Source organism: Periplaneta americana, chromosome 7 (genome assembly GCF_040183065.1).
Source record: "Periplaneta americana isolate PAMFEO1 chromosome 7, P.americana_PAMFEO1_priV1, whole genome shotgun sequence".
NCBI classification, from domain to species: Eukaryota; Metazoa; Arthropoda; class Insecta; order Blattodea; family Blattidae; genus Periplaneta; species Periplaneta americana.
Window position 1 is genome coordinate 67,412,201 of NC_091123.1, and position 288,358 is coordinate 67,700,558.

Below are 288,358 nucleotides of genomic sequence, written 5' to 3' on the forward strand. Positions count from 1 at the left end.
TTCTCTACAGGCCAGGGACTATGGCAGTTCACCGTTATGCCGTTCGGCCTCTGCAACGCCCCGGCTACATTCCAGAGACTAATGGAGTCCGTAATGAGAGGCCTGACATACGACACCTGTTTGCTGTACCTTGATGACGTCATCGTGGTGGGCAAGACTTTCGGCGAACAGCTGTTGAACCTGAGGAAAGTGTTCGAGAGACTGCGACAAGCCAGACTGAAGTTGAACCCGAAGAAATGTCATCTATTCCAGAAGAAGGTCAACTACTTGGGACACATAGTAGGGACCAACGGAGTGGCCACGGACCCGGAGAAGCTACAAGCCGTCAGAGGATGCCCGAGACCGAGGGACAAGCAGGAGCTGCGCCGCTTTCTCCGCCTCTGCACTTATTACAGAAAGTTCGTAGCTGGGTACGCCAACATCGCTAAGCCTCTAACCCAGCTGACCGAGGAGAAACGACATTTCCAGTGGACAGACGAGGCGGAGTCATCCTTCCAGTCGCTGAAAGAGGCGCTCTGCACTGCTCCTGTACTGGGATATCCCATCCCTGGAAGGAAGTTCACGCTCGACACGGACGCTAGCAACGTAGGAATCGGCGGAGTACTCTCTCAGGAACAGGACGGGCAAGAGAGGGTGATTGCCTACTTCAGCCGAACATTGTCCAAGGCTGAGAGAAACTACTGCGTGACCCGTAGAGAACTTCTTGCCATTGTGGAAGCCCTGAAGCACTTCCACAAATATTTGTATGGCCAGGAATTCCATCTGAGGACAGACCATTCTGCACTCACCTGGCTATTGGGCTTCAAGAATCTGGAGGGGCAGACCGCCCGTTGGGTTCAACGTCTGCAGGAGTACAACTTCACCTCTGAACACCGACAAGGGAAGAAACATTCCAACGCTGATGCCCTGTCACGACGTCCGTGCCCGGATGTCTGTAAACACTGCCTGAAAGTAGAAGAGCGGGATGGCGCCCACGCAGTCCGAGCAATTGCCACCCAGCCGAGCCCAGGATGGGATAACGCCGCCATAAGGAGGGAGCAGCTGGAGGACCCAAACATTGGACAGCTACTACGTGATGTGGAGTCCGGCCAGAGACCAGTATGGGCCGATATCGCCAACCGTAGCACCACTTACAAGAGCTACTGGGCCCAGTGGGAATCCTTCACTGTCAAGGACGGTATCCTGAAGAGGATTTGGGAGTCGGCCGATGGAAGGACCCGCATAGAACAACTTGTCCTGCCCAGGAGCAAGGTGAAGGAAGTGCTGGAGGAGACTCATGCTGGAGTGACTGGAGGCCACCTGGGAGCCAACAGGACGCTGGACAAGTTAAGGCAGAGGTTCTATTGGTTGCATCAGAGAACCGACACGGAACAATGGTGCCGAAGATGCGACAACTGTGCAGCCAGTCGCGGACCAAGGACCCGCAGCAGGGGAGCCATGCAGCAGTACAACGTGGGAGCTCCTTTTGAGAGGATCGCCATTGATGTTGCTGGACCGTTCCCGGTCACGGATCGCGGGAACCGCTACCTGCTAGTCGCCATGGATTACTTCACAAAATGGCCAGAGGTGTACGCGATTCCCAACCAAGAGGCTTCGACGGTGGCCGACGCGCTGCTTGACAACTTCATCTGCCGATTCGGGGTGCCCCGGGAATTGCATAGCGATCAGGGGCGCAACTTCGAATCCAACCTGATGGGAGAATTGCTCGAGCGTCTGGGGGTGCACAAAACCAGGACCACTCCCCTCCACCCACAGTCCGATGGTATGGTGGAACGCTACATCAAAACCTTGGAAGAGCATCTGCGGAAGGTGGTGTCCAACCATCAACGAGACTGGGATGCCAGAGTCCCACAGTTCCTCTTGGCCTACAGAGCTTCGGTCCACGATACAACAGGGATGACACCGGCAAACATGGTCTTCGGGAGAGAGCTGCGCCTGCCCTGTGATCTGCTGTTTGGCACGCCACCCAGCGCCGACCAGCCAGCAACTGACTATGTGGCAGAACTCACCGAGAAGTTGAATGGAGTTCACCAACTGGCCAGATAGCACCTCAAGATGGCCAGCGACAGGATGAAGGTGCGCTACGACAGATTAGCCAACTCTGCAGGATTCCAGGAGGGCGACCTGGTGTGGCTGTATCGACCTACCAGGACCAAAGGGAAATCACCAAAGCTGCAGCGTGCCTGGGATGGACCATACCGCGTGGTGACCCGGATCAACGACGTGGTGTACCGCATCCAGCGACAACCTCGAGGGAAGATGATGGTGGTGCATCTGGACCGATTAGCAGCCTACCAAGGGACTGCCCGGGACGAGCAGCCCTAAGGAGGGGGCAATGTGACAGCGACGTGAGAGTCCAGCTCACGACCGGCGTCCCGAATGAAAGCGGATCGCACAGGCTCCACGGAACATTGAGTGACGTCGCGCGGTGGAGAGAAGAGAGAGGGTGTATTACGTAACGCGACGAGTCTGCGCGCGCACCTGCTACTAACGCAGTGAATTTGGAACGACCTTCTCGACTATTCCAGAAGTCTGTCATTGTAGAGATATCGAGATAATTCTCTACACACCTGTAGAAGGTTCTCGCAACTATGATTTTGCTATAAAAGAGCAGGCGCCAGCGAACTAGAGTTTCAGAGTTTTCAGTTGATTAGTCAGCCAGTCAGTGAGAAAGCCAGAGCAAGCAAGCCAGTCTTGTGTACCGGAGTTCGACTCGAGTGTGCGTCCGCATCTGCGTCAGCATCCGAAGGCCTGAGTTCGAGTGCAGTGGACTGCAGTTGGAGGGACCTGTGTTCGAGTACAGTGAACTGTCTCTGAAGGTCTGTGGTTCGAGATACTGTGAACTCGAGTGACTGAGATAGAAGAACTGTGAACTGAGAACTGATAGTTCTGATTTGTAAATAGTACTGTGTAAATATTAGTTAAGATTAACAGTTCATTGTTGTGCGTAATAGTCCAAGTAAATTGTCATTGTCGTCGGTGGAGTGCTATAACGAATACTGTGTTGAGTGAAGATCCAATTGTTGACGAGAGCGTTAAGGTGAATTGTAGAAAGGAATTATTGTTGTGACGAATAAATTACATTGTTGTTACTAATAAAAAACTCACAATAGGTTGTCTTGATGGGCTTCAAATGTGCTTTCAAATAAAGCAGTTAAGGCGGATCACGTCATTGTGTCTTCCAGATATTTCAATGACCTATCTTCAAGAACAACATGCAGTGTGACACTACAGCGCCCAGAAACCTGAAAATAACTTACATTTTATTTTGCTAAAAATTATGGTATATTCTTTCTTAAAACTCACATTCTATTTTCTTAGAAATGACATCTCAGTGAAATAATAATAATAATGTATATGTACTTACAGTAGTTAAAAAGCATTATATATGAATAACAATTTATTTTTAGTTATACATTTTCATTTTACTAATAAACTATGTACAGTATGAAGGTTACACAGGACTTATACACCGTTGGAACGTAAAACGTAAATAATAAACAACGTATAAGCTATTCTATATATAAGAGGTGTACAATTACAGATGATAATCGTTACACAACCTATCCCCCTAGTGTAAGGCTCGTACGGAAGGACAAGATGGCCGACTCCGTAAAAATGTTATGTTTTATTTAACGACGCTCGCAACTGCAGAGTTTATATCAGCATCGCCGGATGTGCCGGAATTTTGTCCCGCAGGAGTTCTTTTACATGCCAGTAAATCTACTGACATGAGCCTGTCGCATTTAAGCATCGACCTGGCCCGGGATCGAACCCGCAACCTTGGGCCAGCGCTATACCAACTTGCCAACCAGGTCGACGCGACTCCGTAAACAGCTGATCGTTTGCTATATAGTAGATTTAAACGATTTTAATAAATCCAGGTATCATTGAAGGCTTTGATGGCATAAATAATTGTGACTATAGAAAAATACAGCAGTAGAAAAATCCTTTTTATCCATTTAAATTCAACGATGAGAATTTTAAAGCAAAATATAGACTCTCCAACAAATATATATGAATTGTTACTGAAATTGTAAAAGAATATTTTAATCGGGTGGTTCTAAAAGTTCTGAACTACAAATTTTAATATCACGTCGAAGTCTTCGCACATGGGGAAGAAATGAAGTATTGACTTAATTTTAATTAGACCTAGATCTATGAATACGGTGACCATATTAGGCATATATATTCTGTGTTCGAATTCGGGAAAATGAATGTATCATGCCTTTTTTTAAATATATCCTTCCCTGTCGTCTTGGGGTAGAGAATGGATTAAAGCACGCTTGACTTTCGTTACTAAATGCACTTGCCTCTAACTTGAATAATTAAAAATAATGGTGACAGATACTTTGAATCAAATTTTCTTATAATTCTCTGCAAAAACTACGCCAAAGAAGTTACAAAATGGTGTCAAGTATTCATGAACATAAGAAAGCAGGGCTCTGGTGCGAGTGGAAATCTAAGTGCTTGAATATTATAAGTGGTTAAATTATATTTTCTTCAGTATAAATAAAACATACTTTCTATTTCAAATAAATTGACAAAAAACTTGTCTCCTTCAATAACCATTATTTAGAAATTTTTGCTTCATAACTCAAGTTTGACTTGTGTAATATGTAGCTAGTCGGCAATGCATGCAATGGAGGGGGAGAAGAAACTGGCCACTCTACCCCATCATCACTTGACCTAGTTACTTTAAAAGTGGCGTCTTCTAGGTATCAGACCCGTCTTCGGACAGTTGACTATATAATCTACAATATCTTCTTTTTGCCCTTTTAGCCAGAATAAGTACCGCATATATCTCGTCCCACTTATGAACAAAACATACGTTTACGATATTGTAAAATATGAGCTGAGTATTCTTATGGCTGTCCCCGTGGAGTCGCGGTCTAAGGCATCCTGCTTAGGATTCGCGTTACGGAATGCGCGCTGGTTCGAATCCTCATGGGGGAATAAATTTTCTCATGAAATTTCGGCCAGTGTATGGGACCGGTGCCCACCCAGCATCGTGAGGCACTTGGGGAACTACGATAGGTAGCGAAAATCCGATTTCGCAAACCAGCTCTAACGGCTGGGGGGGATCATCGTGCTAACCACACGATACCTCCATTTTGGTTGGATGATCGTCCACATCTGCGTCGGCATGTGGGCGTGAGGCCAGCAGCCGGCTGGTCGGTCTTGACTCTTCAGGGCTGTATCGCTATGGATTTCTTTAAATTTTTATTCTTATAACATTAATATAATGCCTACCTATTATGCAAGACATTTATTAATATACACAATGACGTATTAAAGTACTGTAGACCTATATGGTACTTAATTTTTCTGTATTTTCGCAATTTGGAAATCGTATTTTTTTTTCCCCCACTTCTCATTTCTTTGTGTGTGAGATATGTGCTCTAATCCATCCGCGATATGTTGCGTGAACAGTAAGCACCTATGTAATATCGATTTTCGGGTAATACAAATCGAACGAGATTTAGTTGATATGAGACGAGAAAAAGTTACGACGTAATAAAATTATGGAGTTATGACATACTGTTTAACACTGGTATAATAAAACGCCAGCGTTTATTGGTAAGAAAAATGTGCATGGCTTATCCACGTCTTGTTCCATGTAAAACTATACTATTGTTTAACACATTTATAAGCAACTTCTAATCGTAAGACTCAAAGTTTAAAATACCTATAAACGATACTTATGAAGTTATTGCATGTTCATAATAATAAAAGGATATGTGTTATATGTCGAATCAACTGTAGGAGTACTTGCAAACACATTTCTTCAATAAGACAAAGTAAATTTCCTTCAGTTGTTACCCTGAAAAATGTCATTTTCTTATATGATTAAGTGACTTAGTGTTCTGTCTAGTCTACAATACAGTCAGGGGTAACAGCTTGAAAATCAAATATTCGGTCGGTCGAATCTAAACCGGTTCTAAACCCCAATCTGCAGCTCTCTATTATGGAATACATCAGGAAGCAGAAAGCTACGGAGCCCTCGCAACAAATCCTAGCCATCGTGAAGTGAAGTTGAAAGAATCTTGTGAAGAAAAGTTTCGAAGCCTACATTCCAAACCACAAGATAGTAATACAAACTGTACATATATTTAGTGGGAGTTAATTGTTTGAAGACACCAGGGGAAACGTTTGCATAATGAGGTATTCAATGTGAGCTGTGGCCTCCATGAACAGTGCGCAGAATAGCAATCATATCCATATATTTGTAATTTTGTAATAATATTTTTTACTTAATTCTTTGATAAATTCTTTTAACAATATAATCACCGATTAACGTTATAACTTCTTTACTCTGTTAATATTACAAAAAATACTTGCTTGACTAGTTTTGACATGATGTCCGTCATTGCCCGAAGCCTAGTGACGGACATCACTTCGAAACCAGTCGACCAGGTAATTTTTGTAATAATTAACACACTAAAGAAGTTGTAACGTTAATCAATGATATTATTTTTAATGATTTTGTCATGGGTATTGCATAGAGTATATATCTATTCCATAAACCCATCCTTTTTATATCTTTGGTCTTTCTAAAATTTTGTCTATTGCAGGCATCATGTTCTTTCTATGTTTATGTCTAATAAATGTAATAAGCATTATCATAAAAAGTGTCTTGTCATATAAATATTTTAGACGATAGGATTAGGAAACAAAATTGTATTCCATATCCCTCTCATTTGCTCCACTATTATTATTATTATTATTATTATTATTATTATTATTATTAAGTTAATAAAACTTTGACTCCTAACCTAACAATGTAGTTCCGAGTCGGTTTGTTTCGAAAAACTGTTTCCAGTTACTGCACCTTGCAAGCAAAAGGTGAACATTGATTCTAGTTAGCCTACAATGCATCAGTATCTTGAGTCAGGAACAATAGCCTAAGCTATAAGATTTACAAGAGGATGAACGTAAAGTAATATCATTAATTTCAGTGTATTATTCTTTGAGATATTTCAAAGAAAAAAGTTTAATACAATTTTGTTCTCTTTGCTTCCTTTCAGAGACAAAAACTGTTTTATATAACAACTTTCAATGGGAAAGTCATTGATTTGCAGCAATTTCCAATATTCTCAGTCAATTTAAGAGAGCAGTGAATTATGATAATAAATGAATGAAATAATTTTTCGATAAATTTTCTCACTTTCACTGGATACGCACTGCAATATAATTTTTAAAGTCCGTAATATATGCCGAGTTATATGCAAAGAGGACTTCAGTCCTGGGCTGAGGTCATTTCTGCACATGTCACTTAAACTAGGAACTCGTATGTTTGTATAGACATATGCGACTGACTACCTTCCACCACAGATCGATGTAACCACGAGTAACATACCAATTTTCAACAATAACTCTGTAGTGCTCGGGAAAATTCTCACAAGTCAAAAAAGTTAATTTTAAAGGAGAAGGAAAAAACTGTCTTCACACTGGTTTATGTCGATTTGATTTTCTTTTGTATGAATTATTATAGTGGGAGAAATACTTATATCTTTTTTCCCAAGCGAGCAGATGTTCAGTAAGTTATCAATAAACTAATAAAACATTTTTCTGGCAAATTGCTTATGCCACTTTTTCCAAGCATTGCAGAACTCATATTCGATAAAATGTGGATTGAAGCCCTTTTTTCATACAGCGATTCATTTACTATCAAGGTTTCCAGCGTAAATTCTATATAGAAATCAATGTGATACGGAGAAAAATGAGTATTTTGAAGTAGCTCCTCTATATATCGAACATCTGTCGTACTGTGTAATATTTGTGTTGTCGACGGAAGATTTTACAATTCTTAAAATAGAAGCCATATATGTTTTACAATAATTATAAACATTAAACTAACCTCTCAACTCGCGAAGGAATTCCTTGGAAGCTCTGTATTTTCCAATTTTTCACCACACACACATATTACGATATATTTGTATGATATGTATTAAGTTAACACTTCACCATTCACTGAAATATCACCCACCGCACGTCCGCGCTTTGAATCACACGAGGAGACGAGGACGCTCAACACACTACTTTACAGTAGTACCAACATATCATAATGCCCAGTAAAATTATTCCATTTCCTTAAGGTATATATACTGTATGTGAATGAAGTAAAAATAACTGATATCAACAGCACAGTACTTCTCATTTACCTATAGGTTACTTCTATTTATTTATTTATTTACTTTTAGTGCAAATGTCACCGGAAGACAGAATCACACCAGTTTACTTTTTCCGTCTTGTGAAGTTGGCTATCCATTACCACCTTCCTCAACGCATCATGCAGTCAGGAATAATTGATACTCATTGTTGCTATATCTTTTTAATTTATAACATACTGATCGCAGCCAATATTTTATGTGAAAATTTAGTACGTTATTAACTGTAAATATCCAAATTTTATATAAATATCTATTAGTTTGACATTACTTATTTATTAAATTCTATATCGCAAGGCTCAATGCTACATAATTGTATAGGGATATTAATATGTCCGCCACGAGTACTGAAGCAGAACTGTTCCGAACGGCATGAGGGAGAGATGATGACGAATCTACCATAACGGTTTATAATGCCTATTTCAATTGTTGAGAATAATATGAAACTGCAATGTCTGATGCAGACAGACCAATAAAGTACAATGCATAGCATATAGTACAGAGTGATTTATATAGAACTGACACATTTCTTTCATTAATTGTTTCAAAACGAATTGTGCTAGCGACAACTCATTATACCTAAAATGTAGAGGAATTTTGGGAGATTATTTACCTCTATAGCAAATGTTGAAAATGTCCTCCATCCTGCATAAGGCACAACTCAACACGTCATTCCATGTTACTGGCCACTCGTTGGAGGACTATGTTGTCAATAGCTTGAATCTCCTGTGTGATGTTGTGCTTCAGATCGTCCAATGTCTGGGGACGTGTGTCGTAAACCCTGTCTTTTAAGTAACCCCATAGAAAGAAGTCCGGCGTTGTCAAATCCGGAGATCTCGGTGGCCACAGGTTCCTGGAAATTATTCGGTCGTCAAAGAAACTTGCAATTAGTTCCATGGATTCATTTGATGTATGGCATGTAGCGACATCTTGCTGAAAATATCCTTGACTCAGCTCTACATCGTCCAGTTGCTCAACAAACTCCATGAAAATCAGTCGGTACTCTGCAGTGTTCACAGTCTGGTTAAAAAAAATTGGCCCCACTATTCTCTGTGCGGATATTGCGCACCAAACTCCGATTTTAACCGGGTGCATAGGTGCTTCATGGATGACATGTGGATTTTCGATGGCCCAATGGCGTGAGTTCTGTGAGTTCACATAACCGGATAAATGGAACCATGCTTCATCTGTGAACCATGTGATGGACAATATGGCAGGATTTTGCACAATGAACGTCTGAAACCAACGACAATAATTCAATCTTTTATCCTTATCTGGTTCTTGTAGCTGATGAACAACCGTAACCCTATATGGCTTTAGGCCTGCACTTTTCGCAGCTCTCTGACACATTGAGTAGGTGTACCCTGTCTCCTGCGACAAACGTCTTAATGATTTTTTGGGTGACTGCTTCAGTCGTGCTCTTACGTCAACAACAACCGTGGGAAGCCTAGATGAACGATGCTTGCCCTTTTCACTCACCAGAGATCCAGTTGTTTCCAATTTGTTTACCAGTCCCAGAATTGTGTTTCTTTTGGGAGGATTGCGAACACCAAATTCTCTCTGATATGCCCTTTGAGTAGCTGTAATTGAATTCGTAATCCAGTATTGCTTCACAAGGAAGAGTCGTTGATTTAATGTGTACTGCATTTTCACGTTGACACAAAATGTCGAAAACAGCTGCCAACAATAGGAATAAAACATAAACATCTGCGCATTTAGTGCTGCCAACAATAGGAATAAAACATAAACATCTGCGCATCTAGTGACAAGGAATCGAAACTCCAGAACATTCTGCTTAATTTGGTGCTAAAATTGGGTCATTGAATGAATTTCCAACGGAATAATTAAAGAAAGAAATGTGTCAGTTCTATATAAATCACTCTGTAATATCTTAGTCTAGTATATACAGTCACGAAACTTAGATGTTGAGGGTACTAGGAACAATAGACTGTGCCAGTACTATTACGCATTGTATGTGGTTATCAACTATCTATGGATGCATATTCCCTACGTATTGAGCTTCGTGACTGTATAGGTACTAGACTGTGGTAATACAATACGTTATATTTTCTAAGTTATTTTATTTTACAACAAGAAATATAAAAAAGGTGCAAATATGTTAATAATTAATCTATATGGGCAATATAACACTGTCTTTTTTGTAAACGTAAATATTAAGCAATTAATTATCACGTATTCCCACGCTTAATGAATTAGAATGACCCACATATCAAGTATGAAAAAAAGACGAAAGTGATTGTGGGGAAAACACAAAAACATCAATTTTTTATTTACATGTTAAAACATTAAGTCGTTTATTTATACTCATTTTTCAGTTAAAGCAGCTCATATTTTTTTATACGTTCCGCAAAAAATGATCCCTTAGATGCACAAGCGTAACATCCTTCGGATCGAACCGAAACGTACGAATAGTGCATAACTATGGGTTCTGAATCGAAGTGTAGTCGGCAACTTCCTATGCAGTAACAATATAATGTATTACAACATTTTATAAACTTAGTATCACATCAACTGAAATAATTCCCTAAGCTCACAACAACAAAATAAACATTTCTTCCTTCGAAGGCAGGTTTCAATTCTAACTCTGTTCAGCGCTTCATCAAATTCCAGAAATAATATAATATTTACGTCAGTAATGTGATTAAAAACATGAAGAATAATACTGTCAGTGAATAAAATATCTTCCCTCACTCGCATGTGTACAGAGAGTTCCTATGCAGATCGGTCCACATGCTCAATCTAGCAGGGAAAACCGCAATTTAGCGATCCTAACAAAATCGACCATTTCTATGTTTATAGTTTGGATAAACGTCTATACGTCAACATCCTTCAAGAAAAGGGGGAGAGGAACTGGCCACTCTATCCCACTATCTCTTGGCCTACTTGCCTCCTCAGTGGTGCCTTCTTGGTTTCACTTTTCAGGTTCGGAGAGTTGACTAAACTACAACTTCAAAGAAATTAAGATTGCAGTAGGATACGGCGGCTTGGAGAGCCTCGAAGTGGGCTTACAGATGAGGAGCATCAGCTGCGCACCAGACTTGGTTCTAGCGTGTGAAGTTGGATACATTGAGAAAGCTATTCAAGCGCTATATTGTATTATTTTGAAATGGATGTGTTACTAACAGGCATGTACTTTAGATTCATACAATTTTTGTTCAATTTAAGGGAATGTAAAATAGTTAAATCCGTCCATATATACAGACTTGTTTACAGTATAAACGAAATTGAATGTACCATATTCAAATATAATTTTAACTATCACAGGTCTCAGCAAGTGGTGCACTTTTCAGATGAAAATGTAGGTAAACTCTTGATGTTCACAATGCTTATTTTCAGATTTGTCGATCTTTGCGCCTTTGAAGAAAAAACTATTTTATTTCAGGGTAGAAACAACGGTTTCTGCCGACAATGACGAGAATGGTCCCATTAGACCTAATGTGCCAACGCTAAGATTTAGGTGATTATGTACAAAATAAATTTAGTATACAGAAATGCTTACAGGACGTATTAATTTGTTTCAAGAAAACAGTTTAGAGATTCAGGGATGAGTTAATTAAGGAATGAAAAAAAAATGTATTGTAACTGGTTGCAGGAAAGTCTGAAGTTTCCTGAAAAGTTTATAAATTAATTGCAAAAACAACTTTGAGTTTAAAAGTCTCATTTACTATCTTCTGGTATTGGAAGATCCAGAAAATCATGACAAAAAGTAAGAAATTTGTTCGTTCTCTATCAGATAAATTTTCTACATAAGAATAATTATCATTCGCAACACAGGACTCTCTTCGATTGTCAGAAAAAAAAGCTTGCAGCTATTGTTTTAGGCCAAGTGACCGAAACTAACCGTCCTAGGTCTTCCAAAATGTAAGAAATCACATGAATCACCATTTTCCCCCTACATCTTGTACACCGGAGGAAGCTTTCTCTTATTTTGTGGAAAATAAGTTGATTAAGCGTTAATATATGAATAAACGAATGGGTTCTAAAATCAGAAGCAATAAAATTTATCCTTCCTACGACAAGCTGTAGGGAGCAAAGAAGGTATGTGATCCACCCCAAGAAAAAGTTGAAATAACTGATATTCCAGCCGAAATAAAATTACAAGCCATTTTTGACCATACAATGAGTAGGGTGGTGTTGGTACAACAAGAAATACTTGAAACGGTTATTACATGTATGTAAGTGGGGTTGTGACAGCAATAGAGGGAAAGTCGTTATAAACAGAAATTCAACATACTAGACAAGTCAAGCCATTACGATAATCCAGATATGTTTCTGATGTGTTTAGTACCTTCAGAAACGTAAGCCTGCTGTAGTGATTTGGCACAAAAATTTTATAAGAATTCAAGGCCTCTTCCTACACGACTTTGTAAACCAGTAACACAGATGTGAAACAACGAGTGAAAATTAGGATAGGAGAAGAAATGTCAGAAGGAAGTGAAATTGGGAGAGAAGTACATCAACAATGGCCTTTATCACCTACACTGTTCAACATCTACTTGGATGATTTAGTAAAGAACTGTTTTAAGAACATGGGAGTGATAGTAGGAGGAAGAAGAATGAAGTGCATAAGATTTGCTGATGATATGGCATTGTTAGCAGAGGAGGAAATGATACTAAATGATATGCTACTGGAGCTAATTAATAGCTGTGAGTTGTATGGGATGAAGATAAATGCAAATGAGACGAAGAGCATGATCACAGGTAGAAAGATACAGAAGATAAACTTGCGAATTCTAAATGAGGCGTAGAGCAAGTGGACAGCTTCAAATATTTGAGGTGTACTGTAAGCAGTAACATGAGCTTCTGCCAGGAAGTCAAAAGGAGGATAACAATGGCCAAGGAAACTTTTAATAGAAAAAGGAGCATCTTCTGCGGACCTCTGGAAAAAGAACTAAGGAAGAGACTGGTGAAGTGCTTTGTATGGAGTGTGGCATTGTATGGAGCAGAAACATGAACATTACGATGAAGTGACGAGAAGCGAATAGTAGCATTTGAAATATGGATATGGAGAAGAATGGAACGTGTGAAATGGACAGACAGAATAAGAAAAGAAGCTGTGTTGGAAAGAGTGAGTGAAGAAAGAATGATGTTGAAACTGATTAGGAAGAGGAAAAGGAATTGGTTGGATCAATGGCTGACAAGAAGCTGCCTACTGAGGGATGCACTGGAAGGAATGATGAACGGGAGAAGAGTCCGGGGCAGAAGAAGATATCAGATGATAGACGACATTAAGATATTTGTATCAGATGAGGAAACAAAAATGAAAGCAGAAACTTGGAAAGACTGGAGAAAGCTGGGTTTGCAGTGAAAAACCTGCCCTTGGGCAGAACAGTAAATGAATGAATTCTTGTTGCACATTTCGTATCGACTGGAATTGAAAAAAATGGCAAGTTCGAAATCCGGAAGAAAAGACAATCTTAGCTGCCAAGAAAAAACAATGACAGGTTAATTTAGATTGGAAATGGGATTAATAGTTGGTAGTTCTGTACCGAGAGGTAGAGGTAATACAAATTAGAACAATACCGCACCCCAATTTTTCGAATATCCAAAATTATTTTGGTCAATCATAGATATAAAAATATAAAGAATTTATAAGACAATTTTATGTCATTCCGCGCGCAATATCATTATCTTTGTACATGTTACAAGCTAAGCCGTAAAGGAGGAGTGTGACGGTCTGCGTAGTGCAGCGTGTACGGACTTGACCGTATGCCGGCGTACGACCCGCTCGCCGTGCGCCAACAGATTCTGTTAGCAGCGGAACCGGCCTGCATAGCTGCGCAACGAGTTGACTATAGAGAGGCAACATACCATTGATAAGCTCTCCCTGCGGTACTATGGACCGCCATTTTTTGTTTGGTTATAGAAAAGCAGAATGTGCTGTGCTTAACGCGTGTTAACACTGTCAATCTGATGTAAAATAATTTTTAATGCTGGAACTATGCCGGCTGTGTGTTCAACATACAACTGCACACACAGAACCAACAAAATAGAAGATATATCTTATTTTTAAGTAAGCGCATCAGCTTCGCAATGTACATTTCTTTTGATGTATATTACTTAGTAAGCTTATACAATGTGGGATGGAAAGTCAGTATATTAATGAGAGTAAATATTATGAAAACAAATAGTCCTTTAACACCACTTTAAACTTCTTATTACAAATTTGAAATTATGCCAAGTGGTAATTTGGTTATAATGTTGCTAACGGAAACAACGGGAAACTTTCAATAATAAAAGTCTTGTAGTTTTTAATGAACAATTCATTTCATATTCTTGTATGGCACAGTTTCAATAATAGTATTTCACAACGCTTCTACTGCTGCTGCTGCTGCTACTACTTATGTAGGCCTATTTATATTAATTGTAGACTTGGGTTAGTAGAAGAGAAATTAAAAAAAATAAAATAAATTATTTATAGATTTTTTTATTAATTTTCCCTACAGAATAATATCTGTGATATTGACAATTAATACTTGAGGAGAAATTAATAAAAAAATCTATAATATTCTCATAGCTGCAGTGCATATATTTGTACAGATTCCTATGCACGTAACTGCGGAATCCCGGCCAAACAAGTCACTCAGCTGAGTGCACTCCTAGTATAATGGCAGTTGACATTGGACATATACGTCAACATACACGCCTAACTTGGAGTCAGGCCACAAAGGAAAACATTGAAAGGGGAGGGTTCGGTCCGGTGCTGTGGATTGAAGTCGGCGCAGCTCAGTGGTCAGAGCGCTTGGTACGTAGAACCAAGGACCCGGGTTCGATTCCCGGCGCCCCATAGTGTTTCTAAATACAAATCTAGCGGGACAAAATTAATAACTCTCCTCGTTTCTAAAAGATTTTCATAAAATTTTGTATACAGGTTACAAATGGCATTTTGCATTTGCGTGTAAACTCTGATTACGATTGGACAGAATAAACCACCCTTTTAAAGGGGTTGAATTTTAAAGAATTATAATAATTTTACAAAACTGATTTTCGCAGGGATTGGAACGAAATCACAAATGCATTATATACTTTCTATTTGATTTTAATCTGTGAAAGATGTTAAAAATACACAACAGTCGTACATATTGAGTCAAATATCATTTATTTTTTAAAATAAAATAGCCTACATATTAATACAATGTTAACAAAACCGCTAACTCTGGTTAAATAAACTCATTTGAAATATTTACAGATATTTGAGAGAGTTGCAACTCTATTAATTTTCAATCACCATCATGATCATCATCATTACCATCGTGATCCTGGAGCAATCTCAGTAGGTCTACATCAGAAGATACACTTTTTGTACTCTTTTGGCGTTAGATACGAAGACTGCTTACCATCGGGCCAGAGGAAATTCCATCAAATCCATCGTCGTATCGGCTCTACAAAATTTGCACGCGTGATAAGCTTGTTCCCTGAAATTGTTGTAATCTTTATTTCGGACTTCTTGGGGTTCCTCGGACATCATCCCAACAGAAGTACGGCTTACTTTATAAACTGCGCACCATGGGTAAGTATTTTATGCACACTTTGCGGTATGTAATACCAGTTATATTTCTGGATGTAGAATTCTACAGCGCCCAAACAGTATTTTTTCAAACTCTCCAATATTAATACTGTACCCACTGGCGATTGTTTTAAGCAGTGGTCGGCAAAGATTACGTCATATAAAATGCAGCCCGCAATACACAGCGAAGGGAATGTAGGAGAGAAGGATATCCAGATTCCTTAACGTCGAATGAACAAGTGTTGGCTAAGGGGATGGAAATCATGCCTTACCCCTCCCCCGCTTGTATATTAAGGGGTTGATTCGCGAGTTACGAAATGACGACCACTGGTTTTAAAGATGGTTCCAAATCACTAAATCAAGCCTTCATCTACGCCAGTAGTTTGATGCCAAACCTGGCTCTTCAAAGAACCATTTCTGCTGCATCAAATCAATTTCTGCGACAAGAGCAATCTCATCAACCCAGTGTGTTTCCAGCAAAGGCTTCAGTTCCCTCTTCTGACTTTTCTTAGCACATTCATGAAACGGCCTTTGTGGACGATCTTTCTTTTTTCGTTGCTAGACACATTCTATTTTTTAAAAAAAGTCATTTTAACACTTAACCAATCCTTGTATTTCCTTAAGAAAATTTTTTTAATACGTAGAAGCAATTAGTCCATTGCTCTTTAAGTTTCATTCAGAATTCAGCACGTTTTTCTGCACTAATTTACGATCATGTCCCTCAGAATCTCCTGAACCATTTTAATTAATACATACTCACACAAACAGGCTAATCTTCTTAAAATATTACTTTTTTTCACTAAATGCCAACTAGTTCTCTTCTTGGAATTCCGTCCACCATCACTAAAATATAAATAAAAGGAGAAGGTGGTTGAAGTTGGTTACAAAACCTTTATAATTAATACCTAAATGACTAATGTAAATGCTGAACCTGCTTTGACAGTGGCCTTTTGTGGCCTTTGCTTTTGCGGGCCTGCTACAGCAAATAAAATTTTAAAAATTTTCCTGGAACACTTCTCTATGTATTAATGAGCATTATAACTAAATAACACAATGGTAAAGTTCGAAAATGCACTAAAAATGTAGGGAAATGCCTGTAGTTTTATTCATCGAAACTCGAAGGGGATTGGCAATATGTTATATCTTCACACATCGATGTTCCGAAGGTAACTTGCCGGGCGATGCTAACGAGAATAGAATGTCTGTGCTGAACACTTGACTTCTACTGCTCCTGCGCAGACCACAATAATTTTTATGGAAAACTGAATACGAATCGTAGGTACACGACTATTTAGGATTATAGAACTGCAGTATTTATATTGTTTTGAAGCTCAAACTTTTATACCTTTCGTCCAGTCAGATTTGAGTTTGAAACCACTGTGCGCCGGAGCGAATTTTTCTCCTCAAATATTTATTATTATTATTATTATTATTATTATTATTATTATTATTATTATTATTATATTTTTCGGACACATTAATATTTAATTTAAACATTTCGCAATTGTTTTTGTAAAAAGCTGATTTACATATAAATAAATAACTAATGGTTAAGACTTTGGTTAAGACTTAACAATTCTAAAAATGTCTCATTCCCTTGGATTTAAATTAAAGTAGGCGTACCGTAAATCGTAATATTCGTTTATGGATGATTAAATCCTCTGAATAGAGGCTGCATTGCCCCAAAAAATTTTAAAATGAAACGGACTGAGCATAAGCGAAATATATATTTAATAAGTTTGTACGACCAAGAGTTTAGTATTTAATAACTTGAATTTTCTGTTTATCAATGCATAAGGCTGTTTTTGTTAACAAAGAGGAGACTCAGCACTTACATCACACACAATTTGTCATTATTGCGTGAAATGTAAGAACAGTTTTATCCTCGAAAAGCATCAGCCTAGTTGCGAGCCAATATACATATTTTGTTTCAAATTATATTAGACTACACAATGTGTCCATCTCGCGAAAAGAAGTGTAGTAAGCTGTGACTCCTGTAGTTTTTGATAACAATGTTAACAGTAAGTAGGCCTATCCTATCGTTTCAATAAATGTGGTGAGTTATTAGTAACCATTAGTGCCATTCTTTAATTGTTATTTTGCATGCTATGAGGTTATTTGTAGTTTTAATAATTGCAGTTTTGTAAAAGTCCCTGTGTTATATTCATTGTTGAAGTTAATTTTTCTAAATAATTATTGAATCTTTTAACATTTTCGCCATCAACTTTCCTACATTTTACTCTATTAGTTACATAACGTCGTCTCTTAAAATCACTTTGAGCATTGAATTACATGGTCTTTCACATGTTCCATTCTTCTCCATATCCACATTTCAAATGCTTCTATTCGCTTCTCTTCACTGACGTAATGTCCATGTTCCTGTCCCGTACAATGCCACACTCCACACAAAGCACTTAACCAGTCTCTTCTTTCGTCATTTTTCCATAGATCCGCAGAAGATGCTCCTTTTCCTATTAAAAGCTTCCTTTATCATTACAATCCTCGTTTGACTGCCTGCAGCAGCTCATATTTTTACCCAAGTATTCAAGGCTGGCCGCTTATTCCACTGCCTCATTCTTTATTTTTCTTCCGATAACCTTGGTCTTCGTCTTGTCCGCATTTATCTTCACCCCATACTGCTCACAGTTGTCATATAGTAACAATAGCATAATCCTCAGTACCACCTCCTCTATTTCTCCAAAGGAAATAGAAAATTGGATTTGGCTCCTTTCTGACTGAACCACTAAATTAGACCATCGCGATCTTGGCGATATATATATATATATATATATATATATATATATATATATATATATATATTATGATAAATGTTATTCCAGTTCACGGCTTCCAAAAAGTTTATTCTGAAGCGTTTCATAATTGTTTTACATGATTACGTGGACTTTCATTGTTACTTTTGTTTGGTTTGATTCTCTTTTACTTGTGTGTCCTGATTTTCATCGCTCTCTGTATCAACATATGAAATGTGTATTTAGATGAGGTAGTGTAACAACACAAAATTTGTATTCTGGACGAGAAACGACCAGTAGACAGATTTTACTCAGTGACCTCTCATTCATGGACTGGGTTATTGAATGTGCAGTAGGCCTACATTTAGAAGCACTTTCAACAACTGAAATGGAAATGCAGAGAACTTTAAATTTCACATATTCATTTCGAATCAAAGATTTTCGGCATGTGAAACAACCCCGTCCCTGATGGAGGGATCCATGCAAAATTTACCCCCCATGTTCGAATACGTGCAATTTCGACGTTGAATAGCATATGCATTTGAGAGCGTTGTTAAATAAACCATCTTCATCACTACACAGTTGAAATCTAATACTGAGTCATATTTCTCCGTATTTATTTATTCTTCTTCACAGGTGCTTCAAAACTCTCACATAATACTCCCCAGTAACAGCTCAGCAGGAAGAGGCCTACGTGATAAATGATGTCTGAACTATCGTAATAACAAATTTGACATTTTCATAATATTCCATCGCAGAAAACGCTCTCTTTTCATATTCAGTAAAGTTCCCCGATTTCCATTAGGTGCACCAAGAAGCACTGTTTCTGGTGAAATTAACTGGCACGTTTCGATCTGCGGTCTTCGTTTACACCCAGAGTTTTTTCCTTGACAAGCTTGAAATTGGGCAGACTTCTGTATGCGACCCTCACTACCGAACTGGTAGGGCACTTAATCCCCTTCGAAAAATACAAACCCCTGTAAAATCGAAAACAATGGTAATTTGATTCAAAATCAGTGGAAACGACCCAAAGAACGACCAAAATAGAAAATATAGTGCAAAAATGACACAAAATGTTACATGTTGCCCGCTGTAGCCTACTTTACTGACATTTTCAAACACTTTGAATAGTAAGAATTTGCAAGGCCAAGATGCTGGCATAATAAAGCCAAGGATAAAGTGAAAGGATTTGTTAAAAAAAACTTTTATAGTCTACATCACTTAAAGAAGGAACTTGATGCATTACTGTGAATTAATTGAAATGTTTAGCTACGTATGATACTGAAAGTACTGAGTTTGTTTTTGCGAACAATCAATTAAATTGGCAAAATTCTGAACAGCTTTGTAAGTACCTTCCGCAACACACTAAAAATACGGCAGTCACAGATGGATATTAAATCCATTATTATGCAGTTGCGTTCAACTGGATGAAATTAAAAAAAATTATCATTGAAATATGTACGTGTAACATAAATTACTTACTGAGGCTTTTATGGAACTTGTAGGCTCATTGTCGCTCTCACATAAAGCCGCCATCGGTTGCTATCTTGAGCAAGATTATCTAACATCATATCCCACATGTCTCAAATCCATTTTAATATTATTCTCCCACCTACGTCTCGGACTCCCTAAAGGTCTTATTCCCTCCGTCCTCCCAACTAACACACTATATGCACTTCTGGATTCGCCCATACGTGCTACATGCCCTGCCCATCTCAAATGTCTGGATTTAATGTTCCTAATTCTGTCAGGTGAAGAATAAAATGCATGCAGTTCTGCGTTGTGTAACTTTCTCCATTCTCCTGTAACTTCATCCCTCTTAGTCCCAAATATTCCCCTAAGCACCTTATTCTCAAGCACCCTTAACCTCGTTCCTCTGTCGAAGTAAGAGTCCACGTTTAACAACCATACACAACTAGTAATGTAATTGTTTTATAAATTCTAAATTTCAGCTTGTTTGAGAGTAGACTGGATGATAAAAGCTTCTCCACCGAATAATAACATGCATTTTCCGTATTTATTGAGCGTTTAATTTTCTCCCGAGTATCATTTATATTTGTTACTTTGCTCCAAGGAATTTGAATTTTTCCAGCTCTTCAAAGGATAAATTTCCAGTTTTTATATTTCCATTTCGTAAAATGTTCTGGTCACGAGACATAATCATATACTTTGTCTTTTCGGGATTTAGGCCAACTTCCAAACATACCTCCTTGCTTGCTTCAAGGAAAATTCCCATGTTTTCCATACTATTTTGTGGATTTTCTCGTAACATAATCAAGTCATCCGCATAAACAAGGAGCGGATGTAGCCATTCAATTACTAACCTCCTCTACAATTTTTTATTTAAGCAAAATAAACTTCTCGTCTATGATTTCCACCAAAACAAAAAAAGAGAACTCTCATGCAACTTGAAAGTGATATCACTGTATGTGTATCGAGAACGGAGTCCACATTTGAGAGCTACTTTCTGAAAAACAGGCATATTTGTTGCAATAGTAGTATTTTCTACTTAGTGTATAACTCTAAGTGAAACTTCCTTTTTATTTCGTTGTATATTGTTTATGTTTGTAAAAACACAGTACAGTAAGTATATGTTAGTAAGGCTCTTCTTCTTTAGTTTTATTTTGTAAATCATTTCGCGACCAACACCCCAAAATCTCTTTACACGACCTCCAGTTTAGCTTGATGCGTCAGTTCGTAGCGTTTTTGTTAATCACAACACTGCATTGTTAGGAGATTGTTTATCGTTTTTCCATTTGTTATTTGTAATGCTGAGTTTGTAGATATGCCTTGAATTTCGCAGATTTGAAGATAGTTTGTGCTACTTGCGTGTTAAAAAAGATAGACTGTCAAGTAAAAGGAAAAAAAGAACATTTCTGACATTTTCTTCAGTAGAGGAGCAAAGGCAGCGGAGACGGCTCGAAACATTTTGCCGTGTACGACAGAATACCATCGGAGTAAGCACTGCAAGGAAATAGTTATGTCATTTCACCGCAAAACACTCTCCACAAAAGTTAGTGTCCATCCACAGAAGATGATGTTATGCGTCCGGTGGGATAAACTACTCGTCGTGCACTACGAACTGCTTCCTAGCAATATAACATTTTATTGCCAACGACTCTGATGCCTTGCGGCCGCAGTTGACTACACAACAACTGGAAGACTGCATAGAGTTTTAAGGAAAAAGGAGTATGTAGGAGAAAACCTTACATAAATGAAATAAATAAAAGGAGGCGCTTCAGTTCGCGTGGGCTGACGGTGTCGGGTGGAGTTCCCGGGTAGCTCAGTTGGCAGAGCGCTGGTACGTTCAACCAGAGGTCCCGGGATCGATACCCCGCCCCGGAACAATTTTTCCCTTGAAATTATTCAAATCTGCTTTACAGGAAGCTTCACCTGAAAGACTAGATTTGCATAAAGTGCTGCCGCAACAAAATAATACACGCCCGCACTCCGCTAACATGACGAAAGCAGCTATCCAGGAGCTTGGTTGGGTGATGATTCCACATCCCCCATATTCTCCCGATCTTGCGCCCTCAGATATCCACCTTTTCCGTTCTCTACCCAACAATCTTCAAGGGAACTCCTTTGATAACTATGATACTTTTCACTAATTTGGCTGGACAACTTCTTTAACTCTAAATCATCAGATTTTCTCAGAGACGTAATGAAAAAACTATTCCAGTCTTGAGAGGAAGTCATAGGTAATATAGGAGAATCTATTACTGATTAATTTTTCTCCTCTATACATCTGAAATAAAAACTTTTGTCACAGTGAAAGAACACTACGAATTTTTGCATCAACCCTATATTATGTACATATAACTTCCTGGTAACTCATTCTCTCATTTTAATTTGGTGTCAAAAACAATACGGTTTGTTTAGAAAAAAGTATAAAACATTGCTTTTTACTAAGAGAAATCTTAGGCTTCATGGCAACACTTTAAAAATTCAAAACATTTCTCAGAAAATTACCTCCGACTGAGATTCTGGCTGATATGTGCAGATACGGAATTAAAATTTTGAGCGGTTCTTTATGTAAGTCCACCCACAGTGGCTCCCTTTAATATTCGGTTTGACTGGCATGTAAGATTAAAATAAATACACTAATTATTTTCAAAAAATTAATGAAAATAAAAATGTGCACTATAATAAACCTAAAACTATGCTCTCCGTTAAATTACATAGAATTACAACAAAATGAAAAAATCTTCTCTGTTGCATAAATAAAAAATTGTAAACATTAATACATTATAATTATGTGATAGAAGATAGTGCCTCATAAATACTCGGTTTGTTCAGTTCATATATTGTTGAATACTCCTTTTGCCTCAGAACAGTCCTCCAACGCCTTGGCATGCTCTCATGCTCTTGGATAACTTCGTAGTAAATTGGGGACTAATTTTCCTCCATTCTTCCGTTAATCTCCGTTTAAGTTCTGTCTTGGAAGTGATAGGAGTTTGTCTGATCTTGCGATTAAGTTCCTCTCACAAATTCTCAATCAGATTTAAATTCGGTGATTTGTGTTTGGGTTCGGACAATTGTATAGAAGCCATAAACGCACTTTCTCAGCTGTGTTTAGGATCATTGTCCTGATAGTAGGCCTACTTGAAACTGTCTTTAATCCTAGACTCTCTCTCTGCACTTCGTTTTAAATTATTTTTCATAATGTCCAAATACACATGCTGATCCATCCTTTTTCTATGAAAACAAGTTCACTGAATCCACCTGCATCCATACAATTCCATACCATGATGTTGTCCCCACCGTGTTTCACTGTTGGCAACAGATTCTTTTTTTTTCGAGATCTTCATTTTCCTTACGCCACACATGCTCTTGTCCATTCGACCCGAAGACGTTAAATTTGTTTTTATCACATCGTCCCCCAGTTTTCCTCTTGATGAATTGAAGCGCCTCCTTTTATTTATTTCATTTATATCAGGTTTTCTCCTACATACTCTCCCATTAAACCCCTTTTTCCTTAAAACTCTTCGAATTGTTTCTCCACCTATCTGCTTGCTAAACTCTTCACGAACACATGCTGCAAGTTTCGTTGCACTTAGTCGAGGATTTTCTTTTATTTTCTTCAGGATGCAGCGTTCTTCACGTTCAGTTAATTTTTTTGGTTACCTTTTTTTTTGGTATGGACTCGATTTCGCCTTCGTTTCTCTATCTTCTCACTATATCCCCAACTGTACTCTTACTCACATTAATATTTTGGCTATTTTTGAGTATTTTAGCCCCTCTTCGTCATGATAGATCACAAAAGTTGTGTTGTTTCCTTTGCGACCCATTTGACGACCTGAAGAGTAATCCAACCTCGCCTGGGCTGTACACAACGTGTAGACAGAATGGTTGCGCGTTCACTACTGAACCCTAGAATGATGTCAACAGAAAACGTGCATTAGATTGAAAGCAAATAAATCAAAACCGAATATTAAAGAGAGTGAACTTTGATGTTACTTACCGATTATTTGTTATTACATCGTAAATATTAAACTTTCGATGTAAATTCTTTAACGTTATGTACAAAGTGTTTAAATTATGTCTCTGCAACGAAATGCAGGTTCGCTTGCACACAGACTAAAACAACAATGGCAAAATACTGTAAAATCAGCCACGAACCGAATATTTATGGGAGTCACTGTATATATAGCCTATAGGCAACAATTTCACACGACTGTCCACAAGTAGCATATACAAGGGCTCTTGTTTACTGCACATGCGCAGTGTGTTGTAAGCGAATCATACGATATGAGAGCTCCAAATTTTATTTCCGTTTCTCTTACATCTATTATCAGGCAAAAAATTATAGCTACTGACTGACAATGTCGTAGAAAAGCTTCCTATAGCGACGCCACCACGTCTACACTACGCTGCTTATGCTGATGGTCCGATGACAGGGAATCACAAGAAGATGTATTTCCTCACTTCATAGGCATGAACGAGAGGCGAGAGATTTGTTTAAATTAAATAATGTTTATACCCGAGCTCTTATCCGTTGTGTTTCACAAACAAAGCGCGGAATGAAATCATCTTCAGCAACAATAAACACTCCTAATTATGTATTGCAAAATCAATCCTTCTTGTCCATGTTAATTTATTCTCAAATAATAACATTGATATGCTGCCTAGCAGTTCTCAGAACTTGAGGCGATACTATTACAAAAAGTGGATCACAGATACACCACACAGCACATAGAAACACGAAGCAACAAAGAATTCTTTAAAAGATAACGTATTTCTGAGTGATATAATTGATTTAGTTTTAAAATATTTAAAAGTTCTTGTAAAAAAATATTTAAGTAAAAAAAACTCCAAGATTTATGTGTTTATAATAGATTTCCTGAAAATATGTATTTACATAATTTTTTGTGAAAATATGCGTTTTTACGTGAAATAAAATTCGGGTTTTAAACTTGAAACTTGACATTCGGAATTTTTAACTTTTTTAATTGTGTTTTATCACACGCAAGAAAAATATTTAATTACATAGGAATCCGCTCCTTATTAATGATGCAGGAAACATTGTTACTAAACGTAGAGCGGCACTTAATTCGGAGCATGTGAATGCACTCACATGTTTAAAATCATGGATGAAGCAGTTTTAACTGGGTGAGTCTTCATACCTTTTGTTATTTAGGTTTGTCTAAAAAATCCCCTCATAATAAATATGTTAGTAAGTAATTAATATAATACAGTGAAACCTGTTCAAATCGGAACCTGAATAATCCGGAATCCTGTCTATTTCGGAACAATTTATTGGTCCCGGCGAAATGTGTATGTATTATGTGTAATTTTTCCTGAATAAAACGTAAACTGTCCAACGCGGAAACGGAAACTGTCTGCTACTGTTCAAAACGGAAACAATATTTTGGACACTATATTTTGTAACTATATTTTGAAACAGCGGGTAATTTCAAGGAATATACGAAATATGTAGGTCACTAAGATAAAAACAAGTTTTCTTTGCAAAATTCTAGAGGGTATGAGGGTGTGTTGGCCTGTCGGTCATAAATTTTATTACCCTGTTGACTAGGCAGACGAGTCCCTTCAAAGATTTTCAATGCTTCACACCCGTATACTGTCGTAGCTAAACAGAGCGCAAGCGTAGTGATTTCGAGGTAAAAAAAAAAGTTGCATAAAATGTGGCATTAACATTAAGTGATGAAGTAAAAGTTATCGAGAAAAAGGAAAATTAGAAACAAAGTCTATGTGAAATAATATAGAAGTACAGTTGTGGAAAACTCAGGTGTGACACTTTAAAAAATAAAGATCATAATGAGTGAGTGGCGTGCGGCCAATATTGGTGACACAGAAGGAACCAGAAAGCAACTGTTTATGTGAAAATAAATGAACTGTTGTGGGAGTGGGTTCTTCATGACCTTTCAAAGAACAAGCCAATTTCTGGATCTATTCTGCAAAGCAAGCTATTGAACTGGGAAAGAAATGAAATAAACCAGAATTCAAGGCTTCTAATAGATGGCTCCTAGTCCAGTTAATTAGTAATGTGCAGTGATATGCAGTACAGTATTAGAGTATAGTGTTAGATATTAAATAGAATGAGATTAATAAACTTTAGTAATGTTTAATGACTAATGAGTGAGTTATGATAATATTTATACAGAAAATGAGATTTTAATCAAGATGATTCACCAACGTAATGAGCGACAGAAAGCTGATTTAACGTGATGAGTGTTAAATGGAATATTTTGTACTTCTTGCATTTGCGGCATGCCATTTCGTTTTTCATGTATATGAATGACAAAATATTCCATTTTAATGTTACACCTGAATAATACGGAAACCTGTCCACAACGGAAAAAAAATTAGGACCATGTCACTTCCGTCTTGAACAGGTTTCACTGTATAACGATATAATATATACAGATATACAACATTTAACACTTATGATTATCACCGAACACAAGTTAAATTTAACAATAATTGTGTATTACAGTACATTAAAACATTTTTTCAACTGATTAAATTCAAAAAGTTAATCGATTAAATATTTTCATCGATCAACAGCACTACTTCAAATGCTGGCATTGCATGTGTGTCTGTGCCACCAGACGAGTAATATCTGCAACAATCGACATACTCCAATGCAGCCGAATCATAGGTGTCAAATGATTATCGTTTAGCTATGATCTGTGGCTGGTTTCACATATCTTTAGAACCGAGAAAGCCTGCTCACATAAGTACGTCATACTATTATGTTTGCTGCATGCCTGTGCAGACGTGAAAAACGATCAGATGAGGCATAATGATGGAATGTAGAGTACAGCATCGATTATCCGAATACCGATCAAGGGAAACATCGATTAAGCGAAGGCATTCCAGTCGGAAAATTTGAACTTGCGCACGCGTCATGTAGGAGTTTCGCTAGCGCTGTTTGCGAGATTTAGTGGCAAAAAAACGAGTCTCAGCTCGAAAGCAAAAAAAGGACTTCTTTTCCTAAACTGTAGGCCTACTTTAATGGCCGTTTTGAACGTGTCAAACCAGGCTACTCAGTTTTCTGTGTTATTTGTAAGACGTGTGTTACAAAATATATACTGTATTACAGTTTCTTTTTTAATATCAGTGTCTCTTTGTTTCATACTGCTCCTATCACAACGGTACAATTTGCTTTCGTAAAATATCGGTTATCCGAACAACCTCCGTCCCCAATTGTTTCGGATAACCGATGCTCTTACTTACTTACAAATGGCTTTTAAGGAACCCGAAGGTTCATTGCCGCCCTCACATAAGCCCGCCATCGGTCCTATCCTGTGCAAGATTAATCCAGTCTCTATCATCATACCCCACCTCCCTCAAATCCATTTTAATATTATCCTCCCATCTACGTCTCGGCCTCCCTAAAGGTCTTTTTCCCTCCGGTGTCCCAACTAACACTCTATATGCATTTCTGGATTCGCCCATACGTGCTACATGCCCTGCCCATCTCAAACGTCTGGATTTTAAGTTCCTAATTATGTTAGGTGAAGAATACAATGCGTGCAGTTCTGTGTTGTGTAACTTTCTCCATTCTCCTGCAACTTCATCCCGCTTAGCCCCAAATATTTTCCTAAGCACCTTATTCTCAAACACCCTTAACCTATGTTCCTCTCTCAGAGTGAGAGTCCAAGTTTCACAACCATACAGAAGAACCGGTAATATTACTGTTTTATAAATTCTAACTTTCAGATTTTTGGACAGCAGACTGGACGATAAGAGCTTCTCAAGCGAATAATAACAGGCATTTCCCATATAATCGATGCTCTGCTGTAGTTATATCTTCAGTTATTTTGAACTTCACCTCAAGAAAGCTGTCACATTTCAGATCTATTAATTTCATTTAAAGCGTGGAGGGAATTGTGGATATATCAACGGAAAATGGAAACATGAATATTTGAAAATCCAACTGGAGGGATTCTATTTCATCGAATAATTCCTCAAATGCCTTATCTAAGTTAGTCAAAGACTCCACAAATGCAACATATTGTGAATCTGTAACATTAGACACAAATTTGCTTAGGTTTGGAAAATGAGGCAAATTGCGTTCTTGCATTTGTTGTGTCCGCAAATTAAGTTTCATTCGAAGTGCTTTAATTTTATTGAACAAATCAATAATAATCAGGATATCTTTACCTTGCAAGGAAATATTTAGGTCATTTAAATGATTTGTCACATCTGTCAGAAAAGCCAAGTCTACTGCAAGCCAACAAGGGTCGATCATCTGAGAAAAAGCTCGAGCTAGCGCACTGTTACGTCTTCACAGCGTAATGCCCCTCTCCCTGCCCTGTTGCAGGAACAGAGAGGCAGCGCGCAACGGAGGTGGAGCCAACATAGAATAGTAGGCCTATGCGCATGCTCCGCATTACAATCTCTTGTCAAAAACATAGAACTACAGTATTTTCTTCAATGCGTACGCCAGCGTTAACGTTGAAAATGAAGTAGCAAGAGTGCAGAAATTATGGTAAAATCACACTAATGCGAAGAAAATATAACTTTGTTATCGACAACGGAGAAAGGGAAATTATTGAAATATATCAATAAGTGTTGTGAAAAGGAAACATTTAATTATTAAACGAGTGCTTCCTGGAATCTCTTGATAAGGCTTATGAAAAAGCGGCTAAGTAGGCGTATTCTGGCGAAAGTATTAGTTCTGTGAAGGTTCAATTACAGCCAAATGAATATCACATTAATTCACTTCGTGAAAGAATAGATATCCAATGTTTAGAAAGTAGGGTTGTAATGGTTAGTTTACGTGATTTGTATGCCGAGTTATTACATGTTATTAGGCCTACAATGCTGATATTAGCAGGACTCCCTTCGGGATTTATTATTAAAGACAATATATCCAACTCTCAGCCATCTGTTATTTGTTCTGGAGGCAAACTGAGTGTGATTTTGGAATGATAATGGTGCAGGGAAACGGAAGAACCCCGAGAAAATCCCTCGCTCCCATTTTGTTCACCACAAATTCCTCTATGACCCAGACTGGAATTGAATCCGGGTCGCCACGGTTGAAGGCAGAGAGGCTAATCACTTGACCACGGGCGAGGTAACCTCGATAAATCTAATACAGTGAAACCTCTCATTTACGGACATCGAAGGGACGTAACAATCTGTCCGCATCTGGGAGGTGTCCTTTATTGGGAGGGAGGCTCCCCAATCTAACAGTAAATTTATAATATGCATTATGTATCCCTTCACGCTTTAAATGAAATGTATTACTGTAGTTTAATTCTAAATACAGTCTACTGTACTACAGTAAATTCTTTGCAACTCTGAACTAGGCTACAGTAGATAAGACCGAAAGAAGAGAATACAGTACTGTGCCCTGCAGTTTTATTCTAGGTCTACAGTTATGCAGTACTGTAATTTACAGTTTTCAACTTAACCTTTACGTTCAGGTGCCATGTCTCTCGAAACAGAACAACTGATTGAAGTGAAGAAAATAATCCTACTAACCCTATCATGTGTCGAATACAATTTCATGATCGTGGAAACCTTGGACCCATCGAACAGGTTGAATTTTATGACTTTGTTTATCCACCCGCTTCCACCGGCTGGGCTAGTGGTAGCCTACGAGACACTTATTGTCTTCTTTCATGTTAAGGAATTTGTCAAAACTAAATTTACGACTTTTGTAACACATTAGGTGTTGAAATCCCAGTTCTGTCTGCAGTCAGGAGGTAAAGCAAGCTTTAGGACTGTGAAACAGCTATCCGTGTCAGTGTCTGAGAGTGTCCGTAAACGAGAGTTAAATGTATCATTATTTCTATATTATTTCAGTTGGGACATAAAAATCTGCCCGTATATGAGAAGTGTCCGTATCTTGGTATAAGTAAGAAGAGGTTTCCCTGTACAAGGAATGCCGTGTAGACGAGCTTTTCGAAGCACAGAGTCATAGATTCCTTCATTACCTTTTTACGTGGTACAGTCATTAAGTTCTAATACTGAGCGCATAGTGGCGTTGTGGTGCACTATAGCGCATAGGTGGCGCCATGGTATGATACCTTGTCAGTTAGTCTCTCGACCCAACAAGAGACAGTTGAGTGCATGCACTGTAAGCAGAACTACGGTCTTTGTTGTGACGGTGATTTGAATGCGCGCCTCGGAACTCCTGTATGTTGCAGTTTGAGCAACGGGCAAACGTCACGTTCTGTCAGAAACTAGGCGAAACTGCTATAACCGATCATAACTGGAGACGAAACATGGTGTTTCCTTTACGATCCGCAACTGAAGCGACAATCCGCCACCTGGAAAACGCCATTATTTCCACGACAGAAAAATCCGCAACAAGACAGGTCAAAAGGCAAGGTGATGCTTTCACAGTTTTTTTTTATTTAAATGGAATTGTTCAGATAGAATTCATCCCACAAGGTGCAACTGTAGACAAGATCCTCTACAAAGAGATTCTTGGCCGTTTAAGCAATTCAATTCGTCGTAAGCGTCCTGAGCTTTGGCATAGGAAGAATTGGCTGTTGCTACACGACAACGCCCCTGCACATCGCTCCATCCTTGTCCAAGAGGAACTTGCAAGGCAACAGGTCGCTGTTTTGCCACACCCTCCGTACTCACCTGATCTCGCACCATGCGATTTTTTTTCTCTTTCCCCTCATGAAATCAATCCTACGAGGGCGTAATTTTTATGCGGCCGAAAAGGTCATGACTGCCACAAGAGAAGCCGTACGGCATCTTCCTGCCAACATCTTTCAGCGGTGCTTCCAGCAGCTACACCAACGTTGGCAGACGTGCATAGCGGCCAACGGCGACTATATTGAGGGAGGATGTCGATCTATTTAAGTGTACGCCGTATCACGCGGCATCTTCTGAGACATCCAGATTCTTGTGGATGCCTACCCTTCAGGCGTCAGTGTCAGAACTTAATTACTGTACCACGTAGAACTGATACATCATTGCGGTGGAGTTGGCCTGGGATCAGGTGAAACACTACATTCGAGCACACAAGACGACGGGAGATATTATTTGGTCCGATTACAAACCTCGACAATGAAAGGGCTTTATGCTGTGACAGTAGAATTGGTTGACCTACTGCAGACACGTCAGTTCATTAGAGGAAAAATAATAATTAATTTTGGACCAAGCGATAACGATGACGATAATGGCGACGTCAGTAATGATATCGATATAGATTGTGCCTAACTGTAAATTAAAATAAGCCTGTAAATATTATTCTACTCATATGTCTGAGTTACGTACTCTATCTGTATAATGTATAGAAATGGGAGTAGTAATTCCGTCATTACCGATTCCAGCCTGGATGAAAGAGGAGGTGGTTGCACAAGACTACATTTAAAATGCTTACTCTTTACAAAGACCTACTTCGAAGTCATGTTTTCCTCTGAAAACCGGAGTGTCGTGAGAAGATATCTAATTTCATACTGCTAGTAGCTGAACCAAATTCCTTTACAGTAGAGAGCTCTGCAGTGAAAGGAGCAATCATCATCATCATCATCATCATCATCATCATCATCATCATCAGCCATTCAAGTAGTAGACCTAGTGGCCTGTTACAGTCTCCTTCCATCTTTTCAAGGGCCGATCCAAAGATCTTTTCCCTCAAGTCGATGAAACACAATGGGCTTGAAAGGAGCAATATTTTCTGAAGAAGCCGTGTTACCTGGGGCGGGGCATCCGTTACGTTGACGAGTACAGCCGCACCCAGCAGTTCGAAAGACAAACCGAGAGGACAACTTGTGACAGCAGTAGATTGCAGGACTGTACTTCTGACAGGGCACTAATGCCGAGTGTCCTTGTCTGATAGTGTCACATTCATCAAGTTTTCAAAAAATATGATCATTTTCTGAAAACCATGTGCATAATTTTCGAACTTACGAGGCCGAGCTGTGACAGGTTATGTAACGACGCTGTATCAACTACGACGTTATTTAGCGTCGATGAGATTGATAATAGCGAGATGGTATTTGGCGACGTGAGGCCGAGGATTCGTCATAGATTACCTGGCATTCACCTTACAGTTGGAGAAAACCTCGAAAAAAACCCAACCAGGTAATGAGCCCAAGCGGGGATCGAACTCACGCCTGAGCGGAACTTCGGACCGGCAGGCAAGCGCCTCAACCGACAGAGCCACGCCGGTGACTCAGATAGGTTATGTTTTTAAATTAATTTACGTATTTATTGGTGTAATTTTTGTTTATCTTAAATACACGTATAATAATTAATTTGTATATTTTGTGCGGTTTTTTTTACTTGTTTTCAAGTAGTCTGCCATTTCAAAATGCTTATCTGCTTGTGAATATATGATACTAGCACTTATTCCCGCGTCAATATGTATGGGCAGTATTTGTGTCGAGCTGTGTTTGTCTTTGTCAATCACGTGAGCAGAATGTTAGATTGCTTGCTAATATCTGATGTACTGTTTCATACACTGTCTATGAAGATCTAATACTGGCACTTAATCCCACGATACAGCGGCAATATTAATTGTGTCACATAAAAATGTGTCCAGCTGGTTTTTTATTTATCAAGAGAAGACAGTGTTTATTAAAATATACAGTTTTCCTACAATAGAATGGCAGTAGACCTACTTGATTCACCTGAAATCACGTGAGATCACGCTGCATATGAATTTGACGATGCAATGGGACTAAACACAAGAAAGTAGCCACTTTAATGAAGCAGACAAGTGCTAGCGATTTGTGCACAAAATTAGAGTCCAACTGTATTCTATCAACCAGTAATGATTTTTGTATAGGCCCGGTACATAAGACTATTAAAGAATTAGCAGTTTATATGCAATACATACAAACTATGTAAAAATTGCACAGTTAGGCCTTTATGCGGATAATGTACGTGTATATTTAGTGAATGTGTAAATAGTGTGTCATAATGTGATATATTCACACCTATATTCATTGTTTGCATATACACATGCGTATGTATGTATGTATGTATGTATGTATGTATGCATGCATGCATGCATGCATTGTGCAATGGCCAATTGTGTTGTTGCAAATATATGTGTGTGTGGTTGAACATTTTTTGCGTGTGTACGTTGGTTGAAAGCAGTGTTCGTGTGTGCGGTATTAAGTATGAGTTTGCAAGTGTGTGAGCGCATTCTATGGGTTCGTGCAGTTGCGTGTATTGGGAGTTGGTGCGTTCGTGCGAATACTTAATGCATAATTTGCAATTATTGGAACCTGTGTGCGAGGTTGCAAGGATTTGTGTGAGTGTGGTTGCGTTTGAATGTATATCCGTGTGTTTATGGTTGCAAATTATTTTCACATGTGTGCGTGTGCATGTCTGAGGTTCCAAGTATTTGCACACGTCGTGAGGTTTCAAAAACTTTCGCCCACTAGTGTCTATGTGTCAGACGTTGCAAATATTCGTGTGTGTTGTCTGTTGTTAAAAGCTTTTGCGTGCGCGTTTGTGCGGCTGCAAGAATATATGCTCACGTTTGTGTGTGTGTGATTAGTTGTCACAGTAATACCAAACCAATCGTCAAATCATTGTTTTTAGTTCGTCGGAGTATAATCATCCGCCAATAGACAATAATGGCGGCCTGGGTCTTTATCCTACTTCAGTCGATGTTTGAGTTCTAGGACGCTTGAATGAACTTCTATTATATTATTTCTCTTTTTGCTTAATTTGAGAAAGAAGTTACGGTCACCCTGGCCAACGTTCGTTTGTACTCGAGTACATTTGAATGACAACTACGGCGCCAGGTTACGATCTCATTACTTCGACACTAAGTAGTACTGTTTTTTTTTATTTTAGTTGGTTATTTAATGACGCTGCATCAACTACTAGGTTATTTAGCGTCGATGAAATTGGTGATAGCGAGATGATATTTGGTGAGATGAGGCCGAGGATTCGCCACAGATTACTTTGCATTCACATTACGGTTGGGGAAAACCTCAGAAAAAAACCCAACCAGGTAATCAGCCCAAGCGGGGATCGAACCCGCGCCCGAACGCAACTTCAGACCGGCAGGCAAGCGCCTTAACCGACTGCTACCGGTATTACTACTACTACTTACTTACTTACAAATGGCTTTTAAGGAACACGAAGGTTCATTGCCGCCCTCACATAAGCCCGCCATCGGTCCCTATCCTGTGCAAGATTAATCCATTCTCTATCATCATATCCCACCTCCCTCAAATCCATTTTAATATTATATTATACGTCTCGGCCTCCCCAAAGGTCTTTTTCCCTCCGGTCTCCCAACTAACACTCTATATGCATTTCTGGACTCGCCCATACGTGCTACATGCCCTGCCCATCTCAAACGTCTGGATTTAATGTTCCTAGTTATGTCAGGTGAAGAATACAATGCGTGCAGTTCTGCGTTGTGTAACTTTCTCCATTCTCCTGTAACTTCATCCCGCTTAGCCCCAAATATTTTCCTAAGCACCTTATTCTCAAACACCCTTAACCTATGTTCCTCTCTCAGAGTGAGAGTCCAAGTTTCACAACCATACAGAAGAACCGGTAATATAACTGTTTTATAAATTCTAACTTTCAGATTTTTTGACAGCAGACTAGATGATAAAAGTTTCTCAACTGAATAATAACACGCATTTCCCATATTTATTCTGCGTTTAATTTCCTCCCGAGTGTCATTTATATTTGTTACTGTTGCTCCAAGATATTTGAATTTTTCCACCCCTTCGAAGGATAAATCTCCAATTTTTATATTTCCATTTCGTACAATATTCTGGTCACGAGACATAATAATATACTTTGTCTTTTCGGGATTTACTTCCAAACCGATTGCTTTACATGCTTCCAGTAAAATTTCCGTGTTTTCCCTAATCGTTTGTGGATTTTCTCCTAACATATTCACGTCATCCGCATAGACAAGAAGCTGATGTAACCCGTTCAATTCCAAACCCTCCCTGTTATCCTGAACTTTCCTAATGGCATATTCTAGAGTGAAGTCAAAAAGTAAAGGTGATAGTGCATCTCCCTGCTTTAGCCCGCAGTGAATTGGAAAAGCATCAGATAGAAACTGGCCTATACGGACTCTGCTGTATGTTTCACTGAGACACTACTACTACTACTACTACTACTACTACTACTACTACTACTACTACTACTACTACTACTACTAATAATAATAATAATAATAATAATAATAATAATAATAGTAGTAGTAAGAACATATATGAAATTATGTTTAATCACATAATTAATGTACACTGCATGCTCGCTGCAAGGTGGTGTGTAGCTGGACAGGCTGTTCTTAATGCGTCATCCAGGTGTGGGTCGTCAGCACGATGGATATTTGCTTTTTTTAGATGTTCATAGACGAAAATGCAACTTCACAAAGATATGTTAAACGAAAACACGAGTACACTGTCAGAGCAACACTGCGGACATTAGGATACTTTTCTCTGTCCACCAGAGTCCAGAAATTGTAAATGTTGTGTAGGAGGATGTCAAAGAAAGCTCTAATTAATGATTTAAAATTTCAATTTATAATTCTTTCAGATTATTTTTGTTTCGAAGATATTACACACCCTACCTCCAAGCTCACAAACTTCAACAGAAGCGAATCCATTATTGGCAAACATAATCACTGATTCTAGCATGGAAAACTGGCTGTTCTATTCCATTTAAATGGGCAAACCATAACTTTAGTTTACTTTCAAATGCAGTAATAACACTTATCATACCTGAAATATTACAATCTTTTCCTTGCAAAAAGGAATGTTTAAGCTACCGCATACTTCACTGAAATACTGCGAAAACATTCTAAGCTTAAACCTTTATTCAAATACTGAAAAATATTTTGTTTTAAAATTGAATTAAAATTTAAAATCAGCAATTTGAAATTTTATAGCTAAGGGTGCCAATATATCACTGGCTCCGAGTTGGACAGGCCAGAGTTACGGTCTTCATATATTATTTAATAATTTTTGATATGTAAATATCACTTGTCTTTCCATTCTTCTTCATATTTTAGAATAGCGCCTCACGTTGTCATAGATGTCACAACACAACACGATAAAAAAACTTATTTTCATACCATGTAACTAGTTAGTCCATACAAGTGCAAAGAAGCTCGCAACCAGCTTTGTGGGAATTGCAAGTCTGGGAAGAACTGTAACGTGAACATAGAGGCGTATTCATAATTTGTCTAAACTAGTGAAAAAGGATAACAAGCTTGTCGCTACTAATAAATATAATAAGATTAGAAAAGCTACTTTTCTCAATAAACAGCATTTCATCGGTAAGGGAAGAAACTTTGGTAAGAAAAGAAACTGTGGAAAAAGCGAAATATTATGATAGAGCAATTCGAGTTTGATAATAAAAAATTGGAGATCGAGTCATTTAATCACTCAAGATTGACAAAATTAAACATATCTGTATCCAAATTTAAAAATCACAGAGCGAATTTAAAAAATAAGACTACATCTTCCAGCAGTTTGTTTCCAACTGCCATTCGTGTGGTCATCGAAGTTTAAGAAAGCTGTAACTATAGGTACGCAATTCTTATTAGTCCGCTTTCATTGTCTCTTAGCTGCACGAAATTACGATTTAAAAATTTAGTGTTTTGTGTATTAGTATTACTGTTTTAATTTTTCGCTTCCCCTTTTCCTCAATTCCAAAATAAGTCATAAATCAGCGATTAACTTCCCTTCTAAGGTCGGGCACACCGATGAAGATGTCAACGTTGTCGAACATGACACCACATTTTGATAAGGATAGACTATGATAAAATAATTGATATTACAATGCGTAAATAGTATGTTTGCCATTGCGTTATTTGATAACTTAAAACATCTTTAAGAACAATATAGAATTAGTAATAGCGAGAAAGATTACAATTTAGACAGGATGGGGAATGAGATGCAGATTTGAATTTTTTACACTAGATGGGACTACGTTTGGAAACAAAATTGTTTCCAGTGTGAAACGCTTCCTTAACGCGATACAAAATGTTACTTCATAAAGCAACTAAACAGTGACTTGGTTATTGACAATAACTGTTACTACGTACCTACTACATTGATATGGATTATTAACAGTTTCCGCTATTTTATAGGCTATCTCGGAACAAAATCGCATTCCTGTAATGTGCTTTTTCAAGTGGAATAATTGTCAGTTTCAGTGGCTGCTCGTGATAAAATATTATTTGTGTTCCAAAATCGAAGAGAATTTGAAATAGTACGTTTTTAGCCTAATATGAAATGTCATGATACCAATGTTTCACTGTCGAAAAAACCGTATATCAATTCAAAACATATAATAATAATAATAATAATAATAATAATAATAATAATAATAATAATAATAATAATAATGAAACCTAGCCTTTTTATTTCCAATTTTTCCTGGTAAGCCAGTTTACCCAGTTCTTTACTCTTCAAAATTACCTGAACAGAGTTCATTGTTTACGTTTGTTAAAAATTAATACATAAAACAATTTACAAAAGCGTGTGTTCAGTAATACACTGTAGTTTGATTCACAACACACTGATACACTATAGCCTATACCAGTACTGTAATCCCATTCGCATAGATTGATTACTATAAATACATGCCAGTAAATATTATTCTTAAATAATATACACCACCATACAGATATTTAAATTCATTCAGCCAGCACGTCTTTGAAAGCCAAACTATGCTATATACCGACACTGAAGTATAGTAATTCACAAACTACACTCTCGTAGCAGCACTGTACACACATCCACATAAAGTAAACGTTCCGACAGTGAGATGCTGACACCTGCAGGCTAAAATAAATTTCCTCTTCGAGATATAGCACGTAAACGATAGGCATCGATGCAGCTGACATCTGTAGGATAGATTCACTGTTCACTTAATCCTTTGTGCTCTTGACGAGTCATAAGCGGCCAGCAAAGACAATTTTCTCCCGCGCATGCGTGAAATTTCTGTAACCTTCTTGAAAAGAACACGGCTTGTACGTGAACGGATGTTGCCAAGTTTACATAAGAGGTTTATGCAAGATGCGGGAAGTTCAAAATACTCGATCCTGATATTATACATCCCCACTACGCCAATACGGTATTAAATAATAAAACTTGTCGTGCATTAATGGAAACAAGGTGTTCACGTGCTCTTGTGCTCTTATTGACGCACCGCCACTGGTCAGTTTCGTGTCTAGAGAATTAAAAGTACACGAAATAATTGAAGTTTCAATTGTCTCCACAGGTGCGAATAAAGATGTTGCTCCTGCTATGTGCGACTTTATTCGCTGGTGCGATTTTCACTTCCAGCAATGGGTGTGGTACGGGTCCAGGAACTTTCAAAATATTTGACTTTAACAAGGTATGAATTTGTTCATAATGAAATTAGAATTCACTCACATTGTATACACATTATATCTGCAGTGCTCGGGAAAAGTGACATAAGTCAGTTTGCACAAACTTTTTTGATAATTTATTGACAACTTACACTGGTTTATGTCGATTTGATTTTATTCTGTATGAATTATTGTAATGGGAGAAATACTTATGTATTTTTTTCCAAGCGAGCAGATGTTCAGTAAGTTGTCAAATTATCAAAAAAGGTTTGTGGAAACTGACTTATGTCACTTTTGCCAAGCACTAATAACTTAAGTACGTATTTAACTGACAATTTGTTACGACTATAGCCTAATAACTTTTCATTTTTGTCTTTAGTATAAATGTTTGTATACTACGATTTTGATTGGTATGGTGATTTACCGGGAAGTAATATTTAATTTTTCGAACACTTGTAATAAGAATAATTTTTAATCACACTCTAATAAAAACTGAAGTCTAACTGCTTCTCCTCATTATCACCAAATTGATGGATTCATTTTCCTCCCAGATTGATTATTCATTGTGTCAAGATGATTAGTGAAGAAGTATGTGTTCAGACCATTTAAACACTGAGTGTGTCCATCAGCTTGTGCAACGCTGAACAGACTGCAAATCGGTGTGATTTGGGCGCATAACACTACGGTGAACCGTGTCGGATTCACTCATGCGCTTTGCTATAATTATCAATACAGACTAGACTTGGAACCTTCAGATCAAAATTTTATTTGTTTGCTCCTTAGCAGATATCTGTCACTTCACTATAAATGAGGAAGTTCTTTAGATGGTGCAATGGTTATTAATGTATTTGGAGACGGAATTCTTCACTTTGTTATAATGTGTAATTATAATACTTATTATTGTTCAGTATAGAGGGGAAAATGTTACATTTTTACGAAAAACGTTAGTAATTTCAGAAAGTGTAATTTTGTTTCAGATTTTATGACTTCGGATTTAGTTAGAAGTGTTTCTATTTATTAATCGTGCACTCTTTGGTTAATCGTGCGCTGAGCAACATAATATTTGTAGAATTTTTGCATTGGTTAATAATCTACCACATATATCCATGCAATAACAACGTTAACCAACAATCGCTCTTTTTCCATCCAGTGTATGAATTGAAGGGTTCAGAACCATAGTGGGCCAAGTGCCATTTGCTATAACCGTAGAAAACAAGTGTTAAAATGAAGTTATCGCCATAATTCAATGGAAACATATAGCAAGTAATATAAAGTATACGCATTCAAACTAAATGATATGTCAATCTTCATTAAACTATGGTATTCACTTGACTTTAACCCTTGCTTTCTCCGTTTTTAATAAATGGCGCTTGGCCCACTATGGCTCTGAACCCTTCAATTGTAGTTGGTCAAATATATGAATCCACTTGAAAATGATGGAAGTTAGGCTGTAGGCTACACTGTTGTATTATTCATCATCATCATCAGCATTAAGAACAGTTTGACAAACATCAGATTGCGTTACAGTTCAATGGCCAGTGGCTCTGGCTATATCACACCCTGGATGATATGGACTCGTCTTTTGGGTGCATCCTGGATGTGTACATCCCTCGGGGTGACAAGGCCCTTACGATTGCAGTGTCGTACAACCGTGTGTAAGTGATATTAACATTTCAACATCTGATAATAAAATTACAAATTGACATTTTTTGTAATTTTTATGGGTTTTTACGATAAGAAATCATTTTGGTCTCAAATGTTTGTGTTTCTCTCATAATTTTGTGACATGTTTATAACAACCTTGAACTTTAATGGTTCGCTGTTTAAGACGGTGTGTTCAAGGAAAAGTATCATTTCGGAATGACGTTAATAAATTTACATCCACAGATCTGTGGTAAATTGATTAATAAGTTCACTATATTCATATAAGCTCACATCCGATAACGTAGTGTAGTCGGGCACAATTTCCTCAAAATGTGAAATAATATTTTTACATTTTTACTGACCAATATTATTTAATGAACTAAAACATGGCATTAAATTTTCTTTATACATGTACGCGGTGAGGCAAAATGAACTCATGATTTTGAAATCTTCACTACTCAGTAACCTGTCATTAACGTTTATTGCAAGACGTATGAATTAGGAGGCACAAGCTTGCTATTTTTACAGAGCACAAGTTCAAAGTTAATTCGTGAAAATAACTCCCGCCAGGTGTCGTTCGTTGACACTGATTCACTCTCTCACCCGAGTCATTATATTTTCCATGACGCACAGTAGGATGTGTGGAGGAATTTATCAATTTGTTTCTTAATTGTCTGAATTAGTTTATTTAAATCAGCCGGAAGTGTTTCGTTCACTTTTCTCTTCAAATAACTCCACAAAATAGTCACAAACAGTCAAGTCTGGTGAACGAGCTGGCCAAGAGGTATCACCAAAGCGGGAAATTATCTTGTGTCTAAACACGGACCGCAGAGTCTTCCGAGCCGTGTGTGATGTCGCCCCGTCGTGTTGATACCAAATTCTGACGATGCCAATATTACGACGACGTAACAATGGAAATAAGAATTTGGTGAAAGAAATAAGGATCTCTTACACCGAATGTTGGCATGACTCGCACCAAACTGCCACCTTCTGGCTATGAAGTGGTTTCATTTGCAGTTGTCGAGCGCTCCAGTATCGCACGTTGTGTTTATTCACACTACCAGACAATTCAAAGTGGGCTTCGTCTGACATTATTAATTGACGTGTAATCCCTGTATCTTCGTTATTAAATGAATAAATTCACTGCAAAATTCCATTCTTGAGATGAAGTAACTGTCCGACATCTCTGGTACTATTTGAATTTTGTACAGATGGTAATTTAAGTCTATGTGCAAAATCCGACGAAGAGACTTGTTGGACATGTTAAGGGCAACAGCAGTTCGTCGACATGTACTGCGAATGATAGCAGCACTCTTTCGATAGTCTTCAGTGTACGCACAGTTCGAGCTCTGCCTGCAGGTTTGCTATCTCTTGCAGAAGCTGTCCTTCATAATTTCTCAATCCAGCTATTGATTGTGTTGTGATCCGGAACTCTTTCATGTCTTTCAACGTTGAAATGCCGCCTGAATAATCGCTGTATTGTTATAATTGAGTCTCCTTTTTTTAATGATTCAATAGTGAATGCCCAATGTTCTACTGATCGACAAAGCATGTTTATTCAGTATATTTACTGAAATTTTAAATGTATTATTGGTCGACCAGCAAACTTGCTATACAGACCACTGTTAAATTACGGAATATCCCATCCAGAATATCATGATGAGGTTGGCTGTAAAGGCTCCTCTAATTAAATTTATTTTTTAATTAATTAATTAATAATTTTTGTGAACTATGAGAATAAAAATATGATGATGATTTTCTGTGTTAAATTTCTGAAGAGTCGTCAATATTGCTAAGAAAGATGTCCTGAGGTAGTTTCCTTTTAAGTCTAGATGGCTGACAAGATCTTGCTCCAATGTTATATGTCAGCTCCAGGAACACCAGGAAGTTTGCTGAAGAAAGATTTTGACATTGAATGGATGTACTGTTCTAGTGGAAGAATTCCCAATTCTTGATGCAGTTGTTGATTTCTTACAAACCAGGGGGCATTTGTTGCAGTACGCAGGAACTTGTTCTGGAGAACTTGTAGGCGATGCATGTGTGTCTTATTTGCAGTCCCCCACACTGGCGCTGCATAAGTTAAAAGAGGTCGTACAAGCGAGGTGTAGAGTAGCACTGAACAGTCCAATCCAATTTGTGAAAGCCTATTCTGGAAGAGGCTAGCGTAACAATGGTGACAGTATACATCCTTGTGGTACTCCGGCCAAAACTGGACGAAGCGTTGATTTAATGCATCTATACGTACTGAGAACTGGCGCTCAGATGAACTTCTCACGACGAGTGTGAGATAGTCAGGAAAACCAATTCTATATCATTTTAGACTGAAATAATTCAGATTTGTTGATTTCAATAATAGGTCTAAAACAGAAATCGTTGTCATGTAAACCTAAACTATTGATACTCTGACCACAGTCTAATATAATACGAAGGTTGAGGTGATTTTTTGGATTTCTCGCGATACAGCACTCCAGCGGTTAGCAACTGAGAATGCTAGGAACAACAGACTGTGCCGGTAATATTTCGCAGAGTCTGCGATGAGGTGATAGTAGCGATCCTAATGCCTAGCAACTAAATTTCTGACTGTACTGTGCATACCTGACCAATGTTATGCCATGCCTAGCTTCAATCCACCTCAACTATGGGATGAATATTACATAAGTCAAAACCATAAATTCACTCTGTTCCACCTTATATTGTGCATTGTTTCAACAGGCTGAAGCGTAATCAGATTTTCAAGGGATCTGTGAAGGAATGGACCTCAACAAGTTTTTTACACGAATTCGATGATAACGCACCAGGTGAGTTCAGATTTAAACATTATATAAATATGCCTCTAATTTAGTGATTATGAACATGTGAGCGTGAATTATATTATGGGAGTAGTGAAAAAATAATGGAAAAATACAATCTGTTTCTAAAGTAATTCTCACTTTCAGTAATTTATAGAAGAGAGCATGGAAGATAAACTATGATGAATCAAGTGGCGTATGTAAGGGCCCCATACATCCAAAGAGTTATCGGAGGCTTCTGTGTACAGACTTGCCTCAGGAAGTAGGCTATGTCTGAATTGGATGACTGTCCATATTCGCTAAGACTTAACTCCTAGGCAATAATTAACAAAGAAGTCGTAAGAGATCTTTGAAATAAATAATTCTCCGTGGAGAAATGCGACCACTCGAGGAATACTATTCCTCCATAGTTCCACATTTGTATAAAGGCATAAGAATAATTTCTCAAATCTGTATCTTCATAGTTTGCTGCCATTTCGCTACAGAGAACTATTTAAAACGAAACAATGATAAAATCACAGTCTAGTATATACAGTCACGAAGCTTGAGTTTTTGAGGGTGCTAGGAACAATACACTGTGCAGGTACTATTTCGCATTGTCTGTAATGAGGCGATAGTAGCGATCCTAGAGGTTAGCAACTATCTATGGATGAATATTTACTACGTATTGAGCTTCGTGACTGCATATACTAGATTGCGATAAAATCTTGGCCACATGCTCGCAGTATCGTTTGTTCCTATGTTTACTTTTTTTCACGTTTAATTTGGATAACATTACGTCGGAACTCTCGAGACTTTCTCAAGGTAAAAATCTAAATACTTTCGCCCATACACGAGGAGATTTTGCTGTGCATATTGGTTCGCACACACTTACCTGGAGGCAAGCCTCTGCTTGTATGAGGTCCTTTAGAAAACTCCTTCCACTTTTGTCTTGTTTTGTTTGCATTGTAGTTTCCCTGGTTAACCATAATAATATAACAGTGACGTGTAATAGTGTGGAAAAATAATGGATCTCATTATTCGAATCTATTTTGTGTTTGTGCTGTGTTGTTATATCTATTATAAAAGCCTTGTATTTACTTTATATTGACCGCCACGTGCGAGGTAGTCTGTTACTTCCATATGTCCGATATGGGTGCATAATTCTTAACAAACTAGGCCAAAAGATGCTATAATTGAATTGAATTTTATTATTATTATTATTATTATTATTATTATTATTATTATTATTATTATTTTGATGTGACTAAGAATAAAGCATGAGCATGACAAAGGAACTATTCTACCATTATGCTTCAGAAACTCAAGCTTGTGATTCATTGTATTGAATACAAATATTCTACTGTTGCAGTCCCATGGGAGTCCAATGTGTTTATCCTGGGAATCGATTACGAAAAATATGTGGTTGTTAAAAGTTACCTTGTAGGAAAGGATGATAGTGAGTATATCTTAAATTACAGACGGTTTTGGTATATCCCGAGCACAGGATGACACTCTTCACATGCCTGAGTGTCTTGGAAAGAATTTTAATTGTCAATAAATCAGAATTTCACGTGGATTTTAAAGGGCGATCACACACCTAGCATGGCTTTCTCTGAGAGGGGAGAAAAGTTGTGTCATCCGAGTCGCATAATGAATAATCCTGTCCCGTTAGAGACCCCAGGCTAGATTCATCAGCCATTTCTGGGACGCATTCAATTTCGGTGCTGCATAACACGAGCACTTGAGAGCGTCGTTAAATAAAATATTAACGTTACCATTAATACTCACCCAGAACTTTCTTCGCAACACCTAGCGGATCTTATTTTAATGAGTTTATGTTACGTCATCATTTGGACATATGATTTTGTATTGTTAACAAAGCTCATTGAGTTGTTCTACTTCCACCTGTTTGTGTTGTTGACCGTGCACTAAATACTAGTTAAGTCTGCGATTTTATGAATGGTTTGTCCTAGTGGTTGCCAATGAAAAACGTCGGATCTGAGGTTCGCGAGATAAAAATCGGGGTAGATCGATGTATAAAGAGTGATCGAAATATTTAGCACTGTTTCCTCTGGGAAGGAAGTGACGCTGACCTATATTGTGCATAGATTTAGAGAAAGCCTACTGAAGAAAACCAGATTTCTCATAGACGGTCCCATGAAAAATTTGTCGGCCATTTCCTGTCCACATTGAGAGACGAATCCGACCCTCTGAGTGTTCGCTATACACAACCTAGACCGCACTTCCCTTTTTATAGACGAATCAGACAAATTGGGTGGTCTTCGTATTTGATCTGGAGCTCACACTCCTCTTCATATGACGAATAAAACACCCTAAATGCTCCTTCTACTTGACTAGGAGACGAATCCCCTGAGATCTCGCTATAGGCCTACATGAATTACAGCGCACTTTCTTTTTAGGGACGAATAAAACCTAGGTTATCCTTATACTTGACCTGAACTGCACTTTCCTTTTTTTAGGGAGAAATCAATTCCCCCCCCCCCCCAAGCACTCCCTTTACTTGATCTGGATTGCACTTTCCATTTTAAGGACGAATAAAACACACAGGCGCTCGTTTTACATGACATCAACCGCAATTTTATTTCTTTCAGACATTAATCAAATCTTCTAGATATGCGGCTTTCTAAACATCAGCACATCGCACCAAAATATCTTCGTTGATTTTATGAAACCTCCTATGTGGCAATACGCAATATAATTTTTCAGAGGAAGAAAAAATGAATTAAAAATCAGTGGGCCTACGCAAGAATATGAAGTAATTCGGTAGAAAACGTTGGTGAATATGATGAACATGTATCATCGAGGATGAGAGTAGGCCTATTGAGATTTGGTTAATTCTTTCTTCGTTCTGAAAAATTATATTCTGTACTGTCACATGGGAGGTTTCATAAAATCAACGACGTTATAAGAAAGGTTTTTGCTTCTAGATGTTAGCTGACATTTTTCAAACTTGACTCCGAATTAAACTCCATTGTCTTATTAATACAAAAATCTTCCTTTTTTAAATGTATTGACATATTTAATATATGAAGAATTTTATATAAATGTAAATTTTATGTTGTATAAATATTTTTTTATTTTCTTAAAGATAATTCCGTTCAATAATGCAGAATAGTAACTCAAATATGCGTTTGTTTACAGCTCAGATATACGTTGGTTTTCGTGGGATGAATCCAAAAGAAGATGCGATAGAGGCTGCAAACAAGACGTTACAAGAAAACGGCATGAGTCTAAAGGATCTAGCAAGATTCCCTGACTGCGATGAGATGTTGAAATTGCTGGGCGTCGAACCATAAACACATGCTTATTGTAACTTAAAGTGTTTCTACACAATTATAATTATATTAATTCAAATTTATAAACAATGAGAAATGGTTAATAAAGTGGGTACATTGAAATTATGATAGACGAGTATAGGAATGTCCTACATAAAGTCACAATATATTTTCTTGCATCCTCTCCCCATTGTTTTCACCCACATCTGATATTGTACCTTAGAATTAATATTACTTTTTATGCTGTCACGAAAACCGTTTTCGTTAAGATACTTAGCACATTATTACTTTGGCGCGTCTGTGATGTATTTTCACGGCTGTGTTAAGAACTAGCACTAGAAAAGGAAATCGAATGAATGTTTAAAAGATGGATCATTTATACCGAATGTCGGTATGACTCGCACCAAACTGCCACCTAAGTTAACCTACTCACTACCTCAATCTACGCTGCCCTTAACAATGCTAATCTGAGACGATCTACCTCCTTTATCCTAGGTTAAAGTCACCTAAGATAACAAAACCATTTTAATATGTGTATGCAGAAATATCTTCACTGTATCTTTCACAAAAATGCTTTTTTCATCTTTTAACCTTTTCCCGTTATCTTGGGATAGTACAGCTTCCCGCTTTGTTCCGCGTCGTTAATCTTCTGATTTCTTACTGACGGTTTTTTTTTTTGTTTTGCATTTGCATGTCTCCCAACTTAGGCTTATCTAAAACAACCTTCTTTTGCCAATTCAATCGCTGATTACATAATTTGCACATTAAAATTTCACTATAACTGAAATAAAAGTATTCATCCTCATAATTTTCGGCCCGGTGCTTTATAGATACTTTCGATGTCACCATCTTAAAGCACTGTACTGTAAGCATTATCTTGACGCATTCAAAGCAAATGAAAGAAACGAAAGCAGGAAGGTCTGACAAAGCAAGGTCGGCGGAATTCCGCTCCATCTCTACGCGTAAGAGCGTAATCGAACTTGCGACGAAGTAACTCAGAACGGTTGGTGGGAGGGTTACTTATCTGTTCGCGTTCCAGAGTGCCAGAAATTCAAAGGGTGCAGAACTCGTCCATTTAGGTGTCCAGAATAAAAATAAGTAGTTAAATAAACAAACAAATAAATAGACAGACAGATAGATAGATTAGGGTTACCAGACGTCCTAGTTTTCTCGGACATGTCCTAGTTCTTAATGTGTCCGGGGGATTTTCTATTAAAATTGCATTTATAAAACGCATCACATCCGAGAATCGTTATGTCTTAACTAGGATAAAATTGTGATTTTTTTTAGGGATGGAGAAGTTGGTATCACTGAATGACCGAAATGTTTACAATGGTCTCTAGTATCTCGCGAGTTTAAAATATCGAAATGAGCGATTGATTGATTTCTGGAGTCTCGCTGCGTGACGTTCCTTTGTTTTGTAAGTGACGCGGCATGCGGAGGAGGAGGTTATTCGTCACAGCAGCCCACGTGACAGTCTACGTGTTTAAGGCAAGGAGGTAAATATTTATTTTTTTTTATAAATACAAATTTAATTTCGGGCCTACTAATTATAAATTTGATTTGTTTTTAGAATTAAAGATGTCGAAGCGGAAATGTTGCTTCACAAATGAACTAAAAAGTAAATATCCCAGCTTCATTTTGCGGCTTGGAGGACAGTTCGATTCTTAGTCTACACAACGATTTTTTTGTCTAAATAACGTTGAAATAGCTAAGTAACGTTGAAATAGAGTTTTACAAAGTCCTGAGATTAAGTGTTAATGATCGCAAACAATACAAAATTACAAGTTATAATATTATAAACGTTAATCTAATGAATGCATTTATACACACACATATACAATGTAAATGCATATATATTAAAAACTAACAATTAAAATGAAATTAAAAAAATATATATAATAATAGACAAACTTTTACAAAGTTTAGAGTCCTTAGGCTATGTCATTTGTTGAGTAATTATTACAATATTTTATTAATAGCTTTCCCATATGTGTAAGAAATGCACTCACACAAAACAATTTTTGTTAAAAGTTTGGCTTTGGATTATTTCATTCTCACACCTTCAGTTAATTTTAACTATTTTATCTACGTGTTTGCAATAGTGTTTAATTTAGTATGCATTCAATTTTATTTATGTTATGATTGAATGGAAAAGCACTGTTGCAGTTATTGACTAATTACATATATTAATACTAATTATTAAATGCATCTGTTAAGTAACCAACTGCAGTATCTTTTGCAAAATCTTGAATGTTTAAGTTGTCAATAATATTTCTGTACTATATACTATAATACGTTAAAAGAATTTGCAATAGATTTGGGATCCTCTACTTTATAATCATTGGTTTTAATGAAAAAATATTTTCTTTCTTAGGATATCTACAAGTTTAAATTTAATAATATTCCGAATAGGTTTAATTGCATTATCTGAATTTTGTACTTTTCTATTCAAATATATTCTATTTCCCGCTTTCATAATTTTTGATAAATTACACTATACTCCTTGCAGTATTTAAGAACATGAGGATCATTACATTGCAACTCATTACATATAGATTCTTCTTTTTAATACATGAGATTTTGAAGTCCTTGCGTTATCTACATGTTTTTACTTTTGAATTTTTTCACAACATTGAGTGGAGAACATACACTGAAGTAATTATGAAATTAAGTGAAAAATGCAATACATTAACTCTTAATATCAGTAGTACCAGTATCATATACGTTTTTCCAAGATTCATTTTGTAGACATAAATGTAAATAATCACTAGATACAGCATTTACGATCCTTTCATAGTTTTTAATTAATATTTTGAAATTGTTCAGTGACATTGGAAACATTTAGGATTTGTTTATCATGTTCAGACAAGCTATTGATTATAGGTTCTGTCGAATAGGAATTCAGTCTAATTCTGTGTACGAAACATTTATCAATGGCTGTGCTACTTCAGCTTAAATTTAATTTGATTAGTTTCGCAACAATTGGACTTCCTGTTATATCCTGTTATTTAGATATTTAATTTAGGGTTGATTTATTAACTCTTACTATGCAAGATGCCTCTTATTTCAATAATTCTATATCACGTTAAATAGTCATTGTCTACACTAAAGTATTATCGTCAGCCCTCATTTCTCATCATAATGGCGAACCGACGTGACATGAGACAGTGAGTTATAGCTCTAGTTGAGGCTGGATATGGGGCTAGATCTGCTGGCCATTTGATTGGTGTTCCTGGAAGTACAGCCGCGAGGTGGGTTATCGTTACCAAAATTTAGGGGAGGTCGAAAATCGCCCTATTCATGGGCGTCCGCGGATTTCTTCATTGGAAGAGGATGTTCTCTTATTTGAGACATTTCGACAGGACCCCTTTCTGATTGCTAACGAAATAAGAGCAGTATCTTACTTTCCCGGCTCTTCACAGACTATGATCAGCAGGTTGAGGAACCGCGGTATTAGGAGCTGGAGGGCTGCGCAAATGGAAATATTGGGGGAAGTACAAGCTGTCGACCGTCTTGCCTTTGCTACCAATTGAGTGGATTTCGATTGGAGAAATGTAATTTTCTCCGACGAAACAACCATCTCGAGTGATTACGAAGGTCCTGTCCATGTCTATCGTGAGGATGGTCTCCGACATGACCAGCGCTATGTGCACCGACGTGAAAGATCGGGGCGCTTTAGCATATCGTGTTGGGGGTGGATGTCTTACAATGGACCTGGCGTTATAGAACGCATCTATGGCCGGTTTAATGCGGGAACTTACAAGCACATTCTGGAAAATATATTCCTTCCCTCCGCCCAAGAACGTTTTCCTGAAGGAACATTGCTCTTCCAGCAGGATAACCATCCCGTGCCCTATGCTGCAAGCATTCAAAGATGGTTTCAAAGGGGACCCGAGATCGAAATCATTAATTGGCCTCCGAAGTCACCTGATTTGAATGTCATCGAAAATTTATGGGCGGAATTGAAAAAGAGAAGGATAGCTCCTATGCCCACCAAAGCCCTCGAAATCGAGACGAATTGTGGGATCAAGTTGTTGACACCTGGGAAGATCTCGCCGGGGATCAGAACTTATTCCACAATCTCGTGACATCCATGCCGGATCGACTTAGAGCTGTACTAGAAGCTGATGGCATGTGGACAAGATTTTAAGTTAACAGGTCTCTTTTTGTTTCTTATGATTTTTGTTTGAGGAAGAATACTTTTAACTTCCAGGTAAGTTTTATTTTTTTTGACGAGGTTCGGCCAACTTGTAAAACCCAGAAATTGGGCATAAATTATTCCATATTTTTCGACAAATTAGACAGTCGAGGAACTCTGAACATATTAATTACACCTCAATAAAAAAAAGTTTTACCCGGGATCGAACACGAGACGTTTTGGTTATACAGTGGAACCAACACGCTACTATATGAGCTACCAAGACAAGACAGTGACAGCAGCAGTCCAGAATGTAGATCCCTTAGCAGACATTTGCCATTCGGTACAGTGAAGCAATGATATTTTGTGACTCGAGCTATGTTGTGAAATCCTGGCCTTAAATGGCAGTCTTCTTCGTGATCCTTATTCTGCTCCTTGTCCTTGTTGTGGTCCTTGTAACAATTCTTGTACTATTTATCATGGTATGTATTGTTACGTCGATATCGAGTGAACTGCGCTGTAGAACTTTAACTTCCGACGAGCAAGAATCGTCTCATTCTTTTTAAGGATAACTGTACATGGTGTATCCCTCAAATTATTCAGAATTTCCGAATGGTGCTCTTCATTTATTTGTAAACAGGGTTTCAGGGAAGATGCACAGCTATGACCAGTGATCTTTATTAATTCTTGTTCTTGAATGCCAATGCGAGTCATATTTGAAAGTGCTGTGCATCGACTGGAGTGGTTTGTAATTTTCTGTTTTTTGACGTTCAGACCAGTCCAGTTTGAAATGTTGGCAAACAAAGAAACAAATGCTAGGGTAGTGATAAAAATAAACAAATGCTAGGGATGCGATAAAATTAAACAAATGCTAGGGACGCGATAAAATTGTGCGATAAGCAGCCATGATTGGTTGAAAGACGTCCTTTCGTACCGTTTTATTGGTCAAAAGTAGTGTGACGTAGTAATCTGCACATTATTATTCTGTCAAATGGTATGCACTGTCCTGAAAAACTTGACTTGAGCAGCTGTGATATGATTCATTCCACCAAAAACTTTCTTCTGTCATTGCATTTCTGATACCTGAATCCCATATCCATTATATTCATTATTCAGACCGAGTCCTTCCATCATCGTTTTCTCTGCAGCTGGATATTTACTGTCTCATACCTTTAAAATATCTTGCGCCCCAATACATTTTTGTCGAAATCATCTAAATTGGAGACATATTTTCTCTCATTTTGCTTAATTGCCGGGATAAGAATTTGACAATACCGGAATATTCATCACTCTTATCCACTTCACCTGCAATCTGCTACACAGTCCGAATACTGATACTACAGGCTGCTGTTCTTCTGGACACTTGGCAATGTTGATCACTGGTAGACCAGTTTCTGCCACATGGCACACAAGCCTCCTCGTTTGACTTTTCAGGACTTCTCTCTTGAAATTTCCTTCAGCCACCATTAAACTATTACTGCATAACACTAACAGTATGATACTGTCATAACTTAACACAAAACTAACTATAATATAATAGGAAAATAGAAAAACAATAGAATAAACCGCTGCACGAGTGAACTTTCCAGTGGAAGAATAGAAGTTGGACTGAATATGATTGGTTCTTATGGAGCACGTGACTACTTTGTTGCTATGGCATACTCACAGTCGCATGCATTCTTATGTGGCAAGGATAATAGTAGAGTTTAATAAATATAATAAAGGGAAAAACGGAAATAATTTAAGTGTATTTACTATCTTAAAAAATACATGGGTTTAATGAAAACTATATATATTTTACTATGTTTTTGTTTATTATAAAAATATAACACTACTGCTATCAATTTATTGAAGAATGAAGAACAAGATACTCAAATCAAATACAAACAGGGAGTATGAATTAAAAATCAACTCTTCTTACATACATATGAGATTATGTCAGTTCAATTTTAAATTATTCAAACGAATTCTGCACATTATTTCCTTAAACAATATTTCCTCTCAGTGCTAATTAATATTAACAACCCGAAACTCTAAACAGCATAACATTCTAAACATAATATGCAACTAAAAACTCACGCTTATATCATTCGCTTCACTTGCCACTATGTTCCTGTGGTATTAATTTTTCTCACACATATTCTCTCATTTGCTATCAAGTACAAAATTAGTCTTGCTTCCTGAGAAAAATTTTCAGTTTACCTGGAACAGAGAAAAACACAGACATTATTGGAGTAAAAATAATTGATTCAGGAAACACCAGTGGCGGCTTGTGATTTGAAAATATGGTGGTGCACAATGGGTATCCAAGAGAAGTTAAACATACTTCAAAGTTTAAAACCGTGTATACCTGAGGGCGTATACATATAAAGCTAATTTATATGCAATTAATAAGTAAAATTACTAAATACAAGCATACCTATTTATACAGAAAGTCCAAAAGTGGAAGGGTTGTGGGCGGAACTCTCTATATTGCAATTTACCCTCATGAAAAACATTTGAGTACAGAATCGTCATCAGAATGCTACCAAGTACCAAGTGCAACGTTTTCGTTCATAAAATTCAAATGCAGCTTTCGTAGACTGTCGGGAGTTAGCAGCACTTATTGTCAGAACGATAACTCTTAGAACTTTAAAGAAAAATACAAGCTCCTTTATGTATTGTGCCATTTGTGTGCATGTAGATTGAGAGAGTAATATGCGAAATATGCGACTGTTCGTTGCACAAGCCGAATGAATACATTTTTCATGCTCATTACTTCGGACAAATGTCTAGTTGAAACAGATACTTTCCCAGTGAATTTAGTTTCTTCTGCACTGACGTTGATGTCCATGCCAGGGAGTGCGACAAACCGTTCTCAATGAGGAAAGCAATAGACCACGCCTCTAACCCCCCTGTCCCCGCATTAGCCGAACATCTCTATAAACTACCTTTCCTAGGTTTTCAACATCTTTGCAAACCAAGAGGCTCGGAGGCTCCTGCAGACATACAAAACAAGATGCCAGCTGCAGACAGTCATGAATTAAAATTGTAAAATAAAATTACATTTTTAATAATAACAAAGCCGGAAGATTAGGAACATTACTGGGGAGTGTACAAACCTGCAACCCCTTTGAGAAGCCACCACTGGAAAACACTAAACACGAATATACTAGAAAATTACAAAACATCAATTAATCAGTTGTTGGTTGTCCAGCATTGTTCTTCGGAGTTCCTTTATCAGGAATCAGGAATGGAGAGCCATTTATGTTTGTCAAGTTCAGGTTATTTGATAATTCAAGGAAGTGTGAACAGTTCCACGTTTTCACTATAATCAATGTCTATGTTTTGGGGATCATTTTTCAAATAATTTTTCCATGTACAAGTTTCAGTTTTTGTTATAAGTGTAGGAATAGCTTTTACAAACAAGATTAAATAGGAATTGCTTCATAAAGAAAGGGCATCAGTCACATTTTTTTCGAAATTGAATTAACATTGAATTTCCCATCTTGAATGTTCAACGCATCGTTTTATCAAGAAAGGAAGTCAGTTCAACGTTTCCTTCATTGTTATATTGTGATTGGAATGTGAGCATTTTGTAAAGGAAGGGCATCGATTCGGACATCTCCCACAACTTAGCTAAAGTGGACTGATGCCCTTTCTTTATGAAGCAATTCATATATGGGGTGTGTACACATGTGAAATATTGATTGTAATTTTACAGTTTTAGTTTCACCTGCCACCTGCTCAAACGCACCCGATGGCTGCTTTTACTGCCTGCTCATAAGACCATTTTAACAATGCTTTCACTGAAATAGTGTATATCCAAATTCCAATGGTAGGTGCAGCACCAACCAGCTCATCTGTATGTGTGCTTCAAACTATAAAAAAAAACGTTGTTCTACCTACTTTGTGTCAGTGTGACATAATGAAGTGGGTTACAAATAATAATCATCAGAAACTTGTGTTAGAAATCTTGTGAATAAATTCGTGAAACCTCGACTTAGTAATGTAGAAAGTTCTACACAGAAAAAAGTTGTCCAGTTTTCTTGTTTGAAGAAACCCCTTTTTTGGAAAGTACTGAAGCTGTAATTTTCTGGGGCACTCATTCATTTTTTTTTATTGAACTGCTTAGTTGGAAGAGTCCCTAACTGAAAAGTTCATACATTTATTTGTAAATCACCAAAAACTGGCAGCACATGAACAGATCATGGTCTCCTGCAGTTTTTTTAAAAACAAAAATATTTAATTAACCTTACAAGTCCCATAAAATGTCCTCCTAGTAGTTAATTTGCAAGTTTAGTTTGAAAACTGTTCTTAATTCTGCCACATACGAGTTTTATAACTGACCAGCTCATTGACTTTCATATTTTAAATTTTGTTTATGCACGTCTAGTTGTATTTCCTTTTGTTTCAAGAGCAAGAAATATAATGGATTAACGATGCTATTAGAGTTGCAAAACAAAGTAATATTTTAATTACACAATACAAATTTAAAGCATAAGACCTATGTCCACAAGCGACTTCAAAGGCTGTTAGGAGCTTCCATCTAGTGCAGACCAGGACAGGATACAGCACTGTGACATCACCTCTCTCCGCTCTGCCGTCTCGCATTCGACATCTGTGCAGGGTCTGTGAAATGTGGTCAGCAGTTTGCAGGGAGGGTGGAGAGGGTATTTGGCGTGCAGGTAGCCGTGATATAGGCGATAAATAAAAGTGATCTGCGTTCATAACACAGTTTAATGCCTGGATATCCCAATGGTAATGTTAACTCAATTGCACATCTTGTGTACTGATTATAAATAATTCAATTTCTGCTCTATTATGCGAAAATCAATCTGTAGCAAAGACAGTCTCATATGCTGGACACTTTCCTGTATCTAATAGTCACGTAGTATTTCATTTCAGTTAATTTGGCGAAACAAATATATACTAAAATAATACAAGTTTTTATTATGCACGTTCATTTGTACGTCAAGATATTCTTTATTTACAATGACTGCAATCACACAACGTGTTTAAAAATAATTAGAAATAATGAAACCTTTGCTGTATTTTATGAAAAAATACATACAAACTACATTTTCTTTTCTCTGTAATTTGGAAGATGGCACAGAATGATTAATTATGTTGACATTTTTTCTGCATTTTTTGTTTCTTTTTTCTTTAACTAATTTATCAATATTGGAACACAATGTCTGGGCAATATATAATTAAGACTGTATGTTAGGTTGTGATCTGACAAGATACTTCTTGATTTAGATTTAGCAAGTTTCATAACAGAAAAAATTGTTCGCATACAACCATACGAACCAAACATACATAATACCTGTGCAGCAAATGCATACAATCACGGGAATTTGGCTTGGTAGAAATTCCTGTTAAAGTCAACCAAGTCCTTGTGTTTATATTTGTCCTTCAACAAATCGTCACATTGTAAATTTAACAGTTCCAATTGGTACCTGCTAGGAACATCTTTGACATCTGGGGAATAAGGGGTTGCAAAGAGCTGAAATATAGTAGAAACGGTTCTACATCTTGAAACTTCGACTCAACTGGCGAAGAAGATCTTGTAGAATTTGAGCATATTCTTATGAAAGACTAATGTCCGGATCATGCACTTGCGATAATTTTGAAAAATGCACAGTTTCCAGCCAGCAGTTGATTTATCCATAGAGCCAATGACAATTTCAACGCTTCAACTTTATAATATATATCTGTTATGATGAGATCCTTGCCCTGAAGTAAGGTATTTAAATCATTTAACTGATCTATTAAATCCGCATGGAAAGCCAAGTCACAAATTCAGGTTTTTTCTTGCAACTCGGGGACAGGCTGATTTAGACTAGTCATGAATAATGCTATTTCTTCTCTTAACTCAAAGAAACGCCGTTTATGTAGGCAACTTTGCATTACGATGCTCTCACCTGACATCACACGAAATGAGGGATGTGCTCTTCCTCCACGAACGTCACACAGTCTGAAACTGTCTTCCGCTGATCTAGTGGCAATTTTTTCCTATTCATGTTATGTTTGACCACTGAATAAGCAGGCAGTATAAGCAGCCATCGGATGCTGTGTGTTGTGATTCAGTCATTGAGCAGTACAGGATGAGACAGCAGTCCCCTGATATCTTCTGCTCGTCCTGTACTGCTCAATGACTGAATCACAATCATGTGAAAGCCGACTTCGTAGAACTGATTATAAACAGAAGACACACGATATCAGGGGACTGCAGAAGTCGCCCTCAGCCCATCTTGTTGCGTACCGTGAAGCGGGAGATTTTAAATCGAATCGATCTTCAAACTTATTTTGCATCGAAATTATACATTTCCGGACATGGGTTCCCAAACAAAACTTTATCTATTTAGTCCCCTCTACAACCCCTAGAAGTTTGTAATAGGAATTATGAAACACCCTATATATATAGTGTGTGTGTGTGTGTGTGTGTGTGCGTGTGTACAGTTTATCTTTCTACACTCAAGGAAGGTAGAAAGTTAAAATATATACATATATACATGCACAGGGGTAGGCAAATCCCGGGCACCAGGTCACCCTATGGCACCAAAAACCTTGTAGGTGGCACCTGAGTTTTCTGAGTTCAAATTCTTTCGAGACTTCAATTTCTTCTATCTCACTAATATATAATGTTAACAAAAGCAGTCTTAAGAAGTTCGATTGTGTAATGTGTTCTATTAATTAATTATAACATTGTTTAATATATTTTGGTAAATGTATCCTTATCTTAGCTCGAATGGTTTAAAATGTGATGATGGCTCCTGAAGAAAAAGGGGCTAGCACCTGAAAATTGTGTTTTGTCTATCCTCCTCTATGTGTGTGTGTGCGCGCGTGCGTATGTGGACGTGTATGTAGAGATAGAAAGGATGATTTTCAATTACCAACTTCAATATTGAATGATTATATAACTCTTGTCATACTTACTTGGCCGATGCTCCACACCTCACTAATTGCCTGTCCAATATTCATCTAATGGATTAAACTTCTCGATCTCCTCCTAAAAAAGTTACATATAATGATAAAGATCTTTATCAAAATACTACTAATTAGTAATTTATGACACAGAAAATATAATAAAACCCCTTTTCAACAAATCTCTATGGAACTAATTATTTTTCCTTAAATGTTATTTTTCTTAAAAGGGAGTTTTCACTTAATGTAAGCAAGGAAGCGCTAAAAGCAGAAATTGAAACATCCTTGGACCATTTAACTATTTTATATTTACAGTTTCTTCATACCCATTAAATGAATTAATTAATCAAATGCTCAGAACATTGGAGTTCTCCATTTGTTTTCTGATATGTCAGTAAATATGAGGGGGGGGATCAAAAAGTAATACACAACAACTTTGTGTGGCAATGTATTTAATAGGTAAGCAAAACGAAATAATCAGAAAAAAGCTACAGGTTTTACCTATTTTTCAACATAGGAACCAAGTCTCTGAACACATTTCCCCCATCGTGACACCAGATTCAGTACATCTTGTTCATAAAACTTCCTTTTCTGGGTGTATAACCACTTGTACATGACTGATTTCACTTCTTCATCCGAACCAAAGCATTAGCCACCTAGGACTTTTTTCATTGGGCCAAAGAGGCGAAACTCAGACAGTGTGAGGTCTGGACTGTAGGGTGGATGACTGCCACCTTAATGCCTCTGGCATTGGGTGGAGTTGCAGCGGTCATTGGTTGGCCGGAACGTGTTTTGTCAGTAAGATTTACTTGGACCTCTTCGAAGAATCTGCACCACCTGGAGATGTTGCTATGGTCCAGACAATCAGCATCATACACCTTCAACATTTCCCTGAGGATTTCACTTGAGCTTTTTTGTTTTGCTCAGAAAAAACGGACTACACTTCACTGTTCTTCACAAGTAGACGATGCTAGCATACATTCCATCTTCACTCAGTAGTTACCGCTCGTTCCGCCAGGGTGACACCTACTCAAGCCATTGCTGTCTGTAGTGCAAGATTCAAACTAAATAGGCTAACTGCCAACTTTGAACATCCTAACCAAAATAATATATTATAAAGAAATTGTTGTGCGTTACTTTCCAATCCTCCCTAGTATATGTGATGTTATTGACACTTTTATTTGAAATGTTGTAGTGTAGTATCTGCTGCAAGTTCATAGCTGAATCTTCTTCTCTGCAGAGAATACATTCTGGTGACATATAAATTCCAATTCTAAAGAGATGCGCTGCCAAACAATCATATCCAATTACTAGTCTGAAGACGGCCCCTACTGTTCTTCTTGGAGAATTAGGAATCAAATTTATAGTTTTAAAAATTTGCAAAGAGATTTATTGTCACTATCATTATCATTTAATCACTGATTAGCTATTAAGTTATTTAAATTAATAAATAACGACTTCACTGTGTTAACATTTTAAATAATGATGTCATTGTATCCGAATGACTAGTTTCGATGTTATTTTCAGCATCTGTTGAATCCTAGTCCGTGGTTTCTGAATAATGCAAAATTTCAGAATGAAATCTTTTTTGGATTATGGTTCCTTTCCTTGTAAAAAAAAGTCTGCATTTTCAATTCCTTTCAATACACAAGAAGGTGTCCACTGTGAAGCAACTATTTTGTCTGTTTTTGTAGAAACATAATTTTGGTATAGATTTCTCTCACTCTGTTAATGAAACATTAGCCTGAATTGCATATTTTGAATCACAAAACATGCTACTTTGAAAAATGAATTTGTTCTGTAAATTAATTAATGTACACTGGTATCAATAGCTTCTAATTCACAATCGTAGTGTATAGTGTGTTTTCCTGCTGTAAGGTGAAGAAAAAAATATCACAATAAGTATCCCCTCCAGCAATATTATTTTGCTGCAGAGATTCATGTGTGCAAATGTGTAACCACTATGATTTTGGATATCTATAGTTTCTAATGCTTGCAATTTCATTATTTCTGTATTCATATTCCTTTTTCTTTATATTTTACGACAGTTCAAGATTATATTCCAAATAAATGTATTCAAGTGAGGATCGTGGTGTTAACAATTTTTTTGGAATAGATGTAGTATTTTAATCCATTTGTTTTTTATTTTCATATAAAATAGGATCATTTTCTGTAATAATTTGCATGACTTACTGTCCAGTGATTATTCTTTGATCTTGGACAGTTTCTAATTCTTGCAACCATGTTGCAGATGTAGTAAGTGCTTTGCTTCTGTATAACAATGGAGGTTTAATAAATATATAATCTAATTCTGAATATATGAGGGGCAGTCAAATGAAAATGGGTAATCATCCGTATATCTCATGGCGGGTAAGTTGGTACCACTGGAATTTGATTGCTGAACTGACATCTGGTAGTGACTCGCGAAAGCACAGTTACAACCTCTGTTTACACACTAGTCGTTCGTTTATACTGCTGGAAGTGAGGTTAGAGATACGTGTGTTCGTCCAGCATCACTAATGGAGGCAGGTAAAGAAGAACAGCAAGATCTAGTGCGATTTTTTACTGCTAAAGGAGTAAGAGGACGAGAAATCCACCATCACATGTCTGCTGTTTATGGCCAACACAGCATGTCATGTTCGCGTGTACTGGAATGGCACAAGAGATTCCAAGAGGGATGCATGTCACTGCAAGACAATGGTCACCCAGGACAGGCTCATCGTGCCATTACTCCTGCTGTTATTGCTGAGGTGATGGTCTGATATTGGGAAATCGACAGATCACTGTGGAAGAACTTCGTTGTATGGTGGGAATAAGTCACGGTTCCATACATGTCATTGCTACGAAGCACCTGCATTATTGAAAATCTGCGTGCAATGGGTTCCACATCAGTTGACGGAGGAACAAAAAACAAACAGAATGGCTGCTTCACTGAGTTACTTGCAATGATACCACGAGGAACGAGGAAGAGTATGCATTTCTGTCCCGTATTGTCACTGGGGACAAATCATGCTACCGCTAATTTGAACCGGAGAGCAAACAGCAGAGTCAAGAATGAAAACACATGAATTCTCCTCCACAGAAAAAGTTCAAAGCAATACACACAAATCCCGGCAAAAATCATGTTGACATTCTTCTTCGATTCTAGGGGGTCTCTCTTGTTGAATTTCTCGAGCATGAGGTCAAAATCAATGTACAGTGTTATGAAGAAACTTTACAGAAACTAGCCATGCCATTAAGTCTAAATGCCCTGGAATGCTATTGAACAGCGTTATTCTTCATGATAATGCTCGCCCACATACTGCCAACTCCGTGAGAAATACAATTCAAACATTTGGTTGGGAAATGCTTCAACACCCCCCCCCCCCACTTCCCTACAGCCCAGATCACTTCCCATGCGATTTTCACATCTTTGGAGAGCTGAAGAAAGACATTCATGGATTTCTTTTTGCATTGGACGAAAACGTGTGTGACTGGGTAAAGAACTGGTTCAGTAGACAGCCCACAAGCTTTTTCAGTAATGGGATTGATCGTCTTGTCTCGCAGTGGGAAAAATGTATAAACAGTTTTGAAGATTACTTTTGAGGCAATAAAGGTTCTATTATACTTTTTGGCATCTGACTCATTTTCATTTGACTGCCCCTCATATACCCATTAAATTTGGTATTAGCAAACACATTAACAATAAACTTTCTCAAACACACAATATATTTTCACAACAATAATATTGTTTAAGTATTGTAATTAAATTTACAATTTGAACACACAACAACTTTCTACAAACTTACTTTCAATTCAGATATAAAATGTATACTACTGTATCTAATAAATATCGCATATACCAGTACTATTGCTAGTGCCACACTGGTATGATCATACCTTGTAAAAAAGATTGATTACAAACATTTAGAATAGGTGGGAATTTTTCTAAAACAAGTTATGTATTAGCAAATACATTCAAATGTATTCTTCTTAGAAGAATTTTCTTTAAAGGAGGAATCAATTATATTATCTTATGGTAGTTCTCCCAGGACTTTCGAAATCACTCCTTAAAAGGGGAATGTTAAAATGAGGTTTTACTGTATCAGTATAATGTTTACAGCTAAGGAAAATACCGAATACCTTTACACCAATATGATTACATTTTATGCAATATGATCTTGTATTTTTTTGAAGACATACAATTTTCATTATTTCATGACAGATTAATATTAAATTAGTGGAAGAGCCTATATTGTAAACAACTGAAACATTACAAAGGGCAATCTTCGGTCAAAGTAATTCTGTATTTTGTTCACGAAGAAAGAGTAAAATACAGACTTTTTTCTATTCCATTTCCGATTATTCTTCAATTACTGGAGTGGACATGATGTTTATAGTAAACTTCAAAGTAACAAATTTGTGTTACATATCAACAAGTGGTAGAAATATTACATGTGACTATGAAGACAATCCTTAGGTTTGCCAGAAAAAAAAGAAAGCCTATGCTGGTAACCAAGATTCTTGGTTTTCTTGAACAACGATTTTCCTGTATACAGACTATACAAAACTAGAAGGATATTGACAGTTCTCTCTCTCAGACATGGAAGAGGAACAACATTGTGAAGCTGTGCAGTGTGGCTGATTATGCAGCCTGCCTGTTGTGTTGAAACTGAGCAGCTGATATGAACTCGTAAATTCATAAATTTGTATCATGCAGTACTCTTTGACTGGACTAATATAAATAATAATAATAATAATAATAATAATAATAATAATAATAATAATCTTATAGTGTAGGCTTTCACGGCCGGAGTCTATAGATCTAGATTCATTTTCCGGGCTGAGAGGCCGTGGTCTGTTGGTTGGTTTTCTACCAGACGTTTCGTCTGCAACTGCGGCAGACATCTTCAGTGGAGTGGTATCCGAGGTCGCAAAACTCTTCTCGGCATACCTGAGGCAACTGATCCTGTGGCCCATCATGGCCAATGAAAACTCTGATCAACAGGGCCAGGCGGGTAGCCGAGCCACAACACATCCAACAGGAGCTGAGCCATGTATCGACAGCACTCATGGCAAATGGCTACTCAAGGCCGGAGATAAAGAGAGCCATACGACCCAGAGTAACACCATCTATGTGGTCACAAGAATGAGCGACTAAGAAGGGCACGGTCTTCCTACCGTATTTAAAGAATGTGACAGACTGTATCAGCAGGGTACTGAAACGACATGAAGTGGAAACGACCTTCCTGCCGAGTAAGCAAATCCAGAGCATGCTGAGGTCATCCAAGGACAAACGAGATAAGCTGCTGTCCGCCGGAGTTTACAGGATTCCATGTTCGTGTGGGAAGGTCTACATCGGTACTACACAGCAGAGCGTCAGGACGAGACTGACAGAACACAATAGAAATTGCCGCCTAGGACATGTCGACAAATCGGCAGTGGCAGCACATGCCTATCAAGAGGGCGATCACAATATACGATTTAAGGACATGGACATCTTGAGCACGACGACACACTTCTTCTCCCATCTACATAGAGAAGCGATCGAAATCTATAAACATGACAACAACTTTAATCGCAAGGAAGAAGGCGTAAAGGTAAACAAATGTTGGTACCCGGTCCTACATAGAACAGATAAGCCACTACAACAGAAGGACGGAACCCAGAACAGGAGCAGTGAACAAAGCGGCGCGGACTGCAGCAACAACAGGCCTCGGTCTGCTAGTTGCACTATAAATATGCCCGCACAACCAGCCACAGGATCAGTTGCCTCAGGTACGCCGAGAAGAGTTTTGCGACCTCAGATACCACTCCACTGAAGACGTCTGCCGCAGTTGCAGACAAAACATCTGGTAGAAAACCAACCATCAGACCACAGCCTCTCAGCCCGGAAAATGAATCTAGATCAATAATAATAATAATAATAATAATAATAATAATAATATAATAATAATAAATGAAGAATGAATGTGAATATGGTACATAATGTGCAAGTGATATATATATATATATATATATATATAATACAAACCGTAATCAGGATTTCATGCTAATAAATTTAAAACTCTTCGTGCACCACACATAATCAGCCAATAATGCTTCATGGAGAAGTGTTCCCTATTGTAATGAACATATGGCGCTGATGTCTGATATACTGCCACTGTCCACACAACTCTCACTATCACTAAGAGAAATGTTAATCTCTTTCACACAGTTTTCAATTAATCCCTCCATTTCCCATGCTTCTTTTATAACATGTTCCATGCGGTTCACTACTTTATTCAAGTCTTCTGAATTGACATTTTCCACATCATCTAGTAATAGTTTTTCCACTTCTTTCACTGTACAACGAACATTGCTCGTAGCAACATGTCTTTTAATTTGGCCCATATGATTTCAATACAATTGAAGTGACAATGGTATGGTGGCAACTGGCTAACATTATGACCGTATTTCTTCATCACTTCGTCCGCTACATACTTTGGACACTGTGGTTTGTGTTGTGCTGCTAAATGTAGGAGTTATGCTTTCTTCATGTGCTTGTTGACAGATATTTTGTGTGAGGCAAACCAATGGGTGATTCCTTTCTACTGGCCATAGTCATGGAATGATGTGGAACATTGTCCATTACTACTGCCAACGGTCTCTCTATGTTCTTCAATAAGCACCTTTCGAACCATTCTTCGAATTTTATATGTTCATCTCCTCATGGTAGTCGACAGTTTTTGTTATCTAAAAACATGAAGGCAGTTTTCAACTAACCCTTTTGATGTTTCTGAATGCAGTACAATAATTCTCCCCTCCTTTCCAATAGGTACTGTCATCGTACTTTCCAGTGTGTCATCTGTCCCACCTTTACTTAGAGTGTGGCTGTCATTCAACTGTGTTTCATCCAGCCATACAACAGTAGAAAAATCCTTCTGCATCATGCCTCTCAAAAATTCACATCACCAGGTAACAATGTAAGTTCTCTCCAATAACACATGACCACTGCTTTTTTTACATTTAAAACATAAATTCTATATGATAGTGAGCAGGGAAGAAACACTGCCATGGAAGAGATCCACATCTCGTAGCAAAGTTCGCAGCTAGCTTTTTAAAATAAGATGCTCCTTCCATCAGTAATAAAAATATGTTGTTCAAATGCCTAGACATTTGTCAACGAAGTCCTTAGTCCTCTTGCACTCCAGTATTTTTGAGGTATAGAATCTTCTTTTTGCAGGGTTCTATATCTTCCTAAACATTCTAAGTTCATGGGTTCATTAGAAATGTATAACAATATCTCTACTAATAATAAAATTATAACCAAAAATTTTCTGGTAATTATCGCTTTTGCAAAAATAATTTGTGTAAACGAGTATAATTAACTATTCTGAGACAGAAAATCGCATTTTTTTAATTTTCGTTTGTATATCTATGTATTTGTTACCTTTTCACTCAAAAAATGGCTGAACCGATTTCTATGAAAATTGGTATGTAAGGTAAGTTAGTTCCCACTTAGATTTTAGGCATAATGTTATTCAAAATACTCTCTTAAAATGGGGGTTATAAGGAGGCCTGAAGTAAATAAATTGATTATCTAGCTTATTATTGATTTTTAGGATGTTACATAACAAAAGTTGCTACAAAGATCTTACCGATAACTTTTGTTCTGTGCAAAATTTTGATACAATATATAACGAGATATATGAGTTTTAAAATAATAATGCTTTTTATGTCAGTACCACCTGTCAGACTAATATACGAGTAATAAAGATAAAACAAATGACTTTGTATTTATCTAAGGCGGCCTTGCACAACAATTGGAAAATATTAATTTAACAACCCTTTTTATACAGATCTCATTGTATTCTATGACATTCATGTGTTTATCCATGACCATAACGAAAAACATGCCTTTACTAAATACTTTTGCGTTTGTAAAGTAGGCTTTTATTCAACATTACTTTATTCCACTAGTGAGATAAAGACTTTACCTCACAGTTTGAACTTTATCCCACAGTTCATTAGTATTTTCCTAGTACCTGGGCAACTATTACCCAAGAAGTTAATATATTAGTTACTAGATGTCACTACCTCTACTTCTTTATTACCATTTCTTAAATATACTTACACTCAATCTCTATTACGTCGTAACTTGTGCATTGCATTCATATCTAATATGTTTTTTTTTTTTTTTTTGTAATAATTTACCTTTTGGGATGCGAGGAAACTCGAACCTGCGAAGTTGGGTTTACAGGATTTTAAAACAACACGCGTTAGCCAACTGAGCTAAACAGACATGATGATAAACCACGTTTTAATATGCCTCTTAAGTTTACAGAAGTAAAATAAGAAATTATTTTAACCACATTAGTCCCATGAACACTTCTAAATAATACCTGAAACTTCAAAAAGACAAAAATACACGTTTAAAATGAAAAAAAAAAAATATATATATATATATATATATATATATATATATATATATATATATTAAAATTATATAGTTAATTATAATTTGTTATTTATCCAACGCCTTAGATATCATTCTTCACTAATCATGGCCTCCTACATCATAACCTACCTAGTACACGTATCGATTTTAAAATCCATGCCATGATATGTGATTATATGAGAACTTATTTTCAACATATTTTCTTTCATAAAACATAATTTTTCGTTATGGTCATGAATAAAATTACGTATGGTACTTGTGAGCGTGATCTTTATTGCAGTCATGTAACTTAAGCACTTGGCTAATGCCTCGTGCTTAAATCTTTCCACTCGTGCAATAAAGATGCACTTACCTCACAAGTACCATAAATAACTATTATCCAACGCCTTAGATACCATTCTTCACTAATCATGGCCTCCTACATCATAACCTATCTAGTACACATATCGATTCTAAAATCCATGCAATGATACGTGATTATATGAGGACTTATTTTCAACATATTTTCTTTTACAAAACATAATTTTTCGTTATGGTCATGGACAAAATTACGTATGGTACTTGTGAGCGTGATCTTTATTGCGCTCGTGTAATTTAAGTGCTCGGCTGACGCCTTGTGCTTAAATCTTTCCATTCGCGCAATAAAGATGCACTTACCTCACAAGTACCATAAATAACTATTATCTATACTAAATTCAATTATAAAAAGAGGGCGTTTGTGTTTTTATATGAGGCAATCTTAGAAAACTATTTAACCGATCTGGAAAGTTTTTTTCATCATTGGAAAGTATAGTTCCTTTAGATGGACATAGGCTTTATTCATTAGAGAAGTGAATTGAGGACAGGGCACAAACGCATCATAAGGAAGGACTAAAAGAGATTTTTAAGCACAGAAAACTTTATATACTGTTGAAACTAAAGGTGAATGAGCGATATGTAGTTAAATCTAATGCTATTTGAAGGAAATAAAATTTGATGTCTGATTTGCATTGTGTTTATGAACAAATGAAAGTCAGAGATGAAATAATTTTACAAATACACACACGGCACATATTTAGTATTAATTATTCAGTAAGATACCGGTACATATTTTTATTGCTTAATTACACACTTGAGTGAACTACGATAATGTATATTTAAACTTTATTTGGTCCACATCAAAGATTAATTTTTACTGCATTTTATTTTTTTGTCCATGGAACATAATCGAAATTTTACAAATATTGTCGTAAAAGACGAGTATTTTCCCTGGATCAAAATTAAAATACAAAGGAGTAAAAAACAGTATTTTACCTTGGAGCTCACTGGAGCTGTTCATTTTCTAGATCATCAATGTCATTTTACAAACTATCAAGAAATGGTGTTCTTGTGATCATCATTTACCCACATTTGTTTCCTATGGTTCTTAAAAAATAATATTTGTGTATCATGTCAACTTTAATGTCTTTTTATTTATGTAAACAAAGATGTGCAATGGGACCAACAGAAAAAAATTTCCTTCACACACAATCCAAGCTATATTCATATTGGTTTGGAGTGAATTGTTAAGGAATGTATTCAAGACTAAATTAGAAACATGTTAAAAGAATTATTCGTGCATAAAAACGATACCATGGTACCATGTAACGCCAAGATGAGAAGGCCACAACCTCTGAAAACCTCTACTGCACACCTTTCGTATTAATGTCTCTCACTGCAGCAAATAGACCGAGAATAGTTTTCACATCTATTCCTACAGATTTCCAACATGTTGAACATCATAATGAACAAGCCTTAGCCTTCAGTTTAACATAATTTTTAAACTATTTTAATCTTACAACTTTGGCACATTGCTTGCCATTTTAATATATTGTTTACATTATAACTATATTTACTGGAATGTTTTTTATTTGAATGTTATTTTAATACTATGTACGCCATTTAACTCCTAAAAAAAGCAAGCAAGATTAAACTTTTACTTGTGTCTTATATGTGTTTTGTATCTTTATATCTTTTTCACCTACGTTCAATTGTACTTGTTTATTAGTAAACTATAAAAAAAGTCGAAAATATTCGTGATGCTTATTAATATATTGTAATTTGATGTAACAGAATCTACTTCTGCTGCCTTAACCTGATAAGTGATTGACTGAAAATAAAAACCAACTATTTGATATTATTATCAATTATTTCAGTATGTTTTTCCTTCCGTGTGTGGTGTGGGAAGATGTCGAAGTTTCACCTTATTTTGTAATGAATATTACAAAATTGGATTGAATTCGGCGTAGCTCAGTGGTCAGAGCGGTTGGTACGTAGAACCAAGGACCCGGGTTCGATCCCTAGCGCCGGAACGAATTTTTCTCCTCAAATATTAATTGTCAATATCGCAGATATTATTCTGTAGGACAAATTAATAAATCTATAATATGCAAGTGTAGATGGCAGAGCAATGTGCTTTCACAATAGAGACCTATTTCAAGAATGATTTTTAAACTGCTACGCAGCATATATTCAGACGACACTTCAACTTTGGTCACCATGGAAAAGTGCCAGATGCTTGCACCATTGCAATGTGAGTTAGTTCCTTTAGAAACACAGCATCTGCCTGTAATCATAAAACAGGGCGGAGGGAAAGGACAGTACAAAAGACCTTTTCCAGTAAGTAATTTCTCGATATGATGACATCTTTTGACCATTCCGGTCCCGGATCTGACATCTGTCAACTTCTTCTCATGGGGTTTGGGGGTGCCTCAAGCAAGAAGTCTTCCAAACAAGTCCTATCACCAGCTTGGAATTGAAGAACCTTATCAGAGCTGCAGTCAACACTATCCCTGGCTATATATACGAAGGGAGTAATTGACAACTTCCAACATTGCTTGGAAGAATGTATGGTGTGGTGAGTATTTGCCAGTGGTCATATTCAAGCACTGACACGTAAATGGCATTCTTTTCTCTTGTATTTGACACTAAGAGAACTAAATAAATGGCAGTCAAAAAACTTAAAATTGTTTAACGACACGTTAAAAGTATTAAAATTTTAAGTTTTTTAAACAAAGTGTTAACGTGAACCAGAATCAATAAATGGCAGTTGTTCACTTATGCTATGAGGTTAAAAATGGGCTATGAAGGATGCCGCACTCTTTACAAATTAAGTGCACGGACATCATAAATCAGGTTACAAATACACTCACAACTAAATTAAATTTAAAATTAAAATCAAAATACTCGTAATTCTACCTCCAACAAAATAACTACAAAAACAATAGTCACGACAGAACACCAATACTCGCTGTAACACAGCAATGAAGATCCAACACTTCCGAATAAACAAAACAACTGGCTACAATATGTTCACTGTGAAACAGTCGGCAATGCCAACCTGTCGCCATGGACTCTGATTGGTTGGTTCAAGCAGTGATACCTTGAAGCAGCTGAACTTCAATACTTTTCTAGTTTTGGATAGACTTTAATCTTGTGTATCATTATCCAAGAATGTCAGTTATGCATGTCAGAAACGTAAGTGGTGTACAAAAACAATGTTGGGGGCTGATTTACTTAGGGTATTCGCAACATTCCAGTATTTTTCTATCCTCCTGAGTCCTAAGAGTATAGTGTACTATTTACCATACTTCTTACATGATTATGATATAAGATGTATGTGCGGAGACCCGAAGTATGGTATGATATACCTGCATTTGTGTCCTAACTAACCTGCAGAATTATTTCAGCATTTTTCCTCATGTCAGTGACTTTTTTTGAAGTGCAGGATTATAATGAACCTTAAAATTAAACAACAAATGTCTCAGGACTCAGGAGGCTATATGGTAATTCACAATCACCAATGGTGCAACAGTTCTGGAAAACTACTCCACTGTATCATCTTCCTCTGGACATCATAACACACTAAACATTTAATACAGCAAGCAACCACGAGGATTCCTGAAGTAGAGACTGATACTCGAGTTTTTACCAGCATACAAGACAGCTATAATTTGGCGATCTACACAATGCATCAAAAACACAAGCAGGAAATTTATCTTTATGTAAGAAATTATAAATGACTTACTTGCAGGGCTTGAAATAAACTTTTATTCCATACACTGAGCAATGACCGCAACTGAGTCACCGACTGCAGTGGAATGAGACTGACGTTTCCTACTATATATCCATTAGCATTCCTTGGAAGCCCAATAATGTTGCACCTACAAGAAGGAAAACAAATTGTAAATATTTACACCTTACTTGATTATTTTGGAGCAATGAAATACTTAACAGACAGCCTTCATATCTCGATTCTTCCTGAGTAACACATCCTGTTACTTTTCGGAGTATTGGCAGCAAAATACAGAGTGAATCAAAAGTCTGGAACCATATAAATATCTTCCTTATGCTTGATTTTCGATTACTATTGGTGTTACCAGTATCTGTAAGACCAAATGCTCTACCAGTGACACATTCGATTCTATCCCTCAGCTATCTCAAAGGCCGCTATTTTGAATCCAACTTTGAAATTTTAAATGGAAAGGGGGTCAATGTAGGTACTGAAAATCATGTGAAATTTTCTGAGAAAAACAATGGTGCAATCCGTTTTGAGTATCTCTAATTGTTTTAAAGTTATTTAAAGATAACTGTAATAATGACACAAACATTAGTTACTGCATCTACAGATATTTTGTACAGTACTAAGAAGGCTTTGGAAAAGGTATTTTTATGCAATTCTGGTAATCAACTTTTCCTGCTTTACTGTATGGTTAACCTGTGACAGTTTCAATGCATTGTTGTGATTATTTGAAGCTTTCCTATAACAAATTTCTTGATTTTCGTGATGACATTATCGAAAGAGGTAAGAATTGATATCATTCTTCATTCTGGTAGGTTAAGCCACAGAAATATTGCAGCAGACTGGACGAACAGTTCCCTGAACATTGGGTTGGTTGACATGGACCGGTAGAATGACTGGCCAGGTCTCCAGATTTAACACCTCTTGATTTTCTCTTTTGGGGTTATATAAAGGGCTTGATAGGATGAAGAGAAAATTGAAAATGTGAAACATTTAAAGAACCGTATCATTGAAGCCTGTGCTAAAGTCACCCCGGAAATGCTACAAAATGTTCTATCCACATCGTCGCTGTCAAATTGCGTGGGTGAGGTTGATAATCAGAAACCTGATTTCTTCGAGGGTTGTGCAACATACGATCTGTACAGGTATCATTCCTTTCTAGTAGGTACGCGATTTTTGTGTGTTAATGTTGTGAGAACTTCAATACAGAAAATGACAACTAATAAGATAATACGGTCAAGCATTAAGTCCGTACAATCACCACTCAACTGACCCACAATGCTGACAACATGGTTGTTACTCAGAGAATTTTAACCCCGAAAATTCAATTTTACCATTGATGGAGATCTAAAGCCACTAGATATAATGGAAAACACTTTAGCATTAATAACCGGTAACAATGCTTTGTGAAACGTACAAAAACATGGCTGTCAAGTATGGACTTATCAACATATAGCTCGCAAGGCATGGACTTATAACATCTGACCCGCACATTGATATGCATGTCTCATCCAAGACAGTCTAGAAACTGGACTTATCAACGTTTAATTCACACAACTTTTTCCCCATACATAGTACATGGGTAAAACAACACATTGCACTGCCAATTTCAAAATCATCGAAAATGGACTTATCAACTTTCAGCACGCAGGAAACATAGGAAAGTTTTCTCTCTAAAGTTTGCGATACCGGTATAAAAAAACAGATAACTCTTCTTCCTAACAAAGAAAATCTACTCCTTAAAGCAGACCTGCAGAACTGTAGCTCCTGAGAGCGACTTCTTTCCTCCCCTTTCTTACCCTACCCCCCTTTTCTACCTGTGCGGTCATGGTGTTCTAGTTACGCTCGGCTGCATCAACATTCATTCTTGCGGCGGAAGTCGATCATCCCCAATAGAAGTGGAGTGAGGCTGACGTCATAGTTCCCCTACTTGCGAGTTCTGCAGGCCTGCCTTAAAGTAAACCTGTTACAAATGCTAGATATTGAACATTATACAGATCTACTGGAGGATATCAAAAAAGATGACACTCCAAAAGATGTCATTAGCCTTAGAAACAATCCATACAAGATTCCCAGAACAACAATGGCTCCATATTTTTACTGACGGCTCCTTGCTAACAAATCAAATGAGCAGGTGCTGGAGCTACATGCCGTCTTGTTCTCCTTTTACAAACCCCTTGGATTTGGTACTACAAATTTTGATGGAGAAGTCGAGGCCATATGTACGACACTTCAAAATCTTCTATACAGAATAGCTCAATTCCAGCAAGCAATAATTCTTTCTGACTCAAAAGCAGCCATTTTAGCTATAACATCCATTTTAACACCAAAAAGTCAACAAATTCTTGAGTACTGGAAATGCTATTTCACCTCAACAACCTAAAGAAAAAAAGTTTTTCAATGGATACCAGCACATTGCGTATTGACTCACAACGACGCTGCTGATTATCTTGCCAAAAAAGGGCTGTGGTACTATTCAAAAACCTGCTACACAATTATCCTATTATACAACAAAAAGAATATTTATTTCACAATGTCACAAAATTATAACAAATCATCATCTCCAAATTTCCAAAAATAAAAGATGGGAATCTGTCTCAACCCAAAATATCCCTGGATACCCAAGGAAGAATGCAGTTGCAATTTTTAGACTGTTCAAGGGCCACAACTACTTGGCCAAGCATCTCAACAGGATTGGAATATCTCCTTTACCACTCTGCCCCTTATATGATCTTCAAGAGGAAATGGATCAAAATAATCTTCAACACTGCCCAACTACTATCAATTTGGCGTCCTTGAGTGAAAAATACTGGAGAGCGAGAGAATTAATGATTTCATTGTCAGAAATTCAGCATTAGCAGACAACAACAACAACTTTTAGCACACAGTGCTTCAATTGTATCCACAGCAGGGAAAAGAGTTAACGTGTTTTACATTGACCAAGAAACTTCGGTATTCAATATCTACAAACTTGCAAACTCATTAAGTTCCTCTGTACGAACTGTGTAAATTGAAAAAAAAAAGTTGAATATCTTAATTATTATTGCTTCAGCATCAAAGGAAAAGATCAGACCCATGATGTAAACAATTATGAAATATGTGAACAGGACATCCATCTCCAACAATCTTTTATTCTGCAAGTCTCCCTGCAAATACTAAATACATTATTCCCCGGTTTTCTCTTCAACCACCAAAATTCACATTTTCATTGTCTCCTGAAAATGCACAAGTTTTTATTGTAAACCATACTGATTTAGTATATTTAATGACTAATATGCAATTGCTAATAGTTTCAGCTATTTTGTTTGATGTTGAGTTCTAAAATCTTTGTTTGAATCCTCCAGCATTATAATCAAAACACTGAACAAGAATAGGAAAGATCTTTTAAGTTTCTATGATTGCTACCATCTGTTGCAAGCTCAAAACACGAAATTCCACCTAACGCTTGAATTACAATATTTGTAGCATGTGGAGCCAGAACCTGATTCACTACCACTTACATTTTTGTCTTAGCACAAGGAAACTTTTTTGCAACTTCAGAATCATCAAACAATTTCTGGTTAAGATTAGAAGTGCAGTTACTTGATCAGTAGCCCGTAGCTATTATGATGTTTAACAGTATGAAATGCTAGGGCACCTTCTGCAGCACTCACTTTTTCATTTAGTTTTGTTTCCTTAACAGCAAAGAAAGATGTGACCAGGGGCGACTCTACAATAAGAACTGCAGAGCTGCAGAACCGCCATTTACATGGACAAGTAAAATAAAAATGTAGAACGTGCTTTTATGTAATCTAGTTCATTGTTTCATTTATTTTTCCAATTCATTCTCCTTCGATTCGAGAATTTACTATCTGTAGGAACCTTGAACTGCTCGAGAATTTTATCTGTAGTGTACTTTTCGGATCTGTGATTGGCAGTCCTCGAGCTCAATGTAGGATAGTCGGCTGCAGAAAATTGGTTTTCTTGACTGTCCCATAAGACTGCATTAGAGCTGTAACCGAAGCAGCTCTCTCCAAATATACAAAAGAACTGCCAACATCCTCATCTCTGCGTTAGGAGAACACATAGGCTTCTGGACTTGCTGTATATCATTACAGTTTCAGTGTGTTATACAGTACTGTGGGTGGTGTGATGTGATTAATCGGTGTGTCTAAGAAAATATTTTATATTAAAAATGAATGAAATGAAAACCTAATCGACCAACCCTTTTCGAAATTAAAAGAGAAATTACACGTTAACTTAAGAAATTAGGACGTCCTACACTAAATTTAAATATTGAAATTTCTGGAAAAAGTCGAGGAAATCGTGTAGCCTACTAGTCATTTTAATACCGAAATGTGTAATGGAAACGATTGGTTTTTTGCTGCGCTCATGAAAACGCTTTCTCCCCCACCCGTGTCTTCTGTTTAGAGGAGACAATACATGGACAAAGACCAGAGTGAAGAATTTAGTTAATATGACTTAAAAAAATAGAAAGCATAAAAATTCGAAAACTCATTTCAAGTCGAACAAAAATTGTCACTGCTACAGATATTAAAATATTCTAACACAGCTTGATTCTGCATATTGGATTAACATTCAGAAACAAGATGAAAATTTTCATAAAAATAGATATGGTCTATCTAAATTAATTAACTGTGTGAAATTCTGTGCTGCATTTGAATTAATGATGCAAGGACTTGCCGAATCAGATGATTCAACAAACCGCGGTATATTTCGGGGTTTGACTGATTTTACTCCACATTTAGATTAAACTTTCAAAGATCATTTATAAGGCTCGTCACAATTCAAAGGAACTACGGAAACAATTCAAAATGAATTGCTGGATAGCAATAAAATGATTGGAAATTTATCTTCATTGCCATCAAAACATGACACTGAAAGTTTGGTGCAAACTATCTTAATGGAATATAGGCTTAACGGAAATTCAGTCATAATTGAACCACATAAATTAATTGTGCTGGTTAATGGCGGGGCTAACGTAATGAGTGGGAAACACGGAGAATTTGTATTGTGTGTTCCACAGTTGATTTCTTGCACTGTTACGCCAAAGAATTAAATTTAATAATGCAGCAAACATGTTCACAAACTATTCAAGTTATGATACTTTATTGCAAATCTGTAGGAACTCCCAGCTCTCTGACGTGATAATGTGTGTGTGTGTGTGTGCGTGTGTGTGTGCGTGTGTGTGTGTGTGTGTGTATCTAATGCTCTGGATTTAACAATGAAGTCATCATCCTTCTTGCTTCCCAATATTTTGATGGAAGGTCCACAAATGTCCTAAGAGTTTCACAATTAGCCAGGTGCTCCATCTCCATGTCCTCTTCTCTGGTGCACAGTAAGCATTTAGGTGAATTCAATACTCCAATACGATGGAGGTGTTTACTGAGGCAATCATGACCAGTAAACAATCTAAACATGGCCACGGCAGATTTTCGAGGTAGATCAGGAATTAGTTTTGGATCTTTGAATGATTCTTTCCATTTAAGACGTGATAATGTCTTATAGGCCTAATTCCATCTGCCAGAACGGGTGTAGGCTATAAAAGTTGACGTGACGAAATTCGGTAGGAGTTAAAAGTGTTCGAATGATAGAAAGTTCTTGATAGTTGTTCATTCATGTTATCAACATGTGGGGCATATCTCCACTACATGACTATCGGGTGGGAGAGGTGTAGCCTATGGAATGGGTAAAGCACATGGATTGTTGGAGTTCAATTTCGAGTGCACACTCAACTTCGAGAAGGGGCTGTAAATACACGCATTATACGATTTAGATGCAATGAACAGCATGCGTTTGCTAATTACACTATTTTTTCATGCAGAACTGCCAACCTTTGTAACTGCAGGCTGCTACTGGATGTGACTCTTGAAGATTCCACTGCATTGTGAATGTTAGATTTGTGCTTACCTACTTCCCACATAGGAATCCAAATCACCAATACTATAGCAATAAAACATTCATACACTTCACACTTTGCTTCATGGATGATCCGTTCTTTAATAAAGCATGGATACTTCACTCTCAAATTATCAGTACATTTACATTTTCGTTTTTGCAACATGGTCGTAAACACAGATATCCTACAAATTGTAACCACATACTATTTTGGCTGTGATGCTATTAAAAATGGCTGACTTGACTGTGGCATTGGTTATATCCAGGGAACGGATTTATATGGACTAAAAATATATGAAATATGTAAATATATATGTAGTTATTTTTACCAAAATATGGAATTAAATATGGATTTTTACCAAAATATGGAATTAAATATGGACTTAAAATTATAAAAAAATGACTATGTACGTTAAATATTGGTACATTTTAATCAAACTAAACAAAAAATATAATGGACGTACCTTATCTTCCAATGTAGTTTCAACAAAACACAATTTTTATTGTCTGTTACCATAACAATAGGTTACAAACATTTCTTTCAAGTGCTGAAAAGTGAATCTTCTTCTATTGTCTCTGAGGATAGATTTATACTGACTAAAAGAGCGTTCGACGTCACAAGAAGTAACTGGTACATAATTCAATTTCACAATGTCTGCTGGGGATAAGTCCAAGTTAATCTTCACTGTTGATTCACCACTCATCACAGCAACAACCTTTTGTAGTTCTTCATATCCAGGGTTTTTTGAAAGTACAGTGTCCACCTTAGCTCTTACTGCATCTGCAACTTTACCTCTACCACGATTCAGTTGTTCCACAGTACTATTTATAATTTCAAAACTTTCAGATAGTGAAAGGTGCCTATTTTGGAGACTTTTGAGCGTTTTTATGATGCATGAAAATGTATGCTGAATGTGAGCTAAGTCATTCTTCACACTTATGTCACAGGTAACTGTTTTCGCAGTATCAATTGAGACTGCATCTTCAGAGTCCAATGCAAGGAGAACATTGTTAATAGAGTCTATATGTTCGGCATAATATTCAACTGCTTCTAGCCATGTACCCCATCTAGTTAAAATTGGCTTTGGTGGCAATGGAATTTCAGGGTACATTTCTTTCAACACGTTAACTCTACTGGGAGCTTTGAGAAATACTTTTTTCACTGATGAAATCAACAAATCTACTTTAGGGAAATTGTCTCTGACCACTTCTGCCACACGATGAAATGCATGCGCCACACAAGTAAAATGAGTCAATTTAGGATATACAACAGATAATGCTTGTCCAGCTTTGACCATATAAGGGGCAGCATCGCTAATAAAGAATAACACATTATCGTACATAATACCCTTTGGCCACAGGATACCCATAGCTTCGTTGAACAGTTTAACTATAGTTTTGTTATTGCACTTTTCTAGAACATCACAATGTAAAAGAATTCGTTCAGAATATTGTTCACTTAACAAACCGATAACTACATTACCAACAAGTCTACCTTCTTTGTCGGGAGTCTCATCAATGGAAACCCAAATTGAACTATCTTTAATTTCATCTCTTATCTTCTGTATTGTCTCATCGTAGATGGATGGAGCATACGTCTTCCTAAGTGTTGACTCATCCGGGATTGTATGTTGAGTATATTTTTCAAGGAATTCCCTGAAGACCTTATTCTTTAGTTTGTAGAGAGGAATATCAGCAGAGATGAGAGAACGGCACAGGTCGATGTTAAACTCAGATCTTACATTCGATGTTGTTGGTTGTGTTAAAAACAATTGTCTCTGCTTGGAATTTAGTTGTTTGTTGGCCTGATGTTTACTAGTTGTAATGTGTTGTTGCACCAGGAACTTTTGTGTAGATGATACTGCACACTGACACAAATTACAAAATAATATTTTATTGTCAGTTGATAAACCATCTTCTTTAAATTCTGAAATGTAACTTGTTAGTTTTGATTTTAAATTGACTGAATGACGTACTTTTGGCATATTTACCGTCTTTATAGTATGATTTACAAAACTGAACCTATGTGTACTCTGACTGGCATTTAACTGTTGAGCTGCACAACTGAAGTCTGTTAAAAATTTTAAATTAAATTAATACAGTTTTGTAACTTACTTTCCCATTGTTGATAGGACTGCTAATTTTCAAATAACTCTGATGTTAAAGGGATTACTGAACATGTGTTTAAATCTCTATTGTTGAAATGTATTTTTAAAAGTTAATGGAATTTTGTTTTGTTTTATTGTTAAACCTAATATAATATGGACTGTTTTATATGAAATATGGAAAATATATGGAAATTAACGAAAATATGTACTAAACTCTAAAATATGGAAAAATATGGAAAATAAAAGTAGGATTTTTCAACCCTACACATTGTGAAACATAAAGATAATGCAAAATATAAATTATATTAGCTTTATAAGTAAATATGTATTTACATATAAATCCTTTCCCTGGTTATATCCATTATCCATGCTGTAAAAACGAAAGTTCAGTGAAAACACAAACCAAACGAAGAACTAAAGAGTACTGATTGCAAACATTATATATTCTGTCTCTGAAACATGCGGAGTGTGTGCTTTTCTCTTTTATTTATTAATACTCTTGTCATTGGTTACAGGACATTGTAACAATCAATAACACGAATTATAAAGAACTAAATATTCAAGTCATGTTTTAAAAAATGCCAGACAAAAGTCAATTTTAAAATGCCTGGTAGACAGGAGGACAAGGTCAAAAAAGGTGGACATGTCCTTCAAAAACCAGACTCCTGGTCACCCTGCTTAAGATTTGTATGCATTTAAAATTCGGGGAAAAAGTATGGGATTGCTGCTTTTACTTTTTATCATCATCATCATGGATTGGACTCTCTTACCCATGCATCTTCAAGATTTATAGCTGTTCTGTTATTTTCGACATAAAAATTATTTATCCACTTTCAAGTGGATGAGAGATAATTCTGCATCATTGCTGAACAAAGTCACAATTCAATACTGCCTCCAACATATTCACCCAAAAGCTGGTAGATTTATTAAAAAGGAAAGTCATCAGTAAATATTACTTATGCCATCACTCAAGGTTATATACATAATTTCTCTGAAACAACTATTTAAAAGAAATAGGCTACAGTCTATACTGTTTCATTTGTCATTTTATCTTCTGTATAAATAAAATTGGAAAATCAAAGAGGTGATTTTCAGAAATGCACTTTTTTACATTATTTGTTAAAAACATTAATTTTTAAAACAAAAATTACCATAATTTATATGGGCTATTCCATATGAAATCGATCAGCAAAAAACCTCGCATTTTTTTAATACTCTAATTTTTTCCCTATTTATACAAGGTGCTGAGGCGAGTGCATTTTCAAAAATATACTATCGAAAGTCAAACGGTTTTCGTACTATTGAGCGACAAATTTAGCGTATTTTATAAAAACAAGCCTCTTTCAGCACTCAGAACTCTGGAACCATTTAATGCAGAACATTGAACGAGAGCTCATTTTGAAGCAGACATTTGGTAGGTTATGTTAAGAAGTAATCCTTATTTTTATTGTATACAGAGTGACAGATAATCTGATTTTACTTACTTTTAGGCTTTTTGCCCATTTGTAAAAATGTAAAAAATATTGAGAAAAAACCTTGCATTATTAAGAGGGATTCGGCATTGTTTGCTTAGTGGCTCGGCAATAAGTTTCGAGGGTATTAAATAAATTATTTTCACATGCTTAGACTTGAACGATGCAATACCGCATGAACTGGCCGAGAGCTGAGATAAGCGAGCGTTGGGCGCCATTTTACTCCTGTGTTTATGAAAACTTGTGATAAAGCTAGCCCAGCTATGCGCTACTAGACAAAACATCACGTGTTTGTCTCCTGGCCTTGCTTGCCTAGGGTAGCTCCCGCCTCACAGTCAGCTGTTAGTTCACGCGCATACTATTTATTTTCTTTATTTGATATTTTCAATACTTTCTTATCAACGGTGCACCAGTAAAAAATATGTGTTTATTTGTACCTTCAAAGCGGAATATAACCATATATTTTAAAAATATTTTTTCGTGGGCAAAGACGTCTTAATGAAGAAAAATCTAAATTTCTCCATTTCCATAAAAAGCAAGAAAAACTGTTTACATGTCAATATAAACTTTAATTTCTCAGCATCAAAATAAACCATGATTTTGATCATTGGGTGAAAGGGTTTCGGAGCCACAACAGTTTAAAGTTGCTAATTTTATGAAAATACAATAAATTTAAATATTTTTAATTTAAAAACTATGAAGTTCTGATGCCTCAAACTTTGCACAAAGCATTGTATCACAGTTGTCAACGGACAGAAAAAGTGTCATTGTATTTAAAAATTGCAAGGTCAATTTTCTCTATATTTCGGTCGATTTGAGATGGAATAGCCCATATGCATTATTCGTCGATGAACTAACAGCCTACATACTGAATATTAACAAAATCTGTCCAATAATTTATGAAAAATTTCTGTACACAAATGGATGGACAAATAAGCAAGCAGAATGCCAAAAAATCACCTTTTCAGTATCAGAGATGCTGAAAATATTTAAATCTCGAAACATACATTTTGCAGCATTACAATGATTTCTCTCGATCCTTTGTATAGTGAAAAAGTGAAAAGTCATAATGAACTGGACTTCTAAAGTGTATGCCTTCATTTCGATAATTTCTATACTTTACAGCATATGTGGATGTACTGGTAAATCTGAGAGACAATTGAAATAAAAATACTTACCCATCAAGAGGCTCGAAGATAGTGGATTCCTTTCTTCGTTCTATTTCAGAGAATGGTAGTCGAATACCCTTTGCATCCAATATTTTTATAATTACGTGACGTCCACTGAAGTCTGTGAAGGCTCGCACTATTTCGTCAACACTTAAGTACGCTCTATTGGAAAAGTTAATCAAGTGAACGATCTTGTTTGCCATTTCTGAAATATTAGGAATTAAGAACATCAGATGTAGTTATATAACTGAAGGCGTTAATAGAAAAACTATACAATTCCTGTGAAAATGCCTTTCCTGTTTTAAAACATATTGTTTGAAAAGATATAGCTGCTGATAGGATAAGCTGTCTACAATACTGTATTATGAAATACTTCTTAAAAATAAAGCTTGGTTTCCAAAGGTTCCACATACAGTAGATTAGATTTTACTCTACTCTGCTAGTCAACAGTGTGGAATCTCTTTTCTGTTGGATACAGCCTGTGATAAGGAATTCATTTTTCTCAGTGATAAGATGATTACTAACATCTGAATTTTAATGTACCATATTGGCCCAAAAATAGGCCACACCCTTAAAATTCGTCGAGGGAGAAAAATAAAAAAGACAATAATCAGAGAGACTGAGGGGAAGAAAAATTACTGATATGCAATTTTATTTCATCCAACCTATCTAGGGTAGTAAAAGGTGCGGCAATGAATCGAGCAATTTTGCAACAACACTTATTTTGATTTGGCTTGAGTGGGGAGAATGACGCTACTGCCATCTGGTAGAACACTTTAAAGCATTTCAGTTACAATGGTGACAGTTACGTAATCACTCAGCATGAATTTCAGAGTGTGTTTGGGGTTCATCGCAATGATGCTGTTTCATCAGCTAATGCCATCAAGATCTGGAAGATCTGGGTTCGTAACTTTGAGGCTACTGGTTCTATACAAAATAAAAAAAGGTGGTAGTGTGAAAACAGTATGTACACCTGACAACATAGTGGCAGTGAGTGAGGCCATTGAACAGAGTCCATGCCAGTCTGCGTGTCGTCCTTCTGTGTCACTTGGGCTTTCCATCGCAGCATTTGTCGGATTTTACATAATGATGCTAATGGCTTCATTGCCAGATGCAAGGCACTAAACAACAACAATGATCTTCAGTTCCACCCTCATAGGATTCAAATTATTCATGCACTACAGGAACAGGGCCATGGAAACAGACTTCAATTCTGTCAGACTCTTCTGCAGTTAATTAATGAAAATCAGAATGAGTTAATGAGTAACAACTTACTGATGAGCGATGAAGCCCATTTTCATTTATTAGGTTTATTAACAAACAAAATTTCCGTTATTGGTCTGCCACAAAGCCACAAGAAATTAATGAGAAACCACTTCACAGTATGAAAGTAACAGTATGGTGCGCAATATCTTCTTTTGCAATTGTAAGTCCGTACTTCTTTGACGATGAGAGGGAAAAGGCTGTAACTGTGACAGGGCTAAATGCTAACATGTATACTTTGTGCTTTTCTGTGGTAAAGGTAAATAAATCTAATCATTCACTCTTGATAACATTTTTAAAATATTTTGATTCATTGCTGCTCCTTCTGGTTGAAAAACAATACAACAGAATTTACCTTCAACAGATTTCTTTTCTTATTAGGCATGGTATCAATCACTATTAACTGTAATAGTAATAAGCAGACATCGGATTCTAGGGCAAATACCTATTTTGTTTCTTTAGGAGAAAAGTAAAAATAATTATTAATATTTGTGTTTCATGGAAATTGAAAGGTATTCAAAGAGTTTTATAGTGCCCTAAAATGCCCTAAAACGGTTATTAGAGCCTAATTTGTTAATATTCGCCTAAAAATGCCTAACTCACTGTAAAGTTTCGCATTTTACTCTTACTTTTTATAATTTATACATGCATTCACTGCGAAATTTAAGGCATTTAAAAAGTAGAAAGTTTGCTTCACACCGGCCATGAAACCATTGATAAAGGAAACAAAATGTTTTGAATCTCACGACACCCACAATAGATTTCACCGAATTTAACATGTTTGGAGGCATAAATGCCGACAAAGAACCAACCTTAGTTTTGAAGCAGGCAACAATCACAACATGTGCTGCTACCGATTCAGAGATATACTATACTGGTACTATAATAATGACTGTTTTCGGTCTGAAACCGATTAGCTGTACTGCCCTTCAGAGTGTCATAAAATCACAATTTTTGGAGAAAGAGTGTTTTTGAAATATTTATGAAAAGTCGTAAAACTGCGAATTAGTAGGGTAAACCGTTACAAAATATTTAAAAGAATGGCCCTCCTAGTGTTAACACTACCAGGAAATGCAACAATAAGTGGAACTTTGTATTTTTGTCCAATTGAATCTCAATAACAACGGTTCATTTGAATGCTCGTTAACAGTTGCTCTTTCCCTCACCTTATTTGTGTTGAGAAGTTTTGAGTGGTAGGATGTTTTCCTGTGAAGTTTAACGCGATAATGCCGAAAAATATAAGTGCAAAATCTACATTGATCCGGCAATGGCTAACTGAATATTCAGAATTCACTTATGATGGAAAAATAATATTCTGCAAGATTTGTAGCAAACAGGTATGTAACAATAGTTGAAATATATCAATTCTATTAATTTTAATGAGTAGGCCTATAATATTTATACATTGACTGAGCTATCCTGAGGTATAATTCTTTTTAAGACCACTACACTTTAACCTTTTAAATTCCGATAGTTAAAGTATTTGCAGGTCATTAAAATTTTGATTGTTCGAACCCACTAACTTTGTGATAGAAATACGGCAATACAACAATTAGGATTTTATTTTAATTCAGTTTACTTTACATTTTTAGATTTCGCAAGAAAAGAAGTGCCACCTAAAGCAGCATGTGCAAGGAGCGGCTCATAAGGCTAAAGCTCAGCAGAAAAATCAACTGCAACAAACTTTACTAACACAGCCTACTTCATCCAATCTCAGCAGCAATTTCTATGCTGATTTAACCAGAGCGTTTGTTGCTGCTAACATTCCCTGGAATGCAATTGAAAATCCGGTTTTAAGACAGTTTTTACAAAAATACTGCAAACAAAATATCCCATCTGAGTCGACCCTAAGAAAAAATTACTTAGACAGAATATACAATGAAACTTTAGCTTCCATTCGGGAGGATATAGGTGATTCTTACATATGGGTCTCTGTGGGTGAAACCTCAGATCCTATGAATAGGTATATAGCAAATATGGTAGTAGGAAAACTTAGTCCTGATGGACCTTCGATTCCACACCTCGTATGTGTTAAGGAACTTTCGAAAGTGACTAGCCAAGCCATTGCTTATTTTGTAAATAAAGGCCTACAGTCTTTATACTCAGGTAATATAGACGATTATAAAGTTCTGTTGTTTTGTACTGATGTTGCCTCATACATGGTTGCTGCAGCTCCACTTCTTAAAACATTTTATCCTAACCTCACGCATGTAACCTGTCTAGCACATGGCCTTCACAGGGTTTCTGAAACAATCTGGAATGAATTTCCTCTTGTCAATTCGTTTATTTCTAACACAAAAAAATGTTTTTGTAAAGCCCCATCCAGGATTTCAATATTCAGAGAGAACTTTCCAGATATCCCACTCCCACCTCAGCCGGTTGTTACACGATGGGGAACCTGGATTCAGTCAGTGGTGTATTATTCTAACTATTTTAAAGAAGTGGTCACAGTTATTGATAAATTACCTGAAACTGATAGTGCAGCGTGTGTGAAAGCAGTGAAAGATTGTCTGAATGACTCACGAGTGAAAAACGATATTGCCTACATAACATCAAACTTTTCTTTCATACCTGCAAGCATTGAACAATTAGAACGTGAAAAACAATCTCTTTGTAGCCAAATAGCAATAGTAAAGGAAGCTCAAGTGAACATACATTCTGCTTTGGGCGAAACTGGGAAAAAAGTTAAAAATAAGTGGGACAACGTATTAAATAAGAATGTTGGATTTTCATTGTTGGAAAAAGTATCAAGAGTGATATCGGGGGAAAGTGTAAATGTTCCAGTAAGTATTGATGTTTCTATTGTACCTAATTTAAAATTTGCGCCTCTCACATCAGTTTCGGTTGAAAGAAGTTTTTCTGCTTTCAAAATGATTCTCAGTGACAAAAGGCAAAGGTTAACTGTGGAGAATTTAGAAAAAATTCTGGTGGTGTACTGTGCAGATAATTATAATAAAGTCTGAGCATGTAACTGAATTTCAATAACTTAAAATGAGTAATCTTGATATCAATAATCATTATTTCATTAGTTTCAATATATTAAATTTGTGCAGCTCTGTTTATAAATATAATATAATATTCTTTTTTAATGTTTAAACATACTTTTTTGTGCGTATTTTACTGTATAACTAAAAATTTCAGTGAAAGAAATAAGTATGATACCTTGATGTGCCTAAAATGCCTATTTTCATTAAAATAGAGCCTAATTTGACAAATTTTGAGCTTATTTTAGGCGCCTAAAACTGCAATTTTTAGTGCCTAAAAATCCGATGTCTAGTAATAAGTAAACTTTTTTCTTAATACAGAGGAGGGAAATAGTAATGTCTGTGAGGTATGCACTAAATATTTTTGAGCTTTTCAATTTTAACATACAACTACAACAGCAACACTATATCTGTTTACAATCACAGAGGTTTGCACACAGCAGACATCAAGGTGACATTCCACTCATGTCATATGCACTCCAACATATTTACTAGAATGACTTAATGGCATCGGAGATATGATGTCACATCTCTTCCTACAATATAAAAATAACAAAAGGTTGGTAAACCCGAAAGAATGAAACACAAAACCAATATTAACATCATCTATTCGCTTCTATGGGCATTCTGTTTATTAAAATGCGGACCTCCTCCCATAGGTACATTGTGCTCACTACCAGAATCGCGAATATACGCAGCACCTCAGCTTTTCACAGTTAAAATTTGGATATAACGTGCGGCTTATTTTTGGGCCTATACAGTAGGTACGAAGTGACTATAATTTTCATCACGTGGAAATATTTAATTAGAGCTAATTACTATATTGTGGAAGACAAATGATTGAAGGTGACTTTCGTGTTTTAGTTAATGAAGATTAATATTATACAATGTTTATTCTGTCATTTTCAGCACGCACTTTGGAAGAAAAATCTGAGATTTCATGCAATAATGGTATAATTTCTGGCTAGATAGGATCTATAATACCAGAGCACCAATAAAATATGAACGATTTTAATAATGAACAATCTTGAACTTATTTTATATATTTCAATTATTACTGCACATGTTAAAAACAGGACATGGGAGATTCATGCACGATGAATAACATTTTCAAAATGACCACCATGAATGGCAATACAATGATTTAAACATTCTTTAAAATTGTCAATAACTCTCTGCCATATGTCGTCAGATATAGATTCAATGAAGTTCTTCACGTTTCTCTTCAGCTCACAGATGATTCTAAGCTTCTGCACATAAACATTGTCCTTTGTATATCCCCATAAAAAGAAATCAAGAGGGCTTAAGTCTGATGAGTGAGGAGCCCAAAAAAAGTCCCTTTCTTTTAAATCATCCAGTCTTGAAAATGTTCTTTCAAGACTACAATTATAGAGTCTGCAGTATGTGATGTTGCACCATCCTGTTGGATCCCGAAATCATCTAATGTTTCTATGAATCTTCTTATGATATGTTGATATTGTTCCTTGTTGACGGTCAGCATATTCCTGTTTTCATCTGAAAACCAGAAGGGACCAATAATGCTTTTCGTGCTTAGAGCGCACTAAGCAGTGCATTTCGGACTATGAAGTGGTTGTTCCACATTTCTTCTGGTGGGTGTGAACCCAAGAATCTCCAGTTTTGATGATTCACGACACCATTGAGATGAAAATACACTTCATCCATGAATCAAACATTCTGAATCCAGTCCTCATTTTCTTCCATCTTGAAAATGAAGTTACTGCACCTGTTGTTGCAGATATGTTTGTCATTTGCTGTTAACATGTGTTTCACTCAATTTTTTTAATTCTTCTCAGAGACATCGGTCTCATTTTCAACTTCTAGTGCACATCTGTGTCATCCTTTACGAGCACTCCGAGCCAGTAACTGCAGCACAGCTTCAATATTTTCTACTGTTGTAACAGTTCTTGGTGTACCTGAATTCGCTGTTTAAGTTAAGAACACTTCCATTTTCTTTGAATTTTCTCACTACTTGGAGAATTGATCCAGAAGTTGGTGCCTTTCTACAGTTAAAAAATCGACGGTACTGGCACTTCATCTGAATCAAAGACTTTGTTTCAACATAGAATAAAACAATCTTTATTCTCTGCAAAACTGTCAAAACCATTTTAACATAAACTCCCAAGCCTGCTTTGTGTTCTCCAACAGTATCATGAACAAATAACTAATAGCTTCTCAATATTAACAAAATAAATTCGTTCATATTTTGTTGGGGCTATCTGTATAATTACTGATTTTATAAAAGTAAACCTCCAAATTTTTAGCCACCCTTGCTTTTTTTAGAAGCAAGCTTATGTTGAAAGGCATAAAAACAACTTGGAAATGTTATACAAACTTAGGGACTTGATAGCAGGGCGGGGTTGTTATCCAAACACAAACAAAAGCAGTAGCAAAGTTTGGCTGTGTACAATATGGACGTAATTTTACAGGCTGTTCATTAGGACCTGAGCTCTGGCTTTTGGTTGCGCAGTGGCACACAATCACATTACACAGGGAAGGAGAAGAAATCTGTCAGTTGTGTGTCAAGTAACGAAGCAGTTAAAAGATAATACTGTAGTTGCAATTTAAAAACATTGGTCAAATATTATAATCACAGTTTCACCTCTTTTGGGCACATTATAGCTCAAGTATAATCAAATGGATATATAACCATGTGCTCAGGAAATATTGAAGAGATTTACTTTGCCTGTAACCACTATAAATTATTAAAAATAAGCAAATATATACTGACAATAATGTACCTATTTTCTTAACATAGTGTGGCTCTAGCTTTACTTTAGGTGGTGGAGTATCTGAAATCACTTCACTATCATCGCTCCTGAAAAAAAAAAAAAAAAAAAAAAAAAGGAGAGAGAGAGAGAGATTAAATGCATATGGATTTGCAACGAACTACTTAAACTGAATGCACAATAATTCGTCAAAAATATGAAGAGTAGTCCGAAAATAAGTTTCACAGGTTTGCCATCAATAGGAATTTTCATTTTGGAGACCAAATACATTATGGATTGGAGGTGAAATTCTTCATTTATTTTTCGACACAGTCACCACAAACTAGATTAATCTTGCCCAGGATAGGGACCGATGGCAGGCTTATGTGAGGGTGGTAATGAACCTCTGGGTTCTCTAAAAGCCATTTGTAAATAAGTCACCAGCTATTACACCACTTCACGAAGTATAAGAAGCTCTTGTCCTAAAAGTTTGTGCCCTGCACATGTACTAACTTTCGAACTAATTCTTTAACTTCTTAATTGCTGATGAAATGCTACCCTCTCATTAACTTTTGCATAACTGGGAAGATGGGGGAAGGTGCTGGGCATGATGTTGGGACTATAGTGGAGTGACCGAATTTGACAAGATGTTTGCTGTTGTGCAGAGTCTTACATTGACATCAAAGGGGATGATGTCTGAATTGAGAAGGCATGACCTCTTTCATTGAAATGGCGGCTTTCATCCATGTCAGTGCTGTAACATCTGTCAGCATTCACAATTCCTTTTTCTAGAAAACTTCACAAATAGAACCATTTTGGCAGGATAGAATTTTTCTCTTTCAATTATGTTGTTGTTGTTTTCTAATGCCAGGCATTTGACAGTAAAGTCATTTGACCTCATGCACTCCAATATTTTTCAAAGACATTGTCATGGTCAGCCGCTGAAGCACAGATTTTGAGGTGTTCCGAATCCATTTCTTGGTTTGAGTTGTACAATGACAATGGGCAGTTAGGGAACTGATATATTCCAATTCTATGCAGGTGTTTGGCCAAACAGTCATGGCCTGTTGCCAATCTAAATGCAGCTACAGATGATTTGCGTGGTAAATCAGGAATTAACTGTGAATTATGATGCAGAGAGTTCCATTTTTTTCCCTTGAGATTGTGTTATCAAATTTTGTTTGTTGAAGTCTAAGTATGTAGATTTAATAAATCTTTTCACAGAGTAATATGTAGATTTAGTAACAGGTCTGTAAGTAGCAGTGCTGTCCTTCTTTGCTAAAGCATCCGCATTCTCGTTTCCCAGGATTCCACAATGGGATGGTATCCATTGGAATACAATTCTTTTATTGAGTGATATTAATTGAGAGAGCATGTTAGATATTTCTGCTGTTTGAGATGAAGGTGTGTGTCTCGAGATTATTGATAGAATAGCTGCTTTGGAGTCTGACAATATAACTGCATTCTTAAAAATTTACTGATGTGGCAAAGAAGATTCCTGAGACTTTCATTTATTGCAATGATTTCTCCATCAAAACTTGTTGTTTCATATCCAAGAGATCTATAAAGTGAGAAGAGACAGCACGTAACACCTGCACAGCTACCTTGTTCCCTGGAAATCAAGGATCCGCTGGTGTATAAATGAAGCCAGTTTTGTGGAGGGTACCTAATATTAATTGTCTCTAAAGACAATTGTTTCATTATTTCAGTGTTTACTTCTGATTTCAGTATTTCTTCTGTTAAATTTAGATTATACTCTATATTTAATAGAATTAAAGGGTTTGGTTTAATTTGTAAGTTTTCTTTTAAATTCGGGATGTTGATTTTCTGTTTTAATTCTTGAACCATGGATATAAAACCTTTTGAGTTTTTAATCTACAGAGAGGACTGTATGAATGCCAATTGTTTCCTGGCAATCTGGTAAGTTTTTCATGTTGAATCAGTGCTTTTTCTTCTATTGTCATTTTGATGCTGTTAATGTTAGTGAGGAATCTCATAGAATCTATTGGAGTTGTTTTGATTCCACCAGTAATGAGCATGAGAGCTTGGTTTTGAACATGTTCTATTTCGTTTACGAAAGATGAAGTAATTAAAATTTCTCCGCAGTATGTCAGCACCGGCTGTATAAACATGTTTGAAACGTGGCTGATGCCACAGCTGATTGAAGACAGGGGTAATGATTAAATCTTTCAACAAGTCGGCTGTCTGGCTCATTACTACAGACACCTACAAGGGTATCTCAGAGGTTTGTGAAGGACACTGTCTTTGTGCCTCTGCTCCGTACTAATTTTCAACTGTATTACTACTGCTGTGGCTCTGGTCGACTCTGTAGTATAGTATTTATTAGCTGTCGTTATAGCAAAAGCTAATGACATTGTCAAATTACACGTGTGAAATTATAGTGCAAAAAAGAAAATTATTCTATTACAACACTAAACATAAAACAAAATGATCACAAATACTCCTTAGAGTTTACAATTGAGAGTCAAGATTATCAAAAATAGGCTAATATCTAGATGAAAATTGTAACACACTGATCACAAATATTATTTGATTTAATTAACAATTTATGAGAATTTCCTAATATATTACAAAATAATAATACAATTCAGAGAAAGAAACCTAAAAAATATCAACAGCTTGATTTTCTGATTCAAAATATTCTTGTACAGAATAGAATGGGTTTCTAAGAAGCCACGTTTTCACTTTGACTTTGAATATGTCAAGTGACACTTCCTGTGCTTCCTGTGGTAACATGTTGAACATTCTACAGCCCAACATGTTAGGACTACTTTTAACTTTGGATAGTCTGCAAAATGGTATGTCCAGTTTTTCTTTATTCCGAGTATTATACTCATGTTTATCCATCCTACTGGTGAAGCCATAAAGATTTTTCTTGATGTAAAGAAGGAGTTCCAGAATATATTCATTAACAACTGTTAAGATGAACTCCTGTATGAACAGTGGTTTACAATGTGCTTTGCTTGGTACTTCTGTGATAATTCTTATTGCTTTCTTCTGAATGAGTAGGACTTCAATAAGTTTATTGCTGTTTCCTCACACCAGGATTGCATACTTCAATATGCTATGAAAAAAAGCAAAATAAACACTTCTTAGGTACTGCCCGGGTATTTTATCTCTAATTACTCTTAAGAGGTACAGGACTCTGGACAGTCTCCGAGAGATGTATTCAATGTGGCAATCCCAGGTTAGTTTTGTATCAAGATGGATACCAAGTAACTTTACTGCCTTTTCTTCAGACCCTTCTTCTTTTTTCAATGACAAAATTAATTTTTGAGTCTTCTCCTCGTTTAAAATTAACTTATTTGCTCTGAACCATTCTGCTGCTTCCAAAACTGTATTTGAGGTTAGCTGACGCAGTTCTGCTGCACTAGTCGAACATGTTATAAAAGAAGTGTCATCTGCATATAATGTTGATTTGGCCATAATGTTGTAACTTAAATCATTTACAATAATTAGGAATAAGAAAGGTCCTAAGATGGAACCCTGTGGGACACCATGTTGCACTTCTCCTTCAAAAGACCTGATCCCTTGAATTTCTACTATTTGTTTTCTACCAGACAGATATGATGAGAGGAGATCCAACTCCCTTCCATTTATACCATAGTATTGTAGCTTAAGTCTTAAAATGTCATCTGAAACGCAATCAAAAGCTTTTGTTAGGTCGCATAACGTGACCTCAGAGTACATTTTATCTTCAAAACCATTGTATGCTGATTCCAGCAGTGATAAAATAGCATCAACTGTTGTTCTACCTTTACGAAAACCAAACAGCGTATGACACAATAAGTCATTTCCTTCAAAATAATTTGCCAATTGAGTCTTCATTACACATTCTAACACTTTTCCGAAAATAGGAATAATAGATACGGTACCGGCCTATAACTAGTTGGATTCTCTTTCTCACCTTTCTTGTATATTGGGCAAATCCTCGAGTATTTTTGACTATTTGGAAATATCCCCATTTCCAGGCAATCGTTGATGCACACTGTCAATGGATATATGATATAATTAATCACTTGCTTCAGGAAATTATTGAATATTCCATAAATATCTTTGCTGTTTGATGCTTTCATTTTGTTCACAATATTAACTATATCCTCACATGATGTATACTGCCATTTGAAACCCATCTCTGGCACTTGCACAGGTGTGCTTGTTAGAAGAACTTCTGCTGTTATATGTGAAGAACTGATCTCTGAAATGATATGCTCCACAGATTCAAGAAAATACCTGTTCATTTCATTGAGTTCAATTGGTATATTTTGATTTTTGACACCTTTGTTACATTCTGTCTTTATCAAGTTCCATGCAGCTCTACATTTGTTGTTGGATGATTCAATGAAAATAGCATTTCTCTGTTTTTTTGTTTCTATTAATGAATCTTTGTAAGTTTTCCTTGCTTTCTTATATTCAACTCTGTCTTCTTCCTTCCCAGAAAATTTATATATGGACGACAGTAGTATCATCCTATTTTTCATATATTCCAGTTCCTTTGTAAACCATTTGCTTTTGTCGTGTCGTACTTCTGTTCTTTTAATCTTCCTCACTTCTTCCGGAAAATAAAAGTTAAAAAGGTCAATAAAAATATGAAAAAAAAAAAAAAAAACATCAAATAAATCACCGCCTCTGCAATTTCTATAGTGAGATTCTAAACTGGCAATGCAATCTTTATGCTTCACTTCCCTAACGAAAAACTCAATACCTTTTTGAGAGAATACTCTTCTATAAATATAACTGTTTGAGATATTTTGATCTTGGTTGTCAGGCAGATTAAGTTTCCACAGGATTGCCACATGGTCAGATAACCCGGGTTCTACTATTTCTACTTCAAATTTAGAGTTTATATTAGTTATAATATTGTCTAAGCATGCAGCTTCTCTTGTTGAACTAAAAACTGTACAGTAGCATCCATAGGATCTCAGCACATTAAGCAAATCTCTAGAATTTTTAGTGTTCATTCTTATATCTATGTTAATATCACCACCTATTATTATATTATATCCTAACCACTGATAAGACAGAATTTGTAAGCAGTGCTCAATGCATTCAAGAAAGATTTTAAAATCACTGTCAGGTGTTCTATATATTGAAATAACTACTAATCTATATGTAGGTAACACTACTGCAGTTACCTCAAAATGTTTTTCATGACATATGTTTCCTAAATCTATGATATTAAAATCAATATCTGTTCTAAGAAACAAACAAACACCACCCTGTAATGAATTAACTCTACAATATTTGTTAGCAAGTTTGTAACTGTCCATATGCACAAGTTCAATTTCATCTCTTGACATCCAATGCTCACAAACACTTAACACATCAATGCATTTAGAAATTAAATATACCTCCATCTCTTCCGTCTTTTTCTTGAAACTTTGTACATTATATTGTAAGACATTTAAACTCTTACCAAGATGATCACTTTTCACTATTTCACCACTGAAATTTCCTCCAAGTCACTCAGAGGAAACTTCTGTTTGTAAGTCTGTTGAGTCTTCAATCCGATCAGGCTGACACACACATGGAATTATTATGGATTATCAGTTATCACATAGATGTCTGCCATATCAGCAGAGATGGAAAGATTGAGCATCCGTGAAGAAAAAAAAAACTCGATGAGTTTACCTCTATTTCAGTATAATAAAATTTGGTATCCGTTGCATGGTTTATTTGTTCTGAATTTCATGGAGTTCTGAAAGATGGTGCAGTATTATTGCATATGATTGAGACCCAATTCTGCAATAATTTCATTGACAAACACTCTTGTGTTAAGCCCGGTCCAGACGCAACAGTTTACTTGGCATTTTACTTGCACATGCAAAACGTTGTAAGTAAGAAGAACCGTGTGGACTGAGCAATTTTTAGAACTGAATGCCTCCAACTTAGTGTTCAGTCTTTGTTTAGTTCTAAAAATTGCTCAGTGTTACAGTCCACACATTCCTTACTTGCATCTTTTTGCATGTGCAAGTAAAACATCAAGTAAGCTGTTGCATCTGAACCAAGCTTTAGGGCAAATCAAGGCATCCACTTGTGCAGTGTTTTTCTCTCCAGTGCATGTTAATAGATGTCCAGAACACTGCTCGTCTTTCAAACTCTCATGTTCATCATAGAAAGCATGATATCATTCCTGCAATCTTTCCTCTGACATGTCCTGATCATACACTTCCATCAACCACTTGTGGATTACAGTGCAACACTGCCATTCATATTGGACAAGTGACATGTTTCATCTGTCGTCAGCATTTCAAACACGCATATGTCTGTTTACTATTATGTTTCACTATTATGCTCCTCACAGCACTTGATCACTTCAATATACACATTTAAGTCCAAACATCACATATGCTTGAAAGAGTGTGTCTGTACAAGCATATGATATTTTTATGTCATAAGTCTACTGGCTCAAAAAAAGAGTATTTCCTGGAATATAAGACACATTTTTTTTCTTAAAAAAATAGGTCTGAAAAATAGGGTGCCTCTTATACACTGATACTGAGTTTGTGAATGAGTCAAAGAATCATGTGAAAACTGAGACTGGTTAAATCATTGAAGAATTGTAGCATTAGTAATGCACTGACTAATGCACAAGACAATTTGTTGTATTAACTCAGATTCTGATTTAGAAGAGGTTTCAAGTGACTTTAGCTCTGGAGATAAATTTCCGGATTTTGATGAAGAAAATGAAAAGGTACACTTTCTAATTGGATTAGGTATTTGCTGACAGTATACCTACATATTATTTTATATTTGAAATACTGTAAATTCATTATAATATTCAGTGATAAAGTTCATTTCCTAAAAAAAAAAAAAAAAAAAAAAAAAAAAGTACGAAAAAGGGGTGTAGGCAAAGCTGGGGAAAATTATGAATTAAACTCATATATTAAACTAAGTCATCAATTACAATCAATAATATTTACATACTAGAGGACAGACAAAATATATCCTTGTGGGTCACAAATGGAATTTTTCCATCCATCTTCAAGTGAAAATAAGTCTTATTTTCACATTCAAGACTTACAAAATTAATTTGCATCCAATTACATTCCATTATGCATGTATTCACGCAGATGAAGTCAGCAATCTGCCAGATTCAATTTCTTTGAGATAATGGTCCCATTACAAGTAAGGAGCTAATTTTATGTTAAGGTCTTGTGCACACTTAGCCAAACAGTTGGAGCATCAATTTTCCACACTGGAGATTTGAGTCCACGATGTAATGGGACATGTTTCCTCAGGGTAATTTTGTAATCACTGCCGTATCCTATTTCTCAATAATCATCATCATCCAAAACATATATTAGACCAGGTGGTCTGTTACAGTTTCACATCAGTCCATCTTTTATCTAGGCGACCAACAGATCTTCCATAAGGAGCATACTGCAGGATTTGTTTTGGGATGCATGTTCTGTCCATCCTTCTGACATGATTTTCCAAATTTTTCCTTTGATTGTTTACAACTTTTAATATTGGTTTGGTTGTGAGTTCTTTCAGGATATCATCTTTTCTTTTGAGGTTCCATTTTGTGACTCCTGCAGAGCGTCTCACGAACTTCATCTGAGCAGCAGTTATTCTTGAGGAGTCACGTGTTTTATGGTCCAAGTTTTGCATCCATAAGATAAAACTGGTCGGGCAAGAGTTTTATAAATTTTGATTCATGTATTCCTCTGAACTAATGATAGTTTCAAAACTGAATTTATTATGCATAACGTTTTAATAAATTCGATAATTATATTTTGTATGTCAAGGTCATATGTAAATGATGATAAAAATCCAAGGTAGTTGACAATGTTCACTCTTCCTAATAATTTATTATTGAGACAAAAACATAGCCTCTCCGATTCCCTGTTCTTACAAACGAGGCCCTGATGAACCAAGCATCAGCAGTATAACTGTGACATCCAGAACATAGGAAATACTGTTCAATTCAGTCTAGAGACTTAGAGATAGCAGCCCTACCACTAGACTTGCTCCCTATATCCCTCACAATCGAAATCGCCAGACTGATGTAACCCTCACATGTTATGGGATATGAAGAAGATATGGAAACCCGAAAATATACTAAAATACGCAACATGAAATGTCCAAGATATTTCTCCATAATTCATAATCGTATTTATCACTGGTGCAGCAGTAATGAAAAACTGCTATCCAGGAGGTCATCTGGAATGTTTTCAGTGAATGTTCTAGAAAGCAGATTGACTGTAAATTCCATAGGGATTGTATTGGCATGCTTTCCTACACAGGTATGGCATACAAGGAACCAAGACAAAGGTTTATGTTTTCAGAGTCTCAGAAATTTCTTTAATAGTTATGTTATATGGAGCTACTGTTATTGAAATTTTTTATTTAATTCCCTGGTCTTCCACGTTAAGGGTAGTGTAAGAGGTTGGTACTCTCTTCACAGAAAACAAAAATACGTCCCAGCAGCTCAGTTGGTAGAGTAACTGCCAAACTTACACTCAGTCAGGATCCACTCTGTCTTCTGTAAAATTGGGCACTGGATGTTTCCGAAAGGTAAAAAAGTGGTTAAAATACAGCGCTGACTATATTACCTCATTCTAATGCAAAGGTCTTGAAATTATGGAGCTCTACTCCCATGTCTCCCATGCACCTTCATGGCATCTAAAGAGAAAACCTTTACTCTTATAGCTATCTTGTTTGCAATTTGTTATATTTTACATTACAACAACACTAGATTATTAAAAATATCTCTTGTTCTTTATACACTGTGTTAGATAGATGATCCCTCTCTTAGAGATCTCTTGTCCAAACTGACACATGTTATAAGAGCTACTGAACTAAAAACTGGACATGGCCAGTCTAGGATATGTATGAAACATTTTTCTTATTTTCAAGCAGGAAGAAAGTAATACAAGACTGGAGAGTGAAGCACTCAAGAATGAAGATGGATACTCTTTGGAAGTCATTCTCCCAACAAGTAAAAGACTTCACGTATTACTATGAAAGTCCTGAAACTGTATAAGAAACATTACTGAGATAACAACATTAGCTATTCAGAAGTGTATGAATAACCAAGAGATGTATATTGTTAAAAAAGTTAACATTCCCAGTGATAATCTAAATCTAACATGCTACGTGATGAATAGAAACCGGATTCTTAGATATTAAAAGTTAAAAATTACACCAAGTATACTTGAATGTTGAAGAGGACATGGAGATGGAGCACCTGGCTAATTGTGAAACTCTTAGGACATTTGTGGACCTTCCATCAAAATACTGGGAAGCAAGAAGGATGATGACTTCATTGTTAAATCCAGAGCATTAGATACACACACACATACACATACTTGAATGTATGTGACATAGAACAGAACAATTCTGAGGCCCTATTCACATCATTCAGAACTTTAACACAAAGACTGGAGAATGAATCTAGTGGAAGCATGCTTTCTAATTTGTAAATAATGGTTGAGAGTGTTCATTTGAATTTGCATTTGAAAAGCAAACACTACCTACAGTCCGTCCAAATGGTTATGTTGCATCCCGGTTTCCCCCACCCATTTATGTTGGTCCCTCTATAAAGGCTTGTGATTGGACCATCTTAGCTATTTCCTGAAAACATTTACTGTTCGCAATTGGACTTCTAGGGAACATTATACAACTGTTTAAAATAACTTAAAGAAATGGACCCAGTTAAGTAACTGCCATAGTGATGTCCCTGTTTTGATGACCCTGCAACATAACCACTCAGATGGACAATAGTGAAGCCACCCACAAACTTCTGTGAGAGGAAACTGTTGACCAAGAGTAGACAAAAAGCATGAACTACGTTGATGAAATAACGAACATGGAGTTGCGTCATTTGGTATAATTGAATACCTCTTTCAAACACAGCAGTATTATTTATATAAGAGCAGGAATATTGCTTTCTCGTTTATAAACATAGCTATTTGGAATATTAGCTTTTAGTGCATAAAAATCCAATACGTAGCAATAAGTATAAGAACTGTATTAACAGAATAATTTGTTGTTTGTAGTGTAACAAGGTTTTCTAGTGTTGAATTTGAAGCTCTACAAATAATGCAAATGATTATAACGAAAAGAAAACTTTTGAGACAAAAGATTTATCTGACATACACTGACTCTTCAAAACATAATAAAAAAAAACAATGGCCTACCTGTAAATATCATCTGAACCAGATGTATAACCGAGGTTGAGATCATCGCATGGTCCATCTTGAACAATGGATTCTGCACCTTTCTGTGCATCTTCAAAGACATTTGAATAATTTCGAGGGAAAAATTGTTCCGGAGCCGGGTATCGAACCCGGGACCTTTGGTTTAACGTACCAATGCTCTACCACTGAGCTACTCGGGAACTCTAACCGACACCGATCCAATTTTTCCCTCTATATCCACAGACCTCAAAGTGGGCTGACAACTGTCAAGCAACCAACTTCGAGTGCACACTAACTCCGTGTGACTTAAATGGTGGTTTTCTGTTAACGAACAGTGACGTGTATTATGCAAATCAAGATTTTCAGGTATAACTCCCTGTAAAGTTGATTTGAATAATTTCGAGGGAAAAATTGTTCCGGAGCTGGGTATCGAACCCGGGACCTTTGGTTTAACGTACATTGTTTATGATTTCTGAACAGCTTGAAGCACTTTCCATTGAGTCATTACTGGGAACTGGATTTACTGTTTTCAAGTCCTTTGTTAAAGAAAGGTTAAAAGATGCTTCAAAACTAGACGAGAACTGTGACATGTGTTGAGTTTTTTGGTCACTTTTATCACAATCAGGTTTGACAGAAATCGAAGGTGGAATCAAAGGACTATTTTCGACTGTCTTTATTGTTTCCACTTCTTTTCTCAATAAGGTAGGTGGAATCAAAGGACTATTTTCGACCATCTTTATTGTTTCCACTTCTTTTCTCAATAAGGTAGAGTCTTTAGTTGTTTGGACACCAGCCGACAACTGTGACATGTGTTGAGTTACTTGATCAACTTTATCACTTTTAGGTTTGGTAAAAAAAGTTGGAGATTCCCTTGTGTTAGTGGTTGCTGTTCTATTCTGGATGCTGGAATGTGTCATTGTCTCTTCTGGAGAAGCAGGATAATTTACTATTGGTTCTGGGGTACATGGTTCTGAAACCACTGGTTGATTTGGCTGATATTGACTTGTAGAATCTTTACATAAGGCAGTGGAAATCTCTGAAATATCTACCTCTGATTGTCCTAAATTTGCTGCCCTTTCAGTAACAGTGGTTCTAGGGTTAACTGGGGCTGGGTTGAACATCACTGGAGGATTAAGTACTGGAAATGCAAGAGCAGTATTCATAGCTGCTACAGCTTTGATATGATTAGCAGCCATCTGGGAAGAGACTAACATCGCCAATGCAGGGTTACTAAACATGATTATTTGTAATATTTGTTGCTGTAGAAGTTGTTCAGAGAAAGACATAGGCTGCTGAACAGGTACTGTCTGCGGAAAATAAGAGCCTGGGAACATCTGTACTGGGTTCACACATGGTGTTTGGGGCACTAAGTAATTTGGCTGATTGATGTTGGAATGTGGAGTTTGTAATTGGGGAAATGTCGGGTTTTGTACATCTCGAAAATCTGCAGCCTTCTGGATTGAAGCTGATGGTCCTTCGGCTGGTAAAGGCTGCTTGTTCGTAACACTAGTGTCTGAAGTGAAACCTGGTGGTGGTCTGGTAACTGTGACAGTAGGTAGTGTAAGATCTACGCCAGTCTGAAAATACAAAACATACAGATTTATAAATTTGTTATTGACAATGCTTTTTCCACTTCTTAATTAATCTCTCTGACACTTTTTACAATGTATACATCCATAGCAAGAAAAGAGTGGGTGAAAAAAGAATAATGCTGAAACTGATCAGGAAGAGGAAAAGGAATTGATTGGGTTACTGATTGAGACTGCCTACTGAAGGATGCACTGGAAGGAATAATGTACGGGAGAAGAGTTCAGGGTAGAAGAAGATATCAGGTGATAGATGACATTGAGATATATGGATCATATGAGGAAACGAAGAGGAAGGCAGAAAATAGGAAAGATTGGAAAAAGCTGGGTTTGCAATGAAAGACCTGCCCTTAGTCAGGACACTAAATGAAATGAAACCCATAGTAATTACAGTAGAATTCCTCGTATCTGGCACCCAAATAATCAGCAATTTCAAAACAATGGCACTTTTAAATAAAAAGTAGAAAACTGAAAATACGAGGGACAGTCAGTAAATAAGTTACAAAATAAAAGTGTCCTACATTTTTAATGAGGTACCTGAAGCTATCACTACTAGATGGCAATATTATCGAAGTGCACACAAGTGAAACTAAGAAACAGCCATCTAGATCACTAACTACACATGAGGAAGTGATGTCGAAAACCGCCATCTTTAAAACAGGCAAGAACCTGTGTTGGGTTCTCAGATTTCTGTTATATGATGTGCAGTATATATACTGAGTGTGATGTTATCACAAAATGTCAATGTTATGTGATGATTTTGGTTGCACGAACAGCTATTACGTGAGTAATACGTACTTTCTTGCCTGTTCATAAGTGGCAGAACAGCTAATTCAAAGGCCTCAGTCCTAAAGCTTTTGAGGTAGCCAATTAGTGAACTGGGTAGCAACATCAGTTGCAAAATGGCAGCACCTCAACAGGACTGTACCAGTATGTCTTTAAATAACCTATAAAACTGTTTTCCAATTAACTGGCAAAATCGGTTATACAGGCTGGCATTGATTCATATTTGCCAGATAGAGGGAGTCTACTATATAACGAAAATAATCTCAACAAATAACTACATTAGTCTGAGATAGCTTACAGAGATGGCAAAGATGGTTACCAATATGTTAAAATAAATAGATTCAGGCAAAATGGTGGGGCACTAAAACATACAAAAATAAATTAAACTGGAAATAACTCTTACACTTTTTAAAATTATAGTAATTACAAAGTTTCTCTAATGGTTGTGAAAGACGCAAAATAAATAAATAAATTAATTAATAAAAACATGGAAGTAGCAGAAATATGATTCATAATTGAGAGACCAGTAGCACAACTAAAACTATTGTATAAAAAACGAAATTAACATGTAAGACAAAAATCAGATACTGACAACTGAGCTATCATCATTCAGAAAAACAAGAATAATTCTGTGGTGTTTGGTCAAAACTTAACTCCAAAAATGGCCATTTTCTGCTATTCACACCTACTTAGAAGCTATAGAAAAGCATGAGCATGTGCATATAACAATTAAATAGTGCCCTAATCTATGTTATTTTCATTCGCATTTGTAAGTAAACTAGAATTCTGACTTTTAAAGGAAAGGTGAAAATAAAAGTGCTTTTATCTGAAAACAGCTTTTTAGGAGTTAACATGTTCTGATCAAACATCACAGAATTGCAAAGATCATATTTTACGAATGGTAAACATTTGACTACAGAAAATAGCCCAAGAACATTGACCAAAAGAATAAAGAATATCAGTATGCCCAGTAAGATACTGGAATGACTTATTTTATCTAAAAGTAAAATGGATCAATTTGATGTAATCACCGATACTGCTGCTGATGAGTTTCAATTAACTGATTTTCAAATATAAGTGAAGGAAGTAACATAAAACTAATCTGAATGTTATCTGTGATATACTTAAAGACATTTAGTACGAAGTGTAGAAGATCTTTCTAGAGATTAATAATCATACTTTTGAATAAGACGTTACAACAGTGACCACATCAAAACTAGGTTTATCTGTAACAAATAATATATCCATATTTGCTCTATAATAACACCTTGTAAACAATGTTGAAGGCTCTAATCTTGGAACCTGACAGGAATGCGACGCGACCCTACAGTTCGCGATAGTGACCCCTATTAGTAATGCTAGCCTGCAACCAGATGTCTAAAAATTGTGTTCTGTTCCTACCTCAAGCGGAAGCTGTTGAGCAAGTCATGTCTGCATCACATTCAGATGCAGTGTCACTTTTCTCACTACCCCTATTGCCATCACCGTCATCAGTATTACTAATGTTATCACTATCACTACCACTGTCGTAAGCCCCCTTAAATTTATAATAATTAGGCTTGTAATGTTGGGGACCAATAGGATGTGTTACGTGGTTTCAAGTTGACTATCCATTCATCAGTCAGTACTCTAGTGCATAAACAATGTACCTGCTGAATACTCCATTTGCCAGTCACTACAGTAGCATGCATAAACAGTGTACCTGCTGAATAATAATGCAAAAGGTTGAAGGTTCTCAGGCGCATATTTTGCAGTGGAATTTGGTGAGAGTTTTGAAGTGAATGACGGGAATATTATACGTAAATTATGCAATACAAATTTACGAGGTTACAAGCGATATTATACTGTATACAAGACATTGTAGCACAAGAAAATAAAGGAGAAAACTCAAACCCACGAATAATTCTATGATAGTTCTTCTGCACATAACGAAAGGTACGTAAAAATATATCTTTGTAATGCTATGTAGTGTATATTTACTTTCAGACCTGTCCAGATTTGTTTATGTGCACCTTGTTATTCGTGTAATCGATTGCAGAACCAAGTCAATGTCCTTGTACTAGCTCACGTCCTCGGTCTATGTACAATACTGCAGTCAACTTGTATAATCAGTCCCCAACATTACAAGCCTAATAATTTTATTAATCATATGTGATTGGAGTCCATGATCTTCACGGTACCCCATTGTTTTCCTACATTTTCAATGTGTCTACAGAATTCTTCTCAGTTCATGTGGACACTTACACTCCCATTTTACCAAATTTTCGAAATATCATATTGATATTCACCCAGATCTCGTCTATATAAAAAACTGATTGTCCCTTGCTCCGGAATTCATTTGCATCAGATAGTACCTCGATCTCCAGTCTACGATGGGTGAAATTATTTTCAGAACGTCTTGTAATATTGAACACATGCAATGATGATACAAAAGTCTCAGTACGTTATCTGTTGTTTTTGATTCCCCGCTACCTCACCTCGCAAGTTCCAAGATTGGAGTCTTCAATAGTAGTTGTTATTGCATATTCTTCAGGGAATTTTGTTTAATTGTAGTTGAGTTCCACATCTACATGAATAGTCCCCTAACTGCCCATTGTGCAACTCAAATGACTTTATTGTCAAACCCCTGGCATTAGAAAACAACAACGACAATAACATCTACATGAATTGTAATTTTATATTTCCACTGTAGAATTCACTGCAAATAAGGTAAATATTTTCAGAAGCAAGAACATGAAATGAATTACTCTTGGAATTTTTTTTTTTTTTTTTTTTTTTTTTTTTGCATGTAGAGTAAGAACTTTTTACAGCTCTCATAACGTAATTTTAATTCAATTCATATAGGTGTGCAACTCAACTGGAAATAAAATTGCCTCAAGAATTTGAAATATAACCACTATTGTTTATATAATGCCACAAAAGTTTATTGATCAAATAAGTTGGTACTTTCATGATACAATCTAAATTATATTCATATAACCAAACAGGTATTTAATACTGTTATTACGAAACACAAAACACAAGTGACAAGTTATTTGCAAATAAAATTACGACATTTGTAATGTTTTAAAAGAAGATGCTTTGATTTCTTAAAATGAAAACAAAAATGTGAACTGTGATACTTTCTCCAGTTCTTGTTTACAAATGGGATGTTCGAATCTGTATAACTTTCGAAGTTTATTTTGAATAACAGATACACACAAGTTCCAGGGACTGCAAGGTCTTGGTTCCAATCCTAGGTGGCAGATTTTCTCACTAACAAACTTCCAACATGGATTCAGGCTTTACTCAGCCTCCTGTCAAATTGAGTATTGGGTCTTTCTCGGGGATAAAAAGCAGTCAGAGCATGGTGTTGATGACCACACCACCTCAAGTTTAGTACCGAGGTCATGAAAACCTGGAACTCCACGTTAATGTCACCATTATGCTCTCATGGTGTCTCAAGGTTAACACCTTTACCTTATCTACTTAAGAATCGTGAAGATGTATCACATATAAATGTTACAGAAACACTGAAAGTGGGAACAAAACAATTTCTCTTTTAATAGGCATCCAATTAACACCACAGGAAATAGGACTACAGAATTCATTAGAATACAACCTTTACATCTTAACAATGGCACAGAATGTTGAAAGCATGTTATTTAATTCGTTTTGAATTTAAAAAGTTCTATGTTATGTTTCAGTTATCTTTTATTACGAATACGAACACACACTGGAATATGACCAACCTGCATAGTTTCTGCATCCAGAGAATCATACCCATTTTCTCTTGAATTAAACTGATGTAGATGACACTCTAAGTGTACTGTGTATTACTTCTAAACCAGAGAATTTACTAAAATATGAGGATGGATCATTAAGTAATGCACAATTAAAAAAAAAAAAGTTTAAAAGACTGATTCATCTCTTCATTCCACCTTTAACATTTTTCTATGTTATGTAACAATGTGCAACAAATGTTTTCACAATCGAGCAGAAATTTCTCTAATAATGACTTCCAATTTTCATAACTGTTCACTGTTGGATTTAAAAACAATTCGCAACGAAAATACACATAGGCCTAATTCTTTACATAATAATTAATTTCTCTGAAACATAGTGGTCTGGGGCTGATCATTTAATTTATTTCATCTTATGCAAGAAACAGGACTTAAAAGACAACTGTTTCAGCTGATTTCGAGTTCATCACCATTTCGTGTTTTTTTTTTTTTAATTTAAAATGAAGACCCATGCCATTCAGCTTGTGTGTAACTGCAACTCGAAATAAACTTCGAAAGCACACGCACATTTGTACATATCCAAAGAAATTAATGACACACCGAAATCCTTGCACCATATGCAATAAAAGGCCATCTAACTACAGAAGAATAATATCACAATCATTTTAATCTTAAAACACATCCCTTTTAGGAAGCATGGTCATGCTATGGAAAAACTACATCACTTTAACACAAAAAAAGTCTCAACAATTCAGTATTCAGGGCAGGCCATTAAAATGTACAATCAGCACACAATGAATTCTGTGTAGTCTAATGGAGAAAAAAATCCAACACATTTAGCTGATATGGCATTCGAAGTTTATCTTAGATTAATCTATGATTTTCTTACCCTGCATTTAAAAAAGGTGACTGCTTCTGAATATTCCTAAGTATTATCTACCTTTGGTTTACTGGAAACATGTAACAAGAAGAAATTATGAATCTGACTTCTGGGTCACAGCTTGAGTGAAATGTTTTTAAGTTTCGGCATAAACAAGAAATAGAAGCTAAACATCTTATGAGTCTGATCAAAAGGTACAGTAGAGGAGGCAAGACCTGTTCTGCAACCTTAGGTGCTGTGGCTGTATGACCAATGGGTATGGAGGAAGATAGGATTTTGGTCTGAGATGAACTTTCTCGTGTTAGTAGATTCGTATAATATTAAACATCATGAAACAAACTCTCTTTTTGATAGCTCATTCTTTCCCCTATCACACAGCTTACATGCCAGAACTTTCCTTCTGACTTGGAACAGACTTATCAGACTTCATTTACTCCTAAACTACTTTCAATATGACAGTGAAAGTTTGTGGCATGTCACCTTGAACATTTCTCTGCATAACAGAATTTTAGCACGCCTGACATCCAACCTAGTCACTGGTAGACAGTCAGCATTTATTTTATATGGTCGTATTCTTGTTTCGTACAACCATGACTGTGTGCAGTAATCAGAAAATAAGCATACATTTTGTTACAAACACGTTAATCAGAGAATCTGCAACAAATTTTGCCATTAACTCAGTGATGTACAGTACAAGTAGAGACCATTGAAAAATATTAAGAAGGCTTTTTGTTATATTGCTATGGGAAAAACACAAATTAAGTAGTATCACTGCTCCAAGGAAAGTCAGTTAAGAGTGACGAATGTCTAGCATTGCTTTACGACCATCACAGTTTGATTCATCATGAGTAGCTTATGGTCAAATATTAAAAAAAATGTGTACTACTTATAAGTTCTCTTTCACGTATGAGATGATGTTCACTGTAAGAGACCAGAACTATTGTTGAAGGCTGGCTGGCAGCTTCATTATAACTCACTCTCGTCCATTCTGGACATCTTATTGCGAACTTTCTTGCCAAACACCCAACCCTACAGGCCTCATACTGTCCAGACATGACTTCTTGCGAATTTACCTGTTCCTCAGACTATTGAGGTCACTGAAAGGTTCGAGATTTGAACGCTTTGACGTAATCAAGATCTATGTGACGAAGGTCTTGCTAGAAATCTTTGAAAAGTGTTTCTGGACAGTAAGGAACTTCTAAGACAAATGTGTGAAGTGAAAAGGGACCTACTTTACAAGGAATTGGAATATGAACTCCAAAAGCAAGTTATTCTTTTTTTTTTTCATGACTATAGGTCAGATATGTTTTAGCATGAAAATGTTTATGTCAGAATTTAACAATAACAATAAAAATAACAATAATAATAATAATAATAATAATAATAATAATAATAATAATAATAATAATGGTAATAATAATAATAATAACAGTAATAATAATAAAAATAACAATAATAATAATAATGATAATAATAATAATAATAATAATAATTATTATTATTATTATTATTATTTATTTATTTATTTAATGTGCTGTACAACAGCCAGTGGCCAATTACAGTTCAGCACAAATATAACAAAAAACATAAAACAAAAATAATTATTACACATAAATATAATTACAATTAATTACAATAATGACGATGAATGGATAACTAAGAATACTATGAGACAATGTTAATTGAGTATAATGCCTAAAATAATACATAAATGATAAATCGTTGCCAAGAGCAAACAAAGTCTATACATTGAAGGGATCGAATTCGCAGCCATGCATGTTGGCATTTTTAATGCATCTGGAGACTGGTGAAAGAAATTTCGAATTTCTAATATAGAAAAGTTTGTGGGCTCTCATATCTTTTGTTGGAATACATAAGGTAATATTGTTTAAGAAAGAGTCACAGGATATATCACCTTTGAGGACTTTACAAAAGAACAGATAATCTAGCTCATGGCGTCTAGCATATAGATTTTGACAATTAAAATATTCACATTTTCTCTCATAACTATACCCGGAATTAATGGGTAAAAATCTGAATGAACATAAGGATATAAATTTTCTTTGTATATTTTCTAATTTAGCCGAGTCCGTAGTTGTAATCGAGTTCCAAACTACAGATGCATATTCGAGTTTCGATCGCACCAATGTATAGTATAGCATTAAGAGAGAATCGGGCGTGGAAAAAGAATAAGTTATTGACCGTATTATTCCTAGCATTCTGATTGCGTGATTGTAAATGTAATCAACGTGACTATGAAAATACAATTTACTGTCAAAGAATATTCCCAAATCTTTTACGCAATCCGTTCTGTTAATTAGTACATTATTTAGATAATAATTAAATTTCAGTGAAGAAGTTTTTCTAGAAAAGGTTATTACATTAGTTTTGGATACGTTAATTTTCATACCATTGTCTTCCGACCATTTAGCGACTGAATTAATGTCACACTGAAGTGATTGACAGTCAGTACTACTTTTGATTGTACGAAAAATTTTTAAATCGTCTGCAAATAATAAACAGTCAGAACTTATTCTTTTACATATATCATCTATGAATATAATAAATAGGAGAGGTCCTAAAGTAGATCCCTGCGGGACTCCGCAATTTATATTATAAGAATAAGAGTGTATATTAAACAGTCTTACACATGAAACTCTATTACTTAAATAATTTTCGAACCACTTTACGTAGCTTACAGAAAGGCCAATATTTCCTAACTTATGAAGAAGGATATAGTGCGGAACTACATCAAAAGCTTTACTGAAATCAAAATATATTGAATCAGTTTGTCCCTGCGTTTCAATTATTGGTACAATTTGATTTAGATATGTGACCAGGTTAGTGACAGTGGATTTAGTTTTAGTAAATCCATGTTGTGAAGAATTGAGCTTGTTTTTCACATAAAACGATATATGTCTGTGAATAATGGTTTCAAAAATTTTTGAAAAGTTATTTAGGATCGAGATAGGTCTGTAGTTTCTGACATCATTTCTTTTTCCGTTTTTAAATATAGGAATAATTGCAGCTTGTTTCCATAGTGAGGGAAATTCACCATTTTTCAAACTAATATTAAATATGTGGGCTAAAACAGGAATAAATATATTAGAGCATCCTTTAATTATAAAATTTGGAATACCGTCAGTGCCAGTTGTTTTTGTTGGTTTAAGTTTTTTAATTGCTTCACGAACGTCATCATGTGTTACTTTAGGTATAGGTAATGAGTCTGTTATATTCGTAATAATGTTTTCATATGTATGGCTGTGTTTAGTCTGAACAGATTTGAAGTGATCAGCAAAAGCATTGACAATGTCTAACTGATCTGTGATGTGTTTATCGTTAAGAATTAATTCAGAGGGATAATTATCAGTCTTCCGAAATGATTCAACATATTTCCAAAACTTTTTTGGTTCCGTTTTAAGATTTTCATTAATATTTTGAAGCCATGATAATTTATCTGATTTAATTTTAGATTTCACAAGTTTTCTATAGTAGGAAAATGTTTGATAATAAAATTCAGTTTTGAATTTTTTATATTTTTTATGTGCATGGTCTTTCTTTCTAATAAGTTTACGTAAGGTGTTAGAAAACCATTGTGGATAACTAGACCTTTTGACTCGAGTGACAGGAACTGCCTGGGATATGACACTATTAACTACTGAACATAGTGAGCTAGCTGCATCGTTAACATCGACAGCTTGGTAAACACAGGACCAATCGTAATTATATAGACTCCAATATAAATTCAAGTAATCACCTTGAGAATAATTTGGGAAAGAATTTTGTTGATTCTGGGGAGAAAAATTTAGTGTGACTTCAAGAGTTATTGTTAAGGGAGGATGATAGTCATCCTGTAAGACTAGCGAGTGAGTGGCCAGATTGACCTCAGTCTCGGTTAAATTTGTAAATATAAGATCAAGTAAGTTTTTGTTATTAACTGTTGAATTTACTTGTTTCAATCCAAGAAAGCAAGAAGATGAAAATAACTCTTGAGCCTTAATTTTGGAGTAGTAATGGATGTTATTAGCACAACAACCAGATAACCAATTCATACCAGGGGTATTAAAATCGCCGAGAAAAACTACTCTATTATTGTGTGTATCGAGATGATTTTCAAGAAAATTTAGATAAGATTTTAGAAACTTTGGATCAGTATCAGGTGGAAAGTAATGATTACCAATTAACAAATTGAGTCTTCCATAGGAATCTGAACCCATACACACTCGCTAATGAATTCTAAGTCATGTCTCCGGTATACTACAGGTATTTGATTGTTGACAGCTATTAAGACACCACCACCACGGGTTTTATTGGTATCCTCAAATTTTCTATCACCACGAAAAATGGTATAATAATTAGGGAATAAATTATTATACTCAACAAGCTCTTGAAGCCATGTTTCTGTCAAACAGATAATAGTGTCAGCATTACTAACAACATTACCGAAAAATTCATCAATTTTAGTGTTTAAACCTCTGACGTTTTGATAATATATTTCAAGATGGTTGCTTGAACTATACATTGTATATCAATGGTAAAACTAAGAGGCATTCCCATTGGATCCCTCAGGTTCTCTAGCAGTAGACGCATAGTGTTGCTCCGGTTTCAATTTACCATAGAAAGGTGTGATAAGATACCCGACTGGCCAGACACCAGTGTTGTTAATTAAGTGGAAATCTTTTTCCTCAACCGAGATATGGAAAGAGGAATAAGTTTCATATTTTGTCTTTAATTTGGTTACTACCAGAGAACTTAGCGTAAGTTGGTTCTTTAGAGAATCCTCAATACTTTTACCATTAACTTTCGGACTGAATCTAGAAACAAAAAGAGATTTCATTTTAGCTCTAACTGGAACTGTTTCCAGCGCACTAGATGTTAACACACCCTGAGTGACTTTACGAACTTTGCGCTTTTTTGCTACAACTTGAAATCCCTCACCGTCAATAGGAGGTGAAGGGGATCCGACCTCATTAGCCGTAAGTTGCGTAGTCACAACATTTGAAGCAGACGCTGACTTAGCAGTACCTGGATTACTTTGTTTTGATGACGCAGGTGCTGATTGAGACAACACCTGACTGTATGATTTTCTGATGCAACTAGCATTAACCTGCTGAACTACTTTCGGATTTGATTGATCCGAATTTGTAGAGCAAATTCTTTTGTCCAAAATTTCGGCCATCTGAATTTTCAGTGCCGCATTCTCATTCTTAATTTGTAACATTTCACTATGAAGACTTTTAACATAGTGCAATATGTCACTAAGAGCATCCAATATGGTCACACTATTCAACCTTACAGTCTCTACCTGGACAGATAGAGAATCCACAGAAGGCAGAGAAGGCAGCTTGAGTTCTCTTGTAGGCGAGATAACCTTCTTCACAGGAGAAACTAGTTTTTTAGAACCCACAGGAGTTTCATCACCACGCGACGTCTTCGAAGCACTAATACAACGCTCACAATTATAGGATGAGTTGCCTCTCTCCATGTATAAGTCATACTCTGCATCTCCCAAATTGTGCAGTCAAGATGATATCTAAAGCCACAAGGCCCCGCACACTTCAAGAATTTCTGCCTTCCGAAGAATGCAGCACTACAAGCCGGGCAGGTATCCTTGCTTGCCGGCATACTGATTTTCACCGTATAACAATATGTAGGCCGATTGACGCAACTATAAACACTGTTACCAGCGCAGCTACGAGCAAACACGTCTACTCCGCATGACAGTTCGTAGCAGAATAATAATAATAATAATAATAATAATAATAATAATAATAATAATATTTTCCGGCATTTTCCACATTAAAGTGGTTTACTGTCGTACCTACTAGGTGCAGGTTTGCTGAGTGCACTACTCTATCAGACAGGTGGCAATCTATTGCAGGGAGATTATAGGTTTATAGATGAGAAGTGATGATGAACAGCTAATGGGCAGACATCGGATTTATAGTATATGCAAATGCATGTTTTGAAGGATGGGTGGAATGGAGAAAAATTCTCTCCAGCACCGGAATTTGAAGTTTTACACAAAAACAAAATTTATCCGTATACTTTTATCACATCCATCAATCTCTACGTAGTGTATAACTAAGTTACTGGACCTAAAATCTCCAGAATCATTCTACTGTAAAACGAAAAGCCTGAGAATTACAATTTCTGTATCAAATTCAGGACAAAGAGGTTATAAGGATGTCAGCTATCAAAATAAATTGCACCACTTTCAAAATTACAGATAAGATATGAGTAGAAAAAAATATTTTCTTATGTAGTTTCAAGGTGTTTGAAAAAGTGTTTTTCTCTTTTCCCAACGATAAGACGTCAAAACAAGTTTACATTAAAGCAATTATGTACTATATAAATACAGCTAAAAATTTGAGTATAAATCTGCAGTGTGACTGTAAAACTTTTAATAAGTAATTTGCAACAAATTAGGACATATTGCAAGATTGTCCTACTGAAGTTGTTGGAATATTTATCTAAATGACTAAAGGGGAACGACAAAAAAGTAGAAAAGCTATTTTTTTTGCCTTTAAATTATTAAGAATAGCACAAATAAATGTCATCCTCAATAGTATATTTTTGTACTGAATATGATTTCCATAATTTAAGAGACAATGGGTGATTACGAACACACTTAAAACATACATGAGAATTTTACTGCAACTGTTGTTGGGAAAAAATGTTTATTTAAGAATATAGAAGGAAAAAAGATGATATGTAAATAAAAAACAAAAATTCCAAAAACATATTTTTATTTCATTCTAATTATTGTACAAAGCACAACTTTTATAATTTACAATCTAAATTTATATCACTATACTATGATTAAACACTTTTTCCCAACACAAAACTGAGTCTGGTTTGAAATTACGAGTGTGAACATTTACAATGGTAGAAAATAATGTACTGGCCCTAACCACTTAAATAAATCGTTGCAGAGCATTTCTACCATACTGAAAATTCAACACTCATTCTTTCTTTTTGGCAAAGATGGCCAACACAGTTTTGTTGGTTGCTTCATGTTTTAAAATTACAAAAATGCTCTATCTTCCAACATAAAAATTATGCATCATACAATTCATATACTGTACCTACTTTGAATTATTTTAAATTTCTCAATCAAGAAGTTATTGTATGGCAACAATATTGTTGAGCCATAATACTATCTTAATTTCTCATATGTCAATAGATCATACTTAGAATTTGGGTTATTCAACTATATGTTGGAATTTAGTACTTTTAATATTTCAGAACTACTTTAGTGTTCATAATTAGGGGTTTATTGCTGAAAACCTGTTGGGTCTATTATGTTTGAACCCAATAAAGTATTACAGACAATCCTTCTGAGTCATGAACAACACAATCCTAAAGATGGAAGCCTCATAATGTCAGAAATATCAAACAATGAAGTGATCTGATGGAATGAAAAATTTATCTAATTGTAAGACTATTCAAGAAATGTACCTCAGATTTAACAAGACAACATATTAATAATTAAGATATAACATTTATAATCAAATCTTAAACCTTTAAAACAGTTTGTCCCATTACCTTTATTTGAAATTATCTTCCTTCTATACAGTGTTTTTCAAAAAGATTGTAAAAATCTTCATCGGGTTATAGGGCAGGACATTTGGAGCCATTTGAGATAGGGAATTTATGTATATCAGAGCTACGGCAACAAAGTACTAACCCCTGCAGATAGGCAACTTGCTTGAAATTAAAGGTCCTTTTGGTGCTTGATAACTGTGTTCGTACAGAAACAACAAACAATACTGTAGGCGAGAATTAGGTACATTACATTTAAGTTAATGTAGTAGGCAATAGTGCTTCTGGTAGGGGTAGTACATCCACATTATCTCTTATCCTGAGTTGTAGTCTGTGTTGACAGTGCATCATTGCTAGTTTCTTCTTTAGACCAATAAGTATGAATAGCAACAAGAGAAGAGCACAACACAGTGAGCTGTTTACATTTCGTTTATTACGAACTGAAACACTTTAAATGTGCTTCAAATCGGAAATATTGGTTTTACAACACAACACAATGTACAGTATTTTGTACAAACCAAATGTTCAGAGCAATTCTTGTATTTGCTTTGAGGCCCATATTTTACGGTCGTGCATTTGTAACACACTTAAAATACAGAGTGATTTATATAGAACTGACACATTTCTTTCTTTAATTATTCCGTTGGAAATTCATTCAATGACCCAATTTTAGCACCAAATTAAGCAGAATGTTCCGAGTTTCGATTCCTTGTCACTAGATGCGCAGATGTTTATGTTTTATTCCTATTGTTGGCAGCTGTTTTCGACATTTTGTGTCAACGTGAAAATGCAGTACACATTAAATCAACAATTCTTCCTTGTGAAGCAATACTGGATTACGAATTCAATTACAGCTACTCAAAGGGCATACCAGAGAGAATTTGGTGTTCGCAATCCTCCCAAAAGAAACATAATACTGGGACTGGTAAACAAATTGGAAACAACTGGATCTCTGGTGAGTGAAAAGGGCAAGCATCGTTCATCTAGGCTTCCCACGGTTGTTGTTGACGTAAGAGCACGACTGGAGCAGTCACCCAAAAAATCATTAAGACGTTTGTCACAGGAGACAGGATACACCTACTCAATGTGTCAGAGAGCCTAAAGCCATATAGGGTTACGGTTGTTCATCAGCTACAGGAACCAGATAAGGATAAAAGATTGAATTATTGTCGTTGGTTTCAGTCGTTCATTGTGCAAAATCCTGCCATATTGTCCATCACATGGTTCACAGATGAAGCATGGTTCCATTTATCCGGTTATGTGACGACCGAATAATTTCCAGGAACCTGTGGCCACCGAGATCTCCGGATTTGACAACGCCGGACTTCTTTCTATGGGGTTACTTAAAAGACAGGGTTTACGCCACACGTCCCCAGACATTGGATGATCTGAAGCACAACATCACACAGGAGATTCAAGTTAACAACAGAGTCCTCCAACGAGTGGCCAGTAACATGGAACGACGTGTTGAGTTGTGCCTTATGCAGGATGGAGGACATTTTCAACATTTGCTATAGAGGTAAATAATCTCCCAAAATTCCTCTACATTTTAGGTATAATAAGTTGTCGCTAGCACAATTCGTTTTGAAACAATTAATGAAAGAAATGTGTCAGTTCTATATAAATCACTCTCTATAATGTTATTGTTTTTGTCTAATGCTTGGTCCCTGGCAGTGAAGCCATTAGCACTCTTGCTGTCCAGTATTTCTCTATTATGGTAGAGCATCACAGACACTTAAAATATCTCAGTTCATAATAAATGAAATGTAAACAACTCACATGTTGTGCTCTTCTCTTGTCACTGCTCCACATACTTATTGACCTGAAGGAACAAATGTTCAGAGCCATGGTTTAGAGGCCCATGTTTCAGAATATGCATCTGTTGTGCATAAAATACTGTACATTGTTTGTTTTGTGTTATAAACTAACATTTCTGATTTGAAATACATTTAAACTGTCTCAGTTCGTAACAAATGAAATGTAACAGTTTTCTCCTGTCCCTACTCCGTTTTTTTTTTTTTTACAGTCAGAGCACACAACATAGTGCAATTGACAAAGTCAGTAATAAAAAGTAAACAACAAAACGATAAAATTAATTCAAAAACTCTCAACAGCATTGACATTAAAAAACTCATTAATTTCATAAAATGGTTTGTTGATTAACCAACCAGAGACAAGTCAGTTAAAAGACTTCCTTTCCCGATTAAAAAGATGTCGGAAATTTATTTGCTATTTTTAAAGACTAAAGACATAATAAGATAATTATTCATTGTTTTAGTTAGCCTACACTTAGGTATGTCAAAAAGGTCACAGTTTCTGGTGTTGTATATATGAACATCACAGAAAACCTTATTGGAGCTGGAGTTACATGTACACATTTTTCCTTTTATCATTCTGTTGGCAGAGACACAACAAATTATGATGGTGAAATAGAGGCTATACACATTGCTCTCCGACAATTATTAAATCTTCCCTTAAATAAATATAACAAGGCAGTAATTCTTTCAGATTCTAAAGCTGCAATTCAGGGAATATGCTCAAATGCAACAAAGAAGTCAACAAAAATAAGAGAATGCTACAAAATGCTAACACAACTCCAAAAAGTTAATAACATTGTCCATCTCCAATGGATTCCAGCACACTGTGGAGTCATGGGGAATGAAACCGCAGACACACTTGCAAAGAAAGGCACAACAATAAAACTAAAGTCTAAATTTAATTTCTCATATTCCTCAATAAAACACTTGATCACTACAAAATTTTCTCATTCATACCTACAAGAAATAGAATCAAATGCTAAAGACAAAAAATGGATTACACTACTTTCCAACCCAGATATAATCCCCCAGAGACCAAGGAAAACAGCAGTTGCAGCCTTCAGACTATTGACAAATCATGACTGTCTAGCAAGTCATCTCTACAGAATAGGTATCTCAGCTTCACCAATATGTGTCCTGTGTAACGATCCAGCAGAAATGAATGAAGATCACTTGAAGACCTGTGAAGCATTAAGATCAGAAGAAACTACAGTTCAAAAGTATTGGAAAGCACGACTGCTAATGGCTTCATTGCCAGATGCAAGGCACTAAACAACATATATGAACATCATTCCTATGTGTCAACATATGTGAATTTTCTTTGAAGAAATTTAGGGCTTGATAAATGCCTTCATTGATGAATTAGTTATAATTCTAATAGCTTTTTTTTTGTAACATAGGTACCTTATTAGTGTGAGAACTATTACCCCATAAAAGTAGTCCATAAGAAAGTATACTATGAAAATAAGAAAAATAGACAACTCTAATGTAATTCTTCGGAACATACATTTTCAAATTTCGCAGAAGAAATATTACTCTTGACAATTTTTTACAAACAGAATCAACATGGTCTGCCAGAACCTTCTTTAGTTACAAGCCGGGGCATGGGTAGGTTTGGCAACGCAGAGTGGAGGCGGGAGATTTTAGAGTGATATTGAGTTTGCTCATTGCTTTCGGTATACGTAACACGTATTTTTTTCAATATTACTTCATGCACAAAAGTAAGATCAAGATTCAGAGTAGTGATGTAAATTATTATGTGTTCGAAAATAGTGTTTTATTGCAATCAATTAGCTATACTTCAGAATACGGCGTAAGTAGGCTACTTACATACAAAGGCTGCCACTTAAAATAATTACAAAAAAAACATGTTTTTATTGATAGTACGAAGATAAATAGATAAATAAATAAAAAAGATATTCCTTGCACCGAAAATAATAGAATCAATAATGCAATAAAGACGTAGTATTCTTAAGTTCCATTCAGTTAACAAATTTGTGGCTAGCAAATTGACAATGTTTTGCGACTTAATGGTGTTTCATCTGTGAAAGGTTTAGGATATATTTTAATATTATCTTCTGCGATTATCTATCGTGTTTTTCTACAAATATTTCAGATGCCTAGAAAGTGCTGTGTGCCCATGTGTCGTAGCAACTACACTTATAATTAAAAAAATAATAAAAACATACTTGTTTTTTTATTGATGGTACAAGGGAAAATAAATAAATACTTAAAGAAATGTTACTTGTACCAAAAATAAATAAAATAATGACGTACTTTCGCAATACCCTATTCCAATCAATTAACCATTATATGGCTAGTAAATTGACAATGTTTTGCCGCTTAATGTTGTTTCACCTCTCACATGAAAGGTGTAGGATATCATATGCATTTTAATTTCATGTGATTATGTCGTGCTTTTCTATAAATATTTCAGATGTCCAGGAAGCCAGTTTTAGTTTGAACCTGGCCAGTCACCATAACAATACTGTTATCCTAAATTATTTGTTATAAACTTTTTAAAATATAATTTTAAATAAATATAACTACAGAAAACAAGCTAAGAATGTGAATTATGCAAATAGGCCTAAAATAAAATGTAAACAGAAGAAACTATTGACATTCCTATTATAATAAAAGTATGAGGATGTAAATACAGTTAAGCCAAGTAAAACAATCTATGAAAAAATGAAAACACATCCCTTCAACATAATACGTAACAAAACGCAACATTATCTATTAAGTACATGTACGTATCAATTAGCGTAAACTCAGTGGACTTTAAATCCTGTAAATATCAAGTGGGTGAATGTAGAGTATCCAACGCCCACTGAACGAATATTTCACTTTTATCACTGCCAATGTTGCGCTATAATCGTATATGCAAGGTAGGCTATAACAAAAACCTAAACTAACCAAACCTAACCTGTCAAAGAAGCAACAAGTTATACTAAATATGTGTAAAATTGGCCTATGTCTCTATAGTGGGCGGGACATAAGTAACATTGACCAAACCAACAAAGCGATTATATGCATGTACAAATTATAGATAGTTCTGACATATAGCAGGCATTCCGAATCTTCAACAAAACTGCAATATTTATGGGATCACAAAACAGCTGTTTACAATGACTTTGAAAACCAACGGCGTAACTTTATTGATATAGCAGGCGAGACCCAACAATTTGACTAGAATTCTGATACACACAAATCACAAATAAGAATATAAAAATGTGGTTATACAATATTTAATAGAATAGTCAATTACTTTGTCATCCATAACCGTAAAAATTCCCAAAGACTGCAACCATTTTATTTTCATTTATTGTCTTGTTTTTTTTATCACCAACATGCATTTAGTTTATAATACATCAACAATTAACGTTTGGTACGACAGCAAACATAATTCCATCGACACACACTTATATTGTAACATTAATTTGCATTGGAAATCGGCATTAGCACAAACACGTGTACTGTACGGTCAGCCTCCGGGTGACAGTTAATTACAGTGTTGCCGACGTATGGCCCCGGCTTGTAACTAAAGAAGGCTCTGGGTCTGCCCAAGTAAGTGTGCTGTCCACAGTAATACCAAAAAGATTAAAATTATTATTTTCCATGACTGTACTACTAAACAACAAAGATGCAGTACTTATTGGCCTGAAGTAGGAATGAGCAATGATGACATATTCAATGTGCACTGTCAACACAGTCTAAACTCAGTGTAAGAGACAATGCGGATGTATTACCACCACTTTCGAGCACTATTGCAAACAACAACACTCCAAATGTATCTAATTCTAGCTTACACATTCTTCCTTTGCATAGGCATCACACCTGGGGGGGGGGGAGCAAAGGAACCCCCCACCCAATAATCTTCCGAAAAATACCGTAGTTCTGAGAGAAACCTATTTACTCAGTAAAGAAGACGAAAAATATGTTTTGAATTGGAGGCATGCATAGTGCATCCCAACTTTGTTTTGTGGAATTTTACAAACTGTTTTAACCACTGGTGAAGCAATAGCATCACTCATTTGTGATGCTGTCGTTAGATACAACTACCATTGGCAAATCTTGGGATTACAGCCTTATGATGGAGTTGAAAACATGAGTGGGATCAATAAAGGTGTTCAGACTAACTCTGCCAGGTTAAATAAATCATTATTATTATTATTATTATTATTATTATTATTATTATTATTATCATCATAATATTGACAAACAGCCTTTGATTATTAATTTTATACGTTAATAGTCCTAGTTGGGAGACCGGAGGGAAAAAGACCTTTAGGGAGGCCGAGACGTAGATGGGAAGATAATATTAAAATGGATTTGAGGGAGGTGGGATATGATGATAGAGAATGGATTAATCTTGCTCAGGATCGGAACCAATGGCGGGCTTATGTGAGGGTGGCAATGAACCTCCGGGTTCCTTAAAAGCCAGTAAGTACATTAATAGTCCTTAGTTAGTTATGTGCATTGTGCTGCTCATTGTTGTAACTTCGTTATGAAAGAGAGCTGTAATTCATTTAGAACAGTAAAATGTGCTATGAAATGGGCATCGGTTGAGAATTCTATTTTCTAACAAAAAAATTAAATCTGTAATCACCCACATCCATGAGAAGCAGTCCAAGGACCAGTTGAAAATACTGCCAGGATCACACCGCTGTCACACATGATAGATCTACCAAAGATCACATAGAGGACATTCTGACAAAGTATGAATTTTGGTCTTTAAAACAATGAGTGTCAGAAGAAAGTTACGAGGGAGCCAGAGATCTACTCAGTGTGTTTGAAAATGGAGTAACATATCTTGGTTTGTTGATGGGGAAGCAGGTAATTGATATACTTGAACTTCTGAACAAGTCTTTCCAGGGGAAGAAAAATACTATGGCAGGTCTTACTGCATCTGTTGATGGTTTAAACGAACTCAGGTCTAATGCAAAGTTGCAGTCTATTTTAAAAAGTTGCAATGAGAAGATTAAGTATTTTGGTTGGAAACCGTTAACATTTCCAAGGCATAAGAAGCCAACAAAAATTTTATGGAACAGTCTGAGTCACATGCATATCAATCGTATGAAGAATACTATCAACAACAATACTTTGAAGTAATAGACACTGCTGTGGTGGGACTTCAAAACCGATTTTTCAATCAAAATGGTATAACGAAAGTTCTTCCACAAAATGTTCTGATAAAAGGGAAAAATTTCGATATGTTTATTTCAGGATAAGGTGCTAACGCATCATAATTAAAAGTGGAAATACAGATGTTCCAACGAAAGAACAACAATTTTTGCTTAAATGATGCTAGAGAAACTTTGAGGTCAATGATGAAAGAGTCAGGTGTCATTCAGAAATATGGAAAAATCTTGTCCGGCTTTTACTGATATATCTATCTGTAAGACAGAAAGAAGCATCAGTACACTACGCAGACTCAGGACTTACCTGCAGTCAATTATGACTGAAAAAAAATTCTTAACCATGCAACAGCGTGTCACATCACAAACACGCATTGGAAGATTGCAACATTTTAGTTTCCAAGAATGATGCAAGGAAATATGTGTTTGGAAATATTCGGGACTGAAAACAGTATTTTTCCTTTTACTATTAAACAGGGCAATGTTACTACGAGGTGTGATCATTAAATTCCCATAAATGGAAATAAAATTACCTGATTTAAATTTTGCTGCCATCTTCTTCAATGTAGTCCCCTTGGCAGCTATACACTGATCCCAATGTTTCTACGATTTTTGGAATGCCTCCTGGAAGTCGCGTTCTTGAAGCCTGTCAAGCACCTTCTGCGATTCGAGTTGGCTCTCCTCCACCACGTCAAAATGGTGACCCTTTAGCTTCAATTTCATCTTCAGAAACAAAAAAAATCGCAGGGGGCCAAATCTGGTGAATACGGGGATGAGGAATGACGACAATCTTGTTATGGGTGCAAAACTGAAGTGTTGCGAGAGCTCTGTGAGCTGGCACATTGTCGTCATGAAGCATCCATTTGTTCTCTGTCCACAGTTGTGGTCGTTCATGTTCAAAATGGACGTGAGGATCATTATGCATAATTTGTCGAATTTTTTCGACATTTTCGGCACTGTTGCACATGTGTGGTTGACCTGGCCTCTGTCGTCCTCCAGCGATGTTCTGCCATTTCTGGAATGCGATGTCACTCAAAACACCTTGCCTGACTCATGCTTCATTCCCGTAGGCTTTCTTCAATATTCCTTGGGTTTCAATTACCGATTTCCCGAATAATTTGATGTTGACTCTCTGCTCTAGTTTCGAGTCCATCATGATTTCGCAAATGCGCAGATGCATGTGCTAACAAAACCTTGTGTAACACTGGTCTCAATAAAGATAGGGCTTTGAAACTTTGTGTCGCGTCTCTTCAAGACTGTCTAGTGTCACTGCTGTGCGCGTGTGCCAATCACATGATCCCCTCGCCCTCAGCAGACACAGTCTCGAAATTTAATGATCACACCTCGTATTGTATTTACAAGTTAACAACGAAGTTTTTGATCAGTGTAATAGCATGTCTACTCATTGCAAATAAATAGCAGTTATTAATGTAGTAATTAGTACTTGTGAATTATCTTTATTTTCATACAAAATCCGAATTCTAATTTAGGTGAACCAATGGAGATCCTAAAATAATGACAAAATAAAAATAAATAAGGACAGAAAAATACTTATTGGTATATATTTGATTTCAATTAAGTGTAATGCAGAACAAGTCTGATGAGGATGACTGTCTGGTCTCTCAGATAAGGTTTGGAGTAAATCTGAGTGTCCCTCCCAATAATATAATCAGAAGCTAGAGACACTAATGTTTGCTTGTTATTTTCTGCACAGACACAATTACCAGGCACCAAAAGAGTATTTAATTTCAAGCAACTTGCCTATCTGCAGGGGTTAGAACTTTTACAATGAAGTAGCTCTGAAAAGAGATTCAGCAGATATGCATTCCCTATTTAAGTAGCTCCAAATGTCCTGCTCTGCAATCCCATGAAAGTTCTTACAATCTATTTTAAACACTCTGTATAGTAGTATCCAAAGCTACAAATTCGGCAACTCAGGTTTGATTTCCAAGACAGTTTCATTCCAATAATAATGCGTGTATGTACCTTGTCTTGTGTTATGTGGTGGCCTTGCGCAATTCTGACCAAATGACCAGGAAATCCTTCTCCTTGTGAATATCTAATGTTGGTTCACAGTTCTTACACGATTGAGAAGGAAACATTTGAAAGGCTCAATCTTCCCTTGAAAGTAGATCATGGGAGAATGATCGTCTCAAATATAATCTTTTTGCTGTTAGGATAATCCTAGAGTAAACAATAGCATGTGACTGAAATGAGGCTTGCTTGGTGCCGATTCTCAGTGTGTGATCCCGCCCACTGCTGTATATTCTGTTTCACATTAAACATTTCCTGTTACTCGCCAAAGTAGGCCTGATGTCACTACTATGCATCTGTTTGCTTAGGAAACTTTCTAGTTAATTAAATTATTTTAAACTTTCATTTAAGATCAATAGCTGTTGGACTAATGTATTATTCTTTTCTTGTATTTAACTATACTTCACTGAGGATGTAGAAGCCATAATACCACATGCTGACGCAGACAGCAGGCTCAAGGTCAAGTGACACCAGCTTGTTACAAGAACAGATTATCTTGGTATTAATCTTTGTATTCAGCTGCTTCATTGGGAAATTCTTAGTAAATAACAAATATAAAAGTACCTATTCTTTTACATAACATTGTACATATGAATCCAGTTATATGTTTTACCATATTTACCTGCTGAAATTCAAATTTTCTTTTAAAATAAATGCAAGGTTATGGCCCTCAAATACTGAACTATATTTTCCTGCATTGTGTGAGTGTTTCGACTAGTAGCCAATCACGGGTATGACAGCCACTTGCTTGCGTTTACATTAGAACTATTCTAACAGCAGAAAGATAGTTAGATGACAAGACTAAGGTTTTGACTAAGATTCTAGGAATTTAACAATCTCCAATATATGTGGTTCATGTTTCTTGCTTACTTGTAACATAACCACAAAGAACGGATATACAATACAATGTCCTATATGTATAAAGTTACATTGTTGTATGTTACCATCCGTCACTATTTATTACACACAAGGCTGGGCAAAATACTGACATCCAAGTATTTCAAATACAAATACAAAATACTTCAAAAAATTGTATTTGAAATACAAATACAAAATACTTTAAAAAATTAACCAAAATACATTTGTATTTCAAATACTCGATACAATATATAGGCCTAAAGAAATAAGAATATTACTGAAAATCTAAAATATTATATTAACATTAAAAGTATTTTACTTCGAAGTTTTATATAAACACTATAACTGAACATTCTTCCTTTACCCAGTCAGCAATGAAATTATGCCACATATGAATAATTACTGTTCCCTTTAAAAAAAAACAGTTTTTCAATAAGTTTATCAGATAAGAATCCCCTTGCTTGTGAATGAATAAATAATAAATCCTGCAAAACAGAACAGTCTTTCTGCAGGAGCAGAGGAACACAAACTTGTATTATACTTTATAAAAGCTTGTTTCACAGTTGGGTAATTCTCTAGAGTGCACAGGATTGTCCCTTTGCCATTGAAGAATTGTATGAGCTCATACTCCGCAATAGACAAGTTCTTTTCAAAGTCTGTTGTACTTGAGTTGAAAACATAAGAATTGTTTTTATCATATTCATTGTCTGAACTGACGAAAGGTGTAGCAGAGAACTGCTCAGCTGGTTTCACATACATATTCTGTATCCTCTTATCATTTGGTGAGGCAGTGTCAGGTAGCCATCCATCTTAAATGATGGGTGGAAGCAAGCTGCCAAAATAGCTCAATTTACTTCTGGGGTCAGATCAAATATCACTTTAAATCTTGATGAAAGCGAACTTATTAGGATTGGAGTTACTTGAAATGATGGTGTAGATTGCTAGATAACAGAATATGTAATCTGTTTTTGAGGGAAATTAATGTGGACAAAAGTTGGCCGTAATAGCATGTCTTCTCATTTTGCATTAAATCAAGGGCTACGGCAATGGGTTTCAGAACTGCACAATATTCTTCAAGGTACTCAAACTCAACATCTTTGAAGGTTGGCAATCCCAGTTTTTCACATATACTGTTTATATTATGTTTGAATTGCAATATTTGCGAGATTCAGTCATAAAGAGAATTCCATCGAGTTGGGCAAGGAAACTTTAATGAATATTTCAAGACATCTGATCTAATTTCTGAGGATTTGGGTCTCCTAGACACATTCCATAATGCTGAACATTTAGCAAGTGGTGGGTGATGGATCCTTGATGCTGTTGGAGATTTCTTTGTGGCATTAAGGAAATCAGTTGTGGCAAGAAAACTAAATGTATGGCTAGCACATCTGAAATGGGTAGGCAAATAAGACAAAAGTTCATTCTTCGAATCCAAATCCAAAACTTGAAGGACAAGAAGAAGAAGAAAAAAATATATTGAGTATTTGAAATACAAAATACATCAATGTTATGTATTTAAATATAAAATACAAAATACTTTCGAAAATCCTTACAAATTACAAAATACAAATGTATTTCAAATACTGCCCTGTCCTCACATTTAAATATAGTCTAGTGGTCACAATGCTTGCAAATGAATCTGAGATTCGTGTGTTTAAACCTGTCTAGGGCTAGCTTAGGAGAGACGTAAAGCATACGAAAGGACCCTACTTCTGACAGAGAACTTCAGACAAAATTTTTGGCCATTTCTTGCCCATGTCAAAATTTGGAGGTGGCACAATGGAATCATATCAGTGGTCTAAGAGTGCATAGGCTTGACCCATCCTTCACCTGCAATCTATACCATATATCATATCACATACCATATACAGTCAACTCTTGATTATCTGTAGTAATGGGTGGGAGTCATTTCATGGAAAATCAAAAACACGGTTAATATGAAATGTCATAAAATTGAGACTTATTTAAAATTGCAGCACTAGAATCATTCACAATCAGAGGTTATAAATTGTTTTACCACAATAACAAAACTACCAACAATTTAATTTAATTTTGTCACTTTCAAGGAGAGTTATACCCTACAAATAGTCCACTGACACTTTATCTTTCCTTTTTGACCGATTTCACTTCCTTACGGATACTGGAGCAAACAGAGCAAAGCATGTGTAACATTAACTTATCTCCTACCAAACTGTCTCCTTTCTCACCTAAATATCTCCAGAAGGAGGGGCAAGGGAACCTTCATGGTTAGTCCACAAATTTGTTATTCCATACCTGGATAACAGAAAGTTGACTGCACACACCGAATGCTTGACATATCAGAACAATACCATGGAACTGGTTTCTTATTCCAAATTTTAGTTTACTTATTTGGTCGTGAAATTATTTCATTTGGTTTTATTTTGTTTGCTTCTAAATTTGACTCGTACAACATAATTTAATTTTAGCTATACAATAGCAAACAGACACCATTTTACCTCCTGCTTAGGAAATAGAAGCTGAATAGATTAACATTACACATGCATAAATTGTGAAATACAGAAAATCATTAAGGAGTAACTTGATTGTGGAGTGAATATTATCCTTACTTCATTTTGCCCTATTTGCGTGATAAACTACCTTAAGTTGATGTCCGTAGTTTTTCTACATTATGTGTCCATATATATATATATATATATATATATATATATATATATATATATATATATATATTGTGACAGCGACGTGAGATTCGAACTCACGACCAGCGTCCCGCAAGAGAGAAAATCGCGTGGAGCACTTTGGAATGGCGCGCGGCTGAGAGGGGAAAGGGCCAACGCGGTGAGAGAGTGGAGAGAGTTTGCGCGCGCATCTTCTGCTTGCCTAGAGAGGCCGAGAAATCCGTCGAAATGGAAGACTCGCGAATTCGAACTTTCGAGGCTACGTCGCTGTGGTTATAAATTACGTTCGCGAAGGAACGACAGCAGTTTTCAGTTGATTAGTCAGCCAGTCAATGAGAAAGCCAGAGCAAGCAAGCCAGTCTTGTGTACCGGAGTTCGACTCGAGTGTGCGTCCGCAACTGTATCAGCATCCGAAGGCCTGAGTTCGAGTGCAGTGGACCGCAGTTGGAGGGACCTGAGTTCGAGTGCAGTGGACCGCAGTTGGAGGGACCCGAGTTCGAGTACAGTGAACTGTCTCTGAAGGTCTGTGGTTCAAGATACTGTGAACTCGAGTGACTGAGATAGAAAAACTGTGAACTGAGAACTGGTAGTTCTGATTTGTAAATAGTGCTTTGTAAATATTAGTTAAGATTAACAGTTCATTGTTGTGCGTAATAGTCCAAGTAAATTGTCATTGTCGTCGGTGGAGTGCTATAACAAATACTGTGTTGAGTGAAGATCCAATTGTTGACGAGAGCGTTTAAGGTGAATTGTAGAAAGGAATTATTGTTGTGACGAATAAATTACATTGTTGTTACTAATAAAATTCACATTGGTGTCAGAACCGGGACATTATCGACAATGGAGAACCTACAGCTGATCCTGCAAGCCATCGCGGAACTGAAAAACGACTTAAGTGCAGTAAAAGCAGAAATGAAGAACGATATCAGTGAGGTCAAGAACGACATAAGTGAAGTGAAAACGGAGATGAAAAGTGACATAAGTGAAGTGAAAGGCGACATAAGTGAAGTGAAAACGGTGATGAAAAGTGACATAAGCGGAGTGAAAGATGACGTCACTTCGCAAATTGAAAGCGTTTCGGCCCACGTAGATGGAATTGTCGCCATCGTGAAAGAAGAACTCAAAGCCGATCTTGACAACCTAAACAAGAATTTTACAACCAAAACGAGACAGTAGCCGAATTGAGACAGGAGGTAGACCATTTCGACGGCAAAATCCGCGATCTCGAGCGTCGTCAAGAGCAGACGAGCGAGTTGCTGGACAAGACGAGTGAGGTGATGGACAAACACGCCGAAGAAAACAAGCACATACTCACGTTGATGGACCGACATGCTGAAGAAAACAAGCACATCCTCGCGTTGGTGGATCGCCAGGCTAGAGAACAGAAACAGATAATTGCCGAGGAAGTTCAACGGGCCGTGGAAAGATCGACGTCAGAATTGAGGACCTCATGTAGTGGCCATGTGGAACCATCGCCCTCAGCCAGGCATTACAACGTCAAGACGCCGGAGTTCGACGGTACGACGTCTTGGGCGATATTCCGTCGCCAGTTCGAGGCCATCGCAGAGCACAATGGGTGGACGCCAGCAGAGAAAACTACTCAGCTGCTGGCCGCGCTTCAGGGACAGGCGTCGGAGATTCTTCACAGCGTTCCAGAAGATGGGACAGCCGCTGAGATAATGGCGGCCTTGGAGGGACGTTATGGTGACCATCAACTTGCTGCAGCATTCAGGACCCAACTGAAAACGAGGGTCCAACAGTCAGGCGAGTCCCTGCAAGAATTCGCGATGGCGGTGGAACAACTGGCCCATAAGGCGCTCAGGGGCCTACCTAATGACTTCATCGCTGGAGAGGCGGCCTACACCTTCGGCAGCGGAGTTCGAGACCCGGAAATAAAGCAACAGCTACTCTTGGCAGAGCATCGCACCATCAATGCAGCTCTGGCGGCGGCCCTCAGGATGGAGGCAGCCAAGTTGACTGCGAACGTCTCGGCATCGCACCGGATTAGGAGCGTCGCGGCGGCCGACGTTGAGGAACGTCAACCGAAATCACCCGAGCGACGAAGACGAGGAGTGCCCACCTGCTGGTCCTGCGGCGAGCCTGGACACCTGAGGAGGGACTGTGACCGATCTGGTCACAAATAGGAAAACTAAAAGGGGCCGATGCGCCGTCATCACCATCCCCTCGGCTGATCTTGAAGACGGTTAACAGAAGATGCGACGATGGGCTGATTGCTGACGGATGGATAAGAGGCCGCCCATGCAGAGTACTGGTAGACACCGGGGCGTCGCTCACTATCGCCAGACCGGAAGTCGTGCGTGGACTACCTGGGAGGACGCCGCTGCGCCGGTATGAGCTACGTACTGCCTCAGGCGAGAACCTGCCCATCCAAAAGGAGGTTTTCCTGGATGTGATATTGGGAAAGAGGAGACTGGAGATGTGGGTGTTCGTCGCTAACATCACTGAAGACGTCATCCTGGGACTCGACGCCATGCGGATCTTCGATGCAACGGTGGACGTCCGGCGCCGTATCCTCCGTTTTGGTCAGGATGAAGTGTTCCTGAGGGACGTCGAAGACCAACCCATGACCAGTAGACTCACCTTGGAGGATCATGTGACAATCCCGGCAGGCTGCGAGATGGTGGTGACGGCAAGACTGGACGGACAACCTAAGAGAAACCTGCTCCTTGATTCGCAAACAACTCCGATAGATGGGGTTTATGTGGCCAGATCCCTACTCCCGAATCAGAAGGTGGTACCGGTGAGGGTCCTGAATGTCACCAATCGGGACAAGGAGGTGCCTAGTGGAACTGTACTAGGTAACGTCGAGCCGGTTGTGTCTGTGACGTCGCTGACAGATAACGAGGAGTGTCACCGACCACGTCCAGATCTAGACCCATCACTGAAAGAGCTGGCTCGAGAATTGGCGGAGAATTTAAGCAAAAGAGAAAGAAGACAAGTCCACGATCTACTGACAGAATTTCAAGACGTGTTCAGTCTGTCTGAAAATGACTACGGGAGAACGGAGAAAGTTCAGCACCGCATCGACACCGGAAACGCTCGCCCAATCAGACAACCTCCTCGACGCGTCCCTCTAGCTAAACAGAGGGAGACTGACAGCCAACTGGAGGGCATGAAAGCAAGAGGGGTCATCGAGGAATCCGACAGCCCTTGGTCATCACCTGTAGTGCTGGTGAAGAAGAAGAATGGGGACCTGCGTTTCTGCGTGGACTACAGAAGACTGAATGACGTCACCAGGAAAGACTGCTTTCCCCTTCCACGAATTGACGACACCTTAGACACTCTGGCCGGAGCAGAGTGGTTCTCGACGTTGGATCTCAAGTCAGGATACTGGCAGGTGGCGCTACATCCTGAGGACAAGGAGAAAACGGCATTCTCTACAGGCCAGGGACTATGGCAGTTCACCGCTATGCCGTTCGGCCTCTGCAACGCCCCGGCTACATTCCAGAGACTAATGGAGTCCGTAATGAGAGGCCTGACATACGACACTTGTTTGCTGTACCTTGATGACGTCATCGTGGTGGGCAAGACTTTCGGCGAACAGCTGTTGAACCTGAGGAAAGTGTTCGAGAGACTGCGACAAGCCAGACTGAAGTTGAACCCGAAGAAATGTCATCTATTCCAGAAGAAGGTCAACTACTTGGGACACGTAGTAGGGACCAACGGAGTGGCCACGGACCCGGAGAAGCTACAAGCCGTCAGAGGATGGCCGAGACCGAGGGACAAGCAGGAGCTGCGCCGCTTTCTCGGCCTCTGCACTTATTACAGAAGGTTCGTAGCTGGGTACGCCAACATCGCTAAGCCTCTATCCCAGCTGACCGAGGAGAAACGACAATTCCAGTGGACAGACGAGGCGGAGTCATCCTTCCAGTCGCTGAAAGAGGCGCTCTGCACTGCTCCTGTACTGGGATATCCCATCCCTGGAAGGAAGTTCACGCTCGACACGGACGCTAGCAATGTAGGCATCGGTGGAGTACTCTCTCAGGAACAGGACGGGCAAGAGAGGGTGATTGCCTACTTCAGCCGAACACTATCCAAGGCTGAGAGAAACTACTGTGTGACGCGTAGAGAACTTCTTGCCATTGTGGAAGCCCTGAAGCATTTCCACAAGTATTTGTATGGCCAGGAATTCCATCTGAGGACAGACCATTCTGCACTAACCTGGCTATTGGGCTTCAAGAATCTGGAGGGGCAGACCGCCCGTTGGGTTCAACGTCTGCAGGAGTACAACTTCACCTCTGAACACCGACAAGGGAAGAAACATTACAACGCTGATGCCCTATCACGACGTCCGTGCCCGGATGGCTGCAAACACTGCCTGAAAGTAGAAGAGTGGGATAGCGCCCACGCAGTCCGAGCAATTGCCGCCCAGCCGAGCCCAGGATGGGATAACGCAGCCATAAGGAGGGAGCAGCTGGAGGACCCAAACATTGGACAGCTACTACGTGATGTGGAGTCCGGCCAGAGACCAGTGTGGGCCGATATCGCAAACCGTAGCACCACTTACAAGAGCTACTGGGCCCAGTGGGAATCCTTCACTGTCAAGGACGATATCCTGAAGAGGATTTGGGAGTCGGCCGATGGAAGGACCCGCATAGAACAACTTGTTCTGCCTAGGAGCAAGGTGAAGAAAGTGCTGGAGGAGACTCATGCTGGAGTGACTGGAGGACACCTGGGAGCCAACAAGACGCTAGACAAGTTAAGACAGAGGTTCTACTGGTTGCATCAGAGAACCGACACGGAACAATGGTGCCGAAGATGCGACACCTGTGCTGCCAGTCACGGACCAAGGACACGCAGCAGGGGAGCCATGCAGCAGTACAACGTGGGAGCTCCTTTTGAGAGGATCGCCATCGACGTTGCTGGACCGTTCCTGGTCACGGATCGCGGGAACAGCTACCTGCTAGTCGCCATGGATTACTTCACAAAATGGCCAGAGGTGTACGCGATTCCCAACCAAGAGGCTTCGACGGTGGCCGACACGCTGCTTGACAACTTCATCTGCCGATTCAGGGTGCCCCGAGAATTGCATAGCGATCAGGGGCGCAACTTCGAATCCAACCTGATGGGATAATTGCTCGAGCGTCTGGGGGTGCATAAAACCAGGACCACTCCCCTCCACCCACAGTCCGACGGCATGGTGGAACGATACATCAAAACCGTGGAGGAGCACCTGCGGAAGGTGGTGTCCAACCATCAGCGAGACTGGGATGCCAGAGTCCCACTGTTCCTCTTGGCCTACAGAGCTTCGGTCCACGATACAACAGGGATGACACCGGCAAACATGGTCTTCGGGAGAGAGCTGCGCCTGCCCTGTGATCTGCTGTTTGGCACGCCACCCAGCGCCGACCAGCCAGCGACTGACTATGTGGCAGAACTCACCGAGAAGTTGGAGTTCACCAACTGGCCAGAGAACACCTCAAGATGGCCAGCGACAGGATGAAAGTGCGCTACGACAGATTAGCCAACTCTGCAGGATTCCATGAGGGCAACCTGGTGTGGCTGTATCGACCTACCAGGACCAAAGGGAAATCACCAAAGCTGCAGCGTGCCTGGGATGGACCATACCGCGTGGTGACCCGGATCAACGACGTGGTGTACCGCATCCAGCGACAATCTCGAGGGAAGATGATGGTGGTGCATCTGGACCGATTAGCAGCCTACCAAGGGACTGCCCAGGACGAGCAGCCCTAAGGAGGGAGCAATGTGACAGCGACGTGAGATTCGAACTCACGACCAGCGTCCCGCAAGAGAGAAAATCGCGCGGAGCACTTTGGAATGGCGCGCGGCTGAGAGGGGAAAGGGCCAACGCGGCGAGAAAGTGGAGAGAGTTTGCGCGCGCATCTTCTGCTTGCCTAGAGAGGCCGAGAAATCCGTCGAAATGGAAGACTCGCGAATTCGAACTTTCGAGGCTACGTCGCTGTGGTTATAAATTACGGTCGCGAAGGAACGACAGCAGTTTTCAGTTGATTAGTCAGCCAGTCAGTGAGAAAGCCAGAGCAAGCAAGCCAGTCTTGTGTACCGGAGTTCGACTCGAGTGTGCGTCCGCAACTGTATCAGCATCCGAAGGCCTGAGTTCGAGTGCAGTGGACCGCAGTTGGAGGGACCTGAGTTCGAGTGCAGTGGACCGCAGTTGGAGGGACCCGAGTTCGAGTACAGTGAACTGTCTCTGAAGGTCTGTGGTTCGAGATACTGTGAACTCGAGTGACTGAGATAGAAGAACTGTGAACTGAGAACTGGTAGTTCTGATTTGTAAATAGTGCTTTGTAAATATTAGTTAAGATTAACAGTTCATTGTTGTGCGTAATAGTCCAAGTAAATTGTCATTGTCGTCGGTGGAGTGCTATAACAAATACTGTGTTGAGTGAAGATCCAATTGTTGACGAGAGCTTTAAGGTGAATTGTAGAAAGGAATTATTGTTGTGACGAATAAATTACATTGTTGTTACTAATAAAATTCACAATATATATATAGTACTCCCTCAATGTTTCTCTCTACATCTTTTCAGAAATAATTAGAATTCAAGTATGAGAGTAGATTTATGTAAAATTTACCTCCAAGGTAATGACCAAAAGAGTCAATAATACAAAATGAAGAGCTTGCGGGAAAAACGATGAATGTCACATTTCTATTAAGGATTAGATAATGATCTAATTGAGTCTATAACTGCAAGATGTAGTGCTGTTTTTATAGGAAATAAAGGAAAGGATTGCTGTATTCGTGGTGATAATTCTCCTTTTTACTATTTTTCATAAGAACAACATTAAATTTCGCAGTGATCCATTGAATTAGATAATGACGACAACCTTAAGAAAACTGTGACATTCATCGTTTTTCCTGCAAACTCTTCAAATACAATATTATTTTCCAGTTTTGTATTGAAAAATCTCATACAACCTTCAAACTTAGGTGTTTTCTAAATTATTTGCTTTACAAGTGAAAGAACAAAATTAAATAACAGAATAAATTTATTATACTATTTTTGCCTAAAAATGTAGCATTTCTATAATACTAAACAATAAAGAACTCGCTGGTTAAATCAATGCATTAACAACCATCTCTAAATATAATTGTTTTTAAATGTAGGGAAACTTGCAACAAGGAGTTACAATCCTTTTTCAACATATCATTTATATGCCAACTGGTAGAAAAGCGAAAAAGAAATGAAGACTTCTTAATACTGATTTTGATTTTCAGCTGTTATTCAAGACACTGCAATCGAAGCAAGTGTGTGTAAACAAATGCAGAATTTTTAAGGAAAAGAATGATATAAACTAATGTATTATCGAGTACAATATCAATACGAGATTAGTCATGTACATAACCAGGCATAACATTTAATAAATTCTAACAACATTTTTGATTACTAATACAGTAGAATCCTAATTATCCGTCACCCTATTAACCGATCAGTGGATTATCCAACTGTCTATCTCTCGCTTTTTTTCATACAAAAATATAAGGAGTATGTACTGTACATTATATCAGCACGTTATTTTTTCTAGAGAGGGTTATTACAAGACTTTATCCTTACACAGTATAGTCTACTGTTCGAGTTGTCATATTGTATAACTTCTATATAAAATGTCTTCCACGAGTATCAAAGAAATTGTGTTGTGCTAAGTATAAAATAGTGCACATAAATGGGTGGTTTCGGGAAACGAGAAACTGTGGCTCATCTCAGAATACAAGACTGGAGTCACAACTGTGTGCAATTTAATAAAAATCAAGGATGAAGTATATAAATTATGTAAATCTACAATATGAGACCTCCACTATTCCTATCTTTCCACAGATGGCCATTACAAGAAATTTCCTTATTCCCTAACATCTAATTGTTAGCAATCAGACTTATATCAGTGAACTTCTGATCCACTACTTAGCGTGTTCAATACAAGACCATAGAGAAAATTACCAAAGTGAAAGCATTATTCACTAAATTTACGAAAATCTTTTGTGGTACAGATTAACCGTTCAGCTCATCTCCTTCATTACCACGGATAATAGAGGTTTTACTGTACTATTCCTGAGTTTTCTTCCATTTGTCCTGTGAAAAGTTGTCAAGTAAAATAAAGACTACTGAAAATATGTGCCTACTGAAATGTCAAATCTATATGTCAATATTACTGTCCACTAAACGTAATAGAAAAATAATGCTAGAGACTAGCACAATATGAAGAAAATGTTTCCAAAATATGAAATAAATATTTCACTGTTAAAATATCTTTGTTCCTAAACCATTTGGAACAGGTTTACACAATTATTTACAAAATAAATCTTTAGATATTAAGTGATAGTTTTATCTATATTTAATATGCTACCAAAAAAAAAAATACAAAAAATCTGCATAATTACCGAGTTTTTCAGCATCATCAAATCCTTACCCGAATACAAGGACTGGGTAACTCAATTTTTTACACTGAAGAGAGTGAGAAAAAAAGTCTTTACACTGGCTCTACTCAACACTTGTTACATACAACACAAATAACTTTTCTACATTTTCTGGCAAAAGATTACATCTCCTGTCAGTTAATATTTGTTTTGTACAATAGAAAGACCATGTAGTTGGAAAAAGAGGAGAAATTAAATAGATAGCAAAGCTGATGGTTGAAACCTGTTTAAAACATTAATTTACACGTATAAAAGTAGGTGGCAACACTAAAAACACTCTCACTGGATTTTAAAGAATGAGCAGAGGTGTAAATGCAATCACTCATTTTATTTTGGCTTCTCGAATTCACTGAAGCTAGAAGTTAAACGACTCTAAAAGAGAATTTGGAGATTTTTCTTGCCCTTGGGGATTCCGGAATGTTGGTGGAATGTCTGGCTTGGGTTTTTCAAGTGTTCTCTGGATAACATCTCTATTATCTCATAATATCTAGAAAGCCATTTAAGTAAGTACTACTTACTTAGATGGCTTTTATAGAACCCGAAGGTTCATTTTCACACTCACACAAGGGCGTCATCAGTCCCTATCCTGAGCATGATTAATCCAATCCCTAGCATCATATCTCATCTCCCTCAAATCCATTTTAATATTATTCTCCCATATACGTCTCAGCCTCCCCAAAGGTTAACAAAAAATCAGTTCCATTAAGTGACTTATGTTGGAGTTTCGTAACAAGCTCTTTTTACAGTGATGGGTTGCTAGCCCTTCGCCCAACCCCCAAGCTGGAGGACCACCCCTTATTGGCTGTCTGCGATTGCTTATTCAATATAGTCGCAGCTACTCTTCATATCTGGAGGCTGTTTCCTCTATCAGCAACCTGTTAGGGGAACGAACATGCAAAATACGAATATATATATATATATATATATATATATATATATATATATATATATATATATATATTAAGAATTTTGTTAAATATGAACATTTTGTGAGAATATTAAAAAAAATATGACAATTACTTTGGCGTTAATTACGTTATACACATCGTGAATCTTGAAAAATAACTGGTTTTCAACCTGCTAGGAGGAATAGTTTAGAATATGAAAATTCATATTTTGCCTGTCTCTAATCATTATTACATTCATCCATGCAATTAAGTTTTAGCAAAATCAAATATTTATTACAAGTCCTTAAATTTTATAATGTGGAGAAAAAACAATGGATTAGACATGTGAATTCCGATTTTAGGTCACAAAAGTCACAAAAACATTCACAATAGAAATTCTACCTACCTATATGTATATTTAAAACAACTGTAGTGGAGGATTTAGTATATTATATTTCCAAATTCGGTACACAGAAAAAAAATTACTGAAGGTTGTGGTTAGAAGTGGTAGCTTTGGTGGCGGTGGCAGTGATGGCGGCAGCAGCATCAGCAGCAGTAGCAGTAGTAATAGTAGTAGTAGCAGCATAGTAGTAACAGTAGTAGTAATCATTATCCTTCACTATTCTAGACAAACTGGTCAATATCGGCATACAAAATGAAATCATCAAATGTTTTAAATGTCTTTTTAATTTTTTTTTACACTGAGTCAGTAATTAAAAATGTGTAGAGAGATTCTTTTCCCATCCATTCTTAGTATAGCCTATATTATGCTGTATCCAGATTTGTTTGTAATTTCTTACCTTCCTAAAATAGACTTAATTTCTAATTCTTAGTAATAATAATAATGATGATGATGATACTAATAATAATAATAATAATAATAATAATAATAATAATAATAATAATAATAATAACTAGTGGCTTGTGCAGCAAATGCTGCAAACTAAGTTCATTATAAGTTCAAATAAAAATTTTTCAGATTTATTTTCAATGAAAAATACCAGACATTTTGAAAGTTATTTGTTTCTATAATAATGAAACATACTCCCTCTCAATGGTTTTTATGCCAAATACTTTTTCTTGAACCAAATGTATCCTATGTATCTTGAGTTTCAACGCGAAAACGCAAGTAACAATGTCAGAGCGATCAATGGGTTTTTCATGTGGGAGTAAAGCAATGCTATTTCAGGTCATTGTGGATTGTAAAAGTCAAGTTTGCTATGCTTTCGAACAATAGACATAGCATTTTGGTATAGCTGCTGCATGTAGAGCTTGAAATGTAGAGGGTAAAATCATTTTATCCTGCTAAGATATCTTGCTGAAATGATCGCGAGACTACAAAATTTTGTAGGCCTCTTGTTTTATCAGTAATACCTTCTTTCCTTGGGAACTGTAATTTTTGCGCTCTCTCGAGCCAATATTGAAGAGAATGATGGATAGAAGTATCTACACCAGCCCCACTTGATTAATAACTATAAAAATATTTGATTTTTAATAACAATATTATTATCTTACGTAAGTTTTGTAGTTTTATATATATATAATAGCTGCCACTCAGTAAATTACAGAAATGAAGATCTAATTTAACACATTCTCTATATCGTACTTATATATTCCCAAAATGTTTCACGTTTATATCATCAGTATAGCATTAGTATGTATAATTAATGAAAAATAGTCACATCATGGCATTAACTGTAATGCAATTTCATTTCTAATGGTAATAATGTCATCAAACCATCTCAAGTTTTGTAGATTTCAATATCCAATACACAGCTATACTCAGAAAATTACACACCACAGAATCAGACATGTAAATTACTTTTATCAAGTCTTGAAGTTTTTAATAACCAATTGAATTTGAACTCTAAATATGTCAGCAATCCTGCAGGTCATGGCATTCGTGTAATAGCTATTGTTTATTGTAGTGTGTGTTTTGTTTTATTCTGAAATCACGGCCGTGCTGAAATGCAATTAGTTCTCAAAACTGAAGAAAGATGGATTTTGGAAAACAGGAAAATAATGTAGGAAAATTGATATTTCACTGAAAACTACTATTTTTCTGAAAAACTTTGGGTTCCAAGCTTCAAAATGATGGGTCATTTATTAAAATCCATTCAGCCGTTTTCCCGCAATTTCCATTACCAGTTCAAATTATATATATAGATACTACTACTACTACTACTACTACTACTACCACTACCACTACCACTACCACTTCTGCTTACAGTAATAAACCTTCTATCGTTATATTTATTTACTACAATATTGTCAAAGACTCACTATTAAAGGAATTGAGAATTTGTATGATTTCTTAAATAATCCGTCAAGTAACACAGAATTTTATCACCCATTTCACCAAACAGAACATAAGAACTTGAATCATGGCAACACATCCCATCTTACCATAATGTTACTTATCTGCACTAGCGTCTTCAATTTTTAACTGAACTAGTGCTTAGTTACCATGCTTGCCACAAGAGCTCAAACCTGACTGAAAACTGCACAAATCCTTACCATAACTTCATTTGGAAGAGTTTGTAAGTCTATAGCACACAAAATAATCTTACCCCTAAATGAGATGGTTTCAGTAAAAATTTACCAACTGTTTCACACACAAATCAAAATTAGATTCTGCTTTTCATCAATCTTTACTTATCCTATCTTTGGGGTAAAGAATACTGCACTTACAGTTCAGAAATGAAATTCAGTAATGGAAATAAAAAAAAGTCATAAATGACAGCAAAAGTCTAAGACATCGAGAATCAACCACTTAATCATCTTAGCACCATCTATTTCTAAAAATATTGAAATTATATCAATAAAAAGTGAACATGAACTATGTTTCCTCATAATTAAATATTTTTGTGCACTTTTTTCAACAGTCGGTCAGTTTGTTAACAGCAGTATTGAAAAAGTCTGTATCCAAATCTACTAACCAACACTACATCCTCTAATGCAGTGTTTCTCAAACTATGGTCCGCGGACCACCTGTGGTCCTCGAAGTCTGCCCTTGTGGTCCTTAAAAAAAACGTTAGAAAAAATAAAATTCAAACGAATTGCGTATCATGCTATAGCTGAAAATCTCAGAGTTTAGAAATGACACATGGCAATCGCCTTTCACTTTTTCCTCGCAGTACTGACATTTTATGAATTTTATTACCCCACTCTACTCTCAGTAACAAAAGAGAGATTTAAAGCACTATGAACATAGTGTTTCTCGCCATCTTTTCCCTGCACATCTAAGTGCCATGCTTGTTACCCAGCCAGGGACCATCCGAATTCATAACAGAGGATCAAAGTACCAAACCTTTTCATGTAGTTATAACTTTCTTAATAATTTTGCCAATACCCAGTCTGCACATTGAAATGGTCACGGACTGTGCGTCACACACCAATAATACAACTCATGTCACAATATAACATTTCTTTTCCAAGTAAATATGACGAATTTTTATGGGTTCGTGATCCATTTCATTGCGATATTAAAATAACAAACTTTCATTTAGTGAAACAGAGAACAGTTAACTTAATTGAAGTCTCGAGTGACACCGGACTTAAAATGAAATTCCAAGCGGAAGGTATGGTTAATTTCTAGACCTCATTATAAGTGAAAAGAGAATATAGTGAACTGTACAATGGTGCTTTAGAGATTATAATTCAGTTCGCTTCTACGTATCTGTGTGAGAAAGGGTTTTCATCACTAACTCTAATAAAAACAAAGTACCGAAATCGACTCGATGTATGTGACAATCTCCGACTTAAGCTTACCAGCATACATTCAAATACAGAACTGTGCAAGAATCAGCAGGCTCATCCATCTCATTAATCTAAGTTAAAGATTATCCAAACTCTAATAGCCTTCAATTATTAAAAAAACGAAAATGAATTTTCTTCTATTAACATTAACTTAATTAGTTAACACTAATATAAAATCAATTGAATTAAATCAATTTTAATTAATTATATTTCAAAACATAAGTATACTGGTATTAAAATATGCTACAAAAATGATAAATTTGCTTTTGAAGGGAACTAGAGCAAGGTGGTCAGCGGAACTGTTCTGACTTAAAAAAAGTTTGAGAAACGCTGCTCTAATGAACTTAACAGTGCATAATATTACTGTGAGGCACTGAATAAATGAAAGCCAACATCTGATGCAAACATGCAGGGCTCCTAACAAAAAGCATTACACTATTCCACAGACTGTGCGATCCATTCATAAGTGACTGCATTGTAATAATTGGAAGATTCTGCCACAACCTTTAGTCAAACTTGGCACTTTCAACTAATCATTTGTGAGTTCCACTCATAATAAAATGTCACATTAATTGACACATATATGCACATTACTTCCTCAAATCACGAAAGAAAATTAATACATTAAAAATGTCAATAGTCCAGTATTACCGTACTTGAAGTTCACAGTTTTATATAAAAAAAAAACAACGAAAATTTTAAGGTATGAATTTTACAGATACAAATATCCTCTAACATAAAGTTGAAATATACAGTATAAATCAATATATCGTGATCTTTTAACTTATACATAACGTCAAATTCTATACAATTTTCCAGTTACTGAAATATAATAGATACTTTTAATACATAATAGAAATAAAATTATACATGTATCATGATGTTCTATTAGGAATAACCATAATCACAATAGTCATATCTAATATAACTTAAGTGATCTGTTTAGTGTCGAATGTTAGAATTAAAATAAATATAATTAACGAATTATAATTACACTCGTCGGCAAAAAAAGTGGATCACCTAATATTTTAAAGAATTATAATAATTTTATAGCTTCTACTTTATTTTTCTACATTCTGACAAAGGCATATTATAAAATGAAGTAAACATATACCCTGTGCACTTCATTCCCATCATGAAAATGCTTTTTGTTTGCAATTTATTTTGAAGTTCTAAAGTATTGTAATTTATGCAAAATTTCAAGTAATGCATTTCATGAAGTTATTGAGGCAATGACTTGCATTAGCACTTGAGTATGCCACTGAAACTGCCACTGTGCGCGTATCTTGCCCTAATATTGTGAGTTATCATTCCTAGTGTCTTCTGATTAAGGTTCTGGCTGATATGTACATCTGTTATCAGCCAGTACACCTCATTTGACAATATGTATCAGAGGAAGAACAATAATATTGTTTGTATGCATCTGAAATCTGACTAATGTAATTTGTAGCTAGTCAGAGATGTATGCAATGGAAGGGGAAAGGAACTCCTGGCCTAGTTACCTCATAAGTGGTGCCTTCTTGATATCACATGTGAGGTCCAAACCTGTCTTCGGACAGTTGACTAAACAACCACCTCTAGTGGCGATGATGTTTTCCATCATGCCATGCTGACCACCAGGTCTTGCAATGTTTCCTGATGGATGAGATTCCACTTCTACAATGCTACCTGCATTTCGTTCAGGACATCGAAGTTGCAATGTCGGACACTTTGGATGAGCATATCTCACAGGTTTTCAACAGAATTTAAATCTGGGCTGCGTGCTGGTCAGTCCTGATGTTGCGAAGGTAGTCAGTCATGCAGCGAGCAGCATAGGGTTGGGCAGTGTCGTGCATAAGGATGAAATTTTCACTGAGGAAGGGTATTACATTGTCTGCATGTATCAGTGTGCATTCAGAGTGTCATCATCGACGAAAACAAGCTCTGTTTGGGCTCCAAAACTGATATCTCCCCATATCATGACACAGCCATCTCCAAACAGCATTCGTCTGGAGAAGTTGCAAGCTGAATATCGCTCCCCATACTTTCTCCATACTCTATCTCTGTCATCAGGTGAGGGGAAGCAAAACAGCGACTCATTCGTGAACAGCACTGTTGACACTAGTCCACAGTCCAATTCTGGTGTTGATGCCCAAACTATAATCTTGCTGCCTAGTGCTGGGGGTGAGCTATGGAGAAACTGCAGGTCTTCTTGAGGTCGAACTGGCTTCCCAGAGTCTTGGTCTAACATTCCTCTTCCTCACTGTTTCGAGACGATTTCTGGCTTGGACTGTGGTCGTGTGGAAATATCGTAAGATATGAAGAACCTGAAACCTGTTATCTCTGGTGAATGTGGACCTATCATGGCATGATTCCAATGTCTGTAGTAGGTACCCAGCTCACAGAATCACCATAGAGCATGTTGGATGCTTCCAAAAGACACAGTGATGGCATTAGTCACAAAACAAATGATTCATACACCCTCAACTAATGCAAGAGCTTTTGCCATGTCTTCTTGAATAAGAGAATAAGAGATATGACAGAAAATGTGCTACACATTGATAAATAATTCATCAATAGCAGCCACTGCACAATTGTAAAACTTGAAAGGTTTCATCATTGGTCTGTCTTGTAAAAGCATAATGCACATAGTCTGATGCGTAAGGGTAGCAAGGCATTTTATGACATCTTAACATCGTATTCAACTCCAAAAATGTTGAATACTTCTTTCTCTAGCCATAAAACTTATTAAATTTAATAATATTCTGTCTAAATTGGTGGTTTATTGACAATGATTCAGTTTTTATGATATGACCCACTTTTTTGCCAGTCAGTGTATTTTCCTTGATTCTTCATTTCAGACTACATTCTTTTAAAGCACTTATTTATCGCTAATGATCCATAAAGTTATTTCAATAAATGACTTATAAATTTCACTCTGTTCATATTAAACTATAAAGGTATTTTACCTTAATTGAATAGTTTCGAAGTGATGTTCATCATCTTCTGAATTCTAATGGATGTCCCCACATTATCTTCCGGTTTCTTAGTGGGATATGTTTATGATTGATAATAGTGTGTCGAAAAGGGTGTGTTCTGAAATTCAGTTGAGTATTGAGGACGTGTTGTGTGTGTTTTTGTATATCTATAAATTTCATTTTGTTCTAGTGCAACGGTCATCAGCACACTGCACTTTCGGGCTAGTGTCTCTTACCTGCAAGTCTCTTACAGCACCAGCGTGCAACCGTGGCTGCTGGCGGTATGCTGTCTCCCTATCCCTTCTACACTATGGAGCATAATTCCTTGCACCGCATACACTCTACCCATTTCAGTGAGTGTGACGACCACTGTTCTAGTGTGTTGAGTTCCTGGCTTTTCTTGGTTCAGTGTGTAGGATTTGTATGTCTGTTTCTACACTGCCATAGTTGTGATGGAGTTTGTGATGTGTTCTGTGTAGGTTGAATTATTTTTGTGTGATTTAGTATGGTTGTGATGTGTTGTAGACATACAAAAACACATACAACACCCTCAATACTCAATTGAATTTCAGAACAAACATCTTTTTCAACACAACATTACTAATCATAAACATACCACACAAGAGACCGGAAGATAGTGTGGAACCCTACTAGAATTCAGAAGATGATGAACACCACGTCGAAAGTAGTTAGTTAAGGTAAAGTATCAGCATTGAAACAGTCACTATATAAAATTTACTTTGTCATACGTTAAAAGAGTTAAAATTGTTAAAAAAGTGTTTACCTTCGACAGACAGCCTGTTTCGACGCTATGTGTCATCTTCTTCAGTGTCTCTTGAACCACTGGTGATTTTGACTCTGCAATGTGCAGTTGTCGATGGTGGGGGTGGGGGTGTGTTGCTCCTATGGTGGGGGTTGGCTGTTTGTATGTTATGATGTATTATGACGTCAAATAATGTGTGCGTATCGAACTGTAGTTGTGTGTTAAGTATATATTGTGGGTGTGCTATTGTATTTTTATATATTTCGTACTGTTCTAGGATGTTTAACTGTGAACTTTTTGGTGTGATGTGTAAAATTTCCATATCTGTTTCTATATTATTGTAGTCATGATTATTGTTGATAATGTGATCTGCATAATTTGATGTGATGTAAGGTTTGGTTATAGCTTTAATATGTTCATTATATCTTGTGTGAAAGGATCTTCCTGTCTGTCCTATGTAAAAATGTGGGCAACTATTGCATTTTAATTTGTAAACTCCAGTTGAATTATATATATTTGAATGTTTAGTGTGGTTATTTAAGTATTTCTGTGTTGTATTATTTGTTTTGTATGCAATTTTGTACTTTAGTTTTCTGAATGAAGTTGCAATTTTGTGGGTATTGGTATTGTGATATGTTAATGTTACATATTTATTCTCGCGTGTTGTTTGTGTTGGTTTGTTAACTACAAAAATGCACCAGCATACAAATTAGCGAAATATATAGACAACATTATAAGAAATAGTATACAATTTGAAAACACAACAACAATAATCAACACCATAGACCTAGTTAACAAAATAAAACACAAACACATTCCACACAATACAACATTAGCATCATTTGACATCGTAAATCTATATACAAACATACCAGTAACAGAAACACTAGAAATACTTCGGAAAATGCTTATCAAAAATAACATACCACAGACTCACATTAACGAAATTATACACATCACAGAAATTATTACTAAACAAAATTATTTCACACATAACAATAAATATTATACACAAACTGAAGGATTACCAATGGGTTCACCTATATCAAGTATATTAGCTGAAATCTTTATTTACAACATAGAACAAACACACATACTAAACACCGACAACAACAAACACGCAGAGAAAATAATGTACTGGCATGGATAAGTAGATGACATAATAGTCCTATATAATGGAAACAAAAGACAAATAGAAAACCTACATCAACAACTCAACAAAATACATCCTAAATTAAAGTATACAATAGAAATGGAACATAACCAAGCTATAAACTTCTTAGACATCACCATAACCAAAACAAATAACAGACACGAATTCAAAATATACAGGAAACCCATCACAACCACAACACATATACACAATTCATCAAATCATCCCATACAATAAAAACATGCAGCTTTCCGTACAATGACACACAGATTAATTAATATACCAATGGACAATGACAACTACACTGAAGAATTAAACACAATAAAATATATAGCACAAGACAATGGATACAACCCTAACATAATAGACACACTAATAAAAAAGGCAAAACAAAAACAGAACAAACCAACACAAACAGCACGCGAGAATAAATACGTAACATTAACATATCACAATACCAATACCCACAAAATTGCAACTTCATTCAGAAAACTAAAGTACAAAATTGCATACAAAACAAATAATACAACACAGAAATACTTAAATAACCACACTAAACATTCAAATAAATATAATTCAACTGGAGTTTACAAATTAAAATGCAATAGTTGCCCACATTTTTACATAGGACAGACAGGAAGATCCTTTCACACAAGATATAATGAACATATTAAAGCTATAACCAAACCTTACATCACATCAAATTATGCAGATCACATTATCAACAATAATCATGACTACAATAATATAGAAACAGATATGGAAATTTTACACATCACACCAAAAAGTTCACAGTTAAACATCCTAGAACAGTACGAAATATATAAAAATACAATAGCACACCCACAATATATACTTAACACACAACTACAGTTCGATACGCACACATTATTTGACGTCATAATACATCATAACATACAAACAGCCAACCCCCACCATAGGAGCAACACACCCCCACCCCCACCATCGACAACTGCACATCGCAGAGTCAAAATCACCAGTGGTTCAAGAGACACTGAAGACGACGACACATAGCGTCGAAACGGGCCGTCTGTCAAAGGTATATACCTTTTTTAACAATTTTAACACTTTTCGTCGAAACGGGCCGTCTGTCGAAGGTATATACCTTTTTTAACAATTTTAACACTTTTAACGTATGACAAAGTAAATTTTATGTTTTTAACAAAGTGTTAACGAGAACTTTAATCAATGAGTTACTATATCGAATCTAGTATTTGAAGAAAGCCGTAGATCTGTATTAACTCATTGTCAGCCATTCAAACTATCAAACAGCAGTCAGCCAGCTCTTTAAAACTATGTGAAATTCATCAGTCATTAAAACTATTACCACAACTACAAAAACAAATTGCTTTGCAGTGGACACTTCCACATTGTAGATTGGAAGGAAATGAGAGGACAGATATCCTAGAAAAAAAAAAGACCCAAGAATAAAACATACAACTAGTCGTAAAATTTCCTTCTATTCAGCTAAGAGATTGATTAAAAACAGCAAAAAAAATTCATTTACAAGAATCCCTATAACTTGCCAGTGCAGGTAAATCATAGCAGAATATAGTCAATGACAGTGTCATAATTCCTGAATTCCCACACAGTGAAGCAGTAGCCCTCTCCTGTTGCATATAGGACATGATTGTTTGGCAGCCCATCTGCATAAAGTATTCATATTTATATCTCCACATTGCATACTATAAAGCAGGCGTCTCAAGGCCAACACATAAAAGTTGTTACAGAGAGCAAATGTAGATAGCGTAGTAAGTTTATACTATATCTAATAAAATAAAATTCAATTAAAGAATAATAATTAAATTACAATTAAACTTGTTGGTTAAGGTACGTATTCTTACGATACGTCAATATTAATATATTAATTACAGTAATAGTTAAATAATATGTTTCGTAATGTTTTCAATAATTAACAATAACCAAAACATCTTAGAAATTCACAATTATTTTAAATTAGAACTATCCAAATCTTAAATCTGGTCTCAAATTATTTTCTCAAGTCCTTCTGTACTTCATTATATTTGCTACACTGGTCTTGATTCAAAATAGGTAACAATTTTAGATTAATAAAGCGGTAACAGTTTACCCACTGAAACTTGGGACTCCCGCAATTTCACTTTGTCTAATAAAGCTTTTAATTCTTCATAAATTTGCGGTAATAAAGACATTCTTTCCTCGGAGATGGAGACAACATCGTAGTGGTAGATGTCTATTCAAACGTCGCAGTCAATGATGTCATCCGGAGATACATGAACTGCTCCCGCATCTTGTTCCATTCTTACATTAAAAAAGAGAGAGAGAGAGGAGGAGGAAGTGCTCCGAGGAGGCCCTATTGAGACGTCAGCTATAAAGCAACACGACAAGGTCCACCTTTCTTTCTACCCTAATATAAGAAAGATAGAAGGATCAACAATTTGAAAATGACAAAATATTACTAGGATGCTCAACAACAAATGGAGATCATCCAACTGCCGAAGATATAAAATATATTACTACTGCTACTATGTGAAATATGATCTCAGTTTAATATTAACATAATCAAGTTTAAAAGTTGTTTATTTAAATAACTTAACAGATCATTAGGTATAATTATTTCAATAAATGTGTTACGAAGTTGTTCAACTTGCGAATACACTGTTAATGCTTCACCAGAAGTAGAACACTACAATACAATATTCAATAAGAATGCCAAAATTTAAATTTCAGAACTTAACAAATAATTCATTTTATTAGTATGAAGCAAAGCTACTGCTAATATGTAAAAATATGCAATTTAATGGAAATTTTCTATGAATAATATGTAGAATAACCCAGCAAGTATTGTCTATGTTAGTATCTAAGGCAATCCTTTCCTTTAAGAAAATATTCCAACTTTCTGCACAGCATTTTATTAATAATTGAATGGCTAAACAGAAAGATGTTGCAAGAGACAATTTATTTCCTACTGCAATATTTTAATATAAACATGTTGCATGTACTCTGTATTATACTGTGTGAACTCTGTTGATTGAAAATTGAAATGCAACCTTAAATATAGTCTGTAAAATCTAGGAGGTTGTAAGAAAACGTTACAATGCTAAGCATAAATATTTCTTTTTCCGTTACTGTAAAATTTTAATTTGGTGCTTCCGACATTTTTCCATTTAGCTATTCAATTATAAATGCAAACTCTGCAATGATAATGAGGAAGAACGTTTAGTGGACATAATACTATAAGTACAGACCAGATATGAAAGGAAGTGAGTTCTTATTTTTAAGGACTGTTGTACCAATTCTATTTGTATGCCACTTGATATCATTATGGATTGGTACAGAGTTATTCTGATCGTCAATATTCCAATAGTCTGTGTGTTTTGAATAATACGTAGTAGTTCACTTTTACGTAATTTCCCTTCTTTCTTGGTATGAACTTGCCTAGCTCAAATTTTTTTTTCTTTAAATCGATATATTTAATAATAAGTTTTGAGCATTCATAAGAGTTATAGGAGCGAAGAATTCTGATATAGTATATGTGATGCGCTAGATAATCATATGCTGCATAAATTCTGATTTTGTAGTTTCTTCTTTCTGCTGTAGTGTGAAAGGTTCTAGAAAACTAAAGTAGACACTGGAGCTGTTTTAATAATAGATTATATAACATGATTGAAAATAAACATACAGAATGTCAATTCAACATTATATTCACAACAACTGTATAATTCTGCATGTGAAGAGCAGTCAATCATTCTGAAAATCACTATTCCAGAAAACTGAATAAAATGTAAGAGAAAGAATGTGTTAATTGTTTAGTGATGGAGTTACATAATTCTAAATTCTTTCTCTGTTAGAAAGTCAGCAACTTCAAAAAAATTAAACGGCAATAATTGTTAAAAATCATTAAATTTCTACTTATTACGAAACTTCAGAATTTGTTGCAAGAGAGTTACCCTTTGGACTGGGGGTGGTGGTGGCTGTGGCTGTCTGCTTGTCATAAACTGTGCCAGTCCTTCACGTTCTAACACATCATTGATGTGGATATCTTCTGGACCACTAGTATCTACCAGAGCTACTTCCACCTTATGTGCCTGAAAATAAACATGCACATTTACAGTTAATCTATTTACAGTGGAGAAAATCTAATGGTTTAATACTTTCTGCTTTAAGACTTCACCAAGGAAAATATATAACAAACTAAGGAAAGTCAAGTGCATCCACAATAATGCATTAACTTAAACAGGCAAAAGATATCAAGAAAGTATATAAAAGCATGGAGACAGATAAAAGGTTTTCCAGCTGTGAATAGCTCATACTTGCACCACCAATTTAGTACTGTTAATAACTTGCTGAAGCATATACAACAGTTACGATATGCAGTTTCAGTGTTTCACGACAACCTTCCTAGAGGAAGTGCAAAGAAAGCTTGCCCATTTGACTGATGCACAGAGAACGATATTCGGTCCTCGTGCCGTCATGCTTGTCACAGGGCTGCTATGAATGACGTAATACTGATTACAGGGCACATTTGAAAGCGCGGTCTTGAGCTGTTTGTATCGTGAAATGTATTGTGCAGAGCGGGTAGAAGCCAGCGTATGCGTTACATATTCTGCGTTTTATCCCTCATATCAGGATTTTTATATAGTTTAAAGTGTGTTTGTAAAATAAAAGAGTTCTGTATAACATTCTATGTACTTAACAATGCCCCCCGTTGGCTCTAAATTAGGAAGTGCTAATAAAACGTTACACAAACTAGGGAATTATTTATAACGTTTATAAATGTATGAAAAACGAAACAGGCACCGCTCATAACGTAAGGAGTATATACAGATTAAAATAAATCGACCATAGTACCACGCTAGTTATCGGAACATTTTAATAAAATCACATAGTATTAGTTATTAGTATTTTATTACAATGTCAAATATCAATTATTACACGATCACATATTTCTTATAACACCTTTGTAATTTCATTCAGTGATTTTATATGTAAAAGAATTCGTGCTTCTGTATTTTCAACAATGTTATGTTATTAGCTACTCTGCAACAAGGTTTAGGTTCCATTACATGCGCTGTGATAAATCTCACTCGAAACATCAAGCCAGCAGACGACTGAGAACTGTCGACAGTTTGCCAATCAAATCGAAGCGAGGTCGAGTGTACCCGAACATTTCCAGAAGTTCGTGCAGCTTTCCGTGGCAAGCTCTTCTTGCGTTTACTCTACCTAGGATAAAAATGTTTTCTTCTATTGTCAATATACATAGTACCTTCTTAATGGGAGGCTGTGCATCATGCGGGCCACAGGTCACAGAGTCCCACAAAGTGTCCATTTAATGTCAGCTCGAAAAAGCACCCAAATGAGTTACAGTAAATTTAAAAAAAACCTTAAGGATATAAAAAATTCGCGACATACACATTGTTTGTTACTAGATAAGAGGTCCGTAATTCGTGCAAGAGAGCAGCACAATGTTATTCCTTGACTAAAATCAATTCGAAAATACCGTAATCAATATTTTGGTTCTGGTTACCCAGTGACATCCCAACAAATCTCCATCATCATCTCATCTCATCACGGTGGAGCACAGATCAATGTCCTATGGTGCACCCTGGGCAATAATTCTGCTGGTAAATTGGTCTATACAACTGCCTTCACATGGGTGTATGATGATCAGTCAAATACCTGCCATTAGTTAAAAAAAAAAAAAAAAGCCAGAGACTTACTTTTCTTAAAAAGAGACTTTAACTTTGAGTGACATGACATCACTGTCTAATGAAACAGTTAACAAACTTGAGACTAATAACACTAGTGCAGAAGATAGGTAAGCTTGGCCAAGTGGAAGTATGTGTGCTTGAAGAATTGAAAGCGTAAGTTCGAAACTACGATATCCTCTTTTATACTATTCACTGTGTCCATGTAATATTTCCTATTAAAATTCAAAGTAAATATTGTACTGTATTTTGTCATCTACAGTTCCTGTATGTATTTGTTATTTAATAAAAAGTTATAAATTTTCTTATGTTCTGAATAAGATTGTAGTTTAATTGAATTGTTATGTGAAATTGAAAGGAAAAAGAAAATTGATGCACCATAAGGGCCTGAATATAATACAAGGTTTTTTACCTTAAAATATACCGGTACTTATAAAAATTATACTCGTCTTAAAATGCAGCCTAACATTTAAAATACTGTTAAGATACCCTTAAAAAAATTCAGGGTTGTCTTGTATGTGAGATCATCTTATATTCAGGTCAATAGAGTAACTGGGATTAAATATGTACAGTAATTGTAGCCTACAAAATATAGTACAATAAATCTATTTGAAATTTCAATAAAATACACTATAAGAATGCAGTAAATAGTATTAAAAAAGAGCATCCTGGCTTCAAACTCTCGAATTTCTACTTTCAATTTTTCAAGTGCACACAATTCTTCTAAATTAAGATTATTTACTTCTGCATTAGAAATTTCAAGTCACATTCCCTAGTGGTTAGATTGAGACACATTAACACATTGATTAAAAAGGAAATGTTAATATTCAGGAAAATTACATTAGATCAAAATGTTGACAAGAGTATTTTCGGCTTTTTTGAACAAGGAACAATGCCATGCTATTAGCTTCAGCAAATTACAAACGAAGTTGTAAAATTACCATAAAGAGCGTTTAAATATGTAAATTTGATGCAGCAGCATGTGATCTATATTTACATTATTCAACCGATGTTGTTCTTCCAATTTTCAACTACTTTATTTTTATACTATCACCAAAAAAATACTTAAACACTTTTTTGTGAACTTGTTTGATTATTAACATTAGAGGAGAAAAATTCGCTCCGGCGCCAGGGATCGAACCCGGTGCTGTGGATTGAATTCGGCGTAGCTCAGTGGTCAGAGCGCTTGGTATGTAGAACCAAGGACCCGGGTTCGATCCCCGGTGCCGGAGCGAATTTTTCTCCTCTAATATTAATTGTCAATATTACAGATATTATTCTGTAGGACAAATTAATAAATCCATAATATTGTTTTATTATGCTTACAATATGAACAAACAAATTTCATGATTTTTTCCTTACTGATTGTTTTCACTTCTGAGAGTTCTTTGTAAGTTGTTGTTACTGAAAACATAGTTCATTTTCAATGTATTTCACAAATTAGACAACCTCTTCCATAATTGTTCAAATGTGCAGTGATTTTTTGGATGACATACTCAGTCAATTATGAGTGTTCACCCCTCTTGCTCTAATTACAGCCTCCATTCTGCTTGATCAAATTCATTAAAGCATTTCATGCTGTCCACTATGAGATATCCTGTCATTGTTGCAGTAGTACGACTCTAAGATAAGCCAGTTTTCAAGGACACAATTTCGATGACGGATTCTCTTTCCAACATGTACTGTATGTGCTCAGTGACATTGAAATAGGGATTATGTGCAAGACAATTCATACAGCGAATACCAACTTCATCCAAAAACAAATACACACAACTTGCTCACTCAGGATCTACAGTAGATGCTCAGAAAAGGAGCCATTTTTAATGATGGCAAGCTCTTATTTGCCTCTGAATTTGACTCATCCCACACCATAACTAAACCTGCATTGTGGGCTATCTTGTCCAACATTGTGCATGGTGAAAATCATTTGCATGTCCTCCTTCAAACTCTCGCCCTCGTATCTGGCAATCTTAAGCAGAATCTTGATTCAAGAGTGAATAATAGATCATTCCAGTGCACCAATGTCCGTCCTGCTGTTGATCTGTAAATCCAAGTCATGCAACGTGATGTCTTGTCAATTGCGAACCTGTATTAGGTCTTCAGGCCTTCAAACGCCATTCATATAATCTTCGTCTTATTGTTCATTCACTTACACTGACTTCTGACACTTGGAGACAATTTTGCAATTCAACTACTGAGTTGTATTTCGATCCTCCAAAGCCTGCAGTTGAATAACCTATCATCTGTCACTGTAGTGCTCTACTACCATCTCAACATGCCTTCTGCAATTGACCTGAAGTTCCCAATACTGTTTTAGAGTCCACTGGATGGAATCTAATGATGCACCAAGTGTATGAGCGACATATCTGAAGCTCCTTCCATCCTCAATTAATGCAACTGTTTTTGCAGCATCTTCAGGACGTAGAATTATTTCAAGGAAGCGATCACTTTAAATTGGCTGAATCTGTGACAAAATGACAAGACAGTATTAACAATAACCTACGACTTCCTTACATTCTGTGTGATGCAATTCATACAACAATTAAGGTTCTCCATCACAAATGTTTATTGTTACTGCTTTATGTGCAGTATCCATAAAAACCATGGGAAAACAAATGAAACCATTACAACAATTAAATGGATATATCTGTTTATAAAAGGACTTCCCCCCTCCATTTAAATATTGCTGGTAAACACAAAAATAATATGAAACCCACAATTCACTTATCATTATGATACGAACTGATACTTTTTTTCTTTTAGTATGGTATTTCACCTTATGCCAATGAGTGTACTTGATTTTCTTATAGTTCTGACATATGCATATTTTTCCAGAAGATTTCACAACTGTAAAGGTCCCATTATATTGAACATAACTTACTTACAAATGGCTTTTAAGGAACCTGCCCGCAGGTTCATTGCCACATTCACATAAGCCTGCTATCTGTCTCTATCCTGAGCAAGATTAATTCCTATCATCATATCCCATCTCCCTCAAATCCATTTTAATATTATCCACTCGTCTACGTCTCAGCCACCCCAAAGAACTTTTTCCCTCTGGCCTCTCAACTAACACTATATACATTTCTGGATTCGCCCATATGTGCTACATACCCTGCCCATTTCAAACGTCTGGATTTAATGTTCCTAATTATGTCAGGCGAAGAATACAATGAGTGCAGTTCTGCATTGTGTAACTTTCTCCATTCTCCTGTAACTTCATCCCTCTTAGCCCCAAATATTTTCCTAAGCACCTTATTCTCAAACACCCTTAACCTCTGTTCCTCTTTCAAAGTGAGAGTCCAAGTTTCATAACCATACAGAACAACCGGTAATATAATTGTTTTATAAATTCTAACTTTCAGCTTTTTTAAGAGCAGACTGGATGATAAAAGCTTCTCAGTCGATTAATAACAGGCATTTCCCATACTTATTCTGCATTTAACTTCCTCCCGATATTTGAATTTTTCCACCTCTTCAAAGGATAAATCTCCAATTTTTATATTTCCATTTCGTACAATATTCTTGTCACGAGACAATCATATACTTTGAGTCCACACCTCTGGAGTAATGATTAACGTGTCTGGTCGCAAAACCAGATGGCCCGGGTTTGATTCCTGGTCGGGGTAAGTTACTTGGTTGAGGTTTTTTTCGGGGGTTTTCCCTCAATTCAATATGAGCAAATGCTGGGTAACTTTCGGTGCTGGACCCCAGACTCATTTCACCACCATTTTCACCTTAATCTCACTCAGACACTAAATAACCTAAGATGTTGATAAAGTGTCGTAAAATAATCTAATAAAAAAATATACTTTGACTTTTCAGGATTTACTTCCAAACCTATCTCTTTACTTGCTTCAAGTAAAATTTCCGTGTTTTCACTAATCATTTGATATTGAAAGCAGTAGCAGTAGCAGTAGCAGTAGTAGTAGTAGTAGTAGTAGTAGTAGTAGTAGTAGTAGTAGTAGTAGTAGTAGTAGTAGTAGTAGTAGTAGGAGTAGTAGTATACTCATCATCGTCGTCAGTTATTCCTGACAGAATTTCTTTGGTCTTTCTACTCTTGTAGTTCCAATGAGTTGATAATGAAGCAGCTTTAAAGACATAGAGCTTTGACCCATTCTCTGTAAGTGCGTATACCATTCTGAAATATTAATTATTATCAATGGTTTTCCATTATGCTATTAGTTTCTAATTCCATTCGAATATTTTCAATTATAAAATAATAATAATAATTTTTGTTCTACCAGTATCTTTGGTGGGTTCCTTATATCAAGCAAAAGCAGAAGCAACAGCAGCAGCAGCAAAAATTAATAACAGTCAATATTGCTATTTTTATAATTCAAAGCATGGCTAAATACAGTGGTCAATTTAAAAGATGATCTGCAATAGACAGCTGCAGCATATGTTGAAAACAGGCTTGCCACTCATACCGATTTTGACTTCATTGTCTGGAGCCCACCAGAACGTCATTCAGGACACTAAATGCCCCTATTTCTGGGACTTTTATAATTTAATTCACTAAAATAATTTCCCCCATTTTATTACATGTGATTTATTTTAATACATGAATACTGTTCTTTATAGGGCATATATAGACCTACTCATAAGAAGTAAAGCTGACTCCAATGTTATAAAATCACCAGAAAGTGATTTTGTAAGTTTAGGCCTAATGAAAATGCTATCTTCTATCTTCAGAAGAACTTCGATTTTTCTGAAAACAACTCCCTACACAAACTTGAACCATTATCATTAAAAGGAAACTATCGAATTTCTTTAAAAACGTTCAAGCAGCAGCTACTGAACTGCGAATTAGTGTCAATATGAAAGCCCTGTTTGTGTAAACTATAGTGTCTTAAAAACGTACTGTCAAACGTTTTAGAAGGCAAAGGGGGCAACAATGTGGGCTTGAAGTGGATGGAGAATTTTAAGCAGTGCCACCTGCCTGCTTTGGTAGAGGTGGTGTCATGTGTCTTGCCTTACCACCCTCCAATGCCTATGTAGAGAGGGTTTTCTTTCATAAGACTTTAAAGTGAACAAATGTTAGGAACAAGTGTTCTGTTGATTCGATCAAAGCAGAACTTCTCATCAATACAAACATTAATATGACTTGGTCTCTGGATAAACTTCGGGGCTTATACCGCATTGTCTTGGTGTTTGTGACTGACGTTTCGACTGCTGTGTTGTGTCATCTTTCAGAGCTGAGCAAGTTGGATAAAGAAATAGTGTGCGAGCTTGTGTATATATATATATATATATATATACAAGCTCGCACAGCTCTGAAGATGACCACAACACAATGGTCAAAACATCAGCCACCAACACCAAGACAACGTGGTATAAGCCCCGAAGTTTATCCAGAGACCTGTACACCAGCTCCGGAAGCCTACGCGAACACTAATATGACTTGTTCAGACTTCATACACAAGTTAAAAACTGAGAAAAAACTGTTGGAATCTGCTAGAAGCAAAAAAATAAATAAATAAATAAAAAAATAAGTGGAAGCACTGTTAAATGAAAGTACAGATGTTGCATTATATCTCTGCCAGCAACTGGCTGTTGAGTTTCAAGTAGCTTATTTTGGTCGTAGATGTCAGAGTACTAAAAGCAAAACAAAAAATACCTGGTTCCTTCATTCCAATGCTCTGGTCACTGATTGCCTGAGTGTAAGGTGAGAGTTTAGACATACTTTTTCTCGCAGATTAGTACAACCTTTTGCTATCTCTCATCCCCTCACCACAAACTGTGACACTGCACAGAGGCAGAGATTAATGTGTCTCATAAAGTTCTTTGCATTACCTATTAAGACAAGAAGTAATTTGATGTTTTGTGTAAAGCAGTACGCAGCTATTAAGTTAAAAAAACTTGGGAGGGAGAATCCATAAATTTTGTTTCTATTTCTGAAAAGTAAAAAGTGGTAACCCGTGTTGGAAATGATGGCCATCTGTTTCAATGCACTTTTCCACTAATTGATTGGTTACTATTTATAACATACACATATAAAGTATAAATATGCAGGGTGATTCAGACCACATGTAATAGTAATTTATTTCAGAAACTAATGCATTAAAATTTTCGAGATAAAAATATTTATTACTAAAGCACATGTGAACTTTCACTTGAGCTTGATTTCATCAATCAGCCTTAACAGGCAGTAGAGTCAGTGGCGTATTACTTTAAAATTTCAAATGAGAGTCGTGGTCAAATATGGTATCATTTGATAGAGCTCTTCAAAACAAACAACTTTCATAAGATACGTTTTTATTAATTACTACTCTTTCAATGAGAAAACGTACGAAAAGACAATGGGTGATTCAGATCACCTGTAAGTCATTTATTTCGGAAACTAGTGCATTAAAATTTCCGTTGTTAACAATTTTATTAATGACCACACCCCCTTCACAATATTCTGCATATGCCACTGCTTACGGCATTCTGGTAGGCGTTGATCATGAAATGATGCTGAGCGAACTTAAGCAGGTTTACAGTTGACAGCACACATAGAGGTAAGTGGTTTTAAATTGTGTCCATTTTGTGCGTGCAACCACCCTCATGGCAGCTTGACACTCTCGTAGTGAGTTTGCTTTTGCAGGAATCTGAAATGATGAGCCTCTCTCCATACGAACTACAAAATATCTTTAAAAATCGCCAAATCAGTCAAGCCATTTTTGGAGTTTGTGGTTGTCCCCACTACTACTCTGATAGTCGCGTGGTGGAGCCTCGGCATGCTGCAGTGCTTGTCGGCGCACTGGCACAGCTAAATAGCGCACCTGGGGCTCAAAGACTGGACAGGCCTGATTTAAACCCTATGTAATGAAGAAAGATTTTTATTTAATATTTTTTATATTCTGAAGAAGGGGTGAAGAATCATGGCGTAAAAAATACTTCGAAATTTTCATGGGAACACGTGTCTTCAGTATTCCTGATATCTAGAATGAGACTTTAGCATGCAATGTGCAATCATTAATCCTAAATTACTGGGCAGGTTCTGTTCACAGTACGTACCAGTATTCAAGAGTCAGGGACTAATATTATAGAAGATAAACAATCTATTTTACTACAAAATTATAGTTTTTTTCAAAGATAATACAGAATGACAATTTACTCCAAACTGACTATAACATAATTTATAGTTAGATTTCTTTGATAAGGCAAAGTGACAAATGAAATAGAATATTTAATGGGTTTACATTTTTTTTCTTCAGTAAAGTAAAATATTACTTAGAATGTAGATCACGAATGTAATTTCAAGTTAATTATGGCACTTCTTATACACCAATGACTATTCCTGTAATGAGATACTTCCTTCAGGGTGAACTGAATTATAAACTGGATAAACAATAAACAAAGGAGACATTGACAGCTGATAACGCTACAGACATTTTGTCGATCTGTATACAGAATTTCCTTCTACATCACTGAGCAAATGTTACATTTGCACAAAATGTTATTCTACTCAAAATTGGCTTGGACAATTTTCTTTTCAAGCTGTTTTCGTACATAAGATATGTTAAATGATGCAATATAAATAAAAAATTCTGAACATCTGACCTGTTATGGCACTAAAATCGTCCTCCAGTGGCTTAAGGAGGGAAAGCTGGTGATCAACAAGATCTCCCAACTAGGTCTAGTAGACCCGTCGACCAAAAGCAGATGTGGTCCTCCAGACATACTGGGGGTTGTGTGTGAATGAAGTAGCCACCAAAACGTTAAAATATGGTGTTCACTTAAATCGGCTACAACATGCTATTTAACCTCTCCAACAACATTCTGAACATATTTCGTCACAGAAATAAGTTACCATCTACAAAATGAGGAGTCCAATAAAACATTCCTCACACACAATTAATATATTTACAACTATCTACATGAATTATTTTTCAGAAAATTAGTATTATACGACAGAGCAAAAAGCAGCATATGTCCAATGTTAGCAATCTAGAAGATAAGGCAAAAAGTGGTGCATTTTTCAAAATCATACTGAAATAGTGGCAATCAACTTTGCACCAATGTTGTGTGTTAATCATTATAGCATTAACAAATTAAATGATATAATGTTCAGTGTTTTGTTTCTGAAGTACGCTTTCTGTCAGTTTGGTGCACACTAATTCACTGTTTCTGTAATTGATGTCTAACATGAAAAAAATACATTTCTTCCCAGATACATCAGATGTCCCATAATTTTTCATAAAATTTCCTTCAATACTAGTAGGTTTATACTTAGTAGCATTTATGATGATAAAATATGTGCAATTTATATCACACTGTTACTTATGCTTTTAACACAATCACCAAAACAGCATTTTCATTAAATGAAGTACAAAAAAATCGTAGTAAATTTGTCAGAATGCATGTGAACGACATTTTTGACAGTCACGAAATATCTTGTTCAAAGATACAGACCCAGAAACAAAATTTGAGCCACCTGAATTTTCCAAGTTCCAGTTACAGAGCACTGCTTACTGAGCTGAGCATGCGCAGTATGTTATAACTGGAACTTGGAAAATTCAGGTGGACAAATTTTGTTTCTGGGTCTGTACAATCAAATATTCATATCTTGTTAGAATAAGAAAATGTTATTCTCCACTTCATCTTTTCAGAAGCAGCGCATAACTTTAGACAATTAATAACAAACAAAAAATGAAACATGAAATACATACATATAGAGCACATCTTGTACTAACTCTCGAATTACCTTAAAATCCACTGCAAGTACAATAGCAACCAAAGGCTTCATGCTGCACAATCGGCTTTGCTTTGTCTACGAAAGAGGGTTAGGAGTTTAGTACATTAAAAAACATTCAGAAGAAGTTATTTCGTTATCAAAGCAATAGATTCATACTGAAACTAAAGAAACTTTTTACAAGATTTAATTTAAAATGTACATTCCATTAAAATATACAAACAAATATAAAATAAGCTACATTATGCAGTCAGTCACTTGACATTTGCCAGAACCTAGCTTTGGTTTACATCAGTCACCATCATCACAGTGTGACGTGCCGCCTGCTACACTGATGCTTCGCTGCAGCGGGCACTGTGCTGATAAGCTGGACATGGGTGGTTTGCAGTGGCAGCTCCTTTTTTGTGATAATTGTTTCTCAAATTTATCACTTTAAACTAAAAGTAATGTAAACGCCTAAAACAAGTATTTACATGTATGAAATCAATAGACTGTTACTTTAGGAACGTAATGAAAGTCGAATAAAACTAAATACTGCATTTTAGATTTCCACTTTTTCTTTTATACTGTTACATCATAAAATACAAAAAACATATATTAGTTTATGTATTTTACATATGTGTGCTTCATTGCAAAATATGTGATAGAAAAAGTTACAAAACATGGCAAATGAAAGTCTATCCCAACTTCACGATATCAGTGTTACGGAATTGATGTTTGGAGCAAGAGGAATGATACCTAACTTCTCTTCCCAATTCTGTAAGACCATAGGACTGCACAAATCGTTTCTGAATGAACTGGCCCTCCTCATAATTAAAGAGTCAGTCAAACTTTTACGGAACCATCCATATGGACTCTAATTCAGTGTACTGAAAAAACTAGCGCAACATTATCTTTTTTCTTTCTCTTATTAGCTTTCATCGCTTCTTTACATGTAACTTTTTTTTTTTATTCTGTATACTGCCATTGTTTGTTTGTTTGTGTACTTGTTTATTTTTTTCTTACTCTGTTATCTTTCATCATCTATTTGTTCTTGTATTGTTTTGTATGCTTTGTCTAATGGCAGCCTCTAATTTGAGGAAGCTCTAGTAAATAAATAAACATATTCTTGAACTCTGTTACGGTGAACTGCACTCCATCTTTCATTAAATGATATTTATATAATACTTAAAATAAAACAAACACAAATGCATTAATGGACCATTTAGTGAAAATATTTACTGATCATTTGTAATGCTAGTTTTGCGGGATTGTTGGGCCCTTTCTTGCATATTAATTGCTCAATATTAGGCATTATGATCAGGGTAGTGCATGAACTGAGGAAACCTTGTATACTGTAGTCAGATGAATTACTTCTGTGTTAAGATTTCCTTATTTTCATTAACAAAAACAACTGTTCGCATATGTAGGTGGATCCAAACATGTACAGTATGCAGGTACCACGTAACTTTAACTCTGTAATTTTTAGCTGATGCTCAGCAGGAGCACAGTCTTCATTCACAATGAATCAGTATATGATAGAGATAGGGTAAAATAATATAACAGTAATTTCGGAACAGTTCCGAGAAAAAAACAGTTCCAAAAAAGGAAGAGCAGGTCGACATGTCCTGGGAGCCTGCCCTTATGGCGAAACATTGCGTATACATAGGCACCATGCAATTAGAACTAAATTGGCCGATGCCCTCAGAAAACTAAAATACACCGTCTATGAAGAAGTCCACGGAACCGCCGACAATGGCAGTAACAGACGAATTGACATAATCGCCATTAGCGAATCCCTGTCTCAGGGTATGATAATCGACCCCACCATCAGGTTTGAAACGTACAAAGGACAGCCCGAAGACGTACATGAGGAGAAACGAGCAATCTACGTTCCAACCATCCCGTATTATAAAGATAAATACCAACTTCACAATATCAGTGTTACGGGATTGATGTTTGGAGCAAGAGGAACGATACCCAACTTCTCTTCTAAATTCTGTAAGACCCTGGGACTGCACAAATCTTTTCTGAATGAACTGGCCCTCCTCATAATTAAAGAGTCAGTCAAACTTTTACGGAACCGCCTATATGGACTCTAATTCAGTGTATGGAAAAAATTGACGCACCATTATCATTTTTCTTTTTCCTTCTTAGCTTTCATTGATTCTTTACTTGAAATTTTTTTTCTTCTGTAAACTGCCATTGTTTGTTTGTGTATTTGTTTGCCTTTTTTCTTACTCTTTTAGCTCTCATCATCTATTTGTTCTGTATTGTTTTGTATCCTTTGTCTAATGGCAGCCTCTAAATTGAGGAAGCTCCAATAAATAAATAAAATAAAAAATAACAATAGGAGTTTCTGACGGACTGTTCCTCATGCAAACTGAGCACTATTTAACATACCTTCCAACCACTTTATCTGGAATGCTCCAAATACTTTCTCAGAGACCATAATTTTACTGTTCCAGCCAAAGTGTTTTCCTTGGATGTACAGTAGTTGCTTCACAGGTGAGTATGATGGGGAGAGCACGGAAATCTTTAATTCCAATGAACTGGCAGGGTGCGTTTCAATATTAAACAATCACTCCGATTGGCCAGTCAGCTTCCTTTACATGGTCTGCTATTAATATACGTAGCAACAAGAATAAATAAAATTTTAAACTGTATTTATTTTAGTAGGTTATTTTACGACGCTTTATCAACATCTTAGGTTATTTAGCATCTGAATGAGATGAAGGTGATGCCGGTGAAATAAGTCCGGGGTCTAGCACCGAAAGTTACCCAGCATTTGCTCATATTGAGTTGAGGGAAAATCCCTTTAAACTGTAAGATTCTGTCTGTTATTATTCCAAAGTCATTGTTTTACTATATCTAATGAAGAAAAAATTATAAAAATGTATATGGCAATAACATAAGAGTACAAATGTAGCTCAACTAGCCTCAATGTTTATTATAAATAAAATTAAAAGACTAATATCACAGAATATTAACATTCTTTATTTAACAGAAGGAATGATAAAAAAATTAGAAAGTTTTCTAGCTTCTATAATTTACTGCACACAAATCTGACTGTAACAGTGTCGTGGTTCGAATTGTATTACGATCTGGGATTTTGGAAACTGAACTACTTCCAAAACAACATAACATTTTGGTAATTATTACATTCTGTCAGAAACTTGCTGTTATTTCGGAACTGTTCTTTGGAAATAGTACTGTCTTTGAACCTGGATACTCGAAACAACTCTGGAAAAAGAGCTACTTTTCCCACCACTAGGCTATGAAATTCTTAAAACCTAATTCCATATGTTCTATATCATGAAATCATGAATGAAATTCCTCCTTCAGGAGGAGATGACGCAACAGTTGTATGGTGGTCTGAGAACTTGTTGAATCCCATACAATGGCTTGTGTGTTAGGCATCACAGGAACCATTGGGACTACACGACCAGGGCCCTCAAATCCCTGTTGTGTTTGCCTCCTCTGAATCTGGTAATTCAAAACGAAGCCATATTAGCTGCCTCTGGACTCCAAGGCCTAGACCAATGGGTAGGGCAGGATGGAGAACTAGGCCATAAACATATTTGGAAAATGGCAACAAGTATCAATCCCGTTGAAGGCATGAGACAGGATAGTATTACCCCTGCTCAATATGTAAATCCTCCTGTTTGTATTATTCCTGATATAGAAGAATTAAAAGGAGATTATCTTAATCAATTCCCATCTATTTGTATGGTATGGTTATGATTACCCTATTCTGAAATCCCGAAATGAGGACCACCTTCTCCAACGGCACCAACCAACTTATTTTTCTGAATACTGAATGAAAGAAACTGTAATATATTATACATTATCCAATTGACAGTATATTTTATTTCTGATACATTTTAGTTCAATGAACTGAAAGCTTCTTACAATAATTTAAAAAATCCTGGACAAACATTTTAGTATGGAATGAATGTGACCTAAAACATATGAAGACACATATGACTCAAACATTAGAAAGATAATTTTTACAATATTGCATTATTTTAGAGCCAAGTATATTTCTCACTGGATTGAATTTTTTTTAACAATTCCTTGTATTGGCACAAATAGTCAAAAAATGTTCTGCACATCAAATGCCTGAAGTTAAATTTTACTTTCACAAAATCAACAGTCAGTCTATTCCTCTCCTTTGTCCATTGTGCCTGTATTACAGAGAATAATCAAATAATCTTTCAACAGAAGAAGCATTATGAGCTGACACTGAAAAAAGAACTGCACTATCTTAACAATCTCATTGAACTGTTCTTCACTCCTACATGAGTCAATGTACTGGCACCATTTCTTCTGGTTCAATATAGATTTCCCACCGTATGTGACTATGAATTTCTTCAAATTTCAAGAACACCTTTACCCAACAACTTCATAGATCATCCCACATTTTCCCAAGGTATATCTTCTAGTCAGTTAAAACAAGAAAATTCATTTAAAGGTTGCATCCACATATTCTCGACATCCTTCATAGAGGATTTCAACATTACACTTAAAAAATTCCATTTGGTTCAACCTCTCTTTTATTCTCAAAGACTTGAGATTACCAGCTTTTCTTTCTTGAAGATCATTAATATCTGACTGATACACAAATGAAATATACTAAGGACTGAACATAACATAAATGTATCTCACTAAAATGGTCCACAAAAAATTGTTAAGACTGCTGGAGGTTTGTTCTGAGATAGGAAGGACTCAAGAGCAGGAAACATTTCTGTTAAGTCTCTGAACAACTGAAAATACGAACAACCATCCTGTCGATGCGACAGAGAAGTTGCTAATACTCTATTCCACCAAATTCACAAAATTCTTTAGGAACTCAATATGGACAGCATAAATTGAAAAGCAATTCACTATTCTTTGTAAGTCAATACGAAGTACGTCATTTCCATGCTGGATGCAGTTTTTCGGTATATCACCAGGCCATACCATACCAATTAATGATCTGTTAATCAACATCTTCAGGTACTGTAGCAAAAACATCATTGCCAACACCTCTTGTAAGACCACCAAACATTGTGGTACAGTTATCACCCCCAAAAGCCACGCACTTGTTCTGTATTTCCAAATTGTTAAGAGTCTCATTGATGTAAGTTGCAATTCTGTGGCTGGGAGGAAAAAAGTGTTCAGTCAATTTTTTGTGAAAATTAGATTTTTATATATTCTGAAAACGGAAACAATTCTCTACAATCTGATAAAATGGCTAAAGTCAAATAAGACTCCTGACTGGATTTATAGAGTGTTACCAAATGTCCTAAGTACTTTTTGAATCGAGCACACACAGATTAATGACTTAAGTATATTTAATACTTTATTCCTTACAAACCATCACATGTTTACTTTCCATGCTTCCCTATTACAAAGGTCTAACTTGTATTTTAGCCATTTTATCACATACTGATGCCCTTTCCTTTTAAAACTTTAAGCACCAGGGTAAACAGTCCTATAATTGTTTAAGACCCATTTTGCATTCCTAATAATTTACATTTCTCATTTATTTTGACATGAAAAAGGTCTTATGTTTAATAGTCCCTTCTGCTCAGTTTGGCTTCTAGTCTTCAAAGGGCTTAAGTGTGGCTATTTTTGGAAATAATCAAGAAAATTATTAAATGAGCAACATTATCTATTTTAGAAGAAATATAAACAAATAATATCGAGGAAACACCTCTTAATTAAAAAAACTCTATAATTGACACAAATTTCAATCTTTCTACTGCTTTCCTGAAAAGTATAAAATTTTTACATAAGACCTTTTTCCTCCTGGCCACAGAATTGTTTCTGCCGTTTGATTCGACCTACTTTCAAATACTGACTACTTTAATTTCAAATTCAATTCTTGTGATAAAAATAGTGAACAATAGTGGGTTAAATTGTTCTCCCCCCCCCCCCCGATGCCTTATTAACTGTGATGATTATCTAGCATCTGAGTGAAATGAAGGTGATAATGCCAGCGAAATGAGTCCCAAGTTCAACACCGAAAGTTACCCAGAATTCGTTCTAAATGAATTGAAGGGAAAACCCTGGAAATAACCTCGACCAGTATTTGAACCCATTCCCATTTCTTTCACGGTCCGACATGCTAACCGTTACTTCACAGCGGCGGACTCATAATGGGGAAGATCTTCAAATTGTCATGGTTGATTGCATCTGTCAATCTACACGAACAAAGGGAATGTCTTTGAGATCTTTAACTACACATTCTACTGCATGAGGAGCAAAAACTGAGTTTACTATAGCTTCAGTTTTGATTCGCCCATAAAATATTTTTGTAGATATTTTGAAGTCAGGGAAAATTCGTCTTAGGAGTACAATCCATAGTATGCCACGATATGGAAATTTCTTGGCTTAAAAATCGATAATGTGTTAAATTGGAAAAATCATATTAAATAAATTACCCACAAACTAAATTCAGCTTGTTTTGCTATTAGATCTATGCAAAAGATAGTAAATATCAATACTATAAAAGAATATACTTTGCATACTTCCACTCGGTAATGAGTTTTGGAATAATATTCTGGGGAAATTCCACAGATAGTAACAATATATTTCTGAATTTAACATCAACGGACGTGTATACGTCACCAAACATCGTAAGATGAAGAATATATTTCTATTACAAAAAAGAGTAATTAGAATAATAGTAGGTGCCAAATCTAGGGAATCGTGTAGGACTATTTAAAAAAAACTACAAATAATGTCCATGGCTTGTCAATATATTCTTTCATTAATAATCTTCCTCATATGTAATCGTGAAAACTTTGTAACTAATTCAACAGTTCATAGCATAAATACACGTCAAAAAAATGACTTTCATACTCCATCGGCAAGTCTATCATGCTATCAAAAAGGAGTGCGTTATATGGCAGTAAAAATTTTTAATAGCCTCCCTATCAATATAAAAAATGAAACTCAAAACATAAAATTATTTAGGGCCAAATTAAAGAAGTACCTAATTTCTCACGCCTTCTATTCTGTAGGGGAATTCATGACATTCAATAACGCTTCATGAAATTGATACTAAAACTTTGTGTTGTATTAGTAGACTATATTGTAAATCTCGTCTGTATATATTTCATTTAGACTGTGACTATAAATTAAGACTTTATAATAGTATTAAGTTTTTTGACTTGTTCCATATTCTAGCTGTAAGCATGTATGAATACCATGGAATGTTAATAAATATAATACAATACAATACAATAAGTGTGCTTTCAGCAGCACTTATATTATCTTCCAGTTCGCAATTGGGCTTCACAAATAAAAAATTTATTGTCACTTTAACCGATGAATTTGCACTCCTAACACACTTCATAATATATTTCTCTGTTTTAATGTTGAGTTCAAATCACTGGTGGCATGATTTGCAATTAAAGCATACGTGTCTGGGCAGCAAGTCATACATTCTGCTTCCCATTATAATCTTCTGGGATGAAAACATGGATATTTTTCTCGGAGTTTATCTGTAAATGTCATGTCTCTTCGTCATGATGAGAAATCACCTTAAAAACACAAGATAAAACATGTTTTATTCATCTATATAAAAAACATAAACCTATTAAAAAAAAAGTCCGTAATTCATATTTTAATGATTATTAAAATGTTATTTCAACTTACCTAATAAGACGAGAAGAGAGCACGTAATTTAATAAGATGCAGCTGGATGAATAACAGCACTTGGAAACCAGTTCCGAACATGCTAGTAACACACACAAACAGCAAATGAAAAGCTCCGTCGCTAGTCTCATAAATTGATTTTAAGTAATATATCTTTGTACTCTCGCTAGTCTCATTGATATACTGTATGTGATACATCTATAATAAACGAGAACTGCGCACAAACTGTGCAAAGAGTGTGTGTGTGTCTAATGCTCTCACAAATGTCCTAAGAGTTTCACAATTAGCCAGGTGCTCCATCTCCATGTCCTCTTCTCTGGTGCACAGTAAGCATTTAGGTGAATTCAGTACTCCAATACGATGGAGGTGTTTACTGAGGCAATCATGACCCGTAATCAATCTAAACATGGCCACGGCAGATTTTCGAGGTAGATCGGGAATTAGTTTTGGATCTTTGAATGATTCTTTCCATTTTGAATTTTGATGTTTTGCCTGTTCGCTGTAACTTATTCTTTTTATGACTCGCTTTATTGATTTATATGGGAACTTGAAATTTTTTTTTAAGTTGATATAAGTTCCTTTCTTTGCTAACATGTCTGCTTACTCGTTACCGTTCAGTCTGCAGTGGGCCAGGATCCTTTGGAAGACCACTTTTTTATTTAGCATTTGAATTTGTTTTACCATGCAATGAATTTCTTTTACTTTTTCCATTTTAGGGGATGTAGTTGAGCTGATGGACTGGATTGCAGTTTTGGAGTCAGACAGGATGACTGTTTTTGCACTGGTTTAGCCATACAAATACATTTTGAAGTGATGTATAAATGGCTTCAACTTCGCCATCAAAATTTGTTGTGTACTTGCCAACATTTTTATAAAGAGAAAAATATTGGCAAGTAGCTTCTGCTCCAGCTCCTTCATTTTGATCCATGAGAGATCCATCAGTGTAAATGTACAACCAGTCCTTTTGTGGATATTTTCTATTAATTGTTTGTAGGGCAATGGCTTTTCCTATTTCTGGATTTATATCTTTTTTGTTGAAGACTTCATCAAGATCAAGGCAGCAATCTACTTTGAAGTTATTAAGTGGATTATATCGAGACATCAAGTTTTCCTTTTCACTTGGTATTTCTAGAATTTGCTCAAGCTTTTCTACCTCTTGCATGTATCCATTTTGGGTCCTCAATGTAAATTTAAAATCTTTGTATTTACTCCATTTATCCCAATTTGGAAGCCTTCTTAATTTTTCATAGGTTAAAAGGGCTTGTGTTACTGTGCAAAGAGTAGATGTAAATATAATCTTAGTTGTCCTTGCTATAAGGAGCGATAGATCTGCAGCATTTCTTGCACTTTAATATATGGTACTTTTCACATTTTTCTGAGCACAAAACACATATGCATATATCATCCAGATCGTTGAATGTCTTATTGGAGCACAGCTTGTGGTGGAAACCATAGATTGCCAATCTTGTAGTCACATGTCGCATTTCGTAGTTCGTCTGAGTCCAGCTTCTGTCTTGCATCGCACAGGTTGCATAGAATTCCGGTGGTATGTCCCTTTTCTTTTCACGTAGGTTCTGTAAGCTTCACTACATGGCAGCAGTAGTGTAGTTCGCAGATCTTCTATGAGGAAGGTCTCCCTGGTGAGCTCGTACACCAGTCTCGATCTTGTACTTTGCGATACTCCTACCGCCCTCTTGAGGTATCTGGCTTTTACTCTTTCTATCTCTTCCAGCTGCTTATATGTGAGATGTTCCCATACCAGATCGATTTCATACGTAAGAACAGGTACTATCTTCAGCCTGAATAGGTCCATAGCGGTGTCCATTGATAGCAGTCTGATGTTCCTGATCTCGTTCATGGCCCTGATTGCAGCCACCGTTCTCGTTCTAATGTGGATTCTGAAACTCTTCCTGTTGTGTGTATTGTAAGACCTAAGTATTTGAAGTTGTTTACTCTCTTTAGGAATTTATCGTTGCATTTTACTTGTTCTCCTTCGGTGAGCCTGCCTCCTTTCCTAAATACTACCATTTCCGTGATACATCTCAATACTGAATTCACATTCCCAGAAAGCCAATGCCTGCCTTCCAAATTTAACACTAGATGTCAGCAATAGAGAAAAATAGAAAACTTGAAAATGTGGACTAAAAACAGGAATTGTAAAATTGTATTTGAACCTAAAATGTAGACATATGATAATCCTAGATATAGTTCACAGAACTAACAGTAGTGCTGGAGCAGATCTCTATGATGTATGTATCTTTGGCATCATCAAAGACTCCTTAAGCATTTTGAATCACCACCTTTATTTCAATTCTTGATTTGTTACCTCTTGTTTTATATACGTGAACATTATTAAATAAACTACTTTCTAGGTTTATACATATTTACTAAATATTTTATTATGTTGATTCAAAATGCTGAGTTTCTATTTTATTCTTTCAATTATAATTTCGTATTATATTTCTTATTCAGAATATTCTGTTTTTCAAAATTCAAGACCTTGTGGTCTACAAAATTCGTTGGTCTGATGTTTTCAATAAAAATCTATCAAGGGCTAGAATATTTATCCCACTTGATCAATATACTACTGTTTTCCAAGCTGAAGTGTTTGCGATATTAGCTTGTGTTCAGGGAAACCTATTTAAATAGATCTTGTAAAGACATGAATATCTACATCTGCTCTGATAGTCAGGCTGCATTGGGTGCACACCAGAGTGCTGCATTGGAGTTAAATCGCTCGCTTGAACTCGGTCGAATGTCGCACTCTAGAGTGAGGTAAGATCGATCGTGATACGCTCGTAATAAATAGAAGCACAGTACAAGGTCATCTCACCGACATGTCTTATCTTAAATTACATAAGTTAGGTCAGATGCAACAGTGTTCATGAGTAAGATAGTTATATATAATAAAAGTAATATAATACAGTTATATGAACACTTTTTTTTTCATATAACTGTATTATATTACTTTTATTATATATAACTAATGTCTTATCTTGTATGGAAGGCGACAGATAAGATGCACATATGTTTTGCTCATATGGTAAAAATAAGGCTTTATTTCCTGCATTTATGACAAACGTCTAATGGAACAGTCTAATGGAATGTACCAAAACAGTAACATGAAGTTATAAATAACATAGTGTGAAAAACTTGGATATACAGTTATTATTTCTAATTAATAATTATTCAATATTTGATTTACCACATATATAATATGACAGGTCCACACACAGTGTTCCGCCTATATACTGCGACAATGTAGAAACGTTTCACAAAATATTACTGATATAGCAGTAGATTAATAGCAATATTAGTACAGAGACGTCACAGGAAATATAATAAAACGAATAATCATGCTGCACAACTGTTACAGACGCAAAGATTGATACATTAATTATTAGAGATTATTATTATTACTAGAAAACTTGATACGGTTCTTGCATTATTGTGAGTGTCTTCTCCGTTTATAATAATTACATTTACATCCAATAACATCTAACAGATGTGGCAAAAACAAAATCACTCCTGTGTGTGTGGGGGGGGGGGGGACATTTACCTACAACATTTATATTACATTTTAAAGCAAGTTTTGTAGCTGTACTATTGAGAGGTTAGTTAAACACTGCAAAGTTTTGAAATGATAAACATCTATGATGTTACTACACAGTTCATCACTGTAACAAGAACGAATGTCTAACACTCGGCTTACACCGTTCGAGGATTTATCACTCGTGACAATTTTACCCATCATGCATGTACGCTACCTACAGATTATGCTATGAACTACTTGGCGCTCAAGCGAAAACATTTGATACAGACCTCTGGTGCACACAGAGTTGATTGAAGGCTGGTTGAAGAACGTAGAATTACCCTGGAAAGCTTATTCAGAAGAAATAAAGTATAACTTGAGTCCCAGGACACAGTGGAGTGCAAGACAATGAATAAGACGACCTACTGGCCAAGCATGGAACTACTATCCAATGCTATGGCATCTCAAAGTATAAACGGGCTCTAAAGAACAACCTAACGAAGGATTTATTAGGAGCATGGAGATCTAAACCAGCCATGAGACAGACCAAACTTCTCATTGGAGAACCAAAACTTAATGTAACTGAATAGCTCCATTTTAAAAAAAATCATTTATTCCCAATTCTACCACCTGCAACTTTCCACATTTCGAACTTTTGACAATTACCTCTGCCCACTGTTCTAGACAATATACATTTTGATAGTAACGCTGAACATTATTTTCAATTAATCCAAAATTCGTATCAGATAGTAACATGGTGTGACCAATCTGTAGAATATGTGCTGAACTGAATCGAAGTGGCCCTTTCTTAGATACAGCCAGAAAGAAACTACTGTCCAATTTTTGTTTTGGCAGCAGCAATTGCCACTAAAAACAATAATTTTTAACCTGAAGAGAGATTTCTTTGAAGTACTTCTTTTAACAGCTTCCAATCTCTTCTGAGCCCCTACTAGCTGTTGTTTCGTCCCGAAGAAAACATGTCCCAGTATCACCACAATCATGTGTATTAAGATTGTATGTAAAATATTTACTACAATAAAATTCTGAACCTGCTAAAAGTTTAGGAGTATGTAACACTGCTGTGTAGATCCGGATCTTGCATGGCTTCCTCTTTATAGTCAGAAATGGCTTCCTGACCAGATTCTGCCCTTCTTTGACGCAACTTCCATTGCTTCTTAAGCATACTTACTTACTTACAAATGGCTTTTAAGGAACCTGAAGGTTCATTGCCGCCCTCACATAAGCCCGCCATCGGTCCCTATCCTGTGCAAGATTAATCCAGTCTCTATCATCATATCCCACCTCCCTCAAATCCATTTTAATATTATCCTCCCATCTACGTCTCGGCCTCCCTAAAGCTCTTTTTCCCTCCGGTCTCCCAACTAACACTCTATATGCATTTCTGGATTCGCCCATGCGTGCTACATGCCCTGCCCATCTCAAACGCCTGGATTTAATGTTCCTAATTATGTCAGGTGAAGAATACAATGCGTGCAGTTCTGTGTTGTGTAACTTTCTCCATTCTCCTGTAACTTCATCCCTCTTAGCTCCAAATATTTTCCTAAGCACCTTATTTTCAAACACCCTTAACCTATGTTCCTCTCTCAGAGTGAGAGTCTAAGTTTCACAACCATACAGAACAACCGGTAATATAACTGTTTTATAAATTCTAACTTTCAGATTTTTGGACAGCAGACTGGATGATAAGAGCTCCTCAACCGAATAATAACACGCATTTCCCATATTTATTCTGCGTTTAATTTCCTCCCGAGTGTCATTTATATTTGTTATTGTTGCTCCAAGATATTTGAATTTTTCCACCTTTTCGAAGGATAAATCTCCAATTTTTATATTTCCATTTCGTACAATATTCTGGTCACGAGACATAATCATATACTTTGTCTTTTCGGGATTTACTTCCAAATCGATCGCTTTACTTGCTTCAAGTAAAATTTCCGTGTTTTCCCTAATCGTTTGTGTATTTTCTCCTAACATATTCACGTCATCCGCATAGACAAGAAGCTGATGTAACCCGTTCAATTCCAAACCCTGCCTGTTATCCTGAACTTTCCTAATGGCATATTCTAAAGCGAAGTTAAAAAGGATAGGTGATAGTGCATCTCCCTGCTTTAGCCCGCAGTGAATTGGAAAAGGATCAGATAGAAACTGGCCCATACGGACTCTGCTGTATGTTTCACTGAGACACATTTTAATTAATCGAACTAGTTTCTTGGGAATACCAAATTCAATAAGAATAACATATAATATTTCCCTCTTAACCAAGTCATACGCCTTTTTGAAGTCTATGAATAACTGATGTACTGTACCCTTATACTCCCATTTTTTCTCCATTATCTGTCGAATACAAAAAATCTGATCAATAGTCGATCTATTACGCTGAAAACCGCACTGATGATCCCCAATAACTTCATCTACATACGGAGTTAATCTTCTCAAAAGGATATTGGACAAAATTTTGTACGACGTCAACAAAAGTGACATTCCTCGAAAGTTACCACAGTTGGTTTTGTCCCCCTTTTTAAAAATAGGTACAATTATGGACTCCTTCCATTGTTCTGGTACAATTTTCTTTTCCCAAATAGCAAGTACAAGTTTATAAATTTCGCTATATAATGCACTTCCACCCTCTTGTATTAATTCTGCTGGAATTTGATCGATACCTGGAGACTTGTACTTTTTCTGATTTTCTATCGCAATTTCGACTTCTGAAAGCGTGGGTTCGGGTATAAATGGCTCAGCAGTTTGTATTTCAATTTCGTCCCGATCATTTCTATTTGGCCTATGTACATTTAGTAGTTGCGCAAAATAGTTTTTCCATCTGTTTAGGATTGATGGAGAGTCTGCAAGCAAGTCGCCATTCTCATCCTTGATCACGTTTACTCTTGGCTGATATCCGTTCTTAAATTCCTTTATACCCTTATATAAATCTCGAATGTTTTTATTCTTACTATTTGTTTCTACCTCATTCAGTTTTTCCTTCAAGTAACCTCTCTTTTTATTCCTACGTGTACGACTTGCTTCCCGTCTTTCATTGAAATAATTATCTCTCTTCTCTTCAACTGGATCCTGTAAGAATTTCAATTTTGCCTGTTTCCTTCTTTCTACTACCATGCAACAATCTTCATCAAACCACGGTTTCTTTTTCTTAGTTTCATAATAACCTATGCTCTGCTCAGCTGCAATTTTGATACTATCTCTGATATTTTCCCACACGCTATTAACATCTAATTCTTTCTCAACTTCGTCAGAACTTTCTAAAGTGGCAAACCTATTCGAAATTTCGACCTGATAATTTTGCTTAGCTTCCTCGTCCTTTAATTTCAAAATATTGAATTTAGTAATATTAACTTGTTGCTCTACTAGCTTGGCTACTGATAATCTTTCTCTTAATTCTCCAATCACCAAATAATGGTCAGAATTACAGTCTGCACTTCTGCAAGTTCGAATATCTACTATACTAGTATGTCTCCGTTTATCTATCAAGATGTGATCTATTTGGTTGTGTGTCAATCCATCTGGAGAAGTCCAAGTATATTTTGTGAAGTGCAAGACAATGAATAAGACGACCTACTGGCCAAGCATGGAACTACTATCCAATGCTATGGCATCTCAAAGTATAAACGGGCTCTAAAGAACAACCTAACGAAGGATTTATTAGGAGCATGGAGATCTAAACCAGCTATGAGACAGACCAAACTTCTCATTGGAGAACCAAAACTTAATGTAACGCGCCATGCCGTGGTGATACGGACCCACAATACATGGGCTTCTTAAGCATGCTCTTCAATTTTCATGCTTTGCATTTGTCCGTTTTGGAGGATTTGAAATATTGTGTTCTTCCATATTTGTTACTAGAAACAGGTGCAATATTCCTTTTGTTGCAATAGTAGTCACAATAGTGTTCATATCAAGTTGTTACTGAGTATTTCAGTAACAGATATTCTTTATTAGGGTTGTCCTTATGCCTGTAGCAGCTCTTGTTCCGAGGAAGGAAGAAAATATGTTCATTCACTGCTGTCACGGACTCACAAAATTTATTGAAGTAATTCTTATGTTTTCCCTTTTCATCAGGAAATGGTGTGCTGATACCACTCTTTTCATTACAAGTTGTTCAACATTATCCCTATTAAGTCCATGAATAGTAAGAAACAATGTCTTTCAGACATCAATTACTTCGCTTCCACATTCCAGATTTAAGCAGTATTTTACAGTTTGACTAGGGCAGCGTTTCTCAAACTTTTTTGAAGTGGGGACCACTTTTTTAAGTCAGAACAGTTCTGCAGACCACCTTACTCTTGTTCCCTTCGAAAGCAAATTTATCATTTTTGTAGCATATTTTAATATCAATGTAGTTATATTTTAAAATAGAATTAATTAATTAAAATGAATTTAATTAATTATATATTATTATTAACTAATTAAGCTTATGTTAATCGAAGAAAATTCATTTTTGTTTCTTTAATAAGGCTATTAGAGTTAGGATAATCTTTAACTTATTAATCAAAAAAAATAAATAAATGTTGGTACTCATATTAATCAGATGGATGAGCCTTCCGATTCTTGTACAGTTGTTCTATATTTGGATGTATGCTGGTAAGCTTAAGTCAGAGATCATCACATACATCGAGTCGATTTTGGTACTTTGCTTTTATTAGAGTTAGTGATGAAAACCCTTTCTCACACAGATATGTAGAAGCAAACTGAATTATAATCTCTAAAGCACCATTGTACAGTTCACTATATTCTCTTTCCACTTGTGATGAGGTCCAGAAATTAACCATACCTTCCGCTTGGAATTTCATTTTAAGTCTGGTCTCATTTGAGACTTCAATTACTTGTTCTCTTTCACTCAATGAAAGTTTCTTAGTTTCAATATCGCAAAGAAAGTGATCACAAACCCATGAAAATTCGTCATATTTACTTGGAAAATAAGTTTAAAATTGTGTACAGTATGCGACCATTTCAATGTGCAGACTGAGTGTCGGCAAAACTATTAAGAAAGTCATAAACACATGAAAAGGGTTTGGTCCTCTTATGAATTCGGGTGGTCCCTGGCTGAATTACAGGGGCGGCGCCAGATGTTCAGTGAAAAGATGGCGAGAAACACCACGTTCATAGTACTTTAAATCCCTCTTTTGTTGTTGAGAGTAGAGTGGGAAGTCAGTAGACGGATAGGGTAATAAATTTCATAAAATATCAGTACTGAGAGAAAAAGTGAAAGGCAATTGCCATGTGTCATTTCCAAACTCTGAGATTTTCAGCTATAGAGTGATACACAATTCGTTTGAATTTTATTTTTTCTTCTGCCTTTTTTGAAGGACCACAAGGGCAGATCTCGAGGACCATAGGTGATCCGCGGACCATAGTTTGAGAAACGCTGGACTAGGGTGACCAGATTCACATCAATAAAAAGAGTAGACAAAGCTTCAAAAAGGAGGACATTGTTCGAAAAAAAAAAAAAGGACACAAAAATGTGTTTAGGTTTATTATACTTTAAATTACGTCAATATCTATTTTATTACAAAATATTTACAGTACAGATTTAGGCTTAAATCATACTTAAAAAGTATATTAATATCTACTTTATTACAAAATAACTATGAAAAAACTTAATAATTATGATTTTACAGTTAGCTACATATGAAAGTCAAGGGAACTACAAACATTAAAGACGACATATCTATTTAGATTTAGATTTAGACCTATATTATACTTAAAATTATGTCAATATCTATTTTATTACAGCATACTTATAAAACTTAATAATATAAAATAATACAGAATGATTTTACAGTAAGCTTACATATGAAAGCAATGACCATAACAAGTTGGAGCAAAGAGAGTTATGATAATTGATAAAGAGTATATTTTGTCGATGCTGTAAACATCTACAGGAAAATTACTTGAGAAAGGCATCAAATCAGATAATTTCAAAATATCAGACATACAAATTATGAAAAGGAGGACATTTCTTGATTTTTTAAAAATCCACCCATACCCCGGACAAAGGCCTAAAATGTTTTTTATTAGGTTATTTTACGATGCTTTATCAACATCTTAGGTTATTTAGCATCTGAATGAGATGAAGGTGATAATGCCAGTGAAATGAGTCCGGGGTCCAGCACCGAAAGTTACCCAGCAAAAGACCTAAAAAGGAGGACATATTCGGACAAAAGGGGACATCTGGTTACCCTAAGTTTGACTGCTTTCCTTGAATAGGCGTTGTACACCTTCTTTTATTTGGAGAAACACAAATAAGTCCAACAATGTAAGTATTCTGTTCATCATAAGAACCCAATTTCCAAAATTTAATAAATATTATTTTCCTTTTTTTCTCACTATATTTGTCAGAACATTTCACTGGACATCTGAAATCTAGACCCGCTTCTTTGTTTTTAATTATTTCACCTTTTCCTTTGTATTATCTTTACTATTTTTTCACTAGATGATGTTTGCTTCCATTACATTTACATTTCCTACTTCTCATCCCCATATCAGATTGCACATTCACTGGTCAACATGATTTTTGTCTCATGAGTACCAATAGTTGTACTTAATTCAGTTTTTTTATCTTGTTTTCAAATATGTATTCGGAATTTCTCCATCACCCACAGTTTTTTTTTTTTTAATTTCAACTTCAATTTTTATAAAATAAATGTTTCTTCGTCAATTTGTCCATTGTCAAATAAAAGCTCCTAGAGCATTATTGGAACCAATGGTACCATTGCTACTGTTGTACAGGTTCACACATGTACAGACCACCACCTGCTGAATACGCATCCTCAGACATGTACAGACATGCACAAACGTGAACTGGTGTAGCACATAATCATCAGAATGATGCTAGTTGTGAGATAGCAGTGTACCAGTAAACACGTCATTGTGAATGCTTTGTGTGTTCGAATTATTGTGTATTACATATTGCAAATTTAATTCAACAATATGTGACTTCTTATTTCTAACTTTAACCACACACCTGTCAACAATGGGTATCCACTCAAAACAGTAACACAGTAATCGTTACTGCACTCCACAGAACGGCAATGACAATTCCGTGTATTATTGAGAAGAACAACAATGTACTCCTAATTTCAACTAATGTTCCCAAAGCACTATGTACAAAACAAAACTGTCAGTTCTCAGTTCACAGTTCGTTTGCCTTGGCTAGTTCCTCTAGCTCACTCACTCAAGTTCACGGTACATCGAACCCCAAGCCTTCCAGATAAAGTTCACTGTACTTCGAACCCAAGACTTCCACATGCGTTGCCTTCGCCAGGACGCTGCCACAGTTACTCACTCAAGTTCACTGCACCTCGAACTCAGATCCACTGGATACGTCTCCGCTAACTAGCTCTCTCGCAGCTCACTGACTAACTACTCACACACACTCACCCCTTTTATTTATTAAATCGCACGTTCTCGAACCTTTGGTTCGGTTCATGTGGCTTTGCGAAACTTCCAGAGGGACACGTTTCTAGATGTCCCCCCCACCCCCGCTTCCTCTGCTCTGCGTTGCCCTGCGCCTTCCCTTGCACTAGATGTGTGCACAACTTCCGAGGCAACCAGATCTTCCAAAATGGCGCCACAATATTTACAAATTTATTTCTTTTAATTAGTCGCTAGTTACAAAATGCCTAGAGTTTGTTTAAATCATTCTAACAACTTTTGTTATATAATATGTAGTGAAGTGACGCTCAAGTCTCAAAGGCGAAACCTTACTCCATTAACGAAAAAGCGTTATGAACTTTATTTTGGGTGTAAAGTGGGGTATCAAACAAGGGCCTGGGCCCCACATATCTGTTGTTTATCATGTTCTAGGCTTCTCACTGTGGCACACGTCACATGCCATTTGCTATCCCTATGATTTGGAGGGAACCCAGATCACTCCTCTGACTGTTATTTCTGCTTAACAAACATATCTTCGAAAAATATTGGCGTGTAAGAGGTCAAATGACTTTATTGTCAAATGCCAGGCATTAGAAAACAACAACAACAACAACAACAACATTAAAGGGATTACGTCAAAATCAAAACTTACAGTGGTGTATCGTAACTTGCAATCTGCAATGAAACCAGCTCCATACTGCGAAGAATTGCCCATATCAAAGCCTCCAGAACATGCGACATTAGATGAAGAGAACTCAGATTCTGATGGAAGTAAGGAAGAAAAAGAAACAGAGTTTGGTGATACAACTTTTGAACAAAGCTGTTCATCTGAGCTTCATTTATTGACTCAAGAAGATCTTACGATCTCATATGAGATTTAAAGTTATCCAAAACACAGTCTGAAATACTTGCTTCCCGGCTAAAAGGATGGAATCTTCTTCAAAAGAATACAAAGATATGTATGTATCATAATCGTCATTCTCAATTTAAAGACCATTTTTTCTGAAGAAAATGGCTTAGTGTTTTGTAATGACAATTCTTCTCTTATGGAGACATTTGGTATTGAACATAACCTAACAAAATGGCACTTGTTCATTGATTCCTCTAAAACTTGTTCATTGATTCCTCTAAAGTTAGTTTAAAAGCTGTGCTTCTGCATAATGGTATTAAATTCCCATCAGAACCTATGGCTCACTCTGCTAGTATGAAAGAAACATATCAAAACTTTAAATTTATATTGGAAAAGCTTTGCACAACAATAAAACAAAAGCCTAAATTTAATTTCTCATATTCCTCAATAAAACACTTGATCACTACAAAATTTTCTCATTCATATCTACAAGAAATAGAATCAAATGCTAAAGACAAAAAATGGATTACACTACTTTCCAACCCAGATATAATCCCCCAGAGACCAAGGAAAACAGCAGTTACAGCTTTCAGACTATTGACAAATCATGACTGTCTAGTAAGTCATCTCTACAGAATAGGTATCTCAGCTTCACCAATATGTGTCCTGTGTAATGATCCAGCAGAAATTAATGAAGATCACTTGAAGACCTGTGAAGCATTAAGATCAGAAGAAACTACAGTTCAAAAGTATTGGAAAGCACGACTGCTAATGGCTTCATTGCCAGATGCAAGGCACTAGACAACAACAACATATTGGAAAAGCTTCAATATGTAGTGTATGAATGGAATATTTATGATGATTTGAAGGTAACTGCACTTATTCTTGGTTTGCAGCTTGGTTACACAAGGTACTGTTGTTTTTTGTCACTGGGATAGTAGGGACAGAAAAAACCATTACATTAGAAAAAAGTGGCCTAAATGCGAATCATTCACTCCTAGACAAAAAAATGCGAAACATGACGCATTGTGTAATCCTAAAAATGTGTATCTACCTCCGTTACATATCAAATAGGATTAATAAAGAATTTCATCAAAGCCATGGACAATGCTCCTGGTTTCATGTACTTAAAACAGAAGTTTCCTAAAATTAGTGAAGCAAAAATTAAAGAAGGGATATTTGTGGGTCCACAAATACGATCACTAATGCATGATGAAAAGTTTGAGGAACTATTGAATCCACTGGAGAAAGCAGCGTGGCAAGTATTCAAAAAAGTTACTCACAGTTTTTTGGGAAATCGAAAGGCAGAAAATTACCGTGATATTGTCAACAATCTTATAACATCTTATAAACATTTGGGTTGTAATATGTCCTTAAAAGTACACTTCCTGCACTCGCATCTAGATTTCTTCCCGGAAAATCTTGGCGCAGTGAGCAATGAGCATGGGGAACACTTTCATCAGGAGATTTCAGCTATGGAAAAGGGATATCAAGGCAAATGGAATCCTAATATGCTGGCCAATTATTGTTGGACCATCAAGAGGGATGTTCCACAGGTGAAATATAGCAGAAAATTGGGCAAAAACGTATTACGGCGAATGCCAGTAGGGGAAATTATCCCCACCCGCGCCGCTCGGCACCTCGCTCGCATGCTCTCTCTCTCTACTGTCTCTCTCTACTATTTGCCCCGCTCCGATGGATCACTGCCTACCGCAATTCAATACGCATTAGACAATACGCATTAGACAATATGCATTAGACAACTGTCCACAACCACAATGCAATACGCATTAGACAACTGTCCACAACCACAATGCAATACGCATTAGACAATACGCATTAGACAACTGTCCACAACATGTACTATTAACACAACACAACACAACACAATGTAATGTGGTTTTCATTAAACAACACTCACCTGTTAACTTTGCACTGTCCTCGAAGTAACCTGGACAATTTCAGGAAGAAGTACACGTCTTTGGTATGGCTCATCACTATACGTGGTTACGTCTGTACCCGAAGCTGGACACGGATACAATGAAGCTCCGTTAACACTTATGCCACCCCCGTAGTCAACCCCTACCAAGCTACATTCACAAGCCCGCCAGTTTCTACCCACGCCATTCGGTCATTGTCCCCCCGCGCCATTCCATCATTGTCTCCCGTTATGAATCCTTGCAACAATCCTTGGACAATACTGTAAGATGTTATAGGCCCTGCTAACACGTGGCCGAAATGGATACGAAAGTTATTTTGGACGAAAAACTTGCACTATAAGCAAAGGTTCAAACTTGCCCTTTTCACTTTCGCGAATGGCACTTCACTTCCCCTATTACTCCAGATTCTCAGATTCACTAAAGCATTACAACCGAAACACGAGAGGCATTACATTTCCCTCTACGCGAGACTGGAAACTGATGCAGAATTCAGATCTCGCTATTACACTTTCGACTTGATTTTGCATAGAGTCGTAAGTTTGAGAGATGAAGTTTAGGAGTACATCATGCTCCAACACCAAACTGCCCTTTTCAGGGCAACAAAATACATATTAAGACATATCCAACGACACACATTGCATTTCTACAATACGTTATGGCAGTTGCCTTAAACATAAATAGATTCATTTTCCCTTCTACCCCCAACTCGTCTCGGTAGCCGAGAGGTCTAAAGCGTGAACAAAAAGCGTGCGTTTAGGTTTAATTACGAACTTTCTCGGATCGAATCTCCCCCCCTGCGAAGTCGTAAGAAAAAAAAAAGAGAGAGACATGAAGGAAGGAACAAAGAAGGAGAGGCTGGAGAGAGAGGGAGAGAGAGGAGAGACAGACAGGACAAAGTTCCTCTTTTGCTTCGTAGATGTCGTTACTCTTTTTGTTCCACTTCCCTACACTAGATGTCACCCCTCCCTAAACCCCTATTTCCACTCTTTCCCGCTAGGGTGTGTGGTGAGCTTGTAGGGGAAAAGTGGAAAGGGGACGTGGGCGGAGCTTTGCACTCGCCGTATTACGTTTTTCCCGAAAATTGTCATTTCTTACTTTCTAGGTGAGTCAGAATGTTTGAATATTGTGTAGTTAAGAGTGTAGAAAATATTAAAATGTTTGAAGTTATAAACGCCTGTCTCTCAGAAACCTTGCGTGATGGGGGGGGGGGGAATATCATATTTGAATTCAGGAGAAAAAATACTATCAGAATCACATATTTTTCTTTCTGAGACAAAAAAAAATTCCTTTCTTGTTCCTCAGAATTATTAGTTCCTAACTCTGGTTCTAAAACCTAAAAATAATAGGTTAATATCAGTTATTGATGTATTTTCATACTTGCAATTTAAATCCAAAATAATATATCCATATAATACAAGTCTCCATCACTTATGTCATTACTTACCTGTACCATCACATGATCTATATCATTCACGGTACTATCGGTTTGTACATCATCTTTCCTTGGTAAAGATTCACTATTAACATTGTAAACCTCTTCAGCAGAGCTCTTATCAGAAACTTCATCATTATTTGTCACAAATAACTTCCTTCGCGTCCACACCTGTGGAGTAACGGTCAGCGCGTCTGGCTGCGAAACCAGGTGGCCCGGGTTCGAATCCCGGGGTTTTTCCTCAACCCAATACGAGCAAATGCTGGGTAACTTTCGGTGCTGGACCCCGGACTCATTTCACCGGCATTATCACCTTCATATCATTCAGACACTAAATAACCTAGATGTTGATACAGCGTCGTAAAATAACCCAATAGAGAGACTTCCTTCGCAAATCACTTTGTTGCTTATTATTATAGAGAAGAGGTCATTACCAAGTTTCATATGAAATGACGAACATTTTCACAAAATTCCATCTATTGGTGTGAATACTATTAAATTCAATTTTATGAATGCAAAGTCCAAGGATAGCGTATCTTAACTAAAGTACAGTAACTAAAACCACTTTTCTCTACATCCAGCACCTTAAATTTGTACATTTCTCTTTTTAGTGCCATGTGGGCAGAAGAATCTTTACAGAATCTACTAATGGAATATAATTTATGTTGCTTTATCAATGGGGTGAGCTTCCCTCTCTTTTCGCTATATTTCACACAAACATTTTTTTCTGTCATGATGGATCTACAAATACTGGAAGCTCTCCAGATACAAACTGTTTGTAATTTGTGAGCTTAAGAAGTATAACACTCAATATGTTTTTTTTTAACCCACAAATCAAGTAACAGGATTGAACGGAATATCATATTGCCTTTGAGAAGCAACACTGTTTTCAAAGTTAATGTTCACAAATCACTGAATAATCACCACTTGCTATGATTGTTATGGATCTCTACTTCGTCCACCAGGCAGGCTATCAATAACAATACAAAGGGATATTTCGTTTTTCATGGCAAAAACTCGTATCTAAAAAAGTACAAATGTCTTACACTTAACTAATGTTGCAATACTAAATACTACACAACTAAATACAGTAACACATTTTATTTTCTCTTTGTATTGAAACAATTCAAAGCTACATTTTGGAATTCACCACATGAAACATTTGGGATCAAATGAACAATTTTATGCATCAGATTCGAAAGCTAACCACAGAAATACACCAAAAATAATTGTTAACGTTCCCAGATATCCCCTAGTGTAACAAAAATGTTCCTGCTCCGGGGTTCGATCCCAGGTGGTGACGGATTTTTTTCTCGTTTCCAAACTTTCAGAACGGCCCCGAGATTCACTCAGCCTCCTATAAAATTGAGTACCGGGTCTTTCCCGGGGGTAAAAGGCGGTCAGAGCGTGGTGCCGACCACACCACCTCATTCTAGTGCCGAGGTCATGGAAAGCATGGGGCTCTATCTCCATGCCCCCCCCCCCAAGTGCCTTCATGGCATGTTACAGGGATACCTTTACCTTTACCTCCATCATCACAGCTGCTGCTAATGCTGATCAGTGTCGAGTGGATTTGGTTGTGTAAAATGAGCCCACCAAGTAGGGGATCCTTCCTACCCTTCCAATATTTTGTTCAGCTGAAGACGAAGGTAGACCCAGCCTTCAAAATATTTAGAAGCCCTATATTCAACACCAACAATGGAAGAAGCATACATAATACTTCTGTAAATTCACCATTGCTTTCTACCTGATTCAAAGTCCCCCCACTCCACCCCCTTCTTTTTTGCACTGGGAAGGTAAATAATGAAAAACCAACATCCAATCATCTATTGCCTTGTATCTGTTTCCTGCCTTGCAGCAAGCAAATTTACAAACTGGAAATGCTTTTTTCAATATTACTAATTTCACAATTTGTTGGATCTGTAGGCAACAGAGCAAGGAAAATTCTGCAAATACCTGCTCCACTAAGTGCCAGAATAATAATACTTCTCTTCAATTGATTTCTCTCTTTTTTAAGGAACACATTACACATTTGTTTTGACAATTAAAACCGACTATTTTTATTTTGTGATACGTGAACTGAAATTTCTAAGTTGTTGAAATAATTATCTATAACAGACTGAATTAAATGGAAAGAGATTTTAAGCAAAAACGACCACCACCACTGCCACCGCCACCACCCCTGCCATTGCCACCACCACCACTACTACTACTATAATAGCATTACAGCCCAATCTCGAGCATAGCTTCCTCACACATGCTTGAAATCAGTTTTTAAGAAAATGAAGTTTTATATAATGAACTTTCTACACACACAGTCGACAATATTAATAAAAGTACAACTGCATTAATTCATAAACATAATTCAAATCTACTATGTAATAAGAACATATTAATATATTAACACAGAAGACATTTCAGTATTTGTGCTACTACTATATTAAAACAAGATCCTAAAATAATGAAATAATTGATTCAATTTGATTATTTCACAGCATATTAATAAGAAAAACAGTTTCTATTTAAGTTTCCAATATGATGCAACAACTGTGTAATGTAAAGTTATTGCACAGTTCAAAATAGTTGGGAGTGGTAAATTCAAATTAATGACTGATGTTCAAAAATGCTCTGTTTTACTGCATACCGTATACCTTTTGAGAGAGTGAGGTGGGGAGGAAAGGAGAAGAAAGAAAGGTATCAAAAGAGGAGAGATAAAGAAATTCAATTTAAGATAACATAATAGCAAATTACTTCATATAAAATAAAGGGAAAATTGTAATTCAGTGTAATACTAAAATTATATGTAACTCTACCAGGTGAGTTTTGGATCAGGTCAATGTCACATCACAAGAACATCTTTGGGCAAGACAATTTCTTGTAATGATGATCCCAACAAAAATAAGACTTGCACAAGATATTTCCTAGCCTCATTAAGAGACTTAATATTAGTTATTACCAATGAACAAGTAATGTGTAATCCCACTACATTATAAATAAGGCAGTGCTGAATTACATTAAAAAAAGATATACATCTTTAAACAAACGCAACAGGTTAGCAGTAATCCAATCAAGAATTTGTGTCACCTTAACATTGAATACAGAATTTTGAAATGGTTTAGTATAAACAAAGTTGCGCAATATGCAGTGCATCCACAGCTGAGAGACAGCAGGTCTTAGGTGGGTGAGGTGCAAGGATGGCTTGAAAACGTGCAAATGGGTATAAACACATGCAATTTAGTTCTATAAGGCCAAGAAACGTTTATTATTCAAGCAGTTATTGTAGTAGTTAAAAGCATAAAAAATTCAATGACTTACCTCATGATCTACAGATGAGACAACAGCAATGAGAGTCTTTTCTGACACCATTTCAAGAAACCGCTTATTGACTGCACAGGGCCATTTTTTCCCATCACCAGCTGGTATTAAATTTGCCAAACTAGCCTGGATTGCCTGCATTGGAAATGCTCCGAAGTCCTGGTGCATAAAACGCAAATCTTTCTTTTTTACTCTGCTTGTTGTTCCATAATCAACAAATAGCACCTGAAAAGGAAGAGAAATCATTCTAATTTTACAAGAAAAGATATAATTTAGTGATAGGCCTCTGGGGTGGAGGGAGAGAAGTTACAATGCTTGTATATCAAAAGCAAGATTTTATTACAAAAATATAACAATGTGATATGGAAATGTCACAAATGTACTATTTCTTAATTTAAGTTTAATCAACAACGCGTCTTTTAATTAGCTTTCTTTTTTACTAAATGGCAGGTATTTGACTGTTCTTCATTCATTCATATGAAACTAGTTGTATAGACCAATTTACAGACAGAGTCGTTGCACAGGGTGCACCATAGGAGGCTGGTCTACACTACTCCTGTGATGAGATAAGATACTTACTTCTTACTTCTTAATACGTCCAACTATAAGCTAATTACACAATGTCCACTGTAAATCTAATATGCAATTTTCCAGAGCTGTGGATTGGTGAGAATTTCATATAACGAGTGGTTTTTCATTCTTTCCTGCAGTTTATTGTTGGTGTTATTACATTGAAGTAGGATGTGTTCTATTGTTTCTTCTTCTGTTAAACATTCTTTTACACAATGATGATTCTGATAATTTAAAGTGATACAGATAAGTTTCCTTAACAAGGTGTCCAATTCTAGTCCGTGCAGCAAAAGTTAGTACCTGTCTGGAAAAATCACAGTAGATTTTAATATTGTTGGGTTGTTTCAAAATTTTCCATAGTGCTCTTCCTGTTTGTCCACTTTACCAATCTTCTGTCTATTGCTTATTTACATGTTATGAATATTATTTATTGTTCTGTCAAGGGAAACTGTAGATTGTGATATTGGTAAAAGGTATGTTGCAGATTTTGCTATTTCAACTGCTATCTCATTACCTTGCACTCCACAGTGACCTGGTATCCATTGACAGGTTATATATTTACCATTTTTAGAAAGCATATTTATTAATTGCACAATAGGTATAACTATGAAAGCATAAGCAGTTGGTGTATATTTGGTTATTGTTTGACGGGCTGTTTTTGAGTCTGTAAATATGCAGATCTGTCTATAATGAGAAGCTTTGCAGTATTGGAGAGGTGCATCAATAGCAAGTAACTCTGTGTCAAGGCTTGAAACAGAAGAGCATCGGATGACGTATTTTTCGTGTGTTGATGGGATGTAGAATCCAGCTCCAGACTTGTCTTCTTCAGATAATGATCCATCTGTAAGTATATATGTTGTTTTCTAATGCCAGGCATTTGACAATAAAGTCATTTGACCTCTTGCACTCCAATATTTTTCAAAGATATTGTCATGGTCAGCCACTGACGCACAGATTTTGAGATGTTCCGAATCCATTTCTTGATTTGAGTTGCACAATGGACAGTTAGGAGACTGATATATTCCAATTCTATGTAGATGCTTGGCCAAACAGTCATGGCCTGTTGCCAATCTAAATGCAGCTACAGACGATTTGCGTGGTAAATCGGGAATTAACTGTGGAGTATGATGCAGAGAGTTCCATTTTTTCCCTTGAGATTGTGTTATCAAATTTTGTTTGTTGAAGTCTAAGTATGTAGATTTAATAAATCTTTTCACAGAGGAATTCGTAGATTTAGTAACAGGTCTGTAAGTAGCAGTGCTGCCCTTCTTTCCTAAAGCATCCGCATTCTCGTTTCCAAGGATTCCACAATGGGATGGTATCCATTGGAATACAATTCTTTTATTGAGTGTCATTAGCTTCGAGGCTAGGGGTTCATTTCCCTTTCCTTCCTACCCTTCCTACTTTTCTCTTCCTAGTGCTGACCTGCTATGGCACTAAAATCGTCCTCCAGTGGCTTAAGGAGGTAAAGTTGGTGATCAACAAGATCTCCCAACTAGGTCCAGTGGACCCGTCAACCAACAGCAGGTGTGGTCCTCCAGACATTCTGGGGGTTGTGTGTGAACGAAGTAGCCACCAAAACATTAAAATATAGTGTTCACTTAAATCGGCTACAACTTGCCATTTTCACTCCAATATGAAATGAGTACCATTAAGGTAAAATTATCCGGAGGTAAAATAGTCTCCCAACGGATCTCCAGGCGGGGACTACTTTAATGGTACAGAATCAACTAAACATCTTACAATGGAATGCTGGTGGTATAACATCATCTAAGAAGACTGAACTAGCCAAAATAACAATGGCCAACACCTCCCTAGGACTTATGAATCCAAATATCTTGGAGTTATTTTCGATAGTAAGTTAACATGGAACAACCATTTGAAATATATTTCTGAAAAAGCTCGTAAAAGATTCTCCCTTCTGAAAAGACTAGCAGGAAAGAAATGGGGTTGCTCTAGAAATACTTTGAACACTACATACAAAATGTTTATACAGCCAGTGCTGACGTACTGTGGAGAAATTTTAATTACTTCACCTTTCATAAACGAAATAGAATATGTTCAAAACCAAGCTCTCAGACTCATTACTGGTTGAATCAAAACAACTCCAATAGATTCTATGAGATTCCTCAATAATATTAAAAGCATCAAAATGATGATAGAAGAAAAAGCACTGATTCAATATGAAAAACTTATCAGATTACCAGGAAACAATTGGCATTCATACAGTCCTCTCCATAGATTAAAAACTCAAAAAAGTTTCATATCCATGGTTCAAGCATTAAAACAGAAAATCAACGTCCCAAATTTAAAAGAAAACTTACGAATTAAACCAAACCCTTTAACACAATTAAATATAGAGTATAATCTAAATTTAACACAAGAAATACTGAAATCAGAAGTAAACACTGAAATAATGAAACAATTGTCTTTAGAGACAATTAATATTAGGTATCCTCCACAAAAATGGCTTCATTTATACACCGATGGATCCTTGATCTCCAGGGAGCAAGATGCCGGTGCAGGTGTTACGTGTTGTCTCTTCTCACTTTATAGATCTCTTGGATATGGAACAACAAGTTTTGATGGAGAAATCACTGCAATAAGTGAAAGTCTCAAGAATCTTCTCTGCCACATCAATAAATTTAAAAATGCAGTTATATTGTCAGACTCCAAAGCAGCTATTCTATCAATAGTCTCTAGACACACACCTTCATCTCAAATAGCAAAAATAAATGTATATATATATATATATATATATATATATATATATATATATATATACCCTGTGTACCCTTCATATATGATGATCACTTTCGTGTATATATATATATATATATATATATATATATGAAGGGTACACAGGAAAAACGATTAAGGTCCATCAAAAATCGAAATTGAGTTAATAATACCATATTATAGTAGAAAGGAAGTACTATCATGTGGTCTAGCTAGTAATAAGAAATAATCGTTCTTGACATTCCACTACGTCAATTTCTATTAAATACACACATAAGAAAGTATTAAATGCTTAAACTTTAAAATTCGTTTTTCTCGAAACTTTCTAAAATGGACCTTGATCGTTATTCCTGTGTACCCTTCATATTTCGTGATCAATTATTTCAAGTACTTCTGTCTTTAATATTTCACAGATGGTTCGTTTTGTATTGTTGCTTGGTAGAGATAGAAAGGCTCTTGGTTTCTTCCATTCTGAGGGAGGTATGTCATGAGTCACTGGGATCTTTGCTATGCTGTTTGTGTTCATTATGGTGGGTGCTTGACTGGTTGCATATTTGAAGGATTGCTTTGGAGCTTTGGGGTCTGGATTCAACGCATGTAGTGGATGATGTGGTGATGTTAATTAGTTTTTTTTTGTAATTTTATGAATATTCTTTTTTTTATGTGGTAGATAAGAGATTCAACATTTATTTCAATTTCCATAGAGTTAATAGGCATTGTTTTGGATCATCCTACGTGATGAGATGAGGTGATGATCTGTTGGAATGCCACAGGGGAACCGGAGCTCCTGGAGAAAACCCCTGTGTTACTGGACAACAGACTTGCCTAACATAAGTTATAAATCAAGGGTACCGGTACATCGGAAATCGAACCCAGGTCTACAGGATTATAAGTCCAGTGCTCTAGTCACTAGATCACTGTAGCGGCTATGTTTAATTAAACAGTCAATTTGAAAAGCATAGAAGCTGTGTCCATACTGTTGCAGAGTACTGGAAAATATTGGTCATTAAATAATATAAATTACAATAGCTCGTTAAAAGGAAACATTACAAATTAAAATACAAATCATTCCCCACCACATTAAATTAAAGAACACGTCAACAGTATAAAAAGCTATATAGGTTAACCACTTTAAGGGGGCTCATACACCAAGAAACCATGATCGGGCATGCATTGTAGCATAAGTTCAATATCTCCAACACTATTTGCAATAACAATGTGAAATTTTGGACATAAGACGTATACACTTGGGGCTTGAAATGTGCGTAAAAGTTATTGTAATATGGCAAATATGAAGGTTGATATTAAAAAATTAAAATTGTTTATTTTTCAGTATGCCGGTTGTTCTAAGAAACATGATTTCTTGCAAAGGGTCAATCTGATTAGTGTAATCTTTTTTTTTTATTCATAGCTGACACTATAAACTAGAGGATAAACCATCAATGAATATTGTGGTAAGCCTGATATCATTTTCAGGGATTTTAAAATTTTAGTATCAAATTATTTTCATTTTTTCACATCATGTTCACAAGTGAAATGATCTTGTGTTGCAAATACATCTGACTATTTGGGTTTATCCTCTAGAACACACAAAAAACTATGTGTGTGCAAAATTTCATGCAGTTTGGACCATTACTTTCAGAGATATTGTGTTTTTTGTGTTGAAAATATTAAGTTATGGAAAAATGACTTTGAAAATTCAACATGCATTCCAACTTACATATAAGTTTAAAAAGCTCCTGCAGCGTATGTTGTACCCTCCTTTGTGATGTTTTTGCCATGTTCTTCAAGCATTAGCCTCCTCCTGGTCCTTCTTGCCTCCTTAGTGGATTCACGAAGCCACTTTTCAGCATATTTTACACGAAGGATGTCACGTTGTCTGAGAGCAGTCTCTGCAAACTTTTCCACTGTCACATCCAAGTGCTTAAGCACTTGTAATCTGCTGATATTTCCTTCATTAAATGTAGCCACAGCATCAGCAGCAGCTACTTTCACCACTTTGTACCCACAGTTTGTGTTTTTAGGGCAAATAGACCACACTTTATTGTTAAAAGATTCATTTGGATTTTGCGTACGACCTTTGAGACACCTTTTAGAAGGTCTGTGGCTACTAAATCTTTGAATATAGGCTTAATTTCTGTCATGACAGCCATTGGAATAGGATGGGGATGTCTGTAGGTTTTTTCAACACCTGCTTGTGCTCGACGATATCCACACCATGATTCTCTTCCTGAAGGGCACATAGAATGTAAAGGTTCAGAATCCGTTGATAATTCGTGGTACCAAATAGCCCATATTGACTTCCTCATGTCTTCAATATTCCCCTTATTTCCCCTTATGGCATTGCCATAATAAACTTGCAGCTTATCTATAACAGAATCAGTGAGACGACCAGCACCACCAATACCTTTCCCATCAGCTAATTTTTTTCCTAACAACTTTTTCTTTAAATTTCTAAGTCTGGTGCCCATTCTTTTCTGTACATGGCCCACACATTCCACCTTCTGGATATCTACTTGTGGTCCATAGGGCATGGAGTCATGTACAGCTTTAAAACTTTTTGTATCACCATCCCGTATGTATTCAACATACTTTACATCATATTTTCTCTCAGAGCGATTGAAAATATCTTGCAATCCACAACACTCCATACTGGCAGCACTACCTTGGTGATTTGCTGTACACAGGGGGGCATGTTTTTTCATCCAATCTTCATACTGAGGACCTTTCTTTGGACCTTCCCATTTCTTACAAGTTCTGCAATATGATGACTTCACCTTCACATCGATTACTTTCCCTGACTCTGCCCCAATTACAGACACAATACCATAACGTGACAAATGACCACGGGTTTCCCATGACCCATCTCCAGAGATGGAGATTTCACGCTTTTCAGGTTCTGATGTAAGCTTAATTTCATCTTCTACAGCCCTCTTCATTGACTGTTTTGCCACTAACTTAGAAGCGCTTAGAATTCTGTTCACAATTAGAGCATACGTAGTCTGTTTGACTGGTGGAGGCAGGTCCATGAGGCCACAAAATAACTGAATACTAGTCAAGCCTTGTCCAAGACATCTCATGGCATACACTATCCTTCTATTAATTTCAGAAACATTATTGTTTCTATTAGGACTACTATAGAATTGTCGTTTATCAACACAAACACTGCATTCAAATTTAAAAGTGCTGGCTAAACCCTGAACTGAAGTTTCTACTAATGTTATTTCACCATGGCATATTTTACAAGACACATTATCACTAATTGCACTTATAAGTGTAGGAATATGAATAATTCTATAACCCACAGCTACATTATTTACGGAATGAACTTGTGCATCTGTATTTGACATAACCTCCAAGTCCAATCGAAGTTTCTTAGCAGAAGAACTTACAGGGGATTCAGAATTCTGAATAGTATTTTCGGTAATTTCCTAGAAGACGGGCAAAATCCAACATGGCTGACGAAAACTACCAAAAACGTTCTGCCAACTATGAAGTTCAAATGTCACCAAACCTCACAAAATCAAAGATGGAAAATCAAATACATATTCATATTTTTAAAGAAGAACAAGCCCTCCAGAAAAATTAAAATATATTTAAAATAAAATATATTTAATTTTTCACCTTTGTTTTTTTTTTTTTTTTTTTTGGCATTTGGTGTCATTCGAACTTAATAGCTGGCAGTACTTTTCTGGCAATTTTCACCCGCACTTTACCCCTAAACTAAAACATAATAATTTATCACCTTATCAAATAAAATTCAATTCTCATTGACGTCTTCAACGACAACCACTTCACTTCCAGTATATGACACAGGCTTTAAGGCAATCTAAACAAACTATGCAGGCAACGAAGAACTAAACCAACACTTTGTTGTACAGTCAACTTCACATAAATAATCTATGTATTTACACAAAAAATGAAATTTTCTTCGAACACTTATTACACCTTAACTTATACAGAAAATTCAGTAAATAATTCCTTTAAACCACACAAAAATAGTTTTATCATTCAACACAATTCTTATTCACCAGCGAAAGAACTAAACCAAAACCGACACAAAATTTAATAGTTTGTTTTAAGTTCACACATCTTTCACATATATCATAAAATGACAAACTTTCAATAGCTTCAGCCATCAGACACAATATAACACGACTCACGTCAAACAACCAAGAACAACTGACGTCATTATCCATTCAAAATTAACGAAAATTCTAGAACAAATGGCAACTATAACCAATCAAATCGAAAGAAAATCATAAAATGACAAACTTTCAATAGCTTTAGCCATCAGACACGACAAAACACCACTCACATCAAACAACCAAGAACAACTGACAACGTCATTAGCCATTCAAAATTAATGAAAATTTTAGAACAAATGACAACTATAACCAATCAAATTAAAAGAAAATCACGGCGACACCTGGTATAAAAAACCTAGAACCAACATATAAAAGTCACTAAAAGGTCACTAACATTTAACTCTGAAATAAAAAAAGTTGGTAATACTTAGTACATTGAACCAAGACGAGACGATAAAAGTCACCCTCGGCTCCCTTTATTGCGCATGCGCTATCGGTGAAGAAATTCCGCTTCCGGTGTGACGCTGAGCCCCGTTGTAAGCATAAAAATGTTTTATTTACCGCAGTAATTGTGAACTGGATTTCTTTTACTTTCATTCGAGATTGATGGATTAGTTTTCAAACTTCTGTAATAATGCCTGTGGTATGCAAACATTGCAGTACCATATTTAGTAAACAGTCGAATTTAAACAGACATTTAAGACATGTACATAAAATAGAGCACGTGAACATGATATCGTATCAGTAATATTATATCTTTCTCTTGTAAAATTTCCAGTTTTGGAATTACAAGGTTTTGATCGCCACCCGACGATGAGCCATTAGTTTCACTGTCATTAATATAACCCAATTTATCATTGTATTCCCTTCACTGCACTTTCAGTGGGGACAATTTTCTTTATTAAGCATTTATCCATTATCAGTAGTTATATAGCCGTTGCTAATCAATTAACGAGCACACACCTACGACGACGATCATAACAAAAAAAATCAACCTAAAAACGAGTGTTGATAATGGTTAGTTTTAAATTTTGGGTAATTAAGTAGTAATCATCAGCCAGGCCATCTTCCCGTAATAGAGATCCAGGATAGATACATTACCAAGTATATACATATATTTTAATAATTGTGTAGAAACAAACCATCGACAGGTCGTATCGGCCAGGCCATCATCTTACTACAACAGAGATCCAGGGTGTAAAGTGGATACTGGATGACAAGTTAATCATACATATACAAACGAAATTTAATAAAAGAAAATACATATGATAACGAAGGTGCCCTGGACCTCTATTGCGAGAATATGGAGGCCTGGCCGATTATTACTACATAATTACCATACACTGTTAATTAACTATTAGCTCTGTGTTATTTCCGCTTGGTAAGACTTAGGACCATTACTATTCGATCCCAATAGTTCATAGATTTGAACTGAACTACAAAAATGTGGATCATGGATAGAGAAATGGAGTCACTCTGTTGCATGTGTGAAGAGTCACCGATCTCAAATTCAGGAAAGATAGCGGCATTGTGAATTGCTTTACTGACATGTTCGACAGCTGACCTCCTCTATCAGTGATTTAGATGGATAAAAACATTTAGGGCCTATAGAAACTCATAAAGTTAGTGGTATGTTTCCTAATTTACCATGATATTTAGAATGCTATTGTTCTAAGGGTGTCCCGATTTGTTCTTTTGGATGGTTCCTTGTCCATTTTGTTACTCAACTGTGGAATAATAAATAATAATGAATATAGGTCTATACCGGTAATAATAAAAAAATATATATATCTTCTTTTTTCCGAGATGTTCCAGTCGAACCAAACCACTACTCTCTATAGAGTTCAAATAATAATCTTTGGCCTATAACCTACTTAATCTTTCAAACAAATTAATTCAATTTTTGGCTAAACTAGTGCTGAAGTAGTTCCCCGCTTATATACATGTTGCATATACGAATCTGTGACAGGTTAGATTTGGTTAGTTTAGGGTTTTGTTACGCCATGCATATATTTGTCTATGATGCATATACGATCAACTGTATCTACATAAAAAGAAACCCTTATAAATTTAACAATTTTCACTTCCGAAATCACCAGAACTACTTCAGCGCTAGTTTCGCCGCTTTATTTACATAGGAATATCTCTTCGAATTGTTAACAAGGTTGAGATCACTCTTAATTTTACTGGATGTGATGCCCCTGGTTTTATAAATTTGGACACAAAGTGTCTTGCAGCCCCTCTGAAGTTGGCACTTACGTTTGGTGATATTTATTTGCATATCACGAGATTCGTAAGTTTGTTTACAGTTGAAATATCCAGAACTACCTCAGCGCTAGTTCTTGCCGCCCCTCTGAAGTTGTAGATGGAATATTGTGTTAGCCAAGTTTAATATCAATACTGCCACCAGAAATTAACTCTTAATACATATAGCCTATCAAGACTTATGAGGAAATAATCTGGAATACAATTATACGAAAATAACGTTTGACTTGGATAACGGGAGCTGGAGTAATAATTGTGAAATCTATCAATGCACTATTATTATAATTACGTAACTTGTATCATCGAAATGTAAATAATATATGATCGTGACGAAGGTGAATCTAGAATGCGGTGAATAAAACAATTTTTATGTTTACAACGAGGCCCGGCATCACACCGGAAGCGGAAATACTACACCGATGGCGCATGCGCAAAAAGAGAGCCGAGGGTGACTTTTATCGTCTCGTTGAACCAAGTGCCCGTCTTCTATGAAATTACCGTATTTTCTTCTTTATTCTTTATTGTGAATTGATTTCCTTGGAAATGCCTCTTTTTACGTCGTGCAACGCTTCCCTTTTTGCCCATTTTACACCACACAATAACACAATTTCGAAGCACGTGGGAATGTATACAAACAAAAGTAATATAAACAGAGTATACCAACTTATGAACTTCAATTCCATGGTTACTAGAGTATCTCCATGGCATCTAGAACATGGCAAGCAGCCATTTTCATTCTCATAATAGCAGAGAATTGATAAAATGTTAAGAACAAAAAACTACTGATTCTGACAGCTAACGCCACGCCCACCTGATGCACATACTGGCATTTAAACTTCTATATCTCCAATATATGACCGAATTTCAGTATAAAAATTTAGGGTTATGTTCAGAAAGGTGTGTTCTTTCATATGAGACTAAAAAGAAAAAATCGAAAATTTTGACACTGGTATTAAGAGGCATTAAGAGGCAAGATGTTAACAAATTTTATTCCCATAGTTTTCAAACTTTTCAGTGCTTTGGAAGTGTGACAATATTTAAAACTCAACTCAACTCCTGAAAAAACACTTTAAAATTAATGTATGGACTGTTTCTACGCCCATATACAAATTTTTCATACACCACTTGTATACTGTCAGTCTTACTAAGGAACATTATAGCCAGACGTTTGAGATGGGCAGGGCATGTAGCACGTATGGGTGAATCCAGAAATGCATATAGAGTGTTAGTTGGGAGGCCGGAGGGAAAAAGACCTTTAGGGAGGTCGAGATGTAGATGGGAAGATAATATTAAAATGGATTTGAGGGAGGTGGGATATGATGATTTTTTTTAGTAGGTTATTTTACGACTCTTTATCAACATCTCAGATTATTTAGCGTCTGAATGAGATGAAGGTGATAATGCCAGTGAAATAAGTCCGGGGTCCAGCACCGAAAGTTACCCAGCATTTGCTCATCTTGGTTGAGGGAAAATCCCGGAAAAAACCTCAACCAGGTAACTTGCTCCGACCGGGAATCGATCTCAGGCCACCTGGTTTCGCGGCTAGACGCACTAACCGTTACTCCACAGGTGTGGACGGGGATATGATGATAGAGAATGGATTAATCTTGCTCAGGATAGGGACCAATGGCGGGCTTATGTGAGGGCGGCAATGAACCTTCGGGTTCCTTAAAAGCCAGTAAGTAAGTATATAGACCAGGGGTTTTCAAACTTTTGCTGTCATGGATCTCCTGAGTTTAGGAAAGCAGCTCACGCCTCCCCTCTCGACAATTAACTTTTAATATGCAATAATGAGAGACAAAAATGTCTTTCATGTGCTTATTTACTTCGGAATATGTATTATAGTTCTTTCTTGTGTTAAATTCTATAGTACCTGGTTAACATTTTTCGGTCTGTTAACCAGATATTATAGAATTTAACACAAAAAAGACATATAATACATATTCCGAAGTGATATAGTGTTAAAAGTTGTGTAATCAAGATGTATAATCAAGCTTATTTACTGTTGATACACAGAAATATGAAATATGAGTTATTAAATTTAAAAAAAAAATAAATTTTTAATATTTATCACTTGCTGTTAATTCACTTAACGATGGAAGAATCACAAACCACAGTAAAAACAGATGTCATTACTGGCATAATGTTCAGCCAAGTCAGTGGGATGTATGAGCTTGCTTGGTTTCACACAGTTTATCAAATCTGGGTTCAAATTTTGAAATGGCAAGGTGAATCTCATTCTGAAGATTTATTCTTGATCTACATTTGGACTCGATCACTGTCATGGGTGAAAATCCAGTTTCACAAAGATAAGACGTTGCGAAAGGCAGCAGAATGTGCAGGACCTTCTTACTTAATCCTGGAGTTATTCATTCATCACGGAGCTCCAAAATTCAAGCAGTTTTGGAGAAAAAAATATCACCTTCACTGTGTTGTCTAATAAAAGCTCAATAAGCTTCTCCTCTTCTGCTGTGGTGAAATGTGATGGAGGATCTGTGTTGAATGGATCCCTAATCCAGTTGTGCTCTGTGTCCTGTGGAAAATACTTTTCGATGTGGACATGAAGTTGAGACAAATGCTGTACAAACACAGATTTGATTTCTTTATTTAAGAATTGTAGTTCTGTTTCTTCTAATAACACGCTCAATGTAGGAAAACAATCAGCAATGTGTTCTTCTTCACTCTTCCTCTTCCAAAGCAATAACTTCCTTTTGAAAGCTGACACGTTTTCTGAAAGATGTAGAATGTTGTTTCATTCCCTTTTAGAGATACATTCAGGATATTTAGTTTCTGAAAAATATCAGAAAGGTATGCCAACTTCTGGATGAAGTCATTATCAATTAATTTTTCGGCATAGGCATGATTTTCTTCTGTAAGGTATGAGTGCAGTTCCTGTTTCAGTTAAAAAACACGGGAGATTACATTACCACGGGACAACCAACATGAGTTGCAATAATACAGAAGAGAAGTGTACTCAGCTCCCATATCAACACACATTTGTGAAAAAAATCTAACTTTTTTGGGCCCGACTTTTGATGCAGTTTACAATTGTTATTGCGACTGACAATACGTCATGTAACTCATTCCTGAGGTTCCTTGCAGCAAGGGACTCCCTGTGAATAATGAAGTGGGTCCACAATGCATCAGGCGCTTTCTTACAGATAAGAGCTATAACATCTTGACATGGCACGAGCACCATTTGTACATACGTATTTCAACACATTTGTTCCATTTGTAATATGCATGAGAAGAAAATTTATAGCAGTGCCATAAAGGAAACTTTTATTCCTGTGTCGGTTTTTCAACAGGCAATATTGTTCGTCAGTAATAATCGAAAGTACAGTGTGGGTGAAGAGTTTACTAAAAGGCTGTAACCATATCTATTATAAAGACCTAATTTGTCGTGGTTCTGTAGAAGGGTCGTGGAGGTTTACAAAATATTAGACATGCTTTTCCCTTGTCAATTCATGAATTTCTCAACATTAAGTAAAAAGGAGTTTTAAACATGACCCTTATTCCCTAAAACATAACTAAACGAAGAAATGTGTTTGTAACATATTTGAGAGATCTGTCTTGTAAAAGACTTGCGTTTTTTTTTTACCAAATGAAGTTTTTTTTCCATGAACTTGTCGACAATTCCAAACAACTCGTCTGCTGTTGTGCCGAGTGTTATACTTTCACAAAATAGAAGATCTTAAAAAAATGTATTGTTTTCGGTTATGAATCTCGCATACCAGATCAAGTACACATCACTGTTGCTAACAGTTGCCTCATCCAATTAGAGAGCAAATTCCTTCCCCCCCCCCCAAGTTCTTTAATTAATTGCTCCTGTATATCAACAGCCAGGTCAGCTATTCTATGACTGATCATGCTATCGGACAAAGATACTTCTCAGTTGTTTAGCAGCAGATTCACCAATCATAATCGAGACCATAACAATTGCTGAAGGCAGAATCAGTTCTTCGGCTATGGTATGGGGTTTCTTGCAATGTGCCATACAATACGCTACTTGTACGAAAGTAATAATGATCTTTTGGACACAGACACTTCTTGAGAAAATAAACTTTTATGTCATTTTATTTCCGTTCCTTTACAGGAAAAGTACTGTCGATCCTTACCTCGCAAACTGCTGTGTACAGTCTCAAAATGTCGCCTCAGCTTATTAGATAGCATACTGTCTGCTGCCAAAACTTTAAGACAAATGCCACATTGAGGTCTTTCTTCATTACCAACAGTAGTACAGATGAAACCGAAGTCCAAATACCTCTCGTCATATTTAATGTACTTTGGTTTTGGTTTCTCGAAAACACTAGGTTCAGCCTTGTCCAGTTCATGTTTCATGTTTCTTGACTTTCTCAATCAATTGAACAGCTTTTGCTTTCTTTGGAGGCAGAAATCACTGTGCTTTCGTTGTTCTAACTGCTGTTTTGTCTCTGTTATGTAGAAATGGATCCAGGTTTCATCAGTCGTCACAAACTGTTACTGTTCATGCATTCATTATAATTTTCTTTATAGTAATGCCAATTATAATTGGAGGGTTTGGCAATTGATTAGTACCACTAATATTAGGAGCTCCTAGACTTCAACAATCAAAATTTGATAATACAATCTCAAGGGAAAAAATGGAACTCTCTGCATCATAATCCACAGTTAATTTCCGATTTATCACGAAAATCGTCTGTAGCTGCATTTAGATTGGCAACAGGCCATGACTGTTTGGCCAAACACCTGCATAGAATTTGAATATATCAGTCCCCTAACTGCCCATTGTGCAACTCAAACCAAGAAATGGATTCGGAACACCTCAAAATCTGTGCTTCAGTGGCTGGCCATAATATCTTTGAAAAATATTGGAGTGCAAGAGGTCAAATGACTTTATTGTCAAATGCCTGGCATTAGAAAACAACAACATATTAGGAGCTCCAGATATAGCATTTCCACGAATGAACAATATGAGATTCTGATTATTACCACCCTCATTAACTTTATTACTAGCTAGTAGTATAGTAGAAAGAGGTGCAGGTTAACAGTGTATCCATCATTAGCAAGAGGTATTGCACATGCTGGAGTATCAGTTATTCCATTATCATAATTATATTATCAAAAATTATTATAATAATAGCAAAAATCAGGCTAATTTTTTTCAAATCGAACCAGACAATCCCTCGAAATTAGACAGAGGACATGCTTTGTTCCAGGATTAACAAACACGGAACCCAACTTGTGGAGAACTTGGACATTCCGAAGACATTGACTAAGATGTGGCACACCCATTCATTCAATTGAGATACGCATAATCTCACTAAATTCCCGCACTTTCAGTTGATGGTCATCCAACACTACTGTATATCGTGGATTTTTCTGCAATTTCTCCACTTCTTGCTGTTACTGGTCGACCACTGCAGGGGTCGTCTTCCACATTCTTTCGACCATGTTTAAATAGTGCCACCCATCTTTTCGCAGTCGAAAATGCTGCAGCAGATTCCCTAGTATAACATCCATGTCTGCTTTAATTTCTGTCAAATTCATTCCCTTTTTACGAAATATTTAATGACAGCACAAAGCTCGACATTTTCCGTTTTTGCCAATCTGTTCGGTGTACTTATTTCAAAATTAAACTACACAAAATGTAGTCAACAGAAAATCATGATTTTCAGTGCTTCAACTAATGTAAAATGGTCACTAACAATGGCGGCATTGTTAACATGTTTTCAATGTCATCTGCGTGTCAAATCACGGATTTTTCAAATGCACCTCATAAAGAAATAGTAAGCTGCTTCATATGTGGCAAAATAATTAGGAAGTATTATACTGGGACACCCGAAGCAAAATAGAGTAAAACCTATCAAGCCATGGGAAACAACAATAATTAAGAAGTATTGAATGCTGCAGCACTACAAGAGCATACTTGCTCACACAGTTTCTACAGACAAAAGAATAGCCACATTTTAGAGTAATGTATAAGAAGACAACCCATGTGGAGGAATATTTTTTTTAAAGTCAATCAATAAAAAATGAAAGCAAAAAAAGAAGGAACTACATCAACAAATCAACAATGTAGCAATGGACTCTGCTGTTTCCTATTATTGCCAAACTGTACCTGCAGCATTTTGAACACCAGACTCAGCTATTTCTTCTGTTACATAGACGACACCTTCGTGGTCTGGCCACATGGACAAGATTTCAGTTTACCATGGAGGTGGAGTCCAATAGTTCATTTTCATTCTTGAATATTCATATTTATAACAAATTAGATGGTACTCTTGAACATGATGTACAGTATATAGGCACTGTGCATGGGTCTCAAAATCGTACTGGTAGTGCCGCAAAGTGTCTCAATTCCTAATTAACTACAGGCTCGCAGTCATTCACTAGTCATGTGTGATGTAGAAGTTACATGCAGCTTTCTGCCGATAAGAAGTTGTAATATTAGTAAGAATGGGTTCATTGATTCATAGTGTTCTGCCCAAAGGCAGGTCTTTCACTGCAAACCTAGCAATCTCCAGTCTTTAATTATTTAATAGACTCAGTGAAAAGTTCAGTACTGCTAGAGGAGTGTAAAATGTTAACTACAAAGTTCCTGAAATATCAGTATAGTTGTTTGGCATTTAAATCAGATTTCAGACCATTGAATGAGGGTGAACAATCATATTACGAAAACATTGATATACTTAGCTATATTTGATGTCATGACGTGTGTAATATTTATGTGTGTATAATGTGTCTATAAATTACGTATTTTAATGTGATTTAATTCTAAAAATAGTCTTAATTACACTTCCTGAATAATGGGCGACTGCAAATTCTCTAAAACACAACACATATGAACAATATCATCAACATACTACCTCTGATTGAGGTTCTGACTGATATGTACATCTATTATCAGGCTGTACATCTCACTTGACAATATGTGTCAGAGGAAGAACAATATTGTTTGCATGCATATGAAGTCTGACTAGTGTAATTTGTAGCTAGTCGGCGATATATGCAATGGAAGGGAAAGGGAACTGGCCACTCTATCCCATGATATTCTGGCCTAGTTGCCTCATAAGTGGTGCCTTGTTGGTATCACTTGTGAGGTTCAGACTTCTATTTGGACAGTTGAATAAACAACAAGATCATCATGCTGAAGCAGTTCAATTGATAGTTTGTGTAAAATGTTATACTGTACCGGTATATTTTAATTCACTGAATGCACCTTTCAACATGAATTCGAACACTGGCAACGCTGTAAGTAGTTTCGACTTCTTCAGCTGTTAATTTACCATCATGCTGATACGATGGAATAACAACAATGATCCCTTTTTTCCGAGAGTTTTGTTATTATTCCGGGAAAACCTGACTTCATCACCACCTTCTAATAACGTCAATAATCCGCAATCAGTTGTTATGAATGTGTCACTCGATCTGCCACAGTAGCATTTAGATTTGAAGGCCACCATCTGATCCACATTGGGTGGCTGTTCCACTTTTGAACAATTAATTGTCACTCTACATTTTTCAATATTGCAGGCATTGTTTCCTGAATACTTTCTCTGCTAGGCCAAAACCCAAAATTACAGTAACCATTGTGGATGTCAACAACATTACAGTGGCGGTAAAAATACATCCTAATTATAATTGTACGATTAACTCCAAACATTACCCTCATAGCAGAATACGACAATCCAGTTTTCATTTTAATTTGAAAATATGAGTAGACGATTTTCTTTACTAATCTTACTCTTGGACAGAATTTTTCGAAAGCTTTCGATGTGACATCCACTAATAAAAATGGAAAAAAAGAATATGTATGGTCTACATCTTGGGGCGTTTCGACTATCTATGGTAGCTATTTTTGGGTTAAATGATAGAATTGGAAATATTTCTTATTATGATTCTACGGGTATGATTGTGTTTCAATTGGCAGACATTTTAACAATATATTCAAAACCACAAATGTCACTCCCCATTAAGTCTGGTACTTCTCTCTCATATTTTATTGTAGAATAATCTCGGAAAACTTGCATTTCATTAAACATATCATCTGTTCCTGAACTCTTGTCATAACATTTCTTATGTGACTTCAGTTCTGCATGTAATGGAATAGACACTTGAGTAGACAATTCTCACAATTCAATTGTGAAAAAAAAAAACAAAATCACTAAGAATGGTTTCATTTACTTCTGCCTGTATGTTTACTTAATTTTTATAAATAACACTTGTTGAGCATTCGCCTTCCATAAAACTTAAATTTTCATCTTTTCTTCTTCTTTTTGCGTCTCTTTCGTATCTTTGGGGAGCTAGTTGAGATGAGGCAGTCTTTTTCTCGTAATCTTTTAGAAAAATACTGGGAACGGTATGCTAGTTTTGGGGGTGTCCTGATCTCGTTCCCAATAAAATGAATACTGCAAATTCTTGTTGCAGGTGTTGGTTTCAACACTTGAAATCAAGAATTAAATATCGATATGAATACATTTAAAAATAAGTGTATTATTTATTATTGCTAATATTATACATAATATATATGTAAAGAACTCAGTAATTATGTACTTTTTGAAATTTAAATTATAAATTCCTGTCGTTGATAACTTAATGGTTATTTATAAACATAATACTATATACATTCTTTTTTTTATATTAGGCCTAATATATAATAATACTATGATTACAAGCAGTGTAGCCTTATTTACTTTCGTCTGCGTACTGCTTGGATCCACAATTATTGTCGCTGCGCTTCAGTTTCCTGTTTTGGGAATGAATAAAAACAATATCGGTTGGTGTGTTCCTATAAGCATTACTACACTCAAGAACACAGCAATTTGCGTTACCATTCCGCTTTTTAGGATCATCCATATTTCTAATCATTTAACCTGAGATGTTAAGTATATTCATACGCTTCAAGCACAACTCTATCGCTGCTGTCCTGCAGTTAGTAACAACAGTCGCCACCAGAGGAGCTTGCACAGTGCCTATAGGAAGCCGACGTATATAGATCTTTATCTAAATACACACAGCCATCACCATCCTCCGCAGAAAAAGTTAGTTTTAACTAGCTTATTACATCATATCAGATATTAAAAACTTGCCCACAGAAACAGATCTTCTATACTACATGATATTACTATAGTAATTGCCCATTGTGCAATTCAAACCAAGAAATGGATTCGGAACACCTCAAAATCTGTGCTTCAGTGGCTGGTCATGATAATATCTTTGAAAAATATTGGAGTGCAAGAGGTCAAATGACTTTATTGTCAAACGCCTGGCATTAGAAAACAACAGCAACAACATGATGAAGGATGGGTGAAGCGGAGAAAAATTGTCTCTGGCACCGGGATTCGAAACTGGGTTTTCAGCTCTACATTCTGATGCTTCAACCACTAAGCCACATTGGATTCCAGTTCCAATCTCAGATTGAATCGTCTCAGTTTAAAGTTCCACCTCTCAGTTTCCCTTTTGTGGCCAACCCTCATGCACTGTGTCACAGATGTGTGATAGTGGCACAATGTCCAACACACTAAGTGTAAGGGTGCACTCATTACGAGAGAATTTTTCTCTGCTCCACCCATCCTTCATCATATGATAATGCAGAATTCCTGCACGGAAATATATGTACTTCGGTACTTCATAATAATAAAATAACTACAGCAGAAAGGAAATCAATAAAGCCCTGAAATAAAGTCAGTTCAAAAAGAAATCAAAGAGAAATGTCTAGTAGTCAAGAACCAACCAACAAAGAAAGCTTTCATTCCATATTATAGAAACAATCTCACACAAGATAATCCAAATCCTACAGAAACTGGAAATTAAAACATCAAGAGCCATCAAACATCATCTATGCCACGTAAAAGGTAGCCAAGGAGTGAAAACACCAGGTATTTACAGATGCCTTGTGAATGTGGTGAAATGTATATTGGACAAACTGGCCACATGGAGGAGGACAGAATCAAAGAACATCAAAATCTCAGGCTCCATTATCCCAAAAATCTGCTGTGGTGCAACACAGTATTGACAAAGGACACAAAATTATGTTTGATCAGACCAAGATCTTATATGGATCAAACCATTACTGGGACCAGATAATCAATGAGGTAACAGAGATTAAACAGGAGAAAAAAACTTCAATAGGGATGGCAGATTACAACTGAGTCAGGCTTAGACTCACACCTTGAACCGACTAAAATCTAATGGTCACCTTTCATTGGTGAGACAGAGGTACAGGTCCTTTGATTCTATTGCAGTAAACACAGGGAAGCCGTGGACTGAGACTGGTGATCAACTTCTACCAGTGAGACATGGCTTGTCGCCCACCAACAATCTTACAGCAGTAATCTGCTTACCTCTGATTGGTTTAAATTTTCCATCTGACTTTTACATTTTAGTAAAGACATGACTTTCTTGTCACAATCATCAGTATCCCTGAAGATGGCTGCAGAGATAGTAGCCGAAAGCTTGAAAGATATCAACAATTCGACTCGGCTGATAGCCTGTGAAACCATCAAAGAGACTTAATGTTATTCGTCTGGATGGAGGCTAATGGCTTTGTTGAGGGATGCGATGTAGCATACAAAGTGGGAACAGCAACATGGCGATTATCATAGACAGATGAACTCAAATAATTTCGAAGTAAAGGTTCAGTTATTCCCAATTTGTCTGCTCCATATGGAATCGTCATGGACAATGCGCTTTATCATAGGAAACAATTGAGTAGTTTAATATCAAAGATGGACATCTGTCGTCTCCATAGTTTTGATCTAGAGGCAATTTTTTAATTCACAGTGTTCTTTGTAATATTTAACACAACTTATTTTATAAATGTAGTGTTAGAGTTTACATATGGTTTCACTATAACTGGAAAGAGCATGAAAAATTGTATAAAAAGCCACTGCTATCTAAATTTCGATTGAGGTCAGATGTCCATCTTTGATATTAAGCTACTCAATTATTAGATAAGGCAGATAAGAAATGTTGGACTGCTTTCGAAAGCATAGAGTGCCATGTGAAGAAAATATGAGGAAGTTCGCTCTTTTTTCATTGAAAGAATAAATTTGTTCCAAGGAAATAGTGTACCAAATCGACACAATATTTGAAAATCAGTGAAAGGTGACCATTAGGTTTTAGTCGGTTCAAGGTGTGAGTCCAAGCCTGACTCAGTTGTGATCTGCCATCCCTGTTGAAGTTTTTCTTCTCCTGTTTAATCTCTATTACCTCATTGATTATCTGGTCCCAGTAATGGTTTGATCCATTTAAGATCTTGTGACTCAATTGTACCTACACCGATTTCACATTTCTGATAATCCTACTTGTCTGTGGTGTAATAATCATGATGAAGATCTGGAACACATTCTTCTATACTGTCCATCAATAACCACAAAAGAAGTAAATTAAAATCATCAGCACCAGTTGCAGAAGACACAGCCCTGCAGTATATATTGACTACACCCCACCTCTGGCTACTAGCAACAGGCATCTATAATGAACACCGACCAAAATTCCCCTCATTTCTCGTGAAAAACAACAACTGAATAGACTACAGTGGACTATAGTGGACTTTATGTTGTCAGCAAACAGCTGGATACATTAAGAAGATTGATTGATGGTCACACTGTCATCAGGTTACAGCCTCATATGTGTCACATAAGTCCTATTGAATTACTATGATGTACCGAAGCTCATCCTATTGAATTAGCCTGAAGTACTGTCAAGAACTGTGTAAGGTCACACAACACTACAGGTGATATATATATATATATATATATATATATATATATATATATATATGTCTCTGACAAGACTTCAAGTACTTGTGCCAGAAGGACTAAAGTCTGTAATTAAAGAAGAATGGACTGCATACTGCAAACATGTGATTAACATTAAAAACTACTATAGAGAGAAAGATGCAATAATGAAAGGCGTTATAGACAACTTCATAAAATGTAAACAATCTGGACATCAATGACAATGACATGAGTGATGGGTAGGGACCTGAATTTTTAGCATCTATTTTTCTGAAATTAGCATCTATTTTTTTCCAAAGAAAACTTTGTGCATTCTACCTTTCATTTCTCAAAAGATAACACTGTGCAAAGTTCAGCGTTTTCCTCCTTCAAATTACATCGTCTGTCTGAAACAACAGCACCATACTGTAATAAAACATGTTCACTGTCAACATTGTTTGTTGGTGTCCACAATATTTGCAAACAACATTATGAAAATGCTTTATTCTCTGTTCTTAAAGCATTAAATATTTTCACTATGTCACATTTTTAATTTTTCACCTGCTGTTCAAATAAGCTTCTTAAATGAATTGTATGCACTTCGAAATTCTTGTTTCATTATAATGAAAAATCCTGGAAACATGTCAATATTTGATTTGTCAACATTGTTCAACAGAACTATATTCTTCGGGTAGAATGTCTTCACTATAGCCTCAAAGTTCTTTTGGCCAGAGTCCTTTTTTTTCTTCAAAATTGACAGTTTATTCTTTGCTGATTGAGCAGCTTTGGAAAACATATCTTTGCTTGTAGCTTCATCAATGGATTTAAAAAGTGCCTTTAATTTTTGTGTGTATGTATATAAAATGAGCTTTTCGCTTGAAAAACAGTATTTGACTGATTAAATAGCATTTTTCTTCGTGATTTCGAAATTCGACAGGAAATTCGTATTTTTTCGCACTTTCAGTTCTGATAAAAATTCATGCTAAATCACCTTACAGATGAAGAAAAATACTTTCTACCTCACAATTTAAAAATTCGTAGATTTCGCAAATGCGAAATTTTCAGGTCTATAGTGATGGGAGTAGTGATAATGATAGTCATAGCAACAGCAACACCAAAGAAGCAGAATCTTTCATATCTGACTTCGTTCTCCTATAGCCAGGTAAGTGGACTGAAGTTTTAGGTAAGCCACTTAAGTTTTTAAGTCAGAGTGTAGCATATAGTTCCCCCATCCTGCTTATCCACTCCTCATGCCAATAAGTAGCAGGAAAACAATAAAAATGTAATTCTTAATGAAAGAGCATGAATGTTAGGGATAACTTGCTACTGGTTTCAACTGCGAAGAAATATTTGTTGCCAGAATACTATAGGTAATAATGGTCCCTCGACTGTGAATAATAGTTTTAAGCAGGGAAAAAAGGTGGGATTCAAGGTGAATCATTGGGGTCGTCAGTTGTTCAAAGTATTTATATTGGATTTATTCCTGTTAACAGTTGTCTTCATTGACAATTATTTCAATTCTTTAGAACTCCTCAACACAATGTTACAAAATAACTTAAATGTAATAGGAACAATTCGAGCTGATAGGACTGGAAATGCACCATTAAAAGACCTAGGAAAACAGTCAAGAGGTGCAACTCACACCCTTCAATCAAAAGACAAGAAAGTAATGTTCATCAAATGGCAAGATAACAATGAAGTGACTATGGGCCCTAATTTTCAAGATGAAAATGTGACACTTGCTTACGGAACTTGTCAACGATGGAATGCAAGTGAAAAGAAACGTGTTGCTGTTACTGAACCGACAATCATCAAACATTACAACAAGTATATGAGGGGTGTTGATTTGATCGATCAACACCGAGGATTGTATCGAATTCGAATCAGGTCAAAAAAATGATGGTGGCACTTTTCAGGTTCTGTTTGAATGGGGCGGTAGTAAACATGTGGTTACTGTACAGAAAAAATGTTCCAGGGTATCCTTTGTTGGAATTCATAAGGAGGATAACATTGGTAACACTTTAAACACCAAATCTGAGCTCCCCAAGGACGTCTGTTTTGCCAAAGAAACCATCACTGATACCAACTGAATTGCGGTATGATGGAAAAAATCATTTGGTGCAATGTCAGGACACTCAAAGGTGCTGTGGAGTATGCAAGAAAAATGCAAAATACAACTATAAATGTTCACAATTTCTGACTATTTATGTTACAATTTATTCCATTATGATTTATGATAATAATAATTTAGTTTCTTGCAAAATTCAGTGTAAATTATTTTACATAAGGTACAATGGGGTAAGTGGAAACTTGGGAAAAGTGGAACCTATAACTGTTACGTTAAAACTATTAAAGGCTGGTGAAACTATTAGGTAATAATGAACTCAAAAAGGAAATTGGAATTTATATGCACTAAATTTCATTTTCATATTTGATTCTCTGGCACTGTCATACGTTAGGTTCCACTTTCACCGTAGAAAACTATGGGTTCCACTTATCCCAGAGCACTTTACATATGCTTGAAACATTTCCAAACATCCCCATAACCCAAAACAGTTATTTACCCTGTCACATCCCACATAATTCTGTATAGAACCTTCCAAATAACATTGCTATACACCAACGCCCAGCGTTTGATATATCAAACATAGAATAAAAGGGCCTAAATAACACTATTTCGAATTCTTTTATATTTTATATTGTTATTTAGTATATAATAATAATCTCTGAGAGTTTTCACAAAAAAAATCGAAAAAAATCTCTCATATAATGGGTTAATATGAAGGCCTATATTTTTATAAATATAACACATAATGGATCGTGTTGGGATTGGAACCATTGATCAGCACTGCAGACGCATACGCTTTAGACCACTTCACTCGCCTGGTAGCATTAGTTGTTTTCATAACGTGGTGAAATTCTTCCGGCTCTTCTGCGTATTTCAGATTTGTTTTTTTTTTTTTCTTTTTCTAAAATCTACAGAATTTTACGGCAATATATTTGTATACGTATTAAAAATGTAGTAACCCCCCCCCATGTTTTAATTTCTCCTCACCATAGATATGTAATACATAAACAGAAAGGGGAGACGAATATCTGTTCATGGTATGAACCAGAGCATGCGCAGTGTGGCATTCTTTGACTTAGAAAAATACTCGAGCCGCTCAACATTTCTGTAGAAGAGCGCTGCACAGTCGTTCAGAGATAAGCACAATAAACCTCAGGGTGCAGTGTAAGCCTTCAAGTCCCTCCTCCTTATAAGAAAGAAAAAGTGATTTCATTTTGGTTCCTACAGCATATCCTTAAAATAATAAAAAAATGTTCTGCTGTGCCCACAGTCATCATGCGCATGGTCGGCGTTGATTGCATCATTATCTATCTGTAACTTCCGCGCATTTTTACTCATATAACTTTGGTTAATAATAGCATGATCATAATTATTTTTTTATTTAATAATGATGAGTACTAAACTGCGTCACAGGAGTTGTTCAAGTGGCTCCCATCTGCGTTCATGCATTCCCGACATCTCTTGATGAAGTTTATATTTGCACGTGTAAGTTCTATTTCCAGATGCTCGCAGTTTCCCCTCTTGTACTGGACGAGTCCGGCTGAGGAACGGATGGCTATAAGTAGCTGTTCATTAACTAGGAATTTATTGTTCAGAGTGACATACATGAGATCATAAAATTCATAGTCTGCCATTTATTTCTGAAAAGGACGTCCCTTAAGAGACTACCATTCATACGTACACACTCCTCATCTGCGACGTATGTAGCTCATAGGGCGGAGCAACAATGTTGCCTGCAGTTCTTCATGGAGGCTTTTTCTATACTGTCGATCCACTTTCCTCCAAGATGTAACCCATGGATCAGCCAAGAAATCAGAAAAGCAGAGAGTTAACAACATTGCAATGAGAGAATTTAGAAACAGCCTTGGCACTCATTCCTGTGAGACGTGAGTAGACCCCAGGGCCATAGTGCAGCTGGAAGGGTTAGACCAATGGAAAAAGTCTATGACCCCGTCGGGAATCGAGTCCGTGACCTTATGGCTTGCAGCATTAGTTATTAATTGCAATGGTACCGCGCTCCCCACTGCTTCACTAATATTACTGCTATATCGTCAGTAGTAGTACTACTGCTGCTGGGTAACTTTCAGTGCTGGACCCCGGACTCATTTCACCGGCATTATCACCTTCATACCATTCAGACGCTATATAACCTAGATGTTGATACAGCGTCGTAAAATAACCCAATAAAAAAAAGTACTACTGCTGCTGCCATTGATAATACGGTCAGGGAGGAGCATGGACATTGTACCAAAAAAGAATTATATAATTATCCTTTAAATATATTTACTGAATTTACTTACCTGATTTTCGTTACTCTCTCCGATCATCTTCAGAATGACAAAATATAAAAATGTCACTTGGGTTATACAGCACCCGGTCCCCCAGCGTCAAGCTATACCTCTCTTCGTGTGCTTAAATGTTGTGTGTTTTTTATAATAAAATAATAGTTGTAATTGAATGCCCACACAGTGTCTCATAATTAATGCTTATTTTAAAATAAATCCATTATTATTTTAAAGTTACAAGAATGATGTTTGAGGTGATCAGCGTATTCTGGATCAATTTTTCCGAGTATTTCTACTTCGCCTAGAAATTCATCCTACACTCCCTATCTCAGCCACGTTCAATATTATCGTGAATTTATAGTAAACCTAATATAAATACAAGGATAATATTGATATATACGAGCAGCATTTAGATTTAGTTAGGAAATTATTTTTATTTGAATTTCCACTCTAGAGGCTCGGTTCAAACGTCAATGCGACCAAATTTAATATTAGCTACTGATATAGTGCTGTGTGTTGACATTTCAGTGGGGTACTTTCCTCTTCCCTGGAATAATTTGTATATTATTTCCTTGATATTTCGTGCTTTCAAGTATGATATGTAATCTGGAGAGAATTAAGTAATTGAATATGCATACAAATTATTCTTTAGCTTCCATCTATAACATTAAAGTTGGAACTCGTACTGACACGGTAATGCAGACCCAACAATTGTTCATATATGAAAGGCTTGGGTGAAGTTCAGATGTGGAATAGAACAACACTGATATTTCAAATCGGATTTACTTCAATTATTACACTCTAAAAAATCAATTATGATTTTTGTAAATTACTGTGTTTTATTTAACGACGCTCGCAACTGCCGAGGTTATATCAGCGTCGCCGATGTGCCAGAATTTTGTTCCACAGGAGTTCTTTAACATGTCAGTAAGTCTAGTGACATGAGCCTGTCGCATTTAAGCACAATTAAATTCCATCGACCTGGGCCGGGATCGATCTCGTAGTTTCAGACAGAAAGGCCAGCGCCATACCAACTGTGCCGATCAGGGCAACAGTATGATGTATCCTCAATAATTATAAACTCTTTTTTAATTCATATCCAGAATGCCAAGTGTTAGGATATGATTAGACTGAACTTCATCTTGTCATTACCGCACCCTCTGTACCTTTTTAAGAAAACTTTCCTCATTGTTTAAAGCAGCGGTTCCCAAACTTTTTGAGCCACGGAGCGCTTTTTCAAGCAAAAGTTTCTCGTGGAGCCCCAAGAAATGTTTAGTGTTTAGTTCTGTATGTATATGTTCTATGAAACATAATACACATGATATATATACGAAGGTATGAATAATAAGGTGTGTGTGTGTGTATATATATATATTAGGGTGTATCGAAAAAAAAAATATATATTTTTTTTTTAACGAAGGTGGCTAGTGCGGAAAAGTTGCGACTAGTGGCAGAAAGACTGCAGGAGAAAGAAAATTAAATTTAATCAATATCTTGTGTCTCCGCATCCATACTGAAGATTCGAATTTATAACGCATACTTGTAAAAATTATTATAACGACAGTCTGCATACCTACACAGCTACCCCCCATCAATCAGATCTTTTAAAAGTTAGCGAAGATAGTACAAGAAGAAGAAAAGCTCTGGCACCAGTATCTTCTGTGGGATGAGAGAAGCGAGGGATGCTGGCAGTCAGGGTAGCGTCTGCCCAGCAGTCGTATTTGGTAAGCTACGCTGGCCAGATTTGTAACGCTGTTGTTCCTGTGAAATAGTGTATCATATCAGTGGTTTAGTGGTAAATGCAATAGTTCTTATGCATCGTGTTGTCATGTTGGAAAACATAATTCAGTACTCGCCGTACTGCTGACAGTCCTTTGTTCGGTACATAAGGACTGATAAGAGAGTCGCAACTTCCAACCTATAAGAATGTGATAACACAATTTCTTTAGATCAGAAAGTTAAAGACAAACGAACTAGGTGGAAAATACCTTTCAATATAAGATATCGCTCATGTTACTACCGAAAAACTTATCGAGGTTTGAAAAACAGCAAGCCTTCCTACCATCAGCAAACGTAGAGTAGTGGAAAAGATGAAATTGTATCATAGTAAATATCAGAATATTCTGAAGTCGCATTAACGAAGTAGGCCAATCTCAAGGGCGCATGAGCAGGTTTTATTAATAAAGGTTGAAAATTGTTTGATATATGCACTTGTAAGTGCCCGGACCCGGAAAGCCTCTGAGAATGTGAGTTAAGTAGAAAAGTTGCATCGATAGAACTATCCTTTCTAATAGGCCAGAGGAATTAACGAAATATTATTGATAATATCGACATTATGACGACCAAGACACCATTTAAGAGTGAAGAGAGAAAAGCGAAGAGGCCCATTCGCCATCGATCTGAAGAAGTGCGACTTGGATTCCAAGGAAGAGATAACAGACATCAGTTACAAGCTCTGAGTCTTCGCCTTCGCACCGCTTGGAACAGCAATGAACCAGTGCGAATTCTGACTTCGAATCTAAGCCCTCTGCCGCTCAGGCTCGCTTGTCTGTACCAAAATTATCTTCAGCAGCCTTCAGGACAGGCGCCTCGAGGAGAGATGTGGCTCTAATTGCGATAGCTGTTACAAGACGCGAGAATAATATCTACTAGGAATAAGGGTCTTATAATAGATGATCGTGAGAGAAATGAAGATTGGAGATAAAATTCAAAAAGAAGAAACACCTAAAAATAAGTTCATTTGAGCGGTATATTTTGTTGGTCGAAAGGACAAGGCACAAACACAGGAGAAAAAGGACAGCCGATTATATCGCCAAGAGAAAGAAGAGAAGCATAATTATAACTTTATTAGAAGAACTATATTCCCTATCCCCTTCCTCTGAACATGGAGACCAGATTGGAAATCGAAAAGAAAATCGGCATATCACTTCAACGATTAATTTGTCTTCTCCATGGAAATGAGCTTCCACTGCACTATCTCATGAAACATTTCGCTGGTATCACTAAAGGTCCAGGCACACGTTCTGGACAGAGTTACTCCATTGTGAGGCAAAATCAGTGGCGAATTTCAAAGTCATTAAAGTACCCTGGATCAACAAAATTAACGAGGAACAGATCTCCGATCTTAGTAGGCTTACTGATCAGGAGTATCTTCTGGGGATCTCCCAAGCCGTTCATTCTGGCCATTGTCCGATGGAGCTTGAAAGGATGAAATCAGGGCCAGTTGTTCAATCTCGATGACTTACAACTGCTTGTAGGATTCTCCGCTTGTGTGAGCTGTAGGAATCCTTCACATATTTCAGTGTGCATAGCTAAGAAATACCATGATTCAGAACGAAGTCTGACTATGCAGCGTAAACTAACATTTGACACCAGAGTATATTACTGAGGGTGGTGGAGGGATGGGTCTGGAAGTGCAGCCACCTTCTCGTAGTGAGTCCTGGGTTATTTCTGAGTGTAAATTTAAATAAATAAGCGAAGAGCTGCACTACAGAAAAAAAAAAAAAACTGAAAACAGACATAGAGCATTAGGCTCGCGAAACTTTAGAGCTGATGCAGAGACATAGGATATTGTCGAATTACCATTTTCTTTTTTTCTACGTTCTTTCTGCTACAAGTCGCAACTTTTCCGCACTAGCCACTTTCATTTTTCAAAAAAAAAAAAAAAAAAAAATTCGATACACCCTAATATATATATATATATATATATATATATAAAGGAAACAATAGTGAAAACGAACTGGAGATAATATTATTTAAATCTATAAAATGATAATTATAAGTAGTACCGGTAGTTAAGATATTGTGACAGCGACATGAGATTCGAACTCACAACCAGCGTCCCGCAAGAGAGCAGGTCGCGCGTGAGCCGACACGGGCTCCACGGAGCACTGAGGGACGGCGCGCGGCGGAGAGAAGAGAGGGGAAAGGGCCTACGCGGCGAGGGAGGCTGCGCGCGCAGCTGCTACTTACGGAGTGAAGGGGGAACGGAAACTCCCGAATCTTCCAGAGAAGTCCGTCCGAAGTGGAGATATCCAGATAATTCGAGAGGACACGCGTCGAACTTTCCAGGCTACGTCGCTGTGGTTATAAAAGAAGAAACGCGAGCGAACTTGAGCAGTTTCAGTGTGATTCATGATTAGTTCAGTCAGTAAGCCAGTGAACAGAGCAAGCCAGCCAGTCTTGTGTACCGGAGTACGACTTGAGTGTGCGTCCGCAACTGTGTCAGCATCCGAAGGCCTGAGTTTGAGTGCAGTGGACCGCAGTTGGAGGGACCTGAGTTCGAGTGCAGTGAACTGTCTCTGAAGGTCTGTGGTTTGAGATACTGTGAACTCGAGTGACTGAGCTAGAAGAACTGTGAACTGAGAACTGACAGTTCTGATTTGTAAATAGTGCCTTGTAAATATTAGTTAAGATTAACAGTTCATTGTTGTTCGTAATAGTCCAAGTAAATTGTCATTGTCGTTTGTGGAGTGCAATAACGAACGCTGTGTTGCTGTGCGGAGAGCAAATCCTATTGTTGAGAGAACAAAGTTACATTGTTGTTAATAAATAAAACGTTACAATATTTAGAAAATGTTACAATGTTACATTTAAACCCGAATTAATGTGAAGAATGTGCCTGTTTCTTACAACACTGTCTGGTGTCAAAGAAGTCAGTTGAAGATGCATATCGTCTTCTGCATCCAAACAATTTAGCTTTTGAACTTAATATGGAAAGTTCCTCCCCTAACAGCCCAAAATTCGGGAAGTGGTTTGCTTTTAAATGATGCCTGACAGTGGCTGTCCGAAACCATGTCTATAAGGACCTCATTTTCTGCCGCATTGAGGGCTGATAGTTTTGACTTCACTGGAAATGGATCTACTATCCACTCATATTTGTTTCGAAACGATTCCTAAGTGTCCCTTGGAAAGTATGAATTCATATTTTGAAGCAAATTATCAAGGTGCTATTTTATTATTGCTATGAATGAGTTATTAATTTTATGTTATTTTCTTCTATAAAGTTTGAAGTCAATGAGAAACATGTCAGATCCTTATTCTAGACTCTTTCCATGTAGAACGTTATTTTTGTCTTCAATGCGGCAAATTTGTCATTAGCATTGAATATAGTCTTCTGTTTCCCATGTATGGATGTGCTGAATTCGTTATTTTTTTTTTTAATGTGTGTCAAGTAACATAATTTGCACAACCATTCCTAATCATTCAAATAATCTGCTAGCAAACACTTTAGGTCATTCAAAAGTGAAGACAATGCTTATCAAGCGACAACCAGTGCACCTCTGTGTGTAATAAATAACTAATAACAATGACTTGTGTATACTTCCCATATCTTCCTACAGGATTTTGAGTAGCCTACACTGCAAAGGTCATGCCTTAACAAAGTTGATAATTTAGACGACGTCTAGTACTCGCTTTAATAATGTTGGTATTTTTTTTTTCGTTGCGAGGGCGTGTCGGTGTAGTGCACAATGACTACTTGTACAGTTTTTTCAAACTTTCTTGACCCTTGTAACAGTGCCAGCAACAGGACCTACCATGGTCTTTGCTTCATCTGTGCATACGTCAATGCAATTGTCTCATGGTATCGATGAAGGAGGATGGAACAGAGAAAAATTCTCTTCAGCACCATGACTCGAACCCAGGTTTTCAGCTCTACGTGCTGACACTTTATCCACTAAGCCACACCGGATTCTAGTTCCAATGCCAGGTCGAATCCCCTCAGTTTAAGTTCTGTCTCTCAGTTTTACCTTTGGTGCCTACCCTCATGTACTGTATGACAGTGGCACAATTTCCAATGCACTATGTACAGAGGTACACTCATTACGAGTGACTAAGTGCCCAGGATCCGACGGGATGAGCGCCGTCTTCAATCATTAAGTGATTATTTACGCATATCATATTATTATGATGTACTTCGGTACATCATAATAATACCATGGTGTCGAGTTTTCAATGAAGACATCTATCAGGGAAAAAAAATTCAGTACCGCTTGTAGAGGATGGCAATGGCTTGCAGAACAAAATATCTTCATGAAAAGAACCTGAAAATTCGTACCGCACAAACGTCATTAGCACAGCTAATCCAGCAATATCTGTGGATTCGTCAAGTTGTAGCAAAAATTTCGTTTGACTGACACGGGAAATTATGGTATTTTTAACATCATTTGATAGATCCTGGATCCAATTACGCACAGTGTTATTTGATAAAGGCACACTGGAGATCAAGTTTGTATTTTTTCGTCCACTATGCACTTCACTACATTCACTAATAGTGGTTTTATAAGAATTTCGGCAAGGATGTCAGGTTTACCAGTAAGACCCAGGTCATGACTAACTAAGTACAACGCTTCCAGTGCTTCATATTTATTTGTTTTTACATGAGATAACATTTTTGTTTGAACTGCATGGAGTTCGTCACATTTTCTTTTGAAATAGTCTGCAGTTTTATTTGTGAAGTCAGGATGAGTTTCGAAATGCTGTCTAAGCTTGGCAGGTAACATAGAAATATTGGGCAAAACTTTGTTACATTTCACACACTGTGGACGTCCATCAGCAAATTCAATGAATCCCATATCCAAATATGAATCACAATATTTTCGTTTTTTACTTCCTTTGGTTACCGCTACACTAGGCATTGTAAACTCTGAAGCAGGATCATGTGCAGCATATTCTGAACTCAATCCCAAATAATTCGCACTATCTTCTTCGAAAGTAAGGTTACAGCTGATGTTATCCCCCTTTGACTGAGCACTGATTGATGGCTGATGACTCTAGCAAATCTATAATTCCTGCTTCTATCTAGCAAGAAGAAATCAAACTACTTTCTGAGAAAGTACTATTCGCTTGATGGAAATATGTTTACGTTTTCCGCACTAGCGACTAGAAAAAAGCAGAAATTTTTGTCATTTTCATAACTGCCGCGGTCGGAGCCCCTGACACTCACTTACGGAGCCCCAAAGGCTCCGCGGAGCACACTTTGGGAATTGCTGGTTTAAAGTATCTCCTTCTTCAAAATCTAAGATTGAACAGTTCTTGAAACATGTTAGGCAGTATTCAGAGAGTGAAAATATTGTAAAGATTCACGTGTATCAAATTCGAGTAAAAGGAACTGTAGGCTACAAAAATGGACAATTGTTTGGGATCGCTGCAAATAAAACAGATGAGCTCGTTGTACCGGAAAATTTTTAATTTGCTGCATTTTGGTAAGTTTAAAAAAGTGAAAAGTATTAAAACTTGTTGCAGTGAATCAACTTACAGGCCAGGTTCAGCAGAAATATGTAAAATATCTTACAACAAGTACATGTATGTCGATTGCAAAAAATTGTGTGTCATAACTGATAATAAGAGCATGATTCACATAATGTTTAATGAACTCACTAAAGATTCAGAAAGTCATTAATTTTCCTTTGCAATGAAAAACGATGTAGCCTACTGCTTTTCTCGCATTTAACAGCTATGCAGCAGGATAGGACGGCAACTAACCTACTGTCCGACATTGCCATGTAGTGTGAGTCAGGCAATGCATAAAGCCTATATTTCTCGCACTTACAGCTATGCAGCAGTATAGGACGGCAACTAACGTGCTGTGCGACGTTGCCACGTAGTGTGGGCCAGGTTATGTTTAAAGCCTATATTTCTCGCATTTAACAACTATGCAGCAGAATAGAACGGCAACTAACGTGCTGTGCGACGTTGCCACGTAGTGTCGGCCAGGCTATGCTTAAAGCCTATATTTATCGCATTTAACAGCTATGCTGCAGGATAAAACGGCAACTAACGTGCTGTGCGACGTTGCCACGTAGTGTGGGCCAGGCTATGCTTAAAGCCTATATTTCTCGCATTTTACAGGTATGCAGCAGGTTAGGACGGCAACTAACGTGCTATGCGACGTTGCCACGTAGTTCGGCCAGGCTATGCTTAAAGCCTATATTTCTCGCATTTAACAGCTATGCAGCAGGATGGGACGGCAAATAACGTGCTGTGCGACGTTGTCACGTAGTGTGAGCCAGGCTCTGCTTAAAGCCTATATTTCTCGCATTTAACAGCTATGCAGCAGGATAGAACGGCAACTAACGTGCTGTGCGACGTTGCCACGTAGTGTGGGCCAGGCTCTGCTTAAAGCCTATATTTCTCGCATTTAACAGCTATGCTGCAGGATAAAACGGCAACTAACGTGCTGTGAGACGTTGCCACGTAGTGTGGGCCAGGCTCTGCTTAAAGCCTATATTTCTCGCATTTAACAGCTATGCTGCAGGATAAAACGGCAACTAACGTGCTGTGAGACGTTGCCACGTAGTGTGGGCCAGGCTCTGCTTAAAGCCTATATTTCTCGCATTTAACAGGTATGCAGCAGGATAGGACGGCAACAAACGTGCTGTGCGACGTTGCCACGTAGTGTGGGCCAGGTTAAGCTTAAAGCCTACATTTCTCGCATTTAGCAACTATGCAGCAGGATAGAACGGCAACTAACGTGCTGTGCGACGTTGCCACGTAGTGTCGGCCAGGCTATGCTTAAAGCCTATATTTCTCGCATTTAACAGCTATGCAGCAGGATAGGACGGCAAATAACGTGCTGTGCGAAGTTGCCACGTAGTGTGGGCCAGGCTCTGCTTAAAGACTATATTTCTCGCATTTAACAGCTATGCAGCAGGATAGGACGGCAACTAACGTGCTGTGCGACGTTGCCACGTAGTGTGGGCCAGGCTCTGCTTAAAGCCTATATTTCTCGCATTTAAAAGCTATACAGCAGGATAGAACCGCAACTAACGTGCTAAACGACGTTGCCACGTAGTGTGGGCCAGGTTATGCTTAAAGCCTATATTTCTCGCATTTAACAGCTATGCAGCAGGATAGGACGGCAACTAACGTGCGGTGCGACGTTGCCACGTAGTGTGGGCCAGGTTGTGCTTAAAGCCTATATTTCTCGCATTTAACAGCTATGCAGCAGGATAGAACGGCATCTAACGTGCTGTGCGACGTTGCCACGTAGTGTGGGCCAGGTTATGCGTAAAGCCTATATTTGTCGCATTTAAAAGCTATGTAGCAGAATAGGACGGCAACTAACGTGCTGTGCGACGTTGCCACGTAGTATGGGCCAGGCTCTGCTTAAAGCCTTTATTTCTCTCATTTAACAGCTATGCAGCAGGATAGGACGGCAACTAACGTGCTGTCCGACATTGCCACATAGTGTGGGCCAGGCTATGCTTAAAGCCAAATTTCTCAAGCATCACGAATACTGCCATCTCTCTATTTTTAAATAGGTGAAATTGTTTTACTTATATCCCTTACTATCATAAATGTTATTGTACCTATTTTAAAACAATAAGAACCTATTTTACATACGTTTGCAAGCTATATAGGCACTAAAACTTAAAAATTTAGGGCCAGATCGAATGTATGGCCATTACAAACTACAGAAAACGAAGCATTGCTACTTTTCTTGATTACTAACCACTTCCAAAGTCATAACATAAAACACGTTACACCAAGTACATACAATACATGCAACACTTGGGCAAGCATTATAATGTTGATTTCCTGTACAATATAATATCACTTAGATGCATGACACATTATGCATTTAATATATTAGATTACATAATTACTGTATATACATATTTTAATCGGCTTATGGATACTGTATTTTATAACCTGTGGTAATATTTTAATTTCCCCTGTTAGAATGTTAAATATCGCCAATTCAATTCACTTATTACAAGTGGCATATTTAATTGGCTTCGGATTATTATAAGAAAACAAAAGCCTCAATGAAAATCAAACGCCTATTTCTAACGAGGAGAGAGTATAGCGAGAAGCTGCATTAAGTCCATAGCAGCTTACGTATGAAGTGAGCTGTGATGGAACGGGTATCATCAGCTGCCGCTGATTCTTTGTGGCCGGTTATTACAGCCCAAATGACTATTTAAAACTTCTGAAACAAAATAAATAAAACAGTAGAAAAAATAATTTCAAAATGGATGAATTAATTTGTACAGTAAGTAATAGACCCTGAAGCTTCGGACTTCAGAAGCAGTCAAAGTTGCTAGTTGAGAAACTAGCAGCATCAGTGCTGTCACTCCTCTGGAAGCAGCGTGCCTTGATGAAAGATCGACAGTGAATTCTGTTTCTTGCCTGTGCCTCCATCTCCTTCCTTACTCTTCGGCTTCATTTCTGAGTGTATTGGCACTCTAGGTCTTCCTCTTCTTGTACTTTTGTTCCCTGGGGACTCCAGTGGAAACTTGCTTTGGTGATATTACCATGTTCTGTCTGTATTTGAATAGATCCTGGAGCTTCGGACTTTAAAAGAACTCAAAGTCGCTCTCAGATCTCATATATGCCACGAGAGTTCGTTGCCCTGTCTTAAAGCTGGATTCTCAACATCATTACGCTGGTCAACACGCTGGTTAATCGCCATGAGGATTGAATACTCCTTTTTGAAACAGGTTACTTAGCATCGTTATCATACATATCACATTGATTTACATGTAGGTAGATGGTATTTATTCACACTGCAGATGGGTAAACGCCCGGTGGAAATGGTAACACATTACTCTTACAATACAATTATTGCAATTAATAATAATAATAATAATAATAATAATAATAATAATAATGATAGTAATAATACTGATACACATGTATATAATTAAGTTTACATATACTTAATTAGGTTGGCAAGATATATTTACTTTACTTTTTTATTCGGTTTTTAAATATAAATATTATTTTATTTAAGATGCTCCCTCCACCTACAATATTATTTTTCTAAGTTAGGTTTTCATATTGAATTGTTATTACTATTGCTGTTATTATTACCAAACCAAAAGAAATCAATAACACTTTAAAATCCATTCCTTGAAATTATCCTACCTAATTCTATTTGTAAATATATAAATCAAAACCCCAAAATTCTTCCTTGAAAACACTGCCGAGAACTCATAAAAATCCATTACAATGAGACCAATAGTAAATAGAATCAAGTCTCCAAGTTACAAAATATGTAAATTTTTACAACAGTATGTAAGATTCACATTGAAATTACAACACATATACACAACAACAAATACTAATCAATTAGTTAATTAACTCAACAATTTAAAAGTGACTAAGAACATTAAAATGTTATCACTTGACATTGAAAATTTATGTACTAATATTTTGATAAATGTAACCATTAATATAATTGAAAATAAATTACTTAGGTCCACAAATTAATTAGATCTACACAGATCCAAAATTGAACAGATAATAACACACTGTAACTAAACAAAATTATTTTCAGTTCAATAATAGAATATATAAGCAACACAAGCGACTCGTGATGGGAAATCCATTATCAGGCCTATTAGCCGAGATATTTATTCAACACATAGAAGACAACCACATAAGCAATATTTTACAATAACATAACATCAAATGCTATAGCAGATATGTAGACGATACATTCATAATTTATGAGAATGAAAAAACAAGTGAACAAATACTACAATCATTCAATAAGCTACATAATAACTTAAAATTCTTGCAAGAAATAGAAGTCAACAACACTATTCACTTTTTAGACATTACTACAATAAAACAGAAAAACAAATCTGGCTTTAATATTTATAGAAAATCCGGAAGCACTAACCACAGCATTCCAATAACTTCAGAACACCAAAATTCACACAAACTAAATAATTTCAAATTTTTTATTAATAGATTAATACAAACGCCCTTAAGCAAGAACAACTACAACAAAAAATACAATAAAATAATTCAAATACCTAACGAAAATGGTTACAATAGAAGCCTAATTAAGGAATTAATACATAAAAAAGAGAGAATTGTAAAACAAAAAAGTAAGTACCGGTACATTAAAAAATGTTAATGATATTAATAAGAATGCTAAAAGAAAACATTTTGCATTATCCCACAAAGAATATATATAAAATAAATTAGCTAATTTTTCAAGAAAGAATATATATATCAATAGCACACAAACCCGAAAAGAAACTCAACGTTTCAAATAATGGGCTTCGCACACCTAATAAATTACATAATAATGTATTTACAGCTTAGAATGTCACACTTGCAAACAGAAATATTATTGGCCAAACTAAAAGAAATTTTGAAATCAGATATGGTGAACACTCAGCTGATTTGAAACACAATACAAGAAAATCTACATATCCTACACATTTAATAGACACAGGACACGAATTAAGTCACATGTTTGAAACATTCAAAATTTTGAATATTATATCACAAAACAATTTTTAAAGGATAATTGCATACTTAATGAAAATTTGATCCGAAACCCCGTATACAACCTCTAAGTAAATAGACCAACTTTACAAACCACATAATATTCATGCGCGTAACATACAGACTCCTGGTCACTCCCACTGAAACAGTTGTCATGGTACTTAGAAGTCAATGCATCAACAGCAGCATTTCCATAAGTATAATATCTACATATCTTTCGTAGGTTAATAGGTTACTAAAATACTGTTCCCACTTATACAGGGTGTTTAAAAAATACGGGGCATAATTTCAGGTATGTATTTCCCACATGTAGATAATCAAAATAGTTCATTACAACATGTGTCCGGAAATGCTTCATTTCCGAGTTATGGCCTTCATAACATTGAAATTCACCGGAACGTTTTTCTTTCAGCAGGTCATTGTCATTACAGAAGATGTTCAAAATGTCCACCTCCTGCTTGAATACAGACCTCACATCGATGTCTCATTGACCTGTGAACACGATCCCAGACTCCAGGAGTATTGCGTATGTCCTGAGAACATGCCACAATTCGATTCCAAAGGGATTCCAAGTCAGGCACCGGAGACGAATAAACCAATGATTTTAAATGGCCCCACAAGTAGAAATCGAGAGGGTTCAGATCAGATGAGCGTGGAGGCCAAGCAATTGGGTCACCTCTACCTATCCATCGATCAGGAAACCTTCGATCCAAGTACCGGCGAGCCGTACGACTGAAGTGTGCAGGAGCGCCATCATGCAAGAAGTGAATGTGTTGATGATTGATCAGTGGAGTGTCTTCTAAAACATGAGGTATGGTGTTTTCCAGGAAGTTTGTGTATGCCTGCCCCGTAAGTCTGTTTACAAGTACATGGGGTCCAACTAATCGATCACCAATGATACAGGGCCCACATGTTGAGGGAGAACCGCACCTGGTGATGAGATGGAACAGTTGCACGTGGGTTTTCATACGCCCATACATGCTGATTGTGGAAATTTGTTATGCCATCTCGTGTGAACTGTGCTTCTTCTGTAAATAATACTAAGGCAGGAAAGTTCGGATTTACACCACACTGCTGCAAGAACCACTGACAGAACCTAACTCGTGCAGGGTAATCTGCTGGTGACAGGGCCTGTACACGTTGCAAATGATAAGGATACAATTGATACTCTTTCAACAGTCTCCAGACAGTCGTATGAGGAACACTGACTTGCAACGCTGCCCTTCGTGTGCTAATAGAAGGAGTTATGTTCACAGCCTCCAGAATCTCCTCCTGTGCCTCTGGAGTTGTAGATCTTGGTTGTCCCCTTCCCAAACCAGGAGAGTTAAATTTTCCATACTCACACAGACGGTAATGGAGACGTACAAATGTCTTCCGATCTGGACATTGTCACTGTGGGTACCTATCCTGGTACAAGCGACGAGCCAGCGCAGCATTGCCGTCCGCCTTACCGTACATGAAGTGTATCTCTGCCAGATCTTGATTTGAATACATGTCGCACAGTCTAACGCCTACACAACACTGAATGTAACCTTCGCCTCGGAATGAACTATCAGAGTGCCCTCTTAATGTCTCCTTTGATGGCAACGACCTGCGGAAAGGAAAACGTTCCAGTGAATGTCAATGTTGTGAAGGCCATAACTCGGAAATAAAGCATTTCCGGAAACATGTTGTAATGAACTATTTTGATTGTCTACATGTGGGAAATACATACCTGAAATTATGCCCCGTATTTTTTAAACACCCTGTATATACACTGACTGACCAAAAAAATCACGCACCAAGAAGGAGTTGTGGGAATTGCATGAAACCTGATGTGGATGATCGTTACATTGATGTATGTAAATGATTACAAAATTAGAGCAAAATAATAATTTTATTGCTGAAAACTGACCACCTGGATTGAGGCTCTAGTACCCTGTTTGCCCACCTCTAGTTTGGATGCAAGCTGTAATACGGGCGGGTATGGAGGCATACAGATTTCGTATGGTATCCTGTGGCATATCTGTCCATATTTGCCAGAACTGGTTCTCTATATCTTGTAAACTCCTAGGCTGCTGAAGTTGGCGTCCCAGGTGATCCCAGACATGTTCGATTGGTAACAACTCTGGCGATCGTGCAGGCCATGGAAGTGTGACAATATTACGGAGGCATTCCGGTGACATCCTTGCTGTGTGCGGCCGAGCATTATCCTGCTGGAAAAGACCTCTTGGAAACCTTGCCGTGAGTGACAACACATGTGGCCAAAGGATGTCCTGCACATATCGCTGCACTGTTATTGACACTCGTATCATTACTAGGGGTGACCGACTGCCATACGTGATGACCCCCAGACCAACATGCTAGCAGTGGCTGCAGTGTGTCGCGCCACAGCAAATGTAGGATTGAGGCGTGCACCACGAGGTCCCCAGACACGAACACGACCGTCGTCAGAACTCAAAGAGAACCTGGATTCGTCACTAAAGACAACCCGGTTCCAGTCTTCAGTAGTCCAGGTTTGTCGCTCACGACACCACTGCAAACAGAGGCGACAGTAGATGTGTGTCAATGGCAGGACACGTAATGGGCGCCGTGAGACCAAATTTCCTTCAGCCTAGTGCCTGGAAATGGTTCGGGCAGACACAGGGGCCTGTAACGACGGTGCTACCTGTCTCAGGATGGTAGGCGGTGAAACAGTTGGATCTGTTCGGGCTTGTCAGAGGATCCGACTATCTTCTCTCCTGGTGGTCAGTCGAGGGCGTCCTGAGCCCAGTCGCCATGTGTACGTGCCCTCACGCGTCCACTGGTCCCAACACGTCCTAACAGTGTGGTCAGAGCAGCGTAGGTGGCTGGCGATTCGCCAATACGACCATCCTGCCTCGCGCATTCCAATAATGCGCCCCCTCTCAAACTCCGTTAACTGGGTAAAGTCTCTTCGATTGCGTCGTAGAGGCATGTCGAATAATCGACGACTTTTATGCAACCGGAAATGACAGTCCACTACGTTCGAGCAGCCTGTGCAAGCCCTTTAATAGGCCGCGGATGACAGCCGGTTCACAGCCTCTGGTGGCAACACCATTCAACTAATTATGTTACCATGCTAATCATTTGACTATCTCCCTGAGATGTAACTGTATGCCGAGGTTTGCAGCAAAACGACAACTCCTTCTTGATGCGTGATTTTTTTGTCAGTCAGTGTAATACGCAACATGCTTCATTACAGAAAGACATATTACAAAAAATCTAAAATTGATTACTGGATATATACACGAGTCTACTTTTAAACACAAGGCCTGTTTAACCCATAATTGTGTGAACAAGTTTTATAGCTTGTATGTAAACGTAAGTATATTTCACAATAAATTATTTAACAACATTCACTTTTTATACTAGTACTTATAATATATAATGTATTACAGAATGAAATACATCATAACCAGGCTCAACATCCAGTTAATAAAATGTATCTACGATCTACAAGTCGCACTCTCAAACCTCCTGACGTTTTGCGAAAGCCAGTAACATGCGAGCGCGACGTTGTCACAACTACTCTCTCCATCTCTGTCTCTCAGCGGGAGTACTTTAAAACTGTGGAGCGCGACCTTTTACCTGAGGTTGGTTTGATAGGAAGATGCAGAAGACTTAATAATAATAATAATAATAATAATAATAATAATAATAATAATAATAATAATAATAATATTTTATTATTATCCTCATTGCTGTATAATGTACCATTCCTTAGATATTAGTTTTGAATAAATTTTTAATCGCTAAATTTATATTTCGTCAATATGCACGAGGCGATGAATGGTTTCAAATTTCTCTTAATAATAGATTTAATAAATTGAATTTAATATATGCCTCACAAGACCAATATAAACAAACTGATTTGTTGTTCAGTCCTATCTGCACAGTTGACTAAACAACAATCACCATCATCCTATTGTCCTAGAATTTTCCAGTGGAGGACACAATATTAAAATAGAAAATTTATTCATAATAAAATACTGAAAAACTAAAAAACATAATTTTTCATTTTCAGCCAAAAGTTGACTGATGTATTGCCTTAAGTTTCTTGTCATTTTACTCGTAAATGCACATTCTTTTAAATGTCTGCAGTATAATTTTGATATTCGCTTTCAAAATTTTAAAATGAAGAATATATCTAAAGAATCAATTTAAAAAATACTTTCATAGAAACATGGGAGGATATTCTTCAAAGGCAACAAAATAACACATCTCTGTTATACACAAAAGTTTCCTAATAGCCTAAGAATGTGTGTTGCAAATATCATGTATTATGTAGCATTAATAGTTCGGAAGATATAATAGTACATTATGAAACGAGCCTATAATGGTAGTAATTAAGACGCAAGTATGATTGTTTACGAAACTCGCTTGTGCTCGTTTCATAATTTTCATACGAGCGTCTTAATTACCATTATAGGCAAGTTTCATACGACTTTTTATGCTCGACCATATTTCTAACTTGAAAGTATTCAAAATTATGGTTATGTGCGAACTGACCTGAATTGTGAGATGTGCGCAGACGCGAAAGTATTGATTTTTTCCGAGGCCGAATTTCATTGACCTTGGCACAGAATAAGATGAACATTACTCTGATATAACCTGAAAAATGATTTAGATTTGAAAAACGAGATGACAAAATTGAATTTATTTGAATATTATTTACACTTAACTCTAATTATTATAGTAACAGAACATAACCTTCTGCGACAGTATTGGATTTCCAGCCTCCGTGACTTTTCGCATATTGCACATCCGAGAATAATCGATACTTGCGGTTTTATAATGGTACAAAGCTGACTTGTCATTGGCTGAACACCTGTACTTTAATGAGTAGGTGTACTTTAATGACATGCATTAACCCATTATATCCCAGTGGCAACTAAAGTTGCCAAGGCAATAATGCTTTACTGAATGGTTGATTTCAATTTTTTTTCTTTATTCACAATAATTGGTATAAAGATTAAAATATCCTCCACTAGTTCGTGTTGAGGGTTAGCTCATTCGTTCGTTACGTCGTTAGTACAGAAGAAATTAATGAGGAGTACACACAAAAGTTTCTCGACTGCAACACATTCCTTCAATAATGTAAGTATAATTATATCTAACAATTGCTGCACAACAATTTAAATTACATAAATCTATTAAGAATATGTGCAATTTTATTATATTAACCAAATTTTTAATGTACAACTTATCACAATTTCATTAGAGTGGTTTGAATTTGTGTGGCAACTTTAGTTGCCAGTGGGCACTTACGATTGTTTGTTTATCCATTTTACAAATTCTTTCAAATTTTACCATTGCTAACGCTGGAAACGAACAATGACATAATATAATTTTTTTATAGCAATTCTTTCCTTCACTATTGGCTAGTTCGTAGTTCGATTCCGTGCTGTAGTACATTTTTATTTACGTAATATCTGGAACTAATATGTCTGATTTTCATCTGTTATTGCATTATCGTTTCATAGGTAGGCTATATATAAAACTGTAAGTATAGAGATTTTATACATTCATTATGAAGTAATTGCAATAAAATTTATGTTTATTTTAGGATTTCACAAAATTCCAAGAAAAGTAAAGGTAAAATCTTTAACAGTTCACAAAATTCTGGCTATTGCAGAAGACAAAGAAAGCAAGGTGAATAACATAGCCAAGCCAAGCCAAGCCAAGCCAAGCCAAGCCAAGCCAAGCCAAGCCAAGCCAAGCCAAGCCAAGCCAAGCCAAGCCAAGCCAAGCCAAGCCAAGCCAAGCCAAGCCAAGCCAAGCCAAGCCAAGCCAAGCCAAGCCAAGCCAAGCCAAGCCAAGCCAAGCCAAGCCAAGCCAAGCCAAGCCAAGCCAAGCCAAGCCAAGCCAAGCCAAGCCAAGCCAAGCCAAGCCAAGCCAAGCCAAGCCAAGCCAAGCCAAGCCAAGCCAAGCCAAGCCAAGCCAAGCCAAGCCAAGCCAAGCCAAGCCAAGCCAAGCCAAGCCAAGCCAAGCCAAGCCAAGCCAAGCCAAGCCAAGCCAAGCCAAGCCAAGCCAAGCCAAGCCAAGCCAAGCCAAGCCAAGCCAAGCCAAGCCAAGCCAAGCCAAGCCAAGCCAAGCCAAGCCAAGCCAAGCCAAGCCAAGCCAAGCCAAGCCAAGCCAAGCCAAGCCAAGCCAAGCCAAGCCAAGCCAAGCCAAGCCAAGCCAAGCCAAGCCAAGCCAAGCCAAGCCAAGCCAAGCCAAGCCAAGCCAAGCCAAGCCAAGCCAAGCCAAGCCAAGCCAAGCCAAGCCAAGCCAAGCCAAGCCAAGCCAAGCCAAGCCAAGCCAAGCCAAGCCAAGCCAAGCCAAGCCAAGCCAAGCCAAGCCAAGCCAAGCCAAGCCAAGCCAAGCCAAGCCAAGCCAAGCCAAGCCAAGCCAAGCCAAGCCAAGCCAAGCCAAGCCAAGCCAAGCCAAGCCAAGCCAAGCCAAGCCAAGCCAAGCCAAGCCAAGCCAAGCCAAGCCAAGCCAAGCCAAGCCAAGCCAAGCCAAGCCAAGCCAAGCCAAGCCAAGCCAAGCCAAGCCAAGCCAAGCCAAGCCAAGCCAAGCCAAGCCAAGCCAAGCCAAGCCAAGCCAAGCCAAGCCAAGCCAAGCCAAGCCAAGCCAAGCCAAGCCAAGCCAAGCCAAGCCAAGCCAAGCCAAGCCAAGCCAAGCCAAGCCAAGCCAAGCCAAGCCAAGCCAAGCCAAGCCAAGCCAAGCCAAGCCAAGCCAAGCCAAGCCAAGCCAAGCCAAGCCAAGCCAAGCCAAGCCAAGCCAAGCCAAGCCAAGCCAAGCCAAGCCAAGCCAAGCCAAGCCAAGCCAAGCCAAGCCAAGCCAAGCCAAGCCAAGCCAAGCCAAGCCAAGCCAAGCCAAGCCAAGCCAAGCCAAGCCAAGCCAAGCCAACATGAAACAGAAGGCCTTCCTCCCATACATAGAAGGAACCACAGACAATTGGGAAATTACTGAGGAAATTCAATATCAAGACGGTATACAATGCCCCACACAAAATCTCCCACTCATTAGTCAAAGTCAAAGATAAATTTCCATACCTCCAATCAGCCGGAATATACATCCGACTCTGCGAATACGGACCATACGAAAAATCAGCAATAGCCTTACACTCAGCAGATTCAGGCCACGCCATCGAATTCGACATCAAGATAATAGATAAAGGAGGCAACTTATACAGAAGACTGGTACATCAAACAACATCAACAAGGACGAGGGGTTACAACTCAGCAACTCATGGGAAAGTCTATTCCAAGATCATATTTAGGAACGAGAAGCCAGGTCTCCACATGTACGCGGCGCCCCCCCCTTCATCCGGACATCGGGCACGATACAAAGGTAACTCCTTCGGACCTTATGAGGGCCAGTATTTAATATGAATACTCCCCTCCATACAGACCTCAACCAGATTGGACAACGAAGGACCAATCAGATGCCAGAAGGAGAACCTGCGATAGTTAGGAAGGCTGACATTAATATGTACGATTGTTGTACGCACACAGTACTAAAAAGTCAATGAAATTCAGTATTTTCATCCTGATTCATAAAAAACCGTAACCTTAATCAAGCAGCCACCTGATAAAACGACCATTTTACAAGGTAACTTCAGATGGCCGCTTTAGACAGGTTTCACTGTAGTTTGGTTCTTGAAAAGTTCAGTTTCGTGGTCCATGTTGCCTTAATCATCGCTGGTTGCTATACTACACGCCTTCCCACTACTGGCCATCTCCGTATAATCTTGCGAACAGGAGGTAGTACACAAATTTGCCGCTCTGTCGCTTATAGCGTGGTACAACTCGACCCACTGAATACTTATTGCCGTGAGTCAACAGTACACAGCTTCAGTTAGTTTGACAGCCTAACGTGATGTGTTCTTAAGTAACGTATAACACGAAGGTATCAGTCTTCTGTGTTAATATGTAATTATCGTGTATTGCTGTGTACCTTTCATTTCATGAATTTCCTGTTAATGCAGAGCGAGCTGAAGCATGGTTGAAAGCAATTTCAAGAGACAACTTCCTACCGAATTTTAATTCAAGAAGTTCTGTAGTGTGTAGTTTACCAACCTGGACTGAAAATAAGGAAACTAAAATATGATTCTATTCCCAGTGTTTTCAGTGAATACCCTTCTTACAAAATTACACCTAGAAAGGCACGCAGAAAACTTGTCTGCTAATCAGAGAGGTACAAAGAGGAAACGTAATAATAGTCCTGAATGCAATACCACTATTACCGAAAATGCAAATGACGTGGATACTGTTACTGATAAGTCATTCCACTCCGTTGCAGTTCAAACTGAAAGCAACATTCAACATAAATTAAGAGATACTGAGGCAGAAAAAAGAAAACTTCGATTGAAATTGTGGTGGGCGAATGTAAATATACGAAAAATAAAAGCTCAGCCTACAAGATGCCAACAGGAAATTAGAAAAATATAAAAACAAGTATTACGAGGCTCTTTCTGCCATATTAAATATCAATGAAAATGATCCCTCGTATTTTAAGGCCTCAATGTTATTAGACTTAATAACAAATTTTCAGAAGAAATATCCTAGATGGTCGGAAAGTACAGTGAAGCACTGTGTGATTTGGCAATATGCGAGTCCTAAAGGGTACAGACATGCCAGAAATTACATTTTCGATATCCCTAGCAAGAGTACACTTTCCAGATATGTAGGGTATTTGTCATGTGACACTGGAATAACACCTCTCATAAAAAGTCGTCTCCTTCTGGAATCGAATCAACTACACCAGGCAGAAAAATTGTGTTCATTAATAGTGGACGAAATGTCAATCAAGCAACAGTTGATATATGACAAGAAACTAGATTCTTTCTTCGGTGAGTAAGATACTTCTGCCCATATTGCAAATTTATACAATGCAGAAGATAATGATAATAGAGAGGGTAATAAGAAAACAACAGAGAAGCAAACCATCTTGGCAAATAACCTTCTTTCTTTTTTGATATTATGATTGACAATGCAATACAAACTTCCTGCAGCATACTTCTTCTCAAAGAGGCTTTCTGGTGCAGACCTCCATAAACTCACTCTGTCCGTAATAAAAGAAATCGAATCTTGTGGGTTCTTAGTGTTACGTGTAGTAACAGACAATCATAAAACAAATATAAACATGATGTGTAAACTGTCATCCTCGAAAAGTGTGAAACCAAGAATACCTCACTCCCACAAAGTGAGGGACCTCTTTATCTTGCATTCGATCAATGCCACATACTAAAGAACATAAGAAATGCATTCCTAGATAAAGTTATGTTCGATGGTGATGAGGCAGCCACGTAAAGGATCTGTATGAACTTCAGTCAACAGAAACTACGAAGCCAGTTCCTTTTCTCACCCGCAAACACATTGCTCCTACTAATTTCGAGAAGATGAATGTCAAACGCGCCAAAGATATATTTTCCTTAGAAGTTATCACGGCATTGGAATACCTGAGAGACCATTTACAACAGATAGGCGCACATGAGTTTTGTAATGCTGGAGCAACAATCACTTTCATGAAGAACATTAAAAAGTGGTTAGACATTCATGATGTTAGTAGCAGTAATACGGACATGCATAAACCGGAGAAAATACATTTCTTTAACATTAATGATGAGAGGTTGCAGTGGCTCGAGCATGATTTTCCTCGCTACCTTGCCAAAATAAAAGACGCGAGTGAAAAGGAAGGAAAGGGATTTCTCAGTAAAGAGACATACCAAGCCATCCTCGTAACATCGTCGTCTACAGTAGAGTGGATTCCATTTTGTGCTCACAAGGGCTTTTAACAGTGACGCAATATAACTATTTTGCAGTGCATTACGGCAAATGTCAGGGAATAATGATATGCTGGATGCAGAGTAGTTGTGTGCAGTTTAAACAGAATTCTGAAAACAGGCATTCTTTCAGTTCCATCAACCAGCAACATTGAAAGCAGGAGTGAGACAAATATGATAGGAATGACAAGGAAAAATATTTCCTGTGCAGAAAATAGTCATTCTGAGACTGTACACTTACCGCAGGCAGTAACTGATATCCTTCTACGAGTGCAGAAGACACCTTGTATGTAACTATAAAAGTAATAGTGGCATTTTAAAATGAAGTTTAGTATGCAAATGTTACATTATAAAATGAATAATATCTCATAAACCTCATTCATAGGTTTGAATATCATAAGTATCAAGTTTCTTGCAAATGTAACATTTTTATTCCACAGTTTTAAATTCGTAATGATTTATACTTGTTTTCTTTCACAGCTCTTGGGTATCCAAGTATTGAGATAGCAAGTATGGCATACATCAGAGGCTACATTATATCTAAAGTGGTAAAGAAAATTGTCATCTGTGTGTGAATAATATAGCCATATCGAAATGCAGCTCCATACTAATGGATTTAATCTATAAAAGAGACGACTGTAATAAGCTCAACTACCCTTCTAACTCTCTGCTTTGGATTTTTAAAGTAATTCACGAGTTTGTTATGAAGGCAGTTGTTTATGTATCATCTAACGTCAGTGCCAGTCTAACAGAAGTTGTTACTCCCATTCTGAGTGAAGCTGCACTACTGAAGTGCTCTCAGCCTGGCCATTCACAAACAATGAGTGAAATAATTTGTGAAAGTGTAATTCCCTTGTTTCTAAAGAACATAGCCTTACAAACAACTGAACGTTTTGAACGAGTAAAATATCTGAACACGAAACCTCAAAGTCGAAAGGTTTTGCGTGTGTAACCAAATATGATCTACATTCTAACAGTGACACGCAGGCAGCGCTTGAACTGCGTCGATTTCAAGCCTGCCGTGGAGGTGGGAAGGCATGTAGTATAGCAGCCGGCGATGCCTTAATATATATATATATATATATATTTATGAATAAGGATACTTTTTTAACAATCAGGCAGTTTTTGCATCCCCTTTCACATATTGGACATAATAATAATAATAATAATAATCCGTGGCGCTACAGCCCGTGAAGAGCCTAGACCGACAGCCGGCTGCTGGCTTCACGCCCACATGCCGAAGCAGAGGTGGACGATCATCCTACCAGAATGGAGGTATCGTGTGGTTAGCACGATGATCCCCCCAGCCGTTACAGCTGTTATTCACAACCGGATTTCGCTACCTATCATAGCTCCCCAAGTGCATCACGATGCTGGGTGAGCACCGGTCCCATACACTGGCCGAAATTTCATGAGAAAATTTCTTCCCCCATGAGGAATCGAACCAGCGCGCATTCCGTAACGCGAATCCTAGGAGGGATGCCTTAGACCGCAATGCCACGGTGCGGGACACAGATTGGACATAAAACCCAAAAAACCTAGTTCACTTCTTCCAAAAACCTAAAATGGTCCGGTTCCTAGTTATTAGAATAGGATGATGATGATGATGCTGTTGCTGCTCATACTGCTGCTACTGCTCCTGCTGCTGCTGCTCCTGCTGCTGTTGCTAATGCTGCTCTCCTGCTGCTGCTGCTCATACTGCTGCTGCTGCTCATACTGCTCCTATTGCTTTTATTGCTATTAATACTGCTGCTGCTGCTACTGCTGTTCCTACTGCTAGTTCTGCTACTGCTGCTGCTGCTCCTCCTGCTTCTACTGCTCCTGCTACTACTACTGCTGCTCCCATTGCTATTACTACTTCTGCTCCTGCTGCTGCTGCTCCTGCTCCTACTGCTGCTGCTGCTACTGCTGCTGCTTCTGCTCCTGCTGCTGCTGCTACTGCTGCTGCTGCTCCTGCTACTGCTGCTACTGCTACTGCTGCTCCTACTACTACTGTTGCTCCTGCTCCTGCTATTGCTGCTACTGCTGTTCCTGCTCCTATTACTGCTGCTGCTCTTGCTCCTGCTCCTGCTATTGCTGCTCCTAATGCTGCTGCTACTCCTGCATCTGCTGCTGCTGCTGCTTCTCCTGCTCCTACTACTGCTGCTGCTGCTGCTGTTGCTGTTGCTACTGCTGCTGCTATTCCTGCTGCTACTATTGCTGCTGCTTCTGCTGCTTCTGCTGCTTCTGCTGCTTCTCGTGCTGCTATTGCTACTGCTGCTCTTGCTCCTGATGCTAATTCTGCTGCTGCTTCTCTTGCTCCTGCTGCTACTGCTACTGCTGCTCTTGCTCCTACTGCTGCTGCTGCTTCTCCTGCTCCTGCTGCTACTGCTACTGCTGCTCTTGCTCCTGCTACTCCTATACATTTAGGAGCCACAATCAGATAGTTCACCCTTTTCAATTTCCCAAAATAAAAATAAAATAATTTTTATTACAATAATACATTTTCCTGTACCTATGTTAAAGTTTAAGTGTGCTGCAACGTCAGAGAAAATTTACACAGCTATTCACCAACTGTGCATTTAATAACATATATTTTTTTAATTTCCACTTTTTTTTTAGTGACTCTCATCTCTGTCTCTCTCCAGAATGAAATTGATATTCTCACAGAATCAGTTAAACTGGCCTAAATATTTAATACTTTAATTCACTTATGGAACAGAAATTCTTTATAATCTCTACATAAACTGATACACACTTTCCCCCACTCATACACACGGCATGCACAAGCTGTCAGTGACCTCCATAGACTATTTCCGATACATGTAAATCTTATTTTTAAGGGGAGGTGGTTGTATAATTTGAATTTTTTCCTATTTCATCGTAATTTTCCTTTCTTTTTTTTTCATTATGTAGAAATATAATTGCTGCAACAACTTAAATTTGAGATTAGTAAAAAAAAATTGGGACAGAAATTTTGGGGAGAAAAAGTACCAGGGCACTGTAGTTCACAACAGTGAATATATCTCAGCCATTTTTAAGATAAATTCAAAACCTCTTTGTCTTTTTACTCCTAAAAGCACATTCTGTAAAATGGTTATAGCATAATTTTGATATTCGTTTTCACAATGTTCAAATAAAGCATAGGCTACATCTTAAGAATAAATTTTAGAGATATTTTTTAAATGCAACAAAATAACAAATCTCTGATACACAGAAAAGTTTCATAATACCCTAAGAATGAGTGTTTCAAATATCATGCATGTAGCATCAAATAGTTCCGAAGATATAACGATATTAACTCTTTTGTGTGAGAATAAAACAAACAATTAAAGTTACCAGAAATTTCAATCAAAGTTCAGTGTAATTTAAAAACCCTGTGCATCAGAGCTTTAAAAATGACAGCTAAAAGTACCATAAATGTATTAAATTTAGTGTGATGAAAGTTTCAAACTCCAAAGATTATTTTAAAGCAAGAATTTTTCTTTTTAAAAATATACTGGTTTTTCGCCAAATTTTAACCATCCTTTCCCCTTGAAAACACCGTGCACCAGATCTCTAAAAATGGCAGCTAAAAGCGCTATAAATGTACATTAAATTTGTGCGATGAAAGTTTGAAATTTCAAAGATTATTTTAAAGCAAACCTTTCCTTTTTAAAAATTTACTGGTTTTCCACCACATTTTAACTATCCTTGCGCCTTGAAAATCATGTGCACCAGAGCTTTAAAATAGCTTTGCAGTAGCTGAAAAGGGCATAAATCCACATTAAAATTTACGTAATATATATATTTCTCACATATCGAAGTGTATTTTGCAACAAAATCATTTTTTAATTCAACGGTTTTCCACCATATTACAGCCATCCTCTCTCCTTAACATTCACTGTAGCATTTACAATGAATTTCCCTATTTTCTTTTTGTATTAAAATTTTCTTTTCTTATTGCTTGCCTATTTTTATTTAACAATTTTAATGACAAATACATATGTATTTATTTCCTTCTAGTTACTTAAAGTCATTAAATTGTGATATAAATATGGAATTTATTGGTGAAGCTATAAGAGATGAACATTTTCGCCATGTAATGGCATCTTCAGGTCTTGTACAATTAGTTAACACAAAATGAACACTTTCAGGAATATTTGGTTTTCTAAAAAAATACTCTCTTAAATATGAATATAAGCATGGATCAATAACACTAATGAGGATGTCATAAAATAAATAGTTGATTTACTTTCGATTACATTAAAACACAATTATTTTTCTTTCAATGACGAAGTATACCAACAAACTAAGGGATTAGCAATGGGTGATCCGATCTCAGGCCTTCTAGCCGAGATTTTTCTACAGGAATTGGAAAACAAACACGTTCCCAATTTCAAGACAGAATTCAATATACAATTTTATGCTCGATATGTTGATGATATATCGGTATTTTGTAACAATAACAATCTCCACCTGAAGATGATTTTTAAAAAGTCGAAAATATTTGTGGATATATAACCTTGTGATGTGAAAATTGTTTTCTGTATTAATTGATAAGTTGTTGAATGAAATTATAAAATAATTCATTATTAGAGAAGGATTTAATTAAATCATCAGCCCTCCAGAGAGGGTGACTACAAGGATCCTGAATACAGAGCAGTTATGTTTTTTTATTAATTAAAAAAAAAAATACTAAATTTTAGATTTGGGATTCGCTTGTTGCCAGAATGTCATATTCACAAAATTATCTTTCTTGAAAATATAAATGATATTGAATGATATGTCTGAAATCTTAACCTCAATATGATTTTCAAATTTATCGAAACCAGTCAGGCAAAGAAACTTGGATACACGTAGTTGAACATTAAGGTGAAATTACATAAAACCAAAGCCAATCTTCGGTTCAACAAACAATGCCTTCAACATAAAGTGATCAATAATAATTCCATAGCTGCCAAGAAATTCAATTCTGTTGGCTCAAAAATTAAATTAAATTTCAAAATAGGAAAAAAGAAACACTCAGCAATAAATTATATACACTGCATTTACTCACAGCAAAATCAACTGGTATATATTGGGATAGCATACAAAAAAAAAAGATAAAGTTAATCAATTGATGAAAACTAAATATGAAACTTTAAACAAGAAATTAGACACCCTTCTAACATCAAAATCGCAGCGAACTACATCATCAATTCAACTAATAGGTTAACCAACTTAAAAGACACTTCTCTTTCCCCATCAGAAATAGAAATCATTAACAGAGGCTACAATACATAACTACGAACCATGTGATGAAAATAAAATTCTCGACAATTTAATAATAGAGACAGAACATATTATACAAAGTAGCTCACATGAAAATAAAGAACACCTAAGATATCAAACTTCAAAAATAATTTCAGAGTATATTAAAGATCCCAAAACCAAACATCAAATACAAAAAGCTAAATCCGAACATAAGAAGGTCATCAAGCTAGAGAAAAAATTTAATCGAAATAATATCATTCATATTAAAGCTGATAAATCCGATTCTATTGTTCTAATGGGAAAAAAAAGAAGATTACGTTAACAAAACATCAGAATTTATCACTATAAATCAAATAACAGAACTTAAAGTGGATCCTACTGAACTCTATCAAAAACAAATAAAGCAGGCTATAAATCAGGAGTTGACCTAATTCCCCCGTCAAAATCCTACAGATATATAAGTAAAAACCCTAGTATCTCCATCTTGAAGACTACCCAAAACTCATAAAGCAAATTTATAAATGACACCTGTCGTTAATAGTATGCAGGCTCCAAATCACAAAATTAATCAATTCCTGTTACAGCTAAAAAAAACACACACACTTCCAATAGAAAATAAATGTACACTTCTGAATTCTCAACAACTTATTCAACAGTTAGGTGTGTTAAAAGTCAATAAACATGATAAAGTTAACTTATGAAGTCATAGGCGATAGTGAATTGGTGCAACATGATGTAAGCATAGCACTCGTAAGTCTTGTTTGTGTAGTATTACTGTGCACAACAAAATAGAAACATACTTTAAACAAAACAACATCACAGAACTCGAAAAAGATCCCACCACACAATATCACAACACAGTAAAAAGCACAATCAACAAAAGCAAACACGTAATACCGCAAAACATGAAACAACACTCAAACCAATCAAACTAGCAGCACCTAAACTCAATGCACTACCCAAAATACACAAAGAAAACATCAGACCCCCAATCAACTACAAACAGGCACCAGCACACAAACTAGCCAAACACATGGACAAAATCATCACAAACAATATAAAATTCAGAGAACAGACAACAATGAAAAAACACTATAGACCTAGTCAACAAAACAAAACAACAACACATACCACACAATGCAACACTAGCATCTTTCGATATCACTAACTTATACACTTACATACCAATACAAGGTACATTACAGATACTAAAACAAATGCTCATAGACAACAATACACCACAAGAATACATCGAAGAAATCATCCAAATCACAGACATCATAACAAAGCAAAACTATTTCACACACAACAACAAATACTACACCCAAACAGAAGGATTGCCAATGGGATCACCCATATCTAGCATACTAGCAGAGATATTTTTACACAATATAGAACAAACATACATACTCAACAATGAACACAACAAATATGCAGGCAACATAATATACTGGCACAGGTACGTAGACGACATACTCATACTATACAAAGGAAACAAAAGACAAATACACAAACTACACCAATACATAAACAAATTACACTCAAAACTTCAATACACACTGGAACTTGAAAATAACAACTCCATAAATTTCCTAGACATCACCATAACAAAAATTGACAACAAACACACCTTCAAAATAAACAGAAAACCAACCACCATCACCACACACATACACAACACATCTAACCACCCCATACAACACAAACATGCTGCATTCAGGACAATGGTACACAGATTACTCAACATACCCATGAGCCAACAACACTACAATGAAGAAGTGAACACAATCAAACACATAGCACAAGAAAATGGTTACAATCCAAACACAATAGACAACATCATAAGAAAAACAAAACAAAAAGTTAACAAACACAAAAACACGCAAAACAAAACACAAACACAAGAACACAAGAAATACATCACACTAACATATGAAAACAAAAGCACACAAAAGATCGCATCTTCATTCAGAAAGCAGAAATACAACATAGCATACAGAACAGAAAACACACTACAAAGACATCTCAACACACAAAAAACACAAACAAATAAATACGACCACACAAGTGTAAACAAACTCACATGTAATAGTTGCGACAAGTTCTACATTGGACAGACAGGCAGATCATTCTAAACACGCTATAAAGAACACATTAAAGCAATAACCAGAGGACACAATACATCTACATACGCCGATCACATAAACAATGCTAATCATACATACAATAACATAAATGCGGACAAGGAAATCCTACACATACAACCCAAGAACCAAAAACTCAACACACTAGAACAATACGAAATATACAAACACACTAAAACACACCCCGATCAAATTCTCAACACACAGATCAATTTCAGTACACACACACTATTTGACTCCACTTTTCAACACTTTTCAACAATCAAACGCACCCACACAACAGGCAGAGAAGTTTTAGATGACGCCGAGATCTAGTAGGCTCTGAGGATGGTGTGATGAAGCACCGAAACAGCTATAAGCCGCACAGACTTACATAATTAACACGAGTAAGTCCGCTAGTTAATCAATTACTTAAATTTCATTAATAGTCCATCATTCAATTAATGTCTTGACCATATTTTCCTAAAAACTGGAAATAACATAAATTTTATACTAGAGTTTACGCAAGTGCAATAACAGATCATTATATGATTTTTGCATTGTTGTCAATCAGTAATAAAAGTATCAGCAGAAAAGCCACTGAACCTTCGGACAATTATAAGCTAATTATAAACCATAAAAGCTTAATATATCATATTAATAATATGACTTGGAAATCTATATTCTACATTGAAGTCCTTACTTGCAAATATTCTAATCTTGTCCCTCTCAAATTCTCAAGTACAAAAAAATTAAAACTTGGATTACCATAGGTACCGGTATTGTTAAATCAATACTATCTAGAGATAAGCTAGCTAAACAAGTTAAACGTTACCCACAAAACATTGTTTTATTAAATTATTACAGAAAATATAGAAATATTCTCACTAATGTAATAAGGAATCAGAGAATCAAATATTATTCTGAAAAATTTGACAAAAATAAAAATAATCCAAAGCAATTTTGGCAGACCATAAACGAAGCTACTGACAGCCAATGTAATAAAAATACTATATTAAAGACAATTATAAGTCGAAATGGAATAAAAATTGAAAATAAGGAAACTATTGCAAACGAATTTAACAATCATTTTACTAATGTAGGTCATGACATCGTATATTCTAATATAAAAAAGAAAGTATTTAATACTCATCACTATAAGCTTACTTATAATAAAAGTTTATCATCTATGTTTATGTGTCCTGTAAATGAATGTGAAATCGTTAATATTGCAAATATTTAAAAAATAATGTTGCTCCTGGTATTGATGGTATTACAACAAATACCCAGAAACTTATTATCGAAGCTATTTCTAAACCACTTGCCTTTATATTTAATTGGGGCATATCTCAAGATGTATTTCCCTCAGCCCTAAAACATGCTGTGGTGATACCAATTCACAAGTCTGGTGACAAATGTAATCTTAATAATTACAGACCCATTTCATTATTACCCAGTCTCTCTAAAAAGTATTTGAAAATTGTATAAAAACACTGTTAACACAATTTTTAGAAAAAAAAAAAAATAAACCACTAAATGATAATCAATTTGGTTTCAGAAAAATTTGTGCACTGATGATGCTATTATGGCCGTTACTTAAAAAATAATTCAACAATTAGATGTAGGAAATAAATGGCTAGGAATTTTTTTAGACTTACAAAAAGTTTTCGATACAGTCAATTACAATATACTTTTAATAAAATGGATAGATTGGGAATTAATGAGTGGCTTTAAAATTATTTAAATCTTACTTAAGTAACAGAACTCAGTCAACTAAAATCAATGATCACCTTAGTGAATTACGTAACATTAGTATAGGTGTATTTCAGGAGATGATATTAGGTCCTGTTTTGTTTTTAATATATATCAACGATTTACTTAAAATTGACATTGAGAAATATTCTGGTACTCTGTATTCTTATGCTGATGATACTGTGGTTATATTTAGCAGTTCGAGTTGGAATGAAAATTATCAAAATTCTAACAGTAGTATTAACATTATTAAAGAATGGCTGGATGCTCACTTATTTTCTTTGAACATTTCTAAAACAAAATTAATACCATTTTCATTAACATCACATGGCCTTGAAGAACTAAACATAAATAATAATAGAAACATAACAATACATGATTGTAACCTACCTACTTGCTCATGTAATGCTTTGAGTATATCCTCACAAGTTAAATATTTAGGCATTATTATTGACCAATATTTAAAATGGGACAAGCATATCTCATTCCTATATAACAGATTGTGTAAAACAATCCAAAAATTTTCCATTCTACATTCTTATTTACTTATTTATGTTCTGCATACTGTGTACTTAGCTCTGTTTCAATCAATAATTCAGTATGGTATATTAGGTTGGGAAGAAATGTCAAAATCCACTATCCATCCTTTAAATTTACTCCAAAAGAAGAATTATCAAAATTTGTCGATATAAAACTTTTGATTACCCAACGAAATTAATTTTTCAGGAATTTGGTGTATCAAATCGAGAACAAATTTATAAACAAATATTGCTGATTTACTTCCATAAAAATCACAAATTTAAATTCGATCCTCATGAATACCATACGAGACAAAACTATAGTTTCTTCTAAACACCCCCAAATGCTACATAAGTACTGGATTAAAACACAGCAGAAATTTTAGATCCAGAATTTATAATGCATTAATTAGAGCTTATCCTGAACTAAGTACACTGAACACACATAGATTTAGGAAACAAATTAGATTAATTATTTAATTGTTTGGTCTTTTATTAAGCTGTACGAGTTTAAAATTGTAATCTAATACTCGTGTATTTCGTATTTTCTATATTCGTGTATGTTGTTACATGGTCTGTAATTTACTATATATTAATATTATTGTGCTGAATTAACACTATTCAATTTTATATAAGTAGACTGAACTGCACCCGAGCACGAGCTTCTGCTCTTTCAGGCTGCAATGCCTAATGTAGTGTAAACCTAGTGTAGTACATAAATAAATTTAAATAAAAATCCTTATTCCCACAAAATTTGTAAATACAGGTTTTTAGTCGATCATTTAATAAACACACCTCTTAATAACCAAGCCTACTTAACAAAATACAAATACATAATACAATTAGCTATTGAGAATGGTTTTAATAAAAAAAGATTCAAAACTTCATCCAAAACAGAATTAGAAAATTAAAAAATAAGACACCCATCACCTTACAACACACCCATCACCTTACAACGTACAGAATCCAAAAAAGTCAAAATCTGGAACTCTATAACCTACATGGAGGAAATTAATAATCAACTATCTGCCTTTTCAAGAAAGAAAATATAAACATTACTTATAAAAGTAACAATAAATTAAACAGTATAATGCCCAATAAAATCGGGAAAATTAACAAACATTTACATAGTGGAGTTTATAAATTAAATTTTACTAACTGCAATATAAATACATTGGCCAAACAAAAAGGAATTTTCATGCTAGGTACAAGGAACATGAATCCGATTTCATTCACAATAGAAATAAATCAAAATTTGCCACTTACTTAATTAACACAGGTCATGAACTTAATAGTATTCACAACACATTGCAAATCTTAAAAACAGTGAATAATCCATATTTAATTAATACAGCTGAGGAATATTTTATAGCCAGGCATTATAATCAAAACATACAATTGCTAAATGAATAAATTCCTGATTTCCAAAATCCCCCATATAACCATTTATAGAGCAGTTTTGTCTGGCTTCTCGATAAAACTCCCCTCTCCCTTCCTACCCACATTCCACAGTGTGTACACGATCAGTCACAAGCTTTGTAACGCTTCGATGAGATGACCTCAACGTCTGATTCTGCATCCTCCTCTGAACATCATAAGTATTAATAAAAATGCATAACTCTTACTTTTCTAATTATTGTTTCATAAAATTACTTTTTGGTTAATTTCAGATGTCACGCACACCTTATTGATTCAAGTGACTGATTAATAAATTTACAGAACACCAATAATTGTAACCTTTCGTATGAACATGGTATCACTAATGGCTTTAAAAAAATTTTAAAATTTAATTATTAATAGATACATACAATTTTATGATTGAAACTTGTTATATAACATCAAGAGATTCAAGTAGTGTGTTCATCACTTTGTATGACTGTTGGTTTGAAAACTTTACAGAATGGTTTATCATATTGAAATGATTTAGAACCACATTTTATATCACATTCTTTTTAAACAGTTTTGATTTTTATTTATAATATGTGTGTGTGTGTGTATTATTTTCTTGCATGTCACGTACAGTTTCCCTAGAAAAGGATGAGACGATTGAATATTCCTAAGTCTCAGATGTAAGACACTGCGCATGATCGGAGACCAGAGCACTGATACACAAGATAACGAATATTGAGTTACTTAAATTCAGGCTATTTGGTTTGTTACTAGCATCGTTCCGAAATTCACTTCAAAAACTACAAAAAATATGATAATATTACGTAAATAAAAGATAAATATATACATAAATCGTGTAGTTAAATCGATGATGGACCTTCATGACTAGATCGACACTCCGCACAGAAAGGAAAGCCTTCATGTCGTTGCAATAGCTCAGATGCTAAGACTTCCGCGTGTTGTGTAGAAGAGAGTGAGTTCGATTCTTAGTCTACATCAACGATTTTTTTTTGTCTAAATAACGTTGAAATAGCTAAGTAACGTTGAAATAGAGTTTTACAAAGTCCTCAGATTAAGTGTTAATGATCACAGACAATACAAAATTACAAGTTATAATATTATAAACGTTAATCTAATGAATGCATTTATATATACACATATACAATGTAAATGCATATATATTAAAAACTAACAATTAAAATGAAACTAAAAAATATTCCTAAGCCACACAGACAAACTTTTACAAAGGTTTAGAGTCCTTAGGCTATGTCATTTGTTGAGTAATTATTACAATATTTTATTAGTAGCTTTCCTAAATGTGTAATAAATGCACTTGCACAAAACAATTTTCGTTAAAAGTGTGGCTTTGGATTATTTCATTCTCACCCCTTCAGTTGATTTTAACTATTTTATCTACGTGTTTGCAATAGTGTTTAATTTAATGTGCTTTCAACTTTATTCATGTTATGATTGAATGAAAAAGCACTGTTGCAGTTATTGACTAATTATATATATTAATACTAATTATTAAATGCATCTGTTAAGTAACTAATTGCAGTATCTTTTGCAAAATATTGAATGTTTAAGTTGTCAATAATATTTCTGTACTATATACTATAAGACGTTAAAAGAATTTGCAATAGATTTGGGATCCTCTACTTTATATTCACTGGTTTCAATGAAAAAAATATTTTCTTTCTTAGGATATCTACAAGTTCAACTTTAATAATATTCCGAATAGCTTTAATTGCATTATCTGAATTTTATACTTTTCTATTCAAATGTATTATATTTCCCTCTTTCATAATTGAAAAAGAGAAGGATAGCCACCTATGCCCACCGATGCCATCGAAATCGAGACGAATTGTGGGATCAAGTTGTTGACACCTGGGAAGATCTCGCCGGGGATTAGAACTTATTCCACAATCTCGTGACATCCATGCCGGACTGACTTAGAGCTGTAATAGAAGCTGCTGGTATGTGGACAAGATTTTAAGTTAACAGGTCTCTTTTTGTTTCTTATGATTTTTGTTTGAGGAAGAATACTTTTAACTTCCAAGTAAGATTTATTTTTTTTGACGAGGTTCAGCCCACTTGTAAGACCCAGAAATTGGGCGTAAATTATTCATATTTTTCGACAAATTAGACAGTCGAGGAACTCTGAAGAAATTAATTACACTTCAATAAAAAAAAAGTTTTACCTGGGATCGAACACGAGATGTTTCGGTTAAGCAGTGGAACCGACACGCTACTATATGAACTACCGAGACAAGATAGTGACAGTAGCAGTCTAGAATGTAGATCCCATAGCAGGCATTTGCCATTCAGTACAGAGAAGCAATGATATTTTGTGACCCGAGCTATGTTGTGAAATCGTGGCCTTAAATGGCTATCTTCTTTGTGATCCTTATTCTGGTCCTTGTAACAATTCTTTTTATATTTGTCATGAAACTTATCGTTATGTCGATATCGAGAAACCACGCTATAGAACTTTAACTTCCGACGACCAAGAGTCGTCTCATTCCTTTTAAGGGTAACTGTACCTGTTCAATATTTGTCAATTTATGTCTCTCCACCTGAAGATGATTTTTAAAAATAGAAAATATTTGTGGATATATAATGTTATGGTGTGAAATAACAGAAAATTGTTTTCTGTATTATTAGGTTAGATAAGTTGTTGGCTGAAATTATAAAATAATTCATATATAATTTCGAGGGAAAAATTGTTCCGGAGCCGGGTATCGAACCCGGGACCTTTGGTTTAACGTACCAACGCTCTACCACTGAGCTACCCGGGAACTCTAACCGACACCGATCCAATTTTTCCCTCTATATCCACAGACCTCAAAGTGGGCTGACAACCGTCAAGCAACCAACTTCGAGTGCACACTGACTCCGTGTGACTTAAATTGTGGTTTTCTGTTAACGAACAGTGACGTGTATTATGCAAATCAAGATTTCAGGTATAACTCCTTGTAAAGTTGATTTGAATAATTTCGAGGGAAAAATTGTTCCGGAGCCGGGTATCGAACCCGGGACCTTTGGTTTAACGTACCAACGCTCTACCACTGAGCTACCCGGGAACTCTAACCGACACCGATCCAATTTTTCCCTCTATATCCACAGACCTCAAAGTGGGCTGACAACCGTCAAGCAACCAACTTCGAGTGCACACTGACTCCGTGTGACTTAAATTGTGGTTTTCTGTTAACGAACAGTGACGTGTATTATTCAAATCAACTTTACAGGGAGTTATACCTGAAATCTTGATTTGCAATTCATATATACTTTAAAATTGTCTGAAATCTTAACCTCAATATGACTTTCAAAAAAGCTATTGTTAACAGGATCCGCAAATGGAAAAATAAGTTTAAAACTAAAACCAACATAGGTATCACATTAACCAAATTGGACAAAAAAAAACTGTAAACAATGACCTTTTTTTGGTAATATCTCACACAAGCTACGTAATTTCTTTGAAAAAGAAAAAAATCAATATTACTTTCAGGACAAATAATAAACTAAAAAAAATATTATTCCTAATAAAATACTACATCGAAACAATCTAGACAAAAGCGGAATATATTTAATAAACAATTTGTAAAAATTGTTGTAGTAAATACATAGATCAAACCAAAAGGAATTTCAGAACCTGTTACAATGAGCATAAAGCAAATTTTTAAAACATAACAGGAATAAATCCAAGTTTGCGACACATTTAACTAATAACAATCACGAACTCACGAACATATAATAAATACCGGTACCTTACAAGTTCTTAGAACAATTAATAATAATAAATATATAAGCATAGCAGAAGAGAACTACATTGCAAAACATTAAAATAAATAATAATACACATTTAACTAACGAACAATTATCCAACTTAAATACCTAATCCTCTATACAAAATCGTAATAAAATGAATTCTTGGATTGATCCAGTACTTCTGCCAGGTAACCTACATAGTTTTCTTCATGCCAATCACTTTTTGTAAAGGTCAGTCGTGTTCTGCTATGTTACTTGAAGGTTGGTGACCCTCCCCCCAACAACTTCCATGTAAGTATTACATCGAACAGCATTCTTCATACATCACCTTTCACGGTTCATGTATTCATACTTAAATTTTTCTAAAAATCTTCCCTTATTGTGGTTGCAGGATTTCTCCTCAAATTTATCATCCAAAATGAAACAACACGATCACGTTACGTAACACAGCATGTACAACCAGATTGCATATTGATGAAGATACTCAGGATATTTATATTATACACTGTGTACCTTAGTTTTAAATTATGTTAACTGTTTTGAGTAGGCCTAACCATTAAAAGTGTTCTAGCCACTTATGACATATACACTGTTACTATCAAGAAAATCCTTTATTAGTTTTTGCATTTAACCATGGCATCATATTTTATAATACGGACTTTGGTTATTCTCTATAACCTATTGATGTTACATTTGTAACACACATTTTAACAATCCAATAGTTAAATTTTCATTGTGGTTGTTTTATTGATCCATGCTTATATGTATATTTAAAAGAATATTTTTTAGAAAACCAGATATTCCTGAAAGTGTTCATTTTGTGTTAACTAATTGTATGAGATCTTGTAGCTTCACTAATAATAAATTCCATATTTATGTTGTAATGACTTCATGGTTTATAATAAAAAATAAGTAATTAGAGGGAAAGTGAGCAAATGCTGGGTAACTATCGGTGCCGGACTCCAGACTCATTTCATTGGCATTATCACCTTCACCTCATTTAGATACTAAATAACCTATGATGTTGATACAGAATCGCAAAATAACCTACTGAAAAGATATAAAATAAATGGAAAATGTGACCACAATGCTTAATTGTCGCCACATTGCACAGTGTTTCCAAGAGACCCAAAAGCTGGCCAAAAATATTTTTTCCACTTTTAGTTTTATGGTGTTTACAATATACCCCAACTATCTCCAAGGTCTGGCTGTCATAAAACAGCCACCCTCGTAGCAGGTCTAATTCTATGCAGTTGTATTCGAACCTTTCAAGCAAGTGCATGAAGTGTCGTTTTTGCTCTGTTGTAGCTGTGTGTTTTTCAATCAGAATTTCAGTTACCGGTATTATTTTTTGTGCTTCTACGGTTGATTTTCAAGTAAGTGTTATTATAGATTCTTAGAGTTATGTTTTTGAATTAAGAGTACGTTGTTATTATTATAATGATTAAGTATATTATGCTTGGCTAAGGACATGTAACCATATTATGTAAAAAAAAAAAGGTATCCCTGTAACATGCCATGAAGGCACTTTGGGGACATGGAGGTAGAGCCCCATGCTTTCCAAGACCTCGGCACTAGAATGAGGTGGTGTGGTCGGCACCACGCTCTGACCGCCTTTTACCCCCGGGAAAGACCCAGTACTCAGTTTTATAGGAGGCTGAGTGAACTTTGGGACCATTCTGAAAGTTTGACAACGAGAAAAAAATCCTGTCACCACCTGGGATCGAACCCCGGACCTTCCAGTCCGTAACCAGTTGCTCTACCAACTGAGCTACCCAGCCGCCAACCATATTATGTACAATTTTATTTTGTGATTCCTTAAGTTCGGTCTTTATGCAGACTAACAAAAATTGCCTCACGTTGCCCCGTGTTATTTCCTTGACCAATGTGTAGTCTGACATGTTTACTTAATGATCTCGAAAGGTAAAACTACCCATACTTGCCCCTTTTGATAAGATTTAGATAAATATATTTATTGGTGTATTTCAAATTAATCGTCTAAAATACAAATATTCTCAGTATTAGTTAATTTCTTCTCTAAAGCAAAACTATCAAATAGTTAGAAAAGTTAAAAGTAACAAATTTTTCGTCATTTATTTTGGTTTCAGAATGGAGTACCATTGCAAAAGGAAGGAATTGTTAGATGATATATAGAAGGAAAAAAGCGGTAGTGAAAAACAAAAAGACGTAGTATTGCAGTTTCTTATTACAAAAATCAGTATAGAAGACTCCTACGATCAAATTAAATTGTTAGAAAGACATTTTTCCCGTTTTTTCAGTAATTTGCTTTGCAGACTCGATAAATCGAACAGGATGAGTGATAGATTTTTTAAAAACAATGAGCAGTGGTTAGATTAAGAGTTTTATGTGGTTTAAATGTTGTGAAACCTACTCTACAGAAAAGAAGAAGACCAAAGGCAGAGTTTGGGGGGAACAATAGTAGGTCTCAGCGTAGAAAAATTGAAAATTGTAAGAAAATCAGCAGAAAGTGCGGAAAGTTTAACATTTGCTGCAAAAATGAAGTATCGCGAGTCTGGCAGTGAAGACCATGCTAGGCTTTTAGAGGAGATGAATAAAACGCCTACTAGAGCTTTCAAAATTAGAAAAAGCTGGACGTTGGCATCAACTAGCAACTCTGTTACAAGATGCTATGATGAAGAAGAAGCGTTGGAGCTTTTCCTGGAGGCAGATTCTACAACACACCAGTACAATATGATGAGATGAGGTGCCAAAGATCAAAATGCAGATATATATATCCATCATATAAAAGGATTTTAAATGTAAAGAAAAGTTATCCTGAATCTGTAATGGTCACAGAATTCCTTACAGAAGTAAAACTTCACGATCTATTGAATCATACTGCTAGCCGAATTCTGAGGTCACAAGAACCAGTAATTGAGAATACGAAAGACGAAAAACTGTGTATGACATTATTTTCAAAGTGGGGCTGTGATGGCAGTAGACGACATTCGCTCTACAAACAAAAGGCGGAGGGATTTTCTGACTCTGATATATTCTTCACGTCTATGGTTCCCTTGCAGCTTTATTCTTCAAACGAAAATGGAGAAAAAATTATTATTGATTGGCAAAATCGTCGACCGTCTTCTACATTGTACTGTCGCCCCATATGGGTACAATTTCTAAAAGAGACTGCCAAACTTTCTAAGGAAGAAGTAGCTTACATTGAAGAACAGATATGTGCTCTCAGTTCCACTCACATTAATTTATTTGGAAAAGAGCTAGAAATTAACCATGAAATTGTACTAACCATGATAGATGGAAAAATTTATAACGCTGTGATGTCAACTTTATCAATCCAAAGGTGTTACATCTGCAGGGCAACACCGAAAGAAATGAAATGGCATAGGCAAGAAGAAAATTGACACATCTACTTTTAAATTTGGCTTGTCAGCTTTGCATGGCTGGCATCTTTCCTACTGTTTAGCATTTCAAGTTTGGCAAGTGAGAGGCAAGAAGTTGAAAGAAGGTGTGGCCACTTGCAAGAAAGAAATCCAAAGTAAATTCCATTCTGAATTAGGGCTCTTGGTAGACCAACCCAAGACAGGAGGAAGCTGAAACACAAATGATGGCAACACTGCCAGACGATTTTGTGATAATGAAGGAGTAAGTGCACAAATAACTGGCATTGACAGGAATCCCATCCACAGATGTGTAATTATATTTAAAACTATATCCTGTGGATTTGAAATAAACACAAATGAATTTTAAAAAATGCAAGAGAGACTGCCAGATTATTTGTCTCACTGTACTCTTGGTATGTCCCATGCCATGGCGTCGTGGTCTAAGGCATCCTGCCTAGGACCCGCATTATGGAATGCGCGCTGGTTCGAGTCCTCATGGGGGAAGAATTTTTCTCATGAAATGGGACCAGTGCCCAGCCCACCCGGCATCGTGATGTACGATAGGTAGCGAAATCCAGTTGCGAAAGCCACCTATAATGGCTGGGGGGATCATCGTGCTAACCACACCTCTGCTTCGGCATGTGGGCGTGAGGCCAGCAGCCGGCTGGTCGCTCTAGGTCCTTCATGGGCTGTAGCACCAAGGATAATAATAATAATAATTATTATTATTATTATATACTTTTGGTCACTGTACATAAAATACTCATTCATGGTTCTGCTATTATTTCCGAGGCATTACTTCCAATTGGACAAATGTCGGAAGAAGCCCAAGAAGCAAGGAATAAACATCTTAAGCAATTTCGTGAATATCATGCCAGAAATATTTCAAGAGAGGCCACTAATTGGGATGTATTCAATCCACTCCTTGCCACCTCTGATCCTTTTATAACATCCCTCCGCCAACAGTACCGAACAAAAGACAAAAAAAGGATCCTACCTGTGGAAGTCATAAACCTATTGAGTTCTGAAACAAACAAGGGATGCCTCATAAGTAGGCCTACTACAAGCACAGTAACAACTTTCGGAGAGGAGGACAATACCAATACTAGTGACAGTGATCAATGAACATTCTTTACCCTATTAAAGTGTTTCTAAAACTGCATTGTGTGCGTGCTCACTTAGATTTCTTATTTATTAAGTGCCCCATAATAAATACAATAAACAGTGAAGTTACTTTAATATCTGACAACCACTAAAACGTTACTATTAAACAGTCATGGACATAATCGTACAATGTTTCTAACACATAAGGGACATATTAACTCAATGAACACTAATAATTAGGGATCGGAAGTTTAGGAAAATGCCTATTTTCTTAATGTACGTTTTTTAAAGGCTGTTAATTTATGTATACGAATCACGAAAAATTAAATCTTGTGGTGAAGTTTTATATTGCATATATTTGCCTTTTTTACAGTTTGTGCCTTTTTTGTTTTTATTTTTGTTCTTTTTTCCTTTTTCTGTATAGGGATATATAGCTAACAGCACTCATTATTATTTTTTTCCATGAAACTGACAAAAAAACTGATAGTTCTTATAGTATACAAAGATTTGTAATGGAATCCTTAAGACCCTCTACCTAATTAGCCCCATCATTCATACCGACAGTCACTGTCTTGAGTTCAGATAACGGTTTACTTTATTATCTACCCTTCTCCTGCATAACATAGACGACGTATCTACTTACAGTCTAGGATTATCTTTGTATTCAGAGAGAAGTTATCTGACACTCCCCTGCCCCCTGAGCCTATTGTTACGAAGTGAGGGACATCGTTGAGAGAAGTAAAATACTATGCGAATAACTTTGAACAAATAGCACTAATTGTTAAGGAATTTTCAGAGAACGATTCTCTGTCAATCAAAGAAGCTCAATGTGTGTTTCAAGAAAAAGGACTTAAAGAAGACTTAGCATATATCGATGCGCATTTCACTTTAGTAGCAGATACCATGCAACAACTGGAATCCAGCAGTCTGTCATTTTGTGAATCCACGTCTCTGTTATTGAATGCAAAGATAGATTATGTGTAGCTCCTGGCAAGTATGCTGCTCAAATATGTGAGAAGCTAAAAAGTTTTTTTTTTTTTTTCAAGAAATCCTGGATATGAAACCATTAATTCTGTGTATAAAGTTCTAAGTGGTGAGCTTCCTGAGGGGTTTAATGTAGCCAGGACGGTACTGTATAAGCACGTTCCAGTCACTTCAGTGCATGTTGAGAGATCCTTTTCGGCATATAAACAGATTTTGTCCAATAGACGTCACAAGAGCAAGAGTTTTAATCTTGAGAAGTTGTTTGTTGTGTACTGTCATTCAAATTATGAACATGAAGACGAATAAGTGCACACTAAATTAAACATTCTGTAGGACAAATACCACTTATCTAATTCTTTTAAGTGGTCATGCAGTGTTATGTTAATTTGCTGTGTATACCTACATAAAGAACAAAAAAGCGAATACTGGCATTTAATTAAAACATCGAGCAAGGAAATAGCCCAAATTAATTATTGTGTGTGGAATAAATTTTCAGTGGTTAATTTTCCCTAAATTTTTATTTTTAGTGTCTTTTAGGTGTCTGGAATACAATTTTTAGTGCCTTTTTAGGAACCTAAAATACCATTTTTCAGAGCTTTTTTAGGAACCTAAAACACCAATTTTTAGTGTCTTAACTTCCGATAATATATAAAGTGTTAAATTAAGCGTCTTTATTACGGACAAAGAAAACTGGGCCTACCACTTCACTGTACCCAGGGGGACGCGAGCCATCAGTTGAGAAACACTGTCCCAAGGTAAGCTAGTAGACCTGATATATTATTAATATCACTGTGCACTGTGTGGAAACAAGGACGGAGCATGAGATTCAGACATATTTTAGCACATAAAGAAAAAGACCGCCAAACAAAATGCATGTTTTAATAGTTGGTAACAATAAGGACTGCACATAATGTGAAATTACTCTAACAGAATTGCTTAACTATAAACAAGTGGTGAGGGGAACAAGTAGGAACAAGCAGAGGGTGATCTATCTGAAAATAGCTATTTAAGACATAAAATTGGTAACTACTTACGGGTAAACAGACGACGAATCCCACGAAATACATTTCTTAAAGAGGGCCAGCGGCAACCCATCATTCTTCTTTCCTCAGCTTCTTCTTCTGCTGGTAGATGGCCTGGCATGGCAGCTCGCACGGCAGCTAGGATTGGGCCTGGCATGGCAGCTGGTGTGGGGGCTAATATGGGAGCTGGCATGAGACCAGGCAAGGCAGCTCGCACGGCAGCTAGGATTGGGCCTGGCATGGGAGCTGGCGTGGGGGCTGGCATGAGAGCAGGCATGGCAGCTCGCACGGCAGCTAGGATTGGGCCTGGCATGGGAGCTGGCGTGGGGGGTGGCATGAGAGCAGGCATGGCAGCTCGCACGGCAGCTAGGATTGGGCCTGGCATGGGAGCTCGCGTGGAGGCTGGCATGAGAGCAGGCATGGCAGCTCGCACGGCAGCTAGGTTTGGGCCTGGCATGGAAGGTGGCGTGGGGGCTGGCATGAGAGCAGGCATGGCAGCTCGCACGGCAGCTAGGATCGGGCCTGGCATGGGAGCTGGCATGAGAGCAGGCATGGCAGCTCGCACAGAAGCTAAGATTGGGCCTGGCATGGGAGCTCGCGTGGGGGCTGGCATGGGACCTCCCATGACACCTAAGGCACTTATACAGTCACTTATCCTGGCACGAAGTATGGCAAATTGAATGTCAAATGGCAGAGTGGCTGGAATGGGACGTGGCAGGGGGGCTGGAATGGGACCACGCATGACATCTAAGGCTGTTATACAGTCACTTATCCTGGCACGAAGCATGGCAAATTGAATGGCAAGTGGCAGAGTGGCTGGAATGGGACGTGGGAGGGGGGCTGGCATAGGAGCTGGCATGGGGGCTAGCATGGCAGCTGGCATGGGGGAGGGATTGGAGCTGGCATGGGGGCTCCAATGAGGGTTGGCATGGCAGCTAGCATGATAGCTGCCATGGGAGCTGGCGGCTGGCATGGCAGCTGGGACGGGGGCTTGCATGGGATTCGGCATGTGGCGTGGCATGGGAGCTGCCAAGGGATCCGGCCTGGGGGCTGGCATGGGAGATGACATGGGACCTTGCATGACATCTAAGGCACCTATACAGACACTTATCCTGGCACGAAGCATGGCAAATTGAATGTCAACTGGCAGAGTGGCTGGCATGGGACCTGGCAGGGGGGTTTCCATGAAAGCAGGCATGGCAGCTCGCACGGCAGTTAGGATGGGGCCTGGCATGAAGGCTGGCATGGGGGCTGGCATGGCAGCTGGCATGGTGGCTGACATGGCAGCTGGCATGGCGGTGGGATTGGGGCTGGCATTGCAGCTGGCATGGGAGCTGGCATGGGGGCTGGAATGGCGGCTGGCATGGTGGCTGCCATGGGAGCAGGTGGCTGGCATGGTGGCTGGCATGGGATCCGGCATGTGGGCTTGCATGGGAGTTGCTAAGGGATCCGGTATGGGAACTGGCATGGGACCTCGCATGACACCCAAGGCACTTATACAGTCACTTATCCTGGCACGAAGCATGGGAAATTGAATGTCAAGTGGCAGAGTGGCTGGAATGGGACGTGGCAGGGGGGCTGGAATGGGACCTCGTATGACATCTAAGGCACCTATACAGACACTTATCCTGGCACGAAGCATGGCAAATTGAATGTCAACTGGCAGGGTGGCTGGCATGGGGGCCGGCATGGAAGCTGGCATGGGGGCTGGCGTGGGATCTGACATGAAAGCTGGCATGGGATCTGCCATGGGAACTGGCATGTGGGCTGGCATGGTAGCTGACACGGCAGTTAGGATCGAGGCTTGCATGTTAATTAGAACGGCGGCTGGTATGTCAGCTGGCATGGCATCCCGCATGGTTGGTGGTATGTTATCTAGCATGACACCTAGTATGGCAGGTGGCATGTCAGCTGGCATGGCAGTTAGCATGGCAGGTGGCATGTCAGCTGGAATGGGAGCTGACATGGGACCTAGCATTACATCTAAGGCACTTATACAGGGACTTATCCTGGCATATAGCATGACAATTTGAATGTCAACTTGCAGGGGGGCTGGCATGGAACCTGGCAGGGGGTCTGGCATGGGAGCTGGCATGGTGTCTGACATGAGCTCTAGTATGGTAGCTGACATGAAATCGCTTGCATGAGAGCTCGCATGAGACCTTGCAAGGGTTCTGGAATGGGTCCTCGCAATATATCTGGCATGGGAGCTGGTAATGGGACGTGGCATGGAATCAGGCATGGGAACTGCCAGGGGATCGCTGGCATGGGAACTGGCAATAGGAGCTGGTATGGGATCTGACGTGGGAGCTGATAAGGGATCTACCTTGGGATCACTGACAAGAGAGCCGGAAATAAGTGCTTGCATTGGATCTCGCATGGGAGATTGCAAGGAATCTGACATGGGAGCTGGCATGTGGGCTGGCATGGTAGCTGACACGGCAGTTAGGATCGAGGCTTGCATGTTAACTAGAACGGCGGCTGGTATGTCAGCTGGCATGGCATCCCGCATGGTTGGTGGTATGTTATCTAGCATGACACCTAGTATGGCAGGTGGCATGTCAGCTGGCATGGCAGTTAGCATGGCAGGTGGCATGTCAGCTGGAATGTGAGCTGACATGGGACCTAGCATTACATCTAAGGCACCTATACAGGGACTTATCCTGGCATATAGCATGACAATTTGAATGTCAACTTGCAGGGGGGCTGGCATGGAACCTGGCAGGGGGTCTGGCATGGGAGCTGGCATGGTATCTGACATGAGCTCTAGTATGGTAGCTGACATGAAATCGCTGGCATGAGAACTCGCATGAGACCTTGCAAGGGATCTAGCATGGGTCCTCGCAATATATCTGGCATGGGAGCTGGTAATGGGACGTGGCATGGAATCAGGCATGGGAACTGCCAGGGGATCGCTGGCATGGGAACTGGCAATGGGAGCTGGTATGGGATCTGACGTGGGAGCTGATAAGGGATCTACCTTGGGATCACTGACAAGAGAGCCGGAAATAAGTGCTTGCATTGGATCTCGCATGGGAGATTGCAAGGAATCTGACATGGGAGCTGGCACAGGTGTGCTGGCATGGCATCTGGCAAGGGATTTCGCATGGGAGCTCGCATGAGACCTTGTAAGGGACCTGGCATTGAAGCTGTCATGCGAACTAACATCGGTGACATGGGGACTAGCATGGGATCTAGCAGTGGGAGCTTGCATGGCAGCTAATATGGGATGTGGTATGGAAGCTGGCAAGGAATCTGGAATGGGATCTCGCATGGGAGCAATGGCACATCTGGAATGGGAGCTGGCAATTGGATCTGATATGGGAGCTGGCATGGGTGATGTGGGAGGTGGCATGGGTGGTATGGGAGTTGGCCTGGCTTTCGAGAACCCTGCAACATAAAAATAAACTTGATCGTTAAGCATGTGTCATTGCATTCACTGGCTTTCAGGAATAACATTAATACGGCCACGATTCGTATGCAATTACATAGTTTTACTGTCCATTTGGAAGTCATACAAAATCATTTTATACACATTTTGAACTACTGTAATGACGAATATTCCAAATTAATTGTGCATATTTTTGCATATTTCAGGCGTTCTTGTACATGATAGACTAATGAGCAAGCAATACTTTTAGTATTTTGTGGCACAAAGCCCCAAATTCGCATATTTTGTAAAAAAAAATTATTCTGAATTGTTTATCACATAATATTTTTATCTTAACTGTACTCGGTGGCGGGAAATTCCTTGAATATGCAATGTGGGTGTGGAAAAATCAAAACAACAACACTATGCTTTTGTTACTGCACAACAAGAAGCATTCCCAAACACCTCTACCTACCTGAATTAATCATCATCATCAGCAGCTATACAAATAGCCTATTAGGCCATGTGGCCTATTACGATCTCACAATAAAGATGAATTCCTCCCTCCTCTTTTTGGGTCGTCCCAGAGATCTCTTCCCATAGACTTGTAGTGAAGTATAGCTTTCGGGATTTTGTGGGCTCTCATACGTCGCAAATGGCTCTTCCAATTGTTGATATTTCTGTATGAAATGGAATACTGATTCCAGATCAAGCTCTTTCATACTTCGTCGTTGTGTTTGTGGTTCCATTTTGTACAGCAAGCTGTTTTTCGTATAAATCTAATTCCGTTATTGTTATTCTGCTTTCATCCACCCGCCTTAATGTTCACGCCTCACTACCATAACAGTGTACAAGGTTTATTAAAGGCGTAAAATGGAAGGTTGCATTATCCTGTTGATTATTCCCATAATTTTGGAGTATTTTACAATTTTGCTCATATTCAAATCAAATATTAATTTCTAACCAAGATATGTAAACTCATTAATTCTTTCTAAAATTTTGCCTTCTAAACATTTTACGAGAGATTTGTTGCGACGAAAGTGCGAAAAAAATAAGAACAGAAGACAGAACATCCCTTTCCTGTTCCTTAGCAATACAAATATGATTAATTCACAATATACAGCTCCAAATATTTCTAAGCATGATGTACTTGTTCGGAAACGAAAGAATTAAATGAAAATTACAAGCACACGTGCTTAATTGTCGCCACATTGAATGAAACGAAGGGACCGAGTGTGAGATTCAGATATATTTTTAGCACATAAAGAAAAAGAGCGCCAAACAAAATGAAAGTTTTAATTGTTGGTAACTTTAAGGAGTGCACATAATGTAAGTACTATTACTGTAACAGAATTGCTTCACTGTGAACAAGTGGTGAGGGAAACAAAGGAAGACGCCGAGGGCAATCAATCTGAAAATGGCTCTGAGACATAAAATTTATATTTACTTACGCCTAAAAAGACGACGTCTACGAAATACACTTCTTAAAAAGGACCAGCAGCCAGTCTTCGTTATTCCTTCCTCAGCTTCTTCTTCTGCTGGTAAGTGTTCCAATGATGGTGCTGGCATGCGAGCTGCCATGAGATTTGGCATGGATGGTGTGGCCTTCAGGATGGGGATATTTCGATAGTCATCCGTGGCTTCCTTCACCTCTGCAAGAAGCAAAATAAACTTGATCGTTAAGCATGTGTCAATGTATTCACTGCCTTTCAATGAATGGCTTATTAATAGGACTTTAAGGAGTGCACATAATGTAAGTACTATTACTGTAACAGAATTGCTTCACTGTGAACAAGTGGTGAGGGAAACAAAGGAAGACGCCGAGGGCAAGCAATCTGAAAATGGCTCTGAGACATAAAATTTATATTTACTTACGCCTAAAAGGACGACGTCTACGAAATACATTTCTTAAAAAGGACCCGCAGCCAATCTTCGTTATTCTTTCCTCAGCTTCTTCTTCTTCTGCTAGTAGGTGTTCCAATGATGGTGTTGGCATGCGAGGCGCCATGAGATTTGGCATGGATGGCATGGCCCTCAGGATGGGGATATTTCGATAGTCGTCCGTGGCTTCCTTCATCTCTGCAAGAAGCAAAATAAACTTGATCGTTAAGCATGTGTCAATGTAGTCACTGCCTTTCAATGAATGGCTTATTAATAGGACAAGGATTCGTATGCAACTGCATATTTTTGCCGTTCATTTGGAAGTAATACAAAATTAATTTATACACATTTTGAACGATTGTAATGACGAATATTCCAAATTAATTGTACATACTATTTTTGCATATTTCAGGCGATCTTGTATATAATACACTAATGAGCATGCAATGTAACGTATTTTTAGATTTTTGTGGCATGAAGCCCCAAATTAGAATATTTTGTGAAAACATTCTAAATTATTTGTAATCACATAATATTTTTTTCTCTTAACTGTACCCGATGGCGGGAAATTCCTTGCATATGCAATGTGGGTGTGGAAAAATCAAAACAACTATACTATGCTTTTGTTCCATTTAGTTACTGTACAACAAGAAACATTCCCAAACACCACTACTACCTGACTTCATCATCATCATCATCATCATCATATTCATCCAAACATTTAGCCTATTACGCCATATGGCCTATTACGATCTCATAATAAAGAGGAATTTCCTCTTCAACTCTTTGGGACGTCTCAGAGATCTCTTCCTATGGGACTGATAGTGAAGTATAGCTTTTCGCATTCTGTGGATCTCATTCATCGCAAATGGCTCATCCAGCTCTGATATTTCTGTATGAAATGGAATACTGATTCCAGACCGAGTTATTCCATACTTCGTCGTTGCGTTTATGGTTCCATTTTGTATATCAGGCTATTCTTCGCATAAGCCTCATTTAGTTACTGTTATTCTGCTTTCAGCCACCAGCCTTAATACCCATGCCTCACTGCTATATCAGAGCACAAGGTTCATTAAAGGCGTATTCTAGTGATTTCCTGTGCCATGGAAGGTTTCATTACCCTATTGATTATTCCCATAGTTTTGGAGCATTTTACAATTTTGGTCATATTCAAATCAATATCAAATATTAATTTATAGCCAAGATATGTAAAATCATTAAGTCTTTCTAAAATTTTGCCTTCTAAACGTATTTTACGTGGAAGAGAATATTTTTCCCAGAAGGCCATAACTTTGTTGCTTTTCTTCTGTATTTATTTCCATGTTATATTGTTTTGCAATTATATTTAAATTATGTACTGAATACTGTAAATCATTTTCTGTAGGTGCTATTGAAACCAGGTCATCTGCAAATACTGCAAATATCAATGAACCTATTTTTAAATTTCTGTTTATCTGCAACTGATCATGTCGCATTTGTCTCCATTCCTGAAGAATTTCGTTCTTGTGCATTATAAACAGAAGGTGGGAAAGGCCGCAATCCTGTTTTACTCCTGTGTTAATTTCGTCATATCGCGTGTGTAGGATGTTTGGCTATATCAGTAGCTCGTGGATTTTTGTTCTGTGTCTGTTTTTATTGTCGTGTGTTATAGATGCCTTATGTTCATGTAACTGATTTACATTTTGTTTTAATGATTATATTAGTGATTAAGGAGATCATGAATCATGGCAGGCCTATGTAAATTTCCAATCTGGCATGTGCCTTCGTTACGGAGGGAAACCATGAAAAACGATTGACTGAGCACGGGATTTGAACCCAGGTCCTTCCGAATACTAGTTTCAAACACTACCGTTTGAGCCAAGTCGCTCAGTTTTCTTTATTTCTTATCCATTTCTTGTAATTTTATTGTTTGTTAGTTGCAATTATAACAATAAACGTTACACTAACAATTATAACAATAAACGTTACACTAAAGTAGACTACTAAGACATGCTGTGTTGTGCAGTGTTGTTCAGTTGCGCAATTAAAAGTTCTTCGGAGAAAATTTTGTCACTATAACTCTTATAACTCTTTCATCCAATATTCACACGATGCATAACATGCGAAAATTTCGGGGCATTGTACTGGAATGTGACGCTTTTTAGATTTTAATAATGATGAGGGATATCTTGCTCCAAAACATGACGGCCTTTCTTCCAGAAATTGGTAAATTCCCATCTTCTCCTCAAGTCTTAGGCACGTGGCAGAAATGAAATATGACAATAACTTCAAAAATTGGCAACTGAGCTAAGTGTTCACATCTTGCTCGTTCCTTAGGGCCCTTACACACGAGCGACTTTTAGCCGCCAAGGTCGACTGCAAAAAGCAGTCGGTTTGCCGCTGACATGAGCGGTTCTTCAACAGCAGACGCAGTTGACATGAGCGATTCTACAGTCGATACGGGCGTTGTGTGTCGTCGGTTCCGGCGGCAGTCGAACTGCAAAAGGTGTGTCGTTTTCACTCTTATTACAATAATGCACGTCGAGGAAGAACTACTTTTATTATTTCTTCTCTGTCCTAGAAAAATACGTGTTAAACATAGAAAATATCGGATACATCGGATTCTCATTCAATGAGCGCAGTATGGCCAATTTCACTGTATTTTTCACGAGCTTCGTGCCTATGGAGATAATTTTCTTCACTATTTCAGAATGTCAGGGTTATCATTCGATCATCTGTTGGAAAAAGTGACAGACGGTGCAGATCTAGGAAACCTTTTTCTGAAGCTTCTGAAAGGTCTGAGAGAAGGAAAGCTAGGAACATATTGCAGGCCACCGGCGTCAGTCGACTGAGGTGCACGCCTGTTGATCTGGAGTTGCACTTGGGCGTGGGTTCGATTTCCGCTTGGACTGATTACCTGGTTGGATTTTTTCCGAGGTTTTTCAACCGTAAGGCGAATGTCAGGTAATCTATGGCGAATCCTCGGTCTCATCTCGTCAAATAACATCTCGCTACCACCAATCCCATTGACGCTAAATTACTTAGTATTTGATACAACGTCGTTAAATTACCACACACACTGCAGTCACAAAAAAAGGAGTAACTTCTCTTTCTTACACAGATAAGCTCGACAGATCAGGGAAAGAGAGATACTGCTAATTTTGTCAAGGAAATTACAATTACTACACCGAAAAGTGCCTCAAAATAAAAAGAGCATACATGTCAGCTGCCATAAAGCCTATTCCACTAACTTTTGCCTCTTGTTACAAAATAAATATTTTACCTCTAACTACTGTACAAAGTTTGATCATAATCTGATAGATAGAAGGAAACTTATTAAATTTATCTAATTTCACCCCTATAATGGGGTAGTTTGCTTTACACAAATATAATTAGAGCTTGTATACAAAACAAATATGTTACCCTTAACTAACGTACAATTTTGATGAAAATCTGTTTCGTATGAGAAAAGGTACTAATTTTATCTAAATTCACCCCTACAATGAGACAGTTTCTTTTACACAAGTATAGTTAGAGTTTGTATATAAAACAAATATACTGTGTAAATTTTAACGAAAATCTGTTAGATAGAAGAAACGTTATTAATTTCCTCTAAATGTGCCCCTTATAAGGGGTAGTTTCCCTCAAACGTAACAAGAGTTGCTGTACAAAACAAATATACTACCTGTAACTACTGTACAAAGTTTCATGAAAATCTGTTAAATTGGAGAAAAATTAATAATACGAGTAGTTGTTAATTTTTCTATAAATTCAGTCCCTATAAAGGGTAGTTTCCTTTATACAAGCGTAATCGGAGTTTGTATACAAAACCAATATACAACCTATAACTACTGTACAACTTTTCATGAAAATCTGTTAGATAGAAGAAAAGTTATTAATTTTTCTCTAAATACCCCCCTTAAGGTGTAGTTTCCCATCTACCAACGTATTCAGTTTGTATATAAAACAAATATACCACTTACTTACTACTTACTGGCTTTTAAGGAACCCGGAGGTTCATTGCCACCCTCACATAAGCCCGCCATTGGTCCCTATCCTGAGCAAGATTAATCCATTCTCTATCATCATATCCCACCTCCCTCAAATCCATTTTAATATTATCCTCCCATCTACGTCTCGGTCTCCCTAAAGGTCTTTTCCCCTCCGGCCTCCCAACTAACACTCTATATGCATTTCTGGATTCGCCCATACGTGCTACATGCCCTGCCCATCTCAAACGTCTGGATTTAATGTTCTTAATTATGTCACGTGAAGAATACAATGCGTGCAGTTCTGTGTTGTGTAACTTTCCCCATTCTCCTGTAACTTCATCCCTCTTAGCCCCAAATATTTTCCTAAGCACCTTATTCTCAAATACCCTTAACCTATGTTCCTCTCTCAAAGTGAGAGTCCACATTTCACAACCATAAAGAACAACCGGTAATATAACTGTTTTATAAATTCTAACTTTCAGATTTTTTGACAGCAGACTGGATGATAAGAGCTTCTTAACCGAATAATAACAGCCGTTTCCCATATTTATTCTGTGTTTAATTTCCTCCTGAGTATAATTTATATTTGTTACTGTTGCTCCAAGATATTTGAACTTCTCCACCTCTTCAAAAGATAAATTTCCAATTTGTATATTTCCATTTCGTACAATATTCTCGTCACGAGACATAATCACATACTTTGTCTTTTCGGGATTTACTTCCAAACCTATCTCTTTTCTTGCTTCAAGTAAAATTTCCGTGTTTTCCCTAATCGTTTGTGGATTTTCTCCTAACATATTCACGTCATCCGCATAGATAAGCAGCTGATGTAACCCATTCAATTCCAAACCCTCTCTGTTATCCTGGACTTTCCTAATGGCATACTCTAGAGCAAAGTTAAAAAGTAAAGTAATAGTTCATCTCCTTGTTTTAGCCCACAGTGAATTGGAAACACATCTGACAGAAACTGACCTATATGAACTCTGCTATAAGTTTCACTGAGACACATTTTAATTAATCGAACAAGTTTCTTGGGAATACCAAATTCAATAAGAATATTATATAAAACTTCTCTCTTAACCGAGTCATATGCCTTTTTGAAATCTATGAATAACTGATGCACTGTACCCTTATACTCCCATTTTTTCTCCATTATCTGTCGAATACAAAATATCTGGTCAATAGTTGATCTATTACGCCTAAAACCACACTGATGATCCCCAATAATTTCATCTACATATGGAGTTTATCTTCTCAAAAGAATATTCGACAAAATTTTGTACGACAGCAACAAAAGTGATATTCCTCGAAAGTTACTACAGTTAGTCTTCTCCTTCTTCTTTTCGAATATAAAACAAATATACTACCCGAAACTATTGCACAAAGATTTATGAAAATCTGTTAAATAGGAGAAAAATTATTAATTTTTTCTCTAAATACACCCTCTGTAAGGAGTACTTCCCCTTGTATCAACGTAATCAGAGTTTGTATACAAAACAAATATACTACTCGAAACTATTACACAAAGTTTTTATGAAAATCTGTTACATAGGAGAAAAGTTATTAATTTTTTCTCTAAATACACCCTCTGTAAGGAGTACTTCCCCTTATACCAACGTAATCAGAGCTTGTATACAAAATAAATATACTACTCGAAACTATTACACAAAGTTTTTATGAAAATCTGTTACATAGGAGAAAAGTTATTAATTTTCTCTAGATGCACCCTATAAGGGGTAGTTTCCCTTATAAAAACGTTATCAAAGTTTATATACAAACAAATATACTACGTGTAACTACTATACAAAGTTTCATGAATATCTGTTAAATTGGAGAAAAGACATTAATTATATCCAGATAAATTTATATTCTGAACCACTGCGTGTCGCCGATCTTGGTGGCTAAAATTCATCCTTGTGTAAGCAGAAAACGCTGCCGCCGGTCGCGGGGACCGATTGTAAGTCTGCCGTCGGGGTCAGCGCTCGTGTGTAAAGAAACCTACATTTTCCATTTAAATACATTACCGACTGCATCCCCGCGACAAGCCGCTAAGGTCAACTGCTTTTTGCAGTCGACCTTGGTGGCTAAAAGTCACTCGTGTGCAAGGATCCTTAAGTGGTGAAGAGTGTGAGGGAAGGCCGTCATATTTTGGGGCAAAGTAATCAAATGTACGTTTCCTAAAGAATGTAAAGGTGTAGTCTCTATAAATTACGTATTTTAATGTGATTTAATTCTAAAAGTAGTCTTAATTACACAACACATATGAACAATATCATCAACATACTACCTCTGATTGAGGTTCTGGCTGATATGTACATCTGTTATCAGGCTGTACATCTCACTTGACGATATGTGTCAGAGGAAGAGCAATATTGTTTGTATGTATATGAAGTCTGACTAGTGTAATTTGTAGCTAGTCGGCGATATATGCAATGGAAGGGAAAAGGAACTGGTCACCCTACCCCATGATATTCTGGCCTAGTTCCCTCATAAGTGGTGCCTTGTTGGTATCACTTGTGAGGTTCAGACTTCTCTTTGGACAGTTGAATAAACAAGATCAACATGCGGAAGAAGTTCAATTGATAGTTTGTGTAAAATGTTATACTGTATATTTTAATTCGCTGAATGCACCTTTCAACATGAATTCGAACACTGGCAACGCTGTAAGTAGTTTCGACTTCTTCAGCTGTTAATTTATCATCATGCAGATACGGTGGAGTAACAACATGATCCCTTTATCGGAGAGGTTTGTTATTATTCCGGGAAAACCTGACTTCATCACCACCTTCTAATAACGTCAATAATCCGCAATCAGTTGTCATGAATGTGTCACTCGATCTGCCACAGTAGCATTTAGATTTGAAGGCCACCATCTGATCCACATTGGGTGGCTGTTCCACTTTTGAACAATTAATTGTCACTCTACATTTTTCAATATTGCAGGCACTGTTTCCTGAATACTTTCTCTGCTAGGCCAAAACCCAAAATTACAGTAACCATTGTGGATGTCAGGTGAAGAATACAATGCGTGCAGTTCTGTGTTGTGTAACTTTCTCCATTCTCCTGTAACTTCATCCCACTTAGCCCCAAATATTTTCCTAAGCACCTTATTCTCAAACACCCTTAACCTATGTTCCTCTCTCAGAGTGAGAGTCCAAGTTTCACAACCATACAGAAGAACCAGTAATATAACTGTTTTATAAATTCTAACTTTCAGATTTTTGGACAGCAGACTGGATGATAAGAGCTTCTCAACCGAATAATAACACGCATTTCCCATATTTATTCTGCGTTTAATTTCCTCCCGAGTGTCAGGGCATGTAGCACGTATGGGCGAATCCAGAAATGCATATAGGTGTTAGTTGGGAGACCGGAGGGAAAAAGACCTTTAGGGAGGCCGAGACGTAGATGGGAGGATAATATTAAAATGGATTTGAGGGAGGTGGGGTATGATGATAGAGACTGGATTAATCTTGCACAGGATAGGGACCAATGGCAGGCTTATGTGAGGGCGGCAATGAACCTTCGGGTTCCTTAAAAGCCATTTGTAAGTAAGTATTGTGGATGTCAACAACATTAAAGTGGCGGTAAAAATATATCATAATTATAAATGTACGATTAACTCCGAACATCACCCTCATAGCAGAATATGACAATCCAGTTTTCATTTTAATTTAAAAATATGAGTAGACGATTTTCTTTACTAATCTTACTCTTGGACAGAATTTTTCGAAAGCTTTTGATGTGAAATTCACTAATAAAAATGGAAAGAAAAGAATATGTATGGTCTACATCTTGGGGCGTTTCGACTATCTATGGTAGCTATTTTTGGGTTAAATGATAGAATTGGAAATATTTCTTATTATGATTCTATGGGTATGATTGTGTTTCAATTGGCAGCAATTTTAACAATATATTCAAAACCACAAATGCCACTCCCATTAAGTCTGGTAGTTCCCGCTCATATTTTATTGTAGAATAATCTCGGAAACCTTGCATTTCATTAAACATATATTATCATCTGTTCCTGAACTCTTCTCATAACATTTCTTATGTGACTTCAGTTCGGCATATAATGGAATAAACACTTGAGTAGAAAATTCACACAATTCAGTTGTGAAAGAAAAAACAAAATTACTAAGAATAGTTTCATTTACTTCTGCCTGTATGGCTACTTAATTTTTATAAATAACACTTGTTGAACATTCGCCTTCCATAAAACTTAAATTTTCATCTTTTCTTCTTCTTTTTGCGTCTCTTTCGTATCTTTGGGGAGCTAGTTGAGATGAGGCAGTCTTTTACTTGTAATCTTTTAGTAAAATACTGGGAATGGTAAGCTAGTTTTGGGGGTTTCCTGATCTCGTTCCCAATAAAATGAATACCACAAATTCTTGTTGCGGGTGTTTGTTTCCAAGGTGAACCATCAACACTTGAAATCAAGATCTTAAAAAACAAGGCTTTAGAAGACTTGATGAAATGCCTTCACGTTTCATTGCACTACACTGATTGCTGTGTGGGATTTAGATTCAAACATAAGCACAGTTAAATGATACTGACTACTAACGACCCAGCAACCATAAAGCATTCTGAATTTTATTGTCAATACTTTCAAAGAAAAAATAATAGCTATATTTCATCCAATTGGAATAAAAATTGTAAGAGGAATATTAAAAGAGGAATACAAAGTAGGGTAAAAGTTGGTAATCCTGTATTACGAGTAATATCGTGATACTGTGTTTGATAGCTTATCACCGTTTTACAGAGCGAGAGAAGGACCAATTTTATGCAACAATTTGTCCGCGAACTTATCCTTAATACGTTGTCATAAAAAAACTGATTTTTGTCTTGATACGTAAAATTGTAATAAATTCTCAAACAAACTATCACGATATTACTCCTATCACGATATTACTAGCGTTTACCGTATCTTATTAACGTGCGTAATAGTGTATTTTGTAGTTAAAAATCTATTTATTTATTTAAATTGTGTTTTTTAATAATAAACTATGGTTCATTGTTGTGTGTACGGTATTAGCACTCAAAGGGAAAGGGTATTGGTAAACGACTGCCTAAGTAATAACAGATCGATTTCAAGCCTGCAAGCATAATATCGACAGGCCAGTTCAAAAGGGAAACAACTCAAAATTTAAAGTTTTCAGAAAACTGAAGTTTAAAGCTTCAAGCATTATATAAAACATGATCCGAATTTGGATTAAGTTAAACGATCCTTTGATTTTTCACAGCAACATAAAACTTCAAAATGCAGGTTTCTCAAAACTTTAAATTTTTAGTTATTTCCCTTTCAAGCTGGGCCGTCGATATTGTATTCCTGTTCTGACTGCCTACACACTTGGATAAGAAACAGCGATTTCATAATATGATATGATTATGTTTACTGTCATATTAAAAAGCTAGAGAAATTCGTGTTAATGTTAAATTCATGTTCCTTTCTGTCAAGAACCTAATTTGTTTTAATATCAAACATTTAAGAACAGGTTCTACAAACTACGACAAATTCAACAAGTGAATCGGGCGACTGGCATGAACTGATTGAATGACACCACTGGATAAATGCTCTATTCGCTACCAATAAGAATTCAAGTCTCCTGAACTTGTGCACAGAGTTCGTGGATATCCAGAGTACCGCAATCCTTTACGCTGCAAATGCCGAAAAATCAGCCATTTTTATTACAGAGCACGCTATTTGCCGTATACATTTGCATAGGAAATTAATGCAGCCTAAATTAGAATCAAATATTTTAAATTTTAACGGCCATGGGCATGGCAGCGTGTACTTTCATCGGCTTTGCCGGCTTGCCAGTTGTATCATGTCCAGCTAAAAGACAGTGTTAAAATTCTGTGTTAAAATCTTCGTAATACACTGATTGCTAACTATGAAGAGGCTAAAAAGGTACTGTCCAGCCAAATGGTTAAATCGCATCCCAGTTTGTCCCACTCATTCCTCCTGTCCTCTCTGTAAGGGCTAGTAGCTGAAGTGTTGGGCTCTTCTCTACAAAATATTTGCTGTACAGAATTGGAAGTTTACGTAATATTATACAACTGTTTAAAATAATTTAAAGAAAAGGGCCCCGTTAAACAAGTAGGCCTAACTGTCATGTGATTTTCCCAGTTTTGACGACCGTGTGACATAACCAATCGGACGGACAGTAGCATGACAACATGTACGTCACCAAGCTATTAACAATAAAACTTAATCATAGGAGTAAAGTCTGAAAACGAATCAAAAGATGAAGCACGTAGTAACGGTTACTTCTAATATAGGTATAACCTCAAAGAAAGATAAATTCAGGGAATTGAAATAAAGAAGTTTAGACTTCTATTAAAAAATGAAATTGATTCGATTCTGGAATGTAGACTATGATTAGATCGTAAAAAAGTCCGTTAAAAAGAAGAAAATGGCACCAATGCAACAAAAAGTATAACATTTCCTAAATATGGCCAGTAAACATTTAAAGACCAAAAAATACAAGTAAACGCAAGTAAAAGTAGAGTATATTGGTTTATGTTGACGTGAAACGAGTTTATATTGTATCCTGCATTGTTTGTGATGTCTAAGAAAAAATATGATATTTCATAACTCCGAGCCCTATTCATCACTCATCAATTCACCACTATTTTCCCACCTCACTTCTGATATTCCCATCACATCCATTCTGATTCCTCTCATTGTTTCCTTCAAGTTTTCCAACTTACCTGGTACAGGCGGAGTCTTCGGTCTTCTTGTCAATCTTCTTAATCTTCTTGTCCATCCTGTCCATCTTCTTGTCCATCTTGTCCATCTTCTTTTCTTCTCTCCTTTGGATTTCGTCATGACATGTCCTTCCCCAGTATCCCCCACCCGGACATCCGATTGGGGGGATAGTTTACGTCCGGAGTTTTTTACCAGGGAAAGACTCATCATGGCATTTTTATCATTTCATCTTCTTGGGATATATAAATGCGGTAGCCTCCCAATGCTATCCGCATACCACTCTCTCTTTCGCATCTTAAAAGATCCCAGGGGGCCCCAGCGTGAAGGTGAGGAGAGTGGATTTGACTAATTAGGCCCTCCGGACTTCACCGAAATTCTCCACAAGGGTTAAATATCAGTTCCATCAGGGTTTTTGACCCGATCAGAGACCAGGAAATCCCAATTAGCCTTTGCCCCCCATACTGAATTTAAAGCATTATAAAGGTCATCCATGCAAAAGAATAACTAAGATACTTATCGAACATAACACCAAGAAAGTTAGTCTTCCAGGATTTAAGATTAAAGTTACGTCATTGAAATACTAGATATGTAAAATTAACATTATTACAAGAAATAAATATTAAATCTCAAATCTCTCTGCAGTGCATATGAAGAGAAGGTATATGTCACTGTTGTTAGGGATTCGTCTGTCGGATAGGGGCGTTAAGCTTGACGGCCCCCTTAGTGCTATTCGACAGGAGTAGGCTACATGCTGGCACCGGGTTTCTCCTTCTCTCTTTCTCATCTTCATCATCATCACTCATTCCATATACTATACTTACATATACACTCACTCTAGTACAAGACATAACTCTCCACAGATACACATCATGTACAGCGTGACCCGCCGAAGTGGTGTGCAACTAGAAAATGGGGCACAGTTCTGCCATCTATCCGCAATATGCGAAACGCGAATCACGTAAGGTGAAGTGGGTAGACATTAAATACACACATACTAAGGAATAAACGTGAAGTTCTGTCACATTAATAAATAAAATTACTATAACGGTCGACCTGCGTGGTGCAGGCGGTATAGCGCTGGCCTTCTGTGCCCGAGGTTGCGGGTTCGATGGCATTTAAGTGTGCTTAAATGCTACAGGCTCATGTCAGTAAATTTACTGGCATGTAAAAGAACTCCTGCGGGGCATAATTCCGGCATGCCGGCGACTCTGCAGGTGCGAGCGTTGTTAAATAAAACATAATTTATTTGTTATTAGAACGACGCCATTTTTAAGTTCACAAATACTATTAATTAATTTTTGGTTTGCTCATTACCTAGATGCGAAGCAGAAACAAGATGAAATCAAATGTCTATCAAGATTAAGCAAACTAACACTTCAATATTATTCATTTATGCAGTGATAAGAGAAGTTGTGAAACAAATACAAAGGAAAAATCGTGAACTGAATACAGTTTATTAAATTAATAACTATAGGATTGATATAATTCTGAAAAAAAAAAAAAAAAGTTTTAATTTTAATTTTTATATTCGTGTGGAGTGGGGGACACACAGGTATGCATGAGATAATTTTGATTGTGCCACTAAAACCCCTTGAGTCTTGGTGTTGCCTAAACCCCAAAAGACACCGCTATAAGGAAGAACATACTGTTTTATCGTCGTTGAAATCAACATGTTTTCATACATTTGAACATGTTGTTGTTGTTGTTTTCTAATGCCAGGCGTTTGACAATAAAGTCATTTGACCTCTTGCACTCCAATATTTTTCAAAGATAGTATCATGACTAGCCACTGAAGCACAGATTTTGAGGTGTTCCGAATCCATTTCTTGGCTTGAGTTGCACAATAAGTTAGGGGACTGATATATTCCAATTCTATGCAGGTGTTTGGACAAACAATCATGGCCTGTTGCCAATCTACATGCAGCTACAGACGATTTTCGTGGTAAATCGGGAATTAACTGTGGATTTTGATGCAGAGAGTTCCATTTTTTCCCTTGGGATTGAGTTATCAAATTTTGTTTGTTGAAGTCTAAGTATGTAGATTTAATAAATCTCTTCACAGAGTAATACGTAGATTTAGTAACAGGTCTATAAGTAGCAGTGCTGCCCTTCTTTGCTAAAGCATCCGCATTCTCGTTTCCCAGGATTCCACAATGGGATGGTATCCATTAGAATACAATTCTTTTATTGAGTGATATTAATTGAGAGAGCATTTTAGTTATTTCTGCTGTTTGAAATGAAGGTGTGTGTTTAGAGACGATTGATAGAATAGCTGCTTTGGAATCTGACAATATAACTGCATTCCTAAATTTATTGCTGTGGCATAGAAGATTCCTGAGGCATTCACTTATTGCAACGATTTCTCCATCAAAACTTGTTGTTCCATATCCAAGAGATGTATAAAGTGAGAAGAGACAGCACGTAACACCTGCACCGGCACCTTGTTCTCTGGAGATAAAGGATCCGTTGGTGTATAAATGAAGCCAGTTTTGTGGAGGGTACCTAATATTAATTGTCTCTAAAGACAATTGTTTCAGTATTTCAGTGTTTACTTCTGATTTCAGTATTTCTTCTGTTAAATTTAGATTAAACATTTGAACATAGAAGCTATCAAAAAATCTCTACAAACTAATTTCAAGAATTAAGAAAAATTGCCCGTTCAATACGTTATGAACATGCAATAATTTAACGTGTATATTTCTCAAAGCAAAAGCCTTACATTTCTAGAGGTAAATAATCTTAAACCCTCAGTTCCCTGCTACTGCAATGCAGACCAGGAATATTTCTTGAGTAATAGTTCATGCTAATTCAATTATTTGACGTAATAAAGAAGATGAAAGTCGCAAGGCCTTACCTTGTTGGCGAAACGTTTAGTCCACCGTCATTAATTCCATTGTCTGTTATCCTGATGTTCGACAGGGTTAGTTAAAGGGTCCCACTCCATGGGCTGCATGTCACTGTCGGCGTCAATGCCTTCCCACTGCATGGGCTCCTGTTGTTCCTAGAAAATTTCAGAAATGTGTAATAGTAAATGTTAAAATTTTAATCGACGATGGTGAAGTTTTAAAGGCTATAAACGGCGTAATTTGTCTCACTTTAGAACAAAAGTAAAGTGATGTGTCCCATGATTTAGATTGACGCAATTACATTAGACTACTGGGTGTTCATTTCAAAGTGTCATGACGTCACTGTTGATGAGTCAGCGATTTGAAGCGAGTTTCAGCTTTTGTGTCAGAGAAGTTGCCTATTAATCAAGGCGTTCAATCTGAACTTCAGAACGTGTACGGTATAACTTGAACGTCGTAGCAACAGATGGTCTGTACGGTCTGTGTGCTACCATAACCTCTTTCGAACTGTGTTTTGCGCGGGGGAGTCGTATGCAGGGTATTTCTTAGAATCAGTTGCATACGGCTACATTCCACAATACATATCAAATGCTCCGTGTCCATGTTGACCGTCGAAGTTAATGTCAACAAATACGTAAGTAATCGTCTTAACCCTCTCCCCATATCACGACAGTAAGAAAAACTCACCTCAGTATATGTTTCGAAACAGTTCACATTCCTGCCACTACCGGCGTTACCGTACATATCTGTAAGTACTCTTCTGAATGAACGCCGTACTTGCTAGGCAACTTCTCTGACACATAAGTAATACACCTCTGCGGAAGTGTAGGAAGATTGAATTCTCTAGGCTCACCAACTAGCCACATGACGGCATACAGCGAGCTATGACACACTTTGAACTGAACACCCAGTAGTCTTACCTAAATGAGAGGATTCTATGGAAGATTTAGAGTTCACTTTGTCTGAAAATGTTCTCTGTCGCAAGCAGATCTCTCTGTAAACCTACAATACTGCAAGTAACTTCGATAATAATCGAATCAGTGAATTACTTGAAAATTCCTGGAATTGTTTCGAAAGTTCTGAAAGACTTGTAAAAGCCACCTAAAATGTTTAATTTAATTTAATACAGCTAGTGACAATCGGCATAGATGGACTAGGGAAAGAGACTTGTGTGCTGGGATGTGAGTTAGATTACACTCCGGCTGATTGATTATAATTATGTGCATAACCTATATTTTATTTCCACGTTCTCGGAGGCAGTGCCGAAAATGCAGTACGGACAGTGCAACTTTCTACATTCGAACGTGGAAAGATAAAATGTATCCACTTTTTTTTTCTTTCCGGCAGCTTGTAAGTCTGTTATTTAACGAGGTCACTCAGCATCGACTGAATTGGTGGAATGGAAGTGATATTAAGGCAAAATGAATCCATGGTGAGCTACGGGATTATGTGACCCAAACAATTGATCAGACCAAGTGGGCTGGAAGTAGTTATGAGATTCAATATATTTCAATTTCTGTCAACATTGAGACCGCTTCGATAATAAAAGCACCAAAAAGGAAAGATGAGTTCGTGTCAATTTAGCCGTTATTAATTGAGGGGTCTATGATTAGTTCGTGACCACCTGTAAGACCTCTGATATTGTGAGTTCGTAACGTTGGTTAAAAATTATAGACATTTCGAAGCAATTGTTCATTCGTACAATATATTTCTATTAAATTAGAGACAGATGAAGATTTTCGTAACAGTTACTTGAATTTGAATTAGATTTAATAACAACTACGAGTATGAACATATTGTAATACATTATGCCAGTCTTTCTCAAACTTTTTTCCATTTCGGATCACTTTTAACGTAGTGTACAAACTTGGAATTCTTGTAGTCCATTTTATTATTATTATTATTATTATTATTATTATTATTATTATTATTATTCATTTAATGAGGTGGGTGTAACTGTAGAACTGAAACTATGTTAATAATGCACATACACTCTCAAAAACTTGCATTTTCAATTCAGTTTAAAGTGCACATTCGCTATAATCAGTAGGCCTACTATGAACTTGTATAAGATTTTTAAAAGAGTAAAAAAATAATAACTTAATAAAAAATAATCCTTAGTATACAAATGTTAATATATTTTAATAGTATTTAACAATAATTCACACACGTAATTATATAAAATCTAGTACTTAATTATTGTTCTGTTGAGTGGGATGAATATGTTACTTTTTAAAGGCATAATTATCTGGTTTTAGGGCGGAAAGCTGTAGACTATTTCTGTGATTTGTTTTCATGGATAAATACACAGAGAATCCAGATATGAAGTGATAAATATTATATTTCTTTTTAGATATTCAATAATAATAATTATGAAATATAATAATGATTAATATTTTGGGGTCGGGCGCAGAAATTTGTTATCACTATTTTACACTAAACCTTGTTTTTAAATTAAGACTAGTACACTGTCTAACATCATGTTTTTATAGATTCGTATTTTCGTGACTTCATATACCTACATTTTGCAGTAATCTCCAAATTTGAAATACTAGTTAAATAGTCTACAATTACAGAATTCCAAACTTTCAGAAGCGCTGCATTATACGATTTATTTTGTTTATGTTTATTGATAAAAAAGGATGGTCATAAAGTAATGCAATGTATTAAAAAACATAAAACTTCCTTGTCCTCAGTATTTTTTAAATTGTGTCGCACGATCGGTAGTGTTTTTAAATGTGCCTGTCCAATCGAGGCTTAATTATCAGCCTCCAATATACATATTTATTCTTAGAATCGCTATTGACGCTATCACATGATAGCTCATCTAATGCTCGCACTATGTTTTTAGGCAGAAAAGTTTGTATGGACTTTAGGATTCCCTTATGATTTAAAAACCTGTCCTTGAGCTGACTAATGAAATAGTCTAATAAGAGAAGGAAAATTAAAAGCCTAAAATACTCTTCATGACTCTCTGTCTTGAAGTAAGAACGCTGTGTTTGTCTTCCTGCAGTTCTTGGAATTTAACATTTTAGCAAAGAAAATTTACGTGGAAAACTATCTAAATCCTATGTACATTCACGAATTAAAATTAATATTATTTTTTCCTTGTTTCGTATTTTTCTCAAAATTTCGGGAGGGGATATATCGCCTTAATCTTCCCCCTTGCATCCGCCCCTGTAGTCTAGTGCTGGACCGAAGATGAGTCCTCCATCTCTAGCCGTTTAGTGGACAGCATGATCAATTTCACACCACGATGCGATGCCATTCTTGAAAAACACGTCTCTTGATCCGTTAGAATTCCTAAGTCGTTCCGGATGGCACGTTCCATTGAAAATCTCTGCAGGGAGTGGAGCATGACTGTCCATCTCGCAAGAAGAATAGCTTATCTGTTCACATACAATAGTCGTAGATGCCGAATCTTAGTTTATGATATATAACTACAACGTCTTTGGTTTATTGCACTATGACGAACTCATGTTTCCGACGACTTGGGAAGTCGATGTCAGTCATTTGCTTAACGCGAGTCTTTAGTCAAGTGTGAACTTCTATCACATTAGAATTCTTCTGCCATGATTCAATTGACAGTATGTTCATTAAAGTCTAGCAGACACAGGTTCAATCCTCATCAGGAAGTGGCTCTATTTGTGAATGTCTAATGTAAGTTTAAAGTTATTATTATTATTATTATTATTATTATTATTATTATTATTATTGGCGGGTGGATGTTGATGAAAAGTCATCTTCTTATTTTCACATTAGGACGATGCCTATTAATATAGAAATCCTTACTATGTTAATATCAACGTAAAAAAGTAATTTCTTATATTACATTTTTTTACTCTTTTAACTAACAGGTCATTTTTATATTTTTTCGGCATTTTTTGGTCATTTTTAATACTTTGAAGAACTTTGAGATAATTTGGAATGCATTTTACTTTCTTCTTTACCGATAGGTCTGTTATATCATTTTCTAATCAAATAGATCAGTAGCAATTACCTACTGAATAAGTGAATAACAATGGAGTTTGAGTTTTATAGTTTGGAACAGACTCTAAAGTCCATCCCTCATTCCACTGAAGGCTTCGCCTCACACAACGGAAGTAATATCAAATGCTTGATAGCAGCTTAGTTTAAGTGAGGACTTCGACCGCTAATGTTCTTTTGTTGGTACGAGGGTGTCTTTAGAATTTATGTTTGGAACGGGGGAAACTTTCACCATGTCCTGAACAAGACGTTGTGTCCTCAACATGGTTCGGAAGGGATGTCTACTGTAGTAGACAGTATTTTTAACACAAATATTGCAAGAATGCATGCTGCACCACAATTTGTTTCGTCATTCACACTCCCTCATCTGGAAGATCTGGTAACAAAAGTGAAGTGCGGAAGGAGGAGGAGACAGAATGAAGGCACTGACATGGACCACCCCTGATTGAAACACAGTGTAAACCCTCATTAAAATCTATAGTTTTCCCTTGAAACCTTCATTTTGTTGCATGTTCTTTTCCTTTATCTTAGCCAAATTGCAGGAAGTTGCCTCCTCTCTCCGAGATTTGCAAGGCAGTCATTGAAACAAGATGACTAATTTTTAAGAAGTTGTGGTGTGAGTACGGTGAATAATATTTAAATGTCATTTTCTTTTAATTTTATGTCATTTTTCCATTAGTTGAAGGGCATTTTAATGATCATTTTATGTAAATTTTGAGGTCATCAACATCCGCCCCCTAATTATTATTATTATTATTATTATTATTATTATTATTATTATTATTACGCCGAGCAAAGTCCTTTCGTTGCTTTGAATGCGGGACTAATGAAAATTTGAAGAAAACAATAATAAAGTAATTATTAATTATTAATTAATTAATTATTAATTCTTATTGATTTACATATATATATATATATATATATATATATATATATATAATGCAAGTCTTCACATATGAGATAATAACCATGATACATACGTTTCTGAATGGTGAAAAATATATATATTATTGTGAAACAGAAATAGGAATATAATAAATGTAATTACTGTAATGTTGCAACTCTTCACATTCATAATACTTTTTATCTCAGTTTTATATTTTATTATTTTTATCACTTTTAAATCATGTCATTTTATTATCTCATATATGAAGACTTGCATTTTATATATATATATATATATATATATATATATAAATCAATATTTTTGTAATCTATACGTGTATTTTAAGTAAGTGACAATCAAGGCAGTCATACAGAATGTCAATGTGTATCACAGCAATGTTGGTTTTTAATATGTCTCATTTTGCATGCCGCTAAATATGTTTTGTATTTGTAGATATTATGTAGAGAGCACTGATATTGCTGACATGTACTTCGTATCTGATGATGTTGGCTTAGACCAACGAAAACGTTCATACGTCTTTTAAATATGTAATGTAAAGGTGCAGCACCTTAAACATATGTTGTGAAGTCAGTGACTGAAATAAATACTTTTAAGATACAATATAGACTTCTCTGAAAATTAAAAATGAATTGCAAAATACTAAATCTTTAGGTTTAAACCCTGATATAAGTGTTTTAGATTATAGGAAAATGTTTTTTTTTTTCTCTGAAAAATGCTGCAGACCATCAGGTGTTCCCGAATCTGAAGACTATTTTCTGTCTGCCATCATCAAATGCATCAGTAGAGAGAGTTTTTAGCCAGCTAAAGCTAATAAAAACTCGTCACAGAAATCAGCTATAAACAGACACAATGAATTAAATTATGCGTACCAAAAATGGTGTTCAGGACTGTGTTAAATTTGAACCCACAAAAAACTGTTACAGCAGAATTGGAAATAAGACAGATATAGTTCATTATTAATAGTAAAATAATGCTTTAATAAGCAATTTCTTTTTCCATATCAAAGCTTCTAATTTTTTCATTATTACCCTAAAATTACCCTAAGAGTAACCTTACCTTAGAATTACTCTATGTAGTACAGAATTACCCTAAAAGTGGCAACACTGCTGTATTTGTAGTATTTAAATCTAATTCCATCTAATAAAATACATATTTCGCATACATGGAATGAATTATACCATTATACAGAGTGGAAGGGAACCTATTGCACTAAATCACAGTGGTAATAGATGAAGTCAATGCAAACCAGTTTTGTCAAATAATTTTTTGATACATCCAATTATAAGAATAAGAAATGTAAGATGCTGCAACACTGCAACGCTCCTTGAGGTCATTGCTACTCAGTATGGGTGGGTCAGTGTAACTGCAATCATCCACTCCGCAGACTTGCGAGAGGAGAATGTAAACAAAAACGTCTCATCAAATACATTTCAATAAAATTACTGTAGATGAAACCAAAGTATTGAATCAATTAATTATGCAAATTGTTTGGTTTTTAGCATTCTTCATTACATGATGAAGGATGGATAGAATTTTTGTCTGTTCTATCCATACTTAATCACATGGTAACGCAGAATTCCTGCACGGAAATATCATTATGTACTTCAGTACATAATAATAATATGATATGCGTAAGTAATCACTTAGTGATTCAAGATGGCGTTCATCCCATCAGATTCCGGCCACTTAGTCACTTGTAATGAGTGCACCTCTGTACACATTGCGTTGGACATTATGCCAATGTCACATATTCTGTGACACAGTACATGAGGGTAGGCCACCAAAGGAAAACTGAGAGGTAGAACTTAACTGAGACGGATTCGATCAGGCATCGGAACTATAATCCGGTGTGGCTTAGTAGATAAAGCGTCAGCACGTAGAACTGAAAACACAGATTCGAGTCCTGGTGCCGGAGAGAATTCTTCTCTGTTCTATCCATCCTTTACCATGTGGTAACGCAGAATTTCTGCATGGAAATATCATACTGTTAGTGACTGGTAAATCCGACCCTACGTAGAACTTGGAGAAGTTAGGGGTGAAAATTGCTCCCGACCCATCACACGCTTCAGTAGCAAGAGTTTGTCAGTCAGTTTATGGTTGTCAGGTGGTCAGATCCTCAGTCTTGCCTGCCTGTGTGTTGTACGTGTTGAAAACATTTGGTTTGATGATCTTTTGCTTTCGCGTTCTGTAATATACAGTGAAACCTGTTCAAATCGGAACCTGAATAATCCGGAATCCTGTCTATTTCGGAACAATTTTTTGGTCCCGGCGAAATTTGTATGTATTATGTGTAATTTTTCCTGAATAAAACGGAAACTGTCCAACGCGGAAACGGAAACTGTCTGCTACTGTTCAAAACGGAAACAATATTTTGGACACACTATATTTTGTAACTATATTTTGAAACAGCGTGTAATTTCAAGGAATATACGAAATATGTAGGTCACTAAGATAAAAACAAGTTTTCTTTGCAACATTCTAGAGGGTACGAGGGTGTGTTGGTCTGTCGGTCATAAATTGTATTACCCTATTGACTAGGCAGACGAGTCCCTTCAAAGATTTTCAATGATTCATACCCGTATACTGCCGTAGCTAAACAGAACGCAAGTATAGTAATTTCCAGGTAAAAAAAAAAGTTGCATAAAATGTGGCATTAACATTAAGTGATGAAATAAAAGTTATCGAGATAAAAGAAAATTAGAAACAAAATCTATGTGAAATAATATAGAAGTAGAGTTGTGGAAAACTCAGGTGTGACACTTTAAAAAATAAAGATCATAATGAGTGAGTGGTGTGCGGCCAATATTGGTGACACAAAAGGAACCACAAAGCAACTGTTTATGTGGAAATAAATGAACTGTTGTGAGAGTGGGTTCTTCATGACCTTTCAAAGAACAAGCCAATTTCTGGATCTATTCTGCAAAGCAAGCTATTGAACTGGGAAAGAAATTAAATAAACTAGAATTCAAGGCTTCTAATAGATGGCTCCTAGTCCAATTAATTAATAATGTGCAGTGATATGCAGTACAGTATTAGAGTATAGTGTTAGATATTAAATAGAATGAGATTAGTAAACTTTAGTAATGTTTAACGACTAATGAGTGAGTTATGATAATATTTATACAGAAAATGAGATTTTAATCAAGACGATTCACCAACGTAATGAGCGACAGAAAGCGTTAAATGGAATATTTTGTACTTCTTGCAGTTTGCGGCATGCCATTTTGTTTTTCATGTATATGAATGACAAAATATTCCATTTTAATGTCACACCTGAATAATACGGAAACCTGTCCACAACAGAAAAAAAATTAGGACCATGTCACTTCCGTCTTGAACAGGTTTCACTGTATTACTAGCTCTTTAGTTTTTGTTATAACAATTTAGTTTAGTTAGTGTGTTCTTCTTTATAATTGTTTCAAGTTTTTAGTTATAATAAATGTCGCCTTGGACTTACTCATTCGGTGTTAACATCTGACTCCCTCTGCCCAGTTTGAAAGCGGGAATCTGATTTCAATGCCAAGCCTGATTTGATAATTACTCATGATGACGGGTAATGAACTTCTTCGTTACTTTAGCCCTTTGTCCATTTCTTAATGATTCGAGGGAGTCTCGCTATCCTTCGGCAGGCCTTCGTACACAACTTCTTTCTTTGTCTTGTTTTATCTCCGCCTTAAATGACTCAACAAGCCAACGAGATGTAGGGGATGGCATATCTCTCACAATACAGGACCATCATGGAGACGTTACAGGACAAGTGCAAGACCTACCGAGTCCCGTGGCATAGAGATAAATTTCACCCCACATCAGGAATGGAACCACGGACTGCCTAGTTGTGAAGAACACGCTGTCGTAACTGCGGATCCTACACTTCTTTCCTGTGAAAATTTATTGCTAGCTACTTTCACAACACGACTTCTTAAAAGTATTATTTTATACTATTTTTACAGCAAAGTGCTGGCTGGCACTTTCTCTTAATTTGCAGTTAGCTTATCGAAACAATTTTGAAATTACTGAAGAGTGTGATTAACTCGCAATTTATTAAAGGAGTATGTTAATTCATTTACAGCTGTTGAAAGGACTGCGACTGGATAGGCAAAACGTTTTCCCGTTACTAATTAAACTACATAATAACAAACTAGTATTTACTATTTAGATGTAGTTATAGTCATTTTCAGAATACCCTCAGATCGCTTTAATGTGTATTTGCTATTTGATGTATTACATTTAGGACACTGCAGTCCTAAGTTTCCAATATTGTTTTAATTACCATTGGTCACAAATGTTTGATGAAATAGTTAATTTCGCCGAACTAATGCACGTAGTAATTTACCAGAAATCTTTTCAAACTTATTTTCCTTCTGATTTTGTTGTCAGAAATATGCAATGCGAATTCATCCCTTTCTTGCAATATGTCATTTTGGTTAATGTGTGAATTTCGGCATTTCTCGTGTGATTTATCTAAGTGTATCCAACCGTTCATATAGTGCTGTTTTTTTTTAAACAGCGCCCTTTTTTGTAACAGAAAATAAGCAAGTAATATGTAATAGTAAATAAAATATTTGAACAGGTGAATATGTTCAGTTTAATAGTATGGCTGTTATCAAATACAGCTAAAACGGTTTCTGAGGCTAACGTAATTGAAGCAACAGCATTATGATTCACCAGTGAGTAATATGTTTTCTTTATCAATAGTAGCAGTAGCAGGGCAGTCTCTTCTCTCCCTCTACCTCGGTTTGTCACGTGTTTGTTGGCAGCTTGAGGACTGTTAGAAGTGGAGTGGGTGAAATTCGTTACATGGCCGGATTTACCAGTCACCAACAGTACATACTTCGGTACATCAAAATAATATTCTTTATGACGCTATAACCACTTTAACTTTAAGTTTAGTGCCATGAAACTTAATTTAACATTCACTGTATCTATTTCCATTAAAGATTCCTTTGCATTAGATGTAAACTCAAAATAACATTATTACGAATAGACATCCTATAACTCAATCTTCATTCAAGTTATTATCTTTGAAGGAATTAAAAATAAATTAATTTAGAAAAGAAATTAAGTTTACAGTATTGTTAAATAATGTGTTAAGTGTTACGATAGTACAGTAATTTGATCGAAACGTATGTGATGAGACGTTTTTGTTTACATTCTCCTCTCGCAAGTCTTGGAGTTACACTCGTCCCCACTGTGGAGCAATGACCTCAAGGAGCAGTGAAACATGTTATGTTTCGTACTCCCAAAACTATTGACGTATCAAGAAAATTATCTGTCAAAACTGGTTCGCATGACTTGATCTATTATCTCTGTGAATATTGTAATAGGTTCCCTATGTATCTAGTTACTTCTCATACATAGCACACAATTATTCTCTTTCTAAGAAGAGCATGTAGAAATTATCGTGAAAAATTAATTTACCACAATTTTATTTAAAGAACAACTTTTAGTTACTTCGTAAAATATTTAAAAAGAAAGTACGTACTATTTCACACATTCTTATTTATTTAACCGCAATTTTCTGCCATAAGCAATGTTTGTAGGAAAGCCTGTAGCATTTCCCACGTATCAGGCCAATTAACTCTGAGCACCGAATAGAGGCATCAGCACTGTTACTATCCGTGTGAAAGTCTCTTGTCCGTAAAACGAAACTTTGAGGAAATGCATTAGGTTTCATGAACATCACATTCGTGTATATTTCATAACGTGAAAACTAGGAAACTTGGGAAGTTTACAGTCGCCAACGGAGCGACTGCGAGCTTCTCCTGTACAGCAACTCAGCGGAGCGCACAGCTGAATGAAATAACGAAATAGGTTTTTGATTCATTCATAAAACATCAGAGTGGACGCAAAACTGAACGGCACGCAGCATGCAGTTTGACAACTGGAACAAATCTGTCACTCGGTAAATAATTTGTACATATTAAAGTAAAAGCTGCTGCCAGGAAAAATGGCCAAGGAAGCTTTTAATAGAAAAAGGAGCATCTTCTGCGGACCTCTGGAAAACGAACTAAGGAAGAGACCAGTGAAGTGCTTTGTGTGGAGTGTAGCATTGTTTGACTGCAGAAACATAGACGTTACGACGAAGTGAAGAGAAGCGAATAGAAGTATCTGAAATGTGGATATGGAAAAGAATGGAAGGTTGAAGTGGCCAGACAGAATAAGAAATGAAGCTGTGTTGGAAAGAGTGGGTGAAGAAAGAATGATGCTGAAACTGATCAGGAAGAGGAAAAGCAATTGGTTGGGTCACTTGCTAAGAAGAAACTGCCTACTGGAGGATGCATTGGAATGAATGGTAAACGAGAAAAGAGTTCGGGGCAGAAGAAGATATCAGATGATTAAGATATATGGACATATTATGTGGAAACAAAGAGAAGGCAGAAAATAGAAAAGCTTAGAGAAAGCTGAGTCTGCAGTGAAAGACCTGTCCTTGGACAGAACACTATGAATGAATGAATGAATGAATGAATGAATGAATGAATGAATGAAAGTACAATTTGAATATCGTAATTTTGTGATAGGCTATATTGTTGTAGTCATCTCTTGTCCCCAAGGTATCACATTTGCCATCTTCAAAATAGTGTAAAATCTTCAATGCTTTGTGTAACGTAACACAATGTAGACCTTACTGACGAGCCCTACACCTCTTAGCTGAGAAAAATAATTATCTCCACCTCGTACAAGTGCACTTATATATTTACTGGATGTACCTGCTCTACAAACCTACATATTTAAATTGATTTTTTAAATTTTTAGTAGGTTATTTTACGACTTTTATCGACATCTTAGGTTATTTAGCTTCTGAATGAGATGAAAGTGATAATGCCGGTGAATTGAGTCCGGGGTCCAGCACTGATAGTCACCCACCAAATGGTCATATTGGGTTGAGGGAAAATCCTGGATAAAACCTCAATCAGGTAACTTGCCCTGACCGGGAATCGAACCCAGGCCACCTGGTTTCGCGGCCAGACGCGCTAACTGTTACTCCACAGATGTGGACATATGGTCTTATATCATTATATGGACACTGACACCGTTTATGAAAGAAATGTCCTGTAAATGATGTTTTTACACAATAGTGTGTTTTTTCGTCGTTACTGCAAACGGCCGCAATTTCTTTTTATGAAAAGTTTTTGATTATTTCCACCTAATTTTCTTCTAATTTCATTAAATATTCCTCAAAATTCCCCTTTCAGTCATCCATAATCTCTCCAATAAAACAACACTCTTTCTGAAAATGATTAATGTAACCAAAACCACTTCCATTTTACCTACACTTTGAAAAGCTAAAAACCCAACAAAACAAATTTACAATTCTTGAACCAGGTGACAACCACGTAGATAAAGTGCAATTGTTTTTTGTAGGATTGCTTTTCACGTACCGAAAGTCAAGAGTTGGTTTGTTTCTTCTCCTCAAATATTGTTACACAGCATTCATCTCTTACACATCACGTGCCGCTTGAAGGTACCTCTGCCTATCTGTCCGATAGGGCTGTGTAAGGTAGACAAATATTCTTTTAGATATGTCAATTCTGCTTTATAGCACTAATATCATGTTAATTCAATATAGCATACTGCGCATCAGATAGCTCAGTGTAAAATAAAAAGTACATTAGCATATTAAAACATGATATCGTTCATATAAGGAGATTCCCTCAGATATAGAAAAATTGGAACAAGTTCAATTCTCAAAATTTCCCAATTCTATAACTTACAGAAAATCTTATTATAACCAAAATATAAATAGACTAATTAGGATATTTTTAAACACACTTCCATACAAATTTTTCTAGTTTTATGAGAGGAATGTTGGTAAAGATTTCTTACTGAAATGAAACAAATATACAAAATATTTTAACTACTTATTGCACTATTTTTTTATTTAGAATCTTCATGAAAACTCTTCCTTGAGGGACACTAGGACTGAATTTTTGGCCAAAATAGTAAAAATAAACATTTTTGTTTCTTTCCATAAATAATTATCTTATACAATTGTTTATATCCTCTGATTGAAGTTCTGGCTGATATGTATAGCCTATCTATTATCAGGCAGTACAACTCACTTGACGATATGTGTCAGAGGAAAAATAATTGTTTGTATGCATCTGAAGTCTGACTAGTGTAATATGTAGCTAGTTGGCGATGTATGCAATGGAGGGGAAAAGTAACTGACCACCCCACCCCATTATCTCCTGGTCTAGTTGCCTCAGTGCTTTGTTGGTGTCACTTGCGAGGTTCAAACCTGTCTTCGAACAGTTGACTAAACAACAACATAATTTGTTTAACATTCTGTCCTATATTTAACCCCCACCTACAAATTTTAAAGCTCTGGCGACCATTTTTAAGATGCTACGTGCAGCTCTCTTAAACCTACCACACCCACTAAAAATAAAGTTTTCTCAAAACTAGGGCTTTGGTCAACATAGAACGGCTATTATTTCAGGAGTTGCATAACTTAATGCGATCATTTATGTTGAAGGCTTCTGTTTGCTCCGATTTACATGAAACTTTGCATTAATACTCAGCTTAGTCCAATACACAAAGCTGTGTATGGAATGAGTTCTTTACCGAAAACTTTTCATGACATGAATTTTTAACTTTAAATTTTTTTTTTTTTATTTTAGTAGGTTATTTTACGACGCTTTATCAACATCTTTGGTTATTTAGCGTCTGAATGAGATGAAGGTGATAATGCTGGTGAAATGAGTCCAGGGTCCAGCACCGAAAGTTACCCAGCATTTGCTCATATTGGGCTGAGGGAAAACCTCGGAAAAAACCTCAACCAAGTAACTTGCCCCGACCAGGAATCGATCCCGGGCCACCTGGTTTCGCAGCCAGACGCGCTGACCGTTACTCCACAGGTGTGGACTAACTTAAAAAAAAAATTATTAAGCAAAAATTATTATTTGTAAGAAAATGTTTATCTCGTGAACCAATTCTCAAATTTAAAAATCCATACACAGTTTTCTTTATCATGGAATTTAAGTCCCTCACAGAAAATGTTTAAAAGCAAAAACAATTCTGAAGCCATCAGCTAGGACTATATTTTGAATTTACGCATAATTTAAAATTACTTACTTATTTACAAATGGCTTTTAAGGAACCCGCAGGTTCATATTGGCGCCCTCACATAAACCCACCATCGGTCTTTATTCTGTGCAAGATTAAGCCAGTCTCTATTTTCATATCCCACCTCCATCAAATCCATTTTTATATTATCCTTCCATCTACGTTTCCACCTCCCCAAAAGTCTTATTCCCTTTGGCCTCCTAAATAACACTCTATATGCATTTCTGGATTCGCTCACACATGCTAAATGTTCTGCCCATCCCAAACATCTGGATTTAATATTCCTAAATACGTCAGGTGAAGAATACAATGCGTGCAGTTCTGTGTTGTGTAACTTTCTCCATTTTTCTGTAACTTCATTCCTCTTTGCCCCAAATATTTTCCTAAGAACCTTGTTCTCAAACACCCTTAATCTCTATTCCTCTCTCAAAGTGAGAGTCCAAGTTTCACAACCATACAGAACAACCGGTAATATAAAATTTATAAATTCTAACTTTCTGATTTTTTGACAGCAGACTAGATGACAAAAGCTTTTCAACCGAATAATAAGAGGCATTTCCCATATTTATTCTGCGTTTAATTTCCCCCTGAGTATCATTTATATTTGTTACTGTTGCTCCAAGATATTTGAATTTTTCCACCTCCAATTTTTATATTTCCATTTCGTTCATAATCACATACTTTTTTTTTCTGAATTTACTTCCAAACCTATCTCTTTACTTTCTCAAGTAAAATTTCCGTGTTTTCCCTAATAGTTTCTGGATTTTATCCTAACATATTCACATCATCCGCATAGACAAGAAGCTGATGTATCCCGTTCAATTCCAAACCCTCTCTGTTATCCTGAACTTTCCTAATGGCATATTCTAGAGCGAAGTTAAAAAGTAAAGGTGACAGTGCTTTAGCCCGCAGTGAATTGGAAAAGCATCGGACAGGAGCTGGCCTATATAGACTCTGGCGTAAGTTTCACTGAGGCACAATTTAATTAATCGAACTAGTTTCTTGGGAATACCAAATTCAATAAGAATATCATATAAAACTTCTCTCTTAACCGAGTCATATTTAATATTAATTTAATATTATTAAAATAAATGAAAATTAATGTCTATGGGCCATATTCATAGACATTCTTAGCGCGGACTTCCGGTGTATGATCAGCGAACTAATGTTTTTCGTATTCATAAACCAGTGTTAGCAATATGATATGATATGAATCCTGTACAAGTAATCAGTTGATAGCCGGGGCTAGTTTAGCATGTTCGTAGTGCGGGCTAGCAAAATGTCTATGCACAGCACCCTTAGTAACTAATGAATAAAACTTGATGAAATTTGGTACTGTTATTTAAATGTACAGACACAACAAACTCGCCGAATTTGAAATAAATTAATAAAAAACATTAAAAGCTTCAAAACTCAGTCCGAGTGTCCCTCAAACCTCCGTATTACCGCAGAACCTCTGAACAAAAACTCCAGTTTTATTTTGACTGCATGAAATCATGTAAAATAGCGCAAGATTTTAACGTTGAGGCTGATAAATAGAAAACAGATTTTTGAATAGATATGTGTCATCCTAATATCGCATTGGCGCACAATTACACAGCACCCCCCACCAAATAATTGATTCGTGGTGCGAGCAGCTGCAGTGCCATGATAACTCGAGACTGCAGCGGAATAAAGCCAGTCCTGTGCAGTCGTGACCACCCGCCTCTCTCTTTCCTTCACCGCGTTGCGAAGTTGTAAGAAATGTCGACACAAATGTATTTTCCACCCGAGAGTGCACGTCGTTGCACTACCATCAATATAAAACAGCATTACATGGGTTTAAATGTAAACTAGTGGCTTGTGCAGCAAATGCTGCTGCAAACTAAGTTCGTGAAACGTTCAAATAAAATTTTTTCAGATTTATTTTCAGTGAAGAATACTTGACATTTTGAAAGTCATTTGCTTCCATAATAGTGAAACATTCTCCCTCTGAATGTTTCTTTTTATACCAAATAATTTTTCTTGAACTTATCCATCTTCAGTTCTTGAGTTTCAATGCGAAATCGCAAGTAACAATGTCAGGACGATCAGCGAATTTTTCATGTGGGAGTAATGAAGTAGCTAATTCAGGTCATTGCGGATTGTAGGTGAAACTTAAGAAAATGTAAAGTTTGTCATGCTTTGAACAAAAGACTTAGCATCTTGGTATAGCTGCTGCATGTTTCGTGAACTACCCTGAAATGTAGAGTGCAGAATCACTTTTTCCCACTAAGAGATCTTGCTGATGTGATCAAGAGAGTACAAAATCTTGTAGGCCTCTTATTTTACCAGGAAGTAATACCTTTTGGTCTTTTCTTAGGAATTGTAATTTTTGCGCTTCCTCCAGACAATACTGATCTACCAAATACTCCTGGATTAATTTGTGTAACAATGAATGTTGTTGTTGTTGTTTTCTAATGCCAGGCGTTTGACAATAAAGTCATTTGACCTCTTGCACTCCAATATTTTTCAAAGATATTATCATGACCAGCCACTGAAGCACAGATTTTGAGGTGTTATCCCGTATATTTTCTGTAATATAGGCTGTTGTGAGGAATCTATTGCTGAAATGCGGAAAATGAGGCGAATGATATGTCAGAGTTGTAGAATCTTATATGCGCCCTAAATAAAATTGTCCGTCATAAATCATTAGCAGTTTCAGCGTTTCATTCGTTGCTGGTTGCGGGAAATAAACTTACTCATCACAGTAGCAAGAAGTGAAATGGCATTCTATTTTCCCTACAACAAAATATGCTTGGCAGCGATTACAAATCTAATCTATTAAACCAAAGAAATATTAAATTAATTTTTATGCAGTTTAAAGATGCAGCTAAAATAGGAAGCATGACTCAATTACTACCAAGGAAAATTAGAGAATCAGACATCATAATTATACATATCTATACCACACTGCCATTAAATACTGTATATGAAAAAGACCCACACTACTTGATTAATAACTATAAAAGTATTTCATTTTTAATAACACTATAGTTACCTTACGTAAGTTTTATAGTTTTCAGTAACATATATAGCCGTTACTCTGTAAATTATAAAAATGAAGACCTAATATAAAATATTCTCTCTGCGTCTACTTACTTAAAGCCCCAAAAGGATTCACTTTCATATCACCAATATATCATTATGTGTTGCATTAACTATAATAATATTTCATTTTAATGGTAACACTCATAAAATTCAAACAGTTACCAGAGGAGGCTCAACCTACTGCAGACTTCATCCTGTTTATGGATAAAGCTTTTGATTGTTTTAACTCTTCTAGTTTCCAAACTAGTAAAGCCTTAAATAGGCCACTAAGTGAAAATTCCACACATTGGAATTTTTTTAATGAAATAGAAAAAAACATTTAGAAATATTCAGGTAATAAACAATAGGAAAATGAACCCAAAATGTATAAATGGCTGGCTAGAAAATTTACAATCTTTAAAACTGCTATGGAAAGAATTGCATTATAATTATGGATTTAAATTTTTAATAACAAGAAGATTAACACAAGACTGCATAGAAAATCTCTTTTCTATTATTCGATCTAAAGATGGAAACAACATAACTCCACACTGCTCGAAGTTTAGAGCTACAATTCGGGCAACCATGACGAATCAGTTCCTAAATCCTCCTGAAACAAGCAACTGTGAAGCTGACGTTTGTTCTTTCTTACTCAAGAAAGGAGATATCGAGGCAGCTAAATTGAATTTTTGCAGTCCAGGCATTACAGATGTCTCCGATTTGGATGTAACTGTTGATGACAAAAATATACAGCATACAAATAAAGAAACCGTGTTGCAAGAAAATGCAAGGGCTTATGTTGCAGGTTGGGTGTGTAGCAGAATAAATCACGAAATTTGTCGAAGAAATTTATCTTGTAAAGAAAACCCCAACGATGATGTAACAACACACATCGCAAATAAAAAATACTGTAAAGATTAAAAAATTGTTTTTCCTAATGATGT

The 288,358-nt window shown here is 36.6% G+C and overlaps 2 protein-coding genes across 7 annotated transcripts; one reads left to right on the forward strand and one right to left on the reverse strand.

Annotated features, from left to right (window-relative positions):
- The first annotated feature begins 35,982 nt into the window (after nt 1-35,982).
- LOC138702701 (uncharacterized) lies at nt 35,983-46,027 on the forward strand. 2 transcript variants are annotated; one of them, XM_069830023.1, is made up of 6 exons: nt 35,983-36,174; nt 38,109-38,225; nt 39,727-39,854; nt 42,556-42,641; nt 43,984-44,070; nt 45,777-46,027. In XM_069830023.1, exons 2-6 carry the CDS (start codon nt 38,121-38,123, stop codon nt 45,929-45,931), a joined length of 561 nt encoding a protein of 186 aa, XP_069686124.1. In that variant the 5' UTR covers nt 35,983-36,174; nt 38,109-38,120; the 3' UTR covers nt 45,932-46,027. The 2 variants fall into 2 exon arrangements, with proteins under 2 accessions (XP_069686124.1, XP_069686123.1); XM_069830022.1 differs by having other exon boundaries at nt 35,983-36,156.
- Nucleotides 46,028-50,884: 4,857 nt separating this feature from the next.
- Nucleotides 50,885-192,752, reverse strand: LOC138703179 (uncharacterized). Of its 5 annotated transcripts, none has more exons than XM_069830854.1 (9): nt 192,309-192,752; nt 182,653-182,877; nt 156,563-156,628; nt 146,113-146,250; nt 97,205-98,781; nt 80,075-80,270; nt 69,425-69,560; nt 56,973-57,045; nt 50,885-52,253 (listed from the first exon to the last, which is right to left on the reverse strand). In XM_069830854.1, exons 2-5 carry the CDS (start codon nt 182,818-182,820, stop codon nt 97,654-97,656), a joined length of 1,500 nt encoding a protein of 499 aa, XP_069686955.1. In that variant the 5' UTR covers nt 182,821-182,877; nt 192,309-192,752; the 3' UTR covers nt 50,885-52,253; nt 56,973-57,045; nt 69,425-69,560; nt 80,075-80,270; nt 97,205-97,653. The 5 variants fall into 5 exon arrangements, with proteins under 5 accessions (XP_069686955.1, XP_069686954.1, XP_069686957.1 ...); XM_069830853.1 differs by lacking the exon at nt 192,309-192,752 and adding an exon at nt 185,707-185,903; XM_069830852.1 differs by lacking the exon at nt 192,309-192,752 and adding an exon at nt 187,682-190,405 and having other exon boundaries at nt 50,887-52,253.
- Nucleotides 192,753-288,358: the final 95,606 nt, after the last annotated feature.

Coding starts and splice junctions, on each gene's coding strand:
- LOC138702701 (XM_069830023.1), top strand. CDS start 38,121: ATGTTGCTCCTGCTATGTGCGACTTTATTCGCTGGTGCGATTTTCACT. Junction 38,226..39,726: donor AAATATTTGACTTTAACAAG/GTATGAATTTGT, acceptor ATTGCGTTACAG/TTCAATGGCCAGTGGCTCTG. Junction 42,642..43,983: donor ATTCGATGATAACGCACCAG/GTGAGTTCAGAT, acceptor CTACTGTTGCAG/TCCCATGGGAGTCCAATGTG.
- LOC138703179 (XM_069830854.1), bottom strand. CDS start 182,820: ATGCACCAGGACTTCGGAGCATTTCCAATGCAGGCAATCCAGGCTAGT. Junction 156,629..182,652: donor TCTCATCTGTAGATCATGAG/GTAAGTCATTGA, acceptor CCTCTTTCGTAG/ACAAAGCAAAGCCGATTGTG. Junction 98,782..146,112: donor CACCACCCCCAGTCCAAAGG/GTAACTCTCTTG, acceptor TTGTATTTTCAG/ACTGGCGTAGATCTTACACT.